This window comes from Culex pipiens, chromosome 1, assembly GCF_016801865.2.
Source record: "Culex pipiens pallens isolate TS chromosome 1, TS_CPP_V2, whole genome shotgun sequence".
NCBI classification, from domain to species: domain Eukaryota; kingdom Metazoa; phylum Arthropoda; class Insecta; order Diptera; family Culicidae; genus Culex; species Culex pipiens.
Window position 1 is genome coordinate 56,078,789 of NC_068937.1, and position 273,074 is coordinate 56,351,862.

General features: G+C 39.3%; 17 protein-coding genes, 1 long non-coding RNA gene and 1 other non-coding gene across 31 annotated transcripts in view; 14 read left to right on the top strand and 5 right to left on the bottom strand.

The window, feature by feature from the left end:
• Positions 1-12,275: 12,275 nt before the first annotated feature.
• Positions 12,276-49,153, top strand: LOC120417756 (breast carcinoma-amplified sequence 3 homolog). 5 transcript variants are annotated; one of them, XM_039579914.2, is made up of 7 exons: positions 12,276-12,982; positions 36,701-37,022; positions 37,085-38,672; positions 38,734-39,100; positions 40,538-40,644; positions 40,809-40,976; positions 44,726-49,153. In XM_039579914.2, exons 2-7 carry the CDS (start codon positions 36,717-36,719, stop codon positions 47,131-47,133), a joined length of 4,944 nt encoding a protein of 1,647 aa, XP_039435848.1. In that variant the 5' UTR covers positions 12,276-12,982; positions 36,701-36,716; the 3' UTR covers positions 47,134-49,153. The 5 variants fall into 5 exon arrangements, with proteins under 5 accessions (XP_039435848.1, XP_039435845.1, XP_039435847.1 ...); XM_039579911.2 differs by having other exon boundaries at positions 12,277-12,982; positions 40,538-40,689; XM_039579913.2 differs by having other exon boundaries at positions 12,277-12,982; positions 40,538-40,686; positions 40,812-40,976.
• On the top strand, positions 19,132-20,118 carry LOC120417766 (uncharacterized). Its single transcript, XM_039579927.1, has one exon. It carries the CDS (start codon positions 19,132-19,134, stop codon positions 20,116-20,118), a length of 987 nt encoding a protein of 328 aa, XP_039435861.1.
• A 10,300-nt stretch (positions 49,154-59,453) lies between the features above and the next one.
• On the top strand, positions 59,454-66,148 carry LOC120417780 (uncharacterized protein K02A2.6-like). The gene is made up of 5 exons (XM_039579936.2): positions 59,454-61,196; positions 61,262-61,641; positions 61,712-62,411; positions 62,565-65,619; positions 65,746-66,148. Exons 2-5 carry the CDS (start codon positions 61,265-61,267, stop codon positions 65,913-65,915), a joined length of 4,302 nt encoding a protein of 1,433 aa, XP_039435870.1. The 5' UTR covers positions 59,454-61,196; positions 61,262-61,264; the 3' UTR covers positions 65,916-66,148.
• Positions 66,149-72,136: 5,988 nt separating this feature from the next.
• LOC120417757 (glutathione synthetase-like) lies at positions 72,137-81,318 on the top strand. 3 transcript variants are annotated; one of them, XM_039579916.2, is made up of 6 exons: positions 72,236-72,675; positions 74,037-74,249; positions 74,480-74,652; positions 80,106-80,148; positions 80,212-80,987; positions 81,044-81,318. In XM_039579916.2, exons 1-6 carry the CDS (start codon positions 72,514-72,516, stop codon positions 81,168-81,170), a joined length of 1,494 nt encoding a protein of 497 aa, XP_039435850.1. In that variant the 5' UTR covers positions 72,236-72,513; the 3' UTR covers positions 81,171-81,318. The 3 variants fall into 3 exon arrangements, with proteins under 3 accessions (XP_039435852.1, XP_039435850.1, XP_039435851.1); XM_039579917.2 differs by lacking the exon at positions 74,480-74,652 and adding an exon at positions 78,415-78,548 and having other exon boundaries at positions 72,297-72,675; XM_039579918.2 differs by lacking the exons at positions 80,106-80,148; positions 80,212-80,987; positions 81,044-81,318 and having other exon boundaries at positions 72,137-72,675; positions 74,480-75,381.
• Positions 81,319-86,848: 5,530 nt separating this feature from the next.
• On the top strand, positions 86,849-166,537 carry LOC120417786 (solute carrier family 41 member 1-like). 6 transcript variants are annotated; one of them, XM_039579950.2, is made up of 11 exons: positions 86,849-87,007; positions 147,116-148,119; positions 153,155-153,483; positions 156,629-156,679; positions 157,105-157,429; positions 157,660-157,806; positions 157,875-158,022; positions 158,102-158,307; positions 162,802-162,950; positions 163,009-163,264; positions 164,756-166,537. In XM_039579950.2, the coding sequence occupies exons 2-11, from the start codon at positions 147,831-147,833 to the stop codon at positions 164,770-164,772; spliced, it is 1,917 nt and encodes a 638-aa protein (XP_039435884.1). In that variant the 5' UTR covers positions 86,849-87,007; positions 147,116-147,830; the 3' UTR covers positions 164,773-166,537. The 6 variants fall into 6 exon arrangements, with proteins under 6 accessions (XP_039435884.1, XP_039435882.1, XP_039435885.1 ...); XM_039579948.2 differs by lacking the exon at positions 86,849-87,007 and adding an exon at positions 102,591-102,747; XM_039579951.2 differs by lacking the exons at positions 86,849-87,007; positions 164,756-166,537 and adding an exon at positions 102,591-102,747 and having other exon boundaries at positions 163,009-164,242.
• Positions 136,553-138,046, top strand: LOC120417787 (uncharacterized). The gene is made up of 2 exons (XM_039579955.2): positions 136,553-136,858; positions 137,158-138,046. The coding sequence occupies exon 2, from the start codon at positions 137,169-137,171 to the stop codon at positions 137,448-137,450; it is 282 nt and encodes a 93-aa protein (XP_039435889.1). The 5' UTR covers positions 136,553-136,858; positions 137,158-137,168; the 3' UTR covers positions 137,451-138,046.
• Positions 166,538-174,553: 8,016 nt separating the features above from the next.
• On the bottom strand, positions 174,554-177,688 carry LOC128092387 (uncharacterized). The gene is made up of 3 exons (XR_008211713.1): positions 175,903-177,688; positions 174,690-174,993; positions 174,554-174,628 (listed from the first exon to the last, which is right to left on the bottom strand). It is a non-coding gene; the product is annotated as an uncharacterized LOC128092387 (long non-coding RNA).
• Positions 177,689-183,940: 6,252 nt separating this feature from the next.
• LOC120417778 (protein disulfide-isomerase 1-like) lies at positions 183,941-185,340 on the bottom strand. Its single transcript, XM_039579934.2, has 2 exons — positions 184,390-185,340; positions 183,941-184,327 (listed from the first exon to the last, which is right to left on the bottom strand). Exons 1-2 carry the CDS (start codon positions 184,584-184,586, stop codon positions 184,039-184,041), a joined length of 486 nt encoding a protein of 161 aa, XP_039435868.1. The 5' UTR covers positions 184,587-185,340; the 3' UTR covers positions 183,941-184,038.
• A 6,752-nt stretch (positions 185,341-192,092) lies between these two features.
• On the bottom strand, positions 192,093-211,574 carry LOC120417761 (uncharacterized). The gene is made up of 3 exons (XM_039579921.2): positions 211,058-211,574; positions 192,941-194,008; positions 192,093-192,883 (listed from the first exon to the last, which is right to left on the bottom strand). Exons 2-3 carry the CDS (start codon positions 193,952-193,954, stop codon positions 192,209-192,211), a joined length of 1,689 nt encoding a protein of 562 aa, XP_039435855.2. The 5' UTR covers positions 193,955-194,008; positions 211,058-211,574; the 3' UTR covers positions 192,093-192,208.
• LOC120417762 (uncharacterized) lies at positions 196,480-211,064 on the top strand. Its single transcript, XM_039579923.2, has 3 exons — positions 196,480-197,182; positions 210,298-210,486; positions 210,549-211,064. Exons 1-3 carry the CDS (start codon positions 196,695-196,697, stop codon positions 211,009-211,011), a joined length of 1,140 nt encoding a protein of 379 aa, XP_039435857.1. The 5' UTR covers positions 196,480-196,694; the 3' UTR covers positions 211,012-211,064.
• Positions 211,575-213,863: 2,289 nt separating the features above from the next.
• Positions 213,864-214,970, top strand: LOC120417758 (uncharacterized). The gene is made up of 2 exons (XM_039579919.2): positions 213,864-214,022; positions 214,084-214,970. Exons 1-2 carry the CDS (start codon positions 213,925-213,927, stop codon positions 214,949-214,951), a joined length of 966 nt encoding a protein of 321 aa, XP_039435853.1. The 5' UTR covers positions 213,864-213,924; the 3' UTR covers positions 214,952-214,970.
• Positions 214,971-223,870: 8,900 nt separating this feature from the next.
• Trnal-cag (transfer RNA leucine (anticodon CAG)) lies at positions 223,871-223,953 on the top strand. Its single transcript has one exon. It is a non-coding gene; the product is annotated as a tRNA-Leu (tRNA).
• Positions 223,954-224,530: 577 nt separating this feature from the next.
• LOC120417779 (S-phase kinase-associated protein 1-like) lies at positions 224,531-225,727 on the bottom strand. Its single transcript, XM_039579935.2, has 2 exons — positions 225,535-225,727; positions 224,531-225,360 (listed from the first exon to the last, which is right to left on the bottom strand). The coding sequence occupies exon 2, from the start codon at positions 225,327-225,329 to the stop codon at positions 224,841-224,843; it is 489 nt and encodes a 162-aa protein (XP_039435869.1). The 5' UTR covers positions 225,330-225,360; positions 225,535-225,727; the 3' UTR covers positions 224,531-224,840.
• Positions 225,728-234,221: 8,494 nt separating this feature from the next.
• LOC120417764 (uncharacterized) lies at positions 234,222-235,239 on the top strand. The gene is made up of 3 exons (XM_039579924.1): positions 234,222-234,492; positions 234,561-234,733; positions 234,801-235,239. Exons 1-3 carry the CDS (start codon positions 234,457-234,459, stop codon positions 234,931-234,933), a joined length of 342 nt encoding a protein of 113 aa, XP_039435858.1. The 5' UTR covers positions 234,222-234,456; the 3' UTR covers positions 234,934-235,239.
• Positions 235,240-238,840: 3,601 nt separating this feature from the next.
• Positions 238,841-240,182, top strand: LOC120417789 (uncharacterized). Its single transcript, XM_039579958.2, has 2 exons — positions 238,841-239,720; positions 239,790-240,182. The coding sequence occupies exons 1-2, from the start codon at positions 239,452-239,454 to the stop codon at positions 240,088-240,090; spliced, it is 570 nt and encodes a 189-aa protein (XP_039435892.1). The 5' UTR covers positions 238,841-239,451; the 3' UTR covers positions 240,091-240,182.
• A 310-nt stretch (positions 240,183-240,492) lies between these two features.
• On the top strand, positions 240,493-242,205 carry LOC120417782 (nuclear envelope integral membrane protein-like). The gene is made up of 2 exons (XM_039579938.2): positions 240,493-240,687; positions 240,751-242,205. The coding sequence occupies exons 1-2, from the start codon at positions 240,600-240,602 to the stop codon at positions 242,088-242,090; spliced, it is 1,428 nt and encodes a 475-aa protein (XP_039435872.1). The 5' UTR covers positions 240,493-240,599; the 3' UTR covers positions 242,091-242,205.
• A 3,274-nt stretch (positions 242,206-245,479) lies between these two features.
• Positions 245,480-246,667, bottom strand: LOC120417791 (uncharacterized). The gene is made up of 3 exons (XM_052706111.1): positions 246,420-246,667; positions 245,932-246,360; positions 245,480-245,869 (listed from the first exon to the last, which is right to left on the bottom strand). Exons 2-3 carry the CDS (start codon positions 245,963-245,965, stop codon positions 245,496-245,498), a joined length of 408 nt encoding a protein of 135 aa, XP_052562071.1. The 5' UTR covers positions 245,966-246,360; positions 246,420-246,667; the 3' UTR covers positions 245,480-245,495.
• Positions 246,668-249,070: 2,403 nt separating this feature from the next.
• Positions 249,071-250,305, top strand: LOC120417781 (PHD finger protein 7-like). Its single transcript, XM_039579937.2, has 2 exons — positions 249,071-249,291; positions 249,354-250,305. The coding sequence occupies exons 1-2, from the start codon at positions 249,172-249,174 to the stop codon at positions 250,218-250,220; spliced, it is 987 nt and encodes a 328-aa protein (XP_039435871.1). The 5' UTR covers positions 249,071-249,171; the 3' UTR covers positions 250,221-250,305.
• A 2,488-nt stretch (positions 250,306-252,793) lies between these two features.
• The window catches only part of LOC120426454 (death-associated protein kinase related), a 163,937-nt gene continuing 143,656 nt past the window's right edge, over positions 252,794-273,074 (top strand). Inside the window, exon 1 of one of the 2 annotated variants that reach the window (XM_052706084.1) lies at positions 252,794-254,143. In XM_052706084.1, coding sequence (XP_052562044.1) covers positions 254,013-254,143 — 131 coding nt within the window. In that variant the 5' untranslated portion in view covers positions 252,794-254,012. The remainder of the gene's footprint in view (positions 254,144-273,074) is intronic. The other variant, XM_052706082.1, reaches the window with a different exon arrangement.

The window sequence follows — 273,074 nt, forward strand, 5'->3', positions numbered from 1 at the left end:
AAAAGCTTCAAAAATCAAGCTCTATTCTCTCAGGGGACTAAAGCCCAAAAACTCCAAAAATCATCCACGTTTTATGTTCAGACAAGTTCTACACGAGTCTGTCGGCCCAAAGATCTGCAAACAGATCGTTCACAATTTTCTACTGAACAATAAAACAAGAAAACCTTAAACTCACATTCTCAACCGTTGAAAATGTTTATACAGGCTCTCAATTATCAAACTATTTTAACCGCAACCTCACAGTGGACTCAAGCTCAAAAACTCCAAAAATCACGCTCTACCCTCTCGGAGACTCAAGCTCAAAACCCTCCAAATCATGCTCTACCCTCACAGGGTACTCAAGCTCAAAAACTCCCAAAAACTCCAACAATTATGCTCTACCCTCTCAGGGGACTCAAGCTCAAAACTTTAAAAATCACACTCTACCCCCTCAGGAGACTCAAGCTTAAAAAAAACTCCAACAGTCATGCTCTACCCTCACAGGGGACTCAAGCTCAAAAACTCCAAAAGTTACTCTCTACCCTCACAGGGGACTCAAGCTCGGAACTCCAAAAATCACGCTCTACCCTCACGGGGGACTCAAGCTAAATGTCCAACCAACCACGCTCTACCCTCTCAGGGGACTCAAGCTCAAAAACCTCTAAAATCATGCTTTTCCCTCATAGGGGACTCAAGCTCATAAACTCTAAAAATCACGCTCTACCCTTACAGGGGACTCAAGCTTGAAACTCCAACAATCACGCTCTACCCTCTCAATGTACTTAAGCTCAAAAACTCCAAAAATCACGCTCTACCCTCACGGGGGACTCAAGCTCGAAACTTAATAAATCACGCTCTACCCTCTCAGGGGACTCAAGCTACCCTCTCAGAGGACTCAAGTTCAAAAACTCAAAAAAAACACGTTCTACCCTCTCAGGAGACTCAAGCTCAAAACTCCAATAATCACGATCTACCCTCTCAGTGGACTCAAGCTAAATGTCCAACCAACCACGCTCTACCCTCTCAGGGGACTCAAACTCAAAAACATCCAAGTTCATGCTCTACCCTCACAGGGGACTCAAGCTCAAAAACTCCAACAATTATGCTCTACCCTCTCAGGGGACTCAAGCTCAAAACTCCAATAATCACGATCTACCATCTCAGTGTACTCAAGCTAAATGTCCAACCAACTACGCTCTACCCTCTCAAGGGACTAAAGCCCAAAAACTCCAAAAATCATCCACGTTTTATGTTCAGACAAGTTCAACACGAGTCTGTCGGCCCAAAGATCTGCAAACAGATCGTTCACAAATTTCTACTGAACAATGAAAAAAAGAAAACCTTGAACTCACATTCACAACCGTTGAAAATGTTTATACAGGCTCTCAATTATCAAACTATTTTAACCGCAACCTCACATGGGACTCAAGCTCAAAAACTCCAAAAGTCACTCTCTACCCTCACAGAGGACTCAAGCTCAAAACTCCAACAATCACGATCTACCCTCTCAGTGGACTCAAGCTAAATGTCCAACCATCCACGCTCTACCCTCTCAGGGAACTCAAGCTCAAAAACCTCCAAAATCATGCTCTACCCTCACAGGGGACTCAAGCTCAAAAAACTCCCAAAAACTCCAACAATTTTGCTCTACCCTCTCAGGGGACTCAAGCTCAAAACTCCAAAAATCACGCTCTACCCTCACAGGGGACTCAAGCTCAAATCTCCAAAAATCATGCTCTACCCTCTCAGGGGACTCAAGCTCGAAACTTAATAAATCACGCTTTACCCTCTCAGGGGACTCAAGCTCGAAACTCCAAAAGTCACGCTCTACCCTCACAGGGGACTCAAGCTCAAAAACACACAAAAACTCCAACAATTATGCTCTACCCTCTCAGGGGACTCAAGCTCAAAACTCCAAAAGTCACGCTCTACCCTCACAGGGGACTCAAGCTCAAAAACTCCCAAAAACTTCAACAATTATGCTCTACCCTCTCAGGGGACTCAAGCTCAAAACTCCAAAAATCACGCTCTACCCTCTCAGGGGACTCAAGCTCGAAACATAATAAATCACGCTCTACCCTCTAAAGGGACTCAAGCTCAAAACTCCAACAAATACGCTCTACCCTCTCAGGGGACTCAAGCTCGAAACTTAATAAATCACGCTCTACCCTCTCAGGGGACTCAAGCTCGAAACTCCAAAAGTCACGCTCTACCCTCACAGGGGACTCAAGCTCAAAAACACCCAAAAACTCCTACAATTATGCTCTACCCTCTCAGGGGACTCAAGCTCGAAACTCCAAAAATCACGCTCTACCCTCAAAGCAGTCTAAACATTATGCAAAAACACCACATAAAGCACTTTAAATTACCAAGATCAAATATTAACTACGTTAATCTTGTTGTGAAACAGCAACATTCAATTAAAGTATTATTCGTACTTAACTCTTCAATTCCAGCACCGGTACTACAAAAATCGAAAATTCCGTCCAACACCAGCCCGACATCGATCCGATAGTAAAGTGATTTCTATATAAAAACTTCGTGAAAAACTGGCCCACATTTATCTGTAATTTGTTCGTCTTACCTTAGCGGGGAAACGCTTCCACACAGATGACGTTTTTTTTCCCCTCCTTTTCACTCTTTTCTTTCGGGGGCTACTGTAAATTTTCAGCAAACAGAACCACCAAAACACAGCTCAACAAAAAACAAAAATCGCCACTCTGTCATTTCCCACAACACAGTTCGGTTGCAACCTCTCTGCCACCATGGTCACAAGCGTCATATTTTCAACACTGTTGCCAAGATAACACCGTCGCCATAATGTCGTACGGCAAACAAATTTCTTCAAAAACCACCCAAACCAAACCCAAACACAGCTGAAGGAAGTGAAAAATTGCCACTTCGTAATTCCACACAACAAAGCTTGGCTGCAAATCTTCTGCTACCACCAAGGTCAAACAAAACCGACGCCATCATGGCTGCTGCTGCTGCTGCTACACTGCAAACACATTTCGCCTAGCAAAACGCTGAAATTCACTTTTTTCTTTCGTTGTTTTCACAAAATTATGATACACACTCGCGATGGGAGCAATTGCTGCGCCATTGTCGTGACTTTCGCCCGATTTCCTTCGAATTTCTTTTATTTCGGACACAAATAATAACACACGTCTTTTCATGCCCAAACAAAACACACGACTGATTTATTTCTCTTTTTCTCACGCACACATTCTCAACTTCTCTCTCGGCTGACCTGCTCTCTCATTTCGCTCTCTCTTCTCTGCCACACTCATTCACTACAGCACTATTCAAAGTCAACGTGAAGTCCACATGAATTTAATGTGTTTCCGGCCAGCCGGCGCAGTGGTAGCGTGCACGACTAGCAAGCGAGAACCTGTATATCGCTTGTACGTACTTTTATTTTTCAACCCCATTTAAAATTCAAGTGTTTGGCTATTGACATTATTTCATGGACAATCACCGAAATTTCAAGTGGGAAGGTTCCTTGGAGTAGAAAGAGGTTTGAGTGCTCTCCCCATTCAAGCCTTCGGACTCCTAGCATATGGAGCCAACTCCAATTCAAAAACATGGTTCCGAAATTTGTTCGCATCAGTATCACCACCTAGCGTGGATGCCTGAAGTTACTACACTGTTAACTTTTAATATTGGACAAGATAATGTTGTATAACACACGCTACAGGTCACGCACACTAATCTGATTTTGAATAAGTGGCATAATTTTTTAATTGACCGTTGCTACTGGTTTATTTTTGTTTTCAACTTATTCCCTAGCGTAAATGAGTTGCATACATTGTGTAAATATGTAAACAGTCTCCTTAAATTGGGTTGGCGGTAATTGATATGAAAAATTACGTATGTTTATAAATTAAATTTCTAAAATTCTTTGGGAGTTCTTATTTTTCCGTAAAATAAGTGTTTCGGTGTTACTCAACAGATGGCCAGTTGGCCTGGCTTCAGCCTTAGTTAGACCCGGTGGCTTTTTTCGAGTTGAGATTTGTCTTATCCGTCGGATGGGAAAATGAACATTAAAATGTCCACCCAAACCAATGATTGGACTTGGTTTCTGGGACCATTCTGAACCTCTGGGCCGAGTTTCAAAACATTTTAAGTTATTTTTGTGCAATCTAGTTTCCCTTGACTTTAAATTCCCTGATGTAGGAGTTTTTTTTAAATATAAAGGTATAAACTTGTAAATAGTATACTCAAGTCATTTGACTTAGGCTTAATCCGGCTAAGTCAGTGCTGTAAATCGTTTTTATATCATTCTGCTACATGTTAGTACACATTAAAACCACGACCAGTAATGTTTTGGAGTTATAAAATTGAAACTTTGATCTTTTCCTACGCATTTTAAATACGATTTCTCCTTAATTTCAACTCGAAACACTAAAACTGACCATATTCAAAATTTCTGCCGGCAAATATTTTGAAACTCGGCCCAGAGGTGCAGAATGGTCCCAGGAACCAAGTCCAATCATTGGTTTGGGTGGATTTTTTAATTCATAATAACGGCCTGTGAGGGAGTCCAGGTGTAGGAGTCGTCCATGGGTCCTTTCTCGGTGGAGTCGCTGGTAGGCAGTTGGTTCCTAGGTTCGAGCAGAAACTTGCAATAGAGACCACAAAAGACCCGGGGGTCGTTAATGTGGATGGTTTGATTTTTTTTTTGATCCCACTTTTCACACGATTTTTGAGCTCAGGTATTATAACCATAAAAATGGTTATATGGGTTGAAAAATTTGTATGAAAAGTGGGATGTTGAACTCAGAAAATCATAATATTTGGTTAGGATGAGGGATCCTGGAGAGTGCCTTGGGTTGGATTACGCCTAGCGATTACGATTACGTTGGTCGCTACAATTTATCATAATAATAATTTATTTTATTATGTTTTTATTGATTTAAATTGAAGATGATTAAATAAATTAAAACGTTACTTAATCCTCCATCAGGTGGTTGGTGCCATCCTCACATTTTGAGTGTAATGCTAGGTAATATCTGAGATCCGGCCTCCAAAAAGTTCATAAATAACACTTAAGTGCTTATAATTTTTGAAAGGGTCGGCAGATCTTCAATCTACAGAACTCGTTGGAAAGGTCTTTTGATTACCTATTCAACGACAGGTCGTATGATCGATCCGGACAACGTTTTTGTCAAAATATATGAGATCCGGCCTCTAAAAAGTTCATAAATAACACTTAAGTGCTTATAACTTTTGATAGGGTCGTCAGATCTTCAATCTACTGAACTCGTTGGAAAGGTCTTTTGATTACCTATTCAACGACAGTTCGCATGATAGATCCAGACAACGTTTTCATCGAAATATATGCGATCCGGCCTCTTAAAAGTTCATAAATAACACTTAAGTGCTTATAAATTTTGATAGGGTTGTCAGATCTTCAACCTACTGAACTCGTTGGAAAGGTCTTTTGATTACCTATTCAACGACAGTTCATATGATAGATCCGGACAACGTTTTCATCGAAATATATGAGATCCGGCCTCTAAAAAGTTCATAAATAACACTTAAGTGCTTATAACTTTTGATAGGGTTGTCAGATCTTTAATCTTTTGAACTCGTTGAAAAGGTCTTTCAAAAACCTTTCTAAAAATGTATAACATGACGAGGTTTCTTACAAAAACCACCCTTTTTACAATCTTCCGGACTTTTGTTAAAATCGTTTTTTTAGCATAACTTTTGAAGTACTTAACTAAACTTTATCATTTTCAATAGCGACTTATGGGACCCCAAGACGGATCAAATGAGACCAAAACGGTCAAAATCGGGTCAGCCAGTGCCGAGATAACTCAGTGCAAATTTTATTGATCAACATCCCACCACCAGTGTTGCGTTCCTCACGCGCTCACGCGCTCGTGAGCGCTCACTTTTCGCTCATTCGTGAGGAGGAGCGCTGCGCGAGCTAGCTCACGTTTGCCCGCGCTCACGTTTGCTCCGATTTTTTCAGCTCGCGTTTGCTCCACGCTCGCGCTCGCGCTCATATTTCATTATTTATTTTTATTTATTTATTTATTCGTCAAACATACGTAGACTACATGATCGTTGCTTAGTTTCTAATTACAAGGGGGGAGCATCTATCTTTGATTGTAAAACTGTTTTTTCATGGTGGATTTTGTCATTGTGAAATCGATTATGTTATTATATTTGTTATAAGTTTCCATCATTCTATTCATGGGCCCGTGTTTAGCGTAGTCAGTTCTGTGAAAATGCAATGCGAATGGCTCACGGAGCGCTCATTTTGGACGTGTCGCTAATCATTTAACGTTTTTGAGAAAGTTTTTATTTCAATTCTAGATGAATTTTTTGCTTGAGGTGCAGTAGGGCTGAGGACATATGATTTTGTGAACAAATTTTATGATATATGAATTGGAATAGCTTATTTTCATCAACCTTGTTTTAAAATAAAAGGTTGGATTTGCAAGAGTCAAATCATTTTTTAGACATACAGTTGAATGTATAAATATTTTAGAATTTAAAAGCCTTATTGTAGCAGAGAGGTAAGGGGGGAGGGGTATAGACGCCTAAATAAAAGGGCCTGTAAACATTAGAAAAACTTACAAAACAATGAATTGATTCAAGAGGATTTATGCATTGGTAAGTTCGATTCAATGTTAAATGCTTCGTTGATTAAAATATAACATTAAACTGTTTTATGTACCGTCAGTGGGGGTGACATTGGGTCTGGGGGGTGAGATTGGGTCAAATTGATTTTTTACGGATTTTACCATTCCTCAGATTCTTCTCAATGAAACTGGATTCTGCTAAAAAGGTTGTGTAGGGGACATCTTAAGATGACTTCGCTGAAAAAATCTCGTTCCTAGAACAAATCCGGTTATTTTGGCAGCTGTCTAAAATTGAGGTACGTTTTTGGCCAAAAATGACCTCTCGAAAAATCATTTTTCTAATATTTTTGTTGGGATTGCTCAAAAACTACCCAAATGTTTGAAAATATCCACTTCAAACATTGTCAATACGATTCCTTCGAACAAGAAACACTGTTGGATGACTTGTTTTTACCATATCGTTGTATTTGAGCATCATTTTAGTTCAAACTATTGGCATTAAAGGTAGTGTTCATCAAAATTTCCCATATTTTGGGAAAATGTTAGTAAACTATCTAAGAACAAATCTACGTTGAAAGATTTTCGATGTTATTTAAATTGTTTTTGTTATTAAGAAATTACAAGAGGTGAATCGTTTTTTGGCCCATAGTCACCCCCACTGACGGTACCTAATCAGTGTTTTGACTACATTTCCAGATTGCGGGTCAGAATTAGCTACTATTAAAAAAAAGTTATTCCGTTTATTAAATCTTTAAATGATTCAGTGATAAGAAATGGATGATCATTTCTATAAGGTTAGTCTTTATTTGGTAGAAGTTTCAGAAAATAGGGTAACATTTTTGAAACAGTTCTATTTTTAAATATTAGCCTAAAAATTGCTAATGGTTGAAATAACCCTTTTGACTCAAATCAAATAAATTGTCAATATTTTTCACCACAAAAAGGTTGGCTCTTCTTCCAACAAGTGGATTTTATTCAACATTTCCACAACCAAACCTCTGAAAATATTCAATTACAAGTTATATATGATTTTTTGAACATGAATGATTGTAACTGTTTAAAAGATTATTCAAAATAATCAAAACATACATAAATTGTCATTTTTTTTTGTACATAACAGCAATACAATATGGTCAAATATGGATTTGATTTGTGAACAAATAGTGCATCTCTTCACGTCAATGAATGTTTACATTATGAATTAAGTTTTTTGTTAATTGTTCGAAAAATGTCTAGATTTTAAATAGAACGTAAATTTCGGTTCGCTGACCAAATCCACTTCATTGCATACTTTTGTTTGTTCGACCACTTTCTTGTTTGTTTTTGCTGCCTGTGCTGAGATAGTTCTGGAAACTTCGTTTCAAACAGGCAGATGCTTCAACAGGAAAAAAACAACTACCTACTTTGGCTCACCAGCTCACGTGAGCGCAAAACGCTCCGGTGAGCGTGAGCGAGCACGAGCTGCCTGATAAAAACTCACGCTCCAGCTGGAGCGAGCAAGCCTTCCGTGAGCGCTCGCTCATTCGCAACCCTGCCCACCACACACACAGACATTTGCTCAAAATTTGATTCTGAGTCGATATGTATACATGAAGGTGGGTCTAGGAGATCGAATTAAGAATTTCGTTTTTTGAGTGATTTTATAGCCTTTCCTCAGTAAGGTGAGGAAGGCAATAAAACAAAATAAATGAAAATTATACAACATTCACCATAAACAAAATTTGTGTGCAGTAAACCTTTTTACAAAAAAAACTTTTCAAATAATCCCCGACCAAAAATTGCTTACCTTAGTGAGTGCCGAACGTCGTCACTCAATGTTGGTTGCTGTTGGTGCGAAAAATAGACATTAAATTTTAATCATTGTCAACATAGTCATCAGGAGCAAAAATTACGTCTCGTTAGTTTTAGTGCAAAGGAAGATCAGTCAGCCACTTAGTAGTTAAATATGCTCAAATTCTGAAGGAACTCAAACGTTTTTTATGTGCACCATGATCTAAATTGCGAATTTCGGAGTAAGGTGGCTGATCTAGCTTCCTGGAAAAAAGGTCAAGGTACGTCCAAGCGATCCTAGATATATCATTCAGCGCCTACAAAGTAACAGGTGGACATATGAATGAACTTTTTCCTGAAAGCAATATACCCTCCCGAGGAAGATTATGTAAAATGTTTAAAAATCAGCGCAGAATGTTCGCGTTAACCAAGTTGGTTGTTTGCTTATACGATTTGTGTGGTTGTGAGAACGGGCAAAATTGAGTATGTTTTGGAGTGTTTTCATGTACGAAAATGAGTGACTCTTGTTTGCTCATACGTTCTAAAACAAAACTTTTTCCAGAGTGTTGCTGCTGGTGAAGGCGAACGAAAAACATAAACAGAAAACAAAAACATTGAGCATCTTTGTGTTTGAGGGGGTGCAATAGAGAGAGAGAGAGAGAGAGAGAGAGAGAGAGAGAGAGAGAGAGAAAGAGAGCTTGCTTAGGATTTTGTGAGAGTAAATGTGTTGTGCCATGGTTTGTGTAATATAACGACTGTGCTAAAACGTAGCGCCAATCTGGAAATAATCTTCACTGAACCTTGATTTTTGGACGTGCAAATCTCGCTTTTCAACATTTTTCAGAGATTTCCATCACACAGAAAATATACACGATTCCATGTTTTGAGGAACTCATACCGCGTATCTCAGCTGGTTCTCGTGCCAGATGGTCGCTGCCGGAGGAACTTCAACGCACACATTCCGAGGCTGGAACTGTTTCGCTGGTAGAGGGGTGCTTGTTTATGGCTGCAGTAGTCTGGTCCGCGGTTTCAGATGAAGAGGTTTTTTTCTCAACTTATTTTTATTAGGTCCTTTTAGGTGCTGCGACCAGGTTAGGACCGAGGATCAAAGGACAACAAATAATAAATAATAATAAAAAACCGTAACTGAATTAGATGATCATTTTCTCGTGTCATATGTCAGCAAGTGTGCGATCACGTCAATCTGTTCCTCGGTTGTCCTGCACTGCCTCAAGCGAACTCTGTATTCTCGGTAAATGGCCCACAGCTCCGACTCGCTGTACAGCATCCGTTCACCTTGTTGCTCCTTCGGGGCTGCACCGGCGCCGGCGCAAGTATTTTCGCTACTTCTTCCTGCGGGACGAGGATGTTTCTCTTCCGGTACCGCTCCAGGTACCTGCCGGAGTCTGTTTGTCCTTCTTCCATGCTGGCGGCTTCAGCTTGGACGCCTGCTGCCTCGACTGGATGAACTGCGCACGTTTGGGACAGCTACGGTAGCTTCCACCAGATGGCGTGTACTGCCAAGACGTCCAGCTGATGTTCCGTCTTGAACAGCTCCTTGATGTAATCCGGTTCCACGTTCGGGAGACCTCGCATGACTACCTGGTGCGATCTCACACTGCGCTTTCTGTGCGTGTAGAACTGCACCTTGTTCTTCTTCAGGTGGGCTTGCAGTGTCGAAGTCGTCGCTCGAGAAGCACGTAATTTTGGTGCCGTACCGCGTCATTTTGTAAAAGCAAAGAAATCCACTTTAACGGCCCCGGGTCTTTTGTGGGCTCTGTTGCAAGTTTCTGCTCATTTCTAGGCGTCCAAAGGTTGTGTGGTGAGTCACCCAAAACCTCTTTTACGCAAATGGACCGACGTTTTACTTCCTCATCCGATAGAAGGCCAGGAGGAACCCGCGCCCCATAGCAACTTAGGGGTCGTCAGCCGAAGCCGCTAACCATCGCGCCACGAGGCGCTCCAGTTTGTGTTCCGGCTGGACATCACATGACGACATCACCTTCGCAAGGCGGGCGAAGCACGTTTCTTTCACCACCAGCGGCGGCTGCTTCTTATTCCCGGCCGACTTGCCGGATGCTGGTTCCACGGGGATGGTTTTTTCTGTTGCTGGGTTCGCATTGTTGTTGCTCTCCTCCGCTAGCGGGCTGAACTTGTTGTTGCTGAGCAGTTTCTCCTCGTCCTGGCCATCGTCGACGTTGATCTCCTCCTTAGCCTTGACCACGGTACGAAATTCGCCCCCGTTCTCTCCTCCTCCTTCGGAGGTTTCTCCCACACACTTTTCTTCAAGGCCGCGTTCCAGTAGAACGGCCTTCCATTCTCAGCTCTGTGCTCCGTCCACTCACTCTCCACCGTCGCGGCCGCCGCCATGGCCATCGGCGAAAGTTAACAAAACACCGTCAAAAACGCGCTAAGCTAGCTCGAAAGACGACCAAACCCAAAGAAAGTTGAACAGGGAATGAGATGCAGAGGTTCTGCGGTCATCGCTTTAGTAACCATCCTTAACGTTTAAGACTAGCGGCGTCCTTGGCGTTGATGGCGTGGGGAGTTTTCATGGCTCCAAGGCTCCTGCATACGACGGGAGTCCTTTTACGATTGGAAGTAGGCAGATGCGCACGCGACCTCCAGTGCCTAGGCCGACCAATCCAAAACAAAATTGCACCATCCTCCGGGATTCTGTCGTTGTGGGGTGCTTGAATAGAGTCAGAGCTCTCGGGACACCCGAATGTTGGTTGTTGGTGAGCTTCGTTATCGCATACACTGAATGGTTAGCCCAATCCCACTTTATCGAGAAATTAAAAGTGAGAGTGTGTGCAACATGGAGTTAAACTTTCTGTGAAGTTGCTGTGGAGATTACCGTAGCACTTTGAAAAGTTTAACTCCATGTTGCACGCACACACTCTCACTTTTAATTTCTCTATCGAGAAATTAAAAGTGAGAGTGTGTGCGTGCAACATGGAGTTAAACTTTTTGAAAAGCCTTGGTAAGCTTCACAGCAACTGCACAGAAAGTTTAACTCCATGTTGCGATTTGACAGCTCGATAGTAAGATGGTATTAAAATACTGAAGTGAAACAATTCTTCGTTAAGAATTGTTGCCAACGGGTTACAGTTGGAGCAAATGTAAATTTCCGGCTAGTTCCCTCCTTGACTTGATACATAGTTAAACTAACAAGTTATCGTACCCAATAGAGTTATTTACGTGCGCATGTATTGCGTGTACGTACACGAAAAAAAAAGTGAGGTTAAATTTTGTCTGGCCAGCAAAATCAAATGGTGCGCTAGTGTGCGTACGCGAAACGTCATAAAGCTCTATAAAACAACAAATTACAAAAATTACTAAAACAATTGCTTCTCAAACACTTTCAGTTTGTTCACCTTTTGATCTTCTACGGACCAAATCAAATCGAAATACGAGCAGTTTAATCTAAAATAAAACTGAAGAATTCCAAAACTCTGTTATGAATTGCAAAAGAATTTATTGTATCATGATTATTCACCAATAAAACCGAATTGAATTGAATTGAATTGAATTGAAAACTGAAGAATTTAGAGTCCCTATTCAGCACGTGTTTTGTTGAGACAAACGATACAAGCACCATGTTGTTGTTGTTGGAAAATCTGACAGCCGCGCCCGTTAGGTCGAAAGGGTTTAGCCGACTAGGTCGACTCGATGGTTCTATAGGGTTGTTCTTCTCAACAGGAAAAATTAAATAAAATTAATTATTTAATAATTTAATTATATTTTTTTCGCTAAACATAATTTCTTCACAGCGTATGATAATTTTGAATTCAAAGAGAGCAAGTGATAAATCATCACGTGGGCAAGTGTGAGTGTTTTGTATTTTGAGAGAGAGAACAGCGAATCGATTGGTAAAGTGTGCGAGTGTGCGTGTGTTTGTTGCAATATTTTGTGTATTTTGTGTTGAATGGATGCAACAGCGAGAGCGAGAGGTGATGAAGAGCGAGGAACACAAAGTGAGAGAGGAACATTCACGGAGGAGGAAGCGTTAAGCAGAGAGTAAGCAGTAGAACTGCTGCCAGAGACGTTTGTTCAACAGAGCAGTAAAGAAGTCTTCACAGTCACGGCATACAGTTGGATTGCGTTTGTGTGTCTCTCTTTTGTCCAGAAAGTTTTCATATATATCCTAAGCAAAAGTGTAGAGGCCACTTCTGCTGCGAAGGCACTTCCGTGGGCGTCCTGAACCGAAACAGGAAGTGCTCCCCCCCTCCCTCGGGTGGTTCCTTAAGGATCGATCCCAGAGTGTAGCCAAGAGAGTGGTGTTTGTGGTGTAGAGAAGTGGCCCAGGAAGAAAACGAAAAAATCAACAGCAGAAGGGAGGTGCCCTTGACGCCAAGAGAAAGAAAAGTGGATTAGCAGAAAATCGCCATTACAGTTTTTCCTGGAGAGTTTGCAGGAAAAGTGGTGTGATCCGCCCCCCCTCGCGCGAGTAAGGAAGAGCAGAAAGTGTTCCAGGGAACGGAAACAACGCAAACGCTTTTCTTCGCGAGGAACCAAAAATCAACCCTGAACAAAAACGATGACGCAGTTTTTGTTTTGATCAATTTCATCTTTTTTCGCTGCTTTTTTCTTCAAAACAACAGAGAAAAAATATGAATATTGAGTGCACAGTAAGAGTGAGTATTAAGCTTCGACCATTTGCTCTATTTTTAGCTTAAATTGAGATTTTGCACAAAAATGGCTTCAGAGAGGGTGGTATTTTTCCATCTACAGTCAGGGGGAAATTTCACCACAGGGCCCATCCACCCCCTGTTGCAGGAAATCGACATTGTGACGTTCTCATTGAGAATCAATAGGAGATAAGGGAATTCAGTAAGTGGAAAAGCTACCCAAATTTTCATTTCTGGGGCCCCACTTATCGTCTCTTTGTCCTTCATCCAATCTGTTTTTTCCAAGTCGTCGATTTTTTTCCTCCGTCAGCCCCATGGTACCAACACCAAGACATTCCAAGCTCTCTGTATTGCAGGGTTGTTACGGACGGCGCGGATCGCGCGGATGGCGCGTTTCGCGCGGATAGCGCGGATCTGGCGCGGATTTGCTGGCTAATTTTGCTCAGGCGCGGATTTCGCGCGGATGGCAATTTTGATAAATAAATTAATTGAGAGAGATAGAATTTCTTTCAAGTTATTAAGAAAAATATTGTCAGGAATTACGATAATTTGTTTTTTCCTTTGAGTGCAAGAATTTCATATTTTTTATTAATTGAATTTTCTTCTGAAAATGTTTGTTTGTATTTTCTTAGTACGAAACGTGGAAAAATGAAGATGAAGATTATGTAGAAATTATTTTTTATATGTTTCTTGTCATTTCTTAACATCTCCGGCTCTGAATATTTCATTTCTTTGAGTTTTGAGTTTTTCAAGTTTTGAGTAATGATTTTGAACCTTATTTATTTTTAATTTTATACTGAATTTATTAAATTTTTAACGTTGTAAATCAAATATTACAAACTTTTCCCGAAGATATAGAAATTAGAATGTGTAACAAAAACTATTTTTGGGGCTTGTTCTGGTGGGCGCCAAATATGAGCTTGATTGAACGTAACAGAAGCTGACCTCCACTTTAAAATTTTAGATGGAATTTAATCGTAGAAATATTTTTTTTTCAAGATTTTAACATTCTTGGCGAAAATAAAAAGATCAGAACATTCAAAGCTTCTGAAATTCAAACAATCGAAACTTTTTTTTGTTTTAATACTTTTTAGGCCGTTGCAATTATTTTTTGAAGTTTATGTCCCTCAACTCTGACCAAAGTCGAGGGGGGAGGCAAAAAAAAATGGGAAATTAAAATTGAATTTACGAGCCACGATTTGAACATTTGAATGAAAAAAGTGTTTAAAAATGCATTATACACCTGTCCAGTTGTTTTGCAATCATTAGTTTCCAAAATACCTAAGTATTGACAAACATGCAGAAAATGCGTTTTAGATTGTTTTTAGTTGCTTTGACTTTTATTTTCATTAAAATTTTGAAGTTCTTTCGATTTTAACAAAAAAAAAATCAAAATACATATTAATTTTTGTTCGAAATTTCTAAAATTTCAATTTAAAAAATCTGAAATTTCTAAATTCAAAATTTTAGAAATCTGAAATTCAAAATACCAAAAATTTGAAGATTAAAAAAATCAAAATTAAAAAGTTGAAATTTAAAAACTAAAAAATAACAAATTCAAAACAATATAGAAAACAACAAAAAAAAATCTAATTTTAGTATTCTTAAGCTTTTAATTAAATTCTTAAATTCTTGAATGCCACAATTTTTGAAGTCATTTTTTCTGTTAGAGATTTTGAAATGATGAGAAGACAATATTTTAAATATCGGAAATTAAATTTCTTTCGTAGTGAAATTTTAGCGAGGATTCTGGATTGAAAACTGTATAAAAGTTCGTAGATTTTGAATTTTTAGACTATCGAAATTTAAAATTTTATCTACTTATAATTTTAGATTTGGATTTATTTTTGAGCTTATATTTTTGAAGTTAAATTTTTAAGTTTTTAAATATTGTATTTTCTATTTTGAAGATTTTTTCATGACCTTTGCTTCTACCGTCTCTTTAGGTATTTTTAAAAATGGATTTATTGTTTTCATTCTTTTGGAGCTTTTAAACATAAACCGAGTTTTTTTTTATCAAATACTTTCTGTATTAGTTTTTCCTCATTAAAAAATAAAATTTCTTTAATGTTGATCGCGATATTTTTTTATATGGCGCGGATTTCGCGCGGTTTCGGAATTTAGGTCGGCGCGGATTTGGCGCGGATTTTTTTTCGACTCTCCCGTAACAACCCTGGTATTGGTACCGCGATGGCACCAACACATCCAAGATGTTTGGCACTGTGGTGAGCAAAACATTGACTAAACTGTTGTTTGTTAGAACCCCCCCTCCTCCTCCCACCCTTCTCATGCAACCAGAGGTTCCATCACGGAACACCTTCTGAACTGCGTATGGTGGAAAATAACGCGATGGAGAAGGCTTAACAAAGGAGGGGGGGGGGGGGGTATTGAGGTGTGAGTGTGCAAAGTGAAAACCAGCTGAAAACTGTGTGCATGTAGTAACGCGAGCGAACGGACTAGGCCTGGCAAAACAAAGAGACGAAAACATGACGACGACGAGGATGGCGAAGTAACGGGGCTGGACTGCTGTTTGTGGTGGATCGCCAGTGGGCCAGCCAAACTAAGGCAGTCGCAGTTTTGTTGCTGTTGGATATGACCAAAACAAACCTTCACGGATCACGGGGCACGGTTTAGTTGGTGGGTTCGGCTGGAGGTTTGGAGAAGCCACCAGAAGGATGGTATGATGGGCTTGTCAACATACAAAATAAAGGAGGTTCGATTCAAAGATTTGAGGAAATCAGACCAGGAAAGATTCAACTAGTTGAGAGTAGAATAAGGTTACAGATTTTCTGACATAAGTATTTCGACACCTTTAAAACAACTGTGTTTTAAACTACTGTACATCAAGGTCCGACAAATTTGATAAAAGTTAAATACGGTTAGACAGGGCTTCGGTAACCAAGCCAATTCTGCTCTTTTAAAGTACTTTTGAATGTCTGAAAGTAAAAAAATACATCATTTATAATTTAGCAAGAGACTTGCTTGTTCAGTTTTATTTGAGCTGTTTATTACTCACATATTATATGAGTAATGTGTAGTCAAAAACACATTATGAAAGCTGTATGTAATTCATGTTGCAGATAGGCCGATAACACCGACCAACAAAATTTCTGCGCAGGCTCACCTTAAGTTTGAGGTCCCCAGAAACACGTACAAATTGAATTTCCAAAAAAAAAAAAATAGGCAAGGCCGAATGGGTTCTCTCCAAAGTTTATATAAAGAATTAGTGCTTATGTGCAACAGCGACGAATCGCCCTAATTTTCCATACAAACTTTGGAGAAAAATCATTCAGCCCTGCCCTAATATTTTTGAAACAATCAAAGTGTACGTGTTTCTGAGGACCTCAAACCTAATACTTCCCCTCGAGTATAACCTGCGCTGTCATTTTTGTCAATTTTTGTTGGTCAGTGTAATAGAAGTGGACCAATAAAGGGTATATTTCCCCTAGTAATCCGAAATAAAATCGGTACATTTTCCCTTCACATGTTATAGTTCCAAATCTGTTTCAGCCGAAATCAACCTGACTTTGACTAACCAACGGGGTATAAACTAAAAAAGTGTCAAACGAAAAAGTGACCAAACACCGGAGGTTGAGTGTATTCAAACTCTCCCCGGTCACGCATTTTTTCCTATTTACCTAATATCTTTAAATTAGACTGTCACACTAGGCCGTCCCCATTGTGAGAAAATCTCATGTTTTTTTCATGAAATGTTTTTAACAAATATCGTTTTTGAGCGAGCAAAATAAAAATATCCAAAATATATGCCTTCCCGTTTGTAATCATAGTAGCCAACGCTTTATGCTAAAAACGCTTATATACCAAGAATTTTCAAAATTCCTCACTTTTTGTTCACTAAATATCTCGGCTTTGCGTGGACTTAAATTGAATGGTAAAAAAGCAAAATGATCTCCGTAAAATTTCCTATAAGCTTAATGCATTAGTTTTGGCTGCAAAATTTTTTGGATTGTTTTGGGAGGTGAATTTTGAAAAATTTTGGCTAAAAAATACAAATTTCTCTTCCTAAAACGCCCTGCAAGCTTTTATGGCCTATGTCTGAACAGAAATTTGTTCAGGGGACATTAAACTATAACTTGAAGCCCAAGGCGACCAAATTTGAATGACTTTAGTGTAGAGTTATGAGTAGTTCCAAGTGTAGCATCTACACATAAAATGAGTAAACCAAGTTCAGCGTGTAAGTGGAGAGATGTGTCAGACGAACGAACGAACATGAGCGAGAGAGTAAATGTCAAACGTCAGTTGTGATTAAATTGCAGCATGGAACGGATGTGTGTTAGGAGAGTGAAGATTCTACAATTGGCGCAGCCGGTACGATAAAATTTGTTTGTTGTTGCGATTTTTTTGCTTTTGCGTTTCTGGTCAGCGGATGACCTGAGATATGTTTTGATCCGGGTGAGGTGAGGAGAGCAAACATGCCAATGGTGCACCGGGTAAGAGTTGCGAGGCCGCTTGAAAGATGTATTTCAGCGATTCTCAACCTTCTTCTAGGCCGGTACCCCCTGCCATGTAAATCAAGTAGGCCCGGTACCCCCGTTGAGAATCGCTGATGTATTTGATGATCAATCTGAAGTTTGAGTTTAGTGTTGTTGTTTTGCTGTTTGTGAGTAAATAAAAGAGCGAGACCGGTTGAAGCCCGAAGCGCCACCCAAACAAAAGAGCGGGACCGGTTGAAGCCCGAAGCGCCACCCAAACAAAAGAGCGGGACCGGATGAAGCCCGAAGCGCCACCCAAATAAAAGAGCGGGACCGGTTGAAGCCCGAAGCGCCACCCAAACAAAAGAGCGGGACCGGTTGAAGCCCGAAGCGCCACCCAAACAAAAGAGCGGGACCGGTTGAAGCCCGAAGCGCCAAATCCAGAGAGGCAGAAGCGCAATCGGTTGAAGGCGGAGGGAAGGACACAATAAAAAAAGGCGTAAAACATTTGTTGTTCAGTTTTAACAGTTGCTCGTGGGAAGGCCGAAAAGGGGATCTGCTGAGTTGGTCGAATCGATCCCTGGTTGGGATTCCGAACAGATGAGAGGATGAATTCGTTGAAGGTGTGATCGATGACGTGAGTTCTCATCTCACAAAATGCGCAAGAAGTTTGACAGCTCTTTACAATACTTTGAGGTAACAAGGTAGGACAGAAATCAAGATAGTTTTGTAACATGTGATCGTATTGTTCCGACACGAAAAATTTTGTTGGCTGACAGTTGTGCGAGGTGAGGTTGATTAAGTGATTATGCAAGATTACAGAAATCGAGTTGGATTGGGTTTGGCTGTTATTTTGTTTCAGCATAGAGCCGGACCTTATTTGTATATTTGCGAGTTCTTATGAAATGTAAAGCATAACTTTTGTGGGATTGTCGTGACATTTATAGGTTGTCATTGAGACAGTGGAGACGGAACATTTGATGTATGGACGGTGTTTATGATAGAAGGGCTGACTTTGAATATTCTAGCCATTTTGGAAGTTGCACCGAGTGAAACTCGCGTTGACCAATGGAAAACTCCATAGTGAGATCAATGTTTGGATGGGGCCCGACGAGGTGATCGAATGGATCTGTAACGGAAGATTGTGGTGTTGATTTGGTCGAAGAGAGTGTCTTCTGGACGTAAAGACTGAGGAGGTTATTTGTTCGTTTTGTCTCTTGAAAGGAAAAGAGCATTTAACAATTGTGTATGCAATTATGTTACTGTAGAGGCATGAAATATGTTCGATAAACTGTTGAAGACAGTTGATAGCAAATGAAGGTTAACTGGAGTGCTAAGGATGTTCCGATTGAATCTCTGAGAGATTTCCGTGAACAGCTTGAGATGATAGCAGCCGGAAGGACGGAAGAAGGTCTCGATATGAACTGAAGGTTTTGGTTCTCGTGTGCTAATTGTGCTTTCTTTGTACTCTTTTATTGATTATCAGCCGAGTCCTTAATCTAATAAGATCAAGACTATTTTGCTCACGGCTGATTGATAACTGAACTTTTGAGGAAGCTTTAAGAGGTGTATGATTATGGAAGTCAACTGCAAGTTTATTCTGTTAATGTATATCTTTTTTTGTTGGAAGAGAGTAGAGAAGTGAGGTGCTTATATTAATAAGAATAGGTTCTGGCGCTGCCTACATGTGTTGTCTAAAAGAGTTCAATCGTAAATAAGGCGATGGCTCGAACCCTCGGCCTATCCTTCGAAAAGTGTAACGTGACGGTCATTGGAGCCAACGCAGTGAAGACGCAAGCAAAGAAGGGAGTCAACCTTACCTTCTCGTCAAGGTACTGTCAGTTCCAAGACAACATCTCGTGTCTGATTTCGGACAACCCCACGAGACGGATCCCGTCGGCGAGAATCGAGACAGCTGCCTGGCACATCCCGAGCGACGTGTTCCTGGCAGACCCGAAGTTCAGCGAGCCGCACGAGATCGACCTGGTCATGGCGTCGAACTACGTGTGGAACTTGCTGCGAACGGATCGAGTGAAATTGGCGAACGGCACCGTGACTCTGCGTGAAACCGATCTGGGCTGGATCGTGACTGGCGTGTACGACCCGTTCCAGCAGCTGAGTTGCCAAGTCGTCCACTCGAACATCACGCTGAAGGATCATCTGAACAACGCAATCGAGAAGTTCTGGCTGGTCGAAGAACTAGCCGACAAGCAGTTGCAAACCAACGAAGAACAGGAAGTGGAAGAGCACTTTCGCGGCACTCACGGCCGCGACAAAAGTGGCCGCTTCGTCGTCCAGTTGCCGTTCAAGGACACGGTTCTTGAGCTGGGCGACAACCGAGTCCAGGCGTTGAGAAGATTCAACCTGCTGGAGCGCCGTCTGTCGCGCAACCCGGAACTCCGAGAACAGTACACGGCGTTCGTCGAAGAGTACGAGGCACTGGGTCACTGCAAGGAGATTTATGAACAACAAGACCCACCAGAAGTGCCTAAGTACTACCTGCCGCACCACGCTGTGCTCAAACCGTCCAGTTCGTCCACGAAGCTGCGAGTGGTTTTCGACGCCAGCGCCAAGGCCGACAAGTACTCCCTGAACGATGTGTTGAAGTTGGGACCGACCGTCCAGAACGACCTGTTCTCCATCGTTCTTCGATTCCGTCGTCATCCGGTCGCATTAACCGCCGACGTGGTGAAGATATATCGGCAGTGAATACTGAATATGTGGGACGAGCGATCATAACATTCATTTTGCTCCAGAAGAGGTGATAGTGAATTGTTGAAGTTAAGATCAAATGGTTGACAAAATTTGTTCCGCTGTAATGCTATGATTCTCATATTTGAAAGTTGGATGTCTTGATTAGGATGTTTTCATTGGCTTGCTTAAGGGATTTCAGATAAATTTAGGAAACGTCTTGTTTTGATGGATACGGCTTGATTGTTGACCCATACCCCTGAATACCCATATTTACACTTAGAATTGTTGGGCACACGCCGCGGAGTATGAACCGGCGACCACTGGATTGTGAGTCCGTTTGCTTGCTCCACGCGAAAGGGTCATTGAAATAGTTAATCTCACAAGATTGCTCCGTAAGGGGTAGAGGAAACTATGGAGCTCTAGCGTACCGTATTAAAATGAATCTGCTTCACAAATAGGGATTAAATATTGTTATCAGCATGCTCCATGGAGAATGTATTATGTAGGAATTGAAGAATCATCCTTAATTCATACTGTTAAATAAAACGAATGAAAAATGGGTCAATGCTGGAATTAGGGTTCTAAGACTTTCTAAAGACAGTTGAATCAGAGGGAGATTTTTTTTTCTCGCTTATTTTCATCGGACAAGGAGAGAGATGTAGAGTTATGAGTAGTTCCAAGTGTAGCATCTACACATAAAATGAGTAAACCAAGTTCAGCGTGTAAGTGGAGAGATGTGTCAGACGAACGAACGAACATGAGCGAGAGAGTAAATGTCAAACGTCAGTTGTGATTAAATTGCAGCATGGAACGGATGTGTGTTAGGAGCGTGAAGATTCTACATTTAGTACACTTTTTTATTCGAGCTCCGCGCGCGAGTTGTAAACCATTTTTGGAAATTTTTTGTTGTATGAAAACATTGTTCCTGACATCTTAATCTATCATTCTAGGGGTGAGCATCGAAGATTTGACAACTTTTCATTTTTTTTGGGACGGCCTACTGTCACATAGATTGAAATCGCAACTTATTATGAAACTTTGGAAAAAGCAACAATTTTTGTCTGCTTTTTGCAAGATGAAGTTTGTCAGGACAGCTCGTTTTTAATATTTTTAGATAATTGAGAAAATAGAAAAAAATAGTTCAAATATAACTAAAATTTGATTTGAATTTTTTAATATTCTGCTGTTTCATCTACCGAAAGTATTCTAAACTAATTAAAAATTTGAAATGTGTTTATCTTCATCAGTCATCATCTCCAAATGATGATGCATTTTATCGAGGATTTGAGAACCCCCTATTCAAAGTAGAACGATAGGAACCGTGCAAAATTTGACAAACATTTTTCAACATCTTAACGCCTGCTTAGGCGTATCCTCAACTTTTTTTTATCATATAAAAAAAACAACTTCTAGCGCTACAAACATAATCGGAGTGGATATTTTCATATCGCCCTCAAAATTGTAAATAACTAAAAAATAAAATCAAATTATTCGCTCTACAGCATTGCCTTGGCGTTCTCCTACTCGAAACTAGGAGATTCCTACTCGAAACTAGGTGTTCGAAGGTTTGGTTGTCGAGGCAACTGCAAACTTTTTTTTACACATTAGCTTCCATCCACCCCGGGATTCGAACTGACGACCTTTGGATTGTTAATCCAAATGCACGGAGAAAAAAGAGTTCCAAAAACATATCATGGGATTTGAACACTTAGTTTGTGGTTGTGGTCCCATTTTCATGAACGCTTATTCACCATTTTGGGAACTCTTTTTTCTCCGTGTGCCTACCAGCGACTCCACCGAGGCAGGAACCAGGGAGACGACTCCTACACCTGGATTGAGCTAACGACCTAACCCTCTAGGTTAGACCGGGGCCAACATTTATTTCCTCATCCGACGGAAGACGTGGTCAGACAAATTTCGTCTCGAAAAGTGCCACCGGGACCGTCTGGGATCAAACCCAAGCCGACTGGGTAAAATAAAAAACTAATCATTCTATATTTATTTGAAGACCATTTAATCGAGATAGGTAATTGAATGGTAATTTTCTGCAAAACACCAAAAACGCTACATTGAGCAGCCATATCTGTGTGAACTGATCTTTACTACCAATTTTTACTGCACAGTGCACAAGTGCAACAAAGTTTCACATTTTTTTACGAGTCAGCCATCTGAAAACAGCAACAAACCTGTTCAAAAACACCCCAAACAACCATTCGCTTAATAAATGAAAATTCAAACGAACCAATTTATCAGTGATTTGTATTAAAAACACACTCAAACCCAGTGGTATTGCTCATCGTTTGACAGATTTCCGTTCTTTATGCTTGTTGAAAGTTGCATCAAATTACTGCAAGCGAAAAGAAAAATCAGTGCTACAATGTAAGAAGTTTTGTGTGTATTTTTTTTTTCAATGCAATCTGTATTGGTGAAAGATTGAACCCGTTTACGACCACTTTGAAAGTGTGAACAGAGAGAAAAATATACCTACTTTGTTTTGCAAACAGTCACCATCCACATCCACACACACACATCGTCACATCGCACATCAGCTGGAAAAGGGATCGAGCCTGCGAAAATAGGGTTTGGCCAGTCTGCCTGGTTTTTACCTGGGTATGTGTGGGTGTGTGTCACACTGACACGCACGCACACCACCGCAAAAGGGCAGAGTTGGGGCTGCTACTCAACGCGCCCCAATATCTCCACTTGCGGTTAGGAGTGTGTGTGTGTGTGTGCGTATTTCTCTTTGTTTTGAACGTGCTTAGCAATAACATCGCCATCGGGCCAGGCCTCAACTGCAGCTGGCAGTGTAGTGTGTCGTCGTTTGAACTCATGAATCGAAAAAAAACAAACCCAAGTCGCTCTGGGGAGCAACATTTTATTCCTGGATTGCACTTTGGAGCTGTATTGCTGCGAGATATTTTTTTTGTCATGCAAACTTTGAGTTGAGGAGGATGTCTGTGCATAAGTGAAGCAGTTAATGGGTTTTCAAATAATTACTTTTCACAAAAGAGGGTAAATTCTCGTATGTTTTTCATGTTAAGCACTCGTTCCTAACTACATCCAATTTGCTGATTTTCACTATTTAAACAACTAATTTTGCAAAACTTTTGATAGAAACTTGCTTGCCCACTTCTTATTGATATCAGTTGAAAACGCATTTAATGAGCTGTAAATGAATGTCAAAGTGCTGATATGGCAACATTAGATGCACGCTGGAATTAGATGCTGTTCCCCTATAACTTGGTATTTAATTGTTTTTTAGAGGATGAGAATTATGGCATAAATTGCATTACTCAGAGTATTTTTCTAAAGAAAAGGACAACAAGAATATGTCAAGAGTATCTGACAACCCTATCATAAGTCATGAACACTTAGGAGTGAAAACGATATATTTTTCATCACGCGACCCATAAATAAAGTACATAAATTGAAATAACTTTCTAATAAGTCATAGAGTTTGTGGATCTGGTAACTCACAATGAGATCAGATGCACAGTAAAAAATGTTACTTAATCCACCTTAAGGTGGTTGGTGCCTTCCTCGCATTCATGTTGTATTTTAGGTGGTATTTACAAATTAATTTAAGAGTTTTTTAATTTTTTTTTCATTTGTTTATTTTTAATTTATTGATTTTACTTGAACAGCAATTTTCAATTCTTTTTTTTACCAACTCTTCAAAATAAAGGTGAAAAGTCTCATGAGTTATATATTTCATAATCTTTGTCGAGACAAAATGATGCAGCAACATAATTAATACAGATTTTTTCCAGAAGAGACGCAGACACTGCTTAAGCGATGTGGCAACCGGGCGATACGCATGCAAGGGGGTGTGGCTGCCAATCCCTCGCGTGGTCAAAAAGTCAAAAAAGCAAAAAGACCCAACCTTTGAGGTTATGCAAAAATCACCCTTTTTTGTAGCTACAAAAAAACTTTTTCTTGGCATAACTTTAAAAGTACTTCACTAAACAGAATAAAATTTAATAGGGTCTTAGGGGACCCCAAAACGAACAGAAAAAGGCTGATCCGGCCAAAATCGGTACAGCCAGTTCTGAGATAATCGTGTGGAAAAAAAATCATGTCTACACACATCCCCACAGACATTTGTTCAGAATTTGATAGGTTCGAAGAATTCGATAGGTATACGTGAAGGTATATCTAGGAGTCGTATTTAAGAAGTTCATTTTTTGAGTGATTTTATAGCGTTGCCTCAGTGAGGTGAGGAAGGCAAAAAATCGTGGTTAAATTACATCTGAAACGGAAAACATCTTTTATGTCAGATATAGGTTTAATTTTACCTCTAATAATGTGTAAATTTGCATCTGACAGACGCTAGGAAACAATATCTGTAATCCCAAAAAATCTAACCTGCGATTGTTATATCGCCTCAACTTGCCGCTGTGAATTATAAAAAAGCCTTGATAATAATAAGCCTATTAATAATTTTTTACTTGAATACCGTTGAAAATACTTTACAAAAAATTAAAAATGACTTTAAAAAATGAAGTTTAAAATTTGTAATGAAATTTGGAGGCAAATAAATTAGTTGTAATGTTTTAATAAGGTGTAACCTTTGTATCAACAGGCAAGGTTACGCCCTAATCAAAAGTTATCACGAGATTTTTTTTAAAATAATGTTTTCCTACTATGCAACTGAAGTCATCGCTCAATTAAACTTTATTAGTTTGACTATTTTGTACCTCTTTAACCAGAGTAGACGGACTTTAAAAACACGTTGATGTATATAATAGATGAATAAATAAAGTCCAGACTCGATTATCCGAAGATTTTTATGGGACTTCGGATAATCGTATCACAAACAAAAAAATGTTTCTTCGATTTTTTTTTATTTTCTTACTTTTAACATCAGATTCGAGTCCTGCGATCCCATTTTAGTCAAATTTGAAAGGTTGATTGCCTATTCAATAAAAAATGATTTTTTTCAATATTTCAACAAAGCCATTTTGGCCGCCATCTTGGATTAAAAAAATCTAAATCACTTTAAAATAGTTTAGGGGTCAGTTTAGGAGAATCAAAACTAATACAACGAAAAAATTGTTTTTCATGAGTCGATTATCCGAAGTGAAGTTTTGTCAAGGCCTTCGGATAATCGAGTCTGGACTGAACACCCAAAATTCAGAGTCGAGAGAATCGTTCCCTCAAATTTATTGAGGGCTCAGTGCCTATGCCAACCGAAAGAATAATGCTACCAGCACTCATTATCATAACAAATATGTTCATTCGTTAATTAAAAGAATAAATCTCTAACAAGTGTCATACATCGACATCTGACCTCTCTTTAACCACCAAGCTGTGGTGGCAGAGGTAGTCAAGTCATTGGGTTAGTCCAGAGCGTCCAATTTCCCGGGGTTACAAAATTCCCGGGAAACGGGAAATTTTCAACAAATTTATGTTTAGGCGGTTGCAAATATTTTTCAAAGTTTATGTCGCCCCTTTTTTGTTTTTTTTTTTGTTTTGACGGACGAACATTTTTTTGCAAATGAACTCTCGTCCATCTCGAGCTGTGTTCTCTGTGTCCGTGAATGGTACTACTATTCTCTCAACTCGAGGCCATTATTCTCTCGGATGAGTGCTGCCCAGTTTTGGGTGTAGAAGGGGAGTTGACGGAAAGGAGTCATACAGGGTTTCCACCAAACTATTTTTAGCAGAAATCGGTTCTATAAGCTAAAATCACGCATATTCCTTACCGGGTTCTTATCCTGTACTCTATTCAAGCATACAAGTGGGTGTAGTGTCCTTTTGATGTCCTGCTGCTTCTTGCTGCTGGTCAGCTCTTGAACACAAAGGAAAACTAATTTGCAACGAAGGCTGACTAGCTAGCTAGCTAGTGTGTGCCACTAGAATGATCTATTCTCACGAGATAACCATCCATCGCTCTACCCACATGCCAGGAAAACCTGTCTGGTCGTAGGGTCAACGGGTAGGGTGTACTACTTTATTGTAAATTAGGCAAAAAATCGAATTTTCTTGATATTTAATTAACTCAGGCATGTTTTTTAAGTTGTTCAAATTGAGGTTTGTTACCCTAAAAAATCTTCACGTCATCACCAGCGGCCTCAATCAACGACTTGGCAACATAATCCCAAAAATGGAAGCTTGCCCTCCCAGGGCAGTGGGTTCAGCTCACAGCTTCGCGTGGGAGGACATCAAGTCAGGCTCGAAATGGCTAGCTGATATCTAGTTGGGCCTCGCAGAAGCTCGTTTTCACAGCAGAGAGTTTGGTTAGAATTGCTGTTGAAAGGGTAGTTTTTACTTCCTGACAAGCAGGAAAAAAAGGTCGAATCTTCAAATGCACCAGAAGAGGTCGGTCAGGAAGCTGCTCTCGGGGCGGCCTGCAATCATTATCATCGCCGCCGCGGCTTCATTATTATTAGCGCACGAGAGGTTGCACAAACAAAGAAAAATGCAGCGTCAGCCATTCTGTTGTTGGCCGTTGCAGGTCTGAGCGCCCGAAATAACAGAACAAAAAATTAAACAAAAAAGCAGACTGATAGCCGCTTGCTCACTCGCTCCATCGCGTCCACCTTCAGCCCAGACTCAGCGAGCTGCAGCTATGACGATGGTGAAGACGACGACGCGATGATGATGGCAGTGACGGTACTGCGCAGAACACCAGACCAGACTTCAACAGCATGGCTCTGCTGTCTCGGGGATGGTCGCACCCCCCCTTCGTCAAGACGAAGTTTGAAGTGATTTATTCCGGCTCAGTGGTTTGGTCTGTGCAGGAAGGACAGGGTTTCGCAACAAGTTACAACTGTGTGTAATCGAATCAAGGTCCTTGAGGGTTTGTTTCAAAAGTTTCAATGGAAAATACCGTAGATTTTGATGTATTTCTAACTATTTTTCAACTCACTGAGTTACGTGCTTCACCTCTGTAGAAGATCACTTATCTTTCCATGGATTCAAATTCCTGTTCCCCTATTTCGGTTTTTTGAAAAGATCAGTTTTGATTCAAAAATTCATAACTCGGTTGAAGGTTTTTTGCCCATTCTGGAAATTTTTGAAAAGTCCCCTAAAACATATCAGAAGATAAAAAATAGTGTTTTTTTGCAAATCAAGTTTTAGTAACAAAAAGTGAAATTTAAAATCAGTAAAAAAAAAATCTTTTTTTTCAGTGTAGTCCTTATCCATACCTACAACTTTGCCGAAGACACCAAATCGATCAAAAAAATCCTTCAAAAGATACAGATTTTTGAATTATCATATATCATTTTTGTAGGGACAGCTGCCCAATTTGTATGAAAAATTATATGGACAAACTAATGATACAGAATGGTTTCTTTGAGCATACCGAATTCACCAAAAAAGTTTCAGCCGGATTAAAAAATTTAATAAAAAAAGATCGATTTCGTAGAGAACTGCTCATTAGCTAAATAGACAATTTTTATATTTTTGCTTTTTTCCACTTGAATATTACATATTTACAAATGCTGAATAATACCAGTTAATCCTCTACTGCCAAAATTATTTCTAAAATTTTTGTTTTTCCCTTGTTTAGAAGGTCATTTTGAGCAACTTTTGCTCTACAAAAAACTTCACTTCTCTTGTTTTATTTTTTTTCTTGTTTCATATTTATTATTTTGATTTTCATTTATCTTGTCTAGTTTATGTTTGTTTTTGGTAGTATTTGGCCTATTCTACCACCTCCTATCATTGAATTGGCTATCTATTTTTTCATGTTTTCGCAGCAACTTTTTCAATTTTTGCTTGTTTTTCTTCACATTTTCTGCTATAGAATGGCACCATTATCATTTCAATTGTAGAAAATGCGTTGAGGCATAGTCTGGAACACTACAAAAATTACTGCATACTTCTTTTACTTAACCCTCTAACGCTCCAGAGCACCACTAATTTCAATTTTCAAAATTAAATTTCTCTGCAACCTATCATTTTTTCAACCTGGTTCATTAGTTTATATTGAATGTTAACTTATAACCATTAAAATTTCATCCAATTCGGTCGATTAAGTTACGAGTTATGTAGAAAAACGTAAAAAATCTCGATTAAGCTCTGGATGGGAAGGGGTTAAAATGTAGGAAATGTTAGTAAAAAAAACACAGCCTAAATTGACCCCTAAAAAAATACATTTTTTAAATTATTGGACAAGTCACATAAAAAAAGTAAAAATTCCAACCCTTAAATTATCTAAAATTTTAAGAGTTATTCCTTCACATCAAATCAAAAATAAGTTGAAAAATTGATTTTTGGCGATTTTTCAAATCGAAGCCCGTCTAAAGGCGGGGTTGGGTTGTTGAGGGTTAACATTGGCTGACGGTTTACTAATTTTGTCTTGAATTTTGTTCAACATTTGAAAATAAATAAAATTTGACAGAGACCAGGCAAAATATCAAAGTGAGCAAATAACCAAAATATTTGAAAGCTCATAAAATGAAAAAAAAAAATCGTTATGCACAACATTTTGGATCAAACTGTTGGATTTGTTTTTTTTTTTCAATTATTGATATAGCAATAATAAAAAGAATATTCAAATATAAATAATTAAAAGAATTAACCTTCAAAATTTTCACTTATAAAAAAAATTTTGGTACAAAGACTACATTTCATGGCCAAAATAACGTCCTTGACAAAATTTGACAAAATGTTCCAATAGTTCTGGCCATATTTTGCAAAATAATAAAAATAATTACAAATTGGATTATGGACACTTGAAACATTTCAAACAAATTGTTGATTTCTTTAGGGTTCACATTTCATGGCCAAAATAATGTTCATGACAAAATTGGCCAAAATTCTCGCATAGATCTGAAAAATACATAGCAAAATAAAAAAAAAAATATATAACACGTTGGGTTATGGAAAATTGGTCAACATTTTCTCATAGTTGATTTTAAATTCATCAATAAAAAATATTTAAAAATTAGGTTATGACTAATGATTGTTTTTTTAAACATTGGAATATTACTACGACACGAATGCCATTGCAGCAGGCCAAGGGTGCATGATACTGATGATACTCGTCGGTTGACACACCTAGGCGAGGAACATCCCGGAAAGAGCCCAACTACATCCGTAGTGCTGTTTGGACAAAACAGCATGGCTCTGGTTCCTTGCAAGTGTCCTATTTTCTTACCTCCACGTTGGCTTGGTTTAGTCATCATGATGACAAGGTGTAACCTAGCTGGTGGCCTGTGGAAACGACTCGTAAACCTTTGACCAGCGAGGGTCAGAGTAGAGGCGGCTAAAAGAAAGGGGCGCGTCAATGTGGGAAAGGGAAGTAATTTGTGATTGTAGACGGTATTGTTTTGATTCGCAGTATGTTGAGTCAACTGCTGTGGATGTACCTGAGCATCGCAGAACGGGGTTTCTCTTCTTTCCATTCCAGCTATCAGCTATCTTCTGTTTATTTTGTTTCACTGATTTTCTAAAACGGCTTCTGCTTACTATTCTCCGTTTGATTTCGATTTTACTTATTTGATTCTCTTATTTCTCAACGCCTTTCCACTCTTTTTACCAATTGATGCTGCTGTAAAAAAACTGTCTGCTTTCCCTTAATTTGGCAGCGATGTCAATTTTGTTTATCATATGCCTTTTCTTTATTTATCTATTTGAATAATTTCTCATCTTCCCTGTAAATTGCTCTCAATACAATCTAAGCTTGTTTGTTATCTCTATTTATTAACTATTGTTAATTTCTTTATCTACTTCATAAATCACTATCTTTCTTTTACTTTTGATTCTTTACATAGTATATTTCCTTCACTGTCCATTGTTTTGAAACTTCACCTTTTTCTTAAGCAAGGTTGGAGCCCTTACTCAATTTATGGAATGATTAAAGGATTAACACAAACATTACTATTGTACTTTTGGTAAACTTTAATAACATGCTTAGGACCAAAAATTGTAACAAAACACCGCGACAAAAGAAATAGCAACAGATAAACACGACTTAACATTAGGGAATATCTCAGGAGAAAACAATACACAGTAAAATAACAACTAGTTTTTGAATTCAAACTAAAAATAAAACAGTTTTTGCTGTATAAAAGTTGTTAGGCACACATTAAATGGTTAGGCGCTTATACTTACATCAAACCCTACGTAATGTACCACCCCCGGCCGAGTTAAAATGCGTAACCGGAAAAGAAGGTGTGCATGCCTGGCACGAACACTCAAAGCGTGTTCTAGCGTGCTGCTCGTACTGACTCAGAGCAAGGGTGAGATGTAGGTGTAAGGGCAGTGCGTGTTCGTCGGGAACCTAGTGCATAAGATCGGTCAAGGCCCGTTCTTACACTGAAAATTGCGAATTGCGAATTGCGACACGAATGCCATTGCAATGGTAAAGTGTCTTTAATAAAACTAATAATAATACATAATTGGAATATTACATGAATGAATTATATTCCATACTTTAAGTTGTTGTTGTCTTACTCTCTCATAAGATCTGTTCAATAACATTTTTTTCTTCTCATTACCGATGATCATGATTTTCTGATTACACAATTAGATATTTTAACAGGACTTGTCATTGAAATGGCCTCCGTTTTGTTATTCCCTGCCCGAAAATTGAAGGAGAAAAACGTCCAAAGGTGTCAAATTCAACAAAATTATTCTACAAAATAGTTGCATAGTGTGCCAAACCACGTGGCAAGCCCAGTTCCTAGTCCTTTGTCCAAAGTCTGTGACGTACTTCATCGTCGTTGCAGCGACTCTGAAGGAGAAAGGAAGTTTGCCCAACCTGCCAAAGCTTCTTACATATGTAGCGTCGCACATAGCAATTCCCCAAAAAAAAAAATCAACCAGTGGCAGAATGGCGTGGCAAACGAGAGGTTGCTTGCGCGAAATTGATGTCCTTTTTTCTGGAGTTTCGTTTCGTTTAGCTGGTTTTGGCTTTTTTTTATTGTTGTTGATTTGGTAGGAAAAAAAACGTAACGACTGGACCTTGGAAACGAGAAGAAGGTCGATGCAACCAACCAGCAGCAGGTAGCTGCATCTTTTTGGCAAATGTGCGAATCGTTGAGGTGGAACAAGAACAAGACTTCGAGGACAACCGTTTGGGTTGAGGTAAAGAAAAGAAGGAACGTCTCGGCAGCAGCGTTGGAAGGTTGGGATGTGAAAGGTATTGTTGTCCTGCCGCTTGGTTGCCTTGAGAGAGAGGGGCAACGTGGACACAGGTTGCACCTCGTGGGATTCACTTTTCGGTCTCGGTTCGGGGAGTGAAGGGCCATGTGCGAATAGTTGGGATGAATTCGGTGAGAAGACGACAGTATCTAACATGTGTTTCAAAATTTCAATAAACCCGACAAGCTTATCGACATTTTGAGAGTGAGACTTTGAGACCCAGAATCCTTCAAACCAACGTCAACATCGACTTGGATTCAACCTCCCGCCGACCCGTCGTTGTCGACACGTGTTGCATAATAACACGTTCAATTTGCAATTTGTGCTGCTGCTGCTAAAATGCTGAATCCACAGACAAATAAGCTCAAATATATATAAGCTGTGGTGAATTGAAATTGTTCGTGGAATGAAAAAGAGATTCACGTCCGTTTGTCTGTGCTAAAACGAATCACTTTGCTGCTGCTGGAAGCCACTCGAGGAATCTCCTCTCGTAGGTACATATTGCTTGTGTGCAATTGCCGTGGAAGCTATTAATGCTGCTTTGTATGTCATTGAGGACACTATTTTGTATGCACTTTTGAGCGTTCCAAGCTGTTTGCAACCGTTCAGCGAAGCGATTCGAGCGTCGACTTAGAACTCGTGAAGATCGCGTGTGTTTGTTCTCCCTATACCCACGATCGGTTCAAGGCGATCAAAGTTCTTCGATCTACTCAGCGGCGGCGCAGCACAAACAGCTGTTTTGTCCGCAAAGGCTTGAACCCTTTGATCCGATGCCCTTAGACTAGTCGAGCTGCAGCGCAGCAAGTGGATGTCGTCAGCCTTGAGGCACGATCGACTTGGTGTATAGTACAACACACTTCCTACAGCGCTTCGAGAACTTCTAGAAGGTTAATCCTCTCTGATGAAGGGTTTTTATTTCGGACAGACAAAGGGACGACTGTTTCAAGTCGACGATTTTTGTGCTGTGGTATAGAACCACGCCGCTCTAATTCCAGAACGTATTGATTCGTTCAGTTCTGCCACACAGCTGCGATGATTACACAGGGCGCAATGTGAGCAGACACGGGGGCACCACGACTACACACAGTCAGGGTAGAACCACTCCGTGCGGTGCAAGGAAGACACACTCACAGTGAGTGAGTGTTACAGCAGCATCGGTTACGGTCGAAAGCCCGAATAAGTGCAACGTCGGTGCACCAGGGTGCGACAATAGGCACAACGACGGGTTTGACAACAATCTAGCTCGTCGGGCCAACATCAGCAAACTGTTTAAGCACCGTGCTGACTGTCGAACCCTGCACCGCCTGCACCTGTATACCCACTGTGTACTAACCAAACAAACTACCCTACCCGCAAGTGCAAGTAGACATCACGATTACTACCGCATCAACCAGAATCGAACTTAGAAACTCTCGAACTACTTGCATTTATCGGTACACAGAGAGAGAGCAAGCTACTACTAAGGGGAAGGGTGGTGTTGGTATAAGCCCGCAACCAACACCTTGCCGTCTTTTGAAGGTGCGCGCACGGTAGTGATTTTCAGAACCGTTTTTTGCCTTTCCTCTATTTGTTGCTACTAAAAATAACCTTGAGTTATTAGTTTGTTTGTCGATTTTGGTTCTGGCAGACCGATGGTGGTGGTACTTTTGGCCTGCAAAATGAAAGAATTTCGATTACATTCGATCGTGCACCCCCACACACTCGCCAGGTCGTTGATTCGGTTGATTTGTTTAGTCGAAATATCCAACCGGATTTTGGAAATTTAAGTGGCGATACAAACTCTTGGTTGCGCTACAACCGGATTCAATATCCGTTGGGAACACTAAAATACTTAAAACTTCAACGTGTGATATCGCGCAGAAGTTTGACGTTTGAGCTCAATAGAGTTATCTACGCGCGCATGTATTGCGTGTACGTACACGAAAGATTTCTAGGTTAAAATTTGTACCCGCCAGCAAAAACAAATGGTAAGCTAGTGTGCGTGACATCGGGCTTAGATAGCTCTATAGGGCTTTTGAGCCGAATGAATTTACATGAAAAACGAGTATGTTCATGGCACCGTGCCGTGTGGAAAACAAATAGCTGTCACTTCCAAACAACACCCAGTTGATTTTTCAATCTTTTATTGACTCAGTGTCAGGCTTAGTTTTAGCAAATGTCGATCTGATAACTTAGTAACAACATTTCGAAACCCACAATTCTGCCGTTTCGGGAAAATCAACATTCAAAGTTTTGCAATTTCGATCAATTCCTATTTCCACAAAAAAGCATGAAAACCATAAATTTTGTCAAAACGTAATAGAAAATAGCAATAATTTCATCATAGAGAGCAATTTGAAATTAATTAATTGCTATTAAACATTGAGAAAAAGAAATTACGCCTTTTTGAAGAGCGTGCATACATTTTCGCCCCACCGTATTCGCCACCCACCCAACCAAAACAACGATATCGCCCGTCAGGTTACGCCAAAAAGCAGAAGTAAACAGCCGATTCGCCCTTTTGTGTTTTTTTTTTAATTTTGCGGGTTTTTAAGGAAAAAAGTGATTAAACAACTACCGTAATCTGGGGTGAATCGGGACTACGGTCTGAATAGGGACAGCAGTTTTTAGAGCACTTAAAGCTATTAAATTTGGAAATGGATGTACACATTTTGTTGGCCTGAGTCTGTTCTAACCGAAACCAACCAGAAAAATCAAAATATTTTGCTACAACATGGCTAAAACTGCTGTCCCAATTCGCCCCATGTGTCCCGATTGACCCCAGTTTACGGTATTTTATCATTGTGAAACGTTACAGTCAGTGATAATACAGTGATGTTTGCAACCTCAATGATAAAAAATGGGTCTAGAAAACCTTCAGTAGGATTCCGATTCAGCCCATTCGTTGAGCATGGTTCACGGCTATGATACACAGTAAGTAGCAAGTTGGTTTGAGGATGTGGTCTATATTGAAGTGACGTTCCTGGGGTGTCCCCGCCGGAAGTGGGAGACATGGCAGCTGACGACTAGGCCACCCCGCGACACCATCCTGCCTTCGCAATCTTTGCATAGATTCAATGGTTACGGAGGAGATGATTTTGTACGGTATTCCTCCTAAATCTCCCTATACTTACTTTTTGTCCTGCAACTGCTCGACCCAGAATCCCCGGATATTCGAAGAACCGATAAATTATGGACCTTCATGTCTAGATTGTGAAACCAGCCAAGATCTAATACTACAATAATTGAAATTAAAAAAGTTATGTATGTTTGTTGTGGCATTGTGGTCAAAGACATCAGAAACATAAATTTTGATCCATTTTGAGGATTGCCAAGTGAAAATATATTACGATAATTTAGTGTTTCAAAATATGCGTCGGAATTTGCAGAAAACGCCCCTCGTGATTGGGTGAAAACACAAGGGCGGAAACTCAATTTGGTTTGTTTTGATTGATGTTGTTGATTAGCCCTTTTGTTTTTTGCTTGTAAAACTACGTATTTTCGGAATTTTGAAATGTTGGAGGGTGTTTTAGAATCAGTTTTGTTTGCTTTACATGATTCTGACGAAAACCCAGTTTGTTTACATCTGAGGGTTTCGCTCTTTTGAAAAGTTGTTACTGAACTTGTCGCCTTAATGATCCTGTGTGATTTATTTATGGAAAAGAGATTGTGTTAATATTTTTTCGTTAGCCTTGTAAGCCATACAAAATACACTTTCGGAAGCAAATACTCCTAATAAGCTAGGACAGCAACACTACGTAGTTTATGGACGACACCTAAAACAACCCCTAACATTTTTTTACAAAATTAAATATCTTCCAAGACAGCACAAAAGCGAAAATTGTGACATGTTGCGTTCATTACCACAATCGTGACAGACGAACGTTTGCATTGACCATACCAGTGCCAAACAAACAAAGTGGTCAAAACATTGATCGTGCAAACGGACATTGCGTGAATAGTGGTGACGACTTAGTCTGACTTATAGTGCAGCAAAAAGGCTGTCGTCCACCAACACGTGACCAATTATTGTCCCACTGAACTAACAATAAAGTAACGAGTACAAAAACGTAAACACAGAAAATTAAACGAGTTTCACTTGAATGAAATACGTCATTTGTGTCGAAAAAAACGCTTAATCATCAAGATCAAAAATATTTTCCTGTTTTCTACCTTAAAAATGTGTCACTGTGACAAACGCTCGACGTCGTAGTCGTAGTTCACAAATACGTCGTTAATTCAATATTCAACAACGTCTGAAAAAAACACGAAACGCATAGACAAGGGGGGAGGGCTTGGGTGCGTTGTTTTGATCGTGACGCTTGTTTACTGTTTTCTATACACATACCTTACGCACCTCGCGCTTGCTGCTGTGTGGTGGCATGATCTCAGCCCACACAACAACCACACTATCGCACTAATACTAGCGAGCGCACAGCAGTATTCCACTGCGCAGCATATTTTTATTTATCAGCTCACAGAAGAAGCAAAAAATATAACTTGGCCAACGAAAACAAACTCCGATGAACATAAACACATCGCGCCTCTGAGGCCATTGCGTATTTCGATATGTCTCGAAATAAGACACAACTCGCTGGAAAGGAAGTTGTTTACTAAAATGTTTTATGGATTGTTTAGTACTGGGATACGCACTTTCAAGTTTTAACAAATTTGCCTTTATAGCAGGTAATTAACGCCCTGTGTTTGACAGATACTTACCTTTAGTGTCGGTTGCATTGATCAATCAAGGTAAACAATGCAAACGGTAAGGCGTCTGTCATACGCAGGTCATACTGAGCCAGTTTGACACACTTTTATCGACAAAGTCAATGCCAATGTGTGTGCCAAACGTCCCTGCTCCGAACCTGTCTGCTGAAATTGTTTTACCAGTTCGCCATGAGTCACATTCGTACACTGCACGGGTCGAACGGGAATTGACAAGGCAACAAGTACTTGCAGGGGCTGCTGTATCAATCCAACGAGTGGTGGAACAGTGCAGCAGTGAGAGAAACGGCTGACTGAAACGGAGAGGTGATTGAGGTCATCTAGGAATAATGAAATGTTAATTTCTTTCGTGTACACAGGCAAGTTCCAATGGGACGGGAACAAAGTGAATGGATTTTAATTGTCCCATGACGTGTTCAATTGATGTGACCAGCGATAACTGGATGGAAGTATCGCTTCCAAAATTTCACACGTTTCGACCTTCATGGAGTAACTCTGCTAATCACCTTCCAATAGCCGTTGCATTTTTGGCATTCGCTTGAGGGTGTATCGAAAGCGCTTGTTTCTACTTCCTTCGTTCCACTTGGTGTATGCACTCTGAGTATACACTTGTTCTGCGAAACGGCACCACCACTTCCCGCCGTGCGTAGCCAATCATCATCCCCAGCCATGTGTTTGTGCAAATTCTCCACGTAGTCGTTGCCGTCGTCGTACGACGACCATCGTCAGTAATTATCATCAGCTGTTCACCACTACTTGACTAACCTTCTTACTATTCTCTTCTTCTGCCTGGCAGGAATTCGCAACTGAAAATGTCCGCCGATTCTCAGCGACGAGCAGCAGCGGCAGGATCGTCCGCAGCTGCCCGCTGCATGCCAGCGATCGTGCCGCCGCAGGCCGTTAGTGATCGGTCGATCATCGACAGTGTGGCCGGCTTCATCAACGATGTGACGCTGCAGACGCAGACGCCCCAGGGCGATGGCAAAGATCACATCCTGTGGGCCCGGTTCGAGAACACCGCCGACATCAGCGATCCCTGCCTTGGCGAGGACTGGGAGCTGGAGGGCGGGATCGCGCCGCCGCTCCTGCTGATCCTTGGATACGCCACAGGGATTCAGGTAATGTAACCCCTCGACCGTGGTCAGGTATCCCGCCGGAATCAACGAATCTTCTGTTCCAGGTATGGATCATCCCAGCCAACGGAGAGGCGATCGAGGTGCTGTCGTGGCGCCACGGCAGTGTCAAGTGCATGCGTGTTCTGCCGACGCCTACTTCCGGGGACGGTGAATCGGCGACCGAGCCGAACGATCAGTTCCTGCTGAAGAGACCGCTGATCGCGCTGTGTGATTCGGCATCCTCGGGCGTTGGGATCGGAAGTGGTGGTGGTTTGTCGGGTGGCGTGGGTGGCAACCAGGCGGGGCAGTACTGCTCGATCAATTTCATATCACTGAAGGACGGCGAGAACGTCAAGAGCATTAAGTTCAAGAACCCGATCGTGGACATCCTCGCGAACAGATCGTCGGTGGTGGTTACGTTCCAGGAGCGGATCGCCATCTTCGATGCGCGAACTCTGGAGGATCGGTTAACGGTTACCACGTGCCATCCGAGTCCGGGACTGAATCCAAACCCGATCGCCTTGGGACCACGCTGGATTGCGTACGCCGAGAAGAAACTGATGGCATCGAAGCGATCGAGCGGAGGATGCGACGGGGATGGGGTCACAAGCTACACGGCTACGGTATTGAATGCGGCCAAGAGTTTGGGCAAAGGATTGAGGGAACTGGGAGAGCAGATGGCCGCGGGCTTAACAGGAAGCCACTCGGGTCCAAGTTCGATCACCGGATTGGTTTCCGGCTCGGGGATGCCAATAACCAGCGAAGGCAATCAGCCAGGAATTGTTACGATACTTGACATTAAGTATCCGATTAAGGATGTCAGTCCGACCACGGGAACTCCAATTGCCAGCACGGGCAATGATCCGATGGTTGCGCACTTTGTCGCTCACTCGGAAGCGATCGTTGCGATGCAGTTCGATGCGTCCGGTATGCTGCTGCTGACCTCGGACAAGCGTGGACACGACTTCCACGTCTTCCGGATCCATCCTCATCCAAGTGGGCCATCGCTAGCCGCGGTTCATCACCTGTACATTCTCCACCGTGGAGACACAACCGCCAAGGTACAGGACATTGCGTTTTCGCTGGACTCGCGATGGGTTGCGATCTCAACACTGCGAGGGACAACGCACGTATTCCCGGTGACCCCATACGGCGGTCCGGCCGGCGTACGTACCCACGGATCACCCCACGTTGTAAATAGACTATCCAGATTTCACCGCTCCGCCGGACTCTCCATTGAGGGCAGATCCAGCAGTCCGGTTTCACACTTGGAGCACCCTTCGACCGTCACACCAACATCCGCCTACGCCAACCCCCGTATTCCTCCGTTCCCACATCCGACGGTTGTCCAGCCGCTAGCACAACTCCGCCAACCGACGAGCCTCAGCTCCCAATCGGCGAGCACTACGAGCACCAAAAGCGCCGCCAGCAGCGGTCGCCAACGGCACTCTTCGTCCTCATCGGATGACCTCGTCAAACCGTTGCGTGTTTGCGCTACCTTTGCTAAAGCCCGCTCCTGGCTGCTGGACCCGCCCGGAACGACTCGGGACACTCCGGCTCACAGGATTCAACGCAAACCGATCGATTCGCTGTTTATCATCGCGGCTCACGGAGCCCTGATCCAGTACGATCTGGACCCGAAGCATGTGACCAGTAAGTAGAGCAAACCGTAAAACAGATTCCTCCCTTTCAGCCAAGATTTTTCCTCACTTAGACATACCCAAAGAAAAGGTCTGTGACGATACGCCGATCGAGCTGGAGGTGGAAGCCAAGGCACAGTGGACCCTGCAACGGCAGGAGACGGCCTCGGCCGGGGACATTCAACCCCCACTACCGCAGGACAACTGGCTGATCAAGGATCGCTTCCTGGAGGAGCTGGGCGGGGATGTGGGCAGCGACTATGGAAGTTTCGACCACCATCGGGGCATCGTCGGCGGAGCAGATCATCGCGGCAGCACCAGCAGCATAGATCACGACGACCGCTGGCTGTCGCAGGTGGAGATCATAACGCATGCCGGACCGCACCGCAGACTGTGGATGGGGCCGCAGTTTATGTTCAAGACATACAATACGCCGAGCGGGTAAGTTGTGGAAATTGACTTGTCTCAGCCTGCCAGCTAATCAAACTTCTAGCAATCGCGTAAAAAAAATTACCATGAAATTTGAACATTGTGTTTGTGATTCTGAGTTTCATGAACGCTTGTTCGCGATTTTGGTAACTATTATTTCTCCGTGCACCCGTTCTACCTTCACTAAGTTGGAATTCAAAGAAAGTAGTTCCTGCACTGCACAATCTGGTGTAGATATTCTCCATTTTGGCGATGTACTCCTCGATGTCATCGCCGGCTCGGTATCGGGTCTCTGACAATTGTTCCAGCAAGGACACTCTTGTTGAAAGCGTAGCCTTTTGGTGGTGTTTGGTCACAGCTTCCCAAGTTCCTTTTGCCGTTCTAGTCGCATTGATTATCCCGTACTGGTTTTCTTCCAACAGCAGCAGGATCGTGGCCCGAGCCCGTTCGTCGAACTCTGCCCATTCTAGCGGAACTGCAACGGCAGCATCTCCTGCACCTCCTTCAACCGGTGGGATGTCATTCTTCACAAACTTCCACAGCCCTTCTCTGATCAGGAGCGCTTCGAATTGTTCAGCTTGACCGATTCCAATTGCTTCATCTCCATTTTTCTAGTTCTTGATTAACGGTTCTTTTTCCGAACTCGTTCTGGGCCCATAACTAGTTGGAATTCAAAGAAAGTACGACCGGTTCGGGTAAGGGTTCACAGGTTAAAAGTGTATTTGTAAAAATAACAAGCTCTCCGTTACTACGTTAACTGCTTAACTACATTGATCTCTCGTATAAACTAACACACTATTCCTATATTGACACAAAAGCTGCTGTTCCGCTACTCTTCGGATTTTTCATAGAAAACCTAATCGTCCCCGACGAACTGTCACACACACATACTTACTTTACTCAGTTCTTAACCGTTGAAATCGGCTTAAAAAAGGAAAGGAACCCGAATCCTGAGGACAGTTTACCGTATCATAATATTATCGAGAAATTAAAAAGAGAGATGTGAGCCGGTAACATGGAGTGACATTTCTAGCAAAACAATGCCAAAGGGCCGTAGTGGGTTTGTAAACATAGAGTGTATCTTGCTCACGCTAGAGAATGTTTACATTTGACAAGAAAGGGATACACTCTTTGTTTACAAACCCACTACGGCCGTTTTGCATTGTTTTGCTAGATTTTCGCAGCTGTCATGGAAAACATCACAGCAACTTGACAGAAAGTTTAACTTCATGTTGCGCTTTTAATTTCTCGATTATTTGTTTGTCACATCCCGCAAACGTCACTGCTACACGCTGATTCCAAACGGGATGCATTCTGACAAATTTTCACAACACCCGCTTATTTCAGGTGACGCAGTTTTGCTTAAGTTTCGAGCTGGCACGTTAGAGGAAGTTATGATGGTGGTGGGTGCGCAAATTAATAGATTTCGTTTCGTTCTTTCTTTTCCAGATCCCCGCTGACCTCGATCGACACTGAATCGGTGGAAATCGGCGCCGGCAGCGGCACGGTGAACCGCCCGGCACGGTCCAATCCAATGAATATGCCCGTTTCTGGAGGTATGAGGCCATTGGTACCCGTACTCATTGAATCTGGATCATGTAGTAATTCAAACTCTGCACTCACTCGGCCCGACAGCGTCATGTCTAACGTATTTCCTTTCTACCATTTTCGCTTCCGCTTTCCCCCGGATGTGCTGCTGTTACAATGGATGTATCGAAAGCAGGTAGCTACGAGCAAAGTCCCCGGATGATGAACATGACCGAGTTCCGGCACCACGAAAACCTGGACACGGAGTTTTCTTCGCTCGGACCGGTCGAGTCCCAGCTGCGGGAGGATCTAGCCGATGCCATGCGTGAATCGCCAATGATCTCGGGACGAGACACAACAGGTGAGAGTCTTAGCCTATAGTAGTCATAGTTTCCTCGTATCATCCATTCCTCTTTACGTTATCGTCACACTGTGTCCTGAACCGCAATTCCACTACGCACACCACCCTCATTCTTTTCTCTTCCTAGCTGACTGATAATTTCTTTGTTATTTTCTAGAAGTAACTAGCACTGAATAACTCCTGCTTGTGTGTACTCTCCCTCAATTTCCTATTGCAAATACCTTCACACACATCATATTCTACTCTTGCTGTAGACTAGAACAACATTGATTGGTGCAGGGTTGGATAAGTAGATCCGAAAGTAGTGTCCCTAAGCAATCAGCTGAACTGAAGATGTATCGAAACTGTGTACATGAACATAATCAAGCAACACAAACAAAAGTGATAAGCTTTAAGCCATAGAACTGAATTGATGCCATACATAAGATGTGTTTAATTTTGCGTTTACGTTTTGATGTGTACTATATATTTATTAAGTCGCGTTTAATAATAACAAATGCTGCTGTTTGGTATTGATGTTGTGCTTTTTATTTCATCATCTGCTTGCTCACACTCTTACTCCCCCAATCTTTCCTGATCAATGGAGTACCCGCAGTCGAGCAGTTTTTGACAGTTCGCTCCATAAGAAATACATTGTAGAAAAAAGCAAAAACTGCTCGAATGGAAATGCTCCATTAGTATACTCTCGTTAGCTGCTCTGACGTAGCACTGGGTTCTGGTAAATACTGTCGTACGTTCTCATCCAACTTCCATCATAGATTGTACAGAAGGTTGAAATCTTTCTGACGATCGCCCACTCGTTAGAGCCATCTTTTGTTGAGCACAAGGCAGTAGTTTGAAAAGGCTTTCACACTAGGCGGTAAAATCATTTTTATAAAGCTTAAGTTACACTCAAGTATACAATTTTCAAATGTTTAGCTGTTTGATGTCCATGTTGCTGTAGAAGTTAGTAAAGTCTAAGTAATAACAATCTCAAAAAGATTGTAATAAAAGAAGCAGAAAACTTTGAGAAGATCTTTTTCTAATTTAATTTTCTAAACGTATGAATCGAGCATTGTTTAAAAATTTCAACACAAATTGTTAGGTTGACAACCCTACTTTGGTTCAAAATTAACTTGCCAACTGTCAACTGCTCAATAATGAATAAAAGTAAGCAGAAATCATCAATGAGGTATAAACGAAACAAAAAATACTTCATACATTGATTGGTCATCTGCTTAACAAAAATTTCTTTCTATTATTGAGCAATTCCATGCCAAATAGGGAATCGGTTGTACCCGACCCTCTCCGATTTCAATGAAACTTTGTAGACATGTTATCCTTCGCTTATATAAGCTATTTTTGTGTATATGGAGCCAGTTCCACTCGATAATGACATTTGAGAAGGGCGTAAGTGTTTTAAATATTTTTGTAATTCGGAATTTAAATATTTCTGTATCTCGAAGCCGTTGCATCGTATCAAAAAGTGGTCAAAGACAAACTTGTAGGAAATTTGACGGGCTTTTCGATAAAAATACACTGAAAGAAAAAAACACCCAACTTTTATGAGATTTTTTTATTTTTAAGTTTAAAAGTCAAATTTGAGGGGGAGCCCACGATTTTTTTTCGTTCAAAATTTTTGTGAAGATAGCCTAAGATGTTACAAAAAGACTCACGAAAAATGCAGGATGGAGCAACTCACCTAAAAAAATACAAAAATCATTTACTGAAACTGTTTTTTTGAAAAGTGCTCTAAACGTCAAAATTTTCAAAAACCGAATACGGGAATCGATTCTCCAGACAATTTTACATAAAAGTCTCCATATTGACCATTGTCCTAAGTCCAATCCTTGTGAAGTTACAGCGGTTTTAAAAATAAAAATGTAGAAAAAATAGGTTTTTTGATGGTTTTTGGCGATTTCTATATGACAGACTTGATTTTTCAGTCTCGTAAATATTTTTACCGGAAAGCTCGTCCAATTTCCCATAAGTTTGTCTTTGACCACATTTCAATTGGATGTATGGGCTTACAGATATAAGCTAATTTACTATCCAGGTTACTATACTACACTGAAAAAAATATAATGTTTTCAATTATGAGCAATGTAATTAGCTTATATCTGCAAGCTCATACATCCAATTTAAATGTTGTCAAAGACAAACTTATGGGAAATTTGACGAGCTTTCCGGTAAAAATATTTACGAGACTGAAAAATTAAGTCTGTCATATAGAAATTGCCAACAACCATCAAAAAACCTATTTTTTCAACATTTTTATTTTTAAAACCGCTGTAACTTTACAAGGATTGGACTTAGGACAATGGTCAATATGGAGACTTTTATGTAAAATTGTCTGGAGAATCGATTCCCGTATTCGGTTTTTGAAAATTTTGACGTTTAGAGCACTTTTCAAAAAAACAGTTTCAGTAAATGATTTTTGTATTTTTTTAGGTGAGTTGCTCCATCCTGCATTTTTCGTGAGTCTTTTTGTAACATCTTAGGCTATCTTCACAAAAATTTTGAACGAAAAAAAATCGTGGGCTCCCCCTCAAATTTGACTTTTAAACTTAAAAATAAAAAAATCTCATAAAAGTTGGGTGTTTTTTTCTTTCAGTGTATTTTTATCGAAAAGCCCGTCAAATTTCCTACAAGTTTGTCTTTGACCACTTTTTAATACGATGCAACGGCTTCGAGATACAGAAATATTTAAATTCCGAATTACAAAAATATTTAAAACACTTACGCCCTTCTCAAATGTCATTATCGTGTGGAACTGGCTCCATATACACAAAAATGGCTTATATAAGCGTAGGATAACATGTCTACAAAGTTTCATTGAAATCGGAGAGGGTCGAGAAAAAAGTACCTGAAAAATTCCTGTTTTGGGCTGAAATTGCTCTATTACAATCACACAACACACAAAGAACCAATCACAGCACCTTAGTAGTTTTAAGATGGCACTAACCAGCATTAGCGGCACTTGACAATGAAACTGTTCGATCGCATCACTTGTTTGGTATGGGGGTTGCTGTACACAACTTGTTGCTTTATGTGAACGTGCGAATCCAACCTAAGTACGGTAACTTAGCCCTTGCACCACAAATCATCGCGAATAATTTCGGCAAAAATCAAACAAACAAGAAGAAGCAAGAGCAAGAAGAAAAAGGGAGAAAAGAAGCCAAAGGCAGGTGGTTTTTCGTTTAGCTAACTTCGGTTGCTTTAACTTATCTTTTCCAAATTCTGTTATAACGTGACCAAGCGAAACAAAAACAAAAAAAATCGATCTCTTTGTATTAGACTGTGTGCGTTTTACTACACTTGATTTTGTTCAGTAGTTTTGTTACTTTAGTTTACCTCTCGGGCAGTCGTTTTCTTGCAAGCTTTCATTAATACAAAACCTAATAATTTACGTTTAACATCGATTACTATAACCACATACCGTTCCAACACCACGCCCAACATGCTCAATGCGCTGCTTTCGACAATAAATTTGGTTAAAAAGTAACCATTTTCTCCCTGTTTCTTTTGTCTCCATTGTTTTGTTCGCACTTTATTCGTTAACTGTCCTACACCTCGAACCTACCCCCAAAATTACCCTGAGGGCGCGTGGTGTTGGAACAATTTTGCATGGTTCGGTACTCAAGAAAAACCTGCCAACAGAGCAGTTTAAAAAAGATTCCGTAGCTCTCTCAGAACAACACTTGCCAGCGGCTTTGACTGACCACTTTTTCTCCCCTTTTTTTCTTTCTCTTTTTTCTCTCCTATTTAAGGCTACGCGAGCGCCACGCCCATTCCGGCCGGTCTGTCCTCGGTGTCCTCTTGCTCCTCCACCTCGATCTACTCGTCGACCCACTCGTTGAACTCGATCTGCGATCATAAGCTCCCGCCCCAACCGTTGACGTACGTTTCGGCGGCGTCCGCGTCCGGGCCGCAACATGCGGGACTTCCGGTCAAGCATGGCGGCGGTCATTTTCACCCCCACCACCATCACTTGCACAGCGAGCAGCACTCGTCCTCGTTGCCGGCAAACTGCTCGCGGCCGGCTTCGGCGGCCAGTAGCCGAGCCTCGGGGTCCGTAACGATCGCGAAGGTCGTGAACCCGCTCGGGACGGTAACGACCGTTAGTAACGTTGGCGGCGGCCGTGAGGGTCAGGATTCGATGGGAGGGGCTGCGGTCCGGGATTGTGACGTTTACATGCACGAAAACTGTGACGAGGCACTGTTCCGTCCGGTGGTTACCGTTCACGGAACACCCGGCGAAGCCGAGCGGGAACGTCGTGGATCCTCACTGGACCGCTTGACCACGGCGGTGATCGCTAGCGATGGGCCTGCCACGCTGATCAGCCGAGAACTGATAGTGCCGGTCATTGAGGAGAAGGACATGGTATACTTCAGTAAACCCAAGAAGAAGGACGAGGAGAACATTGCCAAGTTCGAAGAACTGTCCTCGATCAACAAAAAGAGCAAGAAAGATGAACCGGAAATCATCGAGTCGATCCCGGAAACAACGGACCGCAACATGGCAGGAGACTTTGTCAATATTGAGGTGATCGAGCGCAAGGCAGAGGAACCGAGGCAGTCAAATAGCTACAAGAAAAAGGAGAGAACGCCTCCAGCATCCGCTAGAAGTGAAGCCATGAAGAAACCTGCACCGGAACCGATCGAGGTCATCGAAATACTTGAACCGATGGAGGAGCTAGAGCTACCACCGGTTGAGAAACCCGCCCCTCGGAACAACAACAAGAAAAACGGAAAGAAGAAGGAAGACTCACAGAAGGCAAAGTCACCACCAGTGGAAACGAAGCCGACAAACAAGCAAACAGCAGGCAACAACGCGGGCAACAGCAACAATAGGAAAGAAGCCAACAAGCAAGACAATCGAAAGCGTAAAGAAAAGCAACAACCTGCGCCACAACCAGCTCCGGAACCGGAACCGGTGCGTCTTCCGTCGCCACCACCACCCGCACCGATGGTGGAGGACGAAATTCTAAAATCAATCTGCGACGAGTTTCCACCGCTGGAAGCACTCAAAATTGACGATTTGGAACTGTTTGGTGAAACGAATGAGCCGGAAAATTTGAAACTGACCCGAGAGGACATTTGCGTCCAGGAGTCGATGCTAGCTTCCGGCAAAGCGGAGGCAGCGTCGGAAGAACCGGAACCGGTGGAGTTTGGTGGCGGCGAGGTTGAGCTCGGTCGCGATTCGCAGTGTGCTGTCGATCGGGATCGGGAGGTCAAGTGTGACGAAGAGGAAGTGGGCACGGTAGAGTTTGAAGATAGTAAGGAGGTCGCGAAGCAGGAAGAGTTTTACGAGCTGTCGACGCGGTACGAGCTGCCGGCATTGGAGCCGTTTGTGTGCAAAGATTTTGAAGATTTGGGATTTAGCGAGGACGTTAAGAAGGGGGGCAAGAAGGCGGTTAAGCAACCGAGCGAGGAGAAGACCCTGATTAATTTCGAGAGTCCGCTTCAAGAGGAAGCTAAGGAAGTGGAAGTCCAGCCATCGAAGAGTAAGTCAATTTTGGATGATAGAAACATTGTGTTTGCGATGTGCTCGAGCTTGCGCGAAGCAACGGACTTTGGGGAATCGAGCTGTTCCGGAAGCAAGAGTCTGTCCACGTCTATTACTCGGCAAGCCGACTTGAAGCCACAGCTTTCGGTTGAGGGGCAGGACTCGGACTACAAGAGCCTGGAGCTGGAGGTGGACGAGAGTGCCATGTTTAACTCACAGCTTCCGGCGTCGTCGGCTTCGGACGAGGAAACTTCCAACTCAAACAACGACGACCAAGAGGAGGAAGCGAAACCGTCGTCGTCTTCGTTGGGTAAACTGTCCCAAGGAGACGACGAGGACGAAGAGCTGCAACCACTGATCTCCAGCAACAAGACGTCGTCTTCGTCCCTGTCGACCACGGTCATCGGACCGCTGGTCGGAGGCGGACTTGCGGACAGTCTCAGCGGTTCCATGACCACTTCCGGCATTGTGGCAGCGGTCGGAAGTTCTGCAAAGACGACATCATCAACAACAACAGCACCATCAGCACTGCCAACGACGGAAGCGAACCAAAGCGAGGACTGCGGAAAGCAGACGGCAACGGCCAAGCAGACAACGGCCGGCAACGGTAACGGCGGCGGAGGAAACAACGGCAATGGCAAGAAAAAGTCCAAGAAGAAGCGGAAATAATTGGCGGCGCAGCGGATGATGCTGCTGGCGGCCACCAGTGGCGCGGTGGTCGCGCTGATCTTGGCAACATCATTGCTGGTTCTGCTGCTCGTGCTATCGTATCTGCTGGTACTGCGGCTCTGCTACACGCTAGTGTTATATTTATTGTATTATTTTTAGAGCACAACGCACTCTTTCGGCGTTACGCCCGTTACCCCCAGGCTGTTTCCTCTTGTCTGTAACGGGCTGTTTCATTTTTCTACTTCGGTATAGTTCTAACCTTCCCGTGTCTATCTAGGAGCAAATCATTGGCGTAGATTTATTATTTTACTTCCGCCAAATATTTATCGGTTCAAATTTGGCAAGCGCCTTACGCGTTCACTCAATGCATCTTTAGTAAACTTAACGTTAACAACCACTAGAGTGAGCAAGACAAACTGTTTGTTTGCATCCCTTTCGAAATGTAAACACTGATTTCCGCTACTCGAACCGAGAATGAACTCCGAGTTTATTCGCCGTTTTGTTAGTTGCACTGGGTAACGCCTAACGGCGCTCTCGGAACTGTCTCTAGATAACGACAAATTGATATCAAACTGTACGGTCGTGTGCAGTTGCCAGCTTTATTTATGAAACAAAACACATATATTTTAACCATAACAAACGAACTATTTTTGTTGACAGATTTTTAGTCATGTTTTATTTTTTGTGTATCAAATCGTTCAAATCGTGTAGACTAGTAAGGGCATTGTTGAAACCTGGACGAAATAAAGCGTATTATTTATACAAAAAGCAAGGCAAAAAAAGATGAGAAAACATCTCACTCGAAATTATTTCGCTTGAAAGTTGCATGCAAGTCAGATATGTTTTCGTCGGTAATTTAGAGTGAATTTCGTAGTTATCAGATCTAACAAAAAACAACCAACACCGTTAAAGAGAAATACTTGAAACGTAGCGACTAAGAGCTCAAAAACGACTGAAAAACAAACAAAACATTTGCTGAATAAAAGAAATGAAGAAATGTTGTTTCGGCTAATTAAAACAAATTCGTTTTCATAGTGAGAGCAGCTCCATTCATGAAGCGTATAAACACACACCTTCACACCAAACCACACACAAACACTCATGACTCACGAATGCGTTCATCATTGTTGTTGATAGTATAAACAAAATAAAAATTAACATGTGCATTACACATGAAGCGGTTATTTATTGTAGGAAGACCAAATTGTGATGCAGAAAGCAAGGTTATTTTTCATACGTTTTTTTCTGCAAAACTGCCGAGAGAGTAAACGACGCTCTGGCATTTCCGTACCACACACTCTCTTTGGCAGGTGCTCTGTGAGAGCACATAAAAGAGAATGTGCAAAACGTACGAAAATGCGATTCTGTCGGAGAGAAAAGTTTTGCTTGCTGCGTTTGCAGTCATAGTCTTATTTTAACAAAAAAAAAACTACCAACCAATTAAATTAAGCGATTAAAATTGGTCAACAAAGCGCCCTCGTTCTCATCGTAGGATCTCTCATGTGTAATTTGCCTTTGTTCTGCTTTTTGCTCTCGAACCAACTAAACGACTAAACGACAAACACTACCGGCAACATGAAAAGAAAACCTGCATCACACAGCTGACCGTACCTAACCGTGGTTATTGCTACCACTAATTTGAGACACCACATAACGGACGCAACACAAGCTAACGGACAACGGAAACGCGATATGTCAATGTGAAACGCGAAGGATTAAAGTAAAAGAAAACACTTACATTAGCACTTACTTGTTGAAATATAGTAGCGAAAGAGGGAAAAGAAATGGGGGAATAAAAAGCGCAGAATTCATAAACCACACAAATACAACAGCAGCAAAAAAAGCAAAAAAAAAAAATAACAAAGCAAAATAAAAAAAGAAATGTGATTATTTGTATATTTATCGATGAGAAGCAGAAAACAACTAAAAAAAGTAGTACGAATAAGATTAAATTAATTTATATTAAAGTATAAGTTACAAAGCAGAGATGATGAAAAAATGGAAATGCAAAAAAAAACAACACTAGACAAAAGACAAAAAAAAACAAGAATAAAAAGTGAAAAATACGAAAATCCAAAACTTGCGGCCTTTTTATTTTGGACCTGACAGTGACAACGCGCGGTGAAATCTTAATGGCGTTATCGGCAGCATGTGTTGTCGAAACCTAACTGTAAACTAGAGGTGGGCAAAACCGCTCTTTTTTAGGAGCCGCTCATTTTCGTTCGCTCATTAAAAAGAGCCGCTCTTTTGAACGGCTCTTTCGCTCTTTTTCAAAATTTTGATGAAAATGTGTTTTTTTTTTAAGAATCGTGTGATTTTAAAAGTTATTTCACACTGGACTTTTACAAATTATTTGAATAAAAAAAATTAAAACTAAAAACGAGAAGATGTCCTTGAAAACCATAGGTCTTGGCGGTCTCTATGTCAAGATTTCTACTCGAACCTAAACATTTGAGTAATTGAATGGTATCCAAACTTAAATCTAGGATTGGAAAAATTGCTATTAATTTTAAAATTGCGTTTATTTCTGCAAAAATTGAACTAATGCTGATATTTTATTTGGAGAAAACATTCTGTGAACTCTTTTCTACATTCTAATTTAATCGATAAAGTCTATAAATGCTGAAGTTGATTTGGACAGAAGGATTTTTTTCCCCTAAAATCTCTAAACTATTCAGAAGATTTTTGATAATATTATGCAATTTGAAATGCTCAGATTTGTATTCCAGTAATACTTTAATTTATAATCAGTTGTAAAGTGAAAAATATTTTCATGTTGTTTAAAAAAATCTTTTTTTTTTGGTTTTTTTACAGGCATGGAAATATTTGGAATTGTATTTTCAATACTCAAAAACAAATTTAATACTACATTTTTTGGAAATTCAATAAATTATATTTATAACAAAAATCATGCCATGTTGGGCCGGTTCTTTCAAAAGACCGAAGTTAAAAAAAGAACCGCGGTTCTTTTTTTGTGAGCCACGGTTCTTTCGCTCTTTTCAGTGAATCGGCTCTTTGAGCGGCTCGCTCTTTTTTTGCCCACCTCTACGTAAACCATGTCGACGATTTAAAAATGATTTTTTCCGGTAACGCCAACAGGATTTCTTCCAGCAAACTTGATTTTAAAGTTCGAAGAAAATCAACCCATTCGTTTCCTTCTGTTTATCTTTTACAGATGGCCCAGCTTGTGGCGGCGTCGTTTCTTCTTCAACTAGCGGTTCCGGAGGCGGCGGTGGTTCCGGTGGTGGGAACCCCCTCTCCCTGACCCACGTGGGCATCCAGTCGCTGGTGCACCTGGACCAGGAGGACATGAGCAGCAGCAGCTTCAGTTCGGCCAGCCGCGCCTCGCTGGACCTGCAGCCGTCCACATCCGGCTCGCCAACGGCTTCCTTCAGTGGTGAGAATCTACTGCACTTTCATGGCGACTCAAGCGGATCTTTATAATATAGAGCCAGCGGCGGCGGGGGCGGCGGAAGTGGCACCGGAACCAGCAGCAGGTGCCCACCAGCGTCGTCGGCCTCGTCGTCAAAACGTCGCGGTGGACGGTGCCAAGCCCGGGCGCGGAAAGATCCCACCGGAAGTGCCGTCGCTGTTGGCGCGCGAGAGCGGCCGGAACCGGCGACGGAACGTTCCGGGAGGCACCGAGAATGTGAAACCATCAGCGAAAAAGACGGCGGAGGCGGCGATGGCGACGGCGACGCAGAGAAAGATGGCAATGGGAATGACCGGGAAGCTATTGTTGGGGACGGTTCTGGTGACGGCGGTGGTGACGACATTATTGGTGATGCTGGCAACACTGGACGCCACGTGGATCTGGTGACGGGGGTTAGTGTGCGTGTGTTTCAGTGGGTCCGCGGGATGAACTTTGGCTGCAGGCGGCGGGGAGATGGGTGCGAGGAGAAGCGTTGACATGGCGATAATATTCATGAAATATTGGGAAATGCTTGTGAAATGATGGTATTTCATTGACTAAACAATAATATGGATATGGTTTTGTGTATAAGCTACGGTATAATAAAATGGCGTTAATATTGGAGATAGATTTACGATAGTTGCAACACTTGGAAATCTAAGGAAACATTTCAAAAGGGCGTAACTTTAAATGCAAAAAACCAAGCCTCATTGTTAAACGCACATTTTTGTTGACAATATCGCTCAGATGTCAAATTTACTTTAGTCTTTTGACAGATGTCGGCCAAAATTTGGTTCCAAAATTTTACGAAAGAAATATTTCATTACAAATTGTTGAAATATCTGATTTCACAATCTTTATTTTGTTTGAATATTTTTATGGTTCGAAATCTGTCAAAACTAAGTCTAAAACTGCTCGAATGGAAGTGCTCCATTGTTTGAAGTTTTGATACAAATATTTACTTTTGACAGCATTCAGTCGTTCCAACTAACGAACTCTGAATCGCTAGTTCGAAAGCAGTTTCATCATGGGAATGATTTAACGAGAGGAATCACAAATCCGCATAAATAATTTCAAGATTGCTCAGGTGTAAACCGAAAACGCGATCAAAAATTAAAGTGGAAGAATAAGGCATTTAACTGCTTCTTTAATTTTCGGTGTACAGGCGCCAGGACTGTTTAATCATTTTCTGGCGTACATTCAATTTTGCAGTCCAAAACCAGACATTGAATTGGAAAAATAAAATTATTTTTTAAATTACGTCGAAGACCAAGATTGTTTACTTTTTGCTCTTTTGTCTGACAGTCTTGGTCTGACAGATTTGGTCTGACAGCTTTATCATGGATTTTGGTCTGGTCTAGACGAGGGATAGGACACAGCAACTTTCTGAGTTTCATTCGACTTAACGAATCCGCTCTGTACAAAAATGTGTTTTCTCGTACATCCGGATTTTAGATAATTAGGGAAACAGCAACTAATTCCATCGCACCTCTAATGTTGCCATATCAGCACATTGACGTTCACAGCTCAAAAAAAGATTTTCCGACAACGAATGTATCACCAAATGTAACATCTTCAGTGAGCACACTGCTTTAAGACATTTCCTGAGCGAATACGAGGAAATTAAAGCAGTAATAGGCAAAAATAAAATAAATCGCTTCGATTTTTGTGTGCCTTGATTCAATTTTAACGACGCTCACCGGGCGGCTAAGTTGCACTAACCAAAACGTCAATTTCTTGCCTGTTCTGCCTCGGTCTCCTGAGCTCAATTGACCACTGAATTAAAGTCAGTTTCCAGCAAAATCTTCTTTAAAGTGTCTGTTAACTATTTACTACAGCAACAAGTACGACAATTGCTTCAGTTTAACAAGGACAGCATTTAAACTTAAAAAATAAGTTTGACACTTCAAGTATAATCGCAGCATGCCAAAAGAAGATGCCGCCAAAAAAAGCACCAGGTGAAACGCGTACATTTTGCATGAAGATATAAAGAAAATAGGACAGAATGGGATACATGCATGCATTTCCCCTAACTGGAAATCAAAATCCCTTTCCATCAATTCTGGGTTTTTTTTTTAAAAAAAAAGGTCCAGTAAACCAAATTTTCAGTTTTGGCTTTTTGGGTGTTTTTATTACCCCAGACTAAAGGTGGTTTAAAAAACACCCAAAAAGCAAACACTGGAAATTTGGTTTATTGGACCTTTTTAAAAAAAACTCCAGAATTCTACCTACACTGAAAAAATCCCACATAGCAAATTCATATGCTTTTTCACGTGGGTTGCTCCAAAAATCAACACGATAATTTGCCATGCTTTTCCCTTGACTTAGATGTGTTTTTCATGTGACATTTATGTGATAATCATTTGAAATCAGCTGATCGCAAGCGAACTTTTTTTCATTCTTTTATCGCTTGGTGTTCACTTTGGATTCAATAGAATTTCACTTGGATTTGCCCCATTCGACTTTTCCCTTGATTTCATAGCGAAAATCACGTGAGATTGAAATGTATTGGTTCTTGAAGGTGTTGGATAAAAAATTTCTTATTCGTAAGATGGCGACGGACGAAGACGGTCCAATTTGCGTATTCTTTTATTGAATTAATTCTTTTACAAAAGAATTGATATTTTTTGTGTATAAAACTTAAATTAAATCGTATTAGAACTTGTTGGTAAGTATGTAAACAGTGAAAATTGTAAAATTACATAAATGCTAACATTCGGCAATAAAATTTCAGGAATTAAAACTTCGGCTAAAAGTTGGCTCCTGACGCTGTATTGGCCAATTGGTCCGTTAACTTCGAAATCTGGCTGCGGTACGATTCGCGTTCCGAAACACACAACAGCCGTCGGCAGTTTCGTGACGCGGTGCTGGGCGACATGGCTTCTCGTCACCGTGCTCAAGGGCACGCGATCCAGTTCATCAAGGTCGAGTCGGTGGAGGCCTCCGAGAACCGCCGTCAAGCCGTTTCACGGCTTCAAGTAACAGTTCTTGCTGGTGCAGCGATACCATCACAAGCGGTACCGGAATCTGCTACCAGTGAACTGTGCCGTCGACGCCGATCCTGTACTGTTAATTTCATTTTTTAGGGAAAGTATTAAGTGAAGTGCAAACAAAGATCGATGATCTGGTTGTTTTGATTCGAATAATTTGTAATTATTATTTATATCATGTATTAATAAACAAAACATGTTGAATAAACCTTATAATCGTAGTAAAACTTATTTTAAAACAAATCGAAAATTATATGCAATATTCAGCTCACATGAAAATCACTGGAAAGCCAGTGCATTTATACTAAAACATCATTTGAAATTCATGTGCACACCATTCAAAAGCCATGTGAGCATTCACGTTAAATTCACGTGTTTTGTATTTAGATTTGCCGGTTCATGCGATGGATTTTTTTCAAGGGATTTACACATGACATTCACATGCTAAGTCGTATGGGGTAGATTCATGTGCAAAACATGTGATATTGCTATGTTCCTTTCTTTCAGTGTACTTCCTCAGCAATCCTTTCGTTTGCTTCGTGAGTAAACTGAACCAAGAGAGATTAAAATTTTTGGAAAAAATAAGGGAGCTTTGAAAAATTGTAGCGCCAAATCCAGTTTTGACTTCAGATGTCAGAGTGACATCGATAGTCACAGTGTTTACAACAAATTTCACATTTTATAATATTTGAAACAAAATTCTAAATCGGTTCGAAATCTACCATTAGTTTTCCTATTTGTCAAAAAATAAAAATTCTGATATTTTTTTTTAAGGATAAACGCTTGTTTAGGAGTTTTAGTTTCTCTTTCGAATTATGCAACTGTGGGTGAATCTACCTCCAAAAACTAACGGCCAACATAATATTCATTGTTAAATACCTCCACACCCATGGTTCCAATTCTGCATCAGAACGACTAGATAGTTAGTGCGAGCGGCCGCACGAGTGTGAAAGATTCAGGGTGCCAGGTTGAATGCCATTTAAATTACACATGTGTGCGTGGCATATATAACAAGAGACATATTCCCACCATTTTACTGCTATCGTTAATATTAAAAAAAGATTATAGAGTGATAAGCGACACTTACTAAACTTCAAATTATTCATTTCTTCCCTTTTTCCCGCGATCAAGAAACACACCGTCTCACGCTATACAACAATACTTTTAACAAAAAAGCAGCAAACTACATCGCAAGTCATAGGATTAGATTATATTGCAATCCAAATACTAAACTGTACTATAAACTTATATTTTTTCTAATGTATCACAACTACTATTAAAAATAGAAATAATTTGCAAAACAAAAGAAGAAGAACGAACCTTGCAAAACAAACAAACAAACAGTGGAAAAGTGTTAAATGTGATAGAGATCCGAGATCAGACCGATTGAATGGTGTAATAGTGAATGAAAAAGCTTAAGAAGCATCCTCCCCTCCCTTACAAACTTCAGAAGAACCATAAAATACATCACAACATACTGCTAAAACATGATTACTTAGTAGAAGAGTTGTTCAGATTAAACAATAAATTAGTCAAGCAACAGAGAATAAAAAAGGTTGGAATGAGCAAGCGAATGAGACAGGTGTGCCATTAAGTGAATGTGATTTGAGCGAAACTGCTAGTATTTTTTTGAGGCAGTGGAATACGCGGAGTGATATTTGCATGTGACCATAGAGAGTAGATCCTTTTTTTTATTTCTAACAAATTATGTTACGTTACAAACAACCTATCGTTACAGCTTTCTAAACCGAATACCGACACAGTGGCAAAGTTGAGTTAGATATTGCAAAAAAAAAAAAAACAAATCCAATTTTACGTTAGCGCAATTTAATACAAAACAATATTGGAATGATATCGAAAGTCTTTCAAAAGGTGGTGTGTGTTGACCGACGAAATAGTTAAACTTTTGGAACAAGTTTGTGCAGCAAAGAAGAAGGGGCAGGTGTTTTCCAACGAGAGTAACTTTGGAGCATTTTCAAATACAGGAAAAAACATACATTTAGCAAAACAAAACAAACGTACACACACTTAAAACAAGCAACGTAATATTAACAATTTTTATCGTGTTGATTTTTCAATAACTATTAAATATTGTGAGTTATTTTGAGCAACAGAAAGGCTAGCCAGAAACGATATTCCAGGTGATGAGTAGTTCAGAGTGTGCAAGAGTTTGAACGCAACGTATCGCATTCCTACGAAAAAAAAACATGCAGCAACACTTTAGTTCCATTTAATTTTATGTTAACTTTATGAATACGCTGAACCAGGCATGGTTACAGCGCATAAATTGTAGTTCTTCCTAAATAGCTTACCCGTTTGTGCTCCATTAAGGGAAAAAAATATGCATGTGGAAAAGGTAAAAAACGCAAAATATACATATTTTCTAAACTATTGGAAGCAAAATTAAATTTGTCAAAAAAAAAAGTTGAGTGAAGAAACTTGGAATGTATGAAAAAGTTACAAAAAAGCCAAAACATTTTGCTGCAATTGATTGGAGTTCATTCAGCGGAAAAGGTGCGTCTCACACTAAGTTCATGTTTTCTTAATGCTAGCTTAGAGCTACGACCGTACACTATACAAAATAATATACAAGAAAATTACAAACAGTAAAGAAGAGCAAGGTTATTGAAGGTGTTTCGACTGCAGTCAGCATGCAGTGTGGGGAAAGAACTTTGTATTACTACAACAATAAGAGACGACGCAGTGCAGTGCAACAAAAAAAAAAACAAAATAATTTGAGGAGTTTGGTAAATATGTGGAGGAATAATCAAAGTCATAAACAATTGGAAGAAACATATATTCTATACAATACATTTTCTACGTCACTATAGCTACTATTGTAAAGTTACAATAAACCGGAATAAAATACATATATTTTGAATGTATCAAATATGTTTGCTTATTACGATCCGAAATTATCCGTTATAAAACATCAAAACTTAATAAATAAGAAGTTAAAAAAAACCGATATGTTATTAGGACGCAGCACGATCTCCGGAAAAATCCGAAAAATTTCTGGTCGTTTGTAAACTCGAAAAGAAAAACGGACGGCCTGCCACCTACGTTGTACCTGAACGATGTTGTTGCTACTACTCCCGAGGAAAAATGCGCGCTTTTTGCAGCCCACTTTAAGGACGCGTTCAACTCTAGACCTGCTTCGGAGGCGTAAATCATGGCGGCAACACGGAATACTCCAGCCAACGCATTCGAATGTTCCTTTACGGAGGTTGGGAATGGCCAAGTTACTGCCGCTATTGACAAACTCAAACTGTCCTACTCGGCCGGCCCCGACGGCATTCCTTCCTCTGTCATCAAACGTTGTTCAGATGTTCTCCTATTGCCTCTTTCTATCCTCTTCAACCTTTCTTTATGTCAAAGTACCTTCCCGGCTAAGTGGAAACGCTCTTTTATGTTTCCAGTCCACAAAAAGGGTGCCAAAAGTAGCATCAAGAACTATCGTGGAGTCACCTCCCTCTCGGCCTGCTCCAAGGTTTTTGAAATCCTCATAAACAGTGTCCTGTTTGAGAGCTGTAAACACTACATCTCCACAGACCAGCATGGATTTATTCCGAAACGTTCGGTTGCCACGAATCTGGCCCAATTCGTGTCTCATTGCCTTCAGGAAATGGATGCCGGAGCGCAAGTCGACGCTGTGTATACAGACCTCAAGGCTGCTTTCGATCGAGTCGACCACGGAGTTCTTCTGAAACGACTGGAAGTACTTGGAGTTTCTGCTAATCTCATTCGCTGGTTGAAGTCCTACCTCACTGACCGGGTTATGCGTGTCAGGATTGGGAACTCTGAATCGGACATATTCACCAGTCTGTCTGGCGTTCCCCAAGGCAGTAACTTAGGGCCCCTACTGTTTATCCTGTTCGTCAATGAATTGGCACTGCTGCTAGCCGGAGGATGTCGGCTGTTCTACGCAGATGACGTGAAAATATTCACAGTTGTAAGGAGCGTTGCCATCACCACCGTGGGTTATCCCGAAACACGGCTCTCTATGGAGCAACTCGTAGTGGTCAAGGAGGCGCTGATTACAATGATAGGCAATCTCGTCAATCCGGTGGTCAGGCCTAACTTCCGCAGCTGCGAGTTCAAACAGGGGTACCTGATACTTGCGTGCGGAGACGCTTGCACTGCGTCCTGGCTGAAAGAGACTATCACCTCACTCATCCCGTGGGAAGGTGCTTCTCTAAAAGCCATCGAGGTCACAGATCTGCCGAAGCTGCATTCCTTTACGGCGTACGTCTTCGACAGCTGCAACGACTCCACTCTACGCATTCTCCAGCTTATGGAGAATCAAAATATCGGTCTCAGCACCAAATCCTGGCGGGTAATCAAAAGGAAAGTGATTGCCAAGACGGTGGAACTGCTGCTGGAGGTAGATGAGAAGTCAGCAGAGACCATCGCTGCCAACAACTCCCACCTGAACTTCAAGTTCAGCAAGGTTCGCTTGCGCAAGGTGACCGGGGGCGCATCCACCGCCAAAAGAGGAAATTCTGTTGCTCAAACGAGCAATCCCGCGAAAGGTGGAACGGTACAGCAAAAAGGCAACAAGGGGGGCAAGCAACGACCATCTGCGAAAGCAAACGCGGTTAAGCCCAACCCCCACGCCCAAAAGCAAAAACCAATCGCCTCTAGCACCGATGCTGCAACGGGTACGGAGCCAAAAACCGCTCGCGGTTCAAAGCCCCAACCGCCTGGAACCAGCAACGCTCAGAAACCCCTCAAGGGCAAAGGAAGCAAACCCGTAACCCCAAGCTTGCAAGCCTTGGGGAGCTTACACGAGGATCCTGGGTCCTCATACATCGGCGACACAGCCGTCGGAATCCGTCAACCGACGCTCGAGTCCAATGGACAACGGGCAGAAGGCGGCACACCCCCTGGACAATGAGCAGCATCCGCTGCATCCAAGTGAACCTTCATCACGCTAAGGGCGCATCAAGTGTGCTTAGCAGAAGGTTCACAAAAGAGCAACTGGGAGTTGCTCTCATCCAGGAACCGTGGGTAAACCACAAAAAAATACGCGGACTTACTAGTCCAGACAGTAAGTTAATTTACTGCAACTCGCAGACATCCCCAAGATCTGCAATTCTGCTACGCAGAGATATCAAGTATTCTCTCATTACAGAATTTACCCAGCGTGACATCGTAGCTGTAACGCTAACGGTTCCAACGACCAGAGGAAAGCAGGAGGTGGTCGTTGCATCCGCTTACTTCCCGGGTGGACGCACTTGTGCGTTACTGCAGGGCTGTCAACAAACCGTTCCTCATCGGTTGCGACGCGAACGCCCACCACACCATATGGGGAAGCACAGACGTCAACGAAAGAGGTGAGTACCTTCTTGAATACCTGTCGTCGCATGATGTCAATGTATGCAATAAGGGCAATGAACCTACTTTTGTTACTGTCGCAAGACAGGAGGTTTTGGACCTCACTCTGTGTAGTGCTGCTTTCGCAGACAAAATAAAAAACTGGCATGTCTCTGAAGAAGCTAGTCTATCTGATCACAGACAGATTGTCTTCGACATAGAAGCCAGTCAACTGAAAAGGGAAACGTTTCGTGACCCATCCGACACGGACTGGAATGCCTTCCGAGGTCACCTTTCCCGGTCCAAACCACATGCCCCTCCACGGATACGAACACCCGAAGAATTGGACAATGCAGCGGATATTCTCCAACACAGAGTCACGGCTGCCTATCAGGCAAGCTGCCCAAAAAAGGTGAGGGAAATCTGTCGGGACGTACCGTGGTGGAGCGAAAGCCTGAGCAACCTCCGTAAGGAGGCACGAAGGCTTTTCAACCGAGCAAAGCTCACTTCTGAATGGGATGCCTACAAAGCAGCCCTAACGAAGTACAACGCGGAGCTGAGGAGGGCCAAAAAAACTAGCCTGGCCAATTTCTGCGAGGACATTGTCATATCCCTCGACATTTAGGCTTAATTGTCAGTTTGACGTTTTAGCAATTGGAGCTCACGAATACAAACAAATGTAATGAAACTATAAATAAAGCTACGACCGTGTGTCGAGTCCCTTTTTCCATTTGGAACATCATACGAACAAGAAGACTTTTATTTCCAAAACCGATCCGTCTCTGCAGTAGTTAACAAGTTTTATAACTGGCGACGGGGAAACAAGAACAGCGCGGCTGATCGGAACAATTACGTGCGTGGACGGTAAGGTGCGTGAATTGGTCGTATAATCGAGCAGGAGGAAGCGGAATATTTGCTGGTTGGAAACCTCGTGCGGCGGCGTAAGCAGCAGCCATTTTGTTTAACCTGCGGTGACGCCGGGTGTGTGTGTGCAGATCTCGCTGGTCGGTGGATTCCGTTTGACGGCAGGTGCTTGTGGCATTCTGGTTTAGAGTGTGCTGAGTTTTGGGTATAAGGGATTGAGAGTGCAGAGTTGTCAGTGTGGGTGTCATGGTGAGTGGAATAAAGATGGAATGGTTGGCTCCCGTTTTGGTTATGGATAAAAAGTAAATAGGTGTTTTATTATAGAACCGAGGATGTCACATTGGCGATCCTGCCATGACAATGATAAATTGGTTGTTTTAAAAATAAGTGTAGTGCATTTGTAAGTATGGTGGAATAAAATTGAAGGTAGCGTCAAAGAAAAAAAACAGAAAGAAAGGATGAAGGAAAGACGGGAGTCAACGCATTAGTGTGTTGCGGAGATTTTTTTTAGGAAGTGTTGCCAGTAGAGCGGTTTGAGTAAGGCTAAACAGATCAAATATTTAAATTGAATCGAGAAATTAAAAGTGCAACATGGAGTTAAACTTTCTGTCAAGCTGCTGTGAAGTTTTCCATAACACTTGCGAAAGTTTCACTCCATGTTACCGGCTCACATCTCTCTTTTTAATTTCTCGATACTGAGCAGGAGGAAGTCCATTGCCAGTTGCATGATTTGCTGAGCAGGTTAAGACCGTTGCCAGCTGTTGTTTTTTTTTTGTATCACTGAGCAGGATAAAGTCCATTGCCAGTTGAAAGTATTTGTTTTACTGACTGAGTAGGTGAAGACCAATACCAGTTGCTGAGCAGGATAAAGTCCATTACCAGCTGTTGTTTTATCACTGAGCAGGATAAAGTCCATTGCCAGTTGAAAGTATTTGTTTTACTGACTGAGTAGGTGAAGACCAATACCAGTTGCTGAGCAGGATAAAGTCCATTACCAGCTGTTGTTTTATCGCTGAGCAGGATAAAGTCCATTGCCAGTTAGAAGTAAATTGCTTGCGACGGTAGAGAAAATTTTCAACAATTTGCGGAAAAAAAAATGGTTGGATTATAGTGATAAACCAGAAAGTTGAAAATAAAAATAAATAAGAGATACTGGCTGCACTGCTGTTATACTTGATCGAGTAAGTCGACATGACAGTCGAGGCGGCGAGGCAGTTTTTATTTTCGTTCGTCGATTGTGTTGTGGCAAAGTTTGCAGCCTTCTTCCGGTTCGGAAACGAGACAAAAAATTTGTCATTTGTCAGAGAGTGAGGGAAAAGGCTGTGTTCGGGCCATTCATCGTTGAGGCATCACAAAAATAAAAGCATTCAGTTGCTACCCGCGTGCTTGAAAAGTCCAGTGAAGCATTTTTGTTGATTCTTTTTTTTCAAAACGGTTTTTGTTGTTTTTGCGTGATTCGGTTGAGATTCGCGAAATTCAAGGTAAATTATCTGAATAGCACGCAAGGTGTTTGTTGAAATTGGGGAAATTCTTATTTTTATGTTAGGACATGAGTGGCAAGTGGATCGAGACCGATCTGTCGTCTGACGAATCTGACGTCGAGGTTTTGCGGCCTGCCTCGGGAGCGCAGGAAGTCGGAGACCCACCCGTTCGATCCCGGGAGGCCGAGTGGCTATCGGGCTCGTGGCCTTTAAAGCCATTCGATGGCTCGCTGCTGCCGAACAACAGGAAAGCGGAGTGGGTCCGGTTCAGGGATCAATTCCTTCGGATTGTTTCGTGCAAGGCGCCGGTCGAGGCGTCCACGCGGCTAACCGGCATGAAGATTTTCGCCGGCGAATTTCTACTTGGGATCATCGAAATGCAGCAAAAGTTGATCGGCCCAGACTCGTATGACGTATTCTGGGAAACGGTGGATGCACTCAATAGGTGACTAGTGATTATTGAAGCTAGAATACCCAGAATCTGAAATTTACGTTCGTGTTGATTAATCTCACAGGTACTTCAACCAGATTTGCGACCCTGCGAAGGAACGTATGAAGTTCAGAGAGATGAAGATGAGCGAGAATGAACCGTTCGACGATTGGATTCTCCGGCTGGAGTTTCAAGCCAAGTATTGTGACTTCGAGGGTAAACAGAGAGAAGAGGAGTTTTTGCAAGCATTATTGCGACGATCTATCCCGGTGATTTCGAGCAAGCTGTACGAGTCTTCGGGCATGCTGGGTAACGATCTGCAAAAGATCATCAGTCACGGCAAGCATTTGGACGAGATAAGACGGGAGGCGGCTGAGGCTGCCAAGCAGCAACAGAATGAAAAACTAGGCCAAGGTTCGGGTCTACACCAAGAGGAGGAGAGGTTCAAAGTGGTCAACGCGGTTCGTGTGGGTAAACCGAAGGCGGAACGTGCTCGTCATGATTCGGGTCGCCAAGTCAGGAACTACTCGGGCGGCCAGGGAAGGTACCGCGACTGGCCGATGCGGCGAGAAGCCTGGGAGAAAATGTCCGTGGCTAGCTGCTCCAGGTGCGGCCGAATGCACGGTCCAAACGATTGCGCGGCTTTCCGGGTGAAGTGCTGGAACTGCGGCTTTTGGGGCCATTTTGCCGAGTTCTGCAAAAATCCGAAGCAAGAGCAGAAAGGACCACGCGACCGCCGTTCCTATCCGGAGTCGGTTAAGGAAGAGGCTCAGCGGATTAACCAGGTAGATACTGATAAGCCCTAATCTGTGGATAGAGACATCATAGATAAACAGACAATAAATGATGCTGTTGAATTCAAACATAGAACATGAATTAAAGGGTTTGGGTTTAAAATAATTTTTTTGTTTGTTTTGTTTGTCTTTTTTTTAATGTAGTTGCTCGCTAAAGGTCATGAGGCTCCACCAGTTTCGAATGATCCACGTTTCGTGTACTGTACGATCGGGACGGAGAGGGTGCGTTTTCTAGTGGATACCGGAGCCACTGTGAACACTGTCACGGTGGGCGTTTGGAATGCGCTAAAGACTTGTTGTAGATCTGTCCTACATGAGGTGGAGGTCCATCCGCAGGAGGTGTTGAGAGCTTATGCAAATCAGAGTCCTCTAGAAGTCGAGTGCTCGTTCAGAGCGTACACGGGCGTGGCGGGTCACAGTCAACCCTTCAAGTTAACTAAGTTCTTCGTTGTCCGGGGCACGGAGTTGTCTTTGCTCGGTTTTGGCACTTCCCAAGAGCTGGGATTGATACGGTTGGGACCTCTGAGCGAAGGAGAGACGCAGTCTACTGGGGTGCAAAATGAAGGTGTATACAGCGTGAATGCGGATGTCTCGGAGTTCCCGAAGGTTAAGCTGGCCCCTGTCAAATTCAAGGTGGACGAATCTGTAACGCCGAGGCAGATTATTCGCTATAACATTCCGAAGGCGTTCGAAAACGCCACCAACGAAAGGCTTCGAGCAATGGAGATCAGAAATATTATAGAGAGAGCAGACAAGGAGGATGACGTCATCACGCATGTGTCACCGTTGGTTTTGGTGCCGAAGGGTACGAATGATTTCCGGATTGTGGTCGATTACAGAGCTGTAAACAAAGCGATCATTAGAGAGCCGTACCCCATGCCATCGCTGGAGAAGATTTGGGCAGAGATTCCAAACGGTACGATGTACTTTTCCAAATTGGACCTTCGTGATGCTTATTTTCACATTGAGCTGGACGAGTGTGTGCGTCATTTCACCACGTTCATGACGGCAAACGGTCTGATGCGTTTCACGAGGTTACCTTTTGGACTCGCCAATGCCCCGGAGCTGTTCCAGCGCTCGATGGAGAAGCTGATGAGCAAGTGCAAGAACATAATTGTGTACCTCGACGATATTCTGGTGTATGGAAGGACGCTGGAGGAGCTGCGGGCGAACGTGGCCGTGGTCAAAGAAACTCTAGAAGGAAACAATCTCACTATAAACGAGGACAAATCCGTGTACGATCAGCAATCAGTTGAGTTTTTGGGATTCACCATTGATGGTAGTGGAATTCTACCTACGGACAAGAAAATTTCGGACATTAGGCTGTTTCAACGTCCCAGGAATACCTCGGAGTTGCGGAGTTTCTTGGGGATGATGACTTTTATAAGTCCATTTATCCCTAATTTCGCTCATAAAACGAAGCCGCTTCGGGAGCTTCTGTCTACGGAAGCGAAGTTTGAGTGGAGTGAGGAGCGGCAAGCAGCATTTGAGGCACTGAAGGATGCTGCAGAGAACGATTTGGTTAAACGTGGATTTTTCAATGAGAACGATCCAACTGTGCTGTACACCGATGCATCACCCTGGGGAATAGCTGGAGTGCTGACACAACAGGCGAGCGACGGGGAGGAGCGGCGGATTATTGCTTGCGCGTCGAAAAGTCTAACGGTTGCTGAGTGTCGTTATCCGCAGTTACACCGTGAAGCGCTGGCGATAATCTGGGCAATGGAAAGGTTTGCGTATTATCTTCTAGGAAGGTGGTTTACGTTGAGGTGCGACAGCGAAGCATTGATGTTTATGACGAAGGTTAAGGGCAAGGACGTCGGGAAGCGGATTTTGTCGAGAGCTGAAGGTTGGTTGCTGCGAATGGATCACTTCCATTTCGAATTTGAACACGTGTCGGGCACAAACAACATTGCTGACGCGGCTTCCCGGATATGCGCTAGGCGCGACGAACCTCAGTTTGGTTTAAACAGAGAACCGCACGAGTTGTGCTTGGTCACAGCAGACCCAGGGGCTATCAATGAACATTTGCTGGCGATGACGTCATCGGAAGTGAAGGAGGAGTTATTGAAGGACAGCGAGCTACTTACATTGATCGATTGGTTGGAAAAGGACGAAAAATGGCCAGCGGAGATCATAAAATATCAAGCTTTCCATCGTGATTTGTTCATGCAAAATGGACTGCTAATGAAGCAGGAGAAGATCGTGCTGCCTATTGTGTTGCGGTCTCGCGCGATACGTGTGGCCCACCTAGGCCACCCGGGTATGTCAACGATGAAAAATTTTTTGAGACAGGGGCTGTGGTGGCTGGGTATGGACCGGGAGATAGAAGATTTTGTTCGCAGTTGTCCGGAGTGTCAATTGGTTACCAAAACAAACAATACGCTGCCGATTACGTTGACCGATCTTCCTGCTAATCCGTGGGATTACGTGTCGATGGATTTCTCATCGGCGTCCGACATCAACAGCTGGAAAGCGCTGGTCCTCACGGATAACTACTCGCGATTTTTGGTAGCGTTACCAATGGAAAGGACTGATGCAGAGGCTGTTAAAAGGGCGCTCAAGAAAATTTTTAACACTTACTACATTCCCAAGACCCTGAAGGCGGACAACGGACCACCATTTAGCAGTGTTGAATTGAAAACATGGCTGCAAAGGGTGTGGGGTGTGAAACTGATTCACAGTACGCCGCTGAACCCGACTGAGAATGGTTTAGTTGAACGGAGTATGCAGGGTATAAATAAAATCTCAGCGATTGCAAAGCTAGGTAAGAAGTGTTGGAAGGAAGCGTTAGCAGAATATGTGTCAGCTTACAACACGTGGCCGCACCAGGTGACAAAAGTCCCACCGGCCGAGTTAATGTTCGGTCGAGTGGTGAGAGGCCTTCTTCCAGACGTGAGAACTGAGCGCTGCCAGCTGATCGATGATGAGCTGCGGGACCGAGACCGGACGTCGAAATTCGACCGGAATTCCAGAGAGGATATCAAACGTAAAGCGTCTGGTTTAGATTTAGCGATCGGTGACACAGTTTTGGTTGCTCAAACAAAGCGGGACAAGGCGGATACCCAGTATAGAAATGCGTTGCACAAAGTGGTGGCGATAACCGGAGCTGGTCGAGTAACGGTCACTGATTTGACTACAGGAAAGACTTACGATCGCAACGCTAAATGCTTGAAGAAGTTCATCAGGCGGCAAAGTAGTAAGTCTGAATTTCATGTTGTTCATGTTAAGTGTTTACTTAGACATGGTTGTTGTGGTTTTTAGTTGAAATGGTTTAATCCATTTTTTTTTTCTCGTTTTTTTTTTCTCTTTTGTTTCATTTCAGCTGAGCTGGAGGGGGAAGAAGAACCGGAGAAAGAGGAGGAAATCGGCAGTCGCAGCGTAGGCGTTGCCATTCCGGCGGCATCAGACGGAAAGGATTCGGATGAGGAGCAACCTGTGTCGAAGCGCCGTAACGTCAGGGAGACTAAACGCCCAAGTAGATATTTAGACTAAGTTGAGAGGAGTTTTTATCTCTGAAAGAGATCGTGTGGTTATACCGTTGAATATAAAAAAAGGAACATGCTAGTTTGTTTTAGTCAAAGGGGAAGATGTGGCATTCTGGTTTAGAGTGTGCTGAGTTTTGGGTATAAGGGATTGAGAGTGCAGAGTTGTCAGTGTGGGTGTCATGGTGAGTGGAATAAAGATGGAATGGTTGGCTCCCGTTTTGGTTATGGATAAAAAGTAAATAGGTGTTTTATTATAGAACCGAGGATGTCACAGTGCTGTGACGTAGCCGACGGGACCGAGAGCGCAAATCTTCCGGGAAGTTCCGGGTGCTGGATATTTCGACCGGTGGGAGAATTTCGGCTGGATTTTGCTGTGTTGCGGCAGGGCGTTTTTGACCAGGGCCGGCAATTGCTGCTCGACGTGGTGGTTTGGTTGTGATCTTGCGGAGCTACGGAGGACCGGTTCGGGAAATTTCGAGCCTCGTGTGGATTTTGAGGTTAGGTGTCCATTCCACTTGTGGAGTACTAGCAAAAGCTGGCAAAGGCCGGGCACGTGGTCGGTGTCGGCTGGAAGCGCGGCGTGGTTAGCGCATCGCGATCAGCTTAAACCACATTACCAGCAACAAGGCGAGCGGCCGAACCTGATGACGCCGTTCGAAAAGTCTACGCCGAGCGCGGCAATGGTCGATGTGGACGTAGAAATGCTGAATTTGGACGAGAACATGTTGGGAACCGGATACGGTGGGAGCGGTTTGTTCCGGGGTTTCCCGGAGCCTGTCTCGACCGGATCAAAGAGAAGAAAACGTGACGCTGGAACGGCGAAATTGCCTGACAGCTATCCTAGAAGATCGAAGCGGCTTCGTAAGCCGGCGAAGAATTCAGAATTTGTTTATTCTTAATTAATAGCACGGACGAACGGACATGACACGGGGTTTCAAAAAGTGAAGCAGGTTTTCTTTTACTTCTTCAAGGCGAAAACCTGCGCAAGCGAGATCGCTTATGTCAAAATCTTCGCGCCACATGGTTTAAAACGTAAACAACGCCAGCTGATGATGCAAATTCATGGGCACTTTTTGAAATGGTCGTATGAATTTATATTAAAAATACAATTTCTAACAATTTTTTGCAATTTAAGTATCCATGATAAATTACATAAAATCATAAAGACAAACTTAATGTCAAAATAACTGTTACTAGAACCATACCAATGCTAAATGTTTTAATTAATTATTGCATAAGACATTTTGAGAAATCATGCGTAATTCCGCGATGCTACTTCGACAACGTGAATGTAGATGGCGCAAATGATAGTTTGCTTCAGAAATTTGAAGAAAAGTTGTTCCTGGAGTCATGTCCGTTCGTCCGTGTTAATAGTGAACATTAAAAAAAAATTGTTCTTTCTAATTATATAATTAACTTTTGATCTTGTTGTTACATCTTGATTTGAAAAATCTAATGAACTGTACATTTCGCTGAATTAGTTTTTTTTTGTCATTATTATATTCTTCTATTAAAAGAGGGAGGAATTGTCATATCCCTCGACATTTAGGCTTAATTGTCAGTTTGACGTTTTAGCAATTGGAGCTCACGAATACAAACAAATGTAATGAAACTATAAATAAAGCTACGACCGTGTGTCGAGTCCCTTTTTCCATTTGGAACATCATACGAACAAGAAGACTTTTATTTCCAAAACCGATCCGTCTCTGCAGTAGTTAACAAGTTTTATAGACATAAGCTCGATGTCTGAAGCAACCCGACTCCAAAAGGCGTTGTCGAAAGACCATTCTAACGGTCTAGGACAGGTGAGAGACGAGCAAGGCACTCTCACTGTCACAAACAAGGAAACACTGCAAGTACTCATGAGTATGCACTTTCCAGAATCAACTGAAAGAGAGGAGGATGCTGCTAGTATCCGGACTGCAGATGGCGCATGGTGTCGACCATCAAGAGAGTCAGTCCAACTAGCCCGTCGAATGTTCAATCAGTCTTCAATCAAATGGGCCCTCGGCACGTTTGAACCACTGAAGGCTGCGGGACCCGATGGCATCCTTCCAATCTTTCTCCAAAAAGCAGCCGACACCATAATGACTGAGCTGATCAACCTACTTCGAGCCAGCTTCACCCTGGGCTACATCCCTCGAAGCTGGCGCAAAGTCAAGGTGATCTTCATACCTAAGGCCGGCAGAAGTGATCCCACGACGCCAAAAGCCTTCAGACCCATAAGCCTGACAGCAACGCTGCTCAAGCTTATGGAGAAAATCACGGACAACCACATCCGGGCGAAGTTCTTGAAGGACTTCCCTTTGCATAAACACCAATATGCATACCAAGCGGGCAAATCGACCGAAACTGCCCTACACACGTTAGTGTCACGTATCGAGAACGCACTGAAATATAAAGAATCTGCACTTTGTGCTTTTCTTGATATTCAGGGCGCTTTCGATAACACTTCGTACACAGCCATCAATGAAGCGCTCCGGTCGAGGAACGTCGATGGAACAACTGCGAGCTGGATTCATGCTATGCTTACGAGCAGAGAGATTTCAGCATCGCTAGGAGACACATCTATCACAATAACAGCAGCCAAAGGCTGTCCGCAAGGGGGAGTACTATCTCCTTTGCTTTGGCTGCTGGTGGTAGATAGCCTTCTAAGAAAACTCACACTACTTGGCTACGAAGTCATTGGATATGCTGACGACGTAGTCTTAATCATCCGGGGGAAGTACGACGGAACGTTATCGGACCGTCTACAGTCAGCTCTAAACTGCACCATGTCGTGGTGTGAGCAGGAAGGGCTGACGATAAACCCCAACAAAACCGTGATAATCCCGTTTACTAACAGGAGGAAACACGACCTTAGGCCGCCTACCTTGAAAGGAACCCAACTGACCTTCAGTTCCGAGGTCAAATATCTAGGAGTAATCCTTGACAAAAAGCTGAACTGGAATGCACATCTGGACTATGCGGTAAAGAAGGCAACTACTGCTATCTGGGCGTGCAACAAAATGCTCGGCAAAACCTGGGGCCTTAAACCAAAACTTGCATTCTGGTCTTACACCACCATCGCTCGACCTAGGGTAACCTATGCGTCGACCGTTTGGTGGCCGAAGACTGAACAGAAGACATGTCAGTCGAAGCTGACCAAGCTCCAACGACTGGCATGTCTCTCTGTAACGAGTGCAATGAAAACAACCCCCACCGCGGCCATGGAAGCCATGCTATGCATTCTGCCTTTACATTTACATGTGAAGCAGGAGGCAGCGCTTGGCGCTCTACGACTACAACGGTGTAACAACTGGGTGGAAGGAGATGGAACGGGTCACTCGCGGATCGTGAAGGCTTGTGACATTTCCCCCCTTGCAACTTCAGTCTCGGACTGCATGGAGGCGAGGCCCAACATGGACATTCCATATGAGGTGATTGAAACAAATCGCCAAATGTGGAGTAATGGAGGACCTACACTTCCAGAAGGAACTATTCGTTTCTTTACGGATGGTTCAAAAATGGGCACTTCTACTGGAGCTGGAGTCTTCGGTCCTCGAACCAGGGAAACCATATCTATGGGAAAGTGGCCTACCGTTTTTCAAGCATAAGTGTATGCCATACACATCTGTGCGAGGACGTGTATTATGAGAAATTATAGACACGCAAAAATCGGTATTTTCTCGGATAGCCAAGCTGCACTATTGGCATTAAAATCCTCTAAATGCGAATCCAAACTTGTTTAAGAGTGCGTCGCTTCCCTAAGGGAACTTGCTTCTCGGCATAACAGAGTGATGCTGTTTTGGGTCCCAGGGCACTGCGGCATTGAAGGCAACGAAATGGCTGATGAACTTGCCAGACAAGGCTCATCAAACATCTTCGTGGGTCCCGAGCCGTTCCTTGGAATCTCAAAAAGTGCCGTGAAGCAAGAAATAACTAATTGGGGACAATCGCAAATCGCTTCAATCTGGGGCGAGATGCGAGGATTGAGACAAGCTAAAACTTTTATCACTCCAAGTCCTTCAATTGCCAGGAAACTTCTTGGCTTAAACCGTAGGGAACTACGAATACTCGCAGGGCTTCTAACAGGACATTGTCCTGCCAGATATCACCTGCACAAAATCGGCAGGTGGCCTAACAACCTCTGTCGTTTTTGTTTAACTGAGCTGGAAAGCTCGGCACATTTACTCTGCTTCTGCGGAGCACTTGTGTCTCGAAGGCTGCGGTTCCTTGGATCGCAACTTCTTACGCCGTACAATGTATGGCACCACACCCATCCCAAGAAGGTCATACAGTTCATCGACTGTATTGCGCCGAATTGGGATAAACCATGTCTGCAAAATAACCCCTCGTCTTCCGATCCAATGGATACGAGTAATTTGTAGTATGGACAGTAACCAGGGTACATCACAAAAGATAGCCTTCTCAGGTGGTCGCAGTGAACTTAACCCAATGCCCATTGGGCAACAAAAAAAAAAAAAAGGAGCGTTTTGGACTGTTCAACTCTGCAGAGACAGCTGGATCGTTTCAACGAGTGGTGCTTGCGTAACTTCCTGACGATCAGCATTGACAAATGCAACGCCATCTCTTTCCATCGAAAACTGAAGCCTGTGATCTTTGACTACGCCATCGCGGGAAGCACTCTAGCGCGGGTGACCCAAGTACGTGATCTTGGAGTTACTCTGGACTGCAAACTCAGTTTCACCAGCCATCGCCATGACATCGTGTCCAGAGCCAACCGTCAGCTGGGATTCATCTTCAGGATCGCTGAGGACTTCCGGGATGTTGCATGTCTGCGCTCCCTGTACTGCGCGCTGGTAAGATCCATCCTCGAGTTCTGCTCTGTTGTCTGGTGTCCATACCAAAGCACTTGGACAGCCAAGATCGAATCAGTCCAAAGAAAATTTACTCGACTTGCCCTTCGCCGTGCGCACAATCCTGCTGGTTGGAGTCCGTACGAGGAACGTTGCCGAATCCTGCGGTTGGACACACTTGAAAAAAGGCGGCACATCTCACAAGCATCGTTCGTTGCCAAAGTGCTGGCTGGCGAAATCGACAGTCCCTGGATCCTAGCGCAGATCCAAGTTTACGCTCCCGAAAGGCCGCTCCGCCAACGTCCATACCTGCAGCTCGCACGTCGCAACACCAACTATGGACAACATGAGCCGATTCGATTTATGTGTAGTCGTTTTAATGTTTTTTCTCAACTCTATCGTCCTAACATTTCCACTTCCATGTTTCAACAACGTGCTCGACTCTGGTATTCTAGTCAGTTTTAATGTATCCAGCTTTTTAAGCAAAAATGGCGTTCGAATGGTGAACGCCCGAATTGTCAAAATTACGCAGTGGTACCAACATTACGAAAAAAGTGTGCCATGGCATGACAGAAGCATTTTTTTTCTAACGTTGGTGCTACTGCGCGATTTTGACATTTCGGACGTTCAACATTCGAACGCCATCTTCGCTTAAAAACCTGGATATGTGTCGGTGTCGTCGCTAGTTTTTATAAGCCGAATCATATAGACCATAAGTAGTCAAATGATATTTTTTACAATAAACAAATAAACAAAAAAATGCATTTCGAGACTATTTTATTCAGAGCTGCAAAACACTGCTACCAAATTGCCTGTTCCATAATTGAGGGATGTTATTGTGCCTCCCACAATTGTGGAACACCTGAATTTAACAGATATTTTCACAAAAAAGTTAAAAACCATTCATAAAACATTACTAAGCTTGAGGTTCCAGTTAGAAAATCATTATTTTGTAGAAAATAAGTACTCCTGGAGAGAATCAAAGTTTGTTTACATCCGTAAGAAAAAAGTGTTCCGAATTTGTGGAATTCAAGGGTCAAAATTTTCTTTGAAAACTTGCTATAAAACGTAAAAAATTATAGCCGGTCAATACATCAAACGAAAGATCGCAACAAAAGCTTTCACATGCTGGTAAAAGCAAGTCATTATGTTCAATTATCGATTTTCTATGATTTTTCGAACATTGGCCGATCTGTAAACTGTTCCGAATATGAGGGATGACTGTATATTGGCCTAAAAAATTATCAATAAGAATTGAATTAAAAAAAAACATGAAGCATTCAACATCTTCTAATTACCCTACCGAACCTAAAATGCTTCAAACATGTGTTGGTGAAGTTGACCACCAAATCGAATGAACGTTCGCATTCATTCACGCAGATATTGTTACATTTTCTCGCTTACTCATCACATGTTTTAACTGCATACGAAAAATCGAGTTCATAAAATGTTATAGTGAAGTTTGCTTCGTCAATAAGTATAATCATTTCTGTGTTTAACGAGTAGCTTCAAAAACACGTTTAGTTACCACAAATAAAGAGTTCAACATTGCGTTGGTCTCTCCACCAAAAACTCAACAGAGTAAATAACCCACTTATCTCTTCGCCTTCAGTCAGTTCATTCCGGGCGGTGAACAAGAGAGGTCGTGTTTTCGGGTTTGTTGTTCTTATCAATCGTCAGTATTCTGTCCATCGCGTTGGGTCATATCGCACCCATAGTTTAGTAATATAGCTGGTCCCAGTTAGTCCGCTGCGTAGATCCGAAATAGACGTGCTGAGCTCATTACAAGAAGAAACATTAAGAAAAATGACATCCCCATCGACGGAAGTTCCGATACTGGAGTCGTGCATTCCACTGCCCCTGGACGAGGCCCGCCTGCTGGAGGTCGTCGAGAAGGCCAAGGACTGGGCCATCATGCACGGGGCGGCCATGCGGTCCAAGGCGGATTTTAACCCGGACGCGCTGCAGGTTTGTGGGCTTTAGTTGCTTTGAATTGTGGTGCACGCGAGAACATAGTCGAAGTTTTGACGTTTAGCCAAGGCCAGAGATGTTGTGATTGCGTGTGGTTATGTAAGCACGTAGCACCGCTGAGTGCCGGCTGCGTATAGTAAACATTGGTTGTGCAGTGGGCTGAGGCAATATCTTTCGGAATAAAATTAAAAGCTTCAATTGAATTTTTGAACATTTTTTCAACGACACGTAAATACCAAAATTTGATACCATAACATAATCTGCCCTTCAGATTTTATTGAACGAAGATTTTAAAGACGTGGTATCAACATCACCTTTTAACTGAATTCACTGAATCTTCACTTTGTTTCATGAGCATGACGCTTGAGCAGCTGACGATCTTAGATTGCAGAACTGAAGAAAAGCAGAACTTGCTGTTTTATAAAGGTTTAACCGCTGATGCATGGAAGGTGGAAACAGTGGTGGGCCATCCAAGAAAATTGATATCTGATATAGTGTTTGGACATCAGATATGTTGAAAAAAAATCACACTTTTTTTTTAAAACATACTTTGAACAAATCTAAAGTTAAATTTTGAAAAGGTCCTATAAACATATGAAAGAAAATAGTTCATAGGACGTTTTTTTAAAATACTTCAGAAATATTGAATAATGAGAAATGGAAATTTAATGTTTGTTTGCCAAATTTATTGTTTCAATGATATTTAATTTGATAGCTACACTGTTTTTTTTATAAAGGCATAAACATTAAACATATTTGTAAAAGATCTAGCAAAAGATGTTGATATCTTATATACTTTGCATGTAAATTATGCATTTTCATCAGATTAGAGTTTATTTGTAGTTTTACGAGAATCATGTATACTTTCACGAAAAATTGAAAAAATGCAGATATATGTATACGATAATGCCGGAGTAACCATTTTAGTGAATGTTGTTGACTTCAGTATTCTAACTACTTCAACGATAGCATGAAAAAATTAAATAATCCGGTAATTTCCTTATTTTATCACCAGTGTGCATACACAACAAAAAAAGTTTAATTTTGAAAGGTTGAAAATTTGGTAGGTTGAATATTATCTCTTTTTTTACCTAAAAAATATGTAATTATGTGTAAAAATATGACCTGATGAAAATTCATCAAAATCATCACAAAATCTGTCACCATTTCCTGATGAATATTACCATTTTTTTCTGTGTAACTGATATATCGTGTGATAACATCATCAACCCACTGTACACGATTCAGCACTGTCACGGTGACTCGCTTGATAGCGTCCTCTGCTATATTCCACATAGATAACCGTATGATAGCAAACAACCAACAAATGAACTCATGAATCACGTGTTTTCTTCCAGTTTGCTCCGTTCATTCTGACGCCCAGCTCTTTCCCACGCAAGGAGTTTGAAAAGGCTGTGGCGCTGCAAACCACGCTAAACGAGCTGATGCATTCGGTCGCCCACGATGAGGAGTTCCTGCGGGATACGCTTAAGTATACAATCAAGGTGGACGCCTTCACCGGAAGTCTGTTTGAAATTTACGAAACCGTACTCAAGGAAGGAATCTCCCAGGTATTTGAGGTTTTGATTTATCACCCCTACTTGCACCACTCATATTTTAACACGACAAGTACGAGATGAAAATCATCACACAAAACTCGTTTGCCAAGAAATCCTCCATCAATCACTCGTAAATCACACTCTTAAACTACTCGCGATAATTGCAATTCTAATCAATCCAAAATTGATCACTCAAAATTCGACCACAACCACCAACATCTCCATCCCCCCCTTCGATTCAGCCGATTTCGCTGGGCCTTTTACGATCCGATTTGATGCTGGAGACCAAATGCGAGAACTCGTGTCAAGTGCAGTGCAGTCGTGCCAAGCCGTACTGCTGCTGGAAGCAGGTGGAAATCAATTGCATTGCTTCCGGCTTCGGCCATCTGGGTCCCGCGAGCAGGGTGGTCCAAAGGTTTTTAGCGCTATGGCCTTTTATTATCGTTCTTTTTTTCTTATCTCATTATTGTTACATTTATTTCTACCGCCCCTGGTGTCTTCCCTTCCCTCATTACACTCACTTGGAAAAAAGTTTACCACATTTAAGGTTTTCTCATTAAAAAAAACATCTTCGTTAATACATCCTCTTAACTCATCATTTGCTCAAAACTTGATCGATATCCTCAAAAATTGCATGTCACTCATAGCGTGTTCAAAGTCAGTTCAACCTTTCAGGTCAACCAAGCAGCGATAATCTTTATTCTATTAACGGATTGGTTTACCTTTCGTAACGGATATTTTTTCAAGCCAGATGATCTGATCTCAAACTCAAAAGGATATAAATGTTTGTGAAATTGACTCTCTCTCTCTCTCTCTCTATCTCGCTCACTCTCGTGCTCTATATCTGGCGCAGTTACGTATTGTTTGCGTATAATTCACCAATTTAACAGCATGTTAGCTTTTTCCTCCCCAAAAGTACTGTGTATAGTTTGTTTTCCAAATTTTGTTCAAACAATAAATGTGCATGTTTTGTAGTCCTCGTTGTCGGTTCAGTTTACATTACGATTGGATACTTTCACCAAAGTAGCTAACACACACCGTTAATACATTTTTATTTTTTTATTTAACGTTGATTACTACATTGCTACACGAATTTCTTTTATCTCATGTTTTATTTGACCAGAATAAGTTTTTCACAAGCTTACTTTTTTATTTATAAAATCCATACTATGCAAAATAATCACTTTTCAATTAAACACCGATTAAAAAAACATCTACGCAGGCTCACCTCGCGGGGAAGCATGAACTTTGGAGTCCCAAGAAACACGTGTGCTTTGAATTTTTCAAAAATATTTAGACAGGGCCGAATGGTTTTCCTACAAAATGTGTACGAAGAGTTAGTGTTGTTCGGTTCTCCTACATATTGCATGCAATTTTAATTGTATGCAAGAGCGACGAACCACCCTAATTCACCATAAAAACCATTCGGCCCTGTCTAAACATTTGTTTTTTTAATTCAAAGTAGGGTATATTATTGGACTTCTTTCCTATAGTGGACCGTGTGAAGGTTTTTTGATTAAAAATGCAAAAAAAAAAAAACACACACTTTCAAGTGGGTATTTTAATAGAAAACTTTTAATTAGCATTACCCAAAACAATGTTGACATTTACTTGTACTTTTTTGCAAAAATAAGCGTTTTGTGCTTGACTTCTGAAATCAGCCATGGCTTTCACAACAAAACATCATTACTCTTTTATGATAAAATTAACTATCCAATCATTTTTTGACACTTTATTTCACTTCAGTAAATCGAGATAATGTTAATTTGATGAACTTTACATAAGTACAAACAGAAACTTCCAAATTTTGAGCAAAATAATTGGGTCCAATATAGGAACTAAAAAAAATATCTTTTCCAATATTGGACCCCTGTGAATTTAACTAATAAATAAAAATGAAGAAAACTGTGCATTTGGGTTATATATTTCTTCAAACATAAATATAAATATAACTTTTCGTTCTTTAAAGTTCAAAAATTCCTGAAGTCGTAAGAATTGACAATAAAACAAAACTATTGTTTTTATACTACACTGAAACATCGTAATTGAGGTTTTATATGATATTTTCGTATTATAAAACACAAATTTAACTTTTTTGGATGGCAATCCATTGTTTTGTTTTGGCAAACTATTTAACTAACTGTGGAACAATTTGTATCAAAATGACTTTTTTGTGAAAAAAATGTATTTAAAAATCAATATCGTTTTACGTTGTTTAAGGGGTTACATACATGTAAATCGACAAAACAGTCAGAGGTTGGTGTCAGCACACACTTAGTTTTATTTATAATCTGTTTTCAGAGCATTAATATATGCATTTTCATCTATTATCAAAACAAATTTGAAAACATTTGGCTGTTTAATTTCCGAGATATAGCTATTTGAAGTTAGCAGTTTCAAAAAACGGGTGCCACGATGTCTCAAAACTGCCTTGACCAAATCGGCTCAAAATTTTGGTAAAGACTCGTTAAACCAGTCCTGTGTGCATGACGAAGGCCGATTTTCAAAAAGATTATTTACAAAAAAATATAAAAATATTTTTGTGTTTTTTATATAAAAAATCGTCAATTTTTGATTTTTGTATTTTTTTAAAAAGCAAAATTTTAAAATCGGGCTTCGTCATGCACACGGAATATATCTTGAGAGCCTTCACCCTGAATTTCAGCCAATTTGGTCCATCCCATCTCGAGATATCGTGGCACCCGTAAATCAACTCGGTGTTTCGAGAAAAACGCTCAGAAAGTTTGACAGTCCGCTTTGCGCACGGCAAAATGTTGAGCTTAAAATCGTCTCTAACTCTGTTTAATCATGAAATATCTTCATGAAACTTTCAGGAGTGATTGAAAATCATCTATTTAGTGGATTCAATAAATTTTCTGTAATATGAAATTTTGTGATTGTCTACATGTATGTAACCCCTTAAGCCAAAACTTATAAAAAAAAGTTATCAAAAGCCGCCTTTGAATCAATATATCTATCCATAGACTGACACCATGCGTCAAAACATCAGATATTAGTTAAATTGGATGTTAAACATATCAATTTGCCTATAGTGGACCCGCAGAAACTGGATCAGAAACTTGCAACATAGCTCAAAAGACCCGGGGTCGTTAAAGTGGATTGCTTTGCTTTTTGGACCCGGGTCTACCATAGGGAAAAGGGTCCATTACTGAAAAAGAGCAATTATTTTTTGAAAACAATAGTCAGAATTGTTCCAAAGTCATCAGATTTCATGGTTCTGAACAATAAGTTATGAAATAGTGCTTAAAATAGTGATAAGTTGTGAAAAATGTGTTTCGGCTCTACCATTGGTTAAAAGATCCTACACGTGTTGTTTTGGACCAGATATTTCCATACCTTTTTAAAATAAATTATCGTATTGAATAGTCATTCGAATCGAAGCTTCTAAAATTATGTGACATGTTAATCTTTATTCTAGAGATCAATACATATCAATCGTGAGCTGTCCCAATAAATTGCTACAGGTGATTTGAGTTACCTAATATTCCGCACAAAATTATAACATTTTATAATATCAAGAGCAGTTTATTGGTATATTGTTTCATTTACTAACATTTTATTTATGCTGTAATATTAATATAAATATTTTCATATTTTTGTTATGTTCAATCAGTTTTCTCCTATTTGTCTATTATTGCATGATTTGATATATGCGCACACAACCATGCTTTTTGTCGCATAATTTGAGTATTATTTATATTACACCTAAAACATTTTAAATCAGAACTTTTTTCGGAAAAAGCTTCATCCAATTCAAATATAAAACTTTTTTTCTCAAAATTGAACAGTTCTTAGTAGCGATGATAGATCATTGCAATTCTTCGCATTGATTTGATTTGGACATTGATCTCATTGGTTACATCAATTAGTTAAGAACTAATAATAACATTACGTGGTACTGCATGGTTTTCTAGTCTAGACACAATTAGTTGTTAGTCAACCATCTTGGCAAATCAATTCGCAATCTGCAATATTAAATCTTTAGGGCGTCAGATCGGATTATAAAAAGAATAGTTGTGGAAAATGATTCAAATATCATTTTTGGCGCAACTGATTTGATCGTAATCACACCCTGAGAAACAACTACTATCAACACACACACACACACACTCAGCCATCAAACATCGATCGATCGTCCTTCCCCCCTTCGTTCCAGCCGTGCTCGCTAGCTTTACTCCGGTCTGACTATCTGGCAAACTTTCTCGAATCGAACGCCATTAAGCAGGTGGAAATCAACACGATCGCCTCCAGTTTTGGCGGCATCTCGACCTTTATGACACCGATGCATAGGTATATCCGCTTTCCTACCTCCTTCAAATAGTTACTTGGGTTTTTATTTTATTTTTTGTTTAGTTTTTTGTTTATGATTTTTTCTTGGTTTGTTAGCGATTGCTAAGCTACCTATTGGAATACCACTTTTGTGTTAATCTCTCTGAGTTCTTCTGTGGCCGTAGGCAGTTTTTGGGTTATTGTTTGTGATATTAATGTAACGTTTGGTTAACATGTATCTTCAAATAACTGAAATTGTAGCCCCTTAGCGTTGACTAACAAACTATCCAATGTCGTTCTAATTTACACGTTTTTAAACCAGAGCACAAATGTTTTCCTTAAAAGCTTATTCCTGTATGCGCACGTTGGTGAAAAATGCACAATGCTACATTTTCCCTAGAAGAGACCTCAATTTCATAAACATTTATTGATTGGCAAATTGGAATTAAACTGAATGCTAGATCCTTTGAGATTTCTTAACCTTTCAGAGCCTTGCTACTACTGCTACTACTCCGGATTACTATGGTGTGGAAACTGTTATTGTTTGTAGCACAAAGCCAGCGAGCGGTTCCACGAGAAATCAGCAGTTTAGTATTTCTTTATATTTTTTATTTGGCATGCACCTATTGTACACATTAAAAAAAACCTTAATCTATTTTGCATCAATCGTTTGTTCATACATTGTAAAGCAGCTTTATCAACACAATTTAACTTTAGTAGATATAAACGAATTTTGTAGCTTCAGCAATCGCCTATGGTTGTCTCTTACTTGCTGAAGAGGACCGTAACTCTAGCCACCAACGGCGCCCGCCATGTCAGAATGAAGATCACGAGGGGATGGGGGAGCGTTACGTCTCACGCCAAGGCTTTGTTCATGGCACTATGTATTTGAAATGTGAGCGGAAAATTGAGATGATTGCTATCCCGAGCAGCCGGCAATAACATTCCTGTACATGAATGTTGTTTTTGAGATTGTCGGATTTGTTGTTGTTAACATCAGTGGCCAATAACAGAAAAATGTACTGAAAAAAAACGTGCCAATACATAATTTTGATTTTGTAAACACAGTCCACACACATTAATCCGCAGTTCTCGGAAAAAAACACTTTGTTTTGTTTGGGATTATTGAGCTCAAATCCCAAAATTGCTCTAAAGGAATTTGGATTTTTTTCAATTGAAGATAGCGGTCGAAAAATTCGACGGCTCTGATTCCGACATGGACTTCTGAAATTTTGGTGACTCTGGCTCTCACAACGATTCCCATATACTCCAGCTCTAGCCTCCCTGCTGCAAACATTATTAGTACCTAAAAGTAAAAATAAATAAATTATGCCAAATAGGTTTGCGTGTCATGCCAGATAACTTATGCATTAGAAATTTAAATACGCTGATTTTTCAGGAACCTGCTCGATTGCGTAGATCCCAAGTAAATATCTTCGTTTTATTTAAAAATTAGCATGTTGATCTTTTGTTCTATCTCTTCGTCGGAAAGTTTGAACTCTTCCATACTACTGCCTCAAATTTAATAACTATAATTTTGCTCTCGTTTTATACTTGAACAATCCACTCTCTTTGAAGCTACATTTTGAAGGAACTAGGCCAGATGAATAAGCTGGTAAATGTTAGTATGAATCACCAGGATATTTTCATTGAATGTATAAACTGAACACACTTTTCTGAGCAGCTTCCGGAGAATCGCGCCTTGTCCGGTCTTTGCGACGCCATGGTCGAGGCCTGGAAGATTCAGGACCGCCCGAAAGCGGTGATCCTATTCGTGATCGAGGACGTAACCTACAATATCTGCGATCAGCGCTTTCACGAGTTCTACATCCGCGAGACGTACCCCTTCGTGCAGGTCATCCGGCGTACGCTGACGCAGATCTTCAACGGAGGTAAACTTGGTCCAGACGGAGAACTGCTGATCGATGGACAGGAGGTGACGGTGATTTATTTCCGTGCTGGGTACGAACCCGGTCACTACTACGGGCCGAACGAGTGGTCCGCCCGACTGTTGATGGAACGGTCCAAGGCCATCAAGTGTCCGTCGATTCAGTACCACCTGGCCGGTACCAAGAAAGTCCAGCAAGCCCTGGCCAAGCCCGGCATCCTGAAGCGCTTCATCGCGGACGATCACAAGATCGATACCATCAAGGAGATCTTCACCGGACTGTACCCGCTGGACAAGAACGAGGAAGGAGACGAAGCGGTTCGGCGGGCGCTGGAAAATCCGGAACGGTACGTGCTGAAGCCCCAGCGTGAAGGCGGCGGCAATAACGTGTACGGCGAGGACATTCCCGGAGCGCTGGAGAAAATGAACGACGACGAGCGGTCCGCGTGGATTCTGATGGAGCGAATCTTCCCGCCACTGTCGAAGGGTTACATGGTTCGACCGGGCGGTAAGATGCCCCCGGAGATTGTGAACCTCGTGTCTGAGCTGGGCATCTTTGGAGCCATCATTGGGTGAGCGAAATCTGGATTTTTTATGAACTCATCAATTAAAACTGTGTACATTGTAGAACCAAGGACAACGTCGTGTACAACAAGCAGGTGGGCCACATGTTGCGGACAAAGCTGTCCAGTGCCAACGAGGGTGGCGTGGCCGCTGGTCTGGGTGCCTTGGACAGTCCGTACTTGATCGACTAGGTAGGTTGGTGTGGAGAATCATTGCCATACAATTTTGCGCCGTGTTATTCCAGGGATTTAAGGGAGACAGCATCAGCAGCATTTGCTTTGTATTACAGAGTTTATTACCGAACACGTTTTCATATACACTTACAATTAATGCATGAAATTTGAAGGTGTTTTTCTATAATAGGACTGAAAGAAAAAATCCAAATGAAAACAACAAAAAAAATCAAAGAAAAAAAAAACAAATAGTCAAATGTGTGTATTTAAAAAAACAAACTTTTTTTCGTATTTTTTTTTGTCAAATTTGAGTTCTGTGACCTCAATCAAATGTGAATAATTGATTTTCATCACCGCCAAAAGTTGCGTCAATTACGAAAATTTGGATACCCAAACATGTTTAGGTCATCGCTGAAATTTTAAAGTTATTGCAGTTTTAGTTGCAGTTCTTTGTTCGGTTCTATCCCATTCCCCAAAATTCCATTCCCCAGAATCTCATTTCCCAGAATGACCAATTCCTCAAAAAAGTTTTTTATTACGAATGTGCATTATTTCAAAAAGTGATCAGTTTTAAAGCGTCAATTATAGATTTCGCCTTTATTGTCATAACTGCTGACAAAAGTCGAATGCCCTATTCTTTAATGAAAGGAAAACTCTCTTGACTTGGGATAATTACACAGCTAAAAAAGTAGTAATCCAGCTGCTTGTAAAACACCTGGGTGTAAAATAAATATTGCATTATTTCATGCAATTTTATGTAATTTTACACCCTGAAATATGTAGCCCATCAGTATGGGAAACCTACTTGACCGAAATGTCAAGCTCATATATGCGTTTATCTTAGCAGCTGTTCATCGGTCTGATGGCCGAGTGGGCTAAGGTGCCAGTCCTTACTGTTGGTGCTGGGTATGAATCCCGTCGGTTGCAACTTTTTTTTTGTGTTTGCAAAAATTGTACATGCAGTGTGTGATATTAAGTGTTTATTTTGACGAAGGTGATGTGCATGCTTTTGCATGCGATTTTACCATCGGATTTTTTGCTGTGTACTGACATATTGAAATTTCCCTTAAAAGTTGGGTTTTCCCTTCTTTAAAGACGGACAACTCTCTAAACTCTCATGGGACCATCCACAAACCCCGTGGACACTTTTTTTTGGAAATCTCAACCCCCCCCCCCCCTCGTGGACAAATCACCATACCCCCCCCCTTCCCCCCTTAAGTGTCCACGTGGTTTATGGATGGTCCCCATTACTGCTCTAAAGAAGGGAAAATGCTCTTGACTGTCATTACTTCTGACAAAAGTTTAATTTTCCCTTCAAAGTTGAATTTTCCTTTTTTAAAGAAGAGAAAACTTTTATGACTTATGATAACTGCAGCATGCTGACAAAAATTGAATTCCATAGTAAAAAGTGTTTTCCCTTTTTAAAAAAGGAAAAAAATCAATTAGTATCAGCAGCAGTCACGATGTCTTCTTTAACGTGAAGACTTGCATCATTGCCATGATTTTTCGTTCAAAGATATAAATTTTGCGTCGCTATCAATATTTTTACAAAATTCCTTAAATAGTACCCTACACATGCTGATTCCGTTTGGTAACGATTGTCCCATTCCTTGCAAAGTTATGCAAATCGTCATTAATTAATGATCGCCAAATAGGACGTCAATGATTGTACCACAAAATTATATAAATTTTGAAACCATAAAAAAGACCAAATTTTTGCCTTCCTCACCTTACTGAGGAAAGGCTATAAAATCACCCGAAAATTGAACTTCTTAATTCGACCTCGTAGACCCACCTTCACGTATACCTATCGACTCAGAATCATGTTCTGAGCAAATGTCTGTGTGGATGTGTGTAGGTGGATGGACAAAAAAATTGTCACTCGATTATCTCCGGACTGGATGAACGGATTTTGACCGTATTGGTCTCATTCGATCCGTCTTGGGGTCCCATAAGTCTCTATTTAAAATCAGCAAGTTTAGTTAAGTACTTCAAAAGTTATACTAAAAAAACGATTTTGGAGTATGTCCGGAAGATTGTAAAAAGGGTGGTTTTTGCAAGAAACCTTATCACATTTTCAGAAAGGTATTAAAAAGACCTTTCCAATGAGCCCAAAACATTGAAGATCTGACAACCCTATCAAAAGTTATTAGCATTTAAGTGTTATTTATACACTTTTTGGAGGCTGCATCTCAGATATTTCAGTAAAAATTATGTCCGGGTCCATCATGCGACCCATCGTTAGTTAGATAATCAAAAGACCTTTTGAATGAGCCTAAAACATCAAGGATCTGACAACCCTATCAAAAGTTATTAGCACATAAGTGTTATTTATACACTTTTTGGAGGCCGGATCTCAGATATTTCAGTAAAAATGATGTCCGGGTCCATCATGCGACCCATCGTTAGTTAGATAATCAAAAGACCTTTCAAATGAGCCTAAAACATCAAGGATCTGACAACCCTATCAAAAGTTATTAGCACTTTAGTGTTATTTATACACTTTTTGGAGGCCGGATCTCAGATATTTCAGTAAAAATGATGTCCGGGTCCATCATGCGACTCATCGTTAGTTATATAATCAAAAGACCTTTCAAATGAGCCTAAAACATCAAGGATCTGACTACTCTATCAAAAGTTATTAGCACTGAAGTGTTATTTATACACTTTTTGGAGGCCGGATCTCAGATATTTCAGTTAAAATTTTGTCCGGGTCCATCTAGGGTGCGCCACAAAAGCATAAAGTTGAGCTAGATTGGATAGGCGGGCAGAATATCATAGTTTTATATCCCCTGAAGCTCTCCTGAAAATTTCAGCCAATTCGGTTGAGAATTCGAGGTGCCCACTCGATTTCAATTTTGTATTGGATTTTGGATCCGTTAGTATGGGGAAAACGACACTTTTTACACTTTATTGTCCTAAAATTCCAAAATTGAACCAAATAAAATTCTGTGCGAGCTGTTTATAGATTTTTTTATGGGGAACAACTTTGTAGAACATCGCGAAACGATCTGAGCACAACTGGCTTAGTTATAAGTGGTTTAAGTCAAATGGTTTTTCCAGGGTTAACCTCAGGATTAAAGTATAGCCTTTTTATCAAAATGGTCACTATGATCAAAGAAACAAAACTGTCTGACAGGTGAAAAACTTGTTTTCATTTGTTGGAAACACAAACTAAATTCGTGTCGAAATTGAGGTAAGTGTCGATAATTTCCGGAGGATTTTCAACGTTTTTACCATCAGTTCCTTCCTTCCTTTCTTTCTAGCCACGGTTATAACAGCAGGAACTTATGGAAATGGAACAGAGTGTCAATTTAGGAGCGGGTTGGCTGTATGGTGGGAAAGGAGATTCGTTTGAAACCAACCTAGGCGAAGATTAGCCAAGACAACCGGTTCGCGAATACCGATGAGGGCAAACAGATCAAACCATCTCCACACAATAATAACAAAAAAAAATCAAAGAGATCAGGACAGGTGCGCCGACGTTGGTGGGGGCTCCCCCAAAATGTTAACCCTTTCCCTTGGCGAGATAGGCTGCCTCCCATGTACCCCACATACTCAGTCAGAACTCGGCGCCGCTGGATCAGGATCGAGATGACCGGAGATGGCAGTTTTGTTTATGATTTCGTGTAATCAAAAGCAATAAAATTTTCAGAAAGCAAAGCTCATGTAATTTTTTTTCTGCTACAGCTCTCTTGATTTTTAATTAATCCAGATGTTAAAATTAAACTTTTACAATGCGATGGCGTCACGCTTTGTATTTCGTCGATATCTGGGCCCAGTTTGCTTAAGTTTGCAAAAAATATGTGTTGATCCAGAAAAATTGGCAAAATCAAAAACGGAAAGCCCTCGCATAAGACTTATTTATTAAAAAAGGTTAAAGCTGCATATATTTATTTGTTAAAAAATGACCACAACCTGAGAAAAAAATTATTTATTTCTTTTTTAGTTTCAAATACAATAAGAGTATTTAACTCTAAAAAGAAATGAAACAGGATTGCTGTCATTAACGCACGGTTCCATCACGGCTTCGTTCCCGTGAGCTTCTTCGATGTTGGGCACGGTTAGTTCGAGGCTTCGGGTCGGGTTCGCATTGGTCATATTGAACATCCGTTAAAAGTTGCATGACTACTGATTTTTCTCTAAATTCGTCCGAGTTACATTTCTGAGTTTGGGCCACGGATCCCATATTGTGTGGAGATGGTTTGATCTGTTTGCCCCCATCGGTATTCGCGAACCGGTTGTCTTGGCTAACCTTCGCCCAGGTTGGTTTCAAACGAATCTCCTCTCCCGCCATACTGCCAACCCGCTCCTAAATTGGCACTCTGTTCCATTTCCATAAGTTCCTGCTGTTATAACCGTGGCTAGAAAGAAAGGAAGGAAGGAACTGATGGTAAAAACGTTGAAAATCCTCCGGAAATTATCGACACTTACCTCAATTTCGACACGAATTTAGTTTGTGTTTCCAACAAATGAAAACAAGTTTTTCACCTGTCAGACAGTTTTGTTTCTTTGATCATAGTGACCGTTTTGATAAAAAGGCTATACTTTAATCCTGAGGTTAACCCTGGAAAAACGATTTGACTTAAACCACTTATAACTAAGCCAGTTGTGCTCAGATCATTTCGCGATGTTGTACAAAGTTGTTCCCCATAAAAAAATCTATAAACAGCTCGCACAGAATTTTATTTGGTTCAATTTTGGAATTTTAGGACAATAAAGTGTAAAAAGTGTCGTTTTCCCCATACTAACGGATCCAAAATCCAATACAAAATTGAAATCGAGTGGGCACCTCGAATTCTCAACCGAATTGGCTGAAATTTTCAGGAGAGCTTCAGGGGATATAAAACTATGATATTCTGCCCGCCTATCCAATCTAGCTCAACTTTTTGCTTTTGTGGCGCACCCTACCATCATGCGACCTATCGTTAGTAAGATAATCGAAAGACCTTTCAAATGAGCCTAAAACATCAAGGATCTGACAACCCTATCAAAAGTAATTAGCACTTTAGTGTTATTTATACACTTTTTGGAGGCCGGATCTCAGATATTTTGATAAAAATGATGTCCGGGTCCATCATGCGAACTATCGGTTGGATAGGCGAACTATCGTTGGATAGGGTTTTTTTCAGTGGATTCAAGAAAGCAACAAACGGCACATTCTGATTCATTTTGGTGGCGAAATTCGTTAAATTGAATTTAAACAGAATATTTTAAAATGATGATCAATTTTCTTCGAAAATTACTTATTACTTAATACTTATTTTGGCCTAGGAAACCCCAGAAAAATTTTGAGCCCGATCGGAGAACTTTTTTTCGGTTTAGGCTCTGGAATTGCTGTGTATAATACACTGTATATATTATATATATTTTAGTATTTATTTGAATTTTATTAAATCGGCCTGCAAGTATACCAACACATTGTTCAAGCCATCTACATTTCAACATGCAAACAAACTAGGTCGACCACGTGTCGACATTCCCACTCACAACAACAAACATGCTGCAGCAAAACAACCCCAAAATCACTCAGCCTTCAGGGATGACACTGACTGACAACTCAACACACCACCACCAATGCCCAACAGGACACCCCATCGCACGTCATACAAAAAGGGGATGATGATGATCCTTCTCGCACTCACACACCGATAGGATTCAGGTTCTGACCTCGGTACGTTCGGCCGGATTGCACAAAGTGTTACAAGATGTGAACCGAACAACTCGTGTGCGCTTCAATTTTTCGCTCGTGCCCATATCTCTGGTCATTTTGGAGGAAAAGTAGGAAAATTTGGTTGCGGTTTTTCGCGATTTTCCCGGAGATATTTCGACGTTGGCGACGGAGCAAATTGTGGGTTAGTTTCAGTGCTTTCGTCCAGCTTAATGTTCTACATGTGATATTGTACGCAGCTATACGTGGAAGGCACAAAGTGCACAGTTCCCATTATTATCGATTAGAGCTGAAGACTGAAGTTGTTCTGCGGGTGATACGACAACGACAAGGACAAACCGTCCGGGGGTTGTGCAGTGAATAAAGAGAAGAAAAGAAAACGCATTGTGATACAAGTTTGGCAAATTGATTAGAGTATCCGCAAGGCAAGAACGAACCCGTATCGGCCAAGTGTTTCCGGGGTGAATATTGACCACTATCTCTCTCTGGCAGCTTCCTACCATCCTGGCACACCAAATTTCTGGCAAGCCTGTCTTCTCTTTAATGCTGTGTTGTTCTATACTAGTTTGAGAAACGCTGTTTTAATTAGTGTCTGTGGTTAGAGATCAGTCATCAATACACACTCTATACATAAGTTTAAGTATACTTTTCGGTTCTTAATGGATGTACTTTACAAAAGCAATGTTTCATTGAATTCATCCACAAACCAACGCCATTCGCAATGAACAAAGTTCAGCTACACGTTCAAAGTAGGCGGAGATGAAGGTGCATCCAAGGATGCAGAAACCTTGTAGAAAATCGATACCTCATCCTCATGCGTTCAATCGAACACACCACTTCAGTACTCATCGCTCTGTAATAGCATTATAGTATGTAACTATTTAGTTTACATTCATTCCATGCTCATTTACAACAACAAAAACGTTTTCACATCACTCAATGTCAACCCTGAAGAAAACCAACCGAAACGTCAATTTTAATTGTTGACCCCCTGCAGATATGCAAACAGCATAGCAGTCAGTGTCGGTAAGGTACACGTGAGACGAGCCGCACCAGAAATCGATACGCGAAAATCCAGCATGGTCATGGGTTTTCCTACTCCCATTACACTCACACTCAGACTTACACACAGCACACGCTAAATTGTTATGGTTGTGTTATGTTCGGGAAAACCCTTCGAATGAGCAAACCGTGGTGAAATCCCGGGGATCCAAATTTAAAGGATGCCGAATTTAGCAAGTTTAATCGCTATAAAAACATTTTTGTAAATATTTTACACGCAAAATAAAAAAAAGACATATCAGCTGATAAATACACTCTTATTTGGAGAGCTTCAAAGCTTGAGCTTCTTTTCGATAAATTTTGCTGTGAGAAAAAGTTTGAAGTGCGTGAGTATGCGTTAGCTTTTTTTCGTGTTATGTTTTGGTTGTTGTTGTTTTATTTTAGTTGTGGTTTCACAACTTGACACGTGATTGCGCGATACCGATTCCAGGCACTGCCGGGAAACCGGATATCGGAAAAGAGGGGAGTCGTAAAGTGAAAACGCTCATGCTGGAACGTGAGGATTAACAACTGAATGACAGAAAAAAAGGAAGTGAAGTGGAAGTGATCAGTAAGCGAGTAGTGAAATTAATACTTTAGATTGTTAAGCTAATTAGCGGGGTTCTGGGTGGAACGCTTTTCAAAACATAACACTGAAACACCCAACGCATGTCAATCTAACACGGACGCCCGAGCCTCAAAAAAAATCGGAACGGTAACTAAGGGATCGTTCTTTTATTACGTTACGCAAAAATTAGGATTTTTTTACCCCCTCAACAAAATTTCCATACAAATTCCCACCAACTACCCTAACTACCTAAAGTTGGAACGATGGTTTCGATTGCAGAAATTACAGATTGATCAAATCGCGTTCTACAAAATTCAATTACAAATCTATGGAAAAAACGTTACTTAATCCACCGATGGTGGTTGGTGCCTTCCTCACAATTATGTACATATTTGTTTCTGTAGTAAGAATGTCAAACCTACAAATTTTATCTAAATTTTACTTCTTACAACATATCTACATGGAGTATGGGGTCTAGAATCCCAAAAATCATTGGACGTAATATTAGAACAACACCTACGGGGCTGTTTCATGAAAATTGTTATATTACTTAAAGTTATATTACTTGAAAGTTTTTTAAGCCTTAAGGCAGTAAAAAAATATATCTGTTCATTTCTCCCGGGAGTTTCAAATCAACAAAATCCCGGGAGCCAGATCTCCGGATAGATCCGAACAACTTTTTCATCAACATATTTGAGATCCGGCCTCTGAAATGTGTACAAATGACACTTAGGTGCTCATAACTTTTGATAGAGATCTCAGATCTGCAATCTTTTGGGCTTGTTGGAAAGGTCTTTTGATTACCTATCCAACGATGGGTCGCATGATAGATCCGGACAACTTTTTCATCAACATATTTGATATCCGGCCTCTAAAAGGAGTACAAATGGCACTAAAGTGCTCATAACTTTTGATAGGGTTTTCAGATCTGCAATCTTTTGGGCTTGTTGGAAAGGTCTTTTAATTACCTATCCAACGATGGGTCGCATGATAGATCCGGACAACTTTTTCATCAACATATTTGAGATCCGGCCTCTAAAATGTGTACAAATGACACTAAAGTGCTCATAACTTTTGATAGGGTTATCAGATCTTTAATCTTTTGGGCTTGTTGGAAAGGTCTTTTAATTACCTATCCAACGATGGGTCGCATGATAGATCCGGACAACTTTTTAATCAACATATTTGAGATCCGGCCTCTGAAATGTGTACAAATGACACTTAGGTGCTCATAACTTTTGATATGGTTCTCAGATCTGCAATCTTTTGGGCTTATTGGAAAGGTCTTTTGATTACCTATCCAACGATGGGTCGCATGATAGATCCGGACAACTTTTTCATCAACATATTTGAGATCCGGCCTCTAAAAGGAGTACAAATGGCACTAAAGTGCTCATAACTTTTGATAGGGTTATCAGATCTTCAATGTTTTGGGCTCATTAGAAAGGACTTTCAAATACCTTTCTAAAAATGTATGATCAGACGGGTTTTCTTACAAAAACCACCCTTTTACAATCTTTCAAACTTTAGCCAGAATCGTTTTTTTAGCATAACTTTTGAAATACTTAACAAAACTTCATAATAGTTAATATAGGTCATGTGGGACCCTAAGACGGATCGAATGAGACCAGAACGGCCCAAATCGGTTCAGCCAGTCCGGAGATAATCGAGTGCATTTTTTTCGGTGCACGGACTTACAGACATACACACGCACAGACATTTGCTCAGAATTTGATTTTGAGTCGATAGGTATACGTGAAGGTAGGTCTACGAGGTCGAATTAAGAAGTTCATTTTTCGAGTGATTTTATAGCCTTTCCTCAGTATGGTGAGGAAGGCAAAAATAATCGTCTCAAACATCTGATGGATATCCTTTTTACACCTTTTATAAACTAACATTTGGGGAAAGATACACTTTGTCTACAACGTTGATGAAATCTAAAGCCCAAATTTGCAAATAAATATGACTCATCTGATAAATCAAATCTTCTTACAAAATTTATGTTAAATGTTAATGTCTTGAGATGTAAAAATGGCAAACCGAAATCAAATGATGGACTAAGGGGTCCAGAAAAAGTGACCCCCTGCTCCACAAGCGGATTGCGGATTTTTGGGTTATTTTAAGTATCTGTTTAAATTTGGTACATTGGCTTTGATAATTCAGTTTTCACAGCGGCGAGTTGGCCGTGCGGGATGGGGCGCGGACTTAGTAAGCTAGATATAACTATCGCCGGTTTGATATTTTTTTGAGATTACATATTAGGGTGGGTACGTTTTTCAAAAAGTTCTCGGATCAAGTTTTAGTATGGTTCCCCTTGTAGGGCATGCCCATAGGGACTTTCATGCCAAATATCAGCTCATTTGGTTGCAAACTGGCTGCGCGCATCAGGGTTAAAGTTTAAATGGGAATTACTATGGGAAAATTGGAAATTTTGTTCAAACGCTCCTACAGGTCTAGGAAAATAACGCGCCAACTTCTGGTATGGTCAGGCCTATGGGGAATGGTCTGGAGAACACTTTTCCCGAAGAGAGCATATGGATTCGTTGTCCCTAGACCTGGCGCATCGGCAAACAATCCGATGTCCCGAAATCAACGGTTTTCCCCCAAAACGCATCAAATTTTCCTTAGCATGCTATGAAAGCTTGATGACAACGCGACGCCATACGTCAGGCAGCTACCACGTGGGTGAGAAACGGCTGGAATATTCAATTGCAAACCTTCTTTGAACTAGAAAATGATCATTTCGAGCAATCCTAATATTATTTAGTCGAATTTAGAATCATTGCATAGCAAATTTGTATTTTTTTGCAAATATTTCAACCACGTGGTAGCTGCCTGACGTATGGCGTCGCGGTGTTCATCAAGCTTTCATAGCATGCTAAGGAAAATTTTATGCTTTTTGGGGGAAAACCGTTGATTTCGGAGACATCGGATTGTTTGCCGATGCGCCAGGTCTAGGGACAACGAATCCATATGCTCTCTTCGGGAAAAGTGTTCTCCAGACCATTCCCCATAGGCCTGACCATACCAGAAGTTGGCGCGTTATTTTCCTAGACCTGTAGGAGCGTTTGAACAAAATTTCCAATTTTCCCATAGTAATTCCCATTTAAACTTTAACCCTGATGCGCGCAGCCAGTTTACAACCAAATGAGCTGATATTTGGCATGAAAGTCCCTATGGGCATGCCCTACAAGGGGAACCATACTAAAACTTGATCCGAGAACTTTTTGAAAAACGTACCCACCCTATTACATATATTTTTTCCTAGCGTCTGCCAGTTGTAAATTTACACTTTACTAAAGGTAAAATTAAAGCTTTTTTTCTGACATAAAAGATGTACTCCTTTTTAGATTAAATTTAACCATGATTTTTTTACTGTGTAGGTTGCTTCCTTATTACGTCAAAATTTAAGATTTCAAAATATCTACCGAAAACTGGCTGTTGGCAAGAAATATAAAAAAAAACTCTTTTAAAACTCTGTATCTTTTTTTTCAGAAGCAAGATAGGATTATACTTTCTTCGGGAAACTTTTAGATGATATTCAGGACTATACTTCTACGGTGTTAATTTTTAAATTGAGTGAAAAATGAAAATTATAAAAATCAAATGGTAAAAAAGAGGGACCTTTTCTGTAAAATCGATTATGTCTAGCCACCCTAGTGTATATACAGCAATTCCATTTGAAAAGGGCACAAACCGAAAAACATTTTTTGAGGGTTCCTTGGCCAAAATAATTAAACTCTTGTTTTTTTGTTTGGCCATTAGAGTGACCTACACCGTGCTAGGGTGGTGCCAAAAATTGTCATTTTCGTCCATTTTCTCAATAACCACCTTTTTCAAAAAATCACACAATTTCAACCGATTTCAGCTGTCTTAGATGAAAATGAAAGGTGGTTAGTTGTAGAGACCCTACATAGGGAGACTGGTCTAAGTTTGCTAAATCGATCTGGCAACGTATGTTTTGTGCTTGGCAACACTGACAAGTTTTGCTGGGCGTAAAGGCAAATGCTCGTTTGGATACGTCAAGCTCATGTCTGTTTGGGTACGTCAAATTCACTTCGACCAGTCTCCCTATTTAGGATCTCTAGTTAGTTGGCCTTTCATGGAAAAATAATTTGAGGACCGATAAAACTAGCCAAACATTTGAAAAAGTCGTATGAAAACTTAAAATAGCATTTTACCGTGTCCAAAGAGCCAAAGAGCCAAACATTTGAAAAAAAGTCGTATGAAAACATAAAATGACTTTTTGACCGTGTCCAAAGAACCAAAAGGCCTATGTCTGAAAATATTTTTGTCGGATTCCTCGGAAAATTTTACGTGGCATACTCGAAAACTGGAGGTGTTTAAAAAAAAACTGGAACTTTCGGAGCGCCGCGTGCAAAATGACAAAATGACGAAAACGGGAAAAAACAACTTATTTCACTAAAACTGCGACAACTTGCGTCTTTTGATTACGAAAGTTTATTAAATCTAACACATCGATAAGATTTCTGAAGAAAAACTGTGATAAAATAAAATCAAACAATGAATCTCCCCTTCTGAATTCCTACAAAAGCTCCAAACAAACCAAAACGAAACTAAAAGTTCAGCATCACTTTGAATTACGAAACATGACATAATCTCATCGGAATTGCTTTAATTAGTTTGTTACGAATGTTCTATAGAACGAATCCAGCGCGGTGCAGTTACGTGCGGCACGCTATCGACGACGATGAGAAGTTTTCAAATTGATAAATTGCTCACAAAAATACCAACCATTTGCGTTCTAACAGGTATTTCGCTGCGAAATAACTGACGTTGCCCAAAAATAAACGACTTCACGTTTGGGGAGCACAAGTTTCGTTCGCAAGATGATTGTCGATGGGCAAATTTCATTTACGGTAAACACCAAACTCGGTGCCAAATTCGTGATTTCCGACGTCAAATTTGATTTCGGTAATTCGTGGAAAAATATGTCTGGGTCAGTTGGTTTGCAGTAGGACTTGCACACGTGGGGATGCAAAATTTGGTCGTGCATTTCGTGCACCGCTTCCATTTGGATATCGCGGGCCTTTTGGGGTAAAATGAATTTTGTATGAATTTTCAGTTTTATCGAGCGGAGGCCAGATGTATGCAAAGTTGATAATATTGTTGCTGGAATCGAAAGTATATTTTCGATATTAAAAGTAACAAAGAAAAATTAGTTCTGTAAATCTTGCCCCATATTCTTTGAACCCAACCCACGATAGCTACAGAGCATGCTGGTTCTATAAAGTGCAGTGCATTTCGGAAAATGATGCAATTCGTTGGCTGCAGTTCAAGGTCAGGTGAAAATGTCTACAAACAGATGCAAGTTCGCTTCTATTTTTTTGGTTATGTATGTGCTGTGTCACCAAGTGAAATCAGGTTGTGAAATTCTGGAAAAAGATCGAGAGATAGGGGAAAGTGAAATTTGTAACTTGCGGTTTGCAAAAACGGTTATTTAAAATAGTTTAAAAGTTTTGATTAAAGAAATGGAACGCATAAATGGCATTCTGTCACGCCTAACGCTAAACAATTGGATGGAAAAATATTTTCGAAAATTTCAATACGAAACACTTGTGATAATACAACTGTTCTCAAACAAATCTTTTTACTTACTGCCTCAAATAAAACTCGCTAAAATGAATCTCGACACCTTCAACACTGTCTACTCTGTCAATTTTGTTCATAATTAGTGTTCGAAAAATAACCAGGTAAATCGCATACCTACCGTGAGATAATTAGCTTTGCATGGCCTTGGTATAAAATGCGCGGCTACTCAAAATGTGATGGCTGCGGTGGTTCCATAAACTCGATCACTTCCTTTTGCTGCTGATGCGTAATGTGACATTTACGGCATTGCGTTACCCAAAAACCTTCGATTCGTCGAGCTTTGCGTAAAATGTTTGCATCAGTTACAGTGTCATGACCGATTTAAGCATTTGTCATATACCCTTTTACGCATTCATTACGATAAGTGTGAACCCCCGAAAAACAATCTCAATTTACAAACTCAACCTAGGCTGCAATAAAATTTACAACCCCGGCGAAAAAATCGATCACCCACAACCTCGGAACCAGCGGCTATCGGACTATGGCCGATACACAAGTTGATACCACCAGTGGCAAGCAGCAACAACTTTAAATAATAAGAAGCAGAAAAAACTGCCAATTGAACGGTGCAATTTCACGCCAGAAAATTTATGGCTTCGTCTGCTGGTTTGAACTGCCTCGGAACCGCCCCGGTATCGCCGGACCAGACCCGCCATCTATCCCCTCCAAGGCACTATCGAATTTCGCTCACTGCTGAAACGGTTAATTTCAATGTGCCGAACCTCAGATTACGGAGAACTGTGTAGTATAGGTCGACATCGGGCGGCGTTGTGGCGAGGTTGTGCTGTCTTGGCAGGTTTGTCATTTTTGAAAAAAAATCTGTTTGAAAAGTTCATACATTAACCCTCTACAACCCAACCCCGCCTCTAGACGGGCTTTGATAAAAAAAATGACAAAAATCCATTTTCAACCAATTTTTGATCTTAAAAAAGCATTGGAAAGAAGATCTTCGCGAACTCTTAAAATTTTAGAAAATATTAGGGTTGAAAGTTGTGTTGTTTTATGTGACTTTTAAAAATGTAATTTTTTAGAAGTCAACTTTGGCTGTGTTTTTTACTAACATGTCCTCCATTTTTATTAAAAAGAAGCATGCAGTAATTTTTGTAGGGTTCCAGACTATGCGTCTACGCATTTTTTACAATTTAAATGATAATGGTGCCATTCCATAACAGAAAAAGTGAAAAACAAGCAAAAAATTGAAAAAGTGACTGTAAAAACATAAAAAAATAGAAAGACAAAATGTGGTGGATGTGGTAGAGCAAGCCAAATACTACCAACATAAATTAAACAAGATAAATGCAAATTAAAACACAAAAAATAAAAGTAGAAAAACATAAAACAAAAGAAGTTATGTTTGCCGTAGAACAAAAGTTGTTCAAAATTACCGGGAAACGCACGGGATAAGCTAAAAAATTGAAAAAAAATGACAGTAGAGGGTTAAACACTAACAAGTTTATATATTTTTATAGACTCAATAGGCTTATTTGCATTGATTCGTAAATTTTGTTTAAATGATTTTTCAATAGCAGTTTATGCAAAAAGTTGCAAAAAGAAGATTTTTTCAGAACGAGTTTGTTCGTAAATACGACGAGAGCTGAAAAAACTAGTTTTGCAACGAGTTGCTTACTAGTAATTTATTCAACAAGTTGTGAAAATAAGATTGTTTTCAGCACAAGTCGTACATTTATCCAACGAGATTTTCCGAGTTGGATAATTACGACGAGTGCTGACAAAATCAAGTTTCGCAACGAGTTGCTTACAACATTTTTTTGCAATTCCGAAAAACTCTTTTTGAATGGAATTTTATATCAAACATCCATGTGTTAAGGGGTTACATACATGTAGAAAATCACTTAATTTCATATTACAGAAAATTTATTAAATCCACTTAAAAGATGATTTTCAATCACTCCAGAAAGTTTCATGAAGATAGTTCATGATTTAACTGAGTTAGAGACGATTTAAGCTCAGAATTTTGCCATGCGCAAAGCCAACTGTCTAACTTTCTGAGCGTTTTTCTCTGAACACCAAGTTGATTTACGGGTGCCACGATATCTCGAGATGGGATGGACCAAATTGGCTGAAATTTTGAGTGAAGACTCCCAAGACATGTCCCGTGTGCATGACGAAGCCCGATTTTTAAATTTTGAATTTTCAAAAAATCCAAAAATCAAAAACTGGCGATTTTTTATATGAAAAACAGAAAAAAATATGTTTATCTTTTTTTAAAATAAACTTTTTGAAAATCGGCCTTCGTCATGCACACGAGACTGGTTTAACAAGTCTTCACCAAAATTTTGAGCCGATTTGGTCGAAGCAATGTTGAGATATCGTGGTACCCGTTTTCTGAAACTGCTAACTTCAAAGAGCTATATTTCGGCAAAGATACAACCAAATGTCTTCAAATTTGTTTTGTTAATAGATGAAACTGTATATTTTAATGCCCTGAAAACAGATTTTGAAAAAAGTTAAATTGTGTGCTCAAACCGACCTCTGACATTTTTGCCGATTTACATGTATGTAACCCCTTAAGTAGATTCACCGTTAAAAACAAAACAATATTGAAATATTTTACTTTTCGATACAGGAGTTTAAAAGTCCTTCTTTTCAGCACTGGTATTGAAAGGTATTGATTTTCAAATCTTTTATTTTTGGTAGGGAAAATAGGCCGTTTCGTTTCTCCAGAAGGACAGGAATTGCAAAAAAACATTTGTTGCAATTCCGCATACATCCTCTGAATGGAATTGTACATTAAATGTCCATGTTTTTAGTTAAACCACTGTTAAAATCATAACAATGTTGAAAAGTATTACTATTCGAAACAAGTGCTGAAAAGTTCAAGTTTTCAGCATCCATTTCAGTGCTGAAGAGTAACCTTTCATCATTTGTTTTGAAAAGTGTTACTATTCGAATCTGATTTTTTGAGTAGAGCAAATTAGCTGTTTCGTCGTTCTAGAATGTCAGGAAAAGTAAGTAGTCTCACGTAGAGAGCCTATATGGAGAGGCGAAATGTCACTCTTAGGGTTCCAATCGAACTGTCAATTCGGGGTTTCAACCGACCATGAAAGAACAAAGTCGGAATCAATTTAAATAATGTTGGCCAAAAAAGAAATATCTGGAGTTTTTTTTTGAAAAGGTCCAATAAACCAAATTTTCAGTTTTTGCTTTTTGGGTGTTGGGTGTTTGTTGGTTGTTGGACCAAAGGAGGTTTCAGAAACACCTAAAAAAGAAAAACTGGAAATTTGGTTTATTGGACCTTTTAAAAAAACTCCAGATATATAACAATCACAAGCGTTGTGAAACTATTGTTTATAGTAATCTGGTAGTTTTTGAAATTTCTCCCCGAACATTTCATTTCCCTTTAAAGGTCCCTAGTTTCACGACGGAATTACAAGAAGAATATTTATTAAATCTTTCTCCAACAATTAAACAATCTCACTGACAATTACATGAATAGCACTGCGCATCTTAAATTAGTTATCGTCGACAAGAATTATCGAAATTAGATAACGATTATATTAGATTATCGTAATCCTCTTGTTTTGTACCATTTTGAACCAAAAATTGGTAAATTCTTATAACATTGTGACGATGAACTGTCATGGCCCTTCTTTTATTCTGATATTCTAAGCGCTGAATATATGCGACCTCGTTTTTGTACCAGTACAAACCCAATTTTGCCAGCGCAGTTTGAGTGATGTAATAGTCGTTTCCAAAACGCATTCTTCAATTGATATTTTCTGAGAGATGAAGGTTTTTTTTCTATCACTCACTGCCAACACTGAACATGGCGTAACTAACGATACAGATATTTTTGTATTCCATTATTCCAAAAGATGCATATCACGACAAATCAATCAATTTTTTCATCGTTCTCAAATGTTGATCGAAAAAAATAATTACGGCAGCTTTCTGTGAAACTGGCCCCACTGTCAAAATATTTGTTTCGATTTTAATCGAATAGTCAGAAATTGAATCGTTTTTCTATTTTTATTTCTTTAATTTTAAGAAATGTAAAAAAAAACTCATGAAGAATAAAAAGTTCAAGATGGTATGTCAGAGACATAACCGAAAGACATAGGACCAAACAATTTTAATGAGATTGTTTATGTTTTTGGATTGCTAGTAAAATTTAGAATAAGATTATTTTATCTTTTTTCATAGATTTGTCGGCAAAATTGTCATAAATGTTCCCAAGGTGAACCTTCCATGAGGGCACCGGCAACTTCAGGTTGTGGCCACTACTGTCGAAATGGCCATTTGCAGGTTCAATATCAAAACTATGAATTTGTTACCCATATTGCCACAACTCGTATGTTTCGGTTAATGTTGACCGGCTCGGTGGCTTAATGGTTACGGCTTCTGCCTCACAAGCAGAAGGTTCAGGGATCAAATCCCGGCCGGTACCTTTGAAATTTGGAATCAGGAATTTGAACTTTGAATATGAACAAAAACGAAAATGAATCAGGTGGGATTCGAACTCACACCCCTGGATTGGTGGTCTGGGACGCTAAGCAGTCGGCCATCAGAAGGTTTACACTCTAGCAGTTAAATTATCCGTAGTGTTGAAACATGTTATCTTCTCATATTAAATACGCGCTGATCCCTGATTTGCCTGAGGGGATTGGAAGTCTAAATATAGATCGAGTTTCCTTCAGATGCTTGCTTCTATGTTTAGGCGGGGCCGAACAATGCCCAGCGACCTCGGAATTGGACCGCAAGGAGCTCTGTCATTCTGAAACGGGTCGTTGGAAGCAGCGCGAGGGCTATCACCACCTAATACCCGGGACTGAGATAAGTTGTATCAGCATTCGGCATATACAAAGTCTGATACAAACTATGCTTTCCCATAATATCGCTACCGGTTAGCGGGTATTGGATTGGACCACACACACACACACACAACTCGTATGTTTCGGTTAATGTTACCCCGGGGGCCCAAGGGGAACCTGCTTAGAAGGCACCGGCCACTCCAGGTTGTGGCCACTACTGTCGAAATGTCAATTGTCATGTTCAGTATCAAAAACCATGAATTTTGATACCCATATTGCCACAACTCGTATGGTTCTGTAAAAGGCCCTCCGGGCCCCGAGGGAACCTGCTTTGAGATCACCAGCGGCAGAGCCGGAGAACGGGGCAAAAGGGGCGCGGCCTCGAATGCATACACTCGCTCTGGTTGGTCATCTGTCCAATTTGTGCTGGAAAATTACTCATTTTGATTGCATGTTTTAAGTGCTTTAACTATGTTTAGTCAAACTTTCTATGTAATTAAACGATAGCTAAAGTCTTCCCCTTTCGATTTGTTCAACCGTCTGGATTAATTCACAGGGAAAAAAGATATAAGCGTTCGAAATGTCCCCTTTTTTGAACGCTTAAAAGTGACGCTTTGGATCGAATTTCTGAACTGGCCCCCCAATATAGTAAGTTATGAACATGTGTCAAGACACCACGACGACGTCTGGTTGTTGTCGGCGTGATGTCTTAACTATATGGTTTTTGGTCGGCGGAAGATAATCTTTTGTACCCTCCTGCAGGGCACGCCGTCCCGCCGTGGCTACGTGTGGTGGTGGCGCAAAAGGTACTCTGAAATCTTATCATTCGCGGTCACACGGTTATTGGGCTAAAATTTATGATATTTTGTCTGGGACACAAGCCTTGAACTGCCTCCACGCGGAAGTCCATTCACGCCCTGATAGTGATGATTGTAGCGAGTTGGTCATTTCACCGAAAAGGGTCATTTTGTACTCAGTTCTGATCAAAAGTATCTAGTTAACTCTACCGTCTTCTTTGCAACTGGAGGCTCGGCCAGGAAGACCGCAATCATCGGTGCACTTCAAATAGAAGTAGACACCATCGTATTCTTCACATGGACACGTAGAGACTGCTCAGCGTCGTCAAGCCGAGCTTCCCGAACCAGAGTGACTCATAACTAGAAGAAGTGTTCGCGCTGCGTTTCTCACGTCATCGTCAGTCTGGGGCAAGCACATGGTAGCTTCGTGGGTTGATTTTTCGTGGGTTGAATCGGTGGTAGATTCGCTGTTCGCGATAATGTTTGAGCTGTGTGTGAGGAAGTCTAACAGTGTAAACTTTACAATGTTTTCTTCAGTTGCTTCTTGCTGAGTGCGAGTTCGGCGATACCGATGATGGTAAAATGCTGAAAATCGAACTCTTCTCTCTGAACTTTTAGTTGCCTTGCCATGCGCGGAAGAATTGGTACGATTTGATTTGCTGCTGGTTGCTCAGGGAGTGAGTGGAAGGTAGCAGAAAATCAGGGCTTTGAGCCGAAACAATTTATATAGAAGAAATAGGTTATTTCAATTATTTATTTGAATTTGAAACATTTTTATTTTAGGATGCGTTTAACAAAATATCGTTTTCAGTTACCGTCAGGAAGGGTAGGTTGATAATGGGTAAAAAAAGATACACTTTTCTTCTAATTTTTAAATTAACCACCATTAAACTTTCAACGTGGTTGTTCTTTGATACTGATACTTTACCAACATTTTCCTAAAATATAGTCAGATTTTCATGAACTCTACCTTAAATGCCAATTGTTTGAAAATTTGCCTAAAACGTACCGTCATCTGGGTTGAATGGGGCGAATTGGAATAGCTATTTTAGCTATGTTCTAACACTATGTTGTGATAATTCTGGATGATTTCGGTTAGAACAGATACATATCTAGAGTTTTTTTTAATAGGCCCTATAACCATAAGAAAGACAATAGTATATAAGACTTTTTAAAAAAAGTCTAGATATCAACTAAATTAGTACATCGATTTTTTAATTTGAAGCTGTATATTGATTTAAAAAAACCCTTAAAAATGTTTAAAATAACTTAAGTTGGACTTTTGAAAAATAATTGTAAAACTAAAAATATTTAAACTTAAAATACCACAGAAAAAATCACAGATTTTAAATTGAAAATTTTAACAACCATTGCATCGAAAACATCATTAGATGATATGGCGATTTTTGGATACACTCAGACTACACGGAGAAAAAAGAGTTCCTAAAATCGTGAACAAGCGTTCATGAAAATGAGAACCACGAACAAAGTGTTCAAATTTCATGGTACGTTTGTCAAAATCGTACCATGGGATTTGAACACTTTGTTCGAGGTTCCCATTTTCATGAACGCTTGTTTACGATTTTGGGAACTCTTTTTTCTCCGTGTACACTTGCCTTCCCCACTAAAAAAATAAAATTTCGTAAAAAGAACTGGAAAAATTAACTTTTAAATTATTTTTTCTTGGGTCATCTTAAAGTTATTACTTCTCATTTTCAGATATATTTTCCGGTTTAAAATTTAAGGATTTTTTTAAAATTTTAGCAAATAATTTGGATTAAGGTACAGTTTTACCGAACATGGAGCAAAAAAAATATTTTTTTGATTTGATTTGATGCCTACAAACCAGAAAAAAATCATCAAGATTAACATGGTGATTTGGTTCATCATTTATTAAAAACCTTTTTAGTTGCCTTATGTTATACTTTAAATACAACTTTAAATCAACAAAATGATTACATATTTAATAGATTTACGTTTTGCTTATCACTTCAAAAACTGTTTTTTTTTGTTCGCGTACAATAAACGATATGAGATATGTTTTAAATCACAACTTAATTTTACTCCATAAGTCAAAGTTCTCGCTAAAATTTCACTTCGACCAATAATAAGGCCTTTGCAAATATTTTTCAAAATTTTTGTCATTGTGTATTGTTGTCAGAAATAAGCAAAAGCATTCATGGACCAAGCCGTACTCTAAGTCATACACAACTGTTTTATAATATTTGCTACACTCTATTTGAAAATTCTCCTTTAAATAAAATGCTGGGCTTTGGTAATGAAAATCAACAGTACATACATTTTGGAACGTCGAAATTAGAAGTGAGTAAAAATCTGTATAACAGAAATAAAATCTAGCAAGTAAGAAACGTTGTAAGTAGCCTACATAAGTTTGACGAACAAACAATTTTAATTCTTATTGGTTTAGTGGCTACATCCAGAACTGGGCATCGGCATACGAGAGTTCGGTAGTAAAATGGTGAACGGACGGAGAGGATAAATCCCGAAATTACCGAGAGTATTTTACTCGTGGGTTCATTTAGAAAATTGTACTTTCCTCTCGTTTCTTTTCGGATGGACTATCCGCTTGGTCTTTAACTTTGGGTGTAGCACTTTGCTTAGCAATCCAAAGGACGGGTGAATGAACCAGGCGTGAGCAAATATTTATTTGTTCAGAAATTTATCTGACTCTCTCGTTGTAATCCAAAAATCTCAAGAAAATTTTATTTCAAACTTATCGGTTTCCCTTGGCAGGCAGATAGGTTGAAATGAAAATTTACTCTAAAAAATCAAGTTCAATACCACACAAACAGCCTACTGCCACCTCGCCTGCGCCCTCCGTCGCTCCGGAAACTCTTTCTCTCGCGCTCGCGCACATGGCTAGCAAACTCTCCGCCTCTCTGAGTTCCCCCTTCGGCCGCCTGCTATAGCTATAGTTTCCCGGACGGAGAGGAGGTTCAGCGCTGCGCCACCGCGGCCACCGTCTTCAGTTTAGTCGGCGTTACGAAGACGCTCGCGCGCGCATCAACCCAACGTCGTCGTCGTCGTCGTGTGTACATGTGTGCCTGTGTGTAATTCTTAGCGCTCTACTAGATTGTGTAGTTGTGTTCCGCGTGTGGTGATCCACTCGAAGGTGAGATTTTTCGGAAACCAACGAAGAAGAAAAACGCTCGTGGCCCCGGAAGGGCGGCTTTGTTTTCCGCGTGATGGGGCGCCAAAGAAGCGAAAGGGGGGAGGGGATTCTTTATTGTTTTTGACTGCATCTACTGCAGCCACCTGGGTAGTGTTGGTGGTGTAGATTTCAGTTGATACCCTCCCCCCTTTGCAGGAAAATCCCGTCACAATAGAGTTGGCATTGAAGTGGCTTATGTGTGCAACAGTCAAGAGTATTCGTTGTGTGGTTAACCGCTAATACGGTTTCGTGCTGCACCAGCCACAGTTCCAAGTGATTCGAAAGGGCAAAATTAGTGCTAATTACATTTATTTATGGTGGTCGTGCCTATGCAGGAAGAACAACAGCAAGAAGGCAGGTTCACGTGCACATGCTAATAGTTGTGAGAATTCGAAGCAGTTATCCCAAATAATCACAATAACTTAACCGTAGAAGAGCTCCCTAAAGCAGATACACGTTTGCTGATTAGTTGGGATTGCTTGGGGAAGATTTCCCCAACTGATCATCACAAGAAGAGATTTAGTTGAGCTATTTCGGGAATTCCGCACAGTGCAGTGCCCACACACTGCTGGATACTGTGTAGCACTACAGCAGCAGTTATCCAACGCCGACCAGTGCATCATGTTACGAAGAAGCTGCTCTATTGCTACACATTTCACGGTGTTTACCCCCGAAGAGTCGGTACCACCTCGTGTACAAGAGAAACACGCTGAGCGAAATCCGACAGTAATAGAGGTCAGGCTAAATTTACGTTACAAAGAGGCAAAAAAAAACTAACGTCTTGGTGTGGTGACACGAGCTGGGTGCCAAAGGGAATTTTCGGGGAATTTCTCGTGTGAAAACAGACACAGTTTCTCTCCGACGAGGGAATTCAAAGCATCAGATGGAAGGTGAAGCAAAGTCGATTGAGCCGATTGCAGCAAGACCCGTGATGGTCGTGTTCGTAGGAGGCAAAATTTACGGCTTTGCCATGGTGATGATGATGATTAAGCTCAGCAGGTATTCCCCCAGATGTGTGGGAGCCGTATTCGGAACTAGTTTATTGGATCTGGTTGATCGGAATGAAAGGTTATGAAAAGGGGATTTTCTGAAGGTGAAAAGTTTTGATTACCTCACGACAAGATAGTGGATAAGGAAATTGCAATTGCAATACAATTTCGAATGCATTGAGTTACTTTTTGGCATTTAGAAATCTCAATATAGTGGTTTAATTTTCTGTTCCAGACTGACCAAAATCCAAATCAATGATAACCCTAATGATGTGTTTTATAATGATAAAATATACTTATGCAATTCCGTTTCGAAAATACTTATTTTCCTGTAATGCTAAAAGCATCAAAAAGCATTTTGAGTTAAAGAGAAGTTTGAGAATTTCATAATTTCATCAAATTGATAACCTTTACCTTCTTATTGGAAAGCTCTTTCAAATATTTTTCTTAAAAGAGATTTCAAATAGTTTTCTTGCCAAAAAATCTTGATTCTCCATTTTCAAGATATTACCCAAAGACATGACTATTGAATCAGAAACTGAAATTTGTTACGCTAACTCGGCCAAAATTTATTGAGTAAGGATTGAAAATCGAGAGAGAAAAAACAAGAGATTCATACAGAAGTTTTCAGTTAGTTTATTCTTAACATGGTTTGTTAAATTGTATAAATGAATGTTTTTTAACGAAATTAATTAAATTTGGAAAAAATCTTACAAAACCGCAAAATTATTGAATTTCTGACAACACTGCTTCAAATGTCTAATCAACAATATGCACGATTACAGGAATTTTTATTTCGTGTGCCGTAAACTGGGGCGAATCGGGACTACGGTCTTAATAAGGAGGCAGTTTTTAAAGCACTGAAAAGCTTTAAATTTTGAAACGATTCAATCTTAGTTGTTCCCTTCGACATCAATCAAAGATATTTAAATATTCTGCAGTTACAAGACTAAATCAGCTGTCCCAATTCGCCATATGTGTCCCGATTTGCCCTCAGATGACGGTACCGTAAGCCGGGTTGTCATTGATAGGTTGTACATTATTTTTTCGCCATATGAAAAATACAAATTTGATACAAACGGAATGGTATGTAACCGTACTGAGCTTGTTCAAAATATATCAAGAAGAAACTTAAAAATATCTATATATATTTAGTAGCATTTTCAATAGAACATGTTTTAGTAAACATGGAAATTTTATGAAGTATGCTACACAATTCATGTTGGCGCAGCAAAAATTTATATTTTTATTCAAAAATCAATTTTATATGTATTTTAATCACACTGGACTTTTTATTTATATTTATTTGACGTAATCGATTCAATTTGCTCTTTGCAGGATGAACATTCAAGCAACACAGTGAGAGCAAAAATTAAATATTACGCCCTTTTAAAATGTTAGTCTTGATTTATTTATTTTTTTCAAAATATTTTTTTCGAAGAGAACGGAAAATTTCACGAATGTTTCATGTTTTAACATTGAAAATTAGTTGCGAACATATCGACATTAGAAAATGGTGGATTGTTTAGGTATGACTTAGAAAACTTCAATTTTCCGGTTTCTTTTTCTGGATCGCAGCAACCAGAGGTCCAATCTTAGACAATTTGTTGTTGGAATTTTTTTTGAACTTTTCAAAAAAATATATTTTTAGAAATGGTCATTCATGGTCACTATTTTTAAAAAATCGAAAAACTGCAAATATTTCGCTAAAATCAAACATTCGGTGGCTATATTTTGAAAACAGAGCCCTTTATCAAAAAATCAGTAAAGTACTTTTCAATTAGAAATTCAATTTTACATAAAAAAATTACGTCAAATTTGTTTTTGCATTAAAATTCGATTTTTTTTTCCAAAAATCAATTATTTTTCAAAAATTCATAACTCATCGGCAGATTTTTTGACCATGTTTTGGGAAACTGAGTTTTTGTGAAAAAAAGGCTGATTAAAAAATCTGAAATTTTTTTTCCGTGTACCTATTTTTCTCAATAGTCTTCATCAATACCTACAACTTTGCCGAAGACACCAAATTGATCAGAAAATTCAGTAACAGCTATTTGAATATTTACGTACCAATTTTGTATGGACAGCAGCCAAAATTGTATGGAGACTTGTATGGGTAAACCAATGACACAAAATAGCTTCTTTGGTCAAGACCCCATAAAGTTTAAGCCAAATAAAAAAATACAAAAAATAAAGATGGTCGGAATCAGCCGATTTCTTGAAAGTTTGAAGATAGACCCCGTCGACAAAAAACTCCAAAAGGAAGCTCAAAGCACAATCGCATCTTTCACGCGTAACTGATAACCTGCGCCGCGATCGGTTTTGTTTTCAACTGCACCTCTCACCGTGCACTTGGTGCATCACTAATACGGGACTAAGCTGGGCACTAATCACGCGCGCTGCCGCTACAAACCGCATAAAAGTTGCTCATTCGCGGTCATTCAGTAACGGGCGATGGCGTGTCGGCGTCGTCGTCGTATGATGCAACCGTTTTCGTAAAAAAAAAGTGCTTTTCGGATGCTTTCCAGCGGCGATAAATTCTCGACTTGGCAACGCGTGGAGCTCCGATCGACCGGCCGGTGTTATTGATGGCACTCAAAAAGAAGATGTTTCTCACAAAAATAAAATTTATAATTATTTAAACTTGATCTATGGTGTTTTTTTTATTTTCGAGTTATTTCCATAGTGAAAATTTTCATAGAAATAATCGAAATAAAAATAAATCTTTAATTCTGAGTGTCCGAAGTCTTATCAATCCCACCAACGTGTTATCGTTGGAACTCCAGTGGATGATGAATGGAGCTCAAAGGAAGCATTCCAAGCTCGCGCATTTGGCGTTCGGTCAGTGAACGGTTCGGTGATCTGCTCCCTCGTACTCTATACACGAGAGTCCATTACGGTTTACAACCGCTTAGTGATTGCAATCCGGCTTATCGGTTGTCGCGCCTTGCCGTGATTAGATGGAAAGAGAGGGACCGAGGAGGTGGTCTTATCAGCCACTGGTAGCTCAATGATTAAAATTCACGATATTGTAATGATTTTTGAAATCATAAATTAAAAAAAAACAATATGTCTAAACTGATTACCAAAAACCACCCTAGGAGAGCAAACAATGAGTCTCGAGAGGCGAGCGCGTGTTCCGCGTGGTCAAATCACGCCATCAATCAATCCGTGACTTTAACGACATAATTGATCGCGCGCCCATCTTTCTCGAGGGCCTGATCGCGCACCTGTCACTCAATTGAGATAACTCTCAGGAAGCGTTTTATACGTTAAATTTAGCATTTCAGCGCCTGGTGAATGGTTTTAAGTGGATGACGAATAGCAAATTGCTGAGTAATTTCACAAACAATATCATTTTAAGCTTTGATGAGAATGTTTGAAAAAAAATTCTGCATCGACTCAATATTGACAACCTAAATTGATGTCAAATATTGAATTCCATCCAATTATAGCGAACTTCGCCGCTCTTCATGCCGCATCGTTTGCTGACCTTGGCCATGAGCTTTCATGATTTGACGGTTATATTGTTGGCAGCCCAAGCAAGCTTGCTTTCCACCTTTGAAAATAGATACCCCTACACATTTTTTCTAAAAAATCAGGGGAAAGCAAATATAAATTTAAAAAAAAACATGAAAATTTCAATGAAATGAAATGAGAAGTTTATTCAACTAAAACATTTTAAAATACATTTTCCTACGTTCATTGTAAGTTTGTTTTGACTTTTTGAATTGCCCAAAACAGGATATTATTTTCAATTCACGTTTAGAACAATTAAAAAAACGATTTCGATTTTGTTAAGGAGACGCTACCATTCAAATCTCATAGAAATAGCGTGCATTTTCATTTCAGTGCATTTTTTTTTCAGAGAGCTACTTGCACATAAAATTTGTCGACCTCATTTTTAAGTGAAATCGAATTTGCTATCGAAAAGCACTTAATTTTTTTTGATCACGTGCACCGTTTTCAAAGTAAAGCCATCTAAAATTAAATTTGTCCAAAAAAATCCGATTTTTTCATTTTTTAAAATAGTTTCCATGATTTTCTATTACTGCAAATATTCTTTTCGAAAAATTTTAAAAAAAATTCTGCAATTTTGTCTAAGAAACATTGCAGATTGGACCACTGAGATACAGCGAATAAAAAAAAAAGAAACAGGAAAATTGATTTTTTTTTAAGTCTCCAATTTATAATGTCGATATCTCAGCGACTAATGGTCCGCTTTTCAATGTTAATTTTGTTGAATCAAGATAAACATTTCAAAAGGGCGTAATATTTTATGTTTGGCTCTTTTGAAACGTTAGTCTTGAAAATATTTCAAAATATTGTTTTCGAAAAGATCGGAAAATTTCACGAATGTTTCATATTTTAACATTGAAATCGGACCATTAGTTGCTGAGATATTGACATTAAAAAATGCAGTGTTGTTTTGGAGAGACTCAATTTTCCTATTTCTTTTTCTTTTATCCGCTGTATCTCAGCAAGCAGTGGTCAAATCTTCAATGTTTCTTAGACAAAATTGTAGGAAATTTTCTGAACTTTTCCCCAAAATATTTTCAGTAGGACACAATTTAAAAAAACGGAATTTTTCGGACAAAATTAAACTTTGAGCGGTTTTATTTTGAAAAAAATGCACTTAATAAAAATAATGTAAAGGAACCATCCACAAACGACGTGGACACTGTTTTGGAAATCTCAACCACCCACCCCCTCCCCCATCGTGGACAGTATCCATACAAATGAAATCTTTTTGTATGGAGCGTAGATAATCGCCGACCACCAAAAGATGTGAGATTTTTTCCCCTAAAACATATTCAAAAAATTTAAAAAAAGTTACCCTTTTTTTTGCCCTTTTACGGCGATATGATGTATACGCCATTGGGGTGATTTTGCAGTAGACACGATTTGCTGTTTTTGTTCATTTTTTCAATTTAAAATGACTAATTTAAGGTCTGCTCTGTAGAAACTGTTAAAAAGTATAATAAAAATGTGGCCCCTACAAAATTTCTGGGTTTTTCCTATTCTCTACGATTTTAAACCACAAACATCATTTGGCCGAAAAAATAGCAATAAAAAATCACTACTTTTCCTTCTCAATGATGTATGTATACATTGCTCGATCAAAGTAGGGTATATTTATAATGCCAGCTATTTTGACAGCTGAGCGGATCCCATAATGCATTGTCCACGTGGATACTTTAAGGGGGGGGGGGAGGGTATTAGGAAGCGTTCTTTTATTACGTAACGCAGTGGGGGGAGGGGGGGGGGAGTCTGAGGCCGTGTTACGCTCTATACACAAAATTTAAAATTTGTATGGAAATTTTGTTACGAGGAGGGGAGGGGGTCTAAAAATCCGACTCTTTGCGTTACGTAATAAAAGAACGCTCCCTTAGCGATTGTCTACGCTCCATAAACACATTTTTTGCATGAACAATTGTCCGCATGGGAGGTGGGTAGGTCTAGAATTTTCAAAAAAGTGTCTACTTGGATGTGGATAAGGTGTCGTCCATTAAGTACGTCACATTAAAATCAGCCAAAATTTACTCCACCCCCCTTTGTCACGATTTCCCTATGCTTTTAACACGCAATTTCACGCTTGCTCAAAACCCCCCTCTTCCCTCAGAACGTGACGTACTTTATGGATGACGCCTAATGGACGTCCCCTCAAGAATTAAATCGAAATAATATAATAAAATATTGCCCAGTCTTGATTTGGTCCCAAAACCTCAAATCATCATTCAAACAGTATTGAATTTGACTTCTATCAATTCTCAATGTATACATACATCATGATGAGTAAAATTGGCGTATACATCATTGTTTGTTTGCTTAATAAAATGGCCCCCAGAGCAGTTTTTTGAAAAATTCTTTCGTCAGGCGGTAGCTTTTAAGATTCTTTATCAGACTGTACAATAAAATTGAAAATGTCCAAAATGGCGTATACATCATATCGCCGTAAAACGGCAGAGTAGATAAGATGTATTTTGAGAAAAAAAAATTATTGAAAAATTACCAATATTTTCTGTGCCTATTTTTTCTGAATAGTCCTTTTCAATACCTACAACTTTACCCAAGACACCAAAATTACTTCTTTGGTCTTAGGGAAGCCTCCCACAAAGTTCCATTTCCGTGTTTGGTGGAGAATTGCTCCAATGGAAATTCAAGTACAATCAGCTGAAATCAATTTGAAATGCTTTCCCCTGCGATAAACATTATTTTAGCATGTTTGGGTTTAAATATTTTGAATTTTTGAAAATTTAATAGTAACGCAAAAACGTTTTTTCACAAAAAAAAATGTTTTCGTCCAATCTTACATTTTTTGAAAACAAATGATTGCAAAACAACTGAACTAGTGTAAAATTAATTTTAAAACACGTTTTTCATTAAAATGTTGAGGCTATGGTTATTTATTATTTTATTTTTTGCCCCCTCCCCTCCTCGGCCTTTTCTTTAATTATTTGCATCGGCCTAAAATCTAGAGTTTTTTTAATAGGACCTATAAACATATGAAAGACAATAGTTTATAGGACTTTTTCAAGAAAAAAAAACTCTTGGAATGTTGATAAAAAACGCTAATCCCAAAATTCCCATATTCTGAAAACAGCATTTTGTAAACATTTAAAAAAAATCAAAAAGGCAAAATTTATTACAGGTTCCAACATTATAATGAAAAAAGTGTTTAAGAATGCATCATACAACTGTCCAGTAGGGTGGTCCAAACCACACTCAAAGTCAGAAGTATCCCTCAAAAGGGTACTTTCAATCCTCAAAAAGGATACTTTCTATCCTTTTTTAAAGTTCACCCGGCGTCACCCTTTTAAAAGGGTATGTCAAATTCAGTACATTTTCGGTACCCTTTTAAAGGGTGACGACGGGTGAACTTGAAAAAGGGATACTTTTTACTTTGAGTTCAGGGCTTCCTCGGGTCTACCCCCTGAAATCGAAGATTGCCTCATCACTAGGCTAAATTCCAAATTTGAAAGTGAATAAAAACATTAAATATTTTTGATGCTTCGATTATCCGAAGATTTGATTATCCAGTGTGATATTTTTTTCAGGGTCTTCGGATAATCGAGTCTGGACTGTATGAGAAAAATGTTAAAAAGATGCATATAATAAACTAAAAATAAACAAGTAAAAACTTTAAAACAAGAGAAATCAGATCTTGAAGAATGTTTGACTTTTCTGAACAAGTGACCATCCATAAACCACGTGGACACTTGGGGGGGGGGGGGGATGGTCCATGATCCATACATTAAAGTTTTTTTGTATGGAAAATTGTCCACGAGGGGTGGAAGGGAGGGGGGTAACAGATTCTCAAAAAAAGTGTCCTAAATTGGCAATATTGTTAAATAAATTAAGCATGTGTGAAGTTTGAAGATTTTTGAAACTCTGTAAATCGAGCATTTATTTAATAAAAGCCCCCAGCATAACAAAATATCAAATAAAAACTGGGTCACCCAACAAAATCTAGAGGAAACATTCTGTCCGAATCGGGTAATCTATATTTCTTTCGCTTAATTAGATTTCGCCTCAAGTTTTATTTTTACGCAAATACCACCCCATCAGGGGGCTACATTGGCTTTGTCCACCACCACCCCAAGCCGTCAACATTGTCGATGTTGTACAACCACGCTTCTTCAGATAATTTGTTTTCGCGAGAAATCAAATTTCCTTCAAACTCGCGCAACCACTGACGGGTGTTTTTTTCTTTCTTGCCAGTGTGCTTGTGTGTGAGTTTCATTCAGAGCATCGAAACCGTCCAATTATTTTATTATGTTGCCGAGTGGCGCAAAACAGAAGAGCAAAACTGGCGCAAAAAGAAAACCCGCGAAATTCATTGAACAAGTGTTGGCTTTGTGTACCCCCGCCGCCACACTGACATTATCGCATAAACTCATGACAGTTGGAGCGCGCTTGTTTTGTATGTTTTGCAACAGTTTGTAAGTGGAGAGTGAAAATAAAAACAACAAAACAACAATCATTATATTCGTATCTTCGGAAAAATTTGATAACAAAAACAAGTTTTTAATTGTCTTCAGGGTTTCAAAATTTCTCAATTTTTTTTTTGAAAATACGACTGATTCCAGCCTGATTCACAAGCTTATTACTGACTGATAATCTAGTTATCTAAAACATGACATAGATAGTTTACCGTCATTCAACAAAGTTATTCAATGTACATCTATATAACGATATATACATGCATTCAGCAACGACCGTGCTCGAGTTCCACTATCCATCATTCATAATTCCGTTCTTCTGCAGTTTTATATACTTTTATGTAAACCATTATAACGATGTCTTAGGGTGGTTCATGTGAAAATTATGTTACCTTCTCAATATTTAAGAGTAATTTTATCGTAAATTCGTTAGAATTTTGTTAAGAAAATTTAATAATATTAATTTGTTCAAGGTACCACCCTATCTCCACCGCCATTACCTTCAAGACGTCCCTAGCACAATCGTTTACGGAAGGTTTCTCTATTTTTTCATACTAAAATGCCGGAAAATGGTGGCAAAAGCACTGAGGGAGGAAATGGAAGTAACACTAGCAAAAAGCAGTGCAGAGCTGCTCGCCACAGAACTGAAAGAACGTGAAAAAACGGAAATGGGGTTTGAACTGCATTTGCACACACTATCTGCTACCGGTCGGCGTGGGGTGGTGGTCCGGGATGGGAAGGTGGTGCACCTGTTTATCGATCCACGTGCGCCACCGCATGGTTTGTAAACAATTTGCAACCCGCTTGCGCTACTACCCTCTGCTTGGTGATGTGCGAGTGCAAGTGACATTTTTGCAGCCTTGAACTTGGTAGCTTTTTTTCCTTCCTTTTTGAGCGAGTAGAACTTTGTGAGGAAATGGAAATTTTCCGGGCGTTTTGTTCCTTGGAATGTGGGGATGGTGTAATTGAAGAGAAGCTTGACATTTTAGTTTGCATACCAATCGGCTAAAGAGACTGATGGTCGTACGTCAAAATGAGGAAGAATGGATTGATGTACCATTTTTTAAAGGGGATAAGAGGAAATCTCCAAGGAAGTTTCGCTCAGAGCTGGACTGTTTTTGTCATTGACGACGGGAAAGTCTATGTTAGACTGTTCTTGAGGATAAGCCAAAATGAGCTTGATTCAGTTGGCATCAAAAAGAGACATTTTTTGCAAGCAAATAACACGCCCTGACTCCTTAGTTAATCCAATGTAATACTCTTTGTTGTACGAGAAGTGCATGTTTCAAGCACAGTCTCTAAAGCAGAACCGATGCAAAAAAACTTTTGAAACCACGTTCCGTTAAGCATGGCACATTAATTTCTTAGTGTCTCTTGTCTATTTGCGGAAGAAAATTTGCGGTTTGTTCAATAAACTAGTAGTGAAACATACTCCAGTAACAGTAGGCCGGTCATGAAATTTAATAGCCTTTGTGGTCAATTTTTGCGCATGCTTCAGTACGTTGCCATGCAGAAACCAACCCAAACTGTATCGAGTTAATCTGCGCATGCAAAACTTGACAATGAACTAATAAATTGAATAATTGACGTACCCATCTGGAACCGGGTCTGGGGACGCGGTTTCCATATTCATCGCGCTCGATATTAGGTTCATGACGGCTTTCAACCGCATCACAAAACCAAATTAATGGGCGGACGCAATCCAAACCGTCAATCGATACACTGACGCAAGTTGCTAATAATCGATCCAGCAGTTCTTCAAAGTCCTAAAATGAAAACAAGAAAGCAATTAGTCTACTTCTCCGGCGGTGGTAACCAAGTCGCTGGAGAAATTTGCATACTTCCCCGAAATCAGAACAATCAGCTGCGCCGCGAAAAGCAACAAAGAATAAGGCAACCCCTTCCAGGTGAGAGGAACTTCGGACCACCGGGGTTGGGTTGGAGCCGGGAAGGGGCAAAGTCAACGATCTGCCCGTACGAACTCCCCGTTTCGTTGATGTTGTCACACCGAGAGTAGACAAGTTTATAGTCGTCGTTGCTCCCTTTTGGACGCGATGAAATCGCGCGAGTTGGCAACAACCAAAAAGATCCGAAGAGGGACGCATATTCTGGCTAGACGGACAGACAGACAGACATTTCCTGCTCATACCTACCTCCTAGCCCCGGGCTCGTCCGCGAGACGAAGAACGGCGAGGGGCCTGCGCACGAGTCAATGAATTTCATGAATTCGTAAGTGCTAATGAATTGACAGTGTGCTGCGAGCATTTCGGGATGGAACATTTCGTTCGCTTGAAATAGAACTTCAAAGCAGGAAGAAGTTTCGCGCAATGTTTGATGCTCCGAAGAACCTGTTGCACTTCCTGTAGAGATGTCACCGAGAAACTAGTTTTGTTGGCCTTAGAGAATTATAGACTGCATAAAGACTAAGGAAGGCTCATAAGGTGCTTTTTTGTCATAAATGTAGTTTGAAGATTAGGTCTGTTGGTGTTAAGTATAAGGTTGTAACCTGTATTTAGTGATTAAAAATGCAAGATTTGAACAAATTAAAAAAAAAACTACAGAAAAAAATTATTAAAAATAAAGAGTTCACAGAATATTTTTCCCAAATAAAATGGCAGCATTAGTTAAATTTTAGCAAAAATAAACGCAATTGTGAAATTGATAGCCATTCAATTATTTCAACGTTGAGGTTCGAGAAGAAATCTTGACATAGAGACATTCTTGGTTTTAGATATTTTTCAAGAGATTTATAAAAGTCCAATGTAAACTAACTTTGAAAACCACACCATTCTTAAAAATAACCTTTTTATCAAAATTTTGAAAATGAGCGAGAGAGCCATTCAAAAGAGCGGTTCTTTTTCATGAGCGAGCGAAAATGAGCGGCTCCTAAAAAAGAGCGATTTTGCCCACCTCTAAAGAGTACATATTTCCACTTTTTGAAAGTTCATCTAAGTCATGCAATTCGTGAAGATAAAGATATAAAATCGTTTTCAATTTAAACAGGTTATAAAAAAAAATTTACAAAAAAATAATAACAATCCAGACTCGATTATCCGAAGCCTCCATTATCCGAAGTTTCGATTTTCTGAAGTTCGATTATCCGAAGGTTTGTATGGGACATCGGATAATCGAATCACGAATGTTTTAAACGTCAAATTCATGTTTTGCGACCACACTTCAGTCAAATTTTAATAGTTGATTGCCTGTTAAATAATGAGTTGCATTTTTTTCAATTTTTCGTCACCATCATATTGGCCGCCATCTTGGATTTGAAATTTTAAATTTCTTTAGCGTAGTCTAGGGGTCACGCTTCAACTCGACAATCAAAACTTGACAATGGATTTTTTTGTGATTCGATTATCCGAAATGTATTTTTTCCAAGGCCTTCGGATAATCGAGTCTGGACTGTACCTAAAAATGTACATAACTGGAAACGATGCACTTTATCAAAAAAAATGTACAGCAATTTTAGCTTGCAAATTTGATTGTGCATCTAAAAATGATTCTTGATTTTTTGTTTTTGTCAAATTCTTCGATGCTATCAAAAAAAATTTTTTTTCAATGTATGTCTCCGGTACTAAATTTTGCAAAATCCCTAAACTATGGTGCAAAACATTAATTTTTTATTCCTCTGAAACATTTTTCATAGAAAATTTAAAAAAATCGTATCTGAATTCAGTTTTGAGTGACAAAAAATCAAATAAAAAATAGGGATTTTTCTCCGTGTAATGGAGTTTAGGGAAATATGGACAGTGGTGATTTGGACGACTCTTTTGGCAATTTAAATGACTAGGCGAGAATGGGAAACCCAAGTTGAGTAATGTCAAATAGTTGAGATAGTCAAATAGTTTTAGTACAATCTGTACACTGATATAAAAAAAGTACCAAAACCCTAAATTCTAGGAATTTTGCCTCCATTTCTTATTAAGTAAAGGAGCCAAAATTCCTAGAATTAAGGAATTTGGTACTATTTTTTAATTTCAGTGTAAATGTTTCCGAAGTCCTGTACTATTTTTAATTCAAAATTTTCAGGTTCCCAACCCTCAGAGAGATTCTAGGGCAATACAGTGGAACATTATTATTTATGGAAGTTGTTTGGACGATATTTGAGATATTTTAGTATACATATTGTGCACTGGCGGTAACAGGGGTAGGGATAGGGGAGGGCCGTGTTCCCCTTCGAAAGCAATTTGTTCTAGATTTGTCCGGGGGGTCATTCACAATCACCATAATAAAAAAATCCCATGCGTGTGCTACCTCCCCCCCCCCTTCTGACAAAGCCTAGTCACACTACTGATATGAAATTCACAAATAATAATCGACAAATTGTTTTTCTTGCAAAAGATCGGGAGCGGTTTTCGTTTGCGTGTTTCGCCATCTCTCTCTTTTGTTGGTAAAAAAAAGAACGCAAGCGAAAAAGAAACTTTTGTAATTAGCAATCACAACATTTAAAAGGGAATTGGAGCAACCTTTATTTTCTTTATTTTGTTGCATTCATTCTAATATTAGATCAGATTGAAATAATCATTAAAAAGCACTATTTTTTATTGTTTTCATTAATTATATGAAATTGTCAATACTAGCTTTCAATTAAATTTAATTTTGGAAGGCCACGAAATTGAAATTAAAATGGATAATTTCAGATTGATTATTATGTTAAATAACGTGTCCTTGAGTTTTAATAGACATTGATTTAAATGGATAAAAATTATAGTTTTGAATTCAAAAGTGTACGTGAGCAATTCTCTACCAAAACCGGAAATGGATTTTATTTGTATTTTTTGATTTGGCTCAAACTTTGTGGGGGCCTTCCCTATGGGCGTAATATTCAATATTTGGCCCTTTTAAAATATTAGTCTTGATTTAAAAATTTTCAAAATATTTTTTTCGAAAAGATCGGAAAATTTCACGAATGTTTCATATATTAACATTGAAAATCGGACCATTAATTGCTGAGATATCGTCATTAGAAAAAGGTGGGTTGTTTTGGTGAGATTTAGAAAACTTCAATTTTCGTGTTTCTTTTTCTTAAAGCGGCTCTATCTCAGCAACCTGAGGTCCAATCTTCAATGTCGCTTAGACAATTTTATAGCAAATTTTCTGAACTTTTCAAAAAAAAATATTTTTAGAAATGGTCACTCATGGTCACTATTTTTAAAAATTGAAAAACTGCAAATATTTCGCTAAAATCAAACTTTCGGTGGCTATATCTTGAAAACGGAGCCCTTTATCAAAAAATCTGTAAAGTACTTTTCGATTGCAAATTCAATTTTGTTTTTGCATGAAACTTCGATTTTTTCCAAAAATCACTATTTTTTCAAAAATTCATAGCTCGGCGGCAGATTTTTTGACCATGTTTCTCTATGGCTCAAAAGTTGCGGATTTTTGTCCCCTAAAACATATCAAAAAATCTCGAAAATAAAAAAATACGTATTTTGGGAAATTGAGTTTTAGTAAAAAAAATGTTGATAAAAAAATCTGCAAAAATTTTTTCCGTGTATCTATTTTTTCCTCAAAAGTCCTCAACAATACCTACAACTTTGCCGAAGACATCAACCAATGACGCAAAATAGCTTATTTGGTCATAGGGAAGGCCCCCACAAAGTTTGAGTCAAATAAAAAAATACAAAAAATAAAAAATGTTCGAAATCGGCCGATTTCGTAGAGAGTTGCTCACGTATGTCATTTCAAAAATATTCGTTATTCAATATTTTTGCGACACTACAACATTTTTATCTTCTTGATATTGAAACAAAATTATTTTAAATCTTTATTTAAACAATTAATTCAAATTTGTGAGCCAAAAAACATAGTCAAAATATTTAAATAAACCAAAAAATACACATATACTCAAATGTCTATTTTTTTCTGAAAAGTCATAATATATACCTACAATTTTGCCAATGGGATGGAACCCTGTATAAAAAACTTATTATGCACAATGGCTTTTTTTTACATTCAAATAAAAACAAACAAATTAAAAATCTCGAAAAAAAAGTGCGAAAATAGGTCTTTAAGACTAAATTTTCTAAAAATAGTAACACGGTTCAATAATTGATATCTCATAAGTAATCTACACCCAACTGGCAGTCGCATGATTGTGATGCATGGCGGCATGAAAGTATATCGGAATCAGCATGAATACTGTCCTCATGCATTTTTTGCGATATAGGGGTATGACATTTTTGCCCGTTACCGACAATTATCGACATCACCGACGGCTTTTTGGTTGTATTTCACAAAAAAACACTTAGCAGAACGAGGATTGAACCACCAACTTCTTGATTATTGATCCGACACGCATCCACCGCACCATTGCTCGGGGACGGGCCAGCATTATATGTATTAGTGAAAACTGCAGATCGCTGAAATTTTTACACGCGGGCAAAAATGATCTACGGGCTTGCTGCAAAAAATGTTATAAAATGTGACATTTTCTGCAGCAAATCCAATGTTGCAGATTTTGAGATATATTATTCCTTTGGGTGTAGAATAAAATCTAAAATTATTCTTTCAAAAAAACATAAAATATCATATAGTTTCTTTGAAAACCGATTACATGTTTTTATTAGGCAAACTTATTTGAAAACTACGCTTCTTATCACTTTGGTATGTCAAGTAATAAAGTAAATTGCCCACTTTCTTGCAGGCAACTTTCAACCTTAAACCTGATAAGAAAATCCAGTTGAAAAATTTTCACACAATAAAAATCACACTCTTTATCCCACCACCCTCAACAAAGTTGCTGCCTTTCGAAAACCATCCAAAGCCTGCATCTTCCTGCAAATTTCTGTTCTATAAAAAGGTGCAGCAGGGGCCAATAAAAATGCAGCCCCTCAATTCAGCCCATCAAGATAAGAGACCAGCCAGCAGTGCTTTTCACCTGGACAATTGAGTTTGAGATTACTTGAGCGCGATATCAACTCGACAACCCGACGACGGCGGCGACGACACGATGGCCACCGTAATGACAGATAATGGGAATAATTATACGCAAATGGTAATACTCGCGGTCTTTGGCAGGGGCTTTATTTTAAATCTTTTTGTCGTGCAAGTGCTTGTGACTTTGAGCGGCTTTCGTAGAAGGTATTCTACGGGGTTCTTCAAAGTCAAACTGTTATCGTTAAAACTTGTTCGTTTCATTTCTTTAAAAAAATATAATCGTTATTATTAGAAAGAAAGAACACTGTTTTCGAATTCGTAAACCTTTTTTTACGATGACGCTGGCAGAATTATTAACACGACCTTAATTCTACCGAACTAATTGTAACTTCCTCAAACACCAGCGAACATCCAAACTCAAACCGGCCTCTTCACGCTTGATCAGCCTTCGGGGTTAGATTTCAATTTTCAAGTTCATTCAGCACTTTCCACATGCACAAGTTCTGACAGACAGTCGGACGGCGGTTCATACCTGAATGTGGCCTGCCCAAGTTGAATGTGGCCTGCCCAAGTTGAGTATATTTAACCCGAGGTGTTTAGTCGCGTTACTGACCGACCGACCGGCAATTTGCATTTTCAGACTCGACGACGACTAATCCAAAGACGGCGTCGCTCAACTCGATCCTCATTATAGGCTTCATCAAGTCTTGCTCACTTTTGTATGATAAACGAGCTTTCGCGTACGCGATTTAGGAGAGCCAAGCGGAGGACCTGGCATTTATCGTAATCGAGCTTCCCCTTAATGGGCATCGATTAGAGCACATCGTTATAGGTGGCGTCGGCCATTGTCAAGGTCCGGACGACGGTAGCGGTGACCTTAAGGGATGCGAATCAATTAGTGACTTTTGTAGAGCCGAGGTTCAAATTCTCTAAGTTGAAGCAAGAGTTCAATGAAGAAGTAGCTTCAATTAACATTAAAATAGTGTTCATCTTGAATTGGCAACTCCATTCCAAGGGCCGGCATCTCTAATATAAATTTCACACCGGCAATCCGACGATGATTTCGACCTACACAATTAGACAATCCATTAGGCAAACGCCCAACCCCGACAGCCCCGACCTGCCTCACATAAATTAATTTAACATGCAATTTCTCGCCTCCATAATTCACGCCTAAAAATGCAACAAATTGAAGCTTTTTAAAGGCTTTCCCACAGTGCCGCCTCCTCTGCTCTCCGTGAAAGTCATACAATGCCCCACCAGGTTGGAGGTTGGTTCGGATTGCGGTGACCCAATTACCAGCGCACACCGGTGCACCTTGCCCTCGATTCACTCTCTCTGGTGGGGTCTGGAACTTGGCAAGGAAAGGGTAGAGAGATGGTTGGGCGACCTTATTGAACGACATTATTGCAACATAAGGTTTTCCCAGCTTCTGTGTCACTTGCAGATGCGATTTTGTTTTACAGTTTATGTGTTTTCTTTCTGTAAACAGTTTAACTCTTCAAGATTGAACTCCGACTCTAGAATCATGAAATGAGAACTCTTTCATTTTCTTTGTTTCAGGTGCACGGTGTGTTTCCTAGAACAAACTTAAGATAAAAAAAATCGGCAAGTCTGATATTTGGCACCATGAAAGAAGGGCACTCTCCTGACATTTTGCGAGGTCCGGCGAAATATTTCGTCGGGGGGTCTAGAGCAACTTTTTTTTGAAGGTTTTTTTTCGATTTTATAGGATTTTTCTTCAGAAAAGTCGAAGGAAATCGATGGGTTCATGTTCATATCCATCATATTTCTTATGGATGAGCCTCAAGAGACTCTGGATTACATATTTGACCTCAAATCAAAAGTTTCTAACCTAAATTTAACAAATTTCTAGCTTTCTTTGAAATAACCCCAACATCCAAGCTGGAAACCTCAAAAAGACCAATAAAAATCTTTTCTTTGTACAATTTGTCATCAAAATACTGCATCAGATTGCCCGGATACAAATTAGAGCTTAAACCATTGCTAAACTTAGAGTATTTCATTTAAAAGCTATTTTTGCAATTCCGTCGTGAAACTACTTACGATTTATTGACAAAATACATGGAAATTTGATATAAAATTTCACTCAGTGTTTGTTTTTTGGAATTGCAAAAAATGTTGTATGGAACTCGTTGCAAAACTTGATTTTTTCAGCACTCTTCGTATTTATCCAACTCGGTGAACCTCGTTGGATAAATGTACTCGTGCTGAAAAAATCCTCTTTTTGCAACTTGTTGCATAAACTACTATTATTACACAAAAGGTTCCCAACATTATTTTTTCAATCCTCTGCCATACAACACTAAAATATTTTAAAACATTTTCGAATCAATCACATTGTAGAGAACAGTTTTCTGAACAATTTCCATAAAAAAGTATCAATTTTGGTCCAATATAAGCAGAGATATACCCAATTTCGCAAAAAAAAATGACTTTCTCCAACATTTCTGGACTTAATTCCCATTCATACGATGAACATCGCCTACTGAGATTTTTTTTGATTATAATAAAATAATTTCAATAAATTTCATCAAAATTTTATATATGTTTTATGTTTCAGCAAAATGTTTTCATCCTTAAAAATATCATAGTAGGCAGTGTTCATCGTTTGAATGGGAATTAAGTCCAGAAATTTTGGAGAAAGTCACTTTTTATTTTACGAAATTGGGTATATCTCTGCTTATATTGAACCAAAATTGATACTTTTTTATGGAAATTGTTCAGAAAACTGTTCTCTACAATGTGATTGATTCGAAAATGTTTTAAAATATTTTAGTGTTGTATGGCAGAGGATTGAAAAAATAATGTTGGGAACCTTTTTGGTTAAAAAATTGCTTTTTAATGAAATAGGGGAGTGTGGGGTAATTTGGACACCCTAAGGAAATTGCTCTGTTACGGGCTGTATGGATATTTTAAAGGAATGTGGATGACACCAGAGGATAAAAGAGACCATATTTGATGGAAAAATGTCATTCATTTCGATAAATTTTGATGAAAAACCCATTTTTATCGCAAAAGTTAAAAGGTGTCCAAATTACCCCCACATTTTTGTGTGGGGGTAATATGAACACCCCTATGGGGTAATTTGGACATGCCTTGTGGGGTAATTTGGACATGCCTTGTGGGGTAATATGGACATACCTTGTGGGGTAATATGAACACCTTTTGTGGGGTAATTTGGACACATGTTGAAGAATAAGTTTAACATTTGATTTTTTGAGCATGTTTTTTATCCTTCAACCTGGTTTTGTAATTGCTTTATATTTTGAAGTGTTGCCCACAATATTTCATCAAAGGTTTAAATAATGATTTTGTGATAGAACTATAATTCAATAGGAAGATAACAAATAGTTCAGTGTAGTATACATAATTTAATCATTAATACTGAAATGATTTAAACATTGATTCTGGATCAGGCACACTGTACTTGTTTTTAGTGATTAAGGTATCGTTTATGTTTATATAAATTAATCTTTATGTAGAATTTATTAGCCTGAAAATATCATATTTTTTTTATTTTACATTCTGTAGCCCTTCAAATTTAAATATAATTGTAAAACAGCATATAAATTAGAAATGTCAAAGAAATTAATTAAAAGCAATCAACATTAAAGTCTTGTTGAACGCCAAATGTAGAGTAATCAGATTTTCATCAATTCGAATATTGGAATAAATTTATCTAAATTAAAAAATAGGGGTTTTGTGAAAGTTCTCATTGTTCACATTCATTTTTGATTGTTTTGACTTATTAAATCCCTCTAAATTTACCTAATCCCTTTAAAAACTCATCCAACCATGAAAGTTACTTTTTTGTTGCCTGACAGGTAGACTTTCAGGTATGTCCAAATTACCCCTCAAGCCATGTCCAAATTACCCCCATAGCATATTCTATCATAAATTGCGATTTTTGATGATAAAAATGGATAAAATGCACAATTTTTATACGTACATATCTCAGGCATCGTCCAAGCATCCCCCTTAAACAAAAAATGTCCACTTTTTTGCCATATAACTCTTGCAAAACCTTATTTCCTAACCTTCAAATATTAAAATTTAAGGCAGTGTCAGCCGGCCTTTGGAAACTTACTACATATTATACTAAAACTACTTAACCTATTCCAACTTTTTTGGTTTGTCCATACTCCTAAGCCATTACTAGTACTAGCCTTATCACTTAAATTGTTGTTTTCACTTTATATCCGAAGAAAACGTGATTTTTAAAGGGGTGTCCAAATTACCCCCACTGTCCATATTACCCCAAACTCCCCTACTTGTTTACAATGGTTTAAGCTCGAATTTGTAACCGGGCAATCTGTTGCTGTATTTTCATGACAAATTGTACAAAGAAAAGATTTTTATTTGTTCGTTTTGAGGTTTCCAGCTTGGCTGTTGGGGTTATTTCAAAGAAAGCTAGAAATCTGGTGAATTTGGGTTGGAAACTTTTGATTTGAGGTAAAATATGTGAGGCACATTCATAATACATTTGATGGATATGAACATGTATCCATCGATTTCTATCGTCTTTTCTGAAGAAAAATCCTATAAAATCGAAAAAAATCTTAAAAAAAAAGTTGCTCTATACCACCGGACGAAATATTTCACCGGACCCCGCAAAATGTCGGGAAAGTGCCCTTTTTTCAAGGTGCCAAACATCAGACTTGCCGATTTTTTTATCATAACGTTCTCGGAAAAATACACCGTGAGGTGGCTTTGCCAATGTTATTAAAAATGGGCCAATTGTTTTGCTAGAGATAAACTTCACAGTACACCTCCTAGACCTACCTTCAAGTTTACGTATCGACTCAGAATAAAAATCTGAACAATTGCTTCAGGGATGCATTTTCGAGCTTCGGTGTCTAAGAAGCATTTGTTAAAAATGAAATTCTACATCTTTTGGTCAAAACGATATTAGGGTGGTCCAACAATTTCTAATATTTTCAAAAACTATCTTCGCTTCTAGATTAGATAGAGGTATACTTTCTTCAACAGTATTGTAGTACTAGCCATTTCAAACAACTTTGTCGAAGACACCAAATCTCTATCTCTTAATCTGATCGTTCTACACCATTTTATATGAAAAGCAGTAGGGTGGCCCATCAAAAAAGTGTTTTTATTGCGTATCTTTTTTGTATTATTTTTGGCAATTTTGGTGTCTTCGGGACATATTTAGAGCATAAAAATACGCGTCTTTTGAAGTGTCAACGAAGTTGCTAGGTCATTTTGGTAAAAAGTTACAGCGTTTTTAAAGTTTTTAATAGGCCTTTTTCAAATGTTTGTATCTTTTCGAGGGGGACACAAAAAAATACGCGCCGCAGTGCATCTGAAAGCTCAAAACTTCTTCTTTAATATGAATATAACATCTCAAAAGGGTTTTTCTTAAACCCAAGTTACAGCGATTTAAAAATGGTCATTTTATGAGATTTTGTACCATGCTCTATGAGGAAATTTACATGAATATCGCATTAATCAGTATCAAAACTGCTCTTAGTGAGCTCAAATGCAGGTAAAATTGATTTGTGGACAAACGTGGTCAAACCTGGTTTTTATGGCAACTAGGGTGGTCTTAGATGACCTAGGGTGGTTCATATTCGTTCACTCTTATAAAATATGTTTGTTTTAAATTCGCATAGAAAGAAAAATAAAAAAAATTGAAATTTTAATACATAACCTGTTTTAAATAGTAAAGCAGCTGCGGATATGATATCTGATTAGGGTGGCTCAAATTAATTAGAAAATTAAATGATTAAAGATTTTATTCGTTAGAAAATGTATTTTAACATATTATTATTTCTCTACGTTTTCGTAAATCGACTTTTATTTGTGTTTTTTTAATAGGATAAAACTTTCCATGCATTTACTGTGTTTAAGGGTGCCATTTTGCATCATTAGTTGTTCCATACAAAGCTTGATGCAATTTTGCCCATACAAAATGGGAATGTGAATATTCGTTAACATGATACATTTTCCTATCGATTTAGCGTCTTAAAAAAATGCTAGGTTATGATTTGAACCCTTAAAAATAGTTTCAGGGAAAAATGCACACTTTAGAAATTGATATTAGAAGTTGATTGAAATTGATTTCCCAAAACTCTTATTTTATTTCTGAAATTTTTTTATATTTGTTGGGAAACATCTTTTAGGCTAGTGTTCAGGTTTTGTTGTAAAACCTGGTACTAATTATTTTTATTAAATGCACCGAAAATAATGAATTTGATATAAATTGGAAAAGGATCCTCGTATTGGCATACAAATTATGCAAAATGACTCATTTTGTCAAAGAAAATGCATGGAATGTTTTATCTTATTAAAAAATACAAATAAAAGTCGATTTACGAAAACGTAGAGAAATAATAAAATCTTTAATCTTTTTATTTCATAATTAATTTGAGCCACCCTAATGAGAGATCGTATCCTCGACTGCTTTACTATTTAAAACAGGTTTAATTTTAATTTTAAATGATTAATTTTTTTATTTTTCTTTCTATGCGAATTTAAACCAAACATATCTTATAAGAGTGAACGAATATGAACCACCCTAGTTCATCTAAGACCACCCTAGTTGCCATAAAAACCAGGTTTGACCACGTTTGTCCACAAATCAATTTTACCTGCATTTGAGCTCACTAAGAGCAGTTTTGATACTGATTAATGCGATATTCATGTAAATTTCCTCATAGAGCATGGTACAAAATCTCATAAAATGACCATTTTTAAATCGCTGTAACTTGGGTTTAAGAAAAACCCTTTTGAGATGTTATATTCATATTAAAGAAGAAGTTTTGAGCTTTCAGATGCACTGCGGAGCGTATTTTTTTGTGTCCCCCTCGAAAAGATACAAACATTTGAAAAAGGCCTATTAAAAACTTTAAAAACGCTGTAACTTTTTACCAAAATGATCTAGCAACTTCGTTGACACTTCAAAAGACGCGTATTTTTATGCTCTAAATATGTCCCGAAGACACCGAAATTGCCAAAAATAATACAAAAAAGATACGCAATAAAAACACTTTTTTGATGGGCCACCCTACTGCTTTTCATATAAAATGGTGTAGAATGATCAGATTAAGAGATAGAGATTTGGTGTCTTCGACAAAGTTGTTTGAAATGGCTAGTACTACAATACTGTTGAAGAAAGTATACCTCTATCTAATCTAGAAGCGAAGATAGTTTTTGAAAATATTAGAAATTGTTGGACCACCCTAATATCGTTTTGACCAAAAGATGTAGAATTTCATTTTTAACAAATGCTTCTTAGACACCGAAGCTCGAAAATGCATCCCTGAAGCGGAAATAAATTATTCCTGCTAAATTTGCGTTTCCGACCACTGTGCACTTGTTTCTCGGAGCAGGCTGAACGGATTTATGCCAAAAATGATCCATTCGGTCCGTAACGTCATGATTCGAAATCCGGACACTTAGTACCATATTATTTTTGTTATAGCTGGCAAACAATCATGTAATAAGTTGGAAATGTAGAAATATCATCAGGATTTAGTATAAACAGTCAGTTTTAAGATAATGCATGCAAAATATGTCTTTTCTAACAATTTTTCATCAAAATTTGAAAATTAAAATGACTTGTTGTGCTTCGAATCCCGGACACTGTTAAAAGCTGATTCGAAACCCGGACACTTCGACGTCGTCGTGCTATCTTGTCGCACCCGCCATTTTGACGTTCCGAGAAAAACGCGTTTTAATGTTTGACCTTGAATATTCAAAAACGAGAGCACGCAATGTAAACAATAACAAACACGTTTTGTTTGGCTCACCATTCTGTGCATTGTCCCAAAGTTTGGTTGAAGTTGGTTGCTGGAGTCCCGAGTTATAATTACAAATGTTTACGGTAGTCTAGCTTGTACGTGCGACAAACGCATCCTGACTTTCCTGGCCTGAAATCCCTATGGCCTTTTGTCGCACTTACATCAATTTTCATGGAGTGACAAGATAGCACGACAAGATTGAAACTACTTTCATATGTAAAGTGACAAAAATGCACGGAGTTTTTTCGGGTTTTGTTGAATATCTCAGGATTGAAATCGAATTTTGGGGATCTATGAAGGTCAAAAGGTGAGGCATTGTGAGCTGCACAAAATGGCGTTCTTAACTCAATTTGGCCCAAAATGCACGTACGACAAGTTAGCACGATGGCGACGACTTTTGCTTCGAATTCCGGACACTCGATTTTTCTAATGAATTTCCCAAATTTGGATTGAAATGTTAGTGAATGGCATTCTTTAGGTCTCAAGTAAGCTGTTAACATCAAAACAATCGATAGTTTATATAAAAAATGGTTAGAATTTAAGAAAATCAAAAACATAATTTTCTGCTCTGCCTTCCCGGCGCTTCGGACGCATATGAAATATTTCCGTTGAAATGTTTCGCATTTTTGGTAAACTTATAATTTTACTTTATTTTATTGTTTTGGCATTAACTACAGCGTTCAAACAAACTTTAAATGAAAGTTGATGTTAGAATTTATCAAATAACACTGTTTTGATATTCATAATGAGAACTTATATCCAAATAATTGACAAAACAAGATGAAGTGTCCGGGTTTCGAAGCGTCCGGGAATTCGAATCATGACGTTAACTCTGTATTTAGAATTATCGTGATAGGTAAAGTTTCAAAACACTTTACACAAAAAAGTATGTTTAACTCTCCATTAAGTATGCCACGCTAAAATTAGTCAAATTTTACCTCTCCCCCCTCCCCCTCTTTTTCACGCATTTTCTATACTTATAACACGCAATGTTACACCTGCTCCCCCCTCCCCCCTAAAGCGTTACATACTTGATGGGAAACGCATAACTGCAATTCTGCCCAAGACACCAAATCGATCACAAAATTGGTATTGATCGCTTTTACTAAAGTCCCATTTTTTTTTCTTGTTTTTTTTTTTGGTTTTAATAATATCAATAATGAACAATAACAAAACAAGATTAATGCATATAAAAATACTAAAACGAATAAAGAAATACATAAAACAAGTGATGTTAAGTTTTTCATAGAACAAAAATTGAAATTGCATCTTTTTACTATGAAATGACTGTAACTTTTGACCCTTTATTCATATTAACACGTTTAAAATCGAAAATGTTTCTTTTTAGAGCTCTCAAAGAGACCCAAACATCACTTTTCTCTAAAACTTAACCATGAATTGCAAAAAAAAAGATTTTTTAAGGCTTGCTCATATGCTTTCTCAAAATCTAGTCGTTGAAGGCGTAGATTGAATGCTGGTGTCTTCGACAAAGTTGCTTGGATTGACAAGTCCAACAACTTTTTACAAGACAAAAAAAATCGCAAAAATATAGAATTCTAAGATCATCCTAATCGTGAACCACCTTAATTTTTAATCAAGCCAATGATTTCTGTAGTCTTTGGTGTCTTCAAAAATATTCCTTAATTCGTCATAACATCAACTGCGCTCCCGTGTGCCACAGAAAAAAACGATTTCCAGAATTCGCTCGATTCTAGTTTTCCGGTTCAACAAGTCATGCCGCCGTGGCCAGAAATGGCCACGACGACTGGTCGTCAAAAAAAAGAAGTCATCATCCCACGTGCTTCCACTTTGCCGATGCCTCGTGACTTTCGACGATTAATTTGCATTCGTGGGTTTGCCGATGATCGAAATGCCATCATCGCCGCCGTCAAATCCTCGCACAAGTTTCGAGACCGGAGGCTGATTGGAGTCAATTGGCAAATGACCACGCGAAGAAATTGATTGGTCTCTGAAGTTTCCAGCATTCCACGGAAATGGGCAGTTAAGGTTTATCATGATGATGGTTTTTGACGATGTTGCTTTTATCGACTGGCCATTGGCGCGCTGCTTCCTAGTTTGGCTTAATTCGATTGTAAGCAGGGCCTTCCTCAATTTTGCTGGGGGTTTTGGTTATTTAACAGCTATAAAAGTTCCGTTCCGGAGATCGATTAAGACATGCCCACACAGGACGACCTTCTTGGTAGGTCTCCGGACCCCAATCCAAGAGAGGAGGAAATGTACTGCAATCCCAACCCCAGTTATTGGCAAACAATGAAGAAACTCCTGTCTGAACTTCACACCAGAATGGAAAGAAGAAACCCCCGTGTGAATGACCCCTATTGTAATGCCACGTTGTTGCTGCTGCGGCGGTCTTCCTTGCACGTTTTTTTTTTCTTTCTGAAAGTTGAGCTGCCACTGTCTGGCCCCGGCTGGATAACCCCGACCCTCTCCGTTGGCTTCCACCCGTGGCCCCGGTCCGTGCGAACCAACCTGTTTCTCGGGAGTTTCTCGCATTTTTGGGCCTTTGTGTATAGCAGGCAAGCGAAAAAGGGAATCAGCAGACAGTAATTTAAACGAGAACACGACCAGTATTGGTCCCTGGAGAGGCGCAAAAGGGTGAATGGAACCCGGCAAGACGGATGATGGGTTGAATTAGCCAGTTTGCGTTTCATAAACTTGTGGTGTCACTAACCCGGAGGTCTTCTAGTTGGTAAGCAGATGACAGGAAGAACGTTTGGAACCTAATCTGAAGTGCAAATCAAGATCATGGTTTTGAAACCGTGCTGATAGAATTCGACTCCGAAACATAAGATTCTCATTGGAAAAATATTTTAAAAACCTTTCTAAAGCCTTAAAAACTATTGGTTTTCTCGTGTAAAACCACTTACATTTTGCCTAAAGCAAAATATGACAAACCCAAATGACCTGAGGGAAAAGATTTTCAAAAGTTGTGTAAAGGGGATATTATTTTTTAAAGAAAATCTGGTGTTTGATGATTATCCTTACCGTAAACCGGGGTGACTTTGATAGGTTTGAGATTTTTTCCGCAAAATGAAGAGTACAAATTCAATACATACAGAACAGCGATGGCATAATCATCATCAAAAGAAAATCATTGGATGTTCATGAAGAGAAAAACATCCGAAGGGAGCATGCTCTCTTCTCTCGCGCACGAAAGATCGGTAAAAGGAATCTAAAAAAACATCTTCTTGATTATTCGGCGGAATATCTTTTTCAATGCTACACTTGCAAGTGCAACGTTACACGTCGAAAAATGACCTGTCACATTTTGTAGATGGGGCAATGTGTGTAAATAAAGTGAAATAAATAAATTTAAGTGGTGTTGACAAGGAAATTCACAAAAAATCATCAGCAGATTGATTTTTTTTTAGAATTTCGGGAGCGATTTTCTTCTGCGTGATTCGCCTCCTCTCTCTTTCGCGGGTGAAGAAAGTTCGCAAGCGAAATTGATTGTTTTGCGATTATTCCATCCCTGATACAGAATAGTACGGAATCATACTGACCGTGGTAGAGAAGTGTTCTTAGTACTTCAAGAAGAAGATTTCATAAAATGTTAAAAAGTTCAAAAAGTTAGTTAACTATAATTAAGAAAATGTTTATGAATAGCATTATTTTGATACTCTCAAAGTGAATGAAAATGTTGAATAAAAAACGGAATGCAATTTCGAATTGTTTCCACTAGGAAAAAAAATAGTTTGTAAATAATAATTTTTAAGTGTTTTGGAACAATTACAAACATTGTAAAACTGTTGTTTATAATAATAATAAATATGTAAGTCCCTAAGTACGGCATGCCATTCCAAGTGAAACTTGACATTATTTCAAATTATCAATAACCTATCACAGCAAAAAATAAAGGTAATTCAGTTGCATGTGAAAGGCCTGCGTGTTAAGTTAATTTTACATAATTTTTTTTTTTGCAATATTACACGCATAAATATAATGCGTAATCCAAAGTTGACAACACCAGCCAGCAACAGTCAAGTGTTCGGAGCTCTTCAGACTTTTCGATTTTTTCGCCGTAATTTACCGTGATTACCCGCGAGTTTGCTCCTCCAGCATGCCAAGGGCCAGCCGTGGCCGAGGCAGTTCGAGTGCGGCCTCGAAAAACCCGCGAAGTTCATCTACCGGCAGAGTGCAGAAAGGTAAACACACCAATGCCGCATCGACCGCCATCGCGCACGGGAGCGTGCCCGGTGACGTCACCGATCCTTCATTTTTACACGTGTCATACCGTCCACGTGAGTCCCCGGTACGGACGAGACAATCGACCCGGGCATTCGGAAGCACTTCCGGCCAGCAGCAGCAGCAGCAGCAGTCCACCAGCACTACGACGACAACCACTTCCAACGTTCCCACCAGCAACGAATTTGAGATGCTGAGTGGAGATGAAAACAACACCGACAGTGACAGCAGCAGTGCTGGCGACGACGATGACGATGATGAACTTGCGCGCAAGCAAGGAAAGCAGAAAAATGGTAACTCTTCGAAGGAACGACGACCACCTCCAATTTTTGTTTTGGATACGTTGGCTGACGATGTTGACGAGTTGCTTGAGGGACTCCAATATTGTCTCAAAATTAGCAAAACTTCTGTGCAAGTGATTACCCACAAAAAGCTGCATTTCGACTTGGTGGTGAAGAAGTTGAAGTTGCGAAACTTCAAATTCTTCACATTTGATCCTGCAGAGAAGGTCCCAGTGAAGATCGTCCTTCAGGGATATCCGGACCGCCCGATCTCCGACCTGGAAGAACACCTGACGGGCGTCAAGGTTAAGCCTCGAGAGATAAAGGTGCTCTCAAAATCGACTACGGTGACAGGTACGTACACCTTGTACCTCCTGTACTTCGATCGCGGGTCCGTCAAAATCCAGGACCTACGGCGGATCAAAGCACTGGACGGCTTCTTTGTGACGTGGCGATTCTACACGAAGAATCCGGCCGACGCAGCCCAATGCCACCGCTGTCAGAAATTCGGACACGGCTCAAGAAACTGCAATCTCCCACCCCGGTGTGTAAAGTGCGGTGAGACCCACTTCACCGAAAGGTGCAGTCTTCCGCGGAAAGACCAACTGGGGGAAAACGCCCAGCAGCACAAAGCACGTGTCAAGTGCGCCAATTGTGGTGGAAACCACACGGCGAATTTCCGTGGCTGTGCCACGCGTAAAAAGTACATCGAGGAGCAGGACAAGAAGAAGAAAGCGCAGCGGATAAGCTGCCTTGTGCAGCGAAGTTTTTCGACGTCAATAGACAAAACATACTGTGATTTAGTTTTAAGTTTATCTATTTCTATCCTTTTCCTTAGCAAATCTAGAAGGTTTTTTTTTTTAATTTTTCCTTCTCTTGCCAAATCCATTGTTAGAATATCCAATTACATCAAAATGAATTATAGTGTAAACCATAGTTGAAAGGAACTCCAAAACTCTATTAGGTTATAAGAAATATGGAATTGTAAATTGATTATTTACTGACAAAATAAATTGAATTGAAAATCCAAAGTTGAAAGACATACATTTCGATCGTACAATGTCGAGTGGTTCAAGTTTGATTTTTCGGTTTGCATTATTGGGCTGAATTGTACGAGTAAGCGTCATTTAACCCTCTACTGCTCAAATTTTTTTTCGATTTTTTTATTTTTCTCGTGTCATCTCGGTGTCATTTTGACCAACTTTTGTTCTACGAAAAACTTTACTCCTCTTGTTTTTGGGTTTCTTGTTCAATTTTTAGTATTTTTACCTTCTTAGTTTTTTATGTTTTCATAGCCAATTTTTTTTGGTTTGTTTTTCACATTTTTGCTATAGCTACCATGCTACCGACGACACGACAAGCCACTCGCTTCCTAAAAGTGGGTCCCAAATCGGCTTACCCCTCCGGTTCCTCGTCGATGCTACCATTGTCATTCAAAAATGCATAGAGGCATGGTCTGGGATTCTACAAAAAAATACTGCATACTTATTTTGACAAAATCTATAGGAAATTTTTGTGGAAAACACAGCCAAAGTTGACCTTAAAAAAATACATTTTTAAAAACATTGGCAAAGTCTAATAAAACAAGTGAAACTTCTAACCTTAAAATTTTCTTAAATTCAATGAGTAAAGAAAAATACATCCAATACTTTTTAAACATAAAAAAAATTGGTTAAAAATGTATTGTTGGCGAATTTTTAGATCGAAATCTGCCTAGAGGTTGGGTTAGTTTGTAGAAGGTTAACGTATCAGTGGCTGAACCAGGCACTTTTCATTAGTAATAATACTTTTTTCAGAAATTTAACTTCTGAAATTATTTAATTTACGATGAATTAGACATAAAATTATAGTTTTGAGTTATTTAGGGGTTTAGCCCTAGGTGTTTTGCATTTTCTTTTCATAACATTTTATTATGAAGCCTGAAACTTTATGTTAACTTTTAAAACATGTGAAATTAAAAAAAAATCATTCAGTTGTTCAACAGTGATTCACAACCTCCCTATGTTTCGAAAGCCGAAAAAGTCTCTCTCTCTCTCTCTCTCTCTCAAAAGATCGTCTAGCGAAAAAAATACCCCACACGCTCTTTCTATCGTTTTTTTTTTCTTTCTCATTCGGTCTCGCAACCAACCAATTAAAACATTGTGCTAATATGAGTACTTGTCGCGTCGTGATACAGAAAGCAAATCAAACGCGGAATCAACCGAACAAACATATATACCATACACCACACATCGACAGCAGCGCGGGTACTTTAAGTCGTTGCTTTTTTTTATTTCCACTGATAAAAATACCACTGTGTGGTAAGTGGGTAGCGCGATTAAGGGTTGCTTTGACGATATTTTGTCAATCAATTTGGATTTTCTTACAAATAATTACATAAAAGCTAACTTTTGTTCACCAATGACAGTTGATGTCTCTGAACACTTTTCTGTGGTGTGACCTTTTGGGCTGCAGGTTCAATATTTAGAAAATTAAGCGAGCAATGCAAAATATGCCGAAAACGTAAATCTACGTCATACAAATTCAAATCTCAACTGGCCACAATTTGCAATCTCACCTTAACCAGAAAAGCATAGCGCGAGCTTCTTGCTTTCTACCCGGCCGGCGTGCACAAGAGAGGCCAAAAGCAGAAACGCCACACACAAACAGACGCCAAAAGAGCAAAGAACGAACTAATATTGGTACAGTATGTATGAAAAAGAGCAGCCAAATGGTTTTGGTGCTCTCCTCGAGCCCCACAACTGAATTTATTTCTCGGGCGCGCAGTTTAGTCGGCCAAACTTGAAACGCGGCTGCACTTTGCGCCTCGCGCCAATTGTCGTGGGAATTAGTGCCCTCAAGCCGAAAAGTGCAGTAGTGAGATCGATCAAAGTACATTCGGGGTGCCATTTTTTTGCACTAGCGACTGGCGAAAATCAGCTGTTTGACGAAAATCGAATAAAAAATACGACGACATGGAAGTTCGCAAGCGCAAGGAAGCACGTAAGATTTAAGCTTTTCTTCACTTTCATCCTACGCCTCGCTTAAATGTGTGTGAGAGAGAGAGAGACTTCATCACGATTTCCGTCATGACATTTTCATTGCCTGCAAGGTAGAGCGTGAAATTTGTGTGAGTTTAAAAATATTACATTTTTGCAAAAAAATAATCAAGCCAGGCTTCGAGAAAGGTGCAGTATTTTGGTCTGTGTTGTCGTTATTCTAATTAGAAAAAAACATTCTACAGGTTGGAAACAAAGCAGAGACTTTGAAAACTAAGCTTATTACCAAAAAAACTAAATAAAAAAAACTAACCACATGATTGAGTTTGAATTAGGAGTTACCGTAAAAAATGTTGTCAGGTATATACGTGCTTCTGCCAGATCGCACGTTTCCGATAGAGGAATTTATTACCGCTGAAGATACGAACCATACACGCCGGGGTAATCAAATTAAGTGCCGTAAGCACCATGTACAGACGTGGTGTTATTAAGCTACAGTCAAATCGTGAAGTTTTCTACGTTTTTAGCAAACTGACTTTTCATTGTATTTTTTAGAAATATTTTTCAAAGATGTTTTTTTTTCAAAATTTCCGAAAAACAGTAAGCATAAACAATGTTTTCTCAAACAACTTCAACATTTTTCAACAGAAAACCATTTGAAATGCATTTTACAGCGTTGAAAAGGCTCTGGCCGAGGTCGATGGAGGGCAAGGATGCCACATGGTTTATTAAAATGTCTGTGTAAGTCTGTGCATTTGACTAAAATTAAAATAAGTCAATTCACAGTCATAGAAATCCATCAGAAATTGCGTTTGTAAGCAACGAAATAAGTTGATATGTTGATATTTTTACAAAATATTAAGTTAATGAAGTTTTTTTTTAATCTGTGTACCTCAAAAAAAGCTCAAATATCCGTGAAACACAGGCAAATCTGTGCATCTGGCAGCCCTGAAGGGAGGGGGTTGATTTCACTTAAATTTCTATTGAAATTTGGAACTTATTAAAAAAAATCTCTCTGATTTTTCGGGCAGACTTTGAAGAGAGGAGGGGGGGAGGGGGTTGAAATTTTTTTAAATCAAATTTGTACCAGCCTAATAATATTCATGGTTGAGCTTGTTGAAAAATATTTAAAATTTTGGTGAAATTCCGAATTCCGAAGAAAATTCGCGAACCAATTTTTTTTATATTTTTACTAATAGATATTTTGAAAACTAATGATTGCAAAACAAGTCGTCGTTGTCGGGCTATCTCGTCGCACGTGCATGCTGGGACAAATTGCATATAAAAGAAGTTTCAATCTTCAAGATAGCACTGACACAATCTGAGATTGTTGTAAGTGCGACAACTGGCCAAAGGGATTTCAGGTCAGAACGCGTTTGACACACGTTCATGCCCGACTACCGTAAACACTCAAATTCAACCAAACTTCGGGATAATGCATAGAATGGTCACCCTAACAAAATGTGTTTGTTATTGTTTACATTGCATGCTCTATTTTTTGTTTATTCAAGATCAAACATTAAAATGCGTTTTTATCGGAACGTCAAAAAGCGACCTGTGACAAGATAGCACGACCACATCATAGTGGACAGGCTAGGTTAGTAATTTCATTTTGTTTTACTCTTTGCTCCCCTTTTCCCTTGACTTTGGTCTGGGTCGAATGACATAAATTTCAAAATATATTTTCAACATATTCTGCCAAAGTTTAGATATTTCTAAATATTTTACCGCATTTTTTTCGATAAATTTATTTCAACATGTTACATTAAATTTACAATCGAAAATGACTTCATAACTTTTTAAAAAAATACACTTCACCGTTTTTTTTCAAGGCAGTTTTTTATGACAATTTGACAATATTCCATAAAAGATAAACTCTAATTTTATCTTACCTGTTCTCTGATCGTGCGTCCAATCCGTAGAAAGCATTATTCAAGATTTTGTTCTTTCTTAAATGTTTGCAGTACTTTCGAGAACCTACATATTGTGTATTACACTCATCAAAGCGGTTAGGTCTACTGGGTTGTCTTAATAGCACAAATCCATAGAAGAGGGAGGATGCGTGGACATACCGTACCAAAATGGTGTGCGATGTGTCCAGGGGGATAGTTGAAATACAACCATCCCAAATACTTTTTTAACTCTCCCGGCTACCGGTATCTGAATCAGTTTGAATTATCTCACAACATGCATGTAGTATGTGCTTTCACCCTCCAAAGCACTCTTGAAAGATATCTTATCATATCTCAAGTGGTTTCGTCTCCAACCTCCAACTGAACTCTTATGTTATGTCATGGACAAAGAATTCTCGTAACAACCGCCAATTGGCCCAACCTCGCAGGTATCGTTTCTTGTTTCAAGTGCGCTTCAAGGAACCTTCAACCGGCAGGTTACACTGTTGCACTAGGGTGGGTCAAAATGGCAAAAGTTGAGCTATTCCGGATAGGCGGGCAAAAAACCATAGTTTGGCATCCACAGAAGCTCTCCTGAAAGTTTCAGCCAATTTGGTTTAGAATTCGAGGTGCCCAATCGATTTGAAATTTGTATAGAATTTCGAACCCAAATGTATGGGGAAAACGACTGTTTTTACCTTTTGTTCTCCCACTGGTTCAAAATTCAACCAAAAAATTTGCTGTGCTGCACATGCATAGATTAGTATATTTGGAACAACTTTGTAGAACATTGCAGATTGATTTGATCAAAATTGACTTAGTTGTAAGCGGATTAAGTGATATAAACGTAATTTCAATTATCCATTCGGTCATGACAAAAAGTCTGTACAAAATGACTTTTGAACGGTCACTTTGATCAGAAATAATTTGACAACTGGTCTGTTTTGGTGCTTGAGAAATGACCGACCGGTGGGAATCGGCATCTTTTCTGCGCCAGATTTTTAGGATTCCTGCCGTGTTTGCGGTTAATAGTAACTAGTGAGTTAGGTGGTCGATTCGGCAGTTCTTGCCGTTGGTAATCGACAAGCCAAAAATGGACACGGAAACCAACCAATCGGTATGTCGACTTTTTTTTTGAAATTTACAAGATGGTTTTCAACAACATTAATGACTTTGATTTAACAGGTACACAACACGAAACGAAACTATTGGCACTACGCCCCCCGGGGCATGGCCTTCCTCTAACGTGGGATTTCTGCTCCAGCGCCTCTGACGAGACAGGAGAAACCGGGACCGACGTTTTACTTCACCATCCGATAGAAGCTCAGTGGATAAGGCGGGAATCGAACCCGCGTCTCATAGCATCATCGGGATCGGCAGCCGAAGCCGCTACCCCTGCGCCACGAGACCCACCAGGTACACAACACATGCTTATGAATAACCTGGCGGTCGATCGTGACGAGGCCTACGCCGCTACTTTGGCCGCTCACGACGTCGCCGAAAAGTGCAAGTCGCTGGGAATCACCGCGCTGCCCATTAAGCTGCGTGCCACCGGCGGAAACCGCACCAAAACCCCGGGACCGGGTGCCCAGTCAGCGCTCCGTGCCCAGGCCCGTTCGCCCATGAAGATTGGCCGCATCGAGGACGTGCCGCCGATCCTGTCTGATTCGACCCGTTTAGAGGGAGGTCGCCGCGGTCGTCGTCTGTAAAGAGTGGGAGTGCTCGGGCTGGTATTTTTGCGTCGCGCTGTGCGAGTTTCCAATTCCAATTCGCTAGCAGAGTTCTTAAAAGAGGAACTGTATCGTGGTGATGATACAGAGTGCATTACGTATCATCAACGCGCTTTCGACCCATAGGCCATCGCTGTATACTTCTTGTTGCCGCAGAGTAATGACGGCGACGGCAACGGAGACATTTATAGAGGGTTGATACATAACTAAGAAAAGAACTTAATTTTAAGTGTTTTTAATGTAATAAATTCATGCAATAAAACTCAATTTACAAACGGTCGTTTTGAAAACATTTTTTTTTAATTGTTTAAAACTCTTGAATCATTGATCGAGAGCTACACCATCACGAGGTGCACACAGACTAGGCCACTTCAGTGAACCCTGAAAACCATACTCTCCCCTTTGAAACCTTCAGCCTCATATCGTGGAAACATAACCTTCAGTGACTATAATTATCAAAACCATGTCAAAGGACGACTTGTAGAAAGCCAGTGGCGAACAGCGACCGTTGGACCTTTTCCCGCAATATGTGGAGAGAAGATCACTACCGTACATTTAGCACACACTAATGCCTGAGGCCAGAAAATCTGGCGCAAAAAAAAAGAAGCTGATTCCCACCCGATCGGTCATTCCGGTCATTCCTCAAACTCTAACTTGACAAAAACAGACCAAGTGTCAAATTATTTCTGATCAAAGTGACCGTCCAAAAGTCATTTTGTACAGACTTTTTGTCATGACCGAATGGATAATTGAAATTACGTTTATTTCACTTAATCCGCTTATAACTAAGTCAATTTTGATCAAATCAATCTGCAATGTTCTACAAAGTTGTTCCTCATATACTAATCTATGCATGTGCAGCACAGCAAATTTTTTGGTTGAATTTTGAACCAGTGGGAGAACAAAAGGTAAAAATAGTCGTTTTCCCCATACATTTGGGTTCGAATTCCAATACAAATTTCAAATCGGTTGGGCACCTCGAATTCTTAACCAAATTGGCTGAAACTTTCAGGAGAGCTTCTGTGGATGCCAAACTATGGTTTTTTGCCCGCCTATCTGGAATAGCCCAACTTTTGTTATTTTGGCGCACCCTACTGTTGCACCCGTTGATAACGCACACCTTGAATCTTTTGTAAGAATACCCGTATGGTACCAGCATTCTCAACCCTTCGATATCACTCTCTGTGGGAAAGATATCGAAGGCTTGTGCTGAAGAGGTGCCTTCCGTCGGTAAATAAACATTGTCGTTGTACAGTTCAAAGTACCAAGATACACATTCATGTCAAGAAGATGCCTCAAGTTCTCTTTGTGTGAGCTGGGCTGGACTACCCGGCCTTGATTTACCGGTCGTTAAGAGTGCAGTTCAAACAAATTCTAATGAGGTGCACTGCTTTGATTAAGTGGGGACTTTTCGCGGGAAACTTTGTGGGGATTTTTGTTTTAAAGAGACTTACATTTACATATTCACGACGCCTACAAGCCACATTCTAGTTTCGCTGAACTACTGACTAATAAGACTATTCTCGCCGTGTCATTATATTAAAATTGCACGTGGTTTTCATCATGATTACAGTATACAATATATTGTTTTACGGTGGGTGCTGGACAACCTAATGTATCTACCGTTAATGAGCTAGTTGCAGTATAGTATTGGCAATTGCACTGAAATGCAAAAAATAATACAAGGCATACCTGAGTGAATAGTAAGGATAATTTGTCTTCACTTTAGTCCAAAAAGGAAACATTTCAAATTCCACGTGTAACTACACGCCAGCTCGTTTGATTGCCGACCTGTTGATAAGAAATGTTTGATTTCACCCGATAAGCGTCATCAGAAAGGCGTTTTGTCAACTTTTCTGACGTACTCCTGGCTGCGTGTTTGCACATTGTGAAAAACGTGGCGAAATCACGGCTTTTACGATGACGATCGACGATTAAGATTGTCCAGTTTTGAGCTCTGTAATCAGGAAACGATTCCAAACGAGCAGACAGAACGTAATTTTACGACGATTTAAACGTATTAACTCGTGCAATGAGGCAGAGCCAATTAATTCTGGGTGTCAAATCTGCGCTACAAGTTCCGCGAAGAAACGAACCTCTGAATCGTGACTTTGTGCTGTGGATATAATGTGATCTTTATGATCAGGAAACACATGCAAATTGGTCTCGCGGAAAACGAATGAGGACTCGCATGACTGCCTGTGTTAGTTGCAGTAGAATATTCTAATCTCTAGCTCTGATTAATGTTTACATCAAAACAACACGCAAATTAAGTCCTGTGTCTAAGCAAGCGGTGAAAGTTAACGCGTTGTGAATTTTGTGATCCGGTCAAATTCCTGGAGCCGCGATATCTCGTCGGCTGGAATTCCCAGCAATCGACAAAACTGTACTACAATTACCGTTAGATTTTGCGATAGACTAATTAAACTCAACTAGAATGATCTTATTTTAACAGCTCGCGAAACCCTTAGCAACGCATGGAAATTTACAACTTTTTATCGATACACAATATACATACAATGCATTCTTGGCGCTGCGTTCCCACACTGAGACGGGGTTGCCCCAGAAGTCGTCGTCAATTTGACTGAAGAATGTGCTTATGTTGATAGTCGCTGTCATGCTCCATTGACACAGTGTTCAATTTGAAACAAAGCTCAGAAGGTTGCCAGATATTTGCCGCACTTTAATTTTTAATTGAATTTTAATTATCAAAAAAAAACAAAATTGTTTCTGAAATTTTCACAACAGAGGAAGAGACCTACTGCCGACTTATCGTAGCTTCCGAAACTATCAAACACGATTAATTCCCATCATAGAAGAATACTTTGACGTGAATTGAGTGAGCGCGCGCCGCCAGCACATCTCATGTGTGTGTTTGTGTTTATAACCATTCTGCACGACAAAACAAATTGTCGTGGATGTCAGAGCTGGCAAAGTTGGCAACAATTCAATCGCTCGGTAGACATGAATCACGCGCACACGGCGATCTTAATGGGCCATTCATAACGTGCGGCGCGAGACAATTTTCACACAATTGATTGTTCAGATTGTGAAATGTAGCGTAACTTTTGAATGATCCTCCCGAGAACAACAAATAGGGTTGTAAACTAATAATCATGAGTTGACAGCAGCTGGGCTATTTGTGCGATGAAATTGTGCAAACAGTAGAATGATCATCAATTTTACGATCTCGAGCTGCTAAGTACTTGTCTACTACAGACAATGTCTACTTGACGGATTCCAGACTATGATGTGAATGTAGAACAATAGTCATAAAACATTTTAAAAATGTTGCTAACCACTAACACCTTTTCGAACATTTTTTAAATAAAAGAGAAGAAAATAAAAACAAATTTAAACCTATCTTTTTCGACATTTCGTCAGATTCAGATATTGTGCATCGATTGGCATCGAATTATAGAACTGGCATCGATGTATAGAACTTGTTTATTCAATAGGTCTTAACCGCCATTTGTAAACAAAGCCGTTTTTCAAACGGATCTCGATCAATTTGGAAATCATAAACTTCAAAAATGCATTCGTAAAACTGCGATAACTCGTGATGGTTACAAGCAAATCGTTATGTTTATACATAACCGAGGACCGAGCCACGTAGCCCAGTGGTAACGCTTCCGCCTCGTAAGCGGTAGATCGGGGTTCAAATCCCCGCTCGGACCAACACAACTGGCGATCTTTTCCCTTCTGGAATCGATTGCTTAGTAAAGGGAAGGTAGTGTATCGTCACAAACTGGACCTTATCACGACACCTTAGGGAGGCGACCTATGGAATGTTAACATTAACCTTAACATGTTAACATTAAGTTGAGAATGAAACTGCCACTGAATCCGCTTTGTAAATGCCGGCCCCGATACTCTTCAAGGGTGTTCCCCTTTCTGTATTATAAATGTTGTTCAAAATTGAAATAAATTACCCTTCTGGGATGTTGCAGATTCAAACAGTACATTAATGGAGTACCCGTCGTCGAGCAGTTGTTGACAGTTCGTTCCATAAGAAATACATTGTAGATAAAAGCAAAAAGCGCTCGACGACATGTCCCATTTTTTTAACAGATGAGTTACAAAAAAGGGGAAAGTTTTAAAACAATTTTTCCATTTTTTAATGACACTTTTTCGAGCTACGTAGCCTAGTGGTAACGCTTCCGCCTCGTAAGTGGTTAATCGGGGTTTAAATCCCGGCTCGAGCCAACACAACTGGTGATCTTTTCCCTTCTGGATTGGGTTGCTTAGTAAAGGGAAGGTGTATCATAACTTAAAGTTGTGTATCACCGCAAGCTGGATCTTATCACGACACTTTAGGGAAGGCGACTTTTGGAATATTTTATTAACCTAAAAATGTTTTCATTAAGTTAACCCTCTACTGCCCACTTTTTATAGATTTTTTATAATTTTATCGTGTTCAGGGGGTCATTTTAAGCAACTTTTGTTCTACGAAAAACTTTATTGCTCTTGTTATATATTTCTCATGTTTTACTTTTAGTATTTTAATTTTCATTTATCTTGTTTAGTTTATTTTTGCCTTCTCTACCACCTTCCATCATTATGTTTTGCCTATCTGATTTTTTCTTGTTTTCACAGGCACTTTTTTCAATTTTTTATTTGTTTTTCATATTTTCTGCTATAGAATGGCACCAATATAATTAAAATTGTAAAAATAATGCGTAGAGGCATAGTCTGGGACACTAGAAAAATTACTGCATACTTCTTTTTACTTTAAATATGGGAAATGTTAGTAAAAAACACACCCAAAGTTGACCCCTAATGACATTTTTAAAAGCATTGCAAACTTCCAACCCTAGAATTTTCTAAAATTAAAAGAGTTCTACTTTCCAATGGTTTTAAAAGATCACTTTTTTTTGAAAAATTGATTTTTGGCGATTTTTCAGCTCATAGCCTGTCTAATAGCGGAGCCCAACGCCCAACGCATGGACCCAACTTGCATGGACGCCCAATCCTGCCCAAAAAATTGGAACGGTAACTTCAAATCGCTGGTTCTTGGGCATAATTCAACCAATCAAGACGATTTTTGTTGAGTGAATTGTAAGGATGTCTCCGTTCATTCGCAGTACTTTTTCCTCTTCAATGACGCTACCCTATACTATAATCATTCAACATTAATCAAACTACTGAATCCTAATCAAATGTGATGATCATGTAACAAGTGTCTAACGTAGATTACCATCCTTGTGACTAATGTTACCCCAAGGGGGATTGTTACATCGCTTCCTAGCTGGAGAAAAAATGTTATCGATTTACATTTGAAAAAAAAAGTGTCTGACTCAGCAAGGTCCGAATAACTTGGCTACGCCAGATCATTAAGCAACAATCTCATGTATTCCCAGACTACGATCATACACCGATAATTTCTCCGATTAGTACGAATCCCCTTCACACCGGCTTTAATCAACCCATTCACCAGCCTATCACGGTATGCAAATCAAGCTTCAGCATTTTCCCAAGTGATAATACTGGAAAAACGGTGCAAGATCGCTCACCAAAGCTCACCTTCTCAATTCACAAATGATTATGCGTCTGAAATCTGGCTCGTCGGCATCAACTCAGATGTCCCACCCGAGTTGTTTCGTTTTGCGCGATCTCGTGAAATTTATTGTGATAAATCGTTTTGCGCGCGCGGGAAATCACTCGCGCTCACTCTATTAGGAACTGTCTCGGCACTCGGCGCACAAAGCTGACGACGACGGTTACGGTTGATCGCTCGTTTACCGCGCTGGGATGATCTTTATTGACGATACAATCATGCAAATGTTGGGCACTGTTCTGTTTTCAATGCACAATGTGACGTAAATGACATTTCTTTAAATCATTATGCCTTTGAAACTTTTTAACCCCGGAGTTGCTCTTTATGCACATTTTCATTGTGCTCCAAAACTAAACTTGTCGCTTACGCCACGTATAATTACGACAAGTTTGACATTTTCTATTTTAAGAAGCAGCCACAGTGCCGTACTGGCGCGTGGCCTGTAACGTGTACTGCATCCTTATCCTGCCTTTTGTTGTTAAAGCGCTAATTTTAGAAGAAGTTCGTCATCGCAAACTTCCCGAAAGGCAAATTTGGGTCGCACTCCACTTAAGGTGCAACCGCGATTGCTGCGAGACGCAAATACAAATTAGTCGGCGAATAAAAATTACCCGCCAAAGGAATGATTGACAGCGAACATTAAACCCGTGATTTGCTCCTCGGACAGCTCCGCTAATGACATAATTTTGTAATACCTTCGCGAAACTCCCACCTGGGTTTATTACCGAACCCCAGGGATTTACCAGAATTTGGTCGGTTTGGGGAACCCCCCACTTCCTTGGAGTGCCTGTCCACGCGCGCCTCGTGACTTGCGTCAAACGGTGACTTTCGAAAGAACTCCCCGCCCCCCGTGGCAGTCCACGGAAGTGTGGGTATTTTCCGTTTTCGTGAGTTACGCGATTCGAGTCCATTAAAATCAATAATCGAGCGCGGTCGGGATCGGGAATTGAGTTGATGGGTTGATTGAGGGCGGGCATTCCATTCAGATGCTACTACCGTCTGGCTGGATGGCGACGCGAGATTGATTCCGCACAGCGTTAGATAACGCGACTACAATAGTTAGACCGCAAAAAAAAAGTTGATCTGATTGATGCTTTTTGCGCTCTTTGCAAAATTAATTGCGTTCTTGTTCTGAGAACTGCGATGAGTTTTTAAAGGAATGAGGAAATCAACATTAAAATATGTACCACCCAGAATCCAAAATCCTCAGAAAAAAATCACTTAGAATAAAGAATCCAATCACGAATTTATAGCCAATGAGCTCAAACGCTCTTAAAGGATCTAGGTATTCGTAATCCAAGTTGGCGGTTTTAAATACAAATTAGCCCAAAAGATTGAATATGATTAACAGATCTTCAATCTTTTGGAGGAATGAGTGATGAGTATGTGAAGTTAAGTTGCAAGAACATTTGCAGTTCAGGCATTGTTATTTAATTTAAATTAAATCGTAATAATGTTAATGAGGCAAGCACCAACCACCACGTTGGTAAAATCATTCGAAACAAATCAAACCCATATTAATGTTCTTAACATCTAAGAATTCTTCTTAGTTCTTTCCAAGGTTTTCAAAAATCTTTTTTATTCTCTTATTTTTGAAGATTTAGTTAGGTTGAAAAAAATATTTAAATCACGTTTAGACGCGGAATTGAGTTGTATTAACTCAAGTAGCAAGCAAATAAAACAGCAGTTATCCCAAACAGTCTGACTGAAAGTGGTTAAACAAACTATGACACTTAAAAATAAATTAATATTCAATACACTTAAGGGGTTACACACATGTAAAAAATCACAAAATTTAATATTACAGAAAATTCACTAAATTCAATTAAAACAAGATTTTCAATCACTCCTGAAAGATTCATGAAGATATTTCGTGACTGAACTAAGTAAGAGACTATTTAAGTTAACCATTTTGCCATGCGCAAAGCGAACTGTCAAACTTTGTGAACGTTTTTCTCTGAACGAGCAATTCCAGCTCAAATCAGGAGTTTTTGTGGTACTTTTGTACCCGACCCTCTCCGATTTCAATGAAACTTTGTAGACATGTTATCCAACAGGCCTATAAAAGCCATTTTTGTGTATATTGAGCCATAGTACTCGAAAATTACATTTGAGAAGGGCGTAAGGTATTTAAATATTCTTGTATTTTGCAATTTAAAAATCACTGTATCTTGAAGCCGTTGCATCGTATCAAAAAGTAGTCAAAGACAAACTTGTAGGAAATTGGACGAGCTTTCTGAAAAAAAAAACATTGAAACAAAAATACACGCCACTTCTATGAGATTTTTTGATTCTTAAGCTTAAAAATTAATTTTCAAGATGATGTCAGGATTTCTTTTGTTATTTTTATTTTTGAGGAAATAGCCTAAGATGTTACAAAAAGACTACTAAAAAATGCAGGTTGGTATGTCTCTCCTGAAAAAATAAAAAAATCATTTACTGAAACTGGTCAAAACGTCAGAATTTTTGAAAATCGATAGTGGGAATCGATTCCCCAGACAATTTTACATTAATGTCTCCATACTGACCATTGTCCTATGTCCAATCCAGTTTGTCTTTGACAGCATTTCAATTGGATGTATGGGCTTACAGATATCAGTTTAATTACATTGGCTGAAATTTGGGATGGAGACTCTCAAGACATATTCCGAATGCATGACGAAGCTCGATTTTTTTTTTAATTTTGCTTCTTTAAAAAAATACAAAAATCAAAAACTGACGATTTTTTATAAAATATTTTTATCTTTTTTTTAATTAAGTTTTTTTGAAAATCGGCCTTCGTCATCCACAAAGAATCGGTTGAACGAGTCTTCACCAATATTTTGAGCCGATTTGTCAAAGCATTGTTGAGATATCGTGGCACCCGTTTTTTGAAACTGCTTACTTAAAATAGCTATATATCGGCAATGGTATATCTAAATGTCTTCATGTTTATTTTGTTAATAGATGAAAATGTATATTTTAATACCCTACAAAAAGGTATTTAAAAAAATTCAATGTATGCTCATACCAACCTCTGACATTTTTGACGATTTACATTTATGTAACTCCTTAAGTACTGTGCACTGTATTTTTTTTTACTTCTCCAAGAAAATATGTACATGGTGTACATCCCCTTATTTATTTATCTACCGTTATTTTGTTTAAGATTTCTTTTTGAAAAATTTGAGGAAGTAGGATCGGTCAATTGACTTGCATGATAATAAATTTTAACACTTCTAATTTCAAGCGCGAACAAAAACGAGTATGTTCTACAGAACCAACCTAGTTTTACACGCGCTTGGCAGTTGAAGCGTTTACACAACAAAATAAAACCTTCATAATACCACTACTCGTTTATAATTTGTCCAGCTTAATGTCGATAAAGATCCCCTTCTTAAAAAATCCCCTTTTCCCAACCAAATTAGCAATTCAACAGGTGTTTCACCACCCAAACATTCCGTTTTCTCATGGGCCACGTCCAGCTCGTCGTGAGAGAAATCACTCTCCAGCAGAATGCAAATCTATTTCCACGTGCACGCCAACCCCCAAATGTCCTGCCAGCGTCGTGATAACACGCGATTCCGTGAGAGTAATGTTCTCACGCTCTCCTCTACTTAAGCTCTCTCATCCGCCGAGAGAACTCACCCAGCAAAGTTTGCCTTGAGCGGGTTCAGGAAAATGGGAGTAGGCTGCGCGCGCACGCGCATTCTGGGAGAGAACGCGAGAGAGGGAGAGAGAGAGCATGAGCGTCGTCCTCCCAGCTGGAACGCGAGCCGGAAAATCCCAAAGGTCCAATAATTACTCGTCCCCAACGGAGGGAGCTTTTCAGTACAGTTAAGAATTTCGCGCCGGACACACAGTTTCGCGGGTGCGCGCGATATTCCAGAGTTGTCGGGGTGTTAAGGATCATTTCTAAGGGGGTTGTTTTAAGATGACTATTAAGTGATACACAAGAAGATGTAGTGAGAAGAAAGAAGACCTTGCCTAGGATACGAACTCTTCAAGTAAATTAGCACTAATCAGTTTGCCGAACTTCAAAGAGAAAAGTTGTGTGTGAGTGGGACGATCAAAGTCTGATTAGACGAAATCCGTGTTTAATTTACAGCTCATCACAAATGTGCGATATCGGCAGCAGGGAGTTGTAAATCAACGGAGTATCGCTTTGCGAAGCACAAATCACAAGGAAGTTTCCGCAGTCTGCAATGTGAACAGTGTGACCCGATACCAGACGTCCAGCAAGTCCAGAGGATAAGCAGCTTTTTGGTCGAAGTGGAGCAGGGAGAAGAAGTTCACGGCACGGTACTGCCTTTTTTCGTTTGGAAGATCCCACGAACAGCAGACCTGTCCGCTAGGTCCTATTTCACGTTACGTTTGGTCCGGTCTGGAATGGAAGTAGTTGCTGGCGCTAGGATCGCATCCCCGTATCTACTGCAGGTGAACGAAGCACTGCTGGGCACTTCGGAGTACGAACGAGACTTCAATTATAGCCGAGTGTGGGACGACGCCGACAAGCTGGAGCAGGAGATTCCGACCGTCAGCCCGGAAGTATCGCCGATCGCTTAGACACACCGATGCGAGCAGCAGCACCTTAGACACGTTCGCCAGCCTGTAGACAGAGGACAGAGCAGCCGCTGATCGGCCTCCACCTGCCAATTCAAACCAGGTGGTCACATTGAGTCAAATCACCATCGCCGAAAACTCCACCGGACCGAGATACATTCCGAGATCCGAGCTTCCGGAACAAACAGAAGGACAGTAGTAGTACAACAAGAGGACAGGTCTCCAGAACTAAACGCGCAGTAAGAGAGGAAGAAGCCACCATGAATCAGAAACTGAAACCAGTGGACGACCAGGAGCAGCCACCGCCGCTGGTGGTTGATCCGGCCGACATCCTGTACAGCATCGATCTCAACGGAGCGCCCGGGGACAGCATGCTGCATCGCAACCACCACCAGCATCCCAGTAACATCAACAACCGGGGCAGCTTCACCCTCAGTGATAACAGCTTTAAGCCGACCGACGATCTGAGCATTGACGTTCGGGGCGTGCCCGAGTACTACCGAACGGACGACGATAGCTACAGACCGTTCACGATCTACGGGAACCATGGTGAGTCGCGTTGGGACGGGTTATCGTGGGAAGAAATCCTGCCGTGAGAACTCTGCAAACATGTGTTTACTGAACTGAAACCTCATCAACACGGTTCTTTTTTCTCTTTATCTGTCTGTCCTTTCAACGGTTTATTCTTTTGCTCAACGATCTAAGCTTTTCTGCACTGCTTGTAAGCTTAAATGTTTCACGCTTTCGTTGTTATCACTTCCGGTTATTTTCCATAGAGTAAATATAGACGACACACACACACAACACGCAACACTTACAGGCGACACCTATCTTGCATCGATCATCCATCGTCATTGTTGTTTTGCATCCCAGGTAACTCTGCTATTAGTATGGAAGGTTCATTTCCGGTTCACGCCAAATTGCTCGTTGCATCCAGTATCGCGAATCTCTCAAATCCCTTTTCCAACAAACAAGCTTTTATCACAGAGTTGACATCATTGTGGAAAGAGTGCACTCAGCTACGACGAATCGGCAGGTATCAAGAAGACACTTATCAACGAATGGATTCCTTCGGGCAATTGAGATCACGTCGTCATCGGCACTTAACCTGAGCCACTTTGATGGCCTACGCGTTCAAAATAAATCGCGCGCACACAGATGCACATTCAGCTGTCAAGCCGTGCATTGATGGATGGGCTAGGTGTCAGTTTGGCTCAATTTCTCCTTCCCCTTTGAAATATATGACTAATAAAGGCTAAAAGTGCACCAAAAATCATGTGATTTTTGTCAACATGTGCGTCTTACAGCCAATTAGCGCTGATTCGAAATAAACAAAATCACTAACTGTTGGATTGAATCCAACGAAAACATGTAAAAGCGCAGTCCGTGAATTTGCGCCAAATAGAAAAACACGTGCTCACCGGAAGTGTAGCCCGTGTAACCAAAAGTAAACCAGCAACACTGATCGATAACAGCATGGAAAGGAATCTGCAGTTGTTGATGTTTTTGTGATAACGGCATCATTTTGTTCAGATTTTGCGAATCGTCATCCTTATCAAAAAATGGGATTGTACTGTAACGGTCCCGTGTAATGTTATCAAAGCTTGTCACCCCACACTAATGGGACAAGAATGGGACAGGTCGCTCCATCAAGTTCAGCAAATGATGCACACGAGTTGGTCATTGTTTAGCGAAAACAAAACAATAACAGTGGTTGAATCTTGCTCAAGTTGTCCGGCTATAAAAAATGTGGTTTTGACAATCGGCATTTTTTTAAACATCATCATCCTAGTACGAGAATCGAACTCACAACCTCTGGATTGGAAATCCAATATGCTTGCCAATATATTTTTACTCTTTGATTGAATTGACGTTGCCGAGCCAAACAGCAAACGAACTCATCACCTTCCGCTTACAAGGCGAAACCCGCAGCTTAACGGCCACGGTGGTCGGCCTCATAGGTATTTATATTTTTTTAACATGAATCCCGATGAGACCCAATCTCCTAAGATTTTTTCTGCAGTCGGTGGGAAAGATATTAAAAGGTACAAATACATGTAAAAAAAAACAAAAATAAATCATATAAGGCCGTTGCAAATATTTTTCAAAGTTTATGTCAAAAAATATTTGCAACGGCTTAACAGAAAATTTATTAAATCCACTTAAAATATTATTTTCAATCAATTCTGACAGTTTCATCAAGATGTTTCATGATTAAACTAAGTAACAGACGATTCAAGCTTCAAATTTTGCCATGCACAAAGCTAACTTTCTTAGCGTTTTTCTCTAAACACCGAGTTGATTAACGGGTGCCACGATATCTCGAGATGAGATGGACCGAAAACGAAACTATTGGCACTACGCCCCCCGGGGCATGGCCTTCCTCTAACGTGGGATTTCTGCTCCAGCGCCTCTGACGAGACAGGAGAAACCGGGACCGACGTTTTACTTCACCATCCGATAGAAGCTCAGTGGATAAGGCGGGAATCGAACCCGCGTCTCATAGCATCATCGGGATCGGCAGCCGAAGCCGCTACCCCTGCGCCACGAGACCCACACGCGAGATGGACCAAATTGGCTGAAATTTGAGGTGGGAGTCTTCACAAATGAAATTTGAGATGGGAGGCATACAAAATAAAAAAAAATAAATAAACTTTAGGGACCATTCATAAACCACGTGGACACTTTTTTGAGAATCTGTTACCCCCCCCCCCCCTTCGTGGACAATTGTACATACAAAAAAAATCTTTTTTGTATGGATCGTGGACAATCGCCATACCCCCCCCCCCCTAAAGTGTCCACGTGGTTTATGGATGGTCCCTTATTTTAAATCGGTATTTGTCACGCACACACACCTATTTCAACAAGTCTTCACCAAAATTTTTAGCCTGAACTGATTTTTTTTTTATTGATTAGGCCGATTTGAATATTTTTCAAAATTTTGTCCCTCGGCCTTGGCCAAGGTCGAGGAGGGGGCAAAAAACATAAAAATTGAAATAACAACACAGCTAAAAAAGTAGTAATCCAGCTGCGTGTAAAAGGCCTGGGTGTAAAACAAATTTTGAATTATTTTATGAAATTCTATGTAATATTACACCCTGATTTATGTAGCCCATCTAGACCGAAATGTCAAGCTCATATATGCGTTTATCCTTCCCTTTCTTCATCGGGCTGATGGCCGAGCGGGCTAAGGCGCCAGTCCTCACTAATGGTGCTGGGTTTGAATTCCGTCGGTTCCTTTTTTTTTTGTTTTTATGAAAATTGTACATGCAGTGTGTAATATTAGGTGTCTTTTTTGACGAAGGTGATGTGCACGCTTTTGCATGCGATTTTACTATCGGATTTTTTGCTGTGAAGCTATAGTCTCAACATTTTAATGAAAAAAAAGTGTTTTAAAATGCATTTTACACTATAGGCACAAATGACACTTGACAGCTAAACCACCCTTGGTTTTAAAGAAGCATGCGATAAAACCGTTTGGCATGACATTGCCATTGGGTTTTCAAGACTCTCTTAAAACTTTCATAAAACCTAGTTGAAAGCCATTTAGCTTTTATTGTCACAAGGTTTTATATCCGAGACATAAACCCCTGTTAGAACCTTTTAATTAGCTCTTGCTTATTGGTTGCAGTGAATGCCCAAATAAAACTATTAAGCAATAAAGATGCTACCATAAAACGTTAATAAAACTATGTGGTGGCTAATTCCCAACATACTTAAAATGATTCTAAACGCAGTGGAATGCATTTTATTTGATTTTAGCTGATTGCACCTGGTAATAATGCTTTTTGAAAAAATATTTATTTGGTCCCTAGATTTGTTACCAAAACTTGATAATTCAGTTGGAAGTTAGGAGAAGATTTTATTGTATTGCATGTAAATATGTGGCTACGTTAATTTTTGAATTTTTAGGCGGATTTTAAGTTGGACGATATTTTACAAGCGATTACACAAAAAAAACAATTCTCAAAATCGTGAATTAAATTCACGAATGCGAGAACCACGTATTCACGTTTATAGTGTAAATGCACATTCGTGAACTTACGATTACGATTACGAGAATTGATTTTTTTTTTGTGTAATAGTGGAACAACTTTATGACTTAAATGTTGTGTGATGCTTTTCGCACCAACATTGTTATAATATTTAAAAAATTGAGAATATACATGCAGTCGATAGTTGTTTTATCTATCTCGACTCTATCTAGAGCCGAAGGACACAAACTTTAAATAAATTCAATAGCCTGATTCGGCGATGGAAGAATCATCATCGAAAGAAAATCTGTTGACGTTCATCAAGAGAAAGAATCCATAGGAAACATGGCTCTCCTCGCTCGCGCACGAAAAATCGGTAAAAGGAATCTCCAAAAATCATCATCTTGTTTCCAAATAATTGTTCACGTGGTTTATGGTTGATCTTTTATAGTTGGAAAACATTTGCTTTGCGTTTTTCTCAGCATGCGACTTTGCAAATGGGACCTTTTTGCGAACAAGAGAAGCATCTTTGTTTTACCATCATTAGTTTTCAAAAAGGAATGTTTTGACAAGACTTTTTTTTGCGAAAAAAATAACTTTTTGCTAAAAAAAAAACTTTGAAATTGCAAAAAAAAATCCATTTTTTACGAGTAAGTACAATCATACTAAAAATAACTATCAACGCTTGAAAATACATGTTAAATTTATTCCAACTGACCAACCGCAATTTATCACACGTGCCGGAAAATGATTCGTTCCTAACGGGACAAACCATTGCCTACAACTTGTCACAGTCCGTACAAGCATAATGATTCTCCATTCATCGAAACCGGTCAATTTGCTAAAATTAACATTTTTACTTCAAATGTTTGAACAGCCCGACGAGGCCAATCGTGCCCCGGGTGACACCAGCGGGGAAAACGTGGCATTAATAGTCACATTGATAGACCTCGTCCTCATCAGACACCGGCAACTTCGTGAGGGTGGTGGTGGGGATCCGTTTAATTCTAATTACTCTTCAAAAACAACATCACGCAGGTTCGATATCGACAACCGGAAGGTGGGCCCCCCATGTACTTGGCCGGGTGTAAATATTGGTCTCGAAGCTTGCTGGCAGAAGGTTGATTGCTTAATTAGCGGGTTTCTTTCGGGGTATCAAGATCAATAACTTGGCGTGGGCTTTGCGGGACCGAATTGAAGATGCACGTGTCAACGTTCAGTTGTCCGGCAGTAGTCAGTGAGTGCGCAGCGGCAGGTCTCACGGATGATCTCGCGCGTCGCGACATCAGATCGATTGACGCGATGCGTCACGCGAGAGTTGCACCGGCCGTCACCGTTGCTACGAGCCAAGTTCAGTGTCAGTGTTGTTTGTCCGTCCACACAGGCTGTAATTACGAAATAGAATCTTTGTGACAAATTCTCCAGCATAAATCACGTACCAGCTTCCGTGCAACACCTACACGCTTCGTACTATCATGCAATTTCCACCTCTTCATCTGTTGTCGACTCTCCTCTATCTCTCACTCACTTAAATCGCATGCAAATTTCCGTCCACCGACGATTGCTTCTAATCTCTCCGCAACTTTCCACTTTCGTCCCCCGTTACACAGGTGGTGATGGAAACGACAAACTGTCCGTTCTACCAGCTTCAACGACCGGCTCATTAAGCTCAATCATAACGACGTCCGTGGCATCCTCCGAGCCGGATCGTGGTGATCATCGTGACGGTGGCGTTGGTGGCGGTGGTGATGACGACGACAACAATGTAGTGGCGACCTCTGGCGGCAAGTGCCTGGGTGGCGGGGGCCCCGGCGGACATGGCGGGCTCGGCGAAATCAAGCAGGAAAAGTGGTGGGAAACGACGCTGCAGATCTCGATTCCGTTCTTCATCGCCGGGATCGGCACCATCGGCGCCGGCATCATCCTAGGACGGGTGGAGGTGAGTTTCCGTTGATGGGAGTTTTTATTGTTCTGATGGTGGGGATGTGGATCCCGAAGGACTAAAATTAGGGACGTATAGGCCCTCTAACTAGAATAATAATGATAATACTACTCAACGTATACTTCAGAATAGAATTTTTAAGGGAAACGTTTATTACTCAGCTTTAGTTTGGCGTATGTGTGTTTGGTCAATCAAAACAGAGTTTAAAAATATTACAGAAGAAAAGTAAGCCGTTTCGTTATTCCATAATGATAAGAAAAGTAAGTGGTTTCACAACGGAGCTGCGAAAAGGTCATTACACCACTAATTTGAGTGCGGAAAATTGATACTTTTCGACACTGTTTTGATTTTTAGTTCACTAACCCCACGTACGCCATACTAAAGCGGGTAATCAAACCTTTCACTGAAAAGCGTATTCAAAAATGTTTATCGGAATTTCAAAAATGCATAAACTAGTAAAGTTCTGAAAAGTTAATCTTTTCATTACTGGTATCTTGTATGATACATTTGACAACCTTTTTTTATCATAATGATTTTGAATTCGTGTTTTTTTTTGTAACAAGTGTTTCAAGAAAATCGAATAATCGAAACATCGGATAATCGAGTCTGGACTGTAAAAAGCTTTTTGTAAAACCTATTTTTTGAAATTTTAGAACGAGCTTAAGAAGATACGGAATTTCCAGACCAAAATTTGTTTTTTTTTCGATTTCGGAAATTCCCGGGGTAAAATATAAAAAAAAATCCCGGGATTCGGGAATTGCCGGTTTTGGACAAATCCTGGGAATTCCCGGGATGGACGCACTAAGTATCTCGTTTGGGGCATTTGTTGCCAAAATGGTCTCAAGCAAAATTAAAAATAAAGCTTGGTCATTTAATTGTGTGTTTTGTGTAAACTTTGTCACTCAATCCGTGGAAGATGCAAGAAACTTCATAATTTCTAATTAAATTGTTGAAAATTAGTTCTAATTATTTGCCTGAATATTAATAAACGTTGCTGTTATTTGTTATTTTTACGTTTAAAACCATGAGTTACGGCTAATTTGACTTAACAGTCATAACGCATAAATGCGTTGTTTATGCTAAGAAGAAGTAAATCTGCTTCGTTTTGCAATTGACGATTTTCGATTTGATCTAGACCAATGTCAGAAATAATTTAAGAAAGTGTTAAAGTTGAACTAATAATGTGCACAAATTTATTATTGTCGATTAAATATGTTATAAAAATGTCAAAGCAGGAAACCGCTTATTTTGAAAAAAAATATATTTCATTAGATAAGGCTGGTACAAATATATTTAAAAGTTGTTATAATAAACCGTCCTAAATATGCCCTTTTCATGGTATTTGAATTTCAATGCCGAAAAGTTTGTTGAACTTCTTAACCAAACATTTAAAAGGGCATTTTTCATTTCCGGTTATTTTCATACGACCTTGTCCAAGTACATGTCGTAAATTAAATTGAAGAAGCACCCTAAAAAAATCGTCAAAACTGAGCCCCTTGAAAACAAATAACAACACAAGTCACGTGCTAAAAATTAGCTATAAAAGTGTCTACATCACCTAAGTCTGATTTGAAAGTTCCACTCGATTTTTTTTTTCAATTTAGCAAACCATTCACGTACCGCACACTAATCATCGGTCTCTTTTACGAGAAGTATTCAGTAATACCGTAGACGAGACGATATTTTCGATAATTTAACTGAGGGATTACCCGTAATTCCACAAAATCACAAAAGTAAACTGACTTGAATGGTTATCGACTCAATGGAATTACCGCGGTGGAAACCATTATCCCCTTTACGAGACCTGTTACCGATAGCATTGTATTAGTAACAGTTAAGATTAAATGTCAAATGACGCCAATGGTCACACCAAACCACGAAAACCATTTAACCACAAATACAGGGTGGCCACTCAAGTCGGGAAATCGGGAAAGTCGGGAAAAAGTCGGGAATTCGCCTAAATCCGCCAAAAAATCGGGAAAAGTCGGGAATTTATGATTTTTTGTCATAAAGTCGGGAAAAGTCGGGAATTTTGAGCATACTTGTTTGAAAATTATTTTTTAACTCTTGAATTATTTTGTAATATTTTGTACAATTTTCAAATTAAATTCACTGATTTCTGCTATAGTAACTTACTTTAAATTCAAGGTTCTTTTCACTATTTCAATAAATTTGAGGCATTCAAAATCTTAATGAATATCGGGGTCTTTGACACAGATTTTCATAATATTTTTTATGAATCAAATGATCGCTATTAATTTTTGTTCATCAAACAAGAGGTAAAGTTAATGAAAAACTGATATAAAAATAGAGCCTTAGAATTATGATTCTATTTAATTTTGTCACATAATTGAATATTTGAAAACAGATTCTAACTTGAGTTTGGCAATGGTTTTTTTTTGTAAATATTTTTAATTGTTTAACTAAATTCATTTAATAATTTAAAATTTGTTTTTTTTTCCGAATGTTGCCATTGAACTTTTTTTTGTGAGTATGGGAACTTGGCAAAAACGTTTTTTTATGCATTCCTTGACATTTTTCTAAATCCTTTGATTGAATAATAACAGCAGTCATGTTTTAAGCATTCTTTGTTTAAAAATAATGATGAAGTTTAAAAAAAAATTGGAACGCTATTTTAAGTTCAGTTATATTTAACTTTGTGTCATTTCCAGTTGAAACGAAGTATCAAAAACTATACGTTTGCCAATTTAAAAAATAACATGGAAGTTATAAGTATTGTTGAACTTTCGATTATTTTTTCAAAGATTAATTGTTTGTGTTTCTACTCTGAATCATAAATAATGAAATTCAATTTTTGAAGTTTTTTTTATTTGTTGTTTAGTTTCTGTATTTACAAAAAAATGTTTTTTTGCCTATGTTTAGATTTTTTTTTTTAATCCATTGAGATTTTTTTTTCGGTGGTTAATATTGACTGTTCTTATAGAAAGTTGTTTGTGTGAAATCATTCTTTAGATAAGAAATGCCTATTATTTGAGCATTCTGGAAAAGTCTGAAAAAAAAAGTCGGGAAAAAGTCGGGAATTTGAAAATGAAATTTTAGTGGTCACCCTGCAAATATAGTACTTGCTCATACATTACTAAACGCCAATCTCTCTTGTTACTTTCTGGCTGTGTGTTTCTAGGGCCGTTGCGCTCTCGATGTAGAGATCGCTCTTATCACCTTTCTCACCTCGGTAGGCCCACAATACCCCTGGTTTTAAGCCGCGATACTAATGCCCCTGACTAACTAAGATTTTGATTTGATTAAAGCCCGGCCCGCCCCCGCTTCTAAGCCTTTTCCTAAACAAAGTAACACCGAAACTAATCAAGTGTGTTGTTATGTGACTAATTACCCCTTTAGTAACAGTGGTGTTGATTGTTGGATTTTAAAAGCAAACTCTAATTGACTTAGTAACTGTACAACTTTTAAATTTTGTGATTTGCTAATCCAAAATATTTGCATGTAAAAAGGTATGATTTTGTATGAGCGTGTACTGAAATGTCAAATGGCAGCTACACGCTCGCAACAAACAGTACAAATTGCGGGTGAACGCTGTCTTTTGAATCTACAACAACACAATGTCGATGACGCTTGCTAACGCTCAAACGTTTCTTCCAGCACTGGAAGGTCTTTGCCCATGTGACGGAACTGTTCATCCTGGTGCCGGCGCTGCTCGGCCTCAAGGGCAACCTGGACATGTGCCTGGCGTCGCGCCTCTCGACCCAAGCAAACCTCGGCAACATGACCGGCTACCGGGAGATCGTCCACATGATCGTCGGGAACATCGCGCTCGTCCAGGTGCAGGCCACTGTGGCGGCCTTCATCGTGTCGGTCTTTGCGATAGGCGTCGGCGCCGCCATGAACGGACGGTTCCTGTTTGACCACGCGATGCTACTGACCGCGTCCAGCATGTTTACCGCAACGTCGTCCTGTTTTGTACTAGGTGAGTTGGGGCAGGATTTGTGACAGTTTGGGAGTTTTGCGTTGCCGCTAACACGGTTTGACGAAATCTAATTCAAAATCGAGTGCTGAGAACAAAGATTTGCCAACACGTGTTTACGGTGCCGTCGACAGCATTGCTTACCGTGTAGTTCGACAAACACCAATCTCTTCAGATAAGACGTTTGAACAAGTTCCGGGTAACAATTCTAGCAACTATTTATCTTTCCACAGACTTTGTATTAGTGGCTGTGATTTTACTGTCTAATAAGTTGAAAATGAATCCTGATAACCTGGCGACACCGCTGGCTGCATCGATCGGTGATGTGGTATCCATAAGTTTACTTTCCTTCATAGCATCACTGCTATTTGAACATCTAGGTGAGTTCTTCACTAGTCATTCCAAGACATCCGGATTCTAATCGCTTCTGCTTTTCTCTCTTCCGCAGACACTCACCTCTGGATAACATTTGTTGTGGTTACCTGTTATTTTATTCTGTTACCATTTTGGGTATTTTTAGTGATTAGAAATAAGTACACGAGGCCCGTATTGACAACTGGATGGGTTCCTGTACTGTCGGCACTCTTTATCAGTGGGTAAGTACTTCTACCACACAATCCCTCAATAAAGTAGCACACTCTAACCATACAATGTCTTCCCTCTCCGTTCCCTCAGATTGGGTGGTCTAGTGTTGGATACCGCAGTCGGCATCTTCAACGGTTTTGTCGTGTTCCAGCCGATCATCAACGGCATCGGTGGCAACCTGGTTTCGGTGCAGGCGAGCAAAATCTCCACCATGCTCCACCAGAGCTCGATCTTCGGCATCGTGCCGCCCCACGCGAAGATCTTCGAGGCACCGTGGAAGGCACTGTTCAAGGGAGGTGAGTGTACCGGTAGACTAGCTGAACTGACTGAAATTCCGTAATGTTGATTTCGGGAAAGAGTAGGGAAAAATATTAGAAACCGGAGTAAAACTGACAATATTTCAAAATATTTTCCACTGTTAAAGCTTGTATCAAAATTTCGCATTATCGAGTTTTTTTTTGTGGAGCTTAAAAAATATTTGCACTAGAAATCCACCTGAAAAATTAAGTTAAAGAAAAAGCCTTTATTTTACACGTTTGACTGCCTCACCAAATCCGTTCCTCTACATGTCCGCTACAGGCTCTAGGTTAAATCGAGTTGATATCTGGATGGACATTTTTTATTTGAGTTTGATTTTTTTCTTTTTTTTCTTCACTAAAATGCTCATAAGAAGCCATCCTTAAACCATGTGTTAACTCAACCCTCTACAACCCAACACCGCCTCTAGGTGGGCATCGATCTAAAAAAATCGTCAAAAATCAAAGAAGAACTCTTAAAATTTAAGAACATGTTAGGGTTAGAAACTGAAGCAAGAAAAACATAAAACAAGGGAAGTAAAGTCCTAAACACGGGAAAAATTAAAAACTTCGAAAAAATAATTTGGGCAGTAGAGGGTTAAGCGATAGGGGAGGGTTTGGCAATTGTTCACGCTCCATACAAAAAAGCTTTTTTTGTCCACGAAGGGGGTTTGGGTATTCAGAAAAACTTCCACGTGGATTATAACTCATTTCAGATGATTTAACCAATTGGTATGCTTCACCCTTCATTTTGTTTTATTTTTTGAGCCCCTTTCACATTCATTTTGAATGTTGAGATTTAATTAAAAATTGCCTGATACAATGAACATTGGATTCAGAAAATACTAAATTTCAAAGGTTTTCATAGAAAGTACCAAATTTTACGAATTTTATGTGCTCCGCGAAATCGAACAACATCATTTAGCAACATTCGTGTAATTTAGAGATGTTCATACTTCATATCATGGCCTCAGAAGTTAGCCTGACAATTTGAGCTCATTTAGTTAAGGTTTAGTGGGTCCAGTTTTGACCTGAAGTTTGGATGGAAAATTAATTTAGGCCGTTGCAAAAAAATCATATTTAGCATGTCTAGAATCGATAAAAAATATTTTCAATTTTTTGTGGGATTCCAATGTACAGGACCGCAAAAAAAAAGAAAAAAAAATGTTGCTGAGGGACATAAACTTTAAAAAATATTTGCAACGGTCTTACTATTGGGAATTTTCACTTTTACCATCTTCTTTAAGAAATTTTCCCAAAACGCTTTCAAATTTCCCTATACTCAAGTTTCTTAGAAATTCTGATCCGAGGAACAATGATCCCGAAAAGATACAGGTTAATTTTGTGAGCATGTTTAATTTATTACACAGTTTTCGAAAATCACGCATTTAAAAAAAAAGGCAACGCTTTGAAATGAATTTTGACCCACCGCAATTTACAATCCAAACTTGTTTGGGAGTGCGTCGCTTCCCTCAGGGAACTTGCTTGAATTTGAGGGCAACGAAATGGCTGATGAACTTGCCAGACAAGGCTCATCAAACATCTTTGTGGGTCCCGAGCCGTTCCTTGGAATCTCAAAGAGTGCCGTGAAGCAAGAAATAACTAATTGGGGACAGTCGCAAATCGCTTCAATCTGAGGCGAGATGCGAGGATTGAGAAAAGCTAAAACTTTTATCACTCCAAGTCCTTCAATTGCCAAGAAACTTCTTGGCTTAAACCGTAGGGAACTACGAACACTTGCACTGCCGTTCTACGCATAATTGTCCCATGTTCAAAAAAGTGCAACTGAGAAAAACGCGATTGAAATTTTTCTACCGATTTCTGTGTTTCTACGCATAATTGTCCCGTGGGTTCCTATTCGCCCTATGTAACCCTAATCGCCCCAGTTAGCAGTTTATCACCCTTAATTGTGATTCTGTTGCTTTACAATAGATAAACAAGACATAATGGTTAGTAAAACTAATGATTCCGTGTAAGAAAATACTTGGTGGGACAATTATGCGTAGAAGTTTAACGATGGGACAAACAGACTTGGTGTTGTTTTCAATGAGTTTACGAACAAAGTACCAGATTTTATGTGTTTTTCTTAAAGTACACATCAAACTAAACTTAAAAATGTCATAAAGTCAAAATCGTCCAAAACTGACATGGGACAATTATGCGTAGAACGGCAGTGCAGGGCTTCTAAAAGGACATAGTCCTGCCAGATATCACCTGCACAAAATCGGCAGGCCTAACAACCTCTGTCATTTTTGTTTAACTGAGCTGGAAAGCTCGGCACATTTGCTCTGCTTCTGCGGAGCACTTGTGTCTCGAAGGCTGCGGTCATTTGGATCGCACTTTCTTACGCCGTACGATGTATGGCACCATACCCATCCCAAGAAGGTCAGTTCATCGACTGTATCGCGCCGAATTGGGATAAACCATGTCTGCAAAATAACTCCTCGTCTTCCGATCCAATGGATACGAGAATTTCGTAGTATGGACAATAACCAGGGTACATCACAAAAGATAGCCTTCTCAGGTGGTCGCAGTGAACTTAACCCAAATACCCATTGGGTAATTGAGAAAAAACGCAACTTAAGGTCGGTATGAGCACACACTTCAACTTTTTTTTAAATCTGTTCTGAAGACATTACAATATATATATTCATCTATAGATATTAACAAAAAAAATTGAGACATTTGGTTGTATCATTGCCGAGATATATATATTTGAAGTTAGCAGTTTCAAAAAACAAGTGCCACGATATCTCAAGGCTGCCTTGACCAAATCGGCTCAAAATTTTGGTGAAACTCGTTCAACCATGACGAAGGCCAATTTTCAAAAAAAAATATTATAAAAAAGATAAAAAAAATATTTTTGTGTTTTTCATATTAAAAACCTTTGGTATTTAAAAAAAAAGCGAAATTTTGAAATAGGGCTTCGTCAGGCACACGGGATATGTCTTGAGAGTCTTCACCCCAAATTTCAGTCAATTTGGTCCATCCCATCTCGAGATATCGTGGCACCCGTAAATCAACTCGGTGTCTAGAGAAAAACTAACAGAAAGTTTGACAGTTCGCTTTGCGCATGGCAAAATTTTGAGCATAAATCGTTTCTTACTTAGTTTAATCATGAAATATCTTCATGAAACTTTCAGGAGTGATTAAAAATCACCTTTTCAGTGGATTTGATACATTTTCTATAATATGAAATTTAGTAATTTTCTACATGCATGTAGCCCCTTAAAAGATAGTATTTTTGTCAACTTAAATTTATAGAAAAATAAGAAATTTTCAAATATGGATTTTACACCTATTTACTTTTTTTGTTTTATAAGCCGAATCCAAATAATGTGTAAAGTTGTTTTTGATTGTAACATTTTTTTCTTAATCTTAGGCAATACCAACAACTTTGCTGAACCAAAACGATCAGAAAATGCAGCTTTTTGAATCTGAAAATAAAAACAGCAATTTGGATGAAAATAGAACCACATGTTTTTCCTGCCTACGGAATCCATTGGCATAGCAATGCTTTTTTGGGGTGTTTAAGACCATGTTTTGAGAATTTTCATTCACTTTTTGATCAAAATTATCCGTTGTGGATACTTAATCCACTCACTCAAAAATCTTGAAATAAACCACTTTATCGTTTCACGGAGAAAAAAGAGTTCCCAAAATCGTTAACAAGCGTTCATGAAAATGGGAACCTCGAACAAAGTGTTCAAATTCCATGGTACGATTTTGAAAAACGTACCATGAAATTTGAACACTTTGTTCGCGGTTCCTATTTTCATGAACGCTTGTTCACGATTTTGGGAACTCTTTTTTCTCCGTGTTACGTCCAAAAATTAGTCGTCCAACGGCAGTGATATAGAACCTTGATCAGGTATCGCACAAGACGGGAAATTTTGCTTCCAAACTAGACAAAGACAGGATAATTTAATTAACTTGATATTTTTCTGTTTTGTAAACAGTAGTCCTGGGCTCAATGCACATCAGCTCAATACGAAAAAGTTAAAAGCATAGGAATTACAACTAGTGCCAATTTGCAATCGCTGAAGAAGCTCTTTCCTGGCCCGGACCTCGATCTGGATACATTTTTCGGAAGAAATTCTTAGTGACTCGTTATGGCGCCAAATTGGCCTCAACTTTATTGGAGATTGTTTTTCCTCGCAGAAGTGTGATCAAACAGCTGAATCAAAATTTTCTCGTTTAAATTTTTTGTAAAAAACATCAGCTTTCTGAATTTTTACTCGATTTTGAGAATGCCTAACTAGAAATTGCTTATTTACCTGTTTCAACGCATACAACGCAAAATTCCAATGTTGGATTGTAAGTGTGTCCTTTTTGAAATAATCTTCAAAAATTGATTGCTAGAAGATTGTTACAATGAATAGTCTTTTGAAAGGCCACGACTAAAATTTCAAAAGCAAACCTCTTTCTTTGCAATACTTTTATTTAATAATCGTTGTGCTTAATCTCGCCAACTTTTCTTCTCTCTACTTCCAGTTCCGTACGCCAAAACCGCTCGAATTCTGATCCTCATGTCAATTCCCGGACAGGTGCTATTCATCTACGTCGCCGACTACATTCATATGTCCGAATCTACGATTGGTGCTCCGTTCGTGCTTTCCTACCTGTTGGTCAGCTTGATTCAGGTTGGTGTTCGCGGGAGTATTCCTCGTCTTCGATCGCTAATTTCATCTTATCTTCCAGATCATGCTACTGCTGTACATCGCCCACGTGATCATCCACGCCATGTGGAAGTGGAAGATCGATCCGGACAACTCGGCCATCCCGTACCTAACGGCGCTGGGCGATCTGCTTGGGTCGAGCCTGCTGGCGCTCGCGTTCCTGTTCATCCAGTCGATCGGTCACCCGTACGGGGGACCCATGGTAGACCCGGCCGGGGTGACCGCCATGCCGAACAGCTCGTTCATTGCTGCCGACGGCGACGCGGGCAATAATTTCGGTATTTATTAGTTTGTCCCTTCCTCCCTCCAACCTCCTTGTCCCTTTTCCACCCTTATATTGTTCTCTTCAACGCAAAACCAAATGTCCGATGCAAGAAAAATATTGTGTATAATAGTGTGTAAGCTGATAATTGAAGCCCTCGCGTCCCCTCCTTACTTGCCATGTCCAAACCCCCTCCCTCTAATGTCCTTGACCTGCTACTACCACTAGAACTAAACTATTGCTCGTTTTTTTGTATATTTATACTTACTTTGTAATAACAGTATTGAAAACTCCTTATTTTTATACGTAAGTTTCGACTTTTCTTTTCCCCCTTCAATAAAACCTACAAAATCCTTCTCGTTCAATTCAGAGAGATCGCATTGCTGAAAATCAGCAACGTTGCTCAACCCGTCATCAAATTAATTTATTTCAACAAAAAGTTTGCATTAAGTCTCCCTCCAAGAAAAAAAAAGAAGCTCTCTAGCTGTTTATCCACAGAGTCAAAATCGTTTCGTCAAAACAACACAAACTTGCAAACGTAACAAACGCATTTTGTTTCATCCGATTTGTTTCGTTACACGCGAATGAAACAGTGAGTTGCTCATGAAATAAGTACTAACATTAGACACTAACGGGAAACTTGTGATTGATTTGCAAACTTTATTGAACGAGAAAAGATAAAGAGAGAAAAAAAGGAGGCAGCATTACAAAACATGAAACTACACTTTACAGTGCACTAGTTAAGCCTAATTTCCGTGGATCGATTAAGGTTAATTAAATCAATTGTAAATATGTCACACACAAACAAGTTCATTACTTAATTGAAGGCAAAATGAAGTAATCATAATACGTTTCAATTATTGAAATAAACCATATGAGTAAGAGAAGGGAAAATTAAATACAATAATGACAAGAATGACTACTTTTAAGCAACACATAATTTAAACTAATAAATTTGAGAAACGAGATCGCATGGAAAACGAAACCCTCTGCATCTATGCGTTTTACTGACTATGTGCAGATTTAAAGGTCATTGCAACAGTGTGTAAATATCTAGAAAATTGTTTCTTTTATTATTTTTTTTTTTTTTTCAAAGTTGTCACCAATATTTTAAAGCCCTCTACCGTTTATTTTCTGCGCACTTTAAACTTATTGATAACCAACTTCTACATGCTTAAATCACAGACAAACAAGCGTAAATCATTGAACATAATTATTTGAATAACTTCGATCAAGTCAACTAGATGTGCGCGTTTCAATGAACTATGGTGAATTCATCAATACCGTGGTGAGTTTTCAAACATTCAAATTGTCCGTTGAAAATTTTAACGATGGATTTAAAAAAATACATTTGTTTGCCTGTGTTTTATTTCTCTCTTTTAAAATGTTGGGCGCAAACTGCCCCAAAGACACCGCAATATTTTCCAATTTCCTTTTTGACACACACACACTCTGTAGTCTTCTCACCTTTCGCTACTTTTCCTTTTTTTCTTATTTTTATTCACAGCTCCACAACTGGCCTAAGTATCTTCTCTCTGTTCTGTTTGGTTTGTTTCCGTTGTGCTCCCACCACACTTCCTCCCGAACGTTTGTTTTCCTCTTCCTCCTCCCATCCATTGAGGTTAGTTTTCGCGCACAAAAAAAAACACCGATTTCCTCTCACATACCCTCGCCAAGGAGGCGTGCCCGTAAGCAGAAACGTTGGTGCGGTTGGGGTTTAGAAGGTTCAGTTTTAATCGTGTTACAAATGTATGTCGCAGACAAACAGACGATTTTTTCAAAAGATCTAATAAATCGTAGTACCACTCCGAGCCGCTTTTGACAGTGTTGGCGCAGCTATCAATTTGAGTTCAATAGACAGTCAATATGCGCTAGTGAGCAACACAAATTTCAACAATTCATGTCTGGTTGTCTGTGTACTGCACCAAATACAAGTGCGTTTTTAATTAGTTGAAATATGATTGATTTACAGTTTTGTTGGAACTAGTCCACCGACAGAGGAATGTGTTTTTAAACCGTTTTAGCAAAACAATGCGATGGCAGCTTAACTTTAAGTACTTTTTCTTCAAAACTTTTTTTCTTAGAAAATTAAAAAAAATCATGCAATCGGCAGTATTAACATTGGAGCCAATAACAAACATACACAGACTTGAATCGATGTTTTCGGAATCAACCCAAAAGAGAACTTGTTTCGAATTAGATGAAAAGACAAGATTTGTAGTGCCTATCAAACTTCCTCTGAAACAAGCAAAGAGCAAACAGCTGACAAGAAAAGAAAATAACACTAGAGAGAACCATACAATCATCACGTAGACTATCACGACCAGACCCTTGCCTTTTCCCTGAATCGCTGCAAAAATCAAATTCTGACACAGTTTGCAAAGTGATTTGTTTTAGCAAAAAAAAAACTCAGAAAATTTTAACCATGATTTGTAACACAGATGAGACAATAAAATAAACCAAATGATTTAATTTCAGCTAAACACAAAACAAAACTAACACTGACTACAAAATTTTAACCAACACAGATAAAAAGACACGCAAATTGCAGCAAAGCACGAAGCAACTGACAGAAGTAGGATTTAACAAATAACCTAACAGAAATGAATGTGATACTAAATAAAGAAAAAAAAAAGAAACTGAAGCGAAAAGACGTTGAGAGGTAACATAGAGAAAAAAAAATAACTAAAACTCGTACGGGAAGAGAGAGTGAGTGCCAGTCGACGCGTGTGCAGAGCCGAATATCAGGAACGAGAATGAGAGCAGGAAGCAAGTCTTATATTTTCAGGACTATTTTGTCTGAGAGAACGCGAAAACAGGAGGGAGAAGTTGTAGACAGAGCGAAGCTGGCAACACTGCGTTGCGCAGGTGAAATTGTTAGATGAGAGAGGCAAACATGCAATAATATAATCTCAAACGGAACATAAAGTAAAAGTGAAACGAACTAACAACAACTACATAAAACAACTGAACAATTTATCCTTGAATGACGAGAGTCGTGGTGAAGGAAACCAGAACAGAAACAAGCTGTATGTACCCCCCAAATACATGTCATAGAGGGCGATATTTAGGTGATTCCTAGTGAAAAGACATCAAAATTATAACTATCAGACAAAACAAAGATCCCTTAAATCTGGAAACCCTTAAGCTATCATCCAAGAACAAATGTCATTCAGAATGTTTAGTAACAGTGAACTACGTGAATAAAAACAACACACAGTAATGGCAAACTGGCAGAAATGTTATAGAAAACATGAGAATAAACTTGTTGCATTTGAGAAAACCGAAAGGTTTTGTGTTTTAATTATAGTGAAAGAAATTTCTTGGCAAGAGGGAAAAGTTACAAGTCATTTTATCTTAAAAAAAGGTGCAGGTGGTTATATTCTACATTACCAATATGACAAAGAACTTTGTTCAAAACTCCTAAAAAAATATTTTATTTTATTTTATATTTTTAAATCATTGCCTATTTATTTAATCCTAAATTATTTATTCCAAATAAATGTTTTCAATCTTTGGCACCTCTGTGGAAATAAATTGCCAAAACACGAAAATATTGCCAAAACAATTACGGTTCGGAAAATGTCCCCCCGGGAGGACCTACCAGAGGAAACCGGTCACTCTAGGTAGTGACCACCACAATCAAAATGTCCTGTCCTGTATCAACCATGAATTTTGATACCCATATTGCCCCAAGTCGTATGGTTCGATTAATGTCCCACCGGTAGAACCTTCCCCAGGGCACTGGCCACTCTGGGTGTGGCCAATATCCTATAAATGTGGTCCCAACCCCATTGCCCCAAATCATTCTGGTTGTTCGGTGACCGTCCTAACAATCTTCATTAGAACAGAATTCCTCCCAATTTAGTGCACAAACTGTGTCTTTCAATGTGTGCGTGTGTGTGTGTGAGCAATAAAATTACCACCGTGGATCCGTCTTTGATGAAACCACGGTAGGCACTGAATTTTTTTGAGGCTAAGTGCTAGCTTAAATAGTTCGCATGAAATGTGGCAACAGAGGTGCAACATTCTCGCGTGACAGTTCCACGAAAGCAGGAGACAAGGCAAGATCTGCTAAGTGCTCTCAGCCAATCAGCAGCCGGGATTTTTCCTGCATTCATTTTTTATTTTCATCTTAACTTTTGAATACTTTAACAAAGTTTTATCAACTTTGTGAGGTACTCTACTTGCAATTTAAGACTTCCCCTTTCGTTTGACCGAGCCACGTAGCCCAGTGGTAACGCTTCCGTCTCCTAAGCGGTAGATCGGGGTTCAAATCCCGGCTCGGACCAACACAACTGGTGATCTTTTCCCTTCTGGAATCGATTGCTTAGTAAAGGGAAGGTAGTGTATCTTCACAAACTGGACCTTGTCACGACACCTTAGGGAGGCGACCTATGGAATGTTAACATTAACCTTAACATGTTAACATTAAGTTGAGAATGAAACTGCCACTGAATCCGCTTTGTAAATGCCGGCCCCGATACTCTTCAAGGGTGTTCCCCTCAGGAACTGGGAAAGATTTACTTTTTTACTTTCGTTTGGTGGATAAAGCATGCAGATTGCTTGAATTTGGTGGAAGATATAAGACAATTACACAAATCGTTACACTTTCACTTCGCGAAATTTTGGATTGACATCCGTAGACAGTGCCCTTAGGACAAAGTTCTGTGTGTGTGTGTGTGTGTGCAACCAACCAAACGGGACCACGCGGTCGCTTCTTACAAATTGAGTTGTTTCCATGTAATTTTAGATCTACATTCTATACATGCAAATAACTCGCATAGGCATTTGGAAAGTGTTAGCTCTGCCGAGCTTCGGTGACCCATTTCTACGCTGGCTAGCCGAGCGCGAGGTACTTCAGCTTTGTCGACAAGCCCCGCCCTGAAGAACGTTTGGACCAATCGGATTCAAACGTTATTTAGAACTTCCGAACCCTTGTCAAATGGACAAGGACCCAGCGCGTATATACTGCCGTTTTACGGCGATATGATGTATACGCCATTTTGGACATTTTCAATTTTATTGTACAGTCTGATAAAGAATCTTAAAAGCTATCTCCTGACGAAAGAATTTTTCAAAAAACTGCTCTGGGCCCATTTTATTAAGCAAACAAACAATGATGTATACGCCAATTTTACTCATCATGATGTATGTATACATTGAGAATTGATAGAAGTCAAATTCAATACTGTTTGAATGTTGATAAGAGGTTTTGGGACTAAATTAAGACTGGGCCATATTTTATTACATTATTTCGATTTAATTCTTAAGGGGACGTCCATAAGGCATCATCCATAAAGTACGTCGCGTTCTGAGGGAAGAGGGGGGTTCTGAGAAAGCGTGACCTTGCGTGTTAAAAGCATAGGGAAATCGTGACAAAGGGGGGTGGAGTAAATTTTGGCTGATTTTAATGTGACGTACTTAATGGATGACACCTTATCCACATCCACGTAGACACTTTTTTGAAAATTCTAGACCCGCCCACCTTCCTTGCTGACAATTGTTCATGCAAAAATGTGTTTATGGAGCATAGACAATCGCTAAGGGAGTGTTCTTTTATTACGTAACGCAAAAAATCGGATTTTTAGACCCCCCCCCCCTCGTAACAAAATTTCGATACAAATTTTAAAAATTTTGTGTGGAGCGTAGCACGGCCTCCGACCCCCCTCCCCCCAACTGCGTTACGTAATAAAAGAACGCTCCCTAATACCTCCTCCCCTTAAAGTATCCACGGGGACAATGCATTACGGGATCCACTCAGCTATCAAAATATCTGGCACAAAAAATAAAGCCAGCTTTGATCGCTTTGATCGAGCAATGTATACATACATCATTGGGCAGGAAAAGTAGTGATTTTTTATTGCTATTTTTTCGGCCAAATGATGTTTGTGGTTTAAAATCGTAGAGAATAGGAAAAAACACGAAATTTTTTAGGGGCCGCATTTTTATTGTACTTTTTAACAGTTTCTACAGAGCAGACCTCAAATTAGTCATTTTAAATTAAAAAAATGAACAAAAACAGAAAATCGTGTCTACAGCAAAATCACCTCAATGGCGTATACATCATATCGCCGTAAAACGGCAGTATAGTTGAAGGTGGTAACAGTATTCCTAATTCCAGTCATAGCTCACCAAGTCGCGATGGCCTAGTGGTTAGCATTTTTGCTTACCAATCCAAACGACGGGGGATCGAACCCCGACTCGAGCGACTTTGGTTTTTCGTTCATGTGCAGAGTTTCAAGATTTATATTTCCTATACTTTCTCGTTGGGAGCAGATGGAAATCGAACCCAGGATCATTCGCTTACAAAGCGAACACCGAACCAGTCAGCCACGGCCGCTCCTTCAGTGCCCTTAGGACAAAGTTCTTTGTCAAAAATGTTTCAATTGAAATAAATGTAGTTTCAATACAATTTTATTCTTGATTTTATTGGTGAATAATCTAGCAACAATAAGTTCTTTTTCAGTTATATTTGTAGAGTATTACTTGAGCAATTCTTTACGAAGTTGACCGATTTTGACCATTTTTAGTTTTGTATTTTTTATTTGGCTCAAACTTTGTAGGGGATTTCCCTGTCACCAAAAAAGCCATTTTGTATCATTGGTTCACCCATACAAATGAAAATTACGGTGATATCCGGTAGAAAAGGTGATAGTCAGGGCCCCGGCGATGGCCTGATATGAGCCACCGAACAACATTGGCAATATGACGTCGTTTGTTTACAAACATAAGATTGATTGTGGACGAACCGAAAAATTTACTTTTTTGTAAAAAAAAATCTATAATTATTGTGCAATAACATTAGGTCTTACAAAACAAACAACATTTTGTTAAATTCTAGACCAGAATTTGCTTTATTATTATTTTTCAATTTTAACCACTTTTATCGCGATTCTGATCAAAATTGCACAGCAAATCATCGTGCCTTTAGTGTATCTTTAGCTAGGTGATGAATAGAGAGAATGCGTAACGTGATTTTCGAATGATCCCACTTTGTTTACATCTACAAAGTAGGAGGCTGTTAAAGCACAAGCATGATTTTTTTATTATTGTTAAATGGGCTGTTTTATAATCAGTAGTATGCGTTTTATTTTGTCTAATTTTTGACATTTTTTGCTGGAATATTGTGTGTGTCACTACCTGTTCAACTTTCGTTGGGTTTGGTCGTCTTTCGAGCTAGCTTAGCGCGTTTTTGGCGGTGTTTTGTTAACTTTCGCCGACGGCCATGGCGGCGGCCGCGACGGTGGAGAGTGAGTGGACGGAGCACAGGGCTGAGAATGGAAAGACGTTCTACTGGAACGCGGCCTTGAGGAAAAGTGTGCGGACGGGTTTCAACCCAAGACGCAGGCGGCGACGGGCATGGAGGTGGAAGACTCCGAAGGAGGAGGAGAGGACGGGGACGAATTTCGTCCCGTGGTCAAGGTTCGCCGCAGGAAGGCTAAGGAGGAGATCAACGTCGGCGATGGCAGCAGCAGCAGAAAAAACCATCCCCGTGGTACCAGCAACCGGCAAGTCGGCCGGAGAGAAGAAGCAGCCGCCGCTGGTGGTGAAAGAAACGAGTTTCGCCCGCCTTGCGAAGGTGATGGCGACATGTGATGTCCAGCCGGAACACAAATTGACGCGGTACGGCACCAAAATTACGTGCTTCTCGAGCGACGACTTCGACACGGTGCAAGCCCACCTGAAGAAGAACAAGGTGCAGTTCTACACGCATGGAAAGCGCAGTGCGAGACCGCACCGGGTAGTAATGCGAGGTCTCCCGAACGTGGAACCGGATTACATCAAGGAGCTGCTCAAGACGGAACATCAGCTGGACGTCTTGGCAGTACACGCCATCAGGCGGAAGCAGCAGCTTCCCGCCATCGATGAGACGCCTTTCATCGTGCTCTTCCCCAAGGGGCACACCAGTCTGAAAGAGTTGAGTAGCAAGGTAAAGAAAGTGGGACCAGTCGTCGTCCGGTGGGTGGCCTACCGGAACAAAGAACCGCACGTGACCCAGTGCAAGAACTGCTTGCAGTTTGGTCACGGAACCAGTAACTGCCATCTCAAGCCCAGGTGCAGCAGCTGTGGGGGTGAACACAGCACGGAAAAGTGCAAAGCAGAAGAAACGGAAGCCAAGAAGTGTGTCAACTGCTCTGGATCTCACGAGGGTCTGGACCGCAGCTGTCCCAAACGTGCGCAGTTCATCCAGTCGAGGCAGCAGGCGTCCACGCCGAAGCCGCCAGCATGGAAGAAGAACAAACAGACTCCGGCAGGAGCTGCGTTCACCGCGGCGGATTTTCCTCCGCTACCTGGAACGGTGCCGTCCGTTGAACCGGAAAATAAACATCCTCGTCCCGCAGGAAGAAGTCGAGAAGATACTGGCGCCGGCGCCGGTGCAACCCCGAAGGAGCAACAAGGCGAACGGAAGCTGTACAGCGAGTCGGAGCTGTGGACCATTTACCGAGAATACAGAGCTCGCTTGAGCCAGTGCAAGACACCCGAGGAACAGATTGATGTGATCGCACACTTGCTGACACATGGCACGAGCAAATGATCATCTAATTCAGTTACGGTTTTTTTTCTTTTCTTTTATTATTTTTTGTACTATTGATCCTCGGTCCTAACCTGGTCACAGCACCTAAAAGGACCTATTAAATAAGTTATGAACAAAAAAAAAATATTGTGTGTGTTTTCAAGTTTCGATAGGTTAGAAGAGGTTTTTCTTTTTTACGGGTGACGAAGAACTGCGGCAAGAGTGTCATTCTGCGATTTCGCAGATAAATTCACTTGTTCTAGCGAAGCTGATCCAACAAAAAGAGAAAAATGTCACTAAACTAATAGGTTTTCAAATGGATTCAAACTATAAAGACAGCTTCTGGATAGATACAACCGCATCGACTCCATAATTAACTTCCATTCATAATTATAAAAAATGAAGATCGCTCCTTTAGGTGTCTTAAATTTTTTTGACTTCAACTCCATTTTCCAAAAGCCTCACAATTTTTATTCTTGCAGAAAAAATTAATTATCGATAACAATACTCTCTACTCTTGGCGAACAGTAAATTGGTTCCACTTTGACAGTTCAAAATTGATGCCGTTTTGGGAACCACTATTCAGCACCCAGATCTTTAGTTTCCACATCGATTCGCTGTAGATTCGTGTTTAAATTTTGAAATTTAACATAAATTAAAATAAGTTGCAAAATTCCCAACTTCAGCCATGAGCAACAATTTCCACATCACCCGTGCAGGAAACCGATTCATGCGTTCCAAACTGTCAAAATTCCAAAACGTCATTGCCAATCTTCGGTTCGCTGCTTTTGTTCGTGTTTGAAGTTTCGGGCCGAGACTCTGGTGATAGTCAAATCAATCATCACGGTCAAAGGAATCATCACGGTCAGAATTCTCCAGCAGCAGAAACTTATCAGCAGATGGCAATCTGCATTTGGTACACTGCCACGGACAACGGGTGGGTCCATCGTCAACGTCGGCTGTATCAAGTTTGGCAATGGAGGTTTAGCGAATTGCACTTGGAATTGCAAGTTTAACAAATCGGACAACTCCCGAAATTCAAATGAAGCCAAATACAGCCATTCCACGTCAAACAGGAAGTCTCCAAATCAAAAGTGCTCCGATTTGGCTCAAATTTGGAGTGGGGGTTCTTTGGCCCAAATAATTAGACCCGTATTTTTTTGTTTGGCGATTAGGGTGGTCCTATCCGAAATAGGGTGATCCAAAAAATTGCGTTTTTCGTCGATTTTCGCCAGGGATGGTATTTACTCGTTTCCTCGCCGATGGCGAGGGCTTTTAGATATCGTCCCTCGCTTAAATCATCAAATTTTTGGCGTTCTCCCAAAACTGCATCAAGAGAGCGAAGCGAAAACGACGCCGATGAAATAGCGAGCAACGAACAAACCGATGCGTAAGACGGAAAAAAATCTCTCACACAGCCAGTCCCCTCGCTCAAAAAGCAAGAGAAAGAGCAATCTTGAAATTCTCTCGCCCGTAAGCCCTGTAGAAATGAGTTCATTTGTGTGCGTGAGCTCCAGTGTATGTATACAGCAATTTCGTGTGCGTGCCTCTCCGGTTGGAACGATAGTTCCATCGGAGCCAGCGAGAGGGTATTTCTCGTCGATGTGGTGGGCTTTCGATATTCGCGATAGCAAGCCGACCATCACTCGGCTGCGAAAGAGAAGAGAAATTTCAAGAGACGAGGAACGCACCGAAATATACATCAATGATAGTGCGATGGTGATGGTTTACCTACCCTGATTTTCGCAAAAACCAAATTTTTGGTACCAAAATTTTCATAATTGAAAGACGCAACTTTTGGTACCCTAACATGTATAGGTCATCGCTGAAATTTTCAAGTTATCGCAGTTTTAGTGAAAAAAGTTGATTATTACCCGTTTTCGTCATTTTTCAGTTTTTGCGCGCGGCGCGTCGAAAAACCCAGTTTTTATGTTCAAAAAATCATATCTCCGAAACGTGTTAATGGATATTCGCAATTTTTAGATATGTTTTGTAAAATATTACAAGGAATCAGGGAAAAATATTTTCAGACATACACAGAAAAAAAAAATTGTGTAAATTTACATCATTTATGATGTACCAAAAGTGCACGTCATTAATGATGCGAATTTACATCAAATTCATTTGAAATTTAAATGCCATCCGATGTAAACTTTTCGAACAAAATTGGTCCCAAAACATGTAAAATTCCGATGAAACTAACGTAAATTCACAAAAGCCAAAAATTTTTTTGCTCCGTTGAATCTAGAATCTGATGTAATTTTCAAAAGCTTTCGTAAATACCAGCCCAGAAAGATTAAATTTTCATTTTTTGATCAAAATGTTTTCTTGATTGACCTGAAGTAGAACAAATCTTTCTGTACCGTGATACAAAAGTTTTTTCTTAGTTACATCAAATAATAGATTCAACGGAGCAACTCTCGAATGTTTTTTTTTATGGGAGTGATAACTACAATGCGGAATGTACTCACCTGACACAACAATCGGCACTGGGAAGTCTCGAACCTTGAGGACCAGTTAGCGAACTGGCCACTGGCTGCACATTTCGAATCCCCCGCCGTCGGAGTGGTCGCCAAGCTTGGCTTGCGTGACCGGTTTTTTGCACAGCACCTGGGCGTTTATCTTGAGCCAGTGAAATTCGGCCAAAAGCTGGAGGACTGCTCCAACGGCAGATAGAACAGGTCGCACAGCAGCATGATGTCAACGCACGTGACTTCCTTTTCGTGGGCGTTCCTGAAAACGAGTAGAGTTGAGGCTTGCTGCAAACGAAACAACATGTACGACCAACTTGAACTCTGCCAGCTCCGCGTTCGAAATCAACGACGTGTCCGAACTCTCGACCTGCTTGCTTCCGGAACAGGTCTAGAAAAGAAAAAAAAGTTTCAGCTCAGGCTAAAACTTTCACAAATCCCCACCCACTTACCAATGTCGTCTCCGACATCATCACGTCGTCAAAGTGCGTCTTCATCACGTGCTTCGGCGAAGTCAAACTACTTCCGCACTCCATCGGTTCAACCGCCTTCACGCCGCCGTCGTCCTATTCAATGTTGGTTGATTACCACCTCATCGTTGACGGTCTCGTTTTCCTCGCTCGCGTCGACCATTTTCACCTCGTTTTCGTCCAGATCAAGCTTGGCTTGCACTTCCTCCTCGGTCTTGAGTTCCTCGTCCACAAGCAACGGTATTTCCATCGATTTTCGCTTCTCCGCCGATTCGTTCAGCTGCTGCTGCTCCAGGTCGTTCTCAATCACGGCGTCGTCCTCCAACGGTTCGCTCATGTTGCCTTTGTCGTCGGCACAGTCTTCGATAACGTCCGTCGTATTAATGCTCATGATCGGGCTGGGAATGCTCGGGATGGAGATGGTCGTCGGGATGGCAAGGTTCATCACGGCGGCGGCCACCGGATTTGGCAGTGATTCGTTGGTGACCACCTTGGTGGCGGACACGAGCGAGTTCATGATCGGCGCTCGTTACGGTGCTGCAAACGTCCGCGAAAAGCTGCAGCTGCGTCGTGTTGACCTCGAGCACGGGCATCGGGTTCGCGGTGGTCGTCGTCGTCGTGCTGGTGCTCGTCAGCGTCATGCACGTGTTGACCGATGGAATGATTGGAATGATGGGCATGACCACTGTGCATGGGGGAAAAGGGTGGATTAGTTGAGAGGGAAAAGCTTTCCCAAATCCATCGGTACTCACTAGTTACAGCCGGTTGCGGTTTGCTGATCGGTCCCCAAGCTTAATTTTCTGCAAGTAAATCAAACTTGAATCAATCAAGTCAAACGCACACAAAACGCAGATTTTACTTTGATAAAACTCCGGCAACCAGTTTGCGATGGCATTTTTCAGCGATCTTCGACCCCCGCGAACCCGATGCCCGTGCTCGAGGTCAACACGACGCAGCTGCAGCTTTTCGCGGACGTTTGCAGCACCGTAACGAGCGCCCCGGAAAGCGTGCCCGCGCCGATCATGAACTCGCTCGTGTCCGCCACCAAGGTGGTCACCAACGAATCACTGCCAAATCCGGTGGCCGCCGCCGTGATAAACAAATGCCATCCCGAGCATTCCCGGTCCGATCATGAGCATTAATACGACGGACGTGATCGAAGACTGCGCCGAGGACAAAGGCAACATGAGCGAACCGTTGGAGGACGACGCCGTGATTGAGAACGACCTGGAGCAGCAGCAGCTGGACAAATCGGCGGAGAAGCGAAAACCGCTGGAAATCTACGGATTTGTGGCAACGGTGGCAACAACAAGACGAACTCTTTTGACAACTACAAAAAAAAACAAGACGAACCACTGCCTTTTGTTTACTACCGAAAATTTGACGTTTTGATTCCGATGAAAATGTCGGGTTGTTCTGTCGGAGTCAGTGCTGCCAGATTTGAAAATTTCTACAAACACAGATACAGACAAATTTGTATTGTAAAGTCTGTAGCTACCTAACGAATATAAATTTACCCTCTAACGCCCATGGTATCACCAGAGCACCAAGATTTTAACAAATAAACACTTTAAAAAAATCGGGTATTTTTGGGAAAATAATTAAAAAATAAAAAGTTTTTCTATTTCTAGATTTTTATTTGGAAAGGTACTATAAACATAGAAAAACCCGTAGTTATTCATAAAAACTGTAAAGTTGAACCAATAATCCAAAGTCTACACCGTTTTTGATAGTACTCCTAATCACCCTATTTCAACTTGGCTTTTGTTGACAAAAATCTTTTTTTTTTACTGTCAGCAAAATCTTTTGAAATCTGGAATTGAGCATCTAGAGAGTCTATTTTTATTCTGTCGAGCATTTGAAAATTCAGGTATTCCCAGAATTTTCTGAAAATCTGACAATACTGAGCATGATACACTTTACACACAGCTGGACAGAAAGTCTAACTCCATGTTGCTCTTTCAACATGTAACAACAATGTTAATGGGTCAATGTAAAATTGTTAACAAAGAAGAACAAGCTCACATTGACCCATTTACATTGTTTAGTTTGAACTATGTTTCAACTGTGGCTAAAAAGAGCTGTGTATGAAGTTGTGCAAAAAAAATCGGAAATGTTAACTCGTCTTTCTTGCCCATATCTCTCGTTTTGATTACTTGAAAAAACTAACTGTCAAATAGGCTTGTAAACCTATTTTTAAAAATTAATTTAAACATCCATTTTAACCCGTTTGTGCTCATAAGAATCTTGCACAAGCCACGTGGCCTTCAAATTTAAAATTTATTCTCCCCTATCATGATTATTATGCCATAAAAATTATTTTTCATCAATGGCCCATTCAGGTTCTTTTGCTTGATATATAAAACCTTAACAAAACAGATTAGAAATTTACACAGAAATCTATTACTCATTTTTGCGTAAAGCTGTGCTGTCGGAGTTATAATTTCGATTTGCCAAGCTGGTGCCAAAAACTCCGACAGTTTTGACAATCCGTAATCAAGATTTTTTTTTCAAAACATTGTGGTAACAAAATTATTCTCAATTTCTAAAGAAATTTTCAAATTTGTAGCTTATTGATAGTGTGAAATTTAGTATAATAATGAAAATGCTCACCGAAATACTGTGGATTGTGAGGAACCCGATTAACCCGCCGGAGGAAAGATTCTGCAGTAGCAGTTGGCGATTAAGGCTGTCCGTAAACGACCCCGTCCACCGGTACACTGACTCCCGTCCCGTCGTTAGTGCCTCGGTACTGTGGCTCTCCGTCGGTACCAGAATTCGCGGGGTTCCTGCTCGCATGCTGCTGTGCCAGTGATAGTGAATACGCCCAAATCATACAAGATCGATCTGCGTACAGTCGGTGCCCTCTAGGAAACTTACCCTACTTGTGTTTTACGTGATCAACACCAACCTTGCTACAAGGCCATTATTCTGGTCTGCCGTAACCGAGAAGAACGCGTAAGGTGGTTCCAAGCCCCAGATTCTGCATGCCCTTTGACTTCCGCCTTCCGGCATCAAATTTTGTGACTTTTCCTTCACCAGCGAAATCAGCCACAAGCAGTTTTAGGAGAAAGACAAGACATTAGACTTGTGCAGAAGTTTATATTTGCGATAAAATTTTGCATACTTACTCTGATCTTGGAAGTTGAATTTTATAAACAAAACATCAAACAGATGCCGCCCGCAACTTTTTTCCAATGTGCCTCCAATCGGCATTCATTGTTTTCAAATAATTGCATCAAACATGAAGTTTGTCGAGCTTTTTCTTTCGTAGAATCAAGCAATAAACACAAAAACAGCTTCAATTTCATGCGCACAAATCAATCATAACATTGCACTGATTTGTTTTCGCTATCCGCTTGAGCTGTCATTCCAAAATAAAGTAGCAATTGAAATTTAAATGCTGTTTGAGTTTACATTTACAGCATTTTACATCAAAAATGCATTTACATGCTTTTCATACTTTCAAATTTGGCCAATGTCAACAAAATCAAGTTCATTTACATGGGATTTAAAGGTTACATTCAATTTAAATTTACATTGACCCTCTTTAAATGCAATACAACGATTTACAACGATTTTCAAATTTACATTGAGCATGTTTACATTCAAAACATCAGTTCAGTGTCCTGTAAAATCACACTTTTTTTTCTGTGTAGGCTCTTTGGCCCCGAGACCTTGAAATCAGCAAATGAAATTTTCATAGGACCTTTTCAAATATTCAGCTAGTTTTTTTGGACCTCAACATATTTTTCCTTAACCCAACTTATAACCTTTCTTTCGAATTGTGGCGCTCCAAAATTGGTTCAGCCGTTCCGGTGATATGATTTTTTGAAAAATGTGGTTTTTGCGAAAATCGACGAAAAACGCAATTTTTTGGATTACTCTATTTCGGATAGGACCACCCTAATCGCCAAACAAAAATATACGGGTCTAATTATTTAGCCCAAAGAACCCCCCCTCCAAATTTGAGCCAAATCGGAGCAGTTTTGATTTGGAGACTTCCGGCTTGACGTGGAATGGCTGTAAATAAAACAGAAAACCCTCTCACTAATATTCTAACATTCGCTCACACCAATTCAGACATCCATTCAAAACAAACATAAAAATAAAAATCTGCTTACTAAATACGCGCTGATTTCTTATCCACAGATATGAAATCGGAAGTTCTTAATAACGTTTGTATCCGATTGATGCAAACGTTCTTTAGAGTGGGGCTTGTCGGTTCAAGCTGAGGTACCTCGCGTACGGCTAGCCTACGTAGAAATGGGTCACCGAAGCTCGGCAGAGCTAATACCCTCCAAATGCCTATGCGAGTTATTTGCATGTATAGAATGGAAATCTAAAACACATGGAAACAACTCAATTTGTAAGATGCGACCGCGTGGTCCCGTTTGGTTGGTTGCACACACACACTGCACACACACACATTGGTTCACCTATACAAATCTCCATGCAATCTTGGCAACTGTTCATACAAAAATGTCAGTGGGGTGACATTGGGTCTGACCGGTGAGATTGGGTCAAAGTGATTTTTTACGGATTTTACCATTTCTCAGATTCTTCTCAATAAAAAACTGAAATCTGTTAAAAGGGTTGTGTAGGGGACATCTTAAGATGACTTCGCTGAAAAAATCTCGTTTCTTGAACAAATCTTGTTATTTTGGCAGCTGTCTGAAGTTGAGGTACGTTTTTGGACAAAAATGATCTGTCGAAAAATCATTTTTTCTAATATTTTTGTTGGAATTGCTCGAAAACTACAAAAAATGTTTGAAAATCTCTACTTCAAACATTGTAGCATGTCAATACGATTCCCTCGAACAAGAAACACTGTCGGATGACTTGTTTTACCATATCGTTGTATTTGAGCATCATTTTAGTTTCATTTGACCCAATGTCACCCCCTCTAAGGGGTGAAATTGGATCAATTTTTAAACTATTGGCATTTAAGGTAGTGTTCATCAAAATCCACCATATTTTGAGAAAATCGGATTTTTTTTAGTAAACTATCTGAGAACAAATCTACGTTGAAAGATTTTCGATGTGATTTAAATTGTTTTGGTTAATACTAGAGGTGTGTGTATCGTTTCTTGATTCCGTAATCACCCCCACTGACGGTACGTAAATATTCAAAAATCTGCAACTTTTCAAGGAATATTTTGATTGATTTGGTGTTTTCGACTAAGTTATAGGTATTGATGTAAGGAAAAAAAAATAGGTGCACAGATTTTTTTGGTGATTTATTATTAAACCTTTTTTTTATTAAAAAAAAAATCATGTGTGTGTGGTCCATTCTAATACCCGCGAAATTATGGGAAGGTATAGTTTCAGACTTGGGTTATGCTGATACAACATATCTCAGTCCCGGGTGGTGGTGACAGCCCTCGCGCTGCTTCCAATGTCCTATTTCAGAATGGCAGAGATCCTAGCGGACCAATTACGATGTCATCGGGCATTGTCTGGCCCCGCCTAAACATAGAACAAGAACCAGACGGGTCCTCGAACTATCTTTAAACTTCCAATCCCATCAGGCAAAACAGGGATCAGCGCGTAAATACTGGTAAATAAAGCCATTTTCATTGTTCTTCAGACTTACTACGAAGCTTATTAACATTTGAATGGGACAAGTGTTTTTAAATGCAATTTACTTCTGCCCAGTTGTTTTTCAATCATTAATTTTCAAAATATAGTATTGAAGAGATTTTTTCGCCGAAAAAAAAATTTTTTTCGGTACTGTAATTCCACAAAAAATTCAAATATTTTTGATCGATCTCAGACATGCTAAATATGATTCAAAACGCGGAAACATGCATTCCAAATTGTTGTCAGTTGATTTAATATCTGTTTCCTCTAAAATTTTTAAGTTTTAGAAAAAAATATTTTTTTGCCCCTGTTTTTTCGAAGCGATTTTGAAGGGGGATGGGTGGGGGGAGGTCATAAAAGAAAAAGAAACAGGAAAATAGGTGAGACCCCAAACAACCCTCCGTTTTTCTAATGCCGATATCTCAGCAACTAATGGAACATAAATTATAACACTGTATTGCTCATTCAAACTTCGATGGTTTGACACCAACTTATGTCAAACGAGCCGGGAACCGTGGTGTAGGGGTAAGCGTGGTTGCTTCTCACCCAGTCGACCTGGGTTCGATCCCAGAAGGTCCCAGTGGCATTTTGTCTGAGATTTGTCTGATCAAGCCTTCCGTTGGACGGGGAAGTATTTGTTGGCCCCGCCCCGGACTATAACCTAAAGGGGGTTAGGTCGTTAGCTCAATCCAGGTGTAGGAGTCGTCCCCCCTGCCTCGGTGGAGTCGCTGGTAGGCAGTTGGACTCACAATCCAAAGGTCGTCAGTTCGAATCCCGGAGTGGATGGAAGCTTAGGTGTAAAAAGAGGTTTGCAATTGCCTCAACAATCAAGCCCTCAGACACCTAGTTTCGAGTAGGAATCTCGCAATCGCCAAGGCAATGCTGTAGAGCGAATAATTTGATTTTGATTTGATTTTTTTATTATGTCAAACGAACGGGGGCCGCCCCTTTTACACGGAGTTCACACACACTACCAAACGTTTGTTTTAATAGTATGCGGGAGCACCGTGTAAAAAAAGACCGTTCGTCACTTTTTAGTTTGACTTTGACCAATAAACGGGGTACAAACTAAAAATGTGTCAAACGAAAAAGTGACCAACCGATGAAGGATGAGTGTAGGGTAGGGTAGTCATCAATGAGACATTTTTGGTTTTCAACATTCAAAGATTTTTCTCATTTTTTCATCAGCATGTTTTAATGAGCTTTTTGTTGCATTATCTTTCTTTTAATGTGTTCTAACATTGACCAAAATATGAGATCGATCCGACATCTACAGCCAGAGTTATTCAACTGTCTCATTGTAGACGCACTTGGCAGGAACAATGAGACAGCTGGGGAACAATGAGACACACTACGAAAATCAAGATTTTTCTAGTAAAACATCATGTTTTTGTATTGTTCTATTGCAGGTGACTTGCCTTGAACATTTTAGAGCAATTTTGCCAACATGAAACTTTAATTAACAAAAGTTATACTGTATTTAAATTTTGTAAAATCCGTATATTTATACCAAATAACTTTGTATTTTTGGTTAAATGAAGTTAAAACTCTATAAATATACCAAAAATCACTTTTAATTCATGTTTTGAAAGATTTCCATAGATTTTGAAAAGTTTAATGAAGAAAAATCAAAGCGTCTCATTGTTACCCATGGGCTGAAAAGAGTGGGGAACAATGAGACAGCCCTGGATTCTGGGTATATTCTAAATTTTGGCCAAATCTAATGAAAGGACATTGTAGCCCAATTTAATCCCTATGGAACGTCGAAAGAAATTTGAAGAAATATTAGTTTTGGTGTTAATGGCAGCCTACGAGCGAAAAAGTAATTTTTGTCCATAATTTACTTTTACACCCCAGAATCAAACACTTATGAATAACTTTTCAAGGGAGCGTCCATAACCAAAGCCACTATAATGGCAGACGTGTATCCAGTAGACACACCTTTCCCCCAAATATGAGCCTGATTTATCATTGTTCCCCGTGTCTCATTGATGACTACTCTACCCTACACTACATTTTCGTCACCTATAAGCTAAATAAAAATTCTACAACGACTTTTGGGAAGAAACAGTGCCATATCCATGTCGGTCATTCCTGTGAGAACCAACAACGAGAGAGGTACTCCTCGATATTAGCTCCTGAAAAGTGCTAAAAAGTGCAAAAATGCCTCACGGCAAGAAAAAGAGGCTGTCCTCACCAGCAGGATCGGTAGATTTGAAGAAGCTAAAGAATGCCGATGCGCTACCTGCAAAGCCAGGCAGTTTAAGCAAGAACGCTCAAAATTCGTCTGGAAACCAGTTCGCACCCTCCCTGTGGACGTGAGCGAGAAGGAAGAATTTGAGCGACGGGAAAAGGTGCCACCCATTTTTGTGAAAACATCTTCATCGGATTCGGTGCGAACGTGGCTGACCGGATTTATCAAATCTGGTGCTTTACGAGCTTCCATTCGCTTGTGTGCTGATGGACTCAAAGTTCTGCTACCTGGCAGAAAGGAATACAACTACGTTCGGGATTTCCTGAACAACACGAAGATTGAATACTACAGCCATGACGATCCAGGTAAACGCCCCATGAAACAGGTCCTCCGAGGCCTGTATGACATGGATATAAGCGTGTTGAAAGAAGAGCTCAAAACTCTTAAGATGACTAGACGCAACAAGGACATCAAGTATCGTGATCAACTGTACCTGGTTCATTGCGAGAAAGGATCGACAACGCCGTCTGAGCTGAAGGCAGTTCGGGCAATTTTCAACATCATCGTGACTTGGGAACGTTATCGTCCAGTGCACCGTGACGTGACACAATGTTCGAACTGCTTGCAGTTTGGACATGGTGGAAGGAACTGTTTCATCAAGAGTCGTTGTGCAACCTGCGGAGGTGAGCACAAAACTCAAGCTTGCAACACAATCAACGAGAACATCGAAGCCAAATGCTTCAATTGCGGTGGCAACCATTCGACTAAGAATCGAAGCTGCCCAAAACGAGCTGAGTTTGTGAAAATTCGGCAGCAAGCGATGACGAGGCACCAACCAAATCGTCGCAAAACACCGCCAACTTTTACGGACGTGGATTTTCCTGCTTTGGCCTCACCAGGAGCGGGATCTGTTCGAGTGGTTCCAAATCTGCAGCCATTGCCGTTGAATCAGCGGCAAAAAGTTGCAGAGAGTACAACATCTCCTGGCTTCAGTCAGCAACCGAAGGAAAACCAACCAACATCAACGGATGAAGGCAGTAGTGACCTGTTTCCTCCACAAGAACTTTTGAACATTTTTATCGAGATGACAACAACTCTGCGTGGGTGCAAAACTCGTGCAGAACAAGTAAGAACGCTTGGAGGATTTATCTTGAAATACAGTTCGTAGTTTACACGGTCCATTGATTTTGAATAATTCAAAGAATTTTTTATTTTAGTTTTAAGTTAGGATTAGCTGTTAAAATATTTTTTTCTTTTTTACCCAAATGTTTTCAATTCAATGCAAAAATGTAAAACAATTTGAAGTTAATAAATGAATGTGAACAGTTAATAAGAAAACGAAAAATATAACAAAGATGAAGAGCATGTAGCCATACCACTTAGAATGTAAATGAAATGTAATTATTATAAGAAAATTCAATAAAGACATATTTAATTTCAAAAAATTTTGTGCTTACGAGAAAACAAAACATATTTTTAGTAAGCTTTTAATTCTTTCAGACAACACTCAACTCATCTTTAACCTTAAACACTATACACCGACTAGCCCCCGCACTACACAATCGCGTCACTATCACTATCGTCGCCGGGTGGATTGAACACGTACTCCTGCAGGTAGTCCACGGTATCCTCTAGCTCGTACGGTTGCACCGCTTCAACGCTTCTGGGTGGCCCACGTGAGTACACCCGCAACGTGGGATACTCTTCGATGCTGAGACGCGAGCAGAACGCCTCCTCGCGGATACAGTCCAGGTGGCCAACGCGCACGGATCCGGCAAATTTGTCGCGAACCATCGCGGCCAGGTCGGTCCACTGGGGTAGCCAGCGGAGGCAGTACTCGCACCTGCAGAATGGGGACACTTGAGTTTCTTTTCGAACATTTTGACGCAGCAAGGTGATACCGACCAGGGCGCATAGAACAGCACCAGGTAGAACTTGGTCGAGTTGAGCTGCTGCTCAAAGTTTGCCGCACTCAGCTTGGTGGACACCGGCACTCCGTCAAAGTCATCGACCGCGTCCAGTTCGGCCAGATGCAGGTTGAATGCACTCGCGGTGGCAACGAAGACGACAAACGCAACGGCAGAGTACGGAAGGAACTCCATCGGTGGAGCAGATTTGGCACAGCCAACAGAACAGCAAAGTGACGCGAACGGGCTTCTGCGCGAAGTGTTGATCTAAAAGCCAGCGATTCGACACTCCGCAAACCGTGCGGGATGATGATGGGGGTACCGATTTTACATACATCGCGCGAGCAGACCAAAGGAAAAAAAAAACCGGGCAAACAGCCGAACGTATAGAAATTGAATAATTTCCGAATAATTGAATGGTCTCCATTAATGGTGGCGGGTTTTGGCCGCGCAACGTATGTATGTTTTTGGACGTTTTTTTTTATTCGCGCGCGCCACTTGAGTCAACATCACCGTACGTACTGCGTGTGGTTTGCCTGGTAGTTCAACACGATGATGTTTCCCGCAAAGAGAGGTCGTCTCCGAAGACTAAACTGCGTGGAATTCCGTCCGCGGGAAGATCGTTGACAGCGAAAGTTTGGGCGGCATCTGGCAAACGGAGGAAGCATCTGTCCAAGTAGGTCATCGCAAACTCGTGCTGACCTATCTCGGCCTATCTGCTAGGGGGATAGATCGATCTTGGGATTTGAACTCATTTGCATATAAATAGCAGCGATTGGCTCAAGTTGGTTGCCGTGTCTATTGCGCATATGAACCGAAAATTAATTGATGGAGTGCTGCCAAAACCAAATTGAATGTTTAGCCAAGATGATTTGCTAATAGCGACTTATTGGTGTTTTTTCGTTGATCGTTGCTCATTTAAAATGAACTCAGGAAGCAAATCAAATGTACATTTCCCACACTGCACAGTGGTCCAGATTGCAAAATTAAGTGGAAAATGGATTTTCCGAAAAATGGTTAAGTTTTGGAGCTTTGGTGTCTTCAGAAGAGTTGTTGCATATGGAAAGGGGCAACTTTTGGTTTGGTTGAAAATTGGGGTGGTTCACGATTAGGGTGATTTTGGAAATCTAACTTTACAGGAATATTTTTGGGATTTTTTTCGTCTTCTAGAAAGTTGACGGGCTTGCCAATCCAAGCAACTTTGTCGAAGACACCAAAATTTTATCTCGTAATCTACGCCTTCTACGACAAAATATATAGAAAGCATCTGAGCAAACCTTAAAAAATCAGTTTTTTTAACGTGGCAATTTAGGGTTAAATTATCATTTGAACCCAAAATATGACCAAAAATCGATTTTTCGACACTTTGGGTCAGATTCAGATTCAGCGGGCAAAATTACATGGAAAAACATATATTTGGACAATTTTCGAAATTCGTTAGGGTGGTCCCATAATGTTTTCCCTTGAAAATTAGACTTTTTCAAATGAAAATATCTCGAGTTTAAAGAAAAACACCCCTGAGATTTTTTCAGCGTTTGTAGTGCTGGATCTCTTCTTTCAAATGCAGCCTAGTGCTTAAAATTTGGCTTGCGCCTTTTCGAGATATTTAAGTTTAAAATTTGCATCTTTTTTACCTTAAAATCGCTGTAACTTTTAAACCCTTAAGTCCAAATTGACTTGTCAGATAATAAAAATGTTTGTTTTTTAGAGCTCTAAAAGTGCTCCGAATACCACTTTTCTCTAAAACTTAACCCTGAATTGCCACGTTAAAAAACTGATTTTTGAAGGTTTGCTCAGATGCTTTCTATATATTTTGTCGTAGAAGGCTTAGATTACGAGATAAAATTTTGGTGTCTTCGACAAAGTTGCTTGGATTGGCAAGCCCGTCAACTTTCTAGAAGACGAAAAAATTCCCAAAAATATTCCTGTAAAGTTAGATTTCCAAAATCAGCCTAATCGTGAACCACCCTAATTTTCAACCAAACCAAAAGTTGCCCCTTTCCATATGCAACAACTCTTCTGAAGACACCAAAGCTCCAAAACTTAACCATTTTCGGAAAATCCATTTTCCACTTAATTTTGCGATCTGGACCACTGTGCACTGCCGTTCTATGCATAATTGTCCCATGTTCAAAAAAGTGCGATTGAAAATTTTCGACCATTTTTTTGTGTTTCTAAGCATAATTGTCCCGTACGTCAATGTTCACCCCATAATTCCCTTATCATCCCAGTTAGCAGTTAATCACTCTTATTTGTAATTTTCTTGCTATACAAAAGGTAAACCACAAAACTTCGTAAAACTGGTGATTTCGTGAAAGAAAATACTTAGTGGGACAGTTATGCGTAGAAGTACAACGATGGCACAAACAGACTTGGTGTTGTTTTCAATGAGTTTCCGAAGTACTAAATTTTATGTGATTTTCGAAAAGTAAACGTTAAACTAAACAGCAGTTCTCTCAGATTTAGGTCATTCGACTTTTTTTTGTATTTTTTAATTCGACTGAAACTTTTTTGGTGCCTTCGGTATGCCTGAAGAAGCCATTTTGCATCATTAGTTTGTCCATATAATTTTCCATACAAATTTGGCAACTGTCCATACAAAAATGTTATATGAAAATTCAAAAATCTGTATCTTTTGTATTTGTATTTTTTGATCGATTTGGTGTCTTCGGCAAAGTGCAGGCCAAGGATTGATACCTGAGAGCATGCAATGGCACTGACCTTGTTGCGTGCTCTTCGGTTGACGTCCACGTAAGGAACATCCTGGAAGGAGCGTAACTAACTACATCCGTAGTTCTGTTAGATCATCCGAATTATCTTGATCAGAACAGTATAGCTCTGGTTCCTTGCGAGTGTCCTATTTTCTTACCTCCACGTTGGCTTGGTTTTCATGATGACCTAGCTAATGGCCTGTGGAAACGGATCGTAAACCTTTGACCACCGCGGGTCAGAGTCGAGACGGCTAAAAGAAAGGGGCGGCGCGACAACGTGGGAAAGGGAAGTAATTTGTGATTGTAGACGGTATTGTTTTGATTCGCAGTATGTTGAGTCAACTGCTGTGGATGTACCTGAAACATCGCACAACGGGGTTTCTCTTCTCTTCATTCTCAACTACCACCTATCTCCTATTTTTATTTTGCTCTTCCGATTCCCAATTCTTCACTGATGCTTCTATTTAATATCCAACATTTGATTTTAATTTTACTAACTTTTGATTCTTTTATCTCTCAAAGCTTTTCCACTTTTTTCTATCAATTGATACTGCTGTAACAAACTTTGTTTTGTTTTTTTTTTTTTTTTTCTTAAAAATCTCGGGTGAGTTTTCAAAAAGCCGTAAGAGCCACCGAGACCTCTGACACTAATTTAAGTTTTTGTCGAAAATGAGACAACATTTAATTTTTTTTTAAGATTGGGGCACTTGAAGGACGTTTAGATGAACAATCTCGAGCATTTCTGATATTGGTTTTTCGTAAGTAGGTCGAATAACGATGCAAAAAGGACTTTGTTTACCAATGGCTCTTACGGCTTTTTGAAAACTAATCCGAGAAATATACTTTTCCTTAATGTACTAGTAATATCAAGTCTATTTATCATTCGCCTAATCTTTTTTGATTTTATTGCGAATTTATTTATTTGAATAATTTTTTATCTGTCCTATAAATTATCATTACTATAATCTAGGTTTGTTTTGTATCGCTATTTATTAACTATTGTCTAATTTTACATCTAATACATCTAGTTTCTCATTTTTATTCTTCAAAATACGCTCATCATTCTCTTACTATTGATACTTGATTTTTATAAAATGAATTCTCTTTTACTGCCAATTGTTTTCAATCTTCACCCATTTTTCAAACAAGTGAGGTTTGAGCCCTTACTCAATTTATGGAATGGTTAAAGGTATAACACAAATATTACTATTGTATTTTTGGTAAACTTTTATAACATGCTTAGGATCAAAAATTGTAACAAAACACCGCGACTAAAGAAATAGCAACAGATAAACAGACTCAACAATAGGGAAGATTTCAGGATAAAACAATACACAGTAAATAACAATAAGTTTTTGAATTCAAACTAAAAATAAAACAGTTTTTGCTTTAATGAAAGTTGATAGGCACACTATTAATGGTTAGGCGCTTATACTTACATCAAACCCTACTTAATGTACCACCCCCGGCCGAGTTAAAATGCGTAACCGGAAAAGAAGGAGTGCATGCCTGGCACGAACACTCAAAGCGTGTTCTAGCGTGTTGCTCGTGCTGACTCAGAGCAAGGGTGAGATGTAGGTGTAAGGGCAGTGCGTGTTCGTCGGGAACCTAGTGCATAAGATCGGTCAAGGCCCGTTCTTACACTGAAAATTGCGAATTGCGAATTGCGAATTGCGATTTGGTGTCTTCGGCAAAGTTGTAGGTATGGATACGGACTACACTAGAAAAAAAAGATACGGGGTAAAAAAAATGATTTTTTATTTAACTTTTTGTCACTAAAACTTGATTTGCAAAAAAAAAAAACACTGTTTTATTTATTTATTTTTTTTTATTTTCTGATATGTTTTAGGAGACTTCAAATGCCAACTTTTCAGAAATTTCCAGGTTGTGCAAAAAATCATTGACCGAGTTATGATTTTTTGAATAAATCCTGATTTTTTTAAAAAAATCGAAATATTGGCCGCAAAAATTTTTCAACTTCACTTTTCGATGTAAAATAAAATTTGCAATCAAAAAGTACTATTGTGAAATTTTGATAAAGTGCACCGTTTTCAAGTTAAATCCATTTTTTCGAAAAAAATCGAAATTTTAAAAACCAAGACTAACATTTTAAAAGGGCGTAATATTGAATGTTTGGCCCTTTTGAAATGTTAGTCTTGATTTAAAAATTTTGAAAGTATTTTTTTAAAGATCGGAAAATTTCACGAATGTTTCATATTTTAACATTGTAAATCGGACCATTAGTTGCTGAGATATCGAAGTTAGAAAATGGTGGGTTGTTTGGGTGAGACTTAAAAACATCAATTTTTATGTTTTTAAACCTTTGCATGGCAATATCTCAGCAGCTAAGGGTCGTATCAACAAAGTTCAAAAAAGCAAAATAGGGGAACAGCATCTAATTCCAGCGTGCCTCTAATGTTGGCAGGTCAGAACTTTGACATTCAATTAAAGCTAATTAAATCGTTTTCAACTGAAATCGAGTGATAAATAGCTCAATAAGAAGTGAGCAAGCAAGTTTCTATCAAAAGTATTGCAAAATTAGTTGCTTAAATAGTGAAAATCAGCAAATTGGATGGAGTTAGGAGCGAGTGCTTAACCTGCCAAACAAACGAGAATTTCCCCTATAGCTTTGCAAGAATATTTTTTTCAAAATAGGGCAAACATGTGCACTAATTTTAAAAAAATGAATTGAGGTTTTGCAGCGCGTGTTTCAAATGTAGGTGGCGCCAAAATGAGGTTACTTGACTAAAATCGTATGCATTTCTGTCGGATTGAAGAACAAAATCGATTATTTCTCATGATTCCCCGCATCAATCTTAATGAAACTGGTTGAAAAAGACGAGAAAATTTTTTTGCTTTAAAATAATGAACATCAATTTTTGGGCGCACAAAAATTAGTGAACTTTTTCTTCAAAAAACTTGTTTTGGAACACGAAAAATTAGTTTTCCCGTGTATATCAATGAAATAACCAGTTATATAGTTGATAACAGATGTGTTAACGTATATTCAACCATTTTTATTGATTTTTGACAGACTTTCTTGCCAAATAGTCGAAATTACTATCTTTTTCTAAACATACTGTTTTATTATAGAAAAATTAAACAAATATTGGAAAGTTGTACACCAAAATGTTGGGAATAATTTTTCTTATCCGAATCCGGCATAAGTTTTATAAAAAATGTTGATTTTGAAGGTGAAAAAACATTTTTTCTAAAAATCATAGGTTTACGCTATTTGTTTATAGGTGGCGACATGTGTCTTTTAGCTTTGCTGCAAATCCTCTATAACTGCGACTATTTAAAAAAAAAGTCACATGAAAATGGATTTAACTTGAAAACGGTGCACTTTATCAAAATTTCACTAAAGTACTTTTTGATTGCGAATTTAATTTTATATCGAAATTTTTTTAAGACCAATGTTTCGATTTTTTTTAAAAATCATTATTGATTCAAAAATTCATAACTCGGTCAATGATTTTTTGCACAACCTGGAAATTTCCGAAAAGTTGGCATTTAATGTCCTCTGAAACATATCAAAAAAATAATTTTTAATTTTTTTGCTGATCAAGTTTTAGTGACAAAAAGTTAAATAAAAAATCACTTTTTTTTACCGTGTATAATTTTTTTCCTGTGTAGTCCGTATCATGGAATGTAACTTAAGGGGAAACACAACCCATTAAGATGTAACAAAGCGGATCGCGCATTTCAGGACATCATTGCACATTGTCGTAGTAATTGGGTTCCAAAATAAGAGAGTGTTTATTGTGTTCCCTACTTCAGTCGATTGTGGGCGGCGAGGCCACGCGCTTGCCTTACAGAGCGTCATTTTTGTTGAGTAGTTGTGTTTTTAAGTGCTTTTGTAATCTTAATTAATTGTTTTGTGATTTCAAAAAGCCCTTCCTATATCATCGTTTATCGGAAGGCGTCGTGTAAATTGTGTATACATTTTGCGAATAAGGTGTTAAATTTTCGCGGTGAAAAAGTCATTTTTATATAATCGTTGTTCGAAAGACACGCTGACATTTTGAATCGTCGAGTTGATAGTGAAGAAAAAATTTCATTTATTAGATATTTCATTTATTAGATATTGAAATAACCACTCACGGTTTTGTGTGTTAAACAGAAAGACCTTCCCATAGCGTCGTTGCTCGGAAGGCTTGCCGACGAGTCTTTTATGAAAGTCCTTTCCATAGCATCGTATCTCGGGAGGCATCTAAAAGTTAATACCTTACCCTACTAACCCAAACAATATTAATCACTGCTCGAAGGAGAAGTTGTAGATGTAACGGTCTCGAGCGGTGGCAACAGGTGTATGTCACTTGTATTTTGAATTTTTCAAAAAATAGATTCTCTGGACCGAATGGTTTTTCTGCAAAGTTTGTATGGAGAATTAGTGCGGTTCGGTTCTCCTACATATTGCATGCAATTTTTGGGTTGTATGCAAGAGCGACTAACCGCCCTAATTCTCCTACAAACTTTGGAGAAAAACCATTCGGCCCAGAATTTTTTTTTAATTCAAAATACACGTTATTCTAGGGAACGCAAACTTTATGCTTCCCCTCGAGTTGAGCCTGCGCAGTCATTTAAGTCACGACAAAGGTGCATGAACTACACGCGCTGCTGGGAGAACTGACCATCGTCACCCTGGCGAGAATCGGGACGAAGTCCATCCTGTCAGAATGCTCTTTGGCCAAAGAGATGGAGAAATCAGATCGAGGCGGACCCAAGAAAGATCTGCAACATTAGAGGCACGATGGAGTTAGATGCTGTTCCCCTATTTTGGAATCTAAGAGAAAGTGATCAATTTACGCTTTCTGTTCACTTTAAAAATGATGTCTCACATGATTCGGTAATTCGGTAATTTCGGAATACACCCTTCCGGCAGCAGCTGAAGATTCATGCAGTCCCACGTCGCAGTCTCACATGATCGTTCTAAATAATAATAAAATAAATGTTTCGCTAAAATTTGATTGGTAACCTTTCCATGTAATTCGAATTCATTTCACGTACAGGAATGAAATATTTGAGTTACGATGAGACTTACGTAAAAATCATAAGAAAAGACAAGAAAAATCTTTGAACTTAAAAGAAAGTGAGTCCCTCCCTCTAAGCGCTTAGCTCACCCTCACTCAGTGATGGTCCGATACAGTCCGTAAGGTTCACCTCAACACCTTCGCATTGCTTGCTGGTGTGCTCGAGAAATTCGTCGTCACGAACGACACAATCGTCGATGCTAATCTCCTTCAAATACTTCAAGCCCTCACCGATTGCCAGCCTAATGTCATCGTCAACGCCTTGAACTCTTTGCAGATCGATTCGAACCAACATCGGGCAGAACCGGATCAACGCGTGCAGCGTAGCCTTCGGCAGGCGACACTTGCGGATCTCTAGCAAGCTCAAGCTGTCCAGATAGTCCGGAATGTACACGTCGTCGGAGGCTACCGCAACGCTCACTTTGTACAAGAGCAAGTGTTGCAACTTGCCGAGTTGGGCAACGGGAAGGAACAGATCCGACCAGCTGCCATCGATGGTGCATTTGATGAGGGCAACGGAACGCATATTCGGAAAGTGCCTGTGCCAGTTGTCCGTTAGCTTCGTGCTTCGCAGGGTGATGCTCGTGAGGTTGTGCAGCTCCAAGTCGCTAAAGCTGATGACATGGTTGGAGCAATTAAGCGAGAGCTGCGCCAGTTCCGGCATGAAGTTGAGAAAAGTCGCAGGTGAAGCGATTCTCGCAGTCAACGATTTAAGCTTCGGGAGGTTGTCTCCAATCTTCGCAAGTTTCTGTAACAACTGAAGTATTGTAGTCTTAAAATATATAACAGTAAATCAAAAGCTTACCTCGTCTTCGAACTTCATCCAATCTATCGAAAGCGATTCGATTGAGGGGACATTCCGACTCAAAATCACCATCCTCTCCGGTGCAACGTATGAAAATGTTGCACGCTTCAGCAGCAAACCGTTAAGATCAGATAGCTTTTCCCATAGATCTGTTCCACCACCGATGGCGACCTCCTCCAGCGTTCTGCGCGTTGCCTTTATGAAGCAAATCAGTTTGTCGATGAATCCAGCGAGTTTGCTTCTTCCCGGAATCCGGAGAACTTTCAGCCGTGGGCACATTTGCTGGAAGACGTCCAGCGTCTTTACGTACTGTATGTCGGTCAAGCACAGGTTCTCTAGCGTTTCCAGTTGGAAGTCGACAGCCTTCACGGTATGGAAGTAAAGGTTCTTTCCGCAAGTTAGGTCTAAACGTTTCAAACTCGGGCTAAGCTTGAGCACGTCCAGCAGCATGTCGATCGGAATCTTGCAATCGGCGATGGTCAGAGAGATGAGCGCGCCACCGACCGCTGGCCACCACGCGGCAGCTCCAACCAGAGTGATTTTCCTCAATGAAGCTTGCGTGTGTTGCATTCCGGAAGCAATCACATCTCGTACCAGTTCACAATGCTTGTCCAGTGTAGTTCCGTGCGGAAAACTGAGCACAAACTTGCCCACCAGCGACGGGCTGCGGTCGATGATCCGTTTCCAACGATGGCAGACCAAGCGTGCGTTGGCCAGCTGCGTTGCGTTCAAATTCGTCAGAATTTCTGCCCAGATTCTGACCGTCAAGTTCGGCGCATTGTCCTCATCTTTCTGCTCGTCGGAATCCTCCGATTCAGAATCTTCTGATCGCAGCTTATCCAAAACCATCTTAAAGCCTTTACTGATGGCGTCGTGGAGTCGTATGAATCGTTCATCGTATTCCAGGCCGTGGTTGATCCGCTCGCATTCGGTCGCACAGCTTGAGTGGCCATTACTGTAAGAGCCAACTTCGTTTCGGAACACCACTATGCCACATCGTTCGGAAGGGTTCATGTTGGTGTCGCCGGCAGCAAACGACACTTTGACAAAATAGTTTTTCAGCGGTAACTGGAATGCAAAAAGAGAACAGTAACTAATGGTGAAAATTAAAGAAACCCCTGTCGTAGCATAAATGTCCCATATGCATTTACATCACTGTTTATTATTCTACAAATGACTTTAATGTCTTTAAATTCCGACTATCTAAAGACTTCAAAAGGAGTGTTCTTTTATCACGTAACGCAATTAGCCTCCAAAATGTCCCAAGACTATACATGCCAAACTTCTTTAAATCTCCACATTCCTTAAAGTTACCACTTGTTTTCAAGTCTCTCAATGTCTTATAGCCCCCAAGAAGTTAACTTTCTTTTTCTCTACAAGAACTTCGCCGCTCTGTTCTTCCAAGTGTATGAAAGTGTGACAAAAGGGGAAGGCGCCGAATACCTATTTTTTTTAAACTTTGAATTGACCTATCTTTAGGTCTTCAAGTCACGAAATGGCATTAAACTCATGTAACCAAGCCTCCACATGTCTTCAAAAAAAAATCAACAACATGTCTTCAAGTATCCACATGTTTCCACTTTCGGTACGGTTCTCAAATATGAGCTTGACTGGCTGTGACAGGACCTGGCGCTTTTGAGGTTTCAATGGGATTCAAATGGAAAATCCAAGAATCGTTAGTGGATAAATGCCATTTGAACCTCATAGTAAAAGCGTCAAGTCTTAAGCATAACCAATCAAGCTCATATTTGGGATTATTTGACCGATCCACGTAGCCTAGTTTTAACGCTTCCGCCTCGTAAGCGGTAGATCTGGGTTCAAATTTAAACTCGCACCAACTGTCTTTTCCCCCTTCTGGGTCGGTTGCTTACTAAAGAGAAGATAGTGTATCTTCACAAGCTGGACCTTATCACGACACTATCGAATGTTAAAATCAACCTTAACATGTTAACATTTAGTTCAGAAAAAGCCACTGAATCCGCTTTGTAAATGCGGCCTCGGTACTCTTCACGAGTCATGGGAAAAAATGATTTTATTTTACTGATCAACATGGTATCGATTCTCCACATAGTTTCAAGTCTCAACATGTATTCAAGTCTCCACATGTCTTCAAATCTTCACATATCTTAATGTTTTCACATGCCTTCAAGTTCCCAAATATTTTACGTCTCCGCCTGCTGCTTAGCCGGCAACCCCTAATTGCCACCGTCCGTGATCGACGCCTGCTTCGACCCTCAGTGAGGTAAGACTCTCGAGAGGAGTATTTTTGGCCGACCCTTAACGCGGAAGAATTTCAGGGTCGTTTCGGGAGCTGGATATTTCTGGCCGAGTCGGACGACACCGAATCGCTGGCCGGCGGAACACGTGCGGCGGGAGGCCGCGAATTGACGGCGCGCGGTGGCTGGACAAGGTCCGGTGGCCGCGACGCACGACCGCGTGAAGGATGGAGCGTTGCTGAGGAGAACCGGGACAGAGTAAGAAGAAGAGGAAGAAAAAACTGAGATTTGTTGGACCGAAGAAAGGAAGAGCTCAAGAAGAGCGTGAAAAGGAAGCGTCCGCGAAGAGGAATAAGAACAAGTGAGAAAGAAGAACTGTTGTTAAAGGGGCAATAAACGAGGTTATGTAACTAAATCTTGGTCGTTTGGATTAAGAGCTAGCGGAAAGAAAAACTCATCCTAACACAGGTCTTGCAGGTCTTGAACAACCAACCAACGGGATACAAACTAAAAAAAGTTTCAAACGAAAAAGTGACTAACCACCGGGGGTTGAGTGTAATATACTATGTAAAGAACAATAGTAAAAGAAAGATAGTACCGTAATCTGGGGTGAATCGAGACTACAGTCTGAATAGGCACAGCAGTTTTTAAAGCACTTAAAGCTATTAAATTTGGAAATGGAGGTACACATTTTGTTGACCTGAGTCTGTTCTAACCGAAACCAACCAGAAAAATCAAAATACTGTGCTCCAACATGGTTGAAACCTCGGTTAAAACTGCTGTCCCAATTCGCCCCCTGTGTCCCGATTGATCCCAGTTTACGGTAGTTTATGTAGTAGATGTAGAAATGAACAATAGATAATAAATTTAACCTTGTCATCAGGATGACTGAACCAAGCCAAAGTGGAGATAAGAAAATAGGGTACTTGCAAGGAACCAGAGCTAAACTGTTTTGACCCAGGTGATCGAACAGCACTACGGATGTAGTTGGGTTCCTTCCGGGATGTTCCTCGCCTGGGCGTCAACCGACGAGGTATCATCAGTATCATCCACCCTTGGCCCGCATTTTTAATTGACTAATTGTGAACAAAAACACGAAGTAAATCCGATGCATTAACTTGCATGCAATACCCCGTTTCGATTCCATCACCAGATGGATTCCCGAAAAATTGCGCGTAAAATATTGCATCAAACACGTCCTTATCAAAGTCGATACGCCGCTGCCACCACCCGTCGCCACACAGGTGTTTGGCGAGCTTATCGCTGTTCGCACCTTTACGAACTGATAACGTTCTAAAATGCCGGTTCCCGAAACCGACGGGTCAGTCCAGTTTCAGTAATCGTAACGTTAAGTTGTAACTCGATACGCGGAATTCACCTTTTGGAAGATTCGATTTTAAGCGTGAATCATTCGACGGCGCGCGTTATCAGTTTGTGTGATAAACAATTGGGCCAATCTTAAGCAGCGATGAATAGCTGTCTAATCAGCATTGAAAAATTCGTCAAATAAAGGTTTCCCACCATCCAATATCAGAACGATGGTTCGCGCCTTATGCACCTGTCTACGGAGCATACTTCAGCTTATCCGGAACAACCTCAAGCCGTTGATCCTGTTGGCCTCGCTGGGAACATTTCTTTGGCTTGTCGTGGACACTACGAACCGACAGGAGTTTACACGTCACGGAAACCCCGAACAGCAAAGCGGCAATGACTTTCTTCTGCTCCGTCGGGTAGACCCCAAGAACCGTTGGAGTGAAAGTTCCGTCCAGATCTTCCTGGACCTGTTGGACCTCGACACGAACGTGACAGCGCTCGTCCAGCGCCACCGGGAACCGTGCCCACTCACGTCGGAGCTCGTATTCAGTGCCTTCGTAGACGATCTGCTGGAGGAAAACCTGTGGCAGTACTACACGTTGATTGCGTTGCGCCAGATCGGTGCCTTTCAGGAGCCGGAAATGGGCGGACTTCGGATAGTGCCTTTCTTGCCGCGATCGACCAAGCGGAAACTGGAGCGATTGTTCGATGAGTGAGTGAACCGAGAAGTGGCCAGTCATTGGGATTTCGTTATCAGTGTTGACGCGAGATATTTTTTATTGATTTTCTATTGGGTGTGGAAGCGTACAATCGATTCCGTTTGTGGTAGACAACGTAATTCACGAATTATGATCGGCATAAGAGTTGAATTAGTTAATCACTCCGCACTGCATAAGAAGTGTGAAGGCAAATGATACCCTGCAGAAATTACCTACAGTGAGTCAAATATTTGTCCGTACCCCCCCGTACGGAAAATGTTTGTGATATAGAAGTACATAAAATTCTACTAAAGTGCCATGTTTTATACATCAATCGACGCGGCAGAATGTCCTCTTTAAGACACTGTCATTGGATTTGCAAAAAACTTTTTCTTAAAAAATACAAAAATAGTTTACTGAAAAAAGTAAAATAAAGAGGTCAAATAATTGTCCGTACCCCTAATAAAAGTACAAAATCTGATCGATTTAAGTGAATTCATTAATGAAATGTTGTTTCTGTGTCAAATACTAGTACCTCTAGCCAGTTTGTGACAACTTTGAACTTCTGATAACTTTGTTTAGTTAGTTTATATTAAAAATTGGATTAAATTTAGTTTTTTATGTAAAACTTATCAAAATATTAGTTTATAAACAACTATTTTTATAAAATTGCTATTTTATGTTGTAAGAGTCTCTATTTAACAAGTTTTAACAATATTTGTTCGAAATATACATTGTTTTCATCTTTTTTATTGACATTTTTCGACCAAAAATACTGTTTCGGAACAATACCGTTAAACAATCCGGATTGTCCCGGAACCGGGTTAACCCCTCGGAGGGAAATTTTGTGGTGGTCAGATAGAGGACAAAAAAACCCACCTCTTGCAATTTAAAGCATCCAATTTCGTCCACTACAGCCCAATTACGAGTCCCTAGTCTGAAATTTGAAATTTTCAAATTCCCCAAGCAAAACATTCTGTCCCAGGACGGTACAAAAATTCTCAGTACGGAAAGTGAAAATTTCAAATTTCAGACTAGGGACTCGTAATCGGGCTGTAGTGGACGAAATTGGATGCTTTAAATAGGGGGATGGCGTCGCTATTTTTAGCCCACGTTTTCCACTTTTTCTCATCGAAACCGACTACTTTATCGACTTCATTTTGCTGGGCGAGATAGGGCGCCGTCTATTTTTAGACGATGACTCAGCACTTTTCCACTCTTGCGCTTAAAAAAACCAGATGGCAGCACGATGTAACGCCACGTCCCTATTGCAAGAGATGGGTTTTTTGTCCTCTACACTGAAAATAAAAAGAAGGAAAAAATGCCTTTTTTCTAGGAATTTTGCCCCCTTTCCTTATTTAGTAATTTGGCTTCCTTCTGTCCAAGAAGTCATCCAATTCCTAAATTTGCCAGCATGCTTTGCCAGCTTAATTTAACAGGTGGCGCCAACTACATTTCGTTTTTTGAACTTTAAAAAGCTCTGAATAAGCCTGAAAGTACAAAAAGCGACACCTAGCGGTCGGTAACCTAAGCTTGTGATAACTGGCAACACCGTTAATAAAAAAATGCTACTGGTTTTAATGTTTTTTCAAGATAAAAACAACAGAAAACCCCAAATTTTATTGAAAATAATGCTCTTATATACATGGCAAAGAATATTGTAAAACAAACTATCTAGAAGTGAGCAATTTGCTCCAAAAAACTATCAATAACGCCTGCCGGAAATGAGTTCTGCCACAAGCCGCGTCCGGATTCCGGTTGCTGGGACGTCGTTTAATTTCAAGAAGCGGCCCGCGGTGCCCAGATCTCGCAAGCAGTTGCCGGAGCCAATTTTCATCTGGCTTGTTTAGCGTTGTCCACACCGGAACCGGTTCCGCGGGGTCCTTCCAGCTCTGCCTGCAGGGAAAGATGGAAATCGTCATTTCTTTCCCAAATTACTTTCCACCGTTTTTTACCTACGTGAAATTTTCTCCGCGGATCGTTCATTTTCCCCGAATCGATGACCTACGAATTGCGGGAGTTCTTCGGGACCAGCAAAACATCTTTCCGCACTCAGGTCACTGGCGTAGAACCTCTGCTCGACCTCGAAAACTGCCCGGATATCTGGAACGACGTGAAAATGCGGTTGCATTTATCTGCAACTAACTGTGTATTCGTAACAACAAAAACACCGGAATTCATCCGGTTTTCACTAAACTTACCAGAAAGAACATTCCGGAACGTCCGTTGGCCGTCAAAAGTACGAAAAATGGTCTAATCCGGTCAAAAATTTCGGATCTTTTAATGAAAACCATTTTCCGCACGTCAGCTTGTCCGCTTGCTTGTCGTCGACTGAGCTTTTTTAACTTGACGGGTCGTTCAGAAATAACGATCAACAAAGGGTCATACAAATATTACGTGGATTGATATTAAAAAAGTTGTTTCATCAAATAAATCAAAATGCAGATTTTTTCGAGGATTTAAAAAAAATCTTTTTGTATTCAAAGTAATAAAAAATTAAATCACGATAATATAAATCAAATTTACTAAAATCTTGACTAAAATTATTAGAGGAATTTAGGAAATATAAAATATGTTTCTTGTAATTATTTGAAGTATTTCAAGTCATTGAAGTTTTTTTTTTAATTTCAAGTATTTTAAGAATTAAAAGTATGTATAGTTTCTATTAATGAAATTGAGTATATTAAACATATCTGGAGTTTTTTAAATGGCCAATAAACCAAATTTTCAGTTTTTGCTTTTTGGGTGTTTTTTTAATCCAGGTTTTTAAGCGAAGATGGCGTTCGAATGTTAAACGTCCGAAATGTCAAAATCGTGCAGTAGCACCAACATTAGAAAAAAATATGCGCCAGTCATGCCATGGCACACTTTTTTCGTAATGTTGGTACCACTGCGTGATTTTAATATTTCGGGCGTTCACCATTCGAACGCCATTTTCGCTTTAAAAGCTGGATACCTCTGACTCAAGGCGGATTCAAAAACACCCAAAAAGCAAAAACTGGAAATTTAGATTATTGGACCTTTTCAAAAAACTCCAGATATGCAGTTTTAATAAAATTTTAAATACTTAAAGCATTTAACGAAGCATTCAAAGTACTAAAAGTACAACATATTGAAATTATTTAAAGCTGTATCAGGAGTAAATAAAATAGAACATTCAAAGAAGATTAAATTTAATGTATTTCAAAGATTTAAGAAATTTAAAGAATTTCAAAATAATTTGTGTTTTTTATATTTTGAAAGTATTAGAAGTTTTGAAAGTATGAAGAATTCAAAACAAAGAAAATATTATAAGAAGGGGAACAGGATCTAATTCCATCTTTTCTCTAATGTTGTCATATCAGCACTTCGACATTCAATTACGGCTCATTAAAAGCGTTTTCAACTAAAATCGAGTTATAAAAAGCTCAATAGGAAGTTTCTATTAAAGTTTTGCAAAATTAGTTGTTTAATGAAAATCAGTAAATTGGATGGAGTCAGGAGCGAGTGCTTAACCTGCAAAACATACGAAAAATTCCCCATTTTAAAAGTATTTAATATATTTTAAAATTTAAATGACCTCATTATTAATTATTAACGTACTCATACTTCAATTATTCAAAGGATTTAAAGTAACTGATGTACTATTTTTTTATATTTGAAGAATTTTCAGAATTAAAAGTATTTTAGATTTTAAAAGTTATCATAAATATAGAAGGCATTAAAAGTATTTAAACCACTTGAAGTTATAAAGTACTTGAAGTATTTAAAATATTGAAAATACTCAAAGTAGGTTCAGTTAGTTTAAACTTTTGCAAGTATTTAAGAAATTTTTGAATTTTTAAAGTAATTTAGAAACTTTTAATTTTTAAAGTAATTTACATTTTATTTAATTTATTCAACCGGTGATGTAGGAGTAAGATTTTAGGCTCACGAACTTTATGGATTAAGCCTTAAAATATTTTAAATACATTCAATACATTTAATATGTTCAATTCAAACATTTAAAAAAAAACACACACACATTAAACACTTAAAATACCATAGTTCTTTAAACAGTTAAGTTTTATGTACCTGTTACTTAAAATATTAGGTATTTTCAAAATACCCAACATACTTAAAATAATTTAAATACATTCAAACCCGAAAATCATAAATATTTTAAATACTTTAAAAACTTCAAAGTCTTTAAATACTTTAAATACTTTAAATACATTAAATACTTTAAATACATTAAATACTTTAAATACTTTAAATACTTTAAATACTTTAAATACTTTAAATACTTTAAATACTTTAAATACTTTAAATACTTTAAATACTTTAAATACTTTAAATACTTTAAATACTTTAAATACTTTAAATACTTTAAATACTTTAAATACTTTAAATACTTTAAATACTCTAAATACTTTAAATACTTTAAATACTTTAAATACATTAAATACTTTATAAACTTAAAATACTTGAAATACTTTAGATACTTTAAGTACTTCAAATACTTTAAATACTTTAAATACTTTAAATACTTTAAATACTTTAAATACTTTAAATACTTTAAATACTTTAAATACTTTAAATACTTTAAATACTTTAAATACTTTAAATACTTAAAATACTTTAAATACTTTAAATACTATAAATACTTTAAATATCTTAAATACTTTAAATACTTTTAATACTTTAAATACTTTAAAAACTTTGAATACTATAAAAACATTAAATACTTTATAAACTTAAAATACTTGAAATACTTTAGATACTTTAAGTACTTCAAATACTTTAAATACTTTAAATACTTTAAATACTTTAAATACTTTAAATACTTTAAATACTTTAAATACTTTAAATACCCTAAATACTTTAAATACTTTAAATACTTTAAATACTTTAAATACTTTAAATACTTTAAATACTTTAAATACTTTAAATACTTTAAATACTTTAAATACTTTAAATACTTTAAATACTTTAAATACTTTAAATACTTTAAATACTTTAAATACTTTAAATACTTTAAATACTTTAAATACTTTAAATACTTAAAATACTTTAAATACTTTAAATACTTTAAATACTTTAAATACTCTAAATACTTAAAATACTTTAAATACTATAAATACTTTAAATACTTTAAATACTTTAAGTACATTAAATAATATAAATACTTTAAATACTTTAAATACTTTAAATACTCTAAATACTTTAAATACGTTAAATACTTTAAATACTTTAAATACTTTAAATACTTTAAATACTTTAAATACTCTAAATACTTTAAATACGTTAAAAACTTTAAATACTTTAAATACTTTAAATACCCTAAATACTTTAAATACTTTAAATACTTAAAATACTTTAAATACTTTAAATACTTTAAATACTTTAAATACTTTAAATACTTTAAATACTTTAAATACTTTAAATACTTTAAATACTTTAAATACTTTAAATACTTTAAATACTTTAAATACTTTAAATACTTTAAATACTTTAAATACTTTAAATACTTTAAATACTTTAAATACTATAAATACTTTAAATACTTTAAATACTTTAAATACTTTAAATTCTTCAAATACTTTGAATACTTTAAATACTTTATACTTTTTATACTTTTTATACTTTTTATACTTTTTATAATTTTTATACTTTTTAAACTTTTTATACTTTTTATACTTTTTATACTTTTTATACTTTTTATACTTTTTATACTTTTTGTACTTTTTATACTTTTTATACTTTTTATACTTTTTATACTTTTTATACTTTTTATACTTTTTATACTTTTTATACTTTTTATACTTTTTATACTTTTTATACTTTTTATACTTTTTATACTTTTTATACTTTTGATTCTTTTTATAAGTTTTATACTTTTTATACATTTTATACTTTTTATACTTTTTATACTTTTTATAAGTTTTATACTTTTTATACATTTTATACTTTTTATACTTTTTATACTTTTTATACTTTTTATACTTTTTATACTTTTTATACTTTTTATACTTTTTATAAGTTTTATACTTTTTATACTTTTTATACTTTTTATTCTTTTTATAATTTTTATACTTTTTATACTTTTTATTCTATTTAATCTTTTTATACTTTTTATACTTTTTATACTTTTTATACTTTTTATACTTTTTATACTTTTTACACTTTTTATACTTTTTATACTTTTGATAATTTTTATACTTTTTATACTTTTTATACTTTTTATACTTTTTATACTTTTTATACATTTTATACTTTTTACACTTTTTATACTTTTTATACTTTTTATACTTTTTATACTTTTTATACTTTTTATACTTTTTATACTTTTTATACTTTTTATACTTTTTATTTTTTTTATACTTTTTATTCTTTTTATAATTTTTATACTTTTTATTCTTTTTATAAGTTTTATACTTTTTATATTTTTTTTTACTTTTTCTACTTTTTATACTTTTTATACTTTGATATTTTATTTTTTTATTTGAGCGAATTATTAAATTTTCATTATCTGAAAATATTTGTAAATGAAAAAGTTTTATTCTGGCATTTATGTGGATCGATCATCAGAATCCTGTCGAAACAAGTCAAGCTTGACCAGCGTCTCTCGAGAACAAAAGAAAGAGGAAAGTTCAGACTGTTAAGCTCTGAAGAATGCTTCCGAGTTTCAATATCAGATGGCGCAGTTGCGCAAGAGAAGCTTTGCTGTCAGTTTAAGCTCATTTTTCCAAAGAAGTATCAGAATTCCTAAATTGGGCCAGCAAATTTAGGAATTGAGCGACTTCTCTGGCAGAAGTTGGCAAATTCCTAAATTTTAGGAATTGGATTCCTTCTTTTTTTTCAGTGTATCTGACCACCACAAAATTTCCCTCCGAGGGGTTAACCCGGTTCCGGGACAATCCGGATTGTTTAACGGTATTGTTCCGAAACAGTATTTTTGGTCGAAAAATGTCAATAAAAAAGATGAAAACAATGTATATTTCGAACAAATATTGTTAAAACTTGTTAAATAGAGACTCTTACAACATAAAATAGCAATTTTATAAAAATAGTTGTTTATAAACTAATATTTTGAAAAGTTTTACATAAAAACCTAATTTAATCCAATTTTTAATATAAACTAACTAAACAAAGTTATCAGAAGTTCAAAGTTGTCACAAACTGGCTAGAGGTACTAGTATTTGACACAGAAACAACATTTCATTAATGAATTCACTTAAATCGATCAGATTTTGTACTTTTATTAGGGGTACGGACAATTATTTGACCTCTTTATTTTACTTTTTTCAGTAAACTATTTTTGTATTTTTTAAGAAAAAGTTTTTTGCAAATCCAATGACAGTGTCTTAAAGAGGACATTCTGCCGCGTCGATTGATGTATAAAACTTGGCACTTTAGTCGAATTTTATGTACTTTTATATCACAAACATTTTCCGTACGGGGGGGTACGGACAAATATTTGACTCACTGTAAGTGCATCTCCAGCGCTGGTGGCAAACATCGAAGCAAATCAAATATGCACCCGACGTCAACCCCACCGCGGTACCTGTCGCGGTAGCAAGTTTGCTCTCTGTTCTTCGGGATTTCACTTTGCTACCCGGTATTCAGCCTGTTTGCTACCGCATCAAATAGAAATGGAATTAAATTCTTTTATAAATTTATTTTATTTCTAAATTCATAAAATAAAAAAATTATAAAAATAAATACAAAAATTTAAAAAAAAAACAAAAATTAAAAAATTAAAATAAAAACTGAAAAAAAATCTCAAAAAAAATCAAAAAGTGGTCGGGTTTCAGAGAATGAGTACCCGACAGGTACCTACCGACACATATTTTTCTTCTACAGATGAACTTGAGATCAAATTTGGTACCTTCTTTGGTATGCACGGTGGGAGACTCGGTGGCAAACTCGCGAGCAAATTTGGTGGGAATCAAAGCGGGTAGCAAATGGTTTAACTTTCAACATTTTCGAAAAATGTTTATTTTTTTAAATTTCAAGAGGATTAAAAAGTTTATCTAATTCCAGCGTGCCTCTAATGTTGGCAGGTCAGAACTTTGACATTCAATTAAAGCTTATTAAAATTGTTTTCAACTAAAATCGAGTGATAAATAGCTCAATAAGAAGTGAGCAAGCAAGTTTCTATCAAAAGTTTTGCAAAATTATTTGTTTAAATAGTGAAAATCAGCAAATTGGATGGAGTTAGGAGCGAGTGCTTAACCTGCCAAACATACGAGAATTTCCCCTACTAACTTTTAGCATTTCTAGGCATGAATCAACGCATAATTATTGATTTTGAAGGTAAACGAGAGCAAAAAACGAAAAAAACACATATTTGCCCCCGCGGTGGGCTTGTTTTGGTGGCAAATTTGCTACCCTAGCGGTGGGGATGACGGAGTTTTTTCAAGGTGACGAATTTGATCTCGGTATTCATGAGCCGGGTGTAAATTTGAATTGCACCGCAGCGCTGCAGATGTCCTATGCTTGGCCTTGGCTCGTTTTCACATTTGTTGGTAAAAATATTCAGTATTTTTATTATAAACAAAGTTTTTTTTTTTTTTAGTATTTTTGAAACACTTTCCTTTGCATTGCACTGTGTATTGTAAGTTCTTTCCAAATAAGATTTGTACTATAGTTCATTTTGATGAATTGGAAATTCTAACAACATCAAAAAAGGAAAAATTACATTAAAAAACCCTTCGAGATTTTCTAAGTAAAAGGACAGACATAGAAAAGCTTAAAACAATACCACAGTTTGTTTTGTCTTTTGATGTCAAAAAACTTCGCTGCACAAAACAGCTAATCCTAATTGTAGATGTACATGATCATCAGCTAACTGAGAGCTTGGAATGGTTCTGTCTTGTTTCGGTAGGCACGAAAGCGCCTAAACAACTCTCGAGCAAAAAAAAAACTCGAAAAGCGTGAAGATATTATAAGCTTGTCCCGGGGGAAAACCCGCTCCCAGAAGCGGAACACTTTAGCGTACGCTACTCCCCAACCGTCTTATTGTTCGCTTCCACGGAAGACAGTAGCTTTCGATGAAGTGGGTCTCACCGGTCTTACCACATTTTACGCACCGGGGTTTCAGGACCCGTGTCCGAATTTTTGATAACGTGTAGAATTGCCACGTCGCTTTAATCCGCCGTAGGTCCTGGATTTTGACGGACCCACGATCGAACAAGATGTACGTACCAGTCACTGTATAAGGCTTTCTAGTCAGAAATTTACCAATACATTCAAAGTATGTTTACATTACAGCTGGACGTTTGTTTGCATCAGGATTCCTATCTCTTTCTAGCAAAAGTTTTTTATCAGGCGACTTCTAGCTGGTTTTTTTGACTGACTGCTCGAAATGTCAGCCAACATACTTCGCAGGGCTGTGACAGCTACAGCTCGATCATTGTTTGCATCAGGACACTGTGACGAGGAGTTCGTCATTTTTGAGTTAAATTATATTTTTTTCAATGGGCCTAGAAAGCCTTATATGACCTCTAAAGACCTTTACCTCCCGAGGCTTAACTTTGAGATCGGGTGGTCCGGATATCATTATCCCTGAAAGACCACCTTCACCACCGCGCCTTGTAACTGAAAGGCGGAGCTTCTTCAAAGAACGATCTTTATTTAACTAGGTCTTGAAAGGGAATGAAAAAGTTTAGTAGAACCTAACACAAGGTTACTACGATCTGTTGATCGTTGATCAACGTGGCGTTGCCAGGGTACGGATTGGTGGTTGCCATCTAACATCCCCGCTCAAACGCACAATCCGAACTGACCGGAACGCTACATAATTCGCCAACACAAACAGTAAACGTACGACTTGATTTTGGTCACCGGTGTGTTCGTTCCTTTGTAATCGAAGCCACGTCCTTGTGAGCAGCTTTTCTCCACCAAGTGCAAATTGAACCGGTCCACGTTGCCGGTCTCGTCTTTCTCGAACTTGAAATCTTTTGCCAATCGACGATGTTCTCCTCCAGCGGCTTTGGCACGAACCTGGTCTTCTTCCAGTGGATCCAGCCAGAACGCCGTTTCGAGGCATCAGTCGCCGACTGCAGGTTCTTCGCAACTGCCTCTGTGTTCCGTGCACAAGCCAACACTACGTCGTCAGTGCCCTCGGTGAAATCTGTGAATTGTCCACCAGCAGCATTGCTGCCAAATTGCATGCAACAGTTAAGGAACTTACCCGAGGTTCTGCGCTCCCGTTCGCTGTGCCTCGTGGACCCTTCTGCTGGGCAGTGGCCACGTTCTGGTTGCGAAGGGAGCGCTCCGGGAAGTCCTTCCTCGTCCTCGTCTTCCGTCAGCTTCGCAATTCCGAGCTGTCGTCCAGCCAGACCAGCGGTGAGCTCTTGTACGCTCTCGCCATCTTGAACATCAGCAGCCGTCTCCTCCTCAACCGATTCTTCATCAACAGGTTCCTTGTCTTGGCTCAAGCGGCTTTGCGGTTTTGGCTTCCAAGCCATCATTGCAGTAGCATGGATGCCACCGCCAACAGCACCATCTCGGCGGAAAACGTCCAACGCGTACAGCTGTCCAGATCGGCGTCCACTGCCGACCACACGCTTTCCCTTCTCGATGGACACCTTTCCACCGACGAACTTTACAGCCATCCCAACGTCTTCAAGCCGTCGAACAGAAAACAGGTTGCATCGAAGCTCGGGCACGTACAATACATCGTTGACCACTGCCGGCAGCCACTTTCCCTTGACCAGCATCGTCACTCGTACAGTTCCGACCGATTCTGCTACTAGCGATTGGCCAGACTTGGCCACGGCAATCCGCACCTCTCGATTCAGCGGTCGCAGCTCCTCAAAGAGAGACTTGTCTTGCACTAAGTGCGCCGTTGCTCCAGAATCCAGGTACCACTCGATTCGGCCCATCACAGCAGGCGACGCTGAAGCACCAACGTTGTCCGTAGCAACACCAAACGCGATTTGGTTTTCGTACGTCACATTGGCTCCACTTTTAACGTTTCGAGTGGACTTACCGGACCTGAATCCAGACTCCTCTACCGGTTCCCATCCGTCCAGCCGTCCATTGGAACAATCTGCTCGCTTGTGACCGAGGCAACCGCATCCAAAACATCTTATCTCCCGTCTCTTGCCGGCGAACGCAGACTCACCCGACTCGCCTTCACATTGATCCTCCGGGGTAGCTTGCGCGTTCCGCTTGACCTGCTCGTCCAGAATCCTCTTCTTTACATATTCCAGCGTCAAGTCCTTCGGCTCAATCGTCTCGACCGCCGTGATCAGCGCGTCGAACGATCGTGGGAGAGCCAACAGCAGTTGGCAAACGACATCTTCCTTTTCCAGCTTGACTCCGGCCGCCTTCAGTTCGCGTAGCACCTTCTCAAATCGCTGCAGGAACGCCGGAACATCGCCTCCCTCGGCCAATCGTAGCTCTTGAAACTGCTTCTTCAAGAAGAGCTTCCCCGCGATACCGACGCGCTCGAACACGTCGCGCAGCGCGTCCCAGGTCTCCTTGGCTGTCCGCGCATCCTTCACGTGGTCGAGCTGGTCCTCAGCGATTCGGTTGACCAGCAGGTTTCGGCAGCTTCGATCCTTGGCCACCCGTTCCACCCGCAGCGCTCGCTTCCTCTGCTTCTCGTTCGCCGAGTCCGATTCCAACTCCGCCAGACCCGCCAGGTCCAAGGGCGCTTTAACGCAGTTCAGCAGACCCTTGTCCTCAAGCAGGACCTCCATGCGGAACTTCCAGTTCCCGTAGTTCTTCCCTTCCAGGAGCCAGACCTTTTCTTCAGCCATTCCGCTTCCGCCAAGGAAAAACTTCTTCAGGAAACTTCAATCTTCTTGAACGTAATCTGGGCCCATAACCTGAAAGGCGGAGCTTCTTCAAAGAACGATCTTTATTCAACTAGGTCTTGAAAGGGAATGAAAAAGTTTAGTAGAACCTAACACAAGGTTACTACGATCTGTTGATCGTTGATCAACGTGGCGTTGCCAGGGTACGGATTGGTGGTTGCCATCTAACAGTAACAAGTGGCAGTTCGTCACGTTTTAGTTTGATTTTGACTAACCAACGGGGTACAAACTAAAAAACGAAAAAGTGACCAACCACCGGGGGTTGAGTGCATTATTGATCGCAACGATAAAACTTATTTTTCTGAGTACAATGACCCTTTGTACAATCGCATAGTAGTTTATGCAACAAGTTGCAAAAAGAGGATTTTTTTTAGCAGTCGTACATTTATCCAACGAGGTTCACCGAGTTGGATAAATACGAAGAGTGCTGAAAAAATCAAGTTTTGCAACGAGTTCCATACAACATTTTTTGCAATTCAGAAAAACACCCATTGAGTGGAATTTAAAGTCGAATTTTCATGTATTTTGTCAATCAATCGTTTAAATCAAAAAATGTTAAAAAGTGTTTCTTTTCGAAACAAGTGCTGAAAAAATCAACTTTTCAGCACCCATTTTAGTGCTGAAAAGTAGAACTTTTCAGCATTTATTTTGAAAAGTGTTGCTATTCGATTCTGTTATTTTTGGTACAGAAAAGTAGGCTATTTCGTCGTTCAAGAATGACAGGAAAAGTAAGTAGTTACACGACGGGATTGCAAAATAGTAGTTTATGCAACAAGTTGCAAAAAGAGGATTTTTTCAGCACGAGTCGTACATTTATCCAACGAGGTTCACCGAGTTGGATAAATATGAAGAGTGCTGAAAAAAAAAGTTTTGCAACGAGTTCCATACAACATTTTTTGCAATTCCAAAAAACACACACTGAGTGAAATTTTAAGTCAAATTTTCATGTATTTTGTCAATAAATCGTTTAAATCAAAAAATGTTGAAAAGTGTTACTTTTCAAAACAAGTGCTGAAAAGTTCAACTTTTCAGCTTTTATTTTGAAAAGTGTTGCTATTCGATTCTGTTATTTTTGGTACAGAAAAGTAGGCTATTTCGTCGTTCAAGAATGACAGGAAAAGTGAGTAGTTTCATGACGGAATTGCAAAAAAAAACTTTGCGGCCTTTCGTGACAGAAAAGTATCTACTTGACAGCTTGTTCCAAGGGAATCATAGTTGACCCATCGAAAAAAATGCTGATTAAATTATTAAATTATTTGTCAATTCACTTCTTGTCAATCTTTAACTTTTGCATACATATTTAAATTTAAGACAATTAAAACATGTTCACTTTCATCCAGGGTCCCAATGGAGACGATCGGCGACCTTTCGTTCGACTGTTATGACATCGGAGGATCCATCGTCGTAAACAGCACCACTCAAATCACACGACCTCAACGCCGTGACCAGCTGTTTATCTTGGACAACGGAGCCCGACGGTATTTGGACCTAACGGCCGCCGACTGGGGCATGGAGAACCGGATGCTATCGTAATTATTGCCCCAAAAAATTAGATTTTACTTGAAGATGATGTGAATTGAACCATTTCTAGATTGACAAAAGCAGATTCCGCGCGGAAGCGGTTGGCCAAACTTCACGGTCTTTCACCTCCGGCAAAGTCCGACGCGGAGTTTGTCGGAATCTACGTCCGGCGGGACGATCTGCTACCGTTCGATTATTACTACCGGGCAATCGCCCTGCAACGGAATCTGCACGGCGGAAGACTCATCTTTGTGGTCGTTTGTGAGGAGCCTCAGGGGAAAATTTGCCAAAAGTTACACGCCCCCGCCGAGCAGGTTTTCGTCCAGGGCTCCAAACTGGACGATCCCGGTCACGATTTTGCCCTAATGTCCCTGTGCAACCACACGATCGTCTCAAACCAGATGGGAATCTTCCACGCCCTCAACGCCGGTGGGGAAGTCGTAGTTTATGAGTTCGAGGAACCGGACGCTCGGGACCGGTACCTGCCGTGGCTGATGGCCAACGAAATGGACACGTGGTACATGCTCCGGTGAGGGGAGTTTTCGGGAGAAAGAGTTTAGAAAGTGGTTCCGGACTTACCGTAAAAAAGTGCAGGACGAGAACGAGATTTGCTGCCGACGGTCTTTTTTCACACAAAAAATGTACAGCACAGCGCTACTGATGAAAATACCCGAATGTCAAAATATGTGCTACACACGCTAAATTACTTCCGATGTCATCGGTGACAAAACTTATTAAAGAGACGATTCGATAATTTGAGTACACTAAATGAATTTGAACAGAAATGAAATGTGGCGTTTGACCGAGCGTTTGACCAAAGGAATGTAGATTAGTATTGTTCGTTTCTCTCGAAGGTATCGAGAAATTAAAAGTGCAACATGGAGTTAAACTTTCTGTCAAGCAACTGTGAAGTGCTCCATTACACTAGCAAAAGTTTCACTCCATGTTACCGGCTCACATCTCTCCTTTTAATTTCTCGATACGCCGCGCGGCATTTCAGAATGTGCCGCAGACACTGTTGCCAAGGATTTTCTGCACTTTTGGTGCAATAAAAAACATTCCCGGCAACCATGCCATGCGATTCGACGCGTCGTTTCAAGGCTGGTATGCCGCGTGTCTTTTTCGGGAATACGCGCAATGAGGTAATGAGGGATTTCTCTGCTGTCAAAATAGTTAGCACGAAACCCGGATTTTATGTGGAGATTTGATTTTCAGATAAGTGAAAATTTGATAATTGGGTCCTAAAATGTAGCTTAGATTGCTGATATTATTGTTTACAGCGATAAAGCTTATTTTTCTGAGTGCAATGATCCTTCGTACGACCACAAAGAGTTCAAAATGAATTTTTAAATCAATTTTGAAAAATTATCCTCGTGGTCCTTCTTGACAGAAAAGCTCCTACTTGACAGTTCGTTGTTCGTTCCAAGGGGACCATAGTTGATCCATCGAAAAAATGTTGTCTTGTCAATATTTTTTTTGCATTAAAATCAAAATGAAGAATGAAGAACACTGGGTGCCGGATAGTGGTTCGCAAAGCGGCCTCAATTTTGAACTGTCAAAGCGGAACCAATTTACTGTTTGCAAAATGATATAAAGAAGTAGCAAGTATTTTAATCTTGACCGCAAAGCATTTAAATAAAATGGATTTATAAATCCATTTAAAAAATTAACTTCGACGCCCTTCTTAACAGAAAAAGGTCCTACTTGACAGCTCATTCCAAGGGGACCTCAGTTGATCCATAAAAAAAATGCTGTCTTGTCAATCGAGAAATTAAAAGTGAGAGTGTGTGCGTGCAACATGGAGTTAAACTTTTCGAAGTGCCATGGGAACCTTCACAGCAACTGCACAGAAAGTTTAACTCCATGTGGCACACTCTCACTTTTAATTTCTCGATATGTTTTTTTTTGTTAATTCATAAAAAAAACGTTACTTAATCCACCTTAAGGGTGTTGGTTGCACCTTCCTCACATTCATGTTGATTTTAGGTTGTTTTTACCTGGGTGCTGAAAAGACAGAATGCGTAACGTGATTTTCGAAAGCTCCCCACTGCTCCCCACTAATACAACAGCACTGCAGCTGTAAACATAAACAAAGTAGAAGGCTATTTTCAAGCTCAAGCGTGACATATTTGTTGTAGAGAGCCTGGATCTTATTAGAGAACGGACATCTCAAACCAAAAGTACCAATCGAAGCACGAGAACTGTCAAACAGAGGTACCAATCGAGCAAAATCCTTTGTCTTATGCTCGTTTGGTACCTCCGTTTGACAGTTCTCGTGCTTCGATTGGTACTTTTGGTTTGAGATGTCCGTTCTCTAATAAGATCCAGGCTCTCTAATTTGTTGCTGCTGAAGTGAAATGTTTTGAAACATTTAGGGTCTTTTGATGTTGATGTTTTCGATGAAAAATTAAGTGCATCCCACTTTTTTCTTCGTATACTAAACGATGGGCGGCCAAAAGAGGCCTTTTTTGTTTTCCACGTGATGAAAAATTGAGTCAAAAGTGGGTAGAATTTCGTGAATCGGAAGAGCAACCGAATGGATGTTCCGAGGTTATGTATCTTTGATGTGCAGTGATAATATCGGAGTAAGATTATCCAATATTATTTTGCAGGTGCCATTCATAGTTATTGATAATTCGTCGCTAACATTTCAAAAAGCGTCATAATCATAGGTTTTGCATGAGACATAGCGATTTTGAGATGTTAGCAACGAATCATGCCAATCTCGATTTCAACCCTCTTCTTAAGATGTTTTGACTTCGAATACCTTAATAGCTCGACGCCATCGACTTTTTTTTATTCCTGACAAAATAAATTATAGATCGATCACAATACTTGCCTCTTCTTGGTATTATTTTGCGAACAGTAAATTGGTTCCGCTTTGACAGTTCTAAATTGAGGCCGCTTTGCGGACAACTATTCTGCACCCAGGGTATGCGTAAAGGTATATCTAGGAGGTGTATTTAAGAAGTTCATTTTTCGAGTGATTTTATAGCCTTACCTCAGTGAGGTGAGGAAGGCAAAACTGAAGTGATCAGAAACTTTTTTGAATCGTGTTTTTTACGTTTATACACTCTGTTGGTCACTTTTTCGTTTGACACTTTTTTAGTTTGTACCCCGTTGAATGGTCAAAGTCAAACTAAAAAGTGACGAACCATCACTTTTTACATGGCGTTCACGTACACTATCAAAACAAACGTTTGGTAGTATGTATGAACTCCGTATAAAAGGGGTTTCAAACTAAAAAATGACCCACCCCGTTCGTTTGACAACAGTTGGTGTCAAACCATCGGGGTTTGAGTGTACTAAAAATTTACATAAGGCTTTAGGACCCAATCTAGTACTACATTTTCTGCAGAACCCTACAAAGTCTTTATGTTGACGTTTCTCAAGCTTGCACGTTTTGTTTACTTTCAATCGCACGCGTTGATGAACCAAAATTCGAAATGGCAGTGTTCGGTCCCGGAAAACCCCGGAAGATTCCGGTTCCCAAGCGGCACGGCGTGCGCGACCCACTGAAGAGGAAGGCCGAACAGGAAGCTGCGTAAGTTTTATCTTACTTTTGCTCTTGAGCGATTGCCTCATTTTATAATTGATTTCTTCAGGATCAAAGACAAAATCAACAATCCTCCGAAGGAACGCGACGTTCAGGAAGTTTCGAACCGATTCAAACGGTTTGTCCAACTTAAGGAGCAGGCCAACAACCCGGCTGCGGCCGCCGCTCAGAAGCGCAAACAGCAACAGAAGCGTAAACGCGACAACAAACGGAGTGCCCTCCAGGTCGGCGATTCCGTCGTGCACCAGCTGCCCAAGGAACCGGAAGCGGCCTTTCTGGAGCGTGTCACCAAAGTGCAGCAAGACCGCGTGCTCGAGGCCAAATTCTCCACCAAGTACAACGTCGAAGTGGAACGGGATGACTCGACCGGGGCGATTAAGCTCAAGAAGAAAAAGTCCCACGAAATCGACGAGCTGCTTAAGAAAAAGGTCGAAGAGGCCAAGGGTGGCTTCAAGCGGAAAAAGAAGGTCAGGGAGGTCCAGAAGAAGCTGACGCTGAGCGAGAAGAAGGCTCTCAAGAAGCAGAAACTGGCCGACAAGCAGCGCAAAGAGGAAGACAAACTGCTGGAAGAGTTCCAACTGGATAAGGTCGAGTTTGGCGAAGTGGTCAGCGGACCTCCCACGCTCAACACCAAACCACGGCACGCGGACAAGCTGGACGGAGCGCCGAGGCCGGGCAAGAAGCGACTGCTGCTGCACACGATGCTGGAACAGTCAAAGGAAGGCGGTGAGGAGGGTGAGGAAGAGGAGCCGCGAAAAAAGAAGGCAAAAAAGGCGGACAAGAACCAGCCAAAGGTGGACCTGAAGGGAAAGCGGAAGAACTTGCCGGTGGCGACCCGGATCAAGCTGGACCGGGAGCAGCAAAGTGTGATTGAAATGTACCGGCAGATTAAGAAGCAGGGGAGGAAGGTTGAATAAAGATTGTTTAAAAAAGGAATGATATTTGCTACTGCGTTTGGACCTGGACGGGCTTGAGTGTTTATGACACAGTTTGTGACACAGCTCCGCATGTCCAGATGCCTTTCTGTAATTGAGCAGTTCTCTAGGATTTCGGTCATTCGATTTTTTTTGTATTTTTTAATCCGACTGAAACTTTTTTGGTGCCTTCGGTATGCCCAAAGAAGCCATTTTGCATCATTAGTTTGTCCATATAATTTTCCATACAAATTCGGCAGCTGTCCATACAAAAATGATGTATGAAAATTCAAAAATCTGTATCTTTTGAAGGAATTTTTTGATCGATTTGGTGTCTTCGGCAAAGTTGTAGGTATGGATACGGACTACACTGGAAAAAAATAATACACGGTAAAAAAAATTTGGTGATTTTTTTATTTAACTTTTTATCACTAAAACTTGATTTACAAAAAAACACTATTTTTAATTTTTTTTATTTTTTGATATGTTTTAGAAGGCATAAAATGCCAACTTTTCAGAAATTTCCAGGTTGTGCAAAAAATCACTGACCGAGTTATGAATTTTTTAATCAATACTGATTTTTTCAAAAAATCGAAATTTTGGTCGTAAAAATTTTTCAACTTCATTTTTCGATGTAAAATCAAATTTGCAATCAAAAAATACTTTACTGAAATTTTGATAAAGTGCACCGTTTTCAAGTTATAGCCATATTTAAGTGACTTTTTTGAAAATAGTCGCAGTTTTTCATTTTTTTAAATTAGTGCACATGTTTGCCCAGTTTTGAAAAAAATATTTTTGAAAAGCTGAGAAAATTCTCTATATTTTGCTTATTTGGACTTTGTTGATACGACCTTTAGTTGCTGAGATATTGCAATGCAAAGGTTTAAAAACAGGAAAATTGATGTTTTCTAAGTTTCACCCAAACAACCCACCATTTTCTATCGTCAATATCTCAGCAACTAATGGTCCGATTTTCAATGTTAATATATGAAACATTTGTGAAATTTTCCGATCTCTTCGAAAAAAATATTTTTGGAATTTTCAAATCAAGACTAACATTTCACAAAGGCCAAACATTCAATATTACGCCCTTTTAAAATGTTTGTCTTGATTTGAAAATTCCAAAAATATTTTTTTCGAAAAGATCGGAAAATTTCACAATTGTTTCATATATTAACATTGAAAATCGGACCATTAGTTGCTGAGATATTGACGATAGAAAATGGTGGGTTGTTTGGGTGAAACTTAGAAAACATCAATTTTCCTGTTTTTAAACCTTTGCATTGCAATATCTCAGCAACTAAAGGTCGTATCAACATAGTCCGAATAAGCAAAATATAGAGAATTGTCTCAGCTTTTCAAAAATATTTTTTTCAAAACTGGGCAAACATGTGCACTAATTTAAAAAAATGAAAAACTGCGACTATTTTCAAAAAAGTCACTTAAATATGGCTATAACTTGAAAACGGTGCACTTTATCAAAATTTTAGTTAAGTACTTTTTGATTGCAAATTTGATTTTACATCGAAAAATGAAGTTGAAAAATTTTTACGACCAAAATTTCGATTTTTTGAAAAAATCAGTAGTGATTAAAAAATTCATAACTCGGTCAGTGATTTTTTGCACAACCTGGAAATTTCTGAAAAGTTGGCATTTTATGTCTTCTAAAACATATCAAAAAATAAAAAAAATTAAAAATAGTGTTTTTTTGTAAATCAAGTTTTAGTGATAAAAAGTTAAATAAAAAAATCACCAAATTTTTTTTTACCGTGTATTATTTTTTCCAGTGTAGTCCGTATCCATACCTACAACTTTGCCGAAGACACCAAATCGATCAAAAAATTCCTTCAAAAGATACAGATTTTTGAATTTTCATACATCATTTTTGTATGGACAGCTGCCGAATTTGTATGGAAAATTATATGGACAAACTAATGATGCAAAATGGTTTCTTTGGGCATACCGAAGGCACCAAAAAAGTTTCAGCCGGATTAAAAAATACAAAAATCAAAATTGAAGAAAAAAGACCGATTTCGTAGAGAATTGCTCAATTACTCTTAGGAGCAATTCTCTACCAAAACCGGAAATGGATTTTATTTGTATTTCTTTATTTGACTCAATCTTTGTAGGGGCCTTCCCTAGGCCCAAAGAAGCTTTTTTGTGTCATTGGTTTACCCATACAATTTTGGCAGCTGTCCATACAAAAATGGTCCGTAAATATTCAAACAGCTGTAACTTTTGCGCAAATTTTCTGATCAATTTGGTGTCTTCGGCAAAGTTGTAGGTATAATTCGTATTTTGCCTTCCTCACCTTACTGAGGAAAGGCTATAAAATCCAGGGCTGCGGAGTCGGGTCATATTTCAAGCGACTCCGACTCCGGCTTTCTGGGATTAGCCGACTCCGGCTCCGGCTTTCAGATCCAACCGACTCCGACTCCAACTCCAGCCCACCAACTCTAGCCGACTCCGACTCCAGCTTTCAAAAAATGGTTGGCTCCGACTCCACATATTTTTAAATATTTCAAAAGTTAGTTTACTATTATTTCGAAAACATTGATAAATAGGATTATTTAAAAACTCTTTAAGTGGAAAAAACCGGAAAAAAGTTTCTAGTTTTACAAGTTTTAGACGTTATTGAAACAGAAATTAAAAAAAAAAACGCCAGTTTTGAAGGAATTTTCAGAAGAACAGTTTGGTAAGTATATTTGGATGTATTTACTTAAACTCAAATTTTCATTAAATTGTTAAAAGCTAAAATAATAAATTGTTATTTTTTTTAATGATCATTAAAAGAAAGCTGGCCTTAATGATTGATTTAACATATACATTCAATTTGCTCACTTTTATGTTGACATTTATAAGAAGCACAGTGACTATCATAGTCACCTTGTATTTTTAATTCGCAATTCGCAATTTTCAGTGTAAGAACGGGCCTTGACCGATCTTATGCACTAGGTTCCCGACGAACACGCACTGCCCTTACACCTACATCTCACCCTTGCTCGGAGTCAGTACGAGCAACACGCTAGAACACGCTTTGAGTGTTCGTGCCAGGCATGCACACCTTCTTTTCCGGTTACGCATTTTAACTCGGCCGGGGGTGGTACATTACGTAGGGTTTGATGTAAGTATAAGCGCCTAACCATTTAAAGTGTGCCTAACAACTTTCATTAAAGCAAAAACTGTTTTATTTTAGTTTGAATTCAAAAACTAATTGTTATAATACACAGTAATGTTTTCTCCTGAAATCTTCCCTATTGTTGAGTAGTGTTTATCTGTTGCTATTTCTTTTGTCGTGGTGTTTTGTTACAATTTTTGGTCCTAAGCATGTTATAAAAGTTTACCAAAAATACAATAGCAATATTTGTGTTAATCCTTTAACCATTCCATAAATTGAGTAAGGGCTCAAACCTCACTTGTTTGAAAAAAGGGTGAAGATTGAAAACAATTGACAGTAAAAGAGAATTTATTTTATAAAAAAAAGTCACCTTGTACTTTTAAATAACAATTTTAAACGAAACTATTTTTTATAGCACCATTGATTTTTTTAAGACGTACATGGACATCACGCCAAGGTTGAAGAAGTTTATTATTACAAATCAATGTATCTAAAAAAATCTTCGTGGTAAGAACGCTTAAGGGGTCCTTTTCAAATATCCGTGACCTAGAAAATATATTACCCCGGAATTTTGGATTTATTTGAATTTTTAATTTTTTTATACATTTAAAAGGAGGCGCTCGATACTTCTTGCATCTCCACCTAAAACAAAGCTTTATGAATGGTCGTGTGCCTCCATGAAAATATATGATAAAACTTAGAATAAGGCTTTCTAGGCCCACTGCAAAAAATATGGCGAGATAGTAAAATGGGTATTCTTTCGGCAACGTGTACTGATGCAAACAAGCTGATGGGAGCAGCTGTCAGTTTCGTGTTTGTTTGTTTTTGTGTTTAATTTTCGGAATCTTTGTCAATTTCCGGGTTTTTTTCCTTTCCTGTTTCCCGAATCGCAGGGTAACTAAAGAAACGAATTTTACTTGTTGCGTTTTTACTTTTCAACCTTGTACAACACAAGTTATCGCAATTTTGGACCGCTTCACATTTCTTGGTTATGTTTTTTATGATGCAAACAAACCCGCAGCAGCCATGTAAACATACTTTGAATGTGTTGGTAAATTTCTGACTAGAAAGCCTTATTGGATAAAAAATAAAAATCCGCAAGATAAATATTTTCTAGGTCACGGATATTTTTTTTTAATCTTGAAATTTTGTCCTATCGTGAAATCTTGAGTTTTGTTCAACGATAATTTGCAACAATATCAAAACAGTTTGCCTAAGGATCAACATTCTCAGACACTTTTTCATTTTTTGTACAAAGTTATAAACAAAATGCGCATGTTGAGTTCCAAGTAATAGATTGTTATAATCGTTGAATATTTGTTGGAAGAGTTATCCTGTCAGTGATTTTTTGTTTTCGATTTCCATAAATAGTGATTATTTATATTTTTTTATTTACCTCGTAACATTTTTCCTGAACATTGATTTATATAAAACCACCAAGACATTCGCTATCGGGGTATAAGATGACTGTGTGTGTCTCGGTGTGTGTACTTTTTTCAGAAAGAACTAGATTAAATTTGGTCAAATTTGAGTTTAAAGGGTACATAAATATTGGCAAAAGGATGCAGTCAAAAATCTATTAAATATTTCTGACTACAAAATCAATATTGTTTTTTTTTTGAGTTATGATAATACTACATACTTGGGTAAGAGCTGATTAACAGGTTATCATTTAGTGATCCCTAAAAAAAATTAAAATGGCAACGCAGCGTATGCAACTTGAAAAAAAAATTAAAAATATAAGAAGTCTGTTTTATAGCAAAAAACAAACGTAATTTTTGTTGAATTTAAGATAACTCCGACTCCAACTCCGGGTAATCAGAAATTTTCAGCTCCGACTCCAGCTGTTCGAGTTTTTACGACTCCGACTCCGAATCCAGGCTTCCCAAAAAGACCCGACTCCACCGACTCCGACTCCACAGCCCTGATAAAATCACTCGTAAAATGAACTTCTCAATTAGACCTCCTAGACCCACCTTCGTGTATACCTATCGACTCAGAATCAAATTCTGAGCAAATGTCTGTGTGTGTGGTGGGATGTTGATCAAAAAATTGTCACTCGATTATCTCAAGACTGGCTAAACCGATTTTGTCCGTTTTGGCCTCATTCGATCCGTCCTGGGGTCCCATAAGTCGCTATTAAAAATTATGGAGTTTAGTTAAGTACTTTAAAAGTTATGCTAAAAAACGATTTTAACAAAAGTTCGGAAGATTGTAAAAAGGGTGGTTTTTGTAAGAAAACCCATCATGCTATACATTTTCAAAAAGGTATTTAAAAGACCTTTTCAACGCGTTCAACATTGAAGATCTGAAAATCCTATCAAAAGTTATAAGCACTTAAGTGTTATTTACGCACTTTTTGGAGGCCGGATCTCAGGTATTTTGATGAAAACGTTGTCCGAATCTATCATGCGACCTATCGTTGCATGTGTAATCAAAAGAACTTTCCAACGCGACCAAAACATTAAAGATCTGACAACCCTATCAAAATTTATAAACACCTAAGTGTTATTTATGCACATTTTGGAGGCCGGATCTCATGATCATCTCATCTTATCTCATGATATTCATGCGACCTATCTTTGGATAGGTAATTAAAAGACCTTTTCAACGAGCACGAATTGGATTGAAGATCTGACTACCCTATCATAAGTTGTAACCACATAAGTGCCCTGCAATATGAAGATCTGACTACCGAATCTAGTGGTATGAATAATGAGTCAAAATTGATAAAACTTTGAGAAACACCACCATTTTGTGTCTATTTTGGATAGCACCCTTTAAATGTGAGGAAGGCACCAACCACCTAAGGGTGGATAAAGTAACGTTTTTTATTGAGAAATAGATGGAATTTGTGTCCAACCCTATCATATCACCAAATGTCTAATCTAATCGAACACAAGCGCAGCCAGTCCGAAGAAAGCATCCTGGAAGAACTTGCGGTTAGATTACGCCTCAAGCCCTTTCTTGTCTATATTAATAATTGCAGTACATCCGAGTAACCCCAAAAATGTTCAGCAAAAATTAAAGCGGCCAGGCCTACTGCGTTGCATTAACCGCAGAGACAGATTCGGTGAACGGATCACGTTTCACAGAATCAACAGGGGAGGAAGGATGCGTGGACATACCGTACCAAACGCTCCGAATCAGTTAGGTGTGGTGTGTAAGTGTAAATTGGCAAATAATTATATTTTTAGGAGGGAAGTCGAATTGGGCAATTGAAGTTGGGGAAAATGGGAATTGGGAAAAATGGGAATTAGGAAAGGGATAATGGGGAAGGGATAGAAGGGTTATTTAATTTATAATATCATAATATAGGGGAATATAATGATTTAACAACTTATGGTGGAAAGCTCTCACCAAGAAACAGCAAATCTTTAACATAAAGCTCAAATCTTCAAAAGACGCCGCAAGGCGGTATCACGATCGTCGGATTCCAGGTTCTTCTCAGGAGACAGCCCGATCGTTTAACGTGAACACTTTCACTTTTGCACTGAGTATGTCCGCTCTCAACCAATATTTCCCCATGTTTCGGTGGTTCTAACAAAGAAGTTGCACTTAAAACTGTAGAAAATCTTATCACAAGAAAATGTGAAACGACAACTTTTAAATTCTCTAGAAGCATTTCGAGCCGTCAAAAATCGTGCTGCAATTTTTTCCCCAACCGTTCGCGCGCGCGGCTCACTGCGATCCCCAAACCTATCATATCACCAAATGTTGGTAAGAAGTGAGGAAGGCACCAACCACATAGGTGGATTGAGTTAGTTTTTTTTTAATGTTCAGAAAATTTGCTATAACATTGTCCACGAGGCATTTAAGATTGGACCTCTGGTTGCTGAGATACAGCGGCTGGAAAATGATGTTTTCCAAGACTCACCCAAACAACCTAGGGTAGGGTAGTCATCAATGAGACACTTTTGGTTTTCAACTTTCAACGATTTTTCTATTTTTTTCATTAGCATGTTTTAATGAGCTTTTTGTTGCATTTTCTTTCTTTTAATGTGTTCTAACATTGACCAAATTATGAGATCGATCCGACATCTACAGCCAGAGTTATTCAACTGTCTCATTGTAGACGCACTTGGCAGGAACAATGAGACAGCTGGGGAACAATGAGACATACTACGTAAATCAAGATTTTTCTAGTAAAACATCATGTTTTTGTATTGTTCCATTGCAGGTAACTTGCCTTGAATATTTTAGAGCGATTTTGTCAACATGAAACTTTAATTAACAAAAGTTATACTAAAAAGTATTTAAATTTTGTAAAATTCTTATATTTATACCAAATAACATTGTATTTTTGGTTAAATGAAGTTAAAACTCTATAAATATGCTAAAAATCACTTTTAACTCATGTTTTGAAAGATTTCCATAGATTTGGAAAAGTTTAATGAAGAAAAATCAAAGTGTCTCATTGTTACCCATGAGCTGAAATGAGTGGGGAACAATGAGACAGTCCTGGATACTGGGTATATTCTAAATTTTGGCCAAACCTAATGAAAGGACATTGTAGCCCAACTCAATCCCTATGGAAAGTCGAAAGAAATTTGAAGAAATATTAGTTTTGGTGTTAATGGCAGCCTACGAGCGAAAAAATATTTTTTGTCCATAATTTACTTTTACACCCCAGAATCAAACATTATTGAATAACTTTTCAAGGGAGCGTCCATAACCAAAGCCACTATAATGGCAGACGTGTATCCAGTAGACACAGCTTTCCCCCAAATATGAGCCTGATTGGTTGAAACTACGACTTGTGAGAGCCATTTTATCATTGTTCCCCGTGTCTCATTGATGACTACTCTACCCTACTATTTTCTAAAGTCGGTATCTCAACAACTAATGGTCCGACTTTCAATGTTAAAACATGAAACATTCGTGAAATTTTCCGTTTTTTCGAAAACTATATTTTTAATTTGTTTTAGTCAAGACTAACATTTTAAAAGTGCCAAAATTTACTATTACTATTAATGTTAGTTTTGATTCAAAAAAAAATCATCAAAGTAAACAGGGGCCAAAGTGACAGACGCAACATGCTACGATTTGCCTTTGTAGATCAGGCACAATTTTAGAAGAAAAAAATTAAGCATTTTTTTGGAAAGGTCCAATAAACCAAATTTCCAGTTTTTGCTTTTTGGGTGTTTTTGAAACCGCCTTGAGTCAGGGGTATTAAAAAACACACAAAAAGAAAAAAACTGAAAATTTGGTTTATTCGACCTTTTCAAAAAAAAACTCAAGAATTGAACCTTGAATTCTCGGATTAGTTTTCAAAAAGCCGTAAGAGCCATTGCTAAACAATGTCCTTTTTACATCGGTATTCGACCTACACTCAAAGTAAAAAGTATGCTTTTTTCAAGTTCACCCGTCGTCACCCTTTAAATAGAGACCCTAAATAAGGATCTCTACCTTCAAAAGGGTATCGAAAATTTACTGATTTTGACATACCCTTTTAAAAGGGTGACGCCGGGTGAACTTATGAAAAGGATAGAAAGGACACTTTTGAGGGATACTTCTGATTTTGAGTGTACTTATGAAATATTAATATATCAAAAACGTTCGAGATTGTTCATCTACACGTCCTTCAAGTGCCCCAAACTAAAAATAAAGGAAATTTTGTCTCATTTTTGAGAAAAACGAAAATTAGTGTAAGAGGTCACGGTGGCTCTTACGGCTTGAACACACTTTTCCGAAGTCGTAATCTGAACGGACAATTTCAAAGATTATTTGTCCTAACAGGATGCGAGCTCTTCAGTGGTTGACCACTACTTCTTCTCTTTATTTACTCACCTGAATTCCCACATGTCAGGATGGCCGAGCGGTCTAAGGCGCTACGTTCAGGTCGTAGTCTACTCTGTAGGCGTGGGTTCGAATCCCACTTCTGACAATAACTTTCCTTTTTTTCTGTTGAGAGCTATAAACGTGCTGGAAACAACAATTCATCGCAGGCCAAGCAGGTTTTGGCTGATTTGACGATAAGAACATGACTAACGTTTCCAGGGTGAGAAATGTTTATTTGGGGACGGCAAATTAGAATGCCTAACATTTCCGTTGAATTGCATCAAGGATTTATTCGATTTACTTCAACAATGTGCAGTTTACTCGATCATTTTAAAACTTTGTCGTCCAACGAAACGAAACAGCTTGCCTTTGCACAAAACGACAAACCTTTTCTGGTTGGTCTGATCAGAAATTCCGTTGGAAAAAAAACTCCCCAAACACATTTTACGCTAACGTTTGCAATATAAGTGTAAACTAACTACGTGCGACGCTGTGTTGCACTTGGAATCAAGTGGCAATGAGTCAACAAGACTCAAGCTTTTTTCACTCACGTTGGGTAATCCTACACACCGTGGTGGGAGGGGAAATATGCCTATTCCTGTCACACTTGTGTTTTCGGCCCATCAGCACTTTTCGACTCTTTTGATTTCAAGATTTCTTTTCCTGAGAGCAAAACCAGCTGCTAGCTTGTAGTAATTAATGTTTTATTTTATAAGAAAAACAAAGTTCCTTCTCGCTGCGGTGCGGTCAGGCGTGTGTGTGTGTGTGCAGCTCTATCGCTCTCTCTAGTCCAATTTTGGTGATTAGTTACATGTAAGGTGTAATATTATTTGAAATCGACAAACTATTTCGAACTGCTTCTGTACAGGAGAGGGAGGATTCGATGCGGCACGTTCGTTTGGATGATTTTAAGAGGATGTTTGTCGCACTTTCAAAAAAGGTTGGGATAAAATCAACAAAAAAAAGAGGGGGGAAAGGGCCAGTTTCCGGGCCTTACTTCTCCTCGCACCACTCGTTCTCCTTGCGCACCTGTTCCTCCTCGGCGGGCGTAAAGTCGTTCTTGATGTTGAACGTCTTGCGGATTTCCTCCGGGGTCTTGCCCTTGATCATGTTGGCCACGGTCTTGCAGGTGACGTCCAACAGGCCCTTGATGTCCAGATAGTTCGCGGCCAGGATCAGCTCGAACAGCGTGCCCTGGTCCACCTTCAGGAAGTCCGCGTCCCACGAGCTGATGTCGTCCGTCCGCTTCTCCTTGTTCTCATCGTCCTCGGCCGGGGCCGGATCGTCCTTGTGGTAGGTGGCCCACTGCAGCACCTTCCGCAGGATGGCCGAGTTGACGTTCGGCAGCGGCACCACCTCGTCCTCGCCCTCGTCCATGCCCAAATCCTCCAGCATCGTCTTGATCGTGCCGGAACATTTCGCGATCTGCACGTCCGTGTCAAACACTTCCCCGTCGGAAGACTGCAGCTTGATGTTCGGCATCGTGTGTGTGTGTTTGTGCTATTAATAAAACCTGCGAACAGAAGCGAAAGGAAAAATCCTCAAATTACTCACTGTCTGCACTATCGATCCAACACAATTGTCGCACAATTTTTCAAGATGGAGGCCCTCTCCCAAAGCCTACTGCTCCAACCCCGCGGAAAACAAAAGAAACCTAACCATTCGCAGCAAGCTACGCTCAACTCACCTCGGACTAGGAAACTCGAAAGCACTTTTTTTTCCCGGAAAAACTCGGAAGTGACCTGCTTGCTACTATTTTCGTGTCTGAGCACACGCAACTTTTCTCCTTCTCGATCACTTTTCACTCTTTTTCACACCCACGAAACTCGAGTGCGTCCGGTCGCGGCGATGGTTGCGTTTGTTCTGAGAGCCACTGAAAAGGTGGAAAAAGTACAGCACAAAAGGTTTTCGTCGTCGAAGCTCTCGAAGCCCGTACGTGTGAAGAAAAGAGCGAGGAACAAAAGAAATGGATACGAGTGTGTGTGCGAGTGTCACAACGGCGAGGCCGTTGCGGTACTAGAATTGACAAGGTTGATTGTGTGGGAAAAAGGTGGGACTGAAATGGTTTTGCTTGAGATTGGGGAACCGGTCGGAAATTACGTAACGCATGTCGTAAATTCAAACAAAGCAAGTGTGTGCGGTGTGAGTTTCCCGCATAGTCAACAACCATACAGTCACCATTTGTCGAATGATTTTTCCTAAATGATCTTAATAATACACCAAATAGGGTGCAACCGTACATTTTCCATTCCCCAAACAATCCTACAATTTATTAAATAGGTCGTTAGGTAATGTTACAATACATTTTTACAAGGGATTTTTTTCGTGGATCATAGTCATACCCTACCCCAAACTGTTCAATTCTTATTTTATGTGAACCGTACCACAAATTAATAAAATATGATTTTAAATGGTGAACTGCTTTACCGACACTTACCGACACCATTTGAAAAGGGAGGAGCCAAAAAATAAACTTTACAAATGTTCTGGGAACTATGGATTTAACGGGAATGGTAAGTATATGATTATTAATGGTGAGCGTTTTTTTTTTTTTGTAATGTCCGGGATTTGTTACCGCTTGATGATGATGTCTCCTGTTGATTCTTCCGTGGTGCTGCCGCCTTATCTAATTGAGCTATCTCAGTTACATTACGTTTGGCGGTTTAAAATGCATTTTATTATGAAATGTGGCCTCAAAATTTATCATAAATATATCGTAACATGTATGGTAGAACCATACAAATAAATTATAGACCAATCACATGGCGAACAGTTATCGTTCTGATAATGGTCAATCAATTGTTTAAATTATTTGGACTTATAAAAATTATCACGAAAATAAATTAGCTTTACATACAAACTATATGGCAAACAGGTATATCGTTCCATGAATTGTTGAACAATGGTTTGAATTGTTGGGACTTAGGAAAATTTTCGCTGAATTCAGGTATGTCGTTCCATGAATTGTTGAACAATGGTTTGAATTGTTGGGACTTAGGAAAATTTTCGCTGAATTCAGGTATATCGTTCCATGAATTGTTGAACAATGGTTTGAATTGTTGGGACTTAGGAAAATTTTCGCTGAATTCAGGTATATCGTTCCATGAATTGTTAAAGTATTATTTGAATTATTCGGACTTAGGATTTTTTTTTGCTGTAGTTCAATTGGCTCAATCATACAATACCTGTTTCAAATAATCCTAAGCGTTTGGCGAACAGTTATATCGTTCCATGAATTGTTGTACAATTGTTTGGATTATTGGGACTTAAGAGTTTTTCGCTGAGCTTCAAGTTGGAAATACTACGTCGGCTATGGTACCCTTATGTTTTAACAATAGCTGTTCCGAAAAATCCTTACCATATGGCGAAAAGTTATATTTCTCCATGAATTGTTGAACAATTGTTTGAATCATCGGGACTTAAGAAAATTTTCGCTAAAATTCATTTTTGGCTCAATCATACAAAAACTGTTTGAAATAATACCAAACATATGAGGAATAATTATATCGTACCATTAATTGTTGTGCACTCGGTTGTGCAATTGTTTCAATTATTAGGACTTGGGTAATTTAGGAAATTTTCCGCTTAGGTTTCTTTGACTAAATCATACCGAGTATCATAACTTTTATCATACCGGCTACAGTACTATTATGTTCTAACAATAGCTGTTTCGAACCATCCTAATCGTATGACGAATAGATACCGTTCATTAAATTGTAGGAAAAAAAATCAACCATTCGAATATGTCAAGATAAGTGTAACAATTCGGGAAATAGTACCATTTTAATTTTGTTATATAGTCGTGACATTATATCAACAATATCACAAATGGTAACCATACCAGAAATAATTTTCTTATGATTTCGACAGTTTCACCTTTGGTATTTGATTATGCGGGTTGTCAACAAACAGTGTACCTTGCAGTGTTCCGAGAAATTTCAAGTGCAACATGGAGTTAAACTTTCTGTCAAGCTGCTGCAAAGTTTCTCGTGACAGCAGCGAAGTTAAACTTCCACAGCTGGCTTGGTGAACTTCACAGAAGCTTGACAAAAAGTTTAACCAAGAGTAACTGTTAACACTAAGTTAAATTCTTAAATTCTGTGCTTTTAACGTCGATTCCGTGTGGGGAAGTCACAAGACAGACCCTCAAGCATATCTGATTCATGAACTGTGCGACGACTTCCAGATGACCCTCCTAAACAGGGACAAGCAAGTTACGCGCATTGCAACACCACCAACGCCAACCACGTCTGGTACGAAGGCGAGTGCCATCGACTTGTCGCTCTGTTCCAACCTTGGTTCCAACAGTCTGGCAGTTCTTTGTGACTGGAACGTGCTCCAAGATCCTCGTGGCAGTGATCATTTGCTGATCGCTATTCTGGTTAGCCATGGCCCACAGCAATCGACAACGGTGGAGATGCCTTACGATCTGACGCGAAATATCGACTGGAAACAGTACGCGGAGGCAGTCTCCATTGGAGTTGAGTTGCGAGATGGGTTGGCACCGCTAGAAGAATATGCGTTTCTGGCTAATTTGATCTATGACAGTGCGATACAAGCTCAGACGAAACCTGTCCCGGGACCGTACATCCGAACGCGCCCTCCACTTCCCTGGTGGGACAAGGAGTGTACGGATCTCTCGGCGGCCAGGTCTGAAGCTTATGTGGACTTCTGCAAGTGTGGAATCCGAGCGAACTTCCAAAAGTACAGAGCTCTTGATCGCAGGTACAGTAATACTCTGAAGCGGAAGAAGCGAATGTACTGGCGGGAGTTCGTTGAAGGACTACCAGCAGATACGTCCATGAGCACTCTGTGGCGCGTTGCGAGGGCCATGCGTAGAGGTTCCGTTCCGAACGAGAGTGTGGAAAAATCGGACAAGTGGATATTGGATTTCGCCAAGAAGGTGTGCCCGGACTCGGTGCCGACACAACCATCATTCGACGTTGTTGATGGGAGCGATTCTAATCCTCCCTTCTCGATGGTAGAGCTCTCCATAGCACTATTGACGGGCAACAACACTGCTCCTGGTCCGGACAAGATCAAGTTCAGCTTGCTGAAGAATCTTCCGGACGTCGCCAAGCAGCGTCTGTTGAAACTGTTCAACACGTTGGTGGAGCAGAACGTAATTCCACACGAATGGCGACAGGTCCGGGTGGTTGCCATTCAAAAGCCCGGTAAGCCGGCGTCCGACCACAACTCGTATCGTCCAATCAGCTTGCTGTCGTGTCTACGCAAGTTGCTGGAGAAGATGATCCTCGACCGCCTCGAACCATGGATGGAACGAGAGCACTTGCTGTCAGACACGCAGTATGGCTTCCGGAGAGGCAAGGGAACAAGCGACTGTCTAGCCTTGCTGGCCACAGGAATCGACATAGCCCGTGGTAAAAAACAGCAAATGGCTTCTGTCTTCCTAGACATCAAGGGTGCATTCGATTCAGTCTCCATCGATGTGTTGGGAGTAAAGCTGCGGCGGAGCGGTCTCAATCCGACGATGTGCAACTTCCTCATCAACCTGTTGTCAGAAAAACACATGCACTTTGTGCAAGGTGATCTGGCAATCACCCGGATAAGTTACATGGGTTTGGCACAAGGCTCACGCCTTAGCCCATCCATGTATAACTTCTACGTCAGCGATATCGATGATTGCTTGACCGGAGACTGCACCCTTATACAGTACGCAGATGACGCAGTGGTTTCAATCGCTGCCAAGAAGGAAGTCGATCTGCTAGAACCCTTGCAAGATACCCTGAACAACTTGGCCCATTGGGCAGTTGGAAAGGGTATTGAATTCTCTCCGGAGAAGACGGAACTGGTCGTTTTTACGGGGAAGCATGAACCGCCGCAGCTCAATCTTTCTCTCTCGGGAAAGACTATCGAGCAGTCGGACCACTTCATGTACATGGGTACCATCTTTGATCAGAAGGGAACATGGGGGAAGCACATTAACTACCTGAAGCAAAAGTGCCTGCAAAGAACTAATTTTCTGCGCAGCGTCTCTGGCAACCGGTGGGGTGCTCATCCTTCTGACCTGCTTCGACTGTACAAGACAACGATACTCTCGGTGCTGGAATATGGCAGTTTCTGCTTCCAAACAGCTGCGAAATCACGCTTGTTGGTTCTCCAGCGGATACAGTACCGAAGTCTTCGCATTGTCTTGGGATGCATGCACTCAACTCACAACATGACCCTCGAGGTCTTGGCGGGAGTATTGCCTCTGCGAACTCGTTACTACGAACTGTCTTACCGGTTCCTGATCCGGTGTGATTACAGGAATAAACTGGTAATTGACAACTTTGAAACGTTGCTGAACCTTCACGTTGAGTCTCGGCCTAGGTCTCGGCGCATGCTTCTATATTATGACTTTATGTCATCGTGGGAGTGGAGCCCGAGCACAACGGTACAGCGAACGCCTCCGTTAACCAGCAGCACCCTGATTGGCTTCGACACGTCCATGAAAGCCGATACTCGCGGTATCCCAGACCATCTTATGCGGGGAGTTGTGCTGTCGATCTTCGCATCAAAGTACAACCATGTTCCTCCAAACAACAGATTCTTCACCGATGGCTCCAAGCTCGACGGCTGTACGGGCTTCGGTGTTTATCATGAATCTTATCAGCTGTTCTTTAAGCTGAAGGACCCGAGTTCGGTTTACGTCGCAGAGTTAGCCGCGGTTTACTGCGCACTGCGAATCATCGAGACCATGCCACCTGACCACTACTTCATCTTCACCGATAGCTTTAGCTCTGTTGAGGCTATCCGGTCTCTGAAGCCGACCAGGGAGTCTGCGTTTTTCCTCACGGAAATACGCAAGACTTTAAACAACCTGGCGGCTCAGTCCTTCAGCATCACGGTGGTGTGGGTCCGCGCTCATTGCTCGATTCCGGGTAATGAGAAAGCGGACTTGCTCGCCAAGAAGGGTGCTGAGAGTGGAGACATTTTTGAAAGGCCAATTAGCCTACAAGAATGCTACGGTTTTCCGAGGCAGCGTGCGCTTCTGGATTGGCAAAAACAATGGGACGACGGCACCAAGGGACGTTGGATGTATTCCATACGACCTAAGGTGCAAAGAAAAGCCTGGTTCAAGGGAATGGACTTGACGCGTGGATTCATCAGAACGATGTCCCGCCTTATGTCGAACCATTACTCGTCCAAGGCTCATCTTTACCGTATCAACATGAGTGATACGAACTTATGCGACTGTGGGCAGGGTTATCAGGACATCGACCATCTCGTATGGGCGTGTCCAGATCACCATGTTCACAGAATTAAGTTGAAAGATACCCTCAGGACCCGAGGAAGACCACCAGAAATCCCGATGCGAGACGCGTTATCTCAACTAGACCTTGATGTTCTCTATCCGATCTATCAGTTCCTCTCAGATTCCAAAATATCTATTTAGTTTTCTTCCAGTTAGTTTTCCTTCAGTTAGTTTTCCTTCTTTAGTATAACTCGCCTTCGAACAAAGCCGTCGTTTCTGGATTGCACCGGAAGCAAAGCAAGAACGCCCCAGCAGCTGGACACCGAGTTGCGGCTGAGGACAAAACGCAAAGGCCAGCAGAGCCAACCATGACCCCTACACAATCCCCCTTCCCTTCCCACGCCTTGTCTTTAACATCAATCCCTTCCCTACTAACCCCGAGTAGGCCGCGGGTAATCGGCTCCCCTCCCACTAACATTTACACACAAGATCCTCTGTAATTATTAAGTCAAATGTAATTAGAAAAGCCTACTCGGTCCTAACCAGGTCCCAGTACCAAAAAGGACCTAATAAAAATATTTTTATGAAGAAAAAAAAACCCTATCAAAAGTTATGAGCACCTAAGTGTCATTTCGATGCCAACATTTCAAAAAGCATCATGTACAAACCATGCGTTTTGAGAAAAACGCATTTGAATGTTGAGCATCCATTTTCAATTACCATTTTTATATAAAAGCAAAATAAGATGTTCTAATGATAACAAACGATGAAAAACGTTGCTTTTATTGATACTTGATCATCCAAATTCAATAAAACATTATTTCCTTAATTTTATTTGAGAAAAACAAACATAACTTCTTTTGAAATCACCAACGTCGATATCACCCTGCTGTCACTGAGGGGGGCGCTTTGTTATGATTCGTTTTTCTTCGCCGAATGTACATGGCGCTTTTTTCATGTTGCTTTTTTTTCGTCACGAGGTTTATGTAGCCTTTTGTTTGACAGGTTGACAGGGCTATATAAACAGGGACTGCTGATGGCAGAGATTTTGTTTATGTTACTTTATTTAAAATCATGATTAAACAGACTTTACTGAAGTAACTTTTGCTCATTTTTGGTGGAGAGGTAGCTTATTAGAAGTACTTTCAGAATATACAATAACCCAGAAAGTGTCAAAATGTACATGATGCCTTTTGAAATGTTACCGTCGATTTGTACACATTTCAGAGGCCGGATCTCAAATATTTTGATGAAAAAGTTTTTCGGATCTATCCGGAGATTTGGCTCCCGGGATTTTGTTGATTTGAAACTCCCAGGAAAAATGAACAAATAAATTTTTTTACTGCCTTAAGCGGTATAAGGCTTTCTAGGCCCAGTGAAAAAATATAATTTAACTCAAAAATGATGAACTTCTCGTCACAGTGTCCAGATGCAAACAATGATCGAGCTCGAGCTGTCACAGCCCTGCGAAGTAGGTTGGCTGACATATCGGGCGGTCAGTCAAAAAAACCAGCTAGAAGTTGTCTGACAAAAAACTTTTGCTAGAAAGAGATATGAAACCTGATGCAAACAATCGTCCAGCTGTAATGTAAACATACTTTGAACACGCAGAAAAATGTTTTGTAGAATCAGCCTGTACGAGGGTTGATTCAACAAAATATTTTGTTGAATATAATCAACAAAATTTTTGCGTTGAATCAACACTCAAGTTTTGTTGTTTCACATCGGGGCATTTTGTTGTATCAAACCGGCTTTTTCGTTGAATGTACTCTCATTTTTGTTAATTAAAATTTGACAGACAGTGCGTTCAAATCAAATTTTTGTTGAATCAACGAGAATTTATTTTTAAAATAAGCCGGTATTTTTTTTTAATATAAGACTCAACATTTCATTAAATCAACAAAACGTTGAAATGAAATAATAATGCTAACTTTTAGTTTTTTATTCATTTTATTTATTTATTTATTTTGAGGTGAATAAATTTTTTTTCGCCCGCCAGTCCGTGTGTGGTTCCGCTGCTCTTGAAACGCACCTGGGCTTCCGATTAAACTGGTGCCGTCTGCACCAGGATGCTCTGTTCTTGCATCTTCCCGATGATTGCATCAATGAAATCTGCAAAGGTGGACAAGGTGATTATAAGTGGGGTCAATTTATGTTGAGTTTCAATGCGTTTACCCTGGGTCGATCGGAGAGAAACTTCTGTCTCATTTGTGTTTCATTGGCTGCCATTCTGTGCGAGGGTTGTGTGAACTCGTCAAATTTCCGATGATTCTCCGCCGTGGTAATAACACGCGGAGGACCTCCCAGGTGGGGCAGAGATATTTCATACACAAGTCCATTCAGCTGATGCAGGTTAAACCTTCTTAAAATTGGTTTAAATAGAAAATATCGCAAGATATCACAAAGATTTTCCTAAGACAAACGCAAAACTTAATCACCAGCCGACTGACAAAAATTTAACTTTTGACAGATAGCAGCCAGGTGTCAACAACAATTAATTGTTATTCAAATCAAAAAACAATGTAACGTTGATTCAAAGTATATTCGGGTAGAATCTACGCAGTAATTTTGTTGATTTTTCCAAAAAGATATAACAAATTACAGTGAGTTGATTCAATGCTACATTTTGAGTTGTTCCAATTGGTTTTCAGGGTTCTTTCAACAAAAAATCGTTTAGTTGAAACAACAAATTTTTTTTTTGATTCAAACCCAATCGATTTTTCTGCGTGAATGTATTGGTAAATGTCTGACTAGAAAGCCTTATACGCACTTCGGAAGGAACCGGTCAAGAAAAAAATTCAAATGGGCAGCAGCGGCAGCGCAAGCAAGTCAGAGAGGGTGAAGAAAAGCCCCAAGAAATCACTCCCTCTCCTTTGTTCTGCTGTTCGTAAAGCTGTTTCTTGACCCCTTTCCTTCCGATCTGCATACTAGCCTTTAAGGCTTAAAAAACTTTACGGTATAACGTCGTCGGTATAACTATTGAAAGTGAACAATTTTCATGAAACAACCCCGTAGGTGTTGTTCTAATATTACGTCCAATGATTTTTGGGATTCTAGACCCCATACTCCATGTAGATATGTTGTAAGATGTAAAATTTAGATAAAATTTGTAGGTTTGACATTCTTACTACAGAAACAAATATGTACATAATTGTGAGGAAGGCACCAACCATGCCCACTCTAACGTTAGGGGGGCTGCGGGCGAGAAACGGGCATCGCCAGTGCCAGTTAAGACGCTTTAGTTCAGACACAATCCTCAAAATTTTCGATTTTTTTGTTGCACACGCACACCTCCATACTTCCTTCATGGCCCACTCACACTCTCTCAATTTTCCATAACGCGCAAACGTCAAACATTTTCCTTGCTAGTCGGAACCTGTCGGAACGTGTTTGCAAGGTTGTTTTTTTAAAATGAAAAAGTGCGTTGTTTTTTTTACAAAATTGATGGTGAGTAATGAATTTTATTTAGAATTTAAGACAAAATCATTCATTTTGATTTATTTTCCCGACAACAGGTTTGCTCGTTTGCCCCAGAAGATGGAATATTCACTAGGGACGGCTTGGCAGACTCCCAGTCGCCGCTGCTAGATAACACGTCTCTAGCATCGATCAAAACGGCCACCTTTGGCAAACCAAGGAAGATCTGCCACCAGCTGGATAACCGGATCAGGAATCGGAGAATCGGAAGGTATGTTGCGGGAGTTGTTGGGATGGGAATGCTATTTACAAAAAACTGACACAGGATTGTTTTTCAGCAAAGGAAATTCCCAAATAGTTGGCCCTCGAGCCAGAACGCGGTTGGAGCGGAGATCATCTGCCGTCGAAACTACTCTCCAAGGCACATCGCCGTTGCACCTTTCCAATGAGCAGCACAAACGGCTCTGGTGAAAGGCGAAAAAGTTTGGTGGAGGTGATCAGTTGAACGGCCAGAGTCCGGTGGCCTGGTAGAAGAAGAGCTTGGTCCATTCGACGAAAAGTGATGTTGGATAGTCGACCATCCCCTCCCATAGCAGGAGGGTTATCCACCTCAAGACTACGACACCGCCTAGCTACGGAAACCGGGAGGTTCAAGGCATCCGTTCAACCGAGAACCTACTACGAGTTAAGGTAGACAGTTGTCTTCGTAAGCTTCCTCCTCCGCAACCTCTTCCAAGCGGCGCTCCGCTGGCATCCCCAAGGACCAAAACGGCCAACGTGGCCGCAAAAAGCTGCAAGACCAGCGCCGTCGAATCGGCCGTAGCCAAACCGGAAGCAGTTTGTCCAATACGTCTGCCCCAACATCCAACGCAGCCGGTGGCCGGTGCTAGGCCAAACGGCCGAAGGAGCGAACCAGTTATCCGCCAACTCAGTGTTCCGCGGCCGTGCTGTCCAACTCGCTGCATCTCTCGCTACCACAGAGGGCGTCACGCCGTGGCTTGAATCACTTCGACAAGGCTTCCGTCACCTCGACTGACCAGTGTTGATTTGCTAAAGTGCTTTTTTTGCTTCTTTTCCAAGAGTGTAATCACTTGCCAAAGGCGCTTCACTTTTCAAAGTTCTCAATAATTTATTTTCCCCAAAAACATTTATTTTTGATCGATTTAATTTTTACTAAGTTTTGTTCCTACAGTAGGAATTTCTTTCAAGGACAAAAGTTTCCGTAGTAACTTATTAAAAAAGGCAAAAATACCCAATTACATAATAAAATACATAAATTCAAAGATATAGAACATAAACAAACTGAACATAAAATACAAAACAAAATATCAAAAATAAAAAGATACAAAATACTCAAATACTAAAATACTCAAATATAAATAATGAGATACAAAGAATACAAAAATACAAATATGCAAAAATACAAAAAAAAACAAAAATACTAAAATACAAAAAAATACAAAAAAATACAAAAAAATACAAAAATACAAAAATACAAAAATAAAAAAATACAAAAATACCAAAATACAAAAATACAAAAATACAAAAATACAAAAATACAAAAATACAAAAATACAAAAATACAAATATACAAAAATACAAAAATACAAAAATACAAAAATACAAAAATACAAAAATACAAAAATACAAAAATACAAAAATACAAAAATACAAAAATACAAAAATACAAAAAAAAACAAAAATACAAAAATACAAAAATACAAAAATACAAAAATACAAAAATACAAAAATACAAAAATATAAAAATACAAAAATACAAAAATACAAAAAAAATACAAAAAATACAAGAACACAAGAATACAAGAATACAAAAAATACAAGAATACAAGAATACAAGAATACAAGAATACAAAAATGCAAAAAACAAAATGCAAAATGCTGTATGTAAAATGTTTGTTTGCAAAAATACATACCCAAAAAAATAAAATAAAAAACACACAAATTCAAAGATAAACAAACATACAATAATTTTAAAACACAAACTAAAGTTAACTTTATTTAACTGAATTAAACTGAATTTAACTAAATTATAGTTAATTTAAATAAATTTAATAAAATTTAACTTAATATTTAAAAATTTAGGCAAAATTATTTAAATTCAACCAAATATTTACTAAATTCAACAAAACTTACCTTAATTTTATTGAATTGACATAAATTCTACCAAATTTGACTCAATTTTGCTAAATATAACTAAATTTAACGAAATTTATCTTTTTTCTACTTGATTCTACTAATTTTAACTAAGTTTATCTTAAACTAATTTAAATCAATTTTGCGAAGTTTAATAAAATTCATTGAACTTAGCTGAATTCAACAGAATTAAACAAAAAATTAACCAAGCTTAACTGAATTTAGCAAAATTTAACTAGTCAAATTAATAAACTCAACAAACAAACAACAAAATTGAACACAATTTATATTAATTTAGCCAAATTTAGCTAAAATTAGTCAAATTCAACGAAATTTTACCAAAATTTAGCTAAATTAAACATAATTTAACTTAATTTAAGTAAATTTATTCATTTATTTGACTGAACTGAAAGTCATTAAACTCTATTTTACTAATTTTATCAGAATTCATCAAATTTTAAGTAAATTTAATTCAATTTAACTTAACTTAAATACTTCTTTCTTTAGTCAAACTTTACTAAATTAAGCGAAATTTTACTAAACATACATAAATTTTACTTAATTTAACCAAATTTAACTGAATTTAACTAATTTTAGCAAAATTAAAATAAATTTTACGAAATTTTGCTAAACTTAACGTTTTTAAACTAAATATAACTTAATTTAACTAAGTTTACCTTAATTTAATTTAATTGATTTAAGTTTTGCCAAATTTAACTAAATCATTAAAAATATAACATAATTTAACTAGATTTGACTTTATTTTACTTGATTCTACCAATTTTAACTTAGTTTATCTTATTTCAAACCAATTTAACTTAATTTTACTCAATTTAACTTAATTTTACCAAATTTTAACAAAGATTATTAAAAATTATTAAACTTAACTGAATTGAACAAAATTAAACATAGATTTACTAAACGTAGTTTAACTAAATTAAACCTAATTTAAGTAATTTATATAAATTCAGCCATATTTAACTAAATTATACTTCACTTAATTCATTTTAACAAAAATTGAAATCAATTCAACAAATTTTACTTAATTTTGCTAAATTTAGTGAAATTCAACTAAATTTAGCAAAATTTTACTGAATTTAGCCAAACTTAACTCAGTTAAATTCAACTAAATTCAACAAATTTTTGGTAAATTAAACATAATTTTGCTTAAACTAGCTTTATGAAGATTTAACTTAATTCAACAAAATTTTACTTTATTTTACTAAATTCGACTTAATTCAAATTAATTTAACTTTTTAAACTGATTATTATTAAGTTTAGTAAAATTTAAGTGAATTAAACTAAATTAAGCAAATTTAACGAAATCAAGCTTAATTTAACTATTTTTTTCCAATTTAAAATAAATTAACCGTAATTTTTAATAAATTTTACTTATTTTAACTAAATGTAACTAAATTCAACTAAATTTAGTTAAATCTAACTTAATTCAACTGAATTTCACTAAATTTAAATAAGTTTAACTAAATATAACAAAATTTCACTAAATATAACACAATTTAACTAAATTTTACAAAATTTTACTGAATTTTACTGAATTTATGAAAAACTTGAACTAAATTTATATAAATTAAGTGAAATTTTACGAAACTTGATTAATTTTTTTCTCATCTTACTAAATTTCACTTAATTTGACTAAATGAAACTTAATTTAATTGAATCTAACTCAATTTTACTAAATTTTACTAAATTTAAGTATATTTAACTTATTTCTTCTACATTTAACCAAATCTAACTAAATTAAACTGAATTTTACTAAATTTAACTAACATTAACTAAATATAACTCAATTTAACTAAATTTTACTAAATTTTACTGAATTCAACTAAATTTTACAAATTTCAACTAAATTTAACTAAATTTTAGTATATTTTTAAGTAAATTTAACTAAATCTAATTAGAATCAACAAATTTAACTTAATTTAACTAAATTTAAGTCAATTTAACTTAATTTAACTGATTTCGACTAAATATAACTTAATTTAGCCAATGTTAACTTAATTGAAATAAATTAAGTAAAATGTAACTAAATTCAACTGAATTTAATTAAATCTAACTAAATTTAACTAAATTTGAATAAATTTAAATAAGTTTTACTAAATCTTACTAAAATTAACTAAGTTTAACGAAATATATCTAAATTTAACTATTTATAACTCAATTTAAGTCAAATCAGCTTAATTTAACTAATTTTAACTTGATATATCTCATTTTAGCCACACTTAACAAATTTGAAATAAATGAAGCGAAATTTTACGAAACTTAATTAAATATTACTTAATCTAACTAAATTTTACTTATTTTAACGAAATATAACTAAATTCAACTAAGTTTAATTAAATCATAATAAATTCAACTAAATTTTAATTCATTTAACTATATTAAACTAAATTTAACTATGAAGAACTGATGTTAACTGAATTGAACTAATTTTAGCTAAATTTATCTAAACTTAACTAAATCTTACTAAAATTAACTAAATTTGACCAAATTACCAATAAAATCAATTTAAAGTCTTGTTAACATACTAACCTAAAGCCCAACTTATATATTTTTTTAGTTAGTTAGGTAATTAGTTTAAGTTTTGTTGTTAATTCAATATTTTATGAATAAAAAAATAATCTGTCGTGTTTATTTGTCACCCTATTTTATTTAATCGCCCTAACTTGAAATCCGAAGTAAACAGGAAGGAGAAACCCCCCGGTTTCCGGCACGTCGGTCCCCCGTTTATAGGCCCGTTATCGTGGTCAAAACGGGCCCAAAAGCGTGCCACAGACGGGCGTAACACATCGGCCAACATTCGTAACGCCCGCCTAAATGTTGCATTCTGGCACGCAATGGGCCACAACGAGGGGAAAAAGCGTGCTGAAAATCGGGCCCGCTTTCAGGCAAAACGTCCCCGCTTTTTGGCCATTTTCCGCCCATTTTTCTATGTGGGTCGTCGTTCAGCACAGTTCAGCTTACAACTTCTGCGCGTGTGGATGTTTTGTTTGTAACGGCTTTTGGCTCGAGTTTCCTAGTTTGTACACGACCTCTTTTTGCAGAATGGCCCCTGTTACAAGAAAAAGCGTCGCCGATAAGCTCGGGTGAGTAAAAATTGTAAAAAGAAGTGCCTTTTCGGATTTTGATGTTGACCCGTTTCTTCTGCTTCGTAGATCGGAGGAGCCCGTTGCCGCTGAACCGCCCGCACCAAAGATTCCTCCGCCGCGCCGGGGTGTGGTCGGTGGGGAAGCGGAAAACGTCCGGGTGGTCAACCTGCCTAGCCCTCCGAAACGTGCTCTTGAGAAACCAAAGGAGGAGGAGAAGGAAGAGGTTACAGACGATGAAGTTATTGATGTGGAGGATTATGACGAGAAGTGTCGTATGATCCGCATTATAATTAGGGCCCTTCGGGCCGAACTGGGCGTTAAAAAGGAGAAGCGGTCGAAAACGGTTAAAATTAAACAAGAACCGTGAATCGTTGCAAACATTGGTTTTTGACTGTAATCATAATTTCTGTATTTAACTTTTGCGACGAAATATAACCATAATCTGAGCTGTTGATTGAATACGTTCACCTTTTCATTGAAATTGTCATTTCCAGCAAAACAATGTAAATAGGCCAAACCCGAAGTGTACACAAACAGTCTGTCCTGCTTCCGTCAGTGAATGTTTACATTAGGAACGAGCAGGACAGACTCTTTGTTTACACTTCGGCTCTGGCTTATTTACATTGTTTTGCTTGATTTGCAAACCACCACGCGTTTAAACGTTGAGCTCATGATTTTGAAAAAGGAAACAAATCTGGCAACCCTTTTGTCTTACAACAATTGTAGCGCTCCCTGGCAAAACGTCAAGCCATTCTGACATAACCTCAAACAAGTCGGTTGTTTACGTTCGCGCTGCATCAGTCAGTCAGTTTTCAGTTGTTTGATGCCAAACGATTTCGCCGCCGGTTGCAACGGATTTCAAGGTTGTCTGGCAAAATGCATCTTCCGCCGTGCCTTTTGGCGTCGCTGTTGCTCGTACTCGGCACCGGTTCCATCTGCCGGGCGGCCACTCAAGGAGTGGGAGGTGAGTTTTGGTTTGTTTTTGGAGTTTTTTATGGGTGAGTAACGAAAGTGGTTCTATTTTTAGTGCACTACCTGGAGCCGGATGGCGTCATCGCGTACAAGCCTGACCCGAACCGGATTTTTCGTCCCGGGTTGAGGACCTACTGCTACCGAGGGAAGGACAAGCAGCTGGGGCGGTTGTTCCAGACGATTATTTTGAATTTTGAGTGCGACCATGACGATTTTAGCCAGTACGAGGGCGGCAACCCGGAGGAAGTCCGAGCGCACCACGAAACGGAGCAGAGTCTGTTTTCGTTCAACTTCCTGTCCAACAGCCGGAAGAAGGTCATTAAGCTGGATCCGTTCAATCAGAGCTGCATCGGGGTGGTTTCCGGCGAGGCGTACGTGGTCCGGTTGAACCTAATCCGGATCGACTTTTGGCGGATTATTCTGCTTGCGGCGGGGGTGTTTGTGTTTCTGTCGGCGGCCAAACTGTCGGACAACGCGCTGTTCTACTACATTTGTGGAATTTTCCTGGGCGTTTTCGCCAGCTTTTTGGTGGTTGTCTATTTGACCAGCAAGATCTTCCCCCGGAAGCCGATGATGTACGGTGTAATGCTGGGCGGATGGACGCTCGGGATCTACTTTGCCCAGATGCTGTTCGACAACTTGCGACTGATCTTTGTCACGTACCAGTTGTACGTGTTTTGGTACGTCCTCGTGACCGGATTCATCAGCTTCGTTGTGTGCTACCGAATGGGTCCTCCGAAGAACCAGCGCAGCAAGGACCTCATCAAGTGGAGCCTCCAACTAGCCGCGATCGGCGCAATCTTCTTCTCGTCCGCCTACCGGGAGGCCACCACCGGATTCTGCATCGCCCTCTTCGTCTGCTACTACTTCCCGCGAACCCTCCTCGCCAGAGTCAGCTCGCTTTACCGGCGTCGATTCCCGCCCAAGCGACGCCTCCTAACCGTCGAAGAGTTCAACGAGCAAGGTGCCCGCGAAACCATCAAAGCCCTCGACGAACTGCGCGAGTTCTGCAGCAGTCCCAACTGCAAGCAGTGGAACACGGTGCTCAAGCTGAAAGATCCCGTCCGATTCGCGTCCTTCATGGAGGGCTCCTCGCATCTGATTGACGACGAAATTCTCGAGTACGAAACGTCCCACTTTAACGTGGACATCAGTGACGACGACGACGATGAGGAGCAGGACGAGGCAACTCCAACTGCGAGATACCGGAAGTTTGCGGCCCAGCGATCGGCCACGAATGGACGCGTACCGGCAGCAGCAGCTGGTGGTACAACGAGCACTCCGACGACGGCGCGACCGACGATTGGCGGCAGAAGCAGTCGCAGTAGAAGTAGACAACCGGTGCCGACGGCGCCCCCGCGTAACGAGATTGAGCTGAGCGACGACGAGGACTGATGGGATTTGGCGTCAAGTTTTCTAATTTATTCTTCAAAATGTATTGTAAATAAAATTTCTGGTTTCCGTCATGCGTTGGAGGTAGAATACTTAATAAATGAGTAAACCACATGAATCATCTTCTTTTGTTGCTGTCTGCTTCATTATAGACACATTCAATACTCTCTTTTAAACTTTCTGAACAATAAATTTAGTGTAGGGGAAGGTGGGGCAAGACGACCATATGGGGCAAGAGGAACAATCGCTCCTACGGCCGTAATTTGTACAATTTTGATTATTTCCAGTATGAGGAATTGTTGCTAGCAATGCAATTGGGTCCTAAAGCCCTATGTAAATTTTTATGTACAACGGTAAAAAACACCCTTTAAAACCATTTCTGATCACTTTTTGTTATTTTAAAGCAAAAAAAAAAGTTGACAAGACAACCTTATTTCTATGGATCAACTATGGTCCCCTTGGAAAGAACTGTCAAGTAGGAACTTTTCTGTCAAGAAGGACCGCGAGGTTAATTTTTCAAAATTGATTTAAAAATCCATTTTAAACTCTTTGTGGCCGTACAAAAGGTCGTTTTACTCAGACAAATGAGCTTTATCGTTGTGAACAATAATATCAGCAATCTAAGCTTAATTTTAGGACCCAATTAGCTGATTCTACTACCACATAACCGCCAAAATGACGTAAACGCCACGGGGCATAAGATTTAATGAAGTTTTTTTCAAAACCTTCGTTTTCTTATAATATTGGGAAAGTACAAAATAAGGCTTAGGGCTCGTTTTAAGGCTCATTTTATCAAAGTGCTATTTTTCCTAGATCAGTAGTGTCCCTACCAATGCCATGCACCTATTACAAAGTATGATTTAACTTTTGGTTATTTTTGTTGAGAGCTTTTAAAAAATCTTGCTCAGGTGGGGCAAGTGTACCATATGGATTTTTAGTATGGAAAAAATTACGAATTGCTGCAACAACATATTTTATTGGGAAATAAATACATGAAAGTACTTAAAAACTGATAAACAATCGTTAAAAAAAATTGTTCATACAAAGTATAGTGATATTATGAAAATTTACTATTTATCATCGAAGTAGTATTTTTTTTCGTAAAAACGATAAAATTTTTAGTAAAATATTATTATTTAATCTAAAAATGGAAGAAACCATTCAAATACATTCTAATCTGATGTATCTAAGTGATAACAGTTCAATTGGGTCCTAAAATGAAGCTTAGATTGCTGATATTATTGTTCACAGCGATAAAGCTTATTTTTCTGAGTACAATGACCCTTTGTTCGACCATAAAGAGCTTAAAATGGATTTTTAAATCAATTTTGAAAAATTAACCTCGCGGTCCTTCTTGACAGAAAAGCTCCTACTTGACAGGTCGTTCCAAGGGGACCATGGTTGATCCATCGAAAAAATGTTGTCTTGTCAAAAAAAATTTTGCATTAAAATGAAAAAAAGTGATCAGAAATGGTTTTTAATCGTGTTTTTTACCGTTGTACATAAAAATTGGCATAGGGCTTTAGTACCCAATTGTTAGCAAATTACCAAATTTTTTCATGCATTGTTCCTCTTGCCCCAACGGGTTGCTCGTCTTGCCCCACTAGTTGAGTAGAACGTACGGAAAATCAAAAATTTTAAAATCAATTTTTCACATTAAAAAACAGGATTTTTTAAAAACTTGTTTAAACAAAGTCTTAGTCAAGACCTAGAATAAGATGATTATAATAAAATCCGACAGATTTTTTAACTTTTTAATGGGTTATAACGAGCATTTCCTTAGCTTGTTACACTTGCCCCACTTTCCCCTATGTAGACGCAAAACGTAAAACTGAATAAAATAATAGTTAGGGAGCGTTCTTTTATTACGTAACGCAGTAGGGGGGGAGGGGGGGTCGGAGGCCGTGTTACGCTCCATACAAAATTTTTAAAATTTGTATGGAAATTTTGTTACGAGGGGGGGGGAGGGGGTCTAAAAGTCCGATTTTTCGCGTTACGTAATAAAAGAACGCTCCCTTAGTTGACAACCGGACCCTAAGATGACAGTTATCGTGAGTTGCGCGTATTCACCGACAGATGGCAAGTGGGCCTCGTCGGAGTCCGCCCATCAAATACGCTACTCAAAATTTGCATAGGAAACTTTTTTTTCGTGACGGCTTTTGCGGCACACTCACTTCTACTGTTCTAGACTAATATTTGAACGCGGCGTATCTCTAAACAAGTTTTTAAAGAAAAAGATTCCAGAATGCTTTTTTTGTCGTTTTAAACCAAAACAAGGCAAAAACTATTTTTATTTAAACTATTCGCCATTTTCAAAAGTTTGGCTAGATAATATCGAAGGCCGCCATCTTAGGCCCACTGGGCCCACAAAACGGGGTACGCTCAGTTTATATGGGAGCTGTCAACATGCTCCCGGGCTGTTAGTTGATAACTTTAACCAACGATTTTTTTTTTGTTGTCATACCAAATGTCTTGAAAGTTTAACCAACTAAGTGAATTTATATAACGATGAACAGAAAACGGCAGTTATCTTAAAAAAAAGCATTACAATAGTTTTGTTTTTGTTAGTTCGACTTATTCGTTAAGAAAAGTCTAATTGGGTCCTAAAATAAAGCTTAGATTGCTGATATTATTGTTTACAGCGATAAAGCTTGTACGACCACAAAGAGTTTAAAATGGATTTTTAAATCAATTTTGAAAAATTAACCTCGCGGTCCTTCTTGACAGAAAAGCTCCTACTTGACAGCTCGTTCCAAGGGAACCATAGTTAATCCATCGAAAAAATGTTGTCTTGTAAAAAAATAATTTTTGCATTAAAATGAAAAAAAGTGGTCAGAAATGGTTTTTAATCGTGTTTTTTAACGTTGTACATAAAAATTGACATAGGGCTTTAGTACCCAAAAATCTAACATAGATTCCTTTTGATAAGAATTTAGTTATTAGGACCGTCTCTAAATTTTAAAAATTTGCATCTTTGATTTTTTTTGAACTTTTGATTTTTGAATATATTTTTTTTTATAAATTCTTAAAGTCCGTCCCATATGTAAAAAAAAGCAAGCCGAGAAAACGCAAGGCAAATTTGTCCCGCCCATAAGGCTACACACAAAGAAAAATTACTCTAAATTTAAAAAGATCGTTCGTTGGATTCAAAGTTCGCGTTGGTGAATATTCGTAGAAAGTTCAAACTTTTCAATTTAAAAGTTGGAAAGTTTTTGATACTACCATGCATTTATGGAACAAAATCGTTGTATTGGTAAAAGTATTTTACTTTTAATTGAAAAAGAAACCTTTTATGGCAAGAATACACAACTTTTATCACTACATGGATAATTTCAGAAAAATGTGCTAAACAGTATGTTAGAAAAACACTTTTTATTTGTATTTTACGCTTCTCCACTAGCTTCTGCTTCATACGGTACGCCACCGGTCACTTCCGAATACCCCAGGCTGGACGGTTCCGGATGGAGGCTTCGACGCGCGACAGCAATGTAACACGATGGTCACGTTTCCGGCCTCAATCAGGACAGTCTTGGAGGAGTTGGCCATTGATTCGGGAAGGGTGGTCGACGTTTTCCGGCTGGAAAGTAAAGTGCCTGAACGGGGAGTTCCCGATCCTGTAAGGGCATCCGGAACATGGAGTTGACGAGGCCCTCGGAACGGAGTTCGATTTTGAGCACTACATCTTACTTCGAGAATGACACAGATTTTTTTTGGCTCACTGTCCAGATTCATTCGGCTGAAGCTGCGCCGTCGCGACGTGAATATTTGTGGGCGGGAAGTTGCTAAAAGAGATGGAAAGTAAGTGAAGTTGGCTAGCCACTGCACACATTCTCTCAATACTCACCGGCGCTGTAAACCGCCTGCACCGAGTGCAACATCTGCGCTGACCACCTCCGATTATGTAGCTTTGCGTCGTCCTTCTCTTCGTCGGAGGACCATCGTAAAAATTAACTATCCCGTACTTGTCCAAAAACCAGACGTTAATGCTTTTTCCGTCAACTTCCATTGAAGAGACTGCACACTTTTCGTGTCAGCTTAAGAAATTCAATCAATTTCGACAAAAACCCGATAAAATGGCCAAGCGTACCAGGAAAGTTGGAATCGTCGGCAAGTATGGTTCTTCAACACAAACTCGTTGTTCATGCAACGCTTCGGCAGAGACATCTCTTTGATAATCTAGCCCCAGTCCTCGCGGGAATCGACCTTCAACCACCAACCCCGGGCCACCACCACCGAATACAACCGGTGCGAATCCACATTCCTACCTCCCATCCTACAAAAACAAACGAAATCAATCACAAACCCCACAAAACACCCAAGCTTCCTTCTTACCCATTCCGGTAGTGGAACAGCTGCTGTTCCTGCAGGAAGCTCACCTTGCCCTTTTTGAGCATTTGACCTCGTCCCGTACCCGCACCACCATCCTTCGAAGGCGTTCCGCTGCTGCTGTTTGGCTCACGAAGGTTTCCGCGTCCGAGTCCTGGCTGCTGCCGCGGTCGGCTTTGCTTTGCGTCCTAGACTCACCAGCACCACCGGACCCACCAAAGTGTTTGTTTACATTTGCGACTTAGGCGTACACGGTTACACCACGCAGAAAAATAAAGCATATTTGAATCAACAAAACGTTTTGTTGATTTGAAAATCAAGATTTTTGTTGAATCAACACTAAACGTCAAAGCAACTTTTTCAAAACAACAAAAGATTTTTGTAGAATTAAGAAAATCAAGGTTTGTTTCAACGCAAAATCGGCGTTGATTATATTCAACAAAAAATTTGTTGAATCAAACCTCGTACAGGCTGATTCTACAAAATATTTTTCTGCGTGACGAGAAGGTCAAAATGAAAGAAATTTTACAGTCGAATTAAAAGTAAAAACTTTTAAATCAGTGAGCAATGAGATTTTCAAAAACTGCAGCAGTAAAAGTTTTCATTTTCAAAACAAGAAAAAAACTTTTAATGTAGCAAATTTTAACAACTTTTTAATTCAAAAGTAAGTTACTTTTGTCATTACCGTAATATTTTTTTGTGTGTACGTGTTAGGAATTCACGAAAAAGTGGAATTTGCTACAGGTTTCTAGAATAAAGTACTAAATTTTATTGTTTTTTTTTAAGTTAACATGATTATGAACCAAAGTGCATCGTTAACTCAATATTGACGAAATTACATATGGGACGGACTGGATTTGAGCGGCAGTAAATTGGATCCTAAAATTAAGCTAAAATTTGTGATATTTGTGGTGATAATTGCATTCGATCGTAATATTTCCATCGTAATTTCTCGATCGTAATATGTCGTATATAGTTTGTCGATACTATCCAGGTTTTTAAGCGAAGATGGCGTTCTAATGGTGAACATCCAAAATATCAAAATCGCACAGTAGCACCAACATTAGAAAACAAATGTGGCTGTCATAGAGCTATCTACGTGCGCATGTATTGCGTGTACGTACACGATGGATTTTAGGTTAAAATTTGTGGTCGCCAGCAAAAACAAATGGTAAGCTAGTGTGCGTGAGATCGGGCTTAGATAGCTCTATGCCATAGCACACTTCTTTCGTAATATTGGTACCACTGCGTGATTTTGACATTTCGGACGTTCACCATTAGAACGCCATCTTCACTGAAAATCAACATTACACACTGTTCAGTTCACTTTTACACACTTGTATGGGATTTTTCAGTTCAAGTATGATTACACGAAAGTGTGTAATCATACTTGAACTGAAAAATCCTATACAAGTGTGTAAAAGTGAACTGAAAAAAGTGTAATGCTGTTTACCAGTGTTCGCTTAAAAACCTGGATAGTAGATTAAGATCGTTCGATCGTAATTTCTTGGTCTTTCATCGACAAATTACGACCGACGACAATATGGATTCGAAGCCCGTTTTCAAAACTTTTACAAATTCATGAATTTAAAAAAATTCCAATTTTTTTTTAAATGCTGAATTTTTTGAAAAAAATTATATAAAAAAATAAAAAAATAATCTAAAATGTTTAAAAATTTAAAAAAAAAGTATCAATGACGAAAGCCTTACATCCAGACTTTTTAGCGAAAATGGCGGACGCCCGAAATGTCAAAATCACGCAGTGGTACCAACATTGCGAAAAAAATGTGCCATGGCATGACCGCCACACGAGATTGACCCCGACGTCGTACGTCGGTGATAATCGACCGAGTTCTTGATGTGCAGCACGTACTTCTCCTCGATCAGCTTATCTTAATTCACGCGGTTCTAGTGCTGCTTCTTGGGCATCATCTTTTTGATTTTAGTCCGCTCGGTCCGGTTGGCCTCGATGCAAATTCTTGCCTCATGGTCCAAAAATCTCGGTATGTCTTTCCGGTTCCGGTTCTGCAAGTTCCACTCCGCGGGTATAAACTTAACTCGTTCATCGTCGGTGCCAGCAAACGGAACGATTCCATCTGCTCCAGGGGACTCCCAGCGGAGCGGCACAAACCAGCAGCGTTTTTGAAACCGAGTGGGCTGAAACCGACATTCACACAAAAGTAAACATTTCCCACATTTCCGATCGTTAGCGATAAAAAAAACTCACAGGTTGCTGTGTTTATTTTCTCCGTGAAAACTGCAGGAAAAAAATCAAAACAAAAAAACGAGTTGCCAAACACGATCAAAAACTGCTCGATTCAAGACGGCATGGTTGCAAGATCGATTTCTTTGGTTCAAAAGTCGAGCAGACGCTGACCGCTTTAACTCGCTTTAACGCGCGTTAGCTTGCGATAACTTGCTTTAAGGTGGCGTTATGTGAAAATTCGGCACGATGAGTAGTGTTGATGCTTTTCGAGCTCGTTTTTGTGCGTTTTAGTGTGTTATCGCGGAGTGACATTCCCCTCGCCGCCACATTATGTTTCTAATGTTGGTGCTCGTGTTGGTGCTACTGCACGATTTTGACATTTCGGACGTTCACTATTCGAACGCCATCAACTACGAACTACGTCATTCGTGGATGGTGCTCCGCCTTTGCGTCACGTAATTAACGAACATCCGCATTAGAACGCGCCTTTTCCGCCTGTTTGAAGTGTTTTTTTTTTCGTTGCGAAAGTGAAGCGATTTGAAAACGAAGGAAATGGCAAGCAAGGCTAAAACCGGAACTATTTGTTTTCTGTGTAAAAGTCCGGAGAAGGACGAGAGCCTGTACGGGAACATTGTCGGGAGAGGGCGATTCATTGTCCACTTGTACTGCCTGGTAAGTTGTTTTTGTGGTATTTGGAGTTGGATTTGGGTTGATTTGGATGCAATTCGTTGCAGCTTCTTACGCCGAATCTGAAGAGGGCCGGGACGCCGGGAGAGGAAGGACTGTTGGGATTCATGCTGAACGATATCCTGTCAGCGGAGAAGCAGTTGAAGGCACAGATTTGTTATCTGTGTGGAAAAGCATACGCCAACATTTCTTGCCAGCAAGCAGAATGTGGCCGCACGTTTCACATGGCTTGCGGCAGATGGGCCGCGTGTTTGTATCATTTTGTGGACCCATTCCCGAGCTGGTGCCATCGCCACGTGAAGCACCAGATTGTGGAGATTGCACGGCACGGCGATGAAGATTCGTGCGGTATCTGCCGCAAAGAGATGGCTCTATTTAGTCGGCTTGAATCTATCAGACCACCCTGCTGTAGAGATATATGGTTCCACAGGCGATGCGTGGCAAAGCGTGCCTCAGCGGCGGGCAGTCAGTTCAAGTGCCCAACCTGTGGTGACAACTCAGCCACGTTCATTCAGGCGATCCAGCGGCGGGGAGTATACGTGCCAGGGATGGAGTTCACCGCCTGCGAGCCGGAACCGAGCGGGCTCAATCACTCGTCAGAATGTCAGTTGTTGGAGGAGTCGATTCCAACCGTTGAGCTGTCCAGCGAGGTCGAAGAGGAGGTCGAACGGCTGGCCCTGATTGCCACCGTGATGAAGCAGGTGGTCGAAGAATTTGCGCTGGCAGATCTGATCGATCGTACGGTCCGTTTGGTCGAGAGGGGACTGGTGGAACCGCCGGAGGATCTGGAGGCGGAATGGGAGTTACTCGCGCAAAAAGCCTCGATAGTGCGCCTTGAAGTGGAAGAGCTCAACGCGGACCAGCAGCGGGTGGCGGAACCGCCGGTAACGCAAAAGCGGCGCCGAGAGGAGTGATGAGGAAATTGGTGGTTTATTCTACGGGTTTTTAAATCAATTTACGGTGGTGGATAGAAAATGACGAGAAATAAAAGTTTCATGTTTATCGGATAAACTATGTTTACAGGAGTGCATTTTCTAATCTTTGTCGAGCTTCTGGAATTGGGGAAAAAATGTCTTGTAAAAATAAGCATTTTTATTGCAATATTTGGCTAAATTTGATTTGTGTAGGGTCCAAAAATTGAGTTTAGATTTTTCGACTAAGAAAGTATGATCGGGTCGTTACATTTCTCAGAGGGTGATAACAGCAGGGTTGTTACGGACGGCGCGGATCGCGCGGATGGCGCGTTTCGCGCGGATAGCGCGGATTTGGCGCGGATTTGCTTACTAATTTTGTTCAGGCGCGGATTTCACGCGGATGGCAATTTTGATAAATAAATAGATAAATAGATAGAATTACTTTCAAGTTAATAAGAAAAATATTATCAAGAATTACGAGAATGTGTTTTTTTTTCCATTGAGTGCAATTTCAATTTCTTATTAATAGATTTTTTTCTGAAAATTTTTGTTTGTATTTTCTTAATACGAACCGTCGAAAAATTAAGATGAAGTATATGTAGAGATTACTCTATGTATGGTTGAGAATTTCTTAAATAAATTTATTACTACACTTAACTCATTTCTTAATATATCCGGCTCTGAATATGTATTTTCTTTTGAGTTTTGAGTAATGGTTTTTTAACCTTATTTATTTTTAATTTTATAGTGGATATATTCAATTTGCCTTTGAATTTTAGATGGAAAAAAATAGAAATATTTTTTCTAAATTTAAACATTCTTGGTGAAAAAAAAGATCAGAACATTCAAAAATTAATGCTCCATCATTCAAAATTCAAATTTCAAAAATTCGAAACTTTTTTTATATTTTAATAGTTTTTTTAATCAAAATTTTTAAAATTCAGATTAAAAAAATTTCGAATTTCTAAAATCGTAATTTAAAAAATCCGAAATTTCTAAATTCAGAATTTTAAAAATCTGAAATTCAAAACTCCAAAAAACTAAAAAATCGAAAATTCAAAATTTAAAGAAAAATTCAAAATAAAAAAAAATAAAAATAAAATTTGAAAACTAAAAAATATTAAATTTAAAACAATTTTGCAAACAAAAAAACGGAAATCTCAAAAATCTCAAATAAAATTTTCTTAAATTCCTAAATTCTTAAATTCTTAAATTCTTAAATTCTTAAATTCTTAAATTCTTAAATTCTTAAATTCTTAAATTCTTAAATTCTTAAATTCTTAAATTCTTAAATTCTTAAATTCTTAAATTCTTAAATTCTTAAATTCTTAAATTCTTAAATTCTTAAATTCTTAAATTCTTAAATTCTTAAATTCTTAAATTCTTAAATTCTTAAATTCTTAAATTCTTAAATTCTTAAATTCTTAAATTCTTAAATTCTTAAATTCTTAAATTCTTAAATTCTTAAATTCTTAAATTCTTAAATTCTTAAATTCTTAAATTCTTAAATTCTTAAATTCTTAAATTCTTAAATTCTTAAATTCTTAAATTCTTAAATTCTTAAATTCTTAAATTCTTAAATTCTTAAATTCTTAAATTCTTAAATTCTTAAATTCTTAAATTCTTAAATTCTTAAATTCTTAAATTCTTAAATTCTTAAATTCTTAAATTCTTAAATTCTTAAATTCTTAAATTCTTAAATTCTTAAATTCTTAAATTCTTAAATTCTTAAATTCTTAAATTCTTAAATTCTTAAATTCTTAAATTCTTAAATTCTTAAATTCTTAAATTCTTAAATTCTTAAATTCTTAAATTCTTAAATTCTTAAATTCCTAAATTCTTAAATTCTTAAATTCTTAAATTCTTAATTTTTAAGAAGAAAACATTTCAAATATTTTAAATGCAATTTGTTTCGGAATGAAATTTCAGTCAGGAATTTGAAATACAATTTGTATTAAAATTCATAGATTTTGAATTTTTAGAATTCTTAAATCTTAAATTTAATTATATGAAATTTTAGAATTTGGGCTTATATTTTTGAAGTAAAATTTCATTTATTAGATTTTTTAATTTTGTTTTATATTGGTTTATAATTTTCTATTTTGTTTATATTGGTCAAAGTTATTGATTTGCAAAAAAACTTTTTTTTGTGACACTTTTCTTGACGTTTCTTGAGGTATTTTTTAAAAGGATTTTTTGATTTCATTCCTTCAAACATAAAACGAGTTTAATTTTTCTATCAAATATTTTCTGTTTTAGTTTTTTTCTTTGGAAATAACATTTCTTGATTGTTGGTCGCAATTTTTTTTTATATGGCGCGGATTTCGCGTGGATTAAGGTTTCGGTCGGCGCGGATTTGGCGCGGATTTTTTTTTCGACTTTCCCGTAACAACCCTGTCAGTTTGCAGCATTTTGTCCATCCCATGTCGCAATGTACAGATCTTCGAGTCTCGGCGATACAGAACTCAATGTGACGGCATCCCTTCCCTGCTGTCAAATTTCAAACGTCACTCTCCACTCTCGCGGCCGTTTTGCTTTTCAATCGTTGTGCTGCTCTCTTGCTTCAGTCAGAATCGAGCATCGGTTGGGCGAGCACGCAGCACCAGCGAAAGAGCTGAACGCAAGTTTTCTCCCCTGTTCTTGCAACGTACAAATCCGGGAAGAAATTATAAAAAAAAAAAACAAAAATATTGTAAAGTGTAATTTTTCCGCGATTGCGTTGGCACAACAGTGAGAAGAGTGATTTTATGTTTGTTGCGTGACCACTTGAAGGCGGGCGTGTGAACTTTTCCAAGAAACCGAGATTTTTTCGGTTAGTCCTGCAGCTGAAACAAGGATTTGCCTCTCCCTGGTCAGGATCACGGAACGGAGAGCTGCCACCGGAGGAAGGAAAGGTGGAGAAGAACCACACACGAGGACAACAGAGAAGAGAGAGGATTGCCTCGGACTTTTGGAGTCTCGTGTGCTAGTGTTTGTGCGCGCGCACACAGCCTACTGCAGTTTGGCCCACAACAGCAGATTTGAGGCAAAATAATACACAACATCCGGTCCGCTGCATCGGCCTACTGCGAGTGAATCGGCCGCGGGATCCGGCACGTCCAGCAAAACTTTGTTATCGCCCGAAAGTGCAGAGGAATTTATCGATTTGCGAAACAGGCATTCGCGAAACAAGATAAGACTCTTCAAGGGGACAAAAAGGCTCCGCGCAAAACGTTAGATAAAGGTGTGATTTTGCTTGCAGCAGCAGCAGCAGCAACAGTTTGCACAAACACCACCGCAGAATCGACGAAACGACGGGTCGCGCCTTTGTGTGAGTGTGTGTGACGGTCCGTGGCCACAGTCAAGTTGTTGTAAATTGCAGTGGGCAGAGCAGAAAATAAAAATCCGCCAAGGGGAACCCAAAAGAGACCTGGACACAGGGCGACCGTTCCTGGACCCTGTGCAGAATTTACTCCGGGAGCCTTAGAGATTTTAGATGTTTTCCCCGCCAAGAAGCTGCGCTGCGTTGTGGTGCTGCCGTTGTGTTTACATTGGGGCTTGCCTTGGAAATTAACATAACTCTGCTGCGACTGCGAGTGTTGTCTCCAGCGCGGAAAGGTCGTGTGGGACCAGTGAGTGAGAGATAGGTGGTGTGGCCTTACCCCCCTTCCCAGAAGATTTTGTGTGATTTGTCAAGTGCTTCTAGAGAGAAAAAAAAGTGTTCGTTACAGTTTGAAAAGTTTTAAGATATCGAAAGAAGTGTTACAGTTGACGAGAGAGAGAGAGAGAGAAAAAAAGAAGGAAGTGGTCGTCATGTTGCTGCCCGAAGGTTTCCAGCACGTCGGCAACGGCTGGCTCAGTGTGGACGCAAATACAGTTCAACAGTTGCGGGTTCAGCAGGACCTGGCCGAGATCTACGACATCGAAGAGAGCTGGTTTGCAAAGTGAGTGTGTGCGGATGTTTTGCGTCATTTAACATCTAACGTAAACCCAATTTATAGCTGGTTTGTGGGCAAATTGGATGGATGAATTTAATATTTAAGAAAGGTGCAGGTTGCTACAAGGATAACCATCACGGCGAAGAACTTTGGATACTTGAATAGCACGTCCCGAGGTTCAACTTCAGGGGTTGTACTTAGATTCGCGAAATTTTTGATTGTTGTTGTTGTTGGTTTTATTAGGGAAACTTTAACCCTATGGGTCATTCGCTCCCGTAAATTTTGGATTGCTGACCCGTATTAGAGCCTTAAGTCGAAGTTCTTTGGCAAAATTTTGTTTTTCATCAAATCAAACTACATCAAAATTATAAAATTGGCTATGATACCAAAGATTAATTCCGCTATATATTTTGAATATACTACCACTTGCTCGACTTCTACCACTTGCAGACTTCATCAGTGTTCAGTTCTCGAAGTCTGCAAGTAGTATACGAAATACGTATTCGTCAAGATATCAAAAATATCTAGCGGAATTAAAAGGAACAACCTGTTTCTTTGCATATTTTTTTTTCTGATTGTCATAAATTCATCATAAATTACAATTTAATGCTTCGGGTGATTTCTTAAAACGTCCTTAAAAAAATGCTTCGTAATTATTCAAAAGCCGAATGCAAATCCAATGTGTTTGCAAAAGTGACGAACCTCCCTAATTCAACATACAAACTTTGGGGAAACCCCGATTCGACACAACATAAATAATTTAGAACAAAAAAAAATCGAATTTACCGTGCAAACGAGGACTAGAGATGGTGGCTTAAAAAGTTTTTTTTTATAATTATCCGAGAATCGTAGTTGATACCCGGGATTTTTTTCTTTGCGGTCAAAAGTATTGACAAAAATCCTAGATTTTTAAAGAAATGGCATACATTTATTGAATTAATTACATTATACTCCCAAAAAAAATTATCTTTTGAGCTATGACAAAACTTGTTCAAAACTCATTTGAATGTTTTGACAATTTTTCGAAAAAAAAGTTTTCAAAAACTGTGGAAAAAAGCTTTGCCTCTCAATCTCGAGGACGAAACGGCCTACTTTTCATCCCCAAAAATAATAGTACCGAAAAGTACATTTCAGCATCCATTTAAGTGCTTAAAAGTTCGTCTTTTCAGCACTAGCATCGGATAGTAATAGGGTTTCAAGTTATAGCCACTAACAAATGTGTTTTGCCTTCCTCACTGAGGTTAACTTACGGTAACAACCTTTTGGGTAATTCTCTAAAAACTCACTTCATTGCGCACTGCAGATTATTAATTTTAATTTCCAGTTAATGTTGAACGTTATAATTTCTAAGTTTGAAAAGCGACCCCTCTTCGATTTGCGTGACTCCTTCAATTTTTGAACATGCGAAAAAAGACGTGTTTTTCAATAATTTGCAGCCTGAAACGGTGCTGAACTAGAAATTTGGTGTCAAAAAGACTTTTATGTTAAATTGGACGCCCGATGGCGTACTCAAAATAAATTAAAAAAAAAACGTATTTTTCATTTAAAAAAAAGCCCAAAAAAAAAAGTTTTCAAAACTCTGGCATTTTTCGTTACTTAACTGTAAAAATTTTTGGAACATGAAATTTTAAGGGAAATTTAATGTACTTTTGGAATCTACATTAACCAGAAGAGTATTTTTTTCATTTAGAACAAAATTTTTCGTTGTAAAAATTCGTGTTTTTTGCAACTTATTTTTTTTATTATTTTTTAGAGTGTAACAATGTTCTACAAAGTTGTAAAGCCGACCAGTTGTGAAGCATTTTTCATAAAATTTCTAAAAGTTGTGTTAGATTAGATTAGAAATTTCTAAAAGTGTGTTTGTTTCAGGCTAATCTTGTTTGAGGAAAAGTTTTAGTATTATTCCTGAGTATGAAACTTTAACCGGCGACGAGACAGTCAATTTCTTTTGCTGCAGAGAGAGGAGATATTTGAGTACACGTCTCAGCTTATAGACCCTTGAAATTGACCGCAATCTGCGTTGGAAGTGGAACCTAATCCAGAACCTTGACCATGGGTTTTCATTCAATAAGGAACAGAACTGTCTTTTTTAAAAATAATACTTACAATGGTATGTAGTTTCTTTTTTTACCGTGATTGTCCCTTGCATGAGAAAAAAAGGCAGAATACGTATCGAGTATAACGTTTCAAAATCTATAAATATTAATTAAATATAATCAACTTAAGGCTTTTATTAAGTTCAATAGGCTCTTTGAGACATAGTCTGTGAGTTATTTAAAAAATACACATTTATTTGATCGATTTGTGAGCCATTTCTTACCAAGAACTGACGTGCCTTTATTTTGCATATGGGACAGCACACAAGTCATTTTTATTTTGGAAATTCTAGAACAAACATGATTTTTTTATTAAATAAGCTTGAAGTAGATGTTAAAACAAGACTTTTGTCGGGTTTATCTCAAAATCGACAAATTAACGTTATGTATGAAAATTGTTTTCGCATATATCCAGATCTCACATATATACATGAAAACTGTGTCCGGATCAATCATCCGACTCATCGTTTGTTAGGTAATCGAAAAACCATTCCAATGAGTTTAAAACATTGAAAATCTGGCAACCCTGTCTCAAGTTACGGCCACTTAAGTGATTTTTATGTACTAGTTTATTCCGGATCTAAATAAAAAAAATTGTTGATAAATAAAGAGTGAGGAAGGCATCAACCACATCGATGCATTATACTAGTTTTTGCCTTCCTCACCTTACTGAGGAAAGGCTATAAAATCACACGAAAAACGAATTTCTTAATTTGACCTCCTAGACCAGGGGTGACCAAAGTATGGCCCGCGGGCCAAACGTGGCCCGCGAGGTGATTTTTTGTGGCCCGCGGATCCAATCATGTAAAATGGCCCGTAGACCACTTGTAAAGTGATTTTATACTTTTTTACCATTAATTTAATCTTTTTAATGCTAATTTTTTTGTTAATAAAAAATGACTTATCAATATTTTGATCCCCATTTTAGAACACAAATATTTTGTTCGAACATTTTAAAAATTAAAACAATTTCAAAGGTTTCAATGGGAGTAACTATTAAATACCATCAAAAATTTTATCAAACATTTTTGAAAGTAATTATAAAACGTTCAAATTTGATTTTGGTAGAAATATGTAATAATTGCATAATTTGAAATTGAAAGTAATCATGACCCTTTCATGAACTGATCCTCAAACTTACATTGCACTTAGGAACCTTCCTTCTGGATTCGAACTCATTACAGTTAGATAACGAATCTGTTTGACTACCATCTGATTCAGGCAGGCAAAATGTTGAAATCGGAGGATCAAGGCTGTTGCAAATATTTTACAAAGCTTTTTGCCGATTAACCCTTTCCCTCCATTTAAAAAAAATGCTCAAAAAACCAGGAGCAAAATATTTTTTCAAAAAACTTAAAAAAAAATCAATGGAAATTTAAGCGCAATCAGCTGAAATCAATTATTAATGCATTCCTCTTTGTTTAGAATTATTTGAGCATGTTTGGGTTTATTAAAAATAATTGAAAGTTTAGTGAATTTTGCAATAATAAATGTTTTTTTTTTTAATAAAATGATTTTTTTTCGTCGAATCTTTTTTTTTTGTTGAGAATAAAGATTGCAGTTTAACTTTACGGGTGCTTAAAACTTATTCTAATTTTTTTTCTATGAAATGATGCAATTCTGGCTTGTATTTTCTATTATTTTGAATTAACGAAAATGTTAAAAAATAACAGAATTAAAATATCAACTTATAGATTTATTTTCCAGTCTTTTAAATCAAAACGTTATTTAATTTTGTTTATCCCTGGGCTTTGTCATAATGAGTGTCATAGGTTTGATGCTTGTTTGGCAAAGAGTATGATTTGATTCGATGTGGAATTAAAATCGAAGTGTTCAGTATATTGCTGAAGCTTCCATTTTTACACATGGACACCACTTCATGCTGCGAGAACCCACTTTGGCGTAGTCTCAGGGCTTAATCGATGGCCGGTAAGCTGTCATCGAGACAAGGAGGTTCTCTGATAGTGGAAATATCACATTTGTACAATGAACCGCTACATATGTGATTTTTCCCTATCTTAATGTGGGTGTCAGGTTAGGATACAGGTTTTTAAAAAATCAGTTTTTGTAGAATTTAGGATTTTAACTATAAATATCAACTGTTTATACTTTGCATTTAGTTATTTAGGGACAAAATTAGTAATAGTGAATTTAGTAATTCTATCAGAATCGGTGATTTTCATTCAAGTAGCATAAAAACCATTCTGATTTGTCAAAATTTCCATAGAGTCTCGATCAATCAATAGTGAAATGATATCGGACTAAATTCGTTGATCTGTTGAACTAACGACTGTCGGATTATGATTGTATCGACCATTGTTGCGAATCGAGGATCTATTGGAATTCTGACGATCAAATGGTCGTCTCTTTTTCAATTCACGACTTGTAAAATAACAACTGTTATTTTTTTTTTGTTTTTTTTAAAAGAAGCCAGACAGGTTTTAAAAGAAAGGTTTTTTTTGGTTAATAATTAAAATGTCGGGGATTTAAGATAAGAGTAGCTTTCGGATAGGTTGCTTTAAATCTTGTATTCAATTCAAGTTAGGTAGTTATTCGCAAATGAATATTTGGACTTATATGAATAATTGAACATTTTGGACTTATGAATAACACACAACTGTGCATTTATTCTAGAGTCAGATCCATACAGCGTCAGTGTTTATTTGGTCGAAGTGTACTAATTCATTGGCAGATCTGATTCTAGTTGTAATGTACGACAAGACTACTGACGGACGTGACAGGACGAGGGCCCAGTTTAGAGGTTTCGACATCAACGATGTGCGGCTGGATCACCCTCCCAAAAAAAAAAAAAAAAAAAAAAAAAAACGTTATTTAATTTTGTTTATAACCTATTCTGTAAATTTGGCCCGCAAGCTCATTCGGGCTTTTAATTTGGCCCGGTCTACAAAAACTTTGAGCGCCCCTGTCCTAGACCCACCTTCATGTATACTTACTGACTCAGAATCACATTCTGAGCAAATGTCTGTGTGTGTGGTGGGATGTTGATAAAAAAATGTACTGGATTATCTCGGCACTGGCTGAACCGATTTGGACCGTATTGATCTCATTCGATCCGTCTTGGGGTCCCATAAGTCGCTATTGAAAATTATAAACTTTAGTAAAGTACTTCAAAAGTTATGCTAAAAAAACGATTCTACCAAAAGTCCGGAAGATTGTAAAAAGGGTGGTTTTGTAAGAAACTCCGTCATGTTATACATTTTTGGAAAGGTATTCGAAAGACCTTTCCAACGAGTTCAAAAGATTGAAGATCTGACAACCCTATCAAAAGTTATAAGCACTTAAGTGTTATTTATGCACTTTTTGGAGGCCGGATCTCAGGTATTTTGATGAAAACGTTGTCCGGATCTCTCATGCGGCCTATCGTTGGATAGGTAATCAAAAGGCCTTTCCAACGCCTTCAAGACATCTGACAACCCTATCAATAGTTATAAGCATTTAAGTGTTATTTATGAACCTTTTAGAGGCTGGATCTCATATATTTTGATGAAAACGTTGTCCGGATCTATCATGCAACTGGTCGTTGAATAGGTAATCGAAAGACCTTTCCAACGAGTTCAATAGATTGCAGATCTGACAACCCTATCAAAAGTTATAAGCACATAAGAGCCCTGAATTATGAAGATCTGACTACCCAATCTGATGGTATGAATCAAGTTGCCCTTTTGTATCTATTTTGGATAGCATTACCCTCTAAATGTGAGGAAGGCACCAACCACCTAAGGGTGGATTAAGTAACGTTTTTTATTAGATACTTGGTTTTTAAACCCAATTTATACCTGTAGAATTAATGAACAAGCAAAAAAAACCACAGTTTTCGAACAGCATGATTTTTTTTAAAGTGGCAACACTGCCAAATGTATTTTGTCTCACTTGCGCCAAACCCATTTGGTAACGAATTGTAACAGTTTAGCTACCCCCCTCTCTTTTCGTATGGACGAACTAACGATGCATTCATTTTTTCTTTGGTCATAAAATAGAGAAGACATAAAGTACCGTAAAACGGGGTGACTTTGATAGGTTTGCGATTTTTCCGCAAAATGAAGAGTACAATTAAAATACGTAAGGAATGGTTAAGAATCATACTGACCGTGGTAGAGAAGTGTTCAAACTACCACGAGAAGAACTTTTCATAAAATTTTGAAAAGTTTAAAAAGTTAGTTAACTTTAGTTAAGAAAATATTGATGAAAGTCATTATTTTAAACTTCTCAAAGTGTCATGATTTTCTCAACGAACATGATTTTGAATCGGAAAACGGAATGCATATTCGGATTATTTGGACAATTTTTAACTAGGAGAAAGTTAAAAAAGTTTGTAAATAATAAATAATATGTGTTTTTAAAACACAATTTAAAAAAAATCTCCAAATTTATAGGCAATCTCAGTTGAACAAATTTCATGTAAAATGTGAAAACTTGTGATTCTTGCTTCGAATTCAGTATAAAATGCAATATAAATCGATAATATTAAAAAAAAAACTAGTCTTAATAAATTTCAGCTAAAGTTCTGACTTTTTAACAATTTTACCTAAAATTTATATGTTTTTTGTTAAAAAGCTTATAAACTTAGTTAACTAAATATAAACATTGATTTTTTTTCTTAAAAACTATATCAGCTACTTTAGTGAAGGTACATGTAACGTACAAATAAAGTTTGAACATCTTAAATATGATTTTGACAAGAAAAACTATGACTATCAAAGTCACCCCGGAATGTAAACCAAGAATTTTTAACGTAACTATTTTTCTATCCCAGTACATGTTTTAAAAATAATAATCTTGAGAAAAATCTTACCTGTTGAAAAATATTACAAAAGCAAATTGAAATCCTATCAAAGTCACCCCGGTTTACGGTATCATGTAACTCGAAAATAAAAAAAAAACTCACTGTCCGAAGTCTCAGTAAATTGCTTCATATTAGAATCTTAATTTGAGGACCAACTCTTTCCTATTGGCTGGGTTACAAAAAGTAGGAATTGTCGTATTTAAATACAAATCTAGATTACTGCATACCGGCCCAACCAAAATGCGAAATAAATCAGTTGAACTTAACTTTTTACCCTGTTCAAAATGTTGTCCGGATCTATCGTGAGGCCAATCGTTGATGGGTAATCAGAAGACCTTTTCAACGTGACCAAAAGATTGAAGATATAACGACACTATCAAATGAAAAATATAAATATATCAATGTGAGGAAGGCTTTAACCACCTTAGAGTGGATCAAGTAACGTTAGGAAAACTTCTCTTTGACTTTATACTCTAGGTGACTTGTTTTTTCGATGTTCTCTATTAATTTTGATCGAACTTCCTAACGACCAGCAGCAGATACGTCAGTCATATCGGGCTTCCGATTTTTGAGCGCCAATATTTGCTATTATTTTTAAAATCTTCATCACAAAAGTGCGAACCTTTTTGAATAAAGCTGCAAATTGGACAGACAAACAGCAGACGGTGCTGCTATCGATTTCTCTGCCTCCGAGCTCGCTCTCCTTCGGTCCCCGAGACAACCACCGACCGTTTATGTGTCCCAGCCCAAATCAAGCATCACTAAAGAGCCAAGCGAGTTCGTTCGAGTTCAACGGTCCAACAAACGCATGCAAATTTGTTCCCACTGCAGCGGCGTTCGGTCCATAATTGATGCAAGCTCATCTCTCCGCCGCCGTGATTGGAGTTGCTGCTGCACTAATTGTGGGCATTTCTTCGTCCTGCTGCGGCCAATCAATCTCCCCGAGGGCTAGAATTAGACGAAAACCCGTTCCGTTCGTTGACCGGTTGGCACAGGTTGCTTGCCGGGTCCACACCGTCGTCGACGTCGTCTAAGCATATAATTTTTAATCAATAACCAGCCAGAAGGCCTGAATGCACTCACATTTCTCTTTCGTTGCACGGAGTGTGCACCGTCATCCTGTGTTATCATCTGCAGGAACCCATTCCCGCGAGGGGACGTTCCAGAACGTTAAGCAGGTTCCCGTTTCGTGATGTCTGATGATGCTCTCTCCCGATCATCGCTGGGGCCGCTGCTTGTTCTTTCTCTCTCTCTCGTCAATATAGTGGCGTAATCGTGAAAACGTTGTCATTAAACTGCAGCCCGCCTAACTGCCACGTTCGTAGCGCGCGCGCGCTCGCGGAACAAAATCACGCCATCATCGGTACTACTCATCTGGACTGGGCCGCCGCGCGGACACACAATGAGGCATCATCTCGTTGGCTGGTTATTTCCCATCACCAAGTTATGCAATCCAAGCACGACAGCCAGGGTTGTTGGCTGAAGAGTCCAAGATCTTATTTTCCTTCTGAAAAAAAGTAGCAAACTGGAACGTCGTAATCCTTTTCCTTTGCGCGCATTATCTGCCATCAGAAGCGTATTCCTTTCTTTCGCATCCTTCAAGGACGATTTAGCACGAAAAACTGATTAGGAACGTTCGGCCCGGAGAAGGCTGCACGTCGAAGCTTAAGGAAGACTTTGGCCACCTGCCATCCTCTTAACGCAAAAAAAAAAGTTGCTCTTCTATCGTCGTAAAGGCAGGCAGCTTTTTTTTTGGAGGATAACCGTATCGAGCAAGAGAGAGGGACGAAAAAAAAAAATACAAATTCAGCAGATGTTTTGCGCAGACAAGTTTTTCCTTCCTTCGGGCCAGGTTCGGATTGTTTGTGTGTGTGAGTGTTGGAAGGATTCCTGGGTAACTTATTTTTTGCTTGCTGACATAAAGCAGAAATCAGCTCATAAATTGACTAACCAGGACCTCGGGCAGACATATACATTAGTGGTTGCAGGACTTGGAAACAAGACAATTGATTGCTGGTTTGGAAAAAGTCTGGAATTCGTTCGAACAAAATAAAAAAATAAATTACCACGTTCAAAACAGATTTAATTTGAGATATGTTAACGAAAAGTTCTATTCTTTAGATGTTTGAGTCATCTCATCTCAAACATATTCGCACTTCAAACCAACTTCTTCTGATCGTGCTGAAGTCAAGACTGTCCGAAGCCAAAAACATTTACATCGGATCAAAAAAGATGCCGGAGTTATGTTATGTTATGAGCTAAGTACGGTAGCATTCTTTTTGTGACGCCCCAAGGAAAGTTAACCGTTTTGTTAGAGCGCGTGTGTTAATTGTCAAGTTTAGTTAAGTACTTCAAAAGTCACGCAAAAAAAACGATTTTAACTTAAGTCCGGAAGATTGTAAAGAAGGTGGTTTTTGTGAGAAAACCCGTCATGTTACACATTTTTAGAAAGGTATTTAAAAGACCTTTCTAACGGGTCCAACACATTGAAGATCTGCCAACCGCACTAAACGTTATGAGCACTTAAGTGAAAACGTTGTTCAAATCTATCTTGCGACCCATCGTTAGATAGGTAATCAAAAGACCTTTCCAACGCGCCCAAAGGATTGGACATCTAACGACAACTATCAAATGAAAAATATATCTACATCATTGTGAGGAAGGCTTCAGAACCTTAGGGTGGATTAAGTAACGTTTTTCGTAAAAGGGATATTCTTTTAGTTTCCTGTACATTTAATTTGAAATTAGAAACATGAGAAATATCCCGGGAAATAACATATATATGTGGAATTCTGTTGCGATCCGTAAAAAAAAGATGAATTCGTTAGTTTTTGTTATGTTCATGGCAGTTTGCAAAATGTTCTTTTTTCAAAATTTGTAAAAGTGTTTTTATAGGAAAATTTTGGACAACATTTTAAAATCTATTTTTTGGCTTTGATACGTAGTTGCAAATTAAAATCTATCACAAACATTTTAAAACCTTGCAGGGAATTTTCGATATGTTGCTAAATGTTTTTCTGATGAAAATGGAGAACCATTTTTTTTAAATAAAAATACAATGGCAAAAATACTGTTTGATCTTTTTTTATCTTCTCGACAGTTTGTTAAATGTCAATTTTTTGCAATTATGTCGTGAAACTACTTACTTTTCCTGTCATTCTTGAACGACGAAATAGCCTACTTTTCAGTACCAAAAATAATAGAATAAAATAGCAACACTTTTCAGCACTTGTTTCGAAAAGTAACACTTTTCAACATTTTTTTTTAAATTTAAATGATTTATTGACAAAATACATGAAAATTTGACATAAAATTTCACTCAGTGTGTGTTTTTTGGAATTGCAAAAAATGTTGTATGGAACTCGTTGCAAAACTTGATTTTTTCAGCACTCTTCGTATTTATATTTTATGTACGACTCGTGCTGAAAAAATCCTCTTTTTGCAACTTGTTGCATAAACTACTATTTTGCAATTTATCTAAGTGTTTTAAAGGGAAATTTTGGACTGGATTTTTCAGAGGACATTTTTTTGGCTCTGAAACGTTGTTGCAAATCATAATTCATAACAAAAATTTTAAAAACTCAAAGTTGATTTTTTATTATTGATATACTATGAAAACAACATTGAAAAAAACACATTGATTTTTTATAAGTCCATGGTGATTTGACAAATGCTATTTTCCAAAAAGAACTGTTGCTAAGTATTTTTCGATTGCAATTTTGGTCCAAGTTAAACTAGTTAAACGTTGTTCAAAAACAATATTTTACAAAAAAAATCAAAATTGTTTTTTCTTTGTTTTTAATTTGTGTTCATTTATTTCTAGAAAATACCAGATCAAATATATTCAACGTAATGAGGAATATCACCAGCAAGCTTTTGGAGACATCAGATAAGTATAATTCAATCTCATTTGTAAAGCTGGATACTTTGCGTTTTTGTTTTTTTTTCAGGTTTGGAAGATATTAGTGACGGAAAACAGCCAATGTGATTCTGTTCAGGTGGACAATTTGAAATATCTGTTTATTCAAGCGTCCTTCAAATTGCTTGAACTTTTTTTTTAAATGGTAATGCCCATTTAAAAAAGCACTAAAAACTATTTAAAACTGGGTAATTCTCCGCAAACTCACACAGCAGTTGCCCCGACCCCTCTTCAATTTGCGTGAAACTTTGTCCTAAGGGGTAACTTTTGTCCCTAAACACGAATCCGAGGTCCGCTTTTTGATATCTCGTGACGGAGGGGCGGTACGACCCCTTTTATTTTTTAGCATGTTTTTCAATAATTTGCAGCCTGAAACGGTGATGAGATAGAAATTTTGTGTCAAGGGGACTTTTATGTAAAATTAGACGCCCGATTTAATGGCGTTCTGAGAATTCCGAAAAAAACGTATTTTTCATCGAAAAAAAAAAACACTAGAAAAGTTTTAAAAACTCTGCCATTTTCCGTTACTCGACTGTAAAAATTATTGGAACATGTCATTTTAAGGGAAATTTAATGTACTTTTCGAATCTACATCTACATTTTTTCATTTAGAACAAAAATTTTCATTTTAAAATTTCGTGTTTTTTTTCTAACTTTGCAGGGTTTTTTTTAGAGTTGTAGAGCAGACAATTACAAATAAAAAAATGATATATAAACATAAGGGGTTTGCTTATAAACATCACGAGTTATCGCGATTTTACGAAAAGAAGTTTTGAAAAAGTTACTTTTTGCGTTTCTCTTTGTTTCGTCGTCCGTGTCTGTCGCGGGTGATGGTGAACGGCCATGAGCGACAACGGCCAACTTTTTCAAAACTTTTTTTTCCTAAAATCGCGATAACTCGTGATGTTTATTAGCATACCCCTTATGTTTATATATCAAATTTTTTGTAATTGTCTGCTTACACTCTAAAAAATAACCCTGTAAAGTTAGAAAAAAACACGAAATTTTAAAATGAAAAATTTAATTCTAAATGAAAAAATGACCCTTCTGGGTCAATAAAGATTCGAAAAGTACATTGAATTTCCCTTCAAATGACATGCTCCAACATTTTTTACGCCTTCAAATCGGGCGTCTAATTTTACAAAAAGTCCCTTTGACACGCAATTTCTATCTCATCACCGTCCCAGGCTGCAAATGATTGAAAAACACACTTTTTTTTCGCCTGCTCAAAAATGAAAGGGGTCGTACCGCCCCTCCGTCACGAGATATAAAAAACGGAACTCGAATTCATGATCAGGGACAAAAGTTACCCCTTAGGACAAAGTTTCACGCAAATCGGCAACTTTTCCCGATTTTCGTGTAAGTTGGTAGAGAATTACCCAACTATAAAAATACCATCTGAGAAAAAAAAAGTTCGATTTTTTTTTAATTATTTTAACCCTCTACAACTCAACCCCGCCTTTAGACGGACTTCGATCTAAAAAATCGCTAAAAATCAATTTTACAACTAATGTTTGATGTTAAAAAGCATTGGAAGAAAAAACTCTTATAATTTTAGAAAATGATAGGGTAGGATGTTTGACTTGTTTTATGTGACTTTTGCCAATGTTTTAAAAATGAAATTTTTTCAGGGGTCAACTTGGCTGTGTTTTTGACTAACATTTACTATATTTTAAGTAAAAAGAAACATGCCGTAATTTTTGTAGTGTTCCAGACTATGCCTCTACGCATTTTTTACAATTTAAATAATAAGGGTGCCATTCTATATCAGAAAATGTGAAAAACAAGCAAAAATAGATTAGGTGATTGTAAAAACATGAAAAAATAGATAGGCAAAATGTAATGATAGGATGTGATAGAATAAGCCAAATACTACCAATAATAAAGATAAACTAAACAAGATAAATTCAAATTAAAATACTAAAACTAAAACAAGAAAAACATAAAACAAAAGAAGTAAGGTTTTTCGTAGAACAAAAAATTTGGGAGGTAGAGGCTTAAATGAGCTGCTCTTACTTTGAACATAGATTTAATTCTAAGAAATAAATAAAAATCATCACTTTAGATAGTTAAAAAAATAAAATCATTTTATTTTGACAAAACAATTTTTAATAAAACTTCCCGTGTTCAAAACAATTAAAAAAAAAAATCGAAGGTAGGTAAGCAAAGACTTGAAAAACGTTGCTTCTTGATTGAGGAAAGGCTAAATTATCAAAAATAAATAAATTTCTTTAAAAAACATTGTTCCGAGTCTAGACCTCACGTATCCATATCGACCCAGAATCCAATTCTGAGCTAATTTCTGTGCGTGGAGATGTTGATCGAAAATATTCCCTTGATTTTCTTGGCTGAACGAATACTGTCCGGATTTGTTCCATTAAGTTCAGCTTCGGGTCCCTTGACATGGTATTGATAATTGTGAATTTTAAGCAGTTTTGAGTATATTCTAGATCACTGATAGATACTTATCAAAATTTGTTTGATTTGATCACGTCTGAGGCCGAATTAAACAAGGGGAAATCACAAACATTTATTGATTTTCTAAAGTTCAGCCTTTCCTCACTGAAACTCTCACTTTTACTCTCTTCTGGTATGTTTCAATCTGAAAGAATCACACCGACCGCGGACCTACAGCAGGTAAAAACAAACATTTTGGAGGAACATCCCGATTACCTTCGTTCTCATCTCATTCACAAATCCTTCTAAGAAGATAAAGGGAACCAGCTACAACATCCCATTGACATATTTTAGCCTCAAATGATGGCGCTTATCTACCTGTCACAATCGTGCCCGACGACGGTGATTGTCGATCTCGGAATTTCCTCCGGGATAATTTACCCCCTAAAAAGGAGAACCGAAACCCGTCAAAAACCCAAACTGTATGCTCAAACCGTCTAACCATGCTTCCTTTTTGAACAAAAAAAAAATCGTTACAGACTCGCATCCTACGCATCGAACTAACCGCTCTCCAAGCCGCTCATCATTAAGCTATTTGGTGGTTGAGCTGCGCACCCAAATAGTCATCGAACGAGTTTGGAAGAAGATTCACGCGAGGGCCAATGCCAGTGACAAACCAATCTAACCGTCGTCGTCGTCAGGTTCAAAGTCAACCAACGATTCATGCATGCGATGATGTGTGAGCTCGAGGGGAGCGAGAAGTTCGTTTGAAGAGTTTTGCAAAGTTGAAAATTGCCTCCCCTCGGCCGTTTGCTCATCTTCGCGTGTTTTGTTTACGCTCCGTTCGTATCGGCGTTGACACACGCGAGCTGTGTGAGTTGTTGTGAGATTTGTGTTCACCAAGAAGTATTACATCATCGCGTGAAACGGACGGTTTGTAACGGACTTTTTTTTTGAATTTGCGAAGTTGTCTCGTTAGTCACTTTCAGTTTTGTCTGGTTTTGTGATTTTCAACCATGTTCATGTTAAGGTTAGATCGACTTAATCAAAACTTTTGTAATTTTCAATGAATATGAATTTACATCACAAAAAGCAGCTATTGAAGGTCACCAAACGGTTCCACCTCTAGAAACCAGTGACCACCCCGCTTCTTCGTCGTTATCAACAATGTTTTCGTTACGACGACTTGGGGTCACTAATTAGATGCTCTCCGGCGTGGAATTGGTCAGCCGCGGGAGATTCCTTCGGCCAGATAAGCTCTCCTTATCGGCTAATAAAATTATGACGTGCAGCGACCAAACCTGCTGCTGTACGTGGTGGTTCGGACGAGACTTGTTCCAACACGTACAACAACTACGACGACGACAAGTGCACAACAGTTACTTGGCAAGTGAGGTGCGCCCGAACAAGAAGACAAGACAGGTAACGCGAACCGTGCTAAGGTTATCAAAATAATGCTAATGAGGCAAGCACCGTTTTGTTGTGTACGGGCACCTCCATGCTACCGTGCTGATCCAGCGATCCAGTTGTTGACGGAATTCAAGCATTCAGCGGGTGTTTCCATTCCTTCTGGAGCTCCAGCCGTCCTCGATCAATTGAGTTATTCCGTAAACGGCGTTGAGTTGACTCCGCAAATGAACCGACCTCCACAAAACACACATTCTGCCAGAGTCTTCCGGCAGCTCCCTACCGCGTTCTTGCCAAAAAGAACAGTTAATCCTCGCCCTCGCTCGCGTTACCGTACAAGACCCCTCCTCAAATCCCAAGGGATCACCTCGCGAAACCTGTTGCTGCAGCCCAGCCACACAGCTTCGGCTGAGGTTCTCGATCCCTCCAAGACTCTTCTTTCTCTTCCCGTTCGCGCTCTGGCGGACAGTTAATCACGATTGCCAAGGTCGTTCGCCTTTCGCCGGGGTGTTCCCGTCTTTCTCCAACTTCTCCACGAAATCCCGCCGCCCAGCAAGGTCGATCAACCGCGATCGAACATGGCGCAATTTGCGCGAAAAAGAGAAAGAGTGAAGGTAGAGAGAGGTCCATCAAGGGAGCGTTCTTTTATTACGTAACGCGAAAAATCGGACTTTAAGACCCCCTCCCCCTCCCTCGTAACAAAATTTCCATACAAATTTTAAAAAAAATGTATGGAGCGTAACACGGCCTCCGACCCCCCTCCCCCCCTACTGCGTTACGTAATAAAAGAACGCTCCCCAACGAATCGGTTCGGGGAAAGTGGAAAGTGGGAGAGGAGCGACCAGCCGGCCGCAAGGGATTAGTTCTGCGCCATTTCTGGCTCCGCGCGTCGATTTCTGGACCAAGAAAGCAGAAACGAGAACTGAGCCCGAAGCAGAAACGAAAAACCTAGTTGCACAACTCGGTTGATCGTGGCTGCAGAGAGATGCCCGAAACTCGCCGTTCACTGTACATACAATACCGCCGGACGATCGGCGGCAGCTCCCCGGAACGAATTCTCCCAAGGTCATTCGGCGTAATCGACGACCTTCTCCGCAGGTTCTTTCTTCTCTCGCTTGGAGCTGTTCTTGTTTGGCTCCGTTTTTTTTTCGGCAGATCATCGTCCGCACCGAAAACCAAGAAGAACATGATGTTGATGTGGTTTGTCCAACAACTGGACTGAAGAGAGAGAAAAAAGGTGGGATGAACACGAACACGGCGATGTTCCTTTTTCGGATGCGAGCTGTACAACAAGTTTACAATCGATTGTTTTGACTTGGCTCGCGACGGCGGACTGGCCACCATGCCACCATGCTCTGGAGTGGTTCTACCGCGGACAGCCGAAAACAGGCTTGTGTGGTCGAATGTTGGCTCTTTGTTTGAAATTTCTGTAATAATAATTCTTTTATTAATATTTTCAAATTAAGTTAAAATTACCCGACTTCACCATTTCCTGCTCCGACTCCACAGTCCTGGTTTAAAGAAAGTTTTTCAAAAGGCCAATCGTTAGAGGACTGAAAATCTGGCAACGCTGTCATAAGTTGTGAGCGCCTATGAACAATTTATAGCTAAACTGGGTGTTGTTAACTCGAATGAAAAGGTAAGAGCATTTCTTTGAGATTTCTAACAACGATTATTTTTTGCATGTTTGATTTGGCTGAAATATTGAGAATAATTTTCTATGACACTAAGAGGCAATCATTAGTTTGTCGTATTCAGTTTTTGAAAATTTTGACGTTTAGATCACTTTTCAATAGAACAGTTTCAGTAAATGAGTTTTGTATTTTTTTAGGTGAATTGCTCCATCCTGCATTTTTCGTGAGTCTTTTTGTAACATCTTAGGTATTTGAACCAAATTTGAACGAAAAAAAATCGTGGGGTCACCTTCAAATTTGACATTTAAACTCAAAAACAAAAAATCTCATAAAAGTGGTATGTTTTCTTCTTTCAGTGTATTTATTTCGGAAAGCCCGTCAAATTTCCTACAAGTTTGTCTTTGAACACTTTTTGATTCGATGCCACGGCTGCAAGACACAGAAATATTTAATTTCCGAATTACAAAAATATTTAAAACACTTCCGCCCTTCTCAAATGCATTATCGAGTTAAACTGGTCCCATATACCCAAAAATCTAACTCCTGATCGTTGTCGGGCCCGTTATTGATCAGCGTTAAAGTTTATTTAAAAGTTGCATGAAAGATATGATTATCATTTTAGTCCAAAGAACAATTTTAAGAATCGATTTTTATTTGGCAAACTATAACTTTTTGAGGCAGTCTTGATCAATAACAGAGTAGCAATTTCGGGTCACTCAAGCTCAAAGCATACATTATCATAGTCATGATGAATTCAAACAGATGCAATGTATTGTATCGCTGATAGTAATTTTAAAATCAATAAAATATATCCGTGAGATATTTTACGTCATTCAAGTCATTCTGAACGACTTGCAATATTATCGTCCAAAAAGACATTTGCGCCATCGGCGCTGAATTCGAAAGCATCAAGACCCATCCGGAGCTCCGAAACCACCTCAAACTCACACACACACAACACTAAACCATTAATCGAATCGCATAAACAACAACATGCAAACCGTGCCCACCGGCCCGGATCGTCCACTTTCGTTGCAATTCTCCAAAATGTCAAAGGGCCCAATAAATCCGATCCGTTTCCACACAGCATCACCACCGACTCGACTACGTTGAAGCCAGCTGAGTTGAGCTATACGTAGGAAAAAGGTCTTCCTAACCTATACTCTCTTGCACCCGCTGGCGTAGTAGTAGTGATCCGCACCACAATCACATGGTCGATTATGCCCCGCGCCGAGACACCTTCAGCAGTGGTAGTAGTGCTGTCGTAAAATGTGCTTTCACCTCTTTCTCCGGCCGCAGAAAGTTGCATGAGATGCTGCGCAACCTCCGAGATGACGACGACGACTATCATCCGGTTTTTACTCTTCATTAATGCTCTTTTTTGCATTCCTCGTGTGTGTGTGTGTGGGTCTGGTTGATCGCAGCTACTGCCAGCCGAGGGTTTGTTGTTTTTGATGGGGAGATGAGGGTCAAGTGGGTATGAAGTGCCTACTGAACGATTGCTACCTTGTAATGTTGGCCACCTGTGTGCAAATGGTTTAGTTACCTACAGCGTTGAAACATTGGTCCTGGTCATTAACGGCGCCTGTCTTGACACAAAAAACGAAGACCTATTGAAGGTCACACCATTTTTGACCTATTGGGAAAAAGACTGTATGTTACTAGATGCTGACCATTAACGACGCCTACTAACCTAAAGTGCTCATCTTACCCCACTGCTAGATACGTTCACATCTCGCGCACTATCACTCGCCGGGTCCAATCCAATCATCAACGGCGGCGGCGGGACTCTATTGCCTCAGGGCACATTCGCGAGAGAGGTTGAAGATCGTCGTCGTCGCCGCCGCATGTGTGACTGTCTGCGTGGGAGCCTCCAATCTATGACCGACCACCGTTTATCACCTCTTTCTCCGCGCGGCCATACCTTGCCAGAGTCGGAGGAGAGCTATGATTATCGCGCGTCTCGACGTAAAGTTGAACGTGAATGGTTGAGAAATGCACAGACACGCACCGCTATAGATGTCGCTGGGATGTGTGTTTTAGGAGAAAAGCAAAAGTGACAGCTCTCGAAGGGTTCGGATATGTGTGTCACAATCCGGCGCGCGACCAGACCGGACCGGATCGTGCGCCGGACAAGGTGGTAAATCTTCTTAAACTAGTCGGAGGGTGACCGGGGACGGTCAGCAGGGGGTGATAATGGACCGGGCGCGCCATCTATGAGAACATGTGGGAGTCGCGTGTGTCATGTCACGAAAGTTGACACTGGAGGGACCAGGTCCGGCGGGGATAGCACTGCTTAGAGGTCCGACCTTGGCCCAGTTGATGGTGGTGGCGACGTTCCGTCAAGAAGTGGTCAATCTGCAGTCGGTGAGAGTACCTCCTCCTCCAAGAAGGCAACAGTCGAAATGGAAAGTGAAATCGAAATCTCTTGTAATGTCTCCGCACGCACCGTATGTCCACGGTCCGCGGGGCCCTTTCGATTTCTGCGACGGGACGACCTTTTACTTTTTTTTGGTTTGTGGCCACAGATACGTCCGCCGCCGCACTCCACACGGTGGTGGTGTGAGTGGTAATTGATTTTGGCGCACCGGTGACGGAGTCGTGCGCGCGCAAAACTTGGAAATCTTCCGCCGGGTTTCGAGGGTCTTTGAGGCACCCCCAGAGGGCTGTCGGGCACGTG

Coding starts and splice junctions, on each gene's coding strand:
- LOC120417766 (XM_039579927.1), top strand. CDS start 19,132: ATGGCTCGAACCCTCGGCCTATCCTTCGAAAAGTGTAACGTGACGGTC.
- LOC120417756 (XM_039579911.2), top strand. CDS start 36,717: ATGTCCGCCGATTCTCAGCGACGAGCAGCAGCGGCAGGATCGTCCGCA. Junction 37,023..37,084: donor GATACGCCACAGGGATTCAG/GTAATGTAACCC, acceptor CTTCTGTTCCAG/GTATGGATCATCCCAGCCAA. Junction 40,690..40,808: donor CATTGAATCTGGATCATGTA/GTAATTCAAACT, acceptor ATGTATCGAAAG/CAGGTAGCTACGAGCAAAGT.
- LOC120417780 (XM_039579936.2), top strand. CDS start 61,265: ATGAGTGGCAAGTGGATCGAGACCGATCTGTCGTCTGACGAATCTGAC. Junction 61,642..61,711: donor ACGGTGGATGCACTCAATAG/GTGACTAGTGAT, acceptor TTAATCTCACAG/GTACTTCAACCAGATTTGCG. Junction 65,620..65,745: donor GTTCATCAGGCGGCAAAGTA/GTAAGTCTGAAT, acceptor GTTTCATTTCAG/CTGAGCTGGAGGGGGAAGAA.
- LOC120417757 (XM_039579916.2), top strand. CDS start 72,514: ATGACATCCCCATCGACGGAAGTTCCGATACTGGAGTCGTGCATTCCA. Junction 72,676..74,036: donor TTAACCCGGACGCGCTGCAG/GTTTGTGGGCTT, acceptor GTTTTCTTCCAG/TTTGCTCCGTTCATTCTGAC. Junction 74,250..74,479: donor TCAAGGAAGGAATCTCCCAG/GTATTTGAGGTT, acceptor CCTTCGATTCAG/CCGATTTCGCTGGGCCTTTT.
- LOC120417787 (XM_039579955.2), top strand. CDS start 137,169: ATGCTTATGAATAACCTGGCGGTCGATCGTGACGAGGCCTACGCCGCT.
- LOC120417786 (XM_039579950.2), top strand. CDS start 147,831: ATGAATCAGAAACTGAAACCAGTGGACGACCAGGAGCAGCCACCGCCG. Junction 156,680..157,104: donor TTATCACCTTTCTCACCTCG/GTAGGCCCACAA, acceptor CGTTTCTTCCAG/CACTGGAAGGTCTTTGCCCA. Junction 157,807..157,874: donor ACTGCTATTTGAACATCTAG/GTGAGTTCTTCA, acceptor TCTCTTCCGCAG/ACACTCACCTCTGGATAACA.
- LOC120417778 (XM_039579934.2), bottom strand. CDS start 184,586: ATGGAGTTCCTTCCGTACTCTGCCGTTGCGTTTGTCGTCTTCGTTGCC. Junction 184,328..184,389: donor GTGCTGTTCTATGCGCCCTG/GTCGGTATCACC, acceptor CCCATTCTGCAG/GTGCGAGTACTGCCTCCGCT.
- LOC120417761 (XM_039579921.2), bottom strand. CDS start 193,954: ATGAACCCTTCCGAACGATGTGGCATAGTGGTGTTCCGAAACGAAGTT. Junction 192,884..192,940: donor GGATGAAGTTCGAAGACGAG/GTAAGCTTTTGA, acceptor CAGTTGTTACAG/AAACTTGCGAAGATTGGAGA.
- LOC120417762 (XM_039579923.2), top strand. CDS start 196,695: ATGGTTCGCGCCTTATGCACCTGTCTACGGAGCATACTTCAGCTTATC. Junction 197,183..210,297: donor CTGGAGCGATTGTTCGATGA/GTGAGTGAACCG, acceptor ACTTTCATCCAG/GGTCCCAATGGAGACGATCG. Junction 210,487..210,548: donor ATGGAGAACCGGATGCTATC/GTAATTATTGCC, acceptor AACCATTTCTAG/ATTGACAAAAGCAGATTCCG.
- LOC120417758 (XM_039579919.2), top strand. CDS start 213,925: ATGGCAGTGTTCGGTCCCGGAAAACCCCGGAAGATTCCGGTTCCCAAG. Junction 214,023..214,083: donor AAGGCCGAACAGGAAGCTGC/GTAAGTTTTATC, acceptor TGATTTCTTCAG/GATCAAAGACAAAATCAACA.
- LOC120417779 (XM_039579935.2), bottom strand. CDS start 225,329: ATGCCGAACATCAAGCTGCAGTCTTCCGACGGGGAAGTGTTTGACACG.
- LOC120417764 (XM_039579924.1), top strand. CDS start 234,457: ATGAAAAAGTGCGTTGTTTTTTTTACAAAATTGATG. Junction 234,493..234,560: donor TTTTTTTTACAAAATTGATG/GTGAGTAATGAA, acceptor TCCCGACAACAG/GTTTGCTCGTTTGCCCCAGA. Junction 234,734..234,800: donor AGGAATCGGAGAATCGGAAG/GTATGTTGCGGG, acceptor ATTGTTTTTCAG/CAAAGGAAATTCCCAAATAG.
- LOC120417789 (XM_039579958.2), top strand. CDS start 239,452: ATGTTGCATTCTGGCACGCAATGGGCCACAACGAGGGGAAAAAGCGTG. Junction 239,721..239,789: donor AGCGTCGCCGATAAGCTCGG/GTGAGTAAAAAT, acceptor TCTGCTTCGTAG/ATCGGAGGAGCCCGTTGCCG.
- LOC120417782 (XM_039579938.2), top strand. CDS start 240,600: ATGCATCTTCCGCCGTGCCTTTTGGCGTCGCTGTTGCTCGTACTCGGC. Junction 240,688..240,750: donor GGCCACTCAAGGAGTGGGAG/GTGAGTTTTGGT, acceptor TTCTATTTTTAG/TGCACTACCTGGAGCCGGAT.
- LOC120417791 (XM_052706111.1), bottom strand. CDS start 245,965: ATGTTGCACTCGGTGCAGGCGGTTTACAGCGCCG. Junction 245,870..245,931: donor GCAGGCGGTTTACAGCGCCG/GTGAGTATTGAG, acceptor CATCTCTTTTAG/CAACTTCCCGCCCACAAATA.
- LOC120417781 (XM_039579937.2), top strand. CDS start 249,172: ATGGCAAGCAAGGCTAAAACCGGAACTATTTGTTTTCTGTGTAAAAGT. Junction 249,292..249,353: donor TTGTCCACTTGTACTGCCTG/GTAAGTTGTTTT, acceptor AATTCGTTGCAG/CTTCTTACGCCGAATCTGAA.